At 38.4% G+C, this 259786-nt stretch overlaps 8 protein-coding genes across 13 annotated transcripts in view; 4 read left to right on the plus strand and 4 right to left on the minus strand.

Annotated features, from left to right (window-relative positions):
• Positions 1–10037, minus strand: part of LOC111563983 (girdin) — a 99258-nt gene extending 89221 nt beyond the window's left edge. Inside the window, exons 1-2 of the mRNA XM_055018510.1 lie at positions 9895–10037; positions 6110–6213 (exon numbers count right to left, since the gene is read on the minus strand). The gene's annotated coding sequence lies outside the window, so the exon portion shown is untranslated. The remainder of the gene's footprint in view (positions 1–6109; positions 6214–9894) is intronic.
• A 29-nt stretch (positions 10038–10066) lies between these two features.
• LOC111563984 (polyribonucleotide nucleotidyltransferase 1, mitochondrial) lies at positions 10067–20371 on the plus strand. The gene is made up of 29 exons (XM_023263291.3): positions 10067–10100; positions 10151–10397; positions 10642–10702; positions 12122–12196; positions 12404–12509; positions 12618–12667; positions 12764–12827; positions 12916–12963; positions 13091–13204; positions 13824–14010; positions 14199–14250; positions 14448–14505; positions 14622–14718; positions 14820–14922; positions 15177–15247; positions 15599–15635; positions 15777–15843; positions 15932–16021; positions 16138–16191; positions 16585–16694; positions 16851–16922; positions 17354–17417; positions 17513–17596; positions 17686–17769; positions 17915–18021; positions 18942–18997; positions 19120–19198; positions 19314–19361; positions 19453–20371. The coding sequence occupies exons 1-29, from the start codon at positions 10067–10069 to the stop codon at positions 19606–19608; spliced, it is 2475 nt and encodes an 824-aa protein (XP_023119059.2). The 3' UTR covers positions 19609–20371.
• Positions 20372–23083: 2712 nt separating this feature from the next.
• On the plus strand, positions 23084–34889 carry LOC111563985 (protein phosphatase 4, regulatory subunit 3B). Its single transcript, XM_023263292.3, has 16 exons — positions 23084–23535; positions 24112–24167; positions 24842–24940; positions 25083–25706; positions 26510–26587; positions 27300–27416; positions 27594–27710; positions 28960–29091; positions 29767–29869; positions 29956–29997; positions 30443–30601; positions 30810–30979; positions 31078–31217; positions 31335–31480; positions 31564–31703; positions 32704–34889. Exons 1-16 carry the CDS (start codon positions 23394–23396, stop codon positions 32806–32808), a joined length of 2370 nt encoding a protein of 789 aa, XP_023119060.1. The 5' UTR covers positions 23084–23393; the 3' UTR covers positions 32809–34889.
• A 296-nt stretch (positions 34890–35185) lies between these two features.
• cfap36 (cilia and flagella associated protein 36) lies at positions 35186–47000 on the minus strand. Of its 3 annotated transcripts, XM_035944958.2 has the most exons (12): positions 46637–47000; positions 46131–46195; positions 45874–45975; positions 43472–43586; positions 43151–43238; positions 41223–41382; positions 40863–40952; positions 39565–39670; positions 39077–39252; positions 37332–37496; positions 36946–37053; positions 35186–36469 (listed from the first exon to the last, which is right to left on the minus strand). In XM_035944958.2, the coding sequence occupies exons 1-12, from the start codon at positions 46740–46742 to the stop codon at positions 36386–36388; spliced, it is 1365 nt and encodes a 454-aa protein (XP_035800851.1). In that variant the 5' UTR covers positions 46743–47000; the 3' UTR covers positions 35186–36385. The 3 variants fall into 3 exon arrangements, with proteins under 3 accessions (XP_035800851.1, XP_035800852.1, XP_023119061.1); XM_035944959.2 differs by lacking the exon at positions 40863–40952; XM_023263293.3 differs by lacking the exon at positions 36946–37053 and having other exon boundaries at positions 46637–46999.
• Positions 47001–49985: 2985 nt separating this feature from the next.
• On the minus strand, positions 49986–134071 carry LOC111563987 (inactive phospholipase D5-like). Of its 4 annotated transcripts, none has more exons than XM_035944960.2 (10): positions 133381–134071; positions 74970–75106; positions 62560–62746; positions 61157–61265; positions 60744–60871; positions 60115–60312; positions 55937–56073; positions 55631–55796; positions 55444–55534; positions 49986–54511 (listed from the first exon to the last, which is right to left on the minus strand). In XM_035944960.2, exons 1-10 carry the CDS (start codon positions 133549–133551, stop codon positions 53961–53963), a joined length of 1875 nt encoding a protein of 624 aa, XP_035800853.2. In that variant the 5' UTR covers positions 133552–134071; the 3' UTR covers positions 49986–53960. The 4 variants fall into 4 exon arrangements, with proteins under 4 accessions (XP_035800853.2, XP_054874741.1, XP_035800854.2 ...); XM_055018766.1 differs by having other exon boundaries at positions 62560–62741; positions 133381–133515; XM_035944961.2 differs by lacking the exon at positions 133381–134071 and adding an exon at positions 119725–120412 and having other exon boundaries at positions 62560–62741.
• Positions 134072–141506: 7435 nt separating this feature from the next.
• On the plus strand, positions 141507–146288 carry LOC111567319 (SLC35A4 upstream open reading frame protein-like). Its single transcript, XM_023268335.3, has 3 exons — positions 141507–141567; positions 143112–143210; positions 143366–146288. The coding sequence occupies exons 1-3, from the start codon at positions 141553–141555 to the stop codon at positions 143561–143563; spliced, it is 312 nt and encodes a 103-aa protein (XP_023124103.1). The 5' UTR covers positions 141507–141552; the 3' UTR covers positions 143564–146288.
• cd74b (CD74 molecule, major histocompatibility complex, class II invariant chain b) lies at positions 146228–151784 on the minus strand. Its single transcript, XM_035947278.2, has 8 exons — positions 151651–151784; positions 151458–151548; positions 149701–149867; positions 148641–148711; positions 148253–148283; positions 147847–148050; positions 147020–147061; positions 146228–146793 (listed from the first exon to the last, which is right to left on the minus strand). Exons 2-7 carry the CDS (start codon positions 151538–151540, stop codon positions 147039–147041), a joined length of 579 nt encoding a protein of 192 aa, XP_035803171.1. The 5' UTR covers positions 151541–151548; positions 151651–151784; the 3' UTR covers positions 146228–146793; positions 147020–147038.
• A 2170-nt stretch (positions 151785–153954) lies between these two features.
• srbd1 (S1 RNA binding domain 1) lies at positions 153955–214120 on the plus strand. The gene is made up of 21 exons (XM_023268336.3): positions 153955–154039; positions 154456–154520; positions 155892–156228; positions 156947–157186; positions 157962–158128; positions 158483–158600; positions 158749–158887; positions 159059–159155; positions 159271–159454; positions 165883–165986; positions 166941–167048; positions 167339–167496; positions 170136–170226; positions 170451–170558; positions 185696–185787; positions 189801–189883; positions 202828–202934; positions 205373–205540; positions 206035–206187; positions 211022–211206; positions 213138–214120. The coding sequence occupies exons 2-21, from the start codon at positions 154456–154458 to the stop codon at positions 213428–213430; spliced, it is 2997 nt and encodes a 998-aa protein (XP_023124104.2). The 5' UTR covers positions 153955–154039; the 3' UTR covers positions 213431–214120.
• The last annotated feature ends 45666 nt before the right edge of the window (positions 214121–259786 follow it).

Consider the following 259786-nt stretch of genomic DNA (forward strand, 5'->3'; position numbering starts at 1 on the left):
TTCACTAATTATCTGTCACCTACACAGAAAACTGTCTGGCCTCTGCTTTCACTAGATGGGTACAAAAAGATGCTTTTTAGATGCAGCATCAAGAAAATGCTGGGGAAAAGTTACAAATATTTAAACCTCCTGTTGTCTTCATAAAAATATTGTTTCCTTCTCTGAAAAAAATCCAAAAATTCAGCAAAAATATTCCCCAAATTTCTGTAAGTTTGCAAAACCTTTAGGAAGAAAATTCCAATAATTCCTTAAAAGTTTCCCTTAAAACTTTTATTTTTAAAAAAGTCCTCCAAATTTGGCAAGAAAATTCTTGTAAATATTTTCAAAAAATGAGTAAATATCTTCCAAAAAAATCCTAAAAAAAAAATCTAAAGTGATTACATATATATCAGTAAAACTTCTAAGAAATATATTAACATTTCTTTTTTCCACCAAAAAATGTTGAAAATGTGGACATCAGAAGTTTCACTGTGATTTTTTTCCCCCACATTTTCAAACTTTAAAATGGGTCAATTTTGACCCGTAGGACGAATGAGGGTTAAAAGTATTGTGTGTGATTGTTATTTTGGACTGAAAATTTACATTTTTTTCAAAGCAAATGTGCTATAAGTTTACCATAATACTTGTTTTTTGTAGAAATCTCCCTGCATATCTTGTATACTGAGGTGCATCTAATGCATTAACATACCTTGGTATTAGAAGTCTTTAAGTGGTGTTTTTTGAACATCAGTTGCTATAAATTACAGTTTTGGAAGCAGAAGAAGAACTTTGCAGTAGGAAGAAAGTGTAAAAAATCATGCATTTCTTCATAACATTAAGTACAACTTCCCCTTCTGCAATAATTAACATAAAAGTCTGGGAAAACATACTATGGTTTAACCTTAAGAAAATGAATGTGTTTAATTGGGACTCTCTCTCTCTCTCTCCCTCTGTGTGTGTGTGTGCGTGTGTGCGTGTGTGCGTGTGTGCGCGTGTGTGCGTGTGCGTGTGCGTGTGCGTGTGCGTGTGTGTGTGTGTGTGTGGTTTTGATTAACAGTTGTCTGGCAGGCAAACAGCTCTGCGTTCAAATGCAGCTAAATCTGGATCAGCTGACTTTAAACCAATGAGAAGAGCTTTTATTTGAAAAAATATAGGAAATCACTTGTGTAAAACACCAAAACTGGAAACACTTGGCAGAACAAGCTGCGTTCACGTGGATCACATTCAGAGTTGGAACTGAGACAGAGAAAACAGGCTCAGTTTCCACTATCTTGTCTTAATTGTGCGGAGTAAAAAGGGGGAAATCAAATCTTTTCAAATCAAATCTAGTCATTTTCTGAGGCAACCCACATGCATCTCCGCTAACACCTCAGCAGACGATTAAACACTGACGCAGATAATGAGAACCTTTCATGGCTTGTGCATTGCCTGCTTACCCACACAGCAATTATCTTCTGCTCACTTACTGTGGAGGATATTCTGTATAGCTCAGTGTGTTTGTGCAGTTATTTGCATAAGTGTGGGGATTCATTAACCTTGAATTGATCGGGATGCTCTTTGAGGTTCATCAAAGTCCATTATTCATGACGTTTTTAAGAAGTTTGGTCACATCCACCTCCACCTGATGACTCAGCCAGTTTCAGAACCACAGCAGCATTCTTTAAACACACTCAGCTACAACTGCAGGACAAACCCCCCCAGTGGAAACCCAGCAACCAACCCTGCAGCACCAGTGGACATGGAAAGTTTCCCTCTAGTTGGTTTTGATCCAGCCAAAGGGTTGAAAGCACCAAAGCTCTGCTCTCTCTCGCTCTCTCTCTATCGACTGCAGCTTCCTGTTAGCTATTTCACAGGAATTTACAAGTCGCCACAAACATTTTGATTCAGAGCGGGCTGGTCTCATGTGGCCTTGAATGCAGGGTGGGCTGACTAATGCTGGATGGAATTCCTCTCTCTTCAAGTAACGTATAACCTGTAATGACCTCCCCTAATAAGGTTAAAAGATTCATACTGGAAGAGCAAACACGGTGACGGATGAGGGATAAGTTCTTGGACAATAGGCCAAACACACATCACCTTAAATCAGGTTCATTTACATGTAACATTTAAAACAACCTGAATTGACCAAAGTGCATGTTAGCAGCCAGGCAGAAATAGGAAAAAGGTGCAAAAAGCAATTTCTAAAAGAGGATATTAACCTTCCTGTTGTCTTCATTTATGGGCACCAAAAAATATTGTTTCCTTGTCTGAAAAAATACAAAAATTCAGCAAAAAAAACTCTCAAATTTCTGAAAATTTGCAAAACCTTCAGAAAATTCCAATAATTTCTTAAAAGTTTCCCTTTAAAGGTTTTTTATATTTTTTATTTTTTTTAAACCCAAATTTGGCAAGAAAATTCTTGTAAATATTTTCAAAAAATGAGAAAAATCTTCCATAAAATCCTAAAAATATCTGAACTGAGTACATATATCTCAGTAAAATGTATAATGTTTTCTTTAAGAACATTCACCAAAAAAAAAACATTTTTTGTGAATGTTCTTAAAGACACTTTTTTAAAACATTTTTTCCACTAAAAAATGTTGAAAAATTTCACAAAAATGTTGAAAATGTGGACATCAGAAGTTTCACTGTGAAAATATATATTTTTTCCACATTTTCAAACCTTAAAACGGGTCAGTTTGACCTGCAGGACGACACGAGGGTTAAAGCAAAGCAAAACAGGATAACGAACTAAAAGATGAAAGTCATGAAATAAATACATCATACTAACCATTAAGAGCTGCCAAAAGCCATCGCAAACCAGTATGTCTTCAGAGCTTTCTTTAAAAAGTGAATGGAAGAGGAATTTTTTATTTTGCCATTCTAAAGCTTTGGAGCAGTGAATGCAAAAGGTCAGCCTTGTTTAGTCACCAGCATCGATTGTAGAACAGCAGCAGAGGCTTTAAACAAATGAAAGAAGCTTAAAATCAATTCTGTATTTAGTAGGCAACCAAAGCAGGGATGCAAATACAGAATTAATGCTGTCCTTTATTTTTGGTACTTGTTTGGAGTCTCACAGCAGCTGCAGACAAAACAATGAGGAACAGCAGCTACAGTGAGTTACAGTAGACGAGCCTTCAGCAAAAGGATGTGGTGATTACAGTCGTCATGTGGAATTTAATTTAGGGTCATTCCATCGCTAATTTTTGAGCAAATTCTGCTCCCCGCAGTCTAATTTGTACAGAAACATAAAAGATGGATACTTCTAAAGATGCTTGCAAAATTTTAGCTTGAAATATCAAATACTTTCCATGATAATTTTTTTTTTTTTTTAATTTCCTGTTGACCCATTTTAAGCATGTTTTTTGCACACTGAAATTTGAGGTTATGAGTGAAGTTACTCCTTAAGAATTTACCTGAAAGCACCTCTTAGAATAAGAATATGAATTCAGTAAGTGTAATCAGTACAAGAACTGTTCACTCTGTTTCTACAGCTGATGCTATGGGGTCTGAAAATGACAAATAAGCACCATATTGAAAAATGTATCTTTTTAGTTAGATTTAATGCACTATTTGGAAACTCCAGGAACTCTGCTCTGTTTTGTGGTAGAACTTGTCATACCTGCTCAATAATTTTTCACTTTTGTGACTGTGTATTTTAAAAAATTCTATATGTTTTGTCATGTATTTTTGTGACATGTCGCTACGTACGATTCCGAAAATTTCACGAGCTGACTTGAGCTTTATCAATTTCTTTCTTAATGTATGTTCAAAGATGTGACTTTTCATGATGCCTTCATTGGTTTCCATATTTCAACTCAACAATAATCAGAAACTATTTAATCTACTTGTCCAATATTGCAGATTTTGAATCAGTGACATGATGAGAATTAACAGTGAAAATTTCAGGCTTTTATCTTTAATAGTGTCACTCAAACATAGCCTTAAATTTCAACATGCGAACAAACATGCGGGAGACCAAATGCAATCCCCTCCACCCTATTTTCACTGAGTTGATGGCAGTTTCCATCTGCTGAACAGTTTACCTCCAGTAGGCAGGTTAAAATAGATGTCACTGATTTGGAAACATCTGGAATTAGTGTCAGATATAGTAGAGTGTCATCAGCATAACAGTGGAATGACACTTTATCTGAGTGTTTAACAAGCCCAGTATATCTCCTTGGTGAGCTGAGGCCACATCACCAAGTTGGTTTTATAAAACTTTGTAGCATAGAATGAGCTATTCCAGTACTAATTCTGGTATAAGTATCTTCAAAATGAGGATTCTGCACAAATATGTACATAAATGCACCATCAGAAACATGACAATAGCATATCATCATGGAAACAGCAGCACAAAAAGCCCATATTCACATAACGTTACTGCTTCCTTTCTAGAGTGACAGTACATAAAGGTCAGACCAATCTTCACAGCAGAGATCACTGTGTCCATCCACTCTGTCTCTGTTTGTCTCCATCCCGTCACGCTGATACAGAAATCGATGCCAAATGCTCATATCTGCAGTTCAAATTACCAAGACCCCTGTGGCATCATCAAAGCCTAATTACACAACATTACAGGGTAATAAATATGAGTGTGTCAAGCGTTTGCCTCCTGCAGATTTGTAATGAAATGCTGATGTATCGCTGAACCCAGAGAGATTAAATGTGTGTTTTACTTCATGGAGACAGAGAGATATATCACCATTATATCATTATGATAGCAATGTCATTTCCCAAACTCAATCACCAAACTAGGGGATTTTATTTAGGTCTGATATATTGTGTTATTTTCCAGATCCATATTCTCCAGATGAACTTTGATGACTGAACATTACGGCCTTGAGACCAAGATATTGTGCTTTTTGCGCTCTTACAATCTGTTTTACAGCTAGTTATTTTACTGTGGCAAACCTAAGACATACTAAACAGATTAAACTACACAGCTGTGTAAAAAGATGTGAAAGTTAATATCTGAATATATTGTCAGGAATGAGATTTTGAATTTTTGACAAAATAAAGCATTGCAAAAGTGTTAGTGTGGGCTCTGGGTAATGGCATCTCTAGTATTGAGTGTATTTTAACCGTCGTGTTGACCTGCGGGTCAAAATTGACCTGTTTTAAAGTTGGAAAATGTGGGAAAAAAAATAGATTTTCACAGTGTAACTTCTGATGTCCACATTTTCAACATTTTTGGGAAATCTTTGAACATTTTTTGGTGGAAAAAAAAGAAATGTTAAAAATGTTTCTTAAGAACATTCACAATAAAATCAACCAAAATCCAGCAAATTTCCCTGAATTTTGGTAGATTTTTTTGTGAATGTTCTTAAAGAAAATATAAGTTTTACTGATATATATGTAATCACTTTAGATATTTTTAGGAATTTTTTTGGAAGGTTTTTACTCATTTTTTTGAAAATGTTCACAAGAATTTTCTTGTCCAATTTGGGGGATTTTTTTTTTTTTTAAATAAAACTTTTAAGGAAAACTTTTAAGGAATTACTGGAATTTTCTTCCTTAAGGTTTTGCAAATTTTCAGAAATTTGGGGGATTTTTTTGCTGAATTTTTGGAATTTTTTCAGAGAAGGAAACAATATTTTTTGGTGCCCATAAATGAAGACAACAGGAGGATTAAAGCAATCAATCCAATGAATCAATCCAATGAATAATTGAGAAAGCAATCAGCAGATTAACCTGTAGTTAATAATAATGAGTTCCTGCTCTTCATGGAATGAGTGAAAATATCTCAAATTCATCTTTCTGTAACAGTAAAATGCTGCTTACACATTAATGCATGGACAATGACAACATAATGCTATAACTTATAATAGAATTACTCTCAAAAAGGTTATTTTTTAGTATTACGAACACTTATTTTTACATTTTCCTGATAATACTTGCATATGTTTACTTAAGAAATGCTTTTAATTCTGGATTTTATTTGTAATGGAGTATTTTACAGTGCTGTGTGAATGGATGTGAATATGCCACCACCATACTGTATTTTTGTCTCATATTTTCTAAGCAACAAGCTCTTCCAAGAGCTACAATTCTGCTCTGCTTTGTTCTGAGATGGTGGAACCTCACGTGGAACCTTGCCATGTGCCATAATGTAATTATCACGCTTGTGACAAAGAAAATCACGCCTTACCAGTTCAAGTTGCCAAGAGCTGTCTGTACTGTGGCTCCTTCAAGCGTATGCATGTCCATATCAGTCAGATCGATTACTGGCAGCAAGACAGATGCTTTTAACCACTGAAAAATAATGAATGCAAGGCAATTACTACATCACTGGTGATTACATTTTAGAAACCCAATGCTGCAGTCTTTTCTGTGTGATGAATCTAAAGGCATCACAGCTTTCCACATGAGAGAAAGCTGTTCAGTGAGGCTGCCACTGGATGGTTTGGATGAGAGATAATCTCCCTTTAAATCATAAAACACGTCCATGTCTGGTTGCCAAGGACCAAGAAAAGCCTCGGTTGAAATGCTGTGGATTCTCCATGTGTGTCTGTGTGTGCACTGATCAGCTCCTCCTTAAACACCACACCATTAAAATCAAGAAATCACTTGAGCCTCTTGAGTCCTGAAGTGACACACACAGACTTACACATTTACAAAAATACATACATTATCCATGAGGACCTATTGCTACAGATGTGACAACTCTCCTCCAAGCAAGAAAACGTCCATTCAGTCAAGCAGTGTTTAACCCTCGTGTTGCCCTGCGGGTCAAATTGACCTGTTTTAAGGTTTGAAAATGTGTGGAAAAAAAATATTTTCACAGTGATGTCTGATGTCCACATTTTCAACATTTTTAGGAAATTTCTGAACATTTTTTGGCGGAAAAAAAGAAATGTTAAAAATGTTTCTTAAGAACATTCACAGAAAATTCAACCAAAATCCAGCGAATTTCGCAGGATTTTGGTTGATTTTTTTCTGAATGATCTTAAAGAAAATATTAGAAATATTAGATAATATTTTTAATATAATAGATAATATTAGTTAATATTAGAAATATTTTACTGATATATATGTAATCACTTTAGATATTTTTAGGATTTTTTGGAAGATTTTTACTAATTTTTTGAAAATATTCACAAGAATTTTCTTGCCAAATTTGGGGGATTTTTTTAAAATAAAATTTTTAAGCTAAACTTTAAAAAAAAATATTGGAATTTTCTTCCTGAAGGTTTTGCAAATTTTCAGAAATTTGGGGATTTTTTTTTTTTTGCTGAATTTTGGGCTTTTTTCAGACAAGGAAACAATATTTTTTGGTGCCCGTAAATGAAGACAACAGGAGGTTAAATTTTGTGTTTGCTAAATGTCGTGTCCGCCTCATCAACTGCAGCCATTGATCAGTCAAACTGCATTGATGTTGTTTCTCCAATTCCTTTCAGGGGTCACAAAGGTCTCTGTAATGACGGACTGAATGATGGTTTAAGGATGGATTGATATATAGATTGACAGATGACAGATGACCAACACCTTTGTAAGTCAGTGGACGTTTACATTTGCAATGAAAAACAAAGCTTCTGCAAGAAAATCCAGCACAGCATCCTCCACCGAGCCGCTTCTGATGCTTGTAGTCCACCACAGAACACTGACTGGTCCATTAGTCCCTGATCTGCCACGGCTCTGCTTGGTGTTAATGAGATCTCAGTGTGTTCTGAAGCCATGGAAACAAGATAATGGTGGCAGAACCCTTGGTAATAATGTGAATGTGTGTTTTAGTGTGTGTGTGCTTGTGTGAAATCCTGATATTCTCCCCTTCAATTAGCTGCTGTGTGTGTGCAGGTATGTGTAATGCGTGAAAGTAATCCGGGGAGTGTTAGAAATGCTGTTAACGCTCATCTGTTGCCATAACAACTGCAGCTGCCCCACTGTCAGCCAGCTGGCTCAATAACTGACTGGAGAGTTGTCTGCCGGTAAACTAACTTCCAACCTGACTGTCTGATTTGCAAACAAGGTCACTGATTCACTGACTGATGCACTGAGAGAGACGGGCTGATTGAAGCAATTTTTCAGCAAATTTCACAGTTTAAGCGACAGCTATTGTCAATCATTAATAACATTTTCTCCTGCTGTGAAATACAATTGAAAGAGTCTGGATGTTTTAATGGAAGATATACAGAATCAACAATCATCTAAATGTGGTTGATTAAACGAGGCAACATATCAGTGCAAAATATTTTTAAAACCTCTTATGTCTACAGTAAAGTGCATGAATTATCAAAAGCCAGTGATGACAGGTTTTTTTATTGTGTTTAATGTATTATTAGAGAAAGGTAGTCTTTATAATAGTGACACCTAGTGGTAAAGATTTCAAATTGCATATTTCACTAATACTGCACTCCAGGCAAAGAATCCTTAATTTAAATGTAAAATAGACAGATACATCCACATACTGGTTTAAAACAACCATTATTTCACAACAGTCTGTGACAATGTATTATACAATAACTCCTAATCATCACAAAAAGTACAACAAGTATTTACCCCCATCCTGATGTCTTTTATTTTTGCATATTTCCCACACTGAAATGTTCCAGACCATCAACTTATATTTAAGTTTATTTAATATTAGACAGAGATAGCCCCCAAAATAAAAAATACAGTTTTTAAATGATGATTTATTAAAGATTTCGTGAAAACTTATATCAAACAAATTTATCAAATATATCAAACTAATATAACTTATCTTTATGAATGATTTTATCTGTTCTACTGTATTTGTTTTTCTTGTAAAGCAACCTTGGGTGTCAAGAAATGCACTTACAAATAAAATGTATTATTATTATTATTATTATTATTATTATTATTATTATTATTATTATTATTATTATTATTATTATTATTATTATTATCACCCCTGGGTGAGTTTTAAAAAGTGATTTAATAACTGGTTGAGCCATCCTTGGCAGCAACAACTGCAGTTAAATGTTTGCATTAGCTTGTGATCAGTCTTTTACATCACTTTGGAGGAATTCTGGCCCACTGTTCTCTGCAGAATAGTTTTAATTCGGCCACAGTTTTAACTCAGCCCTTCCAAAACCTTAATTTTGTTCTTCTTGAGCCACTCAAAGGTACACTTTCTTGTGTACTTTGGGTTATTTTCATGCTGCAGAACCCAATTGTGTTCATCTTTAGGTCCTGAACTGACGGTGGATATTCTCTAGGACAATTTTCTAACAAAGAGAAGAACTCAAGGCTCCATCGATTATGACAAGTCGTCCATTCATAGGTCACACTTCCACTACCATGTTTCACTGCTGGTATCATGTTCTCCTTGTGGACTGTAGTAGTAGCTTTACACCAGATGCAACGGATCCATGCCTTACAAAAAAAAGATCTGCCGTTGACTCATCAGTCCACAGGATGTTATCCCAAAAGTCCTCAGCTCATCCAGAAATTTATTTGCAAATGCCAGAGGAACCTTTATGTTCATTTTGGTTAGGAGTGGTTTGTGCCTTGCAGCGCTCCTATAGATGACATTTTTACCCGGTGTTGTCCTTGCTTGTTGATGTGTTCCCCACATCAACGAGACTTTTCAATATGTCTGCATCTGACAGATAACAAAAGGACTCTATCACTTTGCCTGCTGATTAAACCGCTTTACATATTGGACACTTTACATTCTAAACATCATTCATTGTATCTGTAGCATTATCTGCACCTTCTTATGTCATTTGCACATCCATCCAATGCCTTTGTATAGTCTGTTGAATTTTTTTTATATCATATTGGACATATTTTTTAAATCCTATTTTACTTCTTTTTTTTGTATTTTACCTTCACTTTATACCCTAATATTCTTTCCTTTCTTGTTGTTAACGCCTTTATTGAATATCCATGCTGCTGTAACAACTTAATTTCCTTCTGGGGATTAATAAAGTCATCTAAGTCTTATTGTGAAATCAAGTACACTGACCTTACCTGAAGCAGGTGAGGTTTGTAGATCTTATTGCTGCTCGTTTGAGTTCTTTTGTGACTCCTGGATGAGAAGTCGACGTCCTCTTGGAGAAATTTAATAAAAATATGAGTTTAGCTTTGAAGTTTCTGTAGCTAACAATGTGAAAACACATCTTGGGTAGTAATTTAGCACTACATGAGTGAGGAAACTGTTGCGGAACCCTTGGATGGTCGGACGTTTTTGATGTTACACGTTCACCTCGTTCGGTCCAATGAGAAGACGCGCGCTGCATACGTCATTACGCACAAAGTGACGAACTGTCATGGAAGCCCCCACGCGTAAATCGAAACAGCAGCTTCAGTGACTGGATTGTTTTTAATCGTTCTGTTCTGTTGTTGTCGTTAAATATGAAGTTTCTGCTCCGTCTGGGCCGCTCGTTCGGCCGCCTTCACGTCCGCTTGTGTCACCAGAGTGTTTACAGCAGCCACGCAAATCCACGCAGAGTGGGAGTGAACCTTGGAGAGAAGTGAGTTGACTTTGGCTGCTTTCATCACGACAGGATGTTCACCTAGAATGTTTCTGTGGCTGCTGGCAAAGTCAATGTGTTTCTGTGGTATTCTCACTTTAATTCGTGTATTTATTTATTTTTTTTTACTGAAGCTGCAACAGATCGCTGCTGCTAACACAACACACTATCACAAATATAAATTCACCCACAGTGTTCATGATCCGTCACGTTCTGATGCTTTGTGGTTGTATTTTTCTTCTAGGAAACTTGAAATCTCTTCAGGGAGGTTTGCCAGATTCGCTGATGGATCTGCTGTAGTTCAGGTACAGAATAAAGTTAAATGTTCCAGCAAAGAGATGCTCTCTGTCCTCTTCAAAACACATTTTCTTCTTCTTTTTTGAACTTTATTTGCAATATAGTATTGCTTTGCATCTATGTATTATATTTTTACTATTGCTCCTTCAGTTAACTTTTTTTATGGACAGGTATTCCTCAAGGTTTCTACCATTTTTACCCATTTAGTACTATGTTTATTCATTTTCATTTTTCATCCTTGTACATCCTTTTTGTCCTTGTACATATTGAACATATTATTATTATGTTTGTTTCTGCTGTAACAATGTGAATTTCCCCTAGCGTGGGGAGCAATATAGGGTTATCCTATCTCATCTTATCTTATCTTTTTCTCACCGTTATTAGTATTTTTAAGTTTTTATGACATAATAATGCAGGGTTTCTGTGGGGCATTAAAAAGCATTAATAGTCATTAAATTGATTTTGTGAAAATGAAGGCCTTAAATGGCATTAAAATCATTAAATTTGATTCTCAGTGGCATTAGAAATTCTTTCTGCAGTTTTCAAGAAAAAATATTTGATAATAATAATCTAATAATATATAATTATAGACTGCAATTCGTCAGATATGTGCATCTGTGTAAACATGCCGAAATATTGCGATAATTTTTCCGGCTGGTTGGGTACAGTTGCCAAAAACTACTTGTTTTTAAAGTGGCCGGGAGGCTGGACCAGGTGGAGGAGAGCTGGAAAATGTAAATTCCAGCAACAATGGCTGGAAAACGTGGAATTCAGAGAATGACTGCAGCCTGTTGGTGGTCAGAGGTGGTTTCCAGTTTCAGAAATAGTGAAATGTTGGGACAGTTTTCATATAAAAATCATCTTTTACAGAAAAACAAACCTGTGTAATTTGTTGAGTTCACGGTCATGGCATTAAAATTTTTACAGTCTAGCATTAAAAAGCATTAAATTTGACTGTCTGATTTCTGCAGAAACCCTGTAATGATATCATATATTAAAGGCTGCACAAGACTGGTAAAATCTTCTGAGGACTTTATTTTTCACATTCAACTTCAAATTTGCATTGTAGAGGTTTCTATCCTATCTTACTCTAAATGCTTTTAAAATTCTTGTTATTCATTGCTAATGATTTTTGTTATTTAAAAAAATCATGTCTATATATTTTTAAGTGTTTATAATGTTTATTTTTGATATAGAAACTGCTGCTGTTTCTGTGGGGGGGATCGATATCTATCTGTCCATCCATTTGTCTATATCAATACAGAACCTGTACTGAGGTTTATATTGTTTGAGTTGTTATGTAATAGAGCTTGTTGTTGTTTTTCCCACAAACAACATGCATGACAGCTTAATGAAATATATAATAGAAGACTTTATAATAAAAAGATAAAAGCTGTAACCTCTTCCATGTTTTTTTCCACCTGTAGCTGGGAGACACCTCTGTGATGGTGACAGCCGTGAGCAAAACCAAACCTTCTCCATCCCAGTTTATGCCACTTGTGGTATGTTTTCCAACATGGCAGTAAAAACCCCAAACTGTCTCTGTTTTTGTGACTGTGAATGTGTATCGTGTTCATGCAGAAGAATTCCTCTTTAGTTTTGTCAGATCGATATGCAGTTTAAGTGGTTTACTAGGAGATTTTGGGTCAGATGACGTCTGAAGATATTTCGGACTTGTCCAGTGAATGAATATCCACTTTAATTGACAGGTGGACTACAGACAGAAAGCAGCTGCTGCCGGTCGAATCCCCACCAACTATCTGAGACGAGAGCTGGGAACCACCGACAATGAGATCCTCACCAGCAGACTCATTGGTGAGCTGAAAGGAAGCATCTTGTTTTATGTGCACCTTTCATTTTGCACATCTGTAAATGCCTTTGATTGAGTGCTTTAACTAATTCTCTCATGTTTCTGTTGCTCAGATCGGTCGATTAGACCACTTTTCCCTTCTGGTTACTTTTACGACACTCAGGTAAGCTTGGTTTGAAATAATTTTCTCCACTGTGTGTTTTTTTTTTAGCCAAGTTTATATTAATTTAAGTAATGTCGATGATAATCTCTCCTAAAGATCCTTTGTAACCTGCTAGCAGTTGATGGTGTCAATGATCCAGATGTGCTGGCTATTAATGCAGGTGAGATTAAATCTCAACTGTCAAAGTTTTTTACATTTCATATTCTTTTTAGATCGTTAGTTAGAAACAGTATTTTCTTTCTGTAAAGCTTCTGCTGCTCTGGCCCTGTCTGACATCCCATGGCATGGACCCGTAGGTGAGGAACACACACTGGATTTAGCCTTACTCACATGTTTTCATTTATTGAACTCTAAATACTGGTTTGTTTAATTTAGTTTATGATATTCCTGCTTGAGACTCCTTCTGTTTTTGTGTGTTTCCAGGTGCTGTGCGGGTGGGAATGGTAAAAGGAGAGATGCTGGTCAACCCCACCAGAGCAGAAATGGCCTCCAGCACTCTTAACTTGATTGTGACTGGAGCTCCCAGCAGTCATGTGGGTGAGTCAGAAGCCACTGTAACACTCCCAGCGCAAAGTTTTCACAGCTGCTTAGAGTTAAGTTGCTGATTTCGAGTGTTAAACCCAAATAGGCTCAGTTTACTGGACAAACAGCAATAGCTAATGAGGGTGATGATGTAGTAGCTTGATAAACTATATGAATTGTTTCTCTTAAATTGGTTAAAAAGTATTGAAGCCTGCTGGAAATGACAACGTTAGAATACTAACGTACATCATTATTACTGAAATATGTGTGTTCAAGAATGGGAATACTGCCACATCTTAGTATGTAATAACATGATCAAATCTATCTGATAATGTTAGTTGTTATTATTATTACTGAACATTCCACTCTATGTTTTCACTATGTGATCAAACTGTGTCAGCTAGAGCAGTTCACCAGCAACCACATATAGAGGGAATATTACTTCAGTTAAAATACCATGTTGGATAATTAGCTAGTTAGGACAGAGATGTGACAGCCACATGTAGGGAATTACTCAGCTGCAGATGTCATTGTCACAAAATGTGCTCAGCATCACAGGTTATTATTCAGCCTCTTGTCTGCTTGTCTCATCTTAGCATCTAACATGTTTCTCATTTGGTTCTGTTTCTGCCAGTGATGATTGAGGCGTCAGCTGAGAACGTTCTGCAGCAGGACTTCTGCCATGCGGTGAAGGTGGGAGTCAAACACACTCAGCAGATCATTCTGGCCATCCAGCAGCTGGTGCGAGAGCAGAAGGTCACCAAGCGAACCCCGGTCAAGATGTTCTCAGCCCCAAATGATCTGGTGGAGCATGTTCGCACGTAAGCTGAGAGATTAAAGCGTTTCTGTAGTGTAAGAGTAATGAATGTGGAATGTGAGGGTAATAGGAGCAATACACGCTGTATTTAGAGACTATTACCAGAATAAAACAAAAGACGAGTTCACTTGTAGTGTCTGAGAACTTGATGAACTGAACTGTGACACAAATAGATTGTTTTTTTCATTGCAGATTTGCTTCTGACAGGATTTATGCTGTTTTCACTGATTACACTCATGACAAGGTAAAGTCTGACTGACTCAAAGTTTTCTGTGCTTCTCTGCTTTTTGTTTACAATTCATATGATCATTTTAAACCCATCTTATTTAAGTATTCAGTTTTCTTCTTAGAGAGTGTTTAATATAAATTCAAAGCAGCCACAGTCACCAGTGTGTCTTTTCTCCATGATAAGGGAATGTTTTTTTCATTGTAATGTCTTAGATTTCAAGAGATGAAGCCATCAACAAAATTCGACTAGAAACTGAAGAAAGTCTTAAAGGTAGGTCACTTTCACTGTTAAAGCTGCATGGAAAGAATTTGAAATCATCTGCTTCCCTTCATGTTAACATGTATTCTATCAGCTAAAAAGTGTCAGTTGATGTCTCCCATGTGTAGAAAAATTCCCTCAGGCTGAGCCCTTTGAAGTCATTGAATCCTTCAACACTGTGAGCAAAGAAATATTCCGCAATTTAGTGCTGAACGAGTACAGGAGGTAAGCGCCTGTCTCTGGTGAATGTATGTTTTTATGATGCACCGTGTGGGTTTGTGAATGTTTGAAACATTGTCTGTGTTGTTGTGTGTGTGTGTGTTTAGGTGTGATGGGAGGGAGTTGACGGCTTTAAGGAACATTTCCTGCGACACAAACCTCTTTAAGCCGCTCCATGGCTCGGCTCTGTTTCAGAGAGGACAAACACAGGTGTGGAAAGAGCAAAAAGATGGAAAAATTAAACTAACAGGACAAAAAGTTGTGTTAAAGATGAGTGCTGCTGTGGTCAAAATTAATTTATAGATGTTTGTTGCTGCTTTCTGCAGCAGTACAATGTTTTGTCTTGCATGTCTGATAATGCAGAAAGAGAAAAAGCACCAAAATTGGGATTGTTGTGTTAAAAAGGCTGTTATAATCTTTTTAATGCAGAAAGTTTGTCCTTCATTCTCCTCTGCTTCCTGTAGGTGCTGTGTAGCGTCACATTTGATTCCCTGGAGTCCAGCATCAAAGCAGATATTATCACTACAGCTCTGAGGTAGAATTAACCCTCATTTCCACACATGAGAGCACAGACTCATTTGTTATTTTTTCCAGGAGCAGCACACATTAATCATCATCACAGTAAATGTGTGATTGTCAGTAAGTGTTGTCTCTCGGCCAGATGTTCAGTTAGACATTCAGACAAGATAAAACAAACAAGAATTTACTTTTGAATAGGACCAATAGTGTTAACATTATCTGGAGAGTTCAGATAGTTGGTCCATACCTTTATAGAACACTAAACTACAGTTTTTTAATCCTTTCCTGTTATATTTTCTGTCGTGTTATCTATATATTATCCATAAAACACTTAAACCCAGGTCTTACACTCATTTTCTTTCACCAGCGGCATCAAAGACAAAAACTTCATGCTTCACTATGAAGTGAGTAAAACCTTGTTTTCCTCTTTAAAAATCATTAATATTATTAAATATACAGAGAAAATTAAATATATATTGTTGAACATATTCTGTATCCCTTAGTTTTCAAGGTGAACTTAAAGTCAACCTTGTTTTTTGTTTCAGTTCCCTCCATATGCAACCAATGAGATTGGAAAGATCGGAGGCCTCAACAGGAGAGAGCTGGGACACGGTTTGTTCACATTTTACATCTTCTAAACGTACTCGGTGTCTCCTAACCACACTTTCCCTTCAAGGATCTTTTGTTTGTTTATTTGCAGGCGCTCTGGCTGAGAAGTCTCTGAGACCAGTCATTCCTAAAGACTTTCCTTTCACCATCAGAGTCACTGCTGAGGTGCTGGAGTCAAACGGTGAGTTCAGTTCTTGAAGTTTAGAAACTGGAGATTTGTCCATTGACTCACAGAAACATATAATTGCAATGTCTGACTGCCTTTTGCTCTCCTTCTTTCCTACCTCTGCTCTCCAGGATCATCCTCTATGGCTTCAGCATGTGGAGGCAGTCTTGCTCTAATGGATGCAGGTACCAGAGAGTGAATGCTCAAAATTATACTCTGGAAAGAAGCAGCAGCTCCATTTAAAACCCTCAATTCTACTTAGGGTTAAAAACAAAACAGTATTTTCAAAATTACATTGCATTTAAAGTTAAAAACTCTCCTATACTGTATAATTTCATGTTGTACAGTTAAAATTATTACTGCTTTTAATAATTGCTGTGAATGAAGCTATGATTCATTTTATAAATACTGAACAAACCATAAAAGTAGACGGTACAGAGGATATTTATAAATCTAAGGAAAGAAACACAACTATTTAAAGGTGGCTTGATTTAATAGGATTGCTTGTGCTTCTCTGTTTCTACTCACATTTTGATATGTGATATGATAATATTTAGCTAATATATCTGTGTTTCTAGGCGTGCCCATCTCCTCTGCAGTGGCTGGTGTCGCCATCGGCCTCATCTCCAAGGCAAATCCAGAGAAACCTGCCGAGATAGAAGACTACAGATTACTAACAGACATTCTGGTACGAGCAATACAACTGTGGTTTTTATTGGTGACTAATTTATTACTAACAAGTGGAAGAAAGAGTGTCAGTGAATCATCAGACAGTTCCAACTGATGTACTTGCTTAGTAATACGGAAGATGTTGAACAGGAGCTAATAGCTGCTTTGTAAACAGGGAATAGAGGATTACCTCGGAGACATGGACTTCAAAATGGCGGGAACAAACAAGGGTATCACTGCTTTACAGGTACAGTCTTTGGTTTTTCCTTGCAAGTGTCTTAAAGCTCTCTTAATAGCTGAAAAGTAAAAGAGAACTAAACAAATATGCCTAAAAAGACGTGTTTTCATTGAAAGTATTAGTGCATCTTTGTTTTATTTGGTGTTGTGTAAAGCATTGAAGTAGAGACTGGAGCACACTTAGAGCTTTAATTTAAATGTTATTGGTTTTAAATACAGTAAATATTTGATCACGCTTGGAAAAAACATTGTTTAGCTTGAAAAACTGTATAACGGCCACCAGGGATGAGGAAAATGTTACAGAGATTTCTAAAATGTCAGTATCTTTGATGTTCTATCTGCTAAAGTTTAATTATGGTGGCAGTTACAGGTTAACAGTTAATATGATAATATCTCAATACTGATTCTAGTTTCTTTCTATTCCTTTGCTTTAACCTCCAGGCTGATGTGAAGATTCCAGGGTTGCCTCTCAAGGTGGTCATGGAGGCGATCCAACAGGCCACAGGTAAACCCAAATAAAACATTTTACACTAAATATTAAAGTCAGTACATTTTTTGTGTGTTTTTATTGCCTTTGTTTTGATATGTTTTTTGTTTCAGTGGCAAAGAGGGAAATCTTGGGCATCATGAACAAATGTATAGTAAAACCCAGAGAGAGCAGGAAAGAGAACGGGCCTGTTGTTGGTAGGTTCTGTGTTTTAATATGTGAATTTAGAGATGTGACTGGAACATTGTTGTTTTTCTAATGTGAGTGAATTTTATTCTATCTTCAGAAAATGTGCGGGTGCCTGTCTCCAGACGAGCTCGATTTGTTGGTCCAGGAGGTTATAACCTTCGCAGGCTTCAGGCTCAGACAGGTAACATTCACGTAATGAAGTCCAAATGTCTTTGTTGATGAGATGTGAAGGTAATTAAGAATCACAGTATTTTTTTTTCAAGTGTCACACAATGCAAATTTCTGTCAGGATGTTGAAATTTTAGCTTATTTTTTTTCTTTTTAAGGTGTAACAATAAGTCAGGTGGACGAGGAGACTTTTTCTGTCTTCGCTCCGACACCAGGAGCCATGCATGAAGCCCAAGACTTCATCAGCGAGATCTGCAAAGATGACGTGAGTCGACATCACTTGTAGAAGATACTGCATGTTTTTTAAAGAAACTCTTTAATGCTCTATGTCATTATAATATATCACAACAAGTACTTTTTTAAGTACTTTAGGGTTAGAGTCATTCTCAGGTAAAAACATTCTAAATTCTGTGATTTCAGCTTCTTAAATGTGAATATTTCCTATTACAAAAACAGTTCAATAAATAAATGAACCTTCTTGAAACAAAACTCCATTTGAAAAAATTCTAATTTAAAGCCAGAGAGAGAATGAATGAATGAATTCAGATTTTTAGCTCCGATTTGGTCACCTCCAGCAGATTATTTCTGACCAAAGTTGCAAAAATGAATCGATTAGCTTTCAAAGATTAAATAAATTGCCAACTCGGTTGAAAATCCATGATTGGTTTAAGTAAGTTTTAAGGAAAAACTGTGATGGCAGCTTTTGAAATATGAATATTTTCAGATTTCTTCCTCTGTGACAGTAAACTGAACATCTTTGTGGACACTTTTATATTATGACAAAACAACTAATTCTGACCAAACTTCATTCAAAAAAGCTACAATTTAAATCCAAACAGAGGATGTTTACAAATTAATCCACATATTTAGCCTAAATTTACAGCAGATTTTAGAATCAGAATGAATTTCTGTCTGCTTGTTTTGTGACATTTTTTTGAAGGTTTTGTTTGTTTTTTGATGCTTTATGATTTGAAATTAATAGCTGCATCTAAAGTTAGATAATTTATCATCTAATGTCATATCAAATTATGAGCATACAAAATAACTGGACAACATTAAGTCCACATGCAAGTTTACACACATTCTTAACATACATACGTGAACATTTGCTCATTTTTACGCTTTTTCATAAAGTAGGATCAATAAATTATTTCTTATTCCGATATCTTTTGTGTTGTTTTGCAGCAGGAGCAGCAGCTGGAGTTTGGTGCCATCTACACTGCCACCATCACAGAAATAAGGTAATTTAATGCAAACTGTGTTTCATGTTGACCATGTGGCCCCACTGTGAAGTTCATCCATGGATAAATAAGACTGCTTTGCATTCGTACAACTTCTAAGGGCTTTTTGTCCTCTGCTGTAGAGACATCGGTGTGATGGTGAAACTTTATCCCAACATGAGCGCCGTCCTGCTGCACAACTCACAGCTGGACCACAAAAGAGTGAGTAAATCTGCCTCTGTAAACTGTTTTTCAGGGAGTAATATTCAGACAATGTTTAATAATAGATCGCAGGATAGCTCTTTAAATGTTACTTCTTCATATTTTCCTCTTTTAGATCAAGCATCCAAGTGCTTTAGGGTTAGAGGTGGGACAGGAGATCCAGGTATGTGTCACTCACTACAGACTGTTTCAAAAAGTAGCCTCCTGTGTTTAGATTCTGGGCTGGTTGTCTCTAAATGGTGTTCTGTTCCCAGGTCAAGTACTTTGGTCGGGACCCAACAGATGGCAGAATGCGGCTTTCGCGGAAAGTTCTCCAATCTCCTGCTGCAACTGTCGTGAAGACGCTAAGTGAGAAACAAAGCATCTCCATGGGTTCAAGCAGCAACCACACAACAAGCACTGAGTCATGACACGACAGCACGACTTCTGGATTTTCTGAATGAAACTGAGTAGATTTTTCTACTAAAACGAGAGTGCTGTTGAGAAATGACCATACACAGAAAGAATCCGATCTTGTCAAGAACTGTAAAAGAGCTGCACATAAAGAAAGCTGCTCAGCTGCTGAGTCTGGACGTGACAGAGATGCAGATGGCTAAATGGCGGATACTAACGAAAAGGAGGCAAACATTTCTAAAAGTTATGGATTTGTTATACGTTGTTTTGTTTTATGATTACATCAAGCAGTTACAGGACATTTCCTTTTTTAGTTCCGTTCATCAAAAGCACAACCATGGTTCTGTTATTTACATGAGTGATAAAACTGCCTCTTATCGCGCTGCACTTCCATATTTGTTATTTACTGTAGCAGTGTGTCCCCTAAAGTCAAAGAGAGAGCTGTGAGAAGCATACAAGGGAAGTTTTATTTTCTTTTTCCCTTTAGGTTGTGTCACATTTATTGTAAATGTGAGTCATCAAATACTAATTGTTTTATTATGTAAAATTCACAAATGGTTCCAGAAAGAAAAACTGGCACGCATAAAGTACAAAATATTCTAATGTCACATCTTGTACAAAAAGGCCAACTGACATAGTCATAGGTGTAAATCACTACAAGTCATGTTTCAAGTCGGGGTTTATAAAAAACAGGTCAGAGAAGAGGATCAAGAAAAAAGGAAATACAAAAGTTGATAATGCACTTATTGTAAAACAATAAATTAAACTTGTATTAAAGTCTTTGTGGCTGTTTTTGTGCTGGGAAGTCCTTTAAGCAAGCCCAGAGCTTTACACTTCAGGTATAAAGACGTCTTCCACCCACCTGAAACTTGCCGAGTCCGTTCACTACTAATCATAAGTGAAACGCCCATCTTCCTAAAGCTGATTTAAGTCATCCCTGGCCCATTGGCTCATCAGTCACATTTCAAGAAGACAGCTGCTTGACATCAGCAGTGTTCAGCCAGTGGGCTTCTGAATAATCTGATATGTAAAGCCATGAATCTCAGTAGACTGGGAAATACTCAGAAGAGCTGCTGTGTCACTCTCCTTGGATCTGGAGCCTACTGGGTCAATATATAACTGAGGCTTTTGAAGTCCATGGAATATATCTTGCATACATTTTTAATGTAAAACTAAAAAAACTAAAGTTTTTATGTTCATTATGATCATTTCTTTATAAATTCCATAATTATTTACTATGGAAACAATCACTTATTAATAAAAAATGACTGTACGTATATCACTAAAATGTCAACAAAATAACCATCCCAATTTAATAACAGCCACCTTCTAATTAGCTAAACAATAATAAAATCTTGTCTATTTAAGTTCCCCATTACAAAAACACCTCTCCAGGAAGTGTGTTAATTCCAGATCACATGACCTGCTCCACATGATGTCATTTCCTCCTGAAGAAAAGACTGGCCAGACTCCAAGGCTTTCTGACTTATTTAATATAAAGTAGTGTGTGAGTCAAGTGTGGATTTATGGCATGTCAACAGGTTTACTACAATATCTTTAGAAATAACTTTCAATTTTACTCAATTGCATATATAAAATTTAGAAGAAACTTTCTGTAAAAATGCCATGTGGTGTTTGGTTATATGTTGATTTTAGGCCTGAAAACAGCAAAAATGTCAACTATCCCACAACTGTCCCACAATTATTTATTGACCCTAATATTAATTTATGAAATAATCTATGGATGTGCTGTTTATATTTGTAATACTGCATTTCCTTCTGGCACCCTCAGTCTTAACCGTCACTCTGTAAAACACCAAACATGTCTAAAGAATTAACCACTAAGTTGAATTCTGGTAATTCATACATTCTGTGAGTGTTTTCTGCATTATACAGGGAAGATTCTGTCTAATACTCCAGTTAGCTGATGGGAAAATTTTCACATTAGTTGCAGATTTTACTGCAGCATGGAATGTTTTTGTACCGTTTTTTTCAGGCATATCTGTCCTAGTAAACAGGCCTCGTGTTGAAGTAATTTGTGCATCTGTTTGGCTTGGGTCCAATGGGCAAATATTGTGAAATGCTTCATGTAAAACTATCTGCTCCTAATGTTTATCCAGTGGCGTTTTTAGGCCTGGGCATCTGAGGTTATAACCCCAAATAACTTGTGAATAATCCAGTCAAATCTTGTAGTTACTCAGTACAAAAAGGCAGTAGTAAAAAGTTTTTCTTTATATTATCCTCTGATACATAAGTTTAAATGAAAATCAGGATAATAAACATTAGGTATTTATTAACACTCAAGGGAAAAGCAACAGACAAATAGAATAAGAGTTGAAATCAACAATAAAAATAAACCCATTTTATCATAAAATGTAAATGAGCAGTAGCGACCTATAAGATATAACAATCTGACTCTAACTGGTAGCTAAATGTTGACAAGTCTGGTCTGGCTCAGTTGTTCCCACAGTTTTTGTCACAGGGCACACCTTTACTTAGGATTATGGCTGTAAATCATCATAAACAAGACTAATTCCAACACACACAGTTTGGGAATCACGAGTCTAGCCTGCACTCCCTTTGATCATTATGTGGAACATGGGATAAGCATACAAAGAAATGGAGATGACCTTATTTCACCTAGAGCACGGTGTGTGACATTTTGTGTTCATTTTAGTCTGAAATAACCTGAAAATGTTGATATATATATATAGATATATAGAGATATAAAATCTCAAATACATATAGCTTTATGTATTCAATCTATTTTACACATATATCAAGATACTAACAATAATTTTAAAAACTATATTTGAATTGTGATTGTTACTATTTAACGTGATTAACCAAACTAATCTGGAATGATAGATAGACTGGTAGTTTGTTTTCAGATAGATAGATAGATAGATAGATATATAGATAGATAGATAGATAGATAGATAGATAGATAGATAGATAGATAGATAGATAGATAGATAGATAGATAGATAGATAGATAGATAGATAACAAAATAAGGAAATCAATGTGCTAAAGAAGGCGCAATTAATGTGCAAAAGTCAAAATGAAGTGAAGGTATGACCCCTACAAAAACATGCATAAAGTTGTCCGATGGAAACTCAACACATACCCAATACAAACTGTATATATACACATATATGTTAAGATCCTAACAATGCTTCAGTGTTTAGGAATTAATTAATTTATACATTGATAAAAAAAAACAAAGAAATATAAAAAATGGTACAATGGTGTGATTAATTCAAGTAGTTATTGTAGCAGCTTCTGTGAATTAAAAAGCAGCTTTAACACATGGTATCTGTTTTGTCTACATTTGCACTTCATGTCTTCATCTGCGGGTTGCTGGTGCTGTTACTGTTGTCGCCTACAGGGGGCGCGCTGAGCTGCGGCGCTGCGGCTCTGCCATTGGGTGACTCCGCCGGAGGAGGAGACCCCGCGGCAGTTAGCGCTTGATTGACGTCGAAGAAGAAAAAGAACACAAGATCGGATTACAAGATGGCGGTTTGTGGACGTTAAGCACGGAGGCCGTCGGAGTTGTTGTGTTCTCTGTGAATTCTACTGTTTGATATCAGGCCTCCTGTTGAGTTGGTTCACGTCGTAAGCGTAATATGCGTGTGAAATAGGAACAATTACATTTTACCGATAGTGTGAACTTCACGTAGACGCGCATGTTTTGTAACATGCAGGTGAAAACAAAGTTAACAGGTCGAGGAAAACACTAGACGGGGTGAGCTGATAGCTTGTTAGCAGCCAGCTAGCCTGCTAGCTCCGACTCGGTTAACCATGTCGGACACTCGGCGGCGAGTGAAAGTGTATACGCTGAATGAAGACCGGCAGTGGGACGATCGGGGCACCGGGCACGTTTCGTCTACATTTGTTGAGCGACTGAAGGGAATATCATTATTAGTTAGGGCCGAATCGGACGGTAAGTTCTCTGTTAGCATAGCCGCGGTAGCGATTCGTTAGCTAACGTTAGCATGCTAACTCCTGGGTGTTCGGACACAACGCTACAATTGACCGCTGTGTATATTTGGTAAATTTTTTTGAGTCGTTTTTGCTGCAGTGTGTGGAGCCGATGGTTTTAGACTGTTGGAAGAATGAACTGTAAGCTCGTCCCTCTTTAAAACGCAATTTGATGAAAAGCAGGTGCTAGCATGCTCGTTATTTTAACAGACGACGTGATCTCCGTAGCATGGGGGCCCTGAAAGTCTGCTCCTAAACGTACAAACTTGTCAATCCCCGTTATAATAAACCGCTACGTGTTCATATATAGATGACAAATGAGTAGTATTGTAATAGCCTACCAGTAAATGTTAAGCCCTACTGTTGTGAATTTTAACTTTCTATCTTTACAGCAGTGTTTTAGTCTTTTTTTTTTACACTATTTACCTTAGCTGCTTACTTTTAGGCAGATAAGTTGATCATAGCCTTAAGAAATTGATTAGAATTTGTTCATTCTCACCAGTTCAAAAGTTCACTAACCCTTATATCTGTCCTTCAGGATCACTACTATTGGAGTCGAAGATAAGCCCGAATACTGCATATCAGAAACAACAGGTATGTGTTACATCATCTGAAACCAGTTAAGCTACTAAACACTTATCCATGCATAAGTGATTGATAAAATTATCAGCAAATCCAAAATTTGAGTGTTAAATGTCAAAGATGTTAACACTAATCAGAGACTTGTTGCTGGACAGTTTCTTCAGTGATGCAGAGCAGACAGAAATTCAGTGTCTGGTTTGATTGTAAACCTAAAAATAAGCAACGGGCATGTCACACCATCAGTAATTACAAGTACACTACATTAATCAGTTTCTTTTTATTTTTTGAGAAATTAGTTTGAAATTCTCTGTTTCCAGCTTCTTAATTTTAAATATTTTATTGTTTCTGTACTCCTTTGTGACAGTAAATTATTATTTTTGGACAGAACGAGACATTTTAGGACATCATCTTGGACACTGGGAAGCACTGACTTTTTTCAAAATTTTCTGACATTTTATAGATCAAACAACTGATCAGTAAATCAAGAAACAACCAGTAGAATAATTGACAACATAAGTAAAAGGGTAGTTGCAGCCCAATTTTAAAGGAGTTCTTTCCATTCAGAATTCACCATTTTGAAACATGTTTTGTGTATGTAAGTTTTGTAATGTAACTCCTTACTGCGTCCTATGAATAGGTAGGCATCTCTTTGAGTAATGTTTGATGTTTCTTTCTCTTTTATCCAGGACACACTGATTGTGTGGTCAGAAGCAGATAACTATGACCTTGCCCTAAGTTTCCAGGAAAAGGCTGGCTGTGATGAGATCTGGGAGAAGATTTGCCAGGTAATGTCAAAGCAACAAACTGCACCAATGCTGGTTTGTTGGTGTTGAAATTCTATTGTCCCTAGCACAAAAGGCAAGAGTTGGTACATCAATACTTCTGTTTTAATTCTTCATTTAGTAACTACCAACATTTATTGCTCAGGTTCAAGGCAAGGATCCTGCTCTGGACATCACCCAGGACCCCATCGATGAGTCAGAGGAGGAGCGCTTTGAGGAGATTCAAGAGACAAGCCACCTGGTGGAGCTCCCTCCTTGTGAACTAAGCCGACTGGAGGAAATTGCAGACCTGGTTACCTCTGTGCTGTCTTCGCCCATCCGTAGGGAAAAACTTGCCCTGGCCCTGATGAGCGAGGGCTACATCAAGAAACTCCTGGGTCTCTTCAGAGTATGCGAGGACCTGGACAACAGGGAAGGCCTGCATCATCTTTACGAGATTGTCCGAGGTGTCTTGTTCCTTAATAAAGCGGCCCTCTTTGAGGTGATGTTCTCTGACGACTGTATCATGGATGTGGTGGGTTGCCTTGAGTATGACCCGGCACTGGTTCAGCCTAAACGACACAGAGAATTCTTGACCAAGACAGCAAAGTTTAAGGAGGTGATCCCGATCACAGACTCTGAGCTGCGGCAGAAAATCCACCAGACCTACCGCGTTCAGTACATCCAGGACATCATCCTGCCCACACCGTCAGTCTTTGAGGAGAACTTCCTGTCCACACTCACCTCCTTCATCTTCTTCAACAAGGTGGAGATTGTCAGTATGTTGCAGGTAAGGATCCAAGGCACGACGATGAACAAACTGATGGTTTCTCCTGGACCAAATTTCACTGGTGGTTGAATGCAGCGCAACATTCTCTTAAATCTTCAGTATAGTGTTTAGTGCTGTATTCTTCACCATGTTGCCACTGATTGGAATTTGTTTAATGAATTGCCTTGTCAGTGGTTCATTACTATAGGATAACACACACCTGATGACAAATGATTGAATTTCCATCACTAAATGTACTGATTTTCAATGTGAGTATCAAATGTGGAAATCTCAAATGAAAATTTCAAACAGATTCTAATGTATAAGGATTGTGATGATCTGCGTGTATAAAGAATATATGTGGTTGCTCAGAATACTTCAGTTTGTTTTTTTCCCACAAGTAAAAGATAATTGTAAAGTTTTGTAATGTGATTGATAGATAAACCATTTTGGAAGTCAGTCAGCAAATGGGTTAAGGGCTGTTGTAATGCTTGATAGTTGATATTAATGTAACTGTGAGGCATGTGTTATGGACAAGAACTTGTACTACAAAATAATTTTCATGATATAAAAATTATTTGCGAGTCCATACATTTCACTACTAAGTGTTTGGTATTTATTGGTTGGATTTCTCTGTATGCGTGTCTGTAAAAGTCGTACACTTCTTTGTTTTGTGAGAATAGTTACTTTTTTGATTCTTGTTGCAGCAAAATTTCAATACAGACAGTCCAGGATTAGGTGTCCCATTCTTCTTTTATTTCTATTTAAATCTTTTTTTTTTTTTACCGAGTTGATTTCTTAACCTTGTTTTGACTGTGCCACAGGAGGATGAGAAGTTTCTTACGGAGGTCTTTGCACAGCTCACAGACGAAGCCACAGAGGACAGTAAAAGGAGAGAGCTCGTAAGTCAAACAGTCGTCAAATCTCCAAGCCACATTTTCTGTTAATGTCTTTGTGGTTAAATGTAGAAACCTAAAGCTTGAATAGATTTGTAAAGTTGACTTTGTTGTGAAAGTCAAAGGTGCTCAGTAATCATGATGTTATAGTGAATGATTCTGTTGTATGTGATTTCATCCCTTTTTACATAAGTTTAATGTTTCTATCGGGGTTTCTATGACGATTCTTATCTAAATCACCATTTGTTTGTTGGGTTGTCCTCAGGGCTGAACAACTAATCAATTTAAAAAATCAAAATTTCAGTTTGAAACTATAAAATTCATGAATTAGATGCATTTGAGGATATACCTCATGCTGTGAGTCTGACCCAGTGTTTTCATTGCTGTCCATGTTTTTACGAATTCATGCCATCTTTGTGTGACAGTCACGCTTTTGATGGTATCACATGGTGATGCTCTGTCACATGTTTTAAATCTCTCGCACAATAACTTTGAGAACATTATTCATCGAACAAAAGTAAAATAATGGGAAGTAATTCATTTTATGGGTCCATGCAATTGTAAATTTTTTTTTTATCTTAAGAACGGCTTACAACCTGTAGTAGGAAAAACTTCACAATATCAGATGATTGTCTTTTTTGTCTTAAATATTTTTTGCTTTATTGTGCCACATGCTGGACAACCAATACATCTGCTGTTTTTCCTCTCTGCTCCTCAGGTGAACTTTGTCAAGGAATTCTGTGCTTTTTCACAAACATTGCAACCACAAAACAGGGACGCTTTCTTCAAAACTCTGGCAAATCTAGGCATTTTACCTGCTCTTGAAATAGTCATGGTATGTTCCCTTCATTACCTGAATGTGAATATCTAAGTTGTTGTTAACAAAAAGCCTTGTGGGTGTCATGTACTTCTGTAGTTTCTTTCTAGCCTTTGAATGCTTAACTGGGGACACACAGGTTTGTAGAATTATCTCCATGTCCATGCCATTGACTCCTCTTCATCTTCTGTTCAGGGAATGGATGACCTGCAGGTGAGGGCAGCGGCTACCGACATCTTCTCTTACCTGGTGGAATTCAGCCCCTCCATGGTCAGAGAGTTTGTCATGCAGGAGCCACAGCAGACAGATGATGTAAGCATCTCAACATTTCTTTCAACTTGCACTTTTGAGATGCCAGACTGTAGCTTGTCAGCCCAGGATTTGTGAAATTTGTCATATTCAAAACAACCTTATTCTGTGTTTTGTTACAAAAATGTTTTACACTGAATATTTAAATTCTAAACTGTTCTCAAGTTGTAAAAATGGAGTGTTTTGTGTTTATATTCCTGCTGTTTGTACATCTTAGTGGTAAATCAGTGTTGAACACGGCTCTTGAGCACAACAGGCTTTTAGAGCAGTCTTTCTCTCTGAGCAAGTAATAATTGAGTTTAAATATTAAATGAGCTTGGTTATCCTGCAAGGTTGTGAGCAGTTTGCTTTATTCTAGTAGGAGAGATAAAGTGGTGGACAGTGTCAAATATGTTGTGGTTGGACTAGAGACCCACAACCGGCAGAGAAACAATAGCTGTGTTTCTATTGAACATTTTGGAATATAGCATCAGAAGGTTAATAGGAGTGGCAGGATTTTGAAATAAAGCATCTCAGATTTCCAAGTTTTTATTCTCACTTGAGGTAGTTTTTGACTTTTGAAGCCTAGGTTATCTCATGCCTTTGTTTTTTTGCATCATTTCAAAAGTCTACTTCAGATTTGCTTGACAGTTGTATGGAAACCCAGCTAGTATGTTGAAGAAATTCTGGATTTTAGTCCAGAAAGAGGCCCCTATACTAGACTAAGCTATATTAACTGACATTTAGGAGCAATCTTTATATCTAAAGCAGCATTTAAATTATGTGTTTTTAAAATTGTCATGATACGACACCATCGTCTTACAGTTAGGGCTCACTTGACTGTTCACCCAAGGGCTGGTTCAAGTTATTTTTAGGACCCAAACATGCTTAGCTTGTTGTTTGCTACGGACCCATTGTGATGGTGTTTCCTGCTCAGTAAATGCCATTAGCCGTTACAAAATAACTTGTCAATGTTTTTCCACCCACTGAAACATGGTGGATTCTAACATGTCCAAGTGTTGCAGGATATTATCATCACTGGCTACGCTTTCCATCATTGACAGACCGTTTGCTGACGTTTCCGTTTTTCTGCTTCATCTTTTATGCACAAGTTCAGGCAGTCAATTTCTGTGGCATAGATTTTATACCAACAGGTTTTGTGTTCTCTTACTGTGTTAAGCAAAGTTTTGTTATATTTCTTTTAATCTGAAAATGCCTTTGCACCCAAACTGCGTTGTGTTGACTCTCCTGTGTGTGTATTTGTGTGTTCCAGGACGTTCTGCTGATAAATGTGGTGATCAAGCAGATGATTTGTGACTCTGACCCAGAGTTAGGAGGAGCCGTCCAGCTGATGGGTCTGCTCAGGACACTCATAGACCCCGAGAACATGCTGGCTTCCACCAATGTGAGCAAAACTATCTACTTGTGTGCTTGTTGCCGAAAGACAGAAATACATTTTGTTTCCCAATCCGTGATTTGTTGATCAGCAAAAGCAACTGTACTTCTTGATTTAAAGCAGTGCAGTTTGACAAAATCATACATCTCCCTTGTCCTCATGTCTGCTGCTACTGCTCAAGTAAACACTGACTTTATATGTGGGGACTATTATGGCAGGACCGGCTTGTCTCTTTGGCTGATGCTTGAACTTCACTTGTAAATAGATATTCCCAGTTGGCTTTGTCTTTACACAAATAAAACAGACCTAGATTTCGTGGGTGTAACGCTCCAAAAAAGGAGTAAGCCATAAATCTCTTGTCAGGAAAATGAAGCTTTTGCTGCTCACTAACTGTTATGTTGTAATCTTTATTTTCTAAATTGAGCCAAATTCAACATTCAGTGACAACAGCTTTACTCTGGCATGTAAAATGAGTGATGAGAGGAAAGTTACATCTTCAACCCTTCCCAGTAAAATTGGCATGTTGCTTTGAACTTTGAGTGGTGTATATATATCTATTTTCTTGATTTATTTTCCTGCCTTCCCTGACAAATGTTGAGGAGCTGTTGAAGTGAACTCATGTTGGATTTGTCCGGTGTTTAAACATGAACAGCACTCAAAGTTTCTTTGCCCATTTTCTTTTAGAAAACTGAGAAAACAGAATTTCTGAGTTTCTTCTACAAGTACTGCATGCATGTTCTAACTGCTCCTCTGCTGGCCAACACAGCACATGACAAGAGCTCAAAAGGTAAGCTGGAAAAGTTGATCCAGAGGATGTCAAAATGTTGGATAAGTAGAGAATTTTACTCATTTCTCTATGTCGTGGCCTTTCAGATCTGCAGGAGGGATCCACAAAGATCAACCCAGTCTGTCCAGGTGAGTGCTGTTTAATTCATCAACCATTAATTATCAGACAATTGCTCATGTAAGAGTTTGCTAGGAGTTGTGCTTATAGCAGACAGTACAATTGTGTTTACATTTAGTTTTTGTTATATTTGTTTCCATAAATGATTAGGATCTCTTTAAATTGGCTTAAATGATGCAGTGGCTACAATTTTCTGTATCAGATAAAGAACATTTTGAGAGTTGCCAAGTATTTCTAACAGATTTGGTTAGGTGTAAAGAAATGACTGCAAGATGTAATTATGTATTCCAGGATTACATGATTGTGTTTGTTTGAATAACAATGAATGTGGATTGTATTTGAGGGGAAAAGACAGGACTATAAAATTTAGTCTGCACCTTAAATGTGAGTTTTGGACATGTTGCACTGCATGTTTCCACTGTCCTGACCTGTAATGTTTTGTTTTTTTTCGTGTAGACAACTTCCAGACTGCTCAACTGCTGGCACTGATCCTGGAGCTTCTAACCTTTTGTGTGGAGCACCACACCTATCACATCAAGACCTACATCATGAACAAAGACCTGCTCAGGAGAGTGCTGGTGCTCATGAACTCAAAGCACACCTTTCTTGCTCTTTGTAAGTTACCACATATGCAAAGGGTTCAGTCACACACCGCTGTGTTTTGTCTTTCCTTATCAAAATGTTCTGTCAGTAGTTTTACTGCTTTCTGATAGAACGTTAACTAAATATACAGGGATTTTTAACTACACCCAAGCTTTGGATTTGCTATGTATTTGTCATGCGGTGTCATTTTTACGTAGTCGCTGTCTTGTTTTTGTCCAAGGTGCCCTGCGTTTCATGCGCAGGATCATTGGTCTGAAAGATGAGTACTACAACCGCTACATCATCAAAGGGAACCTGTTTGAGCCCGTCATTAACGCCCTGCTGGACAACGGCACCCGATACAACCTCCTCAACTCAGCCATCATAGAGCTCTTTGAGTTCATAAAAGTGGTAAGTAAACATGCAGAACTCTCCCTTAATGAAAGGTTCCATTTGTGTTTGCACAAAGTGAATCGTTGTTGACTTCTCATCGCATCTTCTCTCTCCAGGAGGACATCAAATCCCTCATAGCTCACATTGTGGATAACTTTTATAAAGCACTTGAATCCATCGAGTATGTCCAGACTTTCAAGGGCCTGAAGGGTCGATATGAGCAGGAAAAAGACCGGCAGAGTCAGAGACTGAACAGGTCAGTGGCCTTATTGTACACATTGGTTGAATACGTCTAGAGGTCTTTACTATGCTTTGTTAAAATATTCCCAGCTCCCACTATATGGAAGGAAACAGTAATATTTCCCTCCTGTAGATATCGCAGAGATGCACGGTCGTTGGACGAGGATGAAGAGTTGTGGTTCAATGACGACGATGATGACGATGATGGAGAGGCAGTGGAGAAGAGGATGGAGGACGACTTCTCTGATACCTATGGAAAATACATGGAAGCCAAAAAAGGTGAGCTGCGGTGGTATCATAGCATCAATCTTCCTGGAGATTTTTCCAAGATTGCAACATGATCACGTTGTCTGTTCCTGTAGGAGCTGCCAATGGAGCTAATGGTGCCAACAACAACGGGAAAGCTGCTGCGATCCCACCTGCCTCACCGGCTGTCACTCCAAACAACAGTTCAACTTCGTCCGTCAAAACCGTTGCTCTTCCTGCCACACCAGTAGTGAAGGTAATGTTGTCAAAACGTGGAGATCTGAGTCCAGGATCACCAAGTTTAACATCATTGCTTCTGTCAGACTGTAAAGGCTGTGCAGTGTTGTTTATTTAAGGATTGAGAACCTTTTGTCAAATGGTGAAGTGTAAATTAAGTCTTCAAAAAATCACCAAGAGAAGTCAGCATTTGGAGGGCAGCGGGATTTATTTGTGGACAAAAAATCGAGGAGTAATTCTTAGCAATGACAACACTCCAAGAAGAACTGAAGATACTGAGCTGTGCACCGTCTTCTATGCTGTGAGCGTTGGTCATTTTTCCACGCCTATAGGGCGTATGATAGGAGCGACAGTTTAGACACCATTCTACTTTTCTCAATCTATTGGTCACATCATGACGTCAGGTTATCATTTCACCCTAGATCTCACATTACAGAAGACATGAAGTTATCATTTGGTCATCTTTTACAGAGAACAGGCTCAGACAAGTTCAAACATTTAGCTTCACATCTTACCCTTATTATTTTGTGATAGATTTCATGCATATTATTCCAATATATGTTAAATGTTATAATACCTTAAATTTACACCCTTATTGTTTTTATGTATTGTTTTGAGTACATATGTTTTACTTCTGGTCTTCAGTCTAATAGCATTTGCCATAATTATATCATCTCTTACTTTTAGCACGTTGTACCCAATAAATTACACTACAATGGCAAAAACAGATATTTTGTTTGTTCACAGCTTGTTTCTAGAGTTATCTCAACAACACTGCAGTCAACAACACAAATGCTCTGTTATTGGCAACTATGTTATTTATTATGTTAGTGATCAGTAAGAGCAAAATGTGAGTGAAGCTATCCCATTACACGTTTGAGTCTAAGCTGATGAACAAGAATAATGCCAAACATGCTGTCATCCTGCACCCCGACAGCTGATTACGATAGACAGATGCCACATATCAGCAGTTTGATTTTACTTGTGCATTTTTATGTCGTTTCTCTTGTTTCTCTCAGACTGCTCTGGTTGGTTTGGTGGACTACCCCGACGATGAGGACGAAGAGGAGGAAGACGAGGAGGAAGAGCAGTCTCCAAGGAAGCGGCCCCGTTTGAGCTCTTAAGACCTGATTGTCCTCTGTTTGGTCGTGGTGGACGGACACGAGTCCCTCCCATCCCCCCTCCTCTGGTCGTCTCATTGGTCCTTGGCCTGCCTGTGCCACCTGTCAGTCTCGCTGAAGAGACGGGCAAAGACGAGCTCCACCTCACTCAGTCCCTCCCGATCGCTGCTCCTCTCTTCTCCCTCAGTAGAAGGAGATGGAGAGCTTCTGTTTTTGGAAAGACAGGCAGATCAATCCCTTCCTTCAGCCTGTTGTTTTAATCTCTCCCTTCTACCTCTCTTCCTTCTGAGGAGAACCTCACCGATCTTTTGCAAACTCTTCACTGCTCTCCTCATTCTTCCTTCTGTCTGAACTACTTTCTCCTCCTCATCCTCCATCCTGCACACCAACCAGAGGCTGCGGTGGAAGTCCCAGTGCCAAGGCGGTTCTCAGCTCTGCCGCGTCGCAACGGTAGCAAGGAAGCCGCGGTACTTCAGCGGCCCAGAACCCCCCTCACCAGTTCTCATTCGAACTCTCCCTACCATCCATCTCTAACCCCGAACCAATGAGCTCCAGAGACAGGAAGCCAGAACATAACCAGCCAGTGTACGAACTGTTCAGCAGGCCAGTCAGGCTAGCAGGACTAGCCGTCATAGTTATAGAAAGCTTGACTGGCTGAAGCCGTGTGTGTGCGCACGCCGTCCTGCCACAGAACTAATTACTTTTGTCGGGGATAGAGGATCTAGGCAACATAGAAAAATTAAAAACAAAAATGTTTGAGAGACAAGGGAGCTGACAAATCAAAGCAGAATGAAAACTCAGCAGTAATGATGCTTAGATCCAGAGGAGCAGGACTCAAAACCTTCAAAAGCCATGGCGTCCGTTCGGTCAAGGCACACGCAACACAACATCTCACACACAGGACTGCGTTAGTCAGGAATCCTGTATTTCATGACTTTGTTAAAAAGTACTGTACAGATGTTTCTTTTTTCTTTTCTTTTTAATCATTTGCCCCCGATGTGATTTTGAAAGGGGAGAGAGACGCCTACCTGCCTGTGTATTGTTTTTGTTGTTGTTGCACAAAAAGGTGGGGTCTCTGTTCACCCTTTCAGTCCGGCTCATTTGATTCAATGTAAAATGCAGAGAAGTCGCAAATGCTGGTTTTAAAAATAACATTAAAACTGCAGTAAAGTCATTTTTTGCAGCCAACGTTTTGAGGATGTCTGGAGTTTTGTATTTTAGTTGATTTAAGATTTTAGTGACCTCATCATCTTCATCGTCATCTTCGCAGCCCTGTTATTTTCACTGGGTGGTAAACCTGAGCTGTTGGTGGGTTTAGAGTAGGATTAGGGCACAATGCGGGAGGTTTCTGGTCTCGACACCCTCCTGTCAGACAGATCTCAGGTTCAGAGGTTAATTTGCATCGGAAACACAAAGCCGCCCACCTTGTCTGTGCACGGTAGCACCATTAGTGGAGCGGTGATGGGTTTTAAGGAGCTGAGATGCCCAGTTTGGAGGTCCAAGATGTTCAGCAGCAGATCGACATGTTATGGCTTATTTCAAGTTCTCTTTGGTCTATCCTTAAGTTGAAGGAAAACTTTTTTTTTTTACAGTTTTTAATTGAATGAATGAATGGATGATCTGTTGTTATTAGTTACGATGAAGATGATTTAACCCCGCCGTTGATGCAGTGCAGGTTTTGAATCAAAACACGACGCCAGAAGGCAGCGGGACGTTACAGTGTCGGGTTGGAACATTTCTCATGTTGTATCTTCTCTCCTGGTCTCACCACAAGCACACTGAGAGGTAGATGAAGGGAATCAAAAACTTGCTTAAAAAATGCTAGATGAGACTTTTATCTATCAGGGTAGGAGCACAAGTTAAAAAAAAAAAAGATTGTTGCCAATGTGCTTTTCAGGAGTTGAGCCGTACCTGAGCAGTGAATTTGTCTTTCCTCCTGTCTGTTAGCATCACCCAACAATATGACTGTTTCTGCTCTCCCTTGATGAATTTGTACCAAGTGCATTTACTACCACTATCCATTCTTAACATTTGTATGAATTTATTTGATAAGTTTTGAAATTAAATGTGACCCTGACATTGAACTTGTGAATCTAGCTTTGTCTTAACAGTTGACTGATTGGCATTGGAGCTAGAAAACATCTGAAAACTATTCTTCTGAATGGCTGTATTTGATCCAATTTGGAAGTTGATTCTTCAGCAATCTCAGTTTATACATAAGGTTATTAAATTATTCATAAACATGAGGTAATTTATGATAAAATGCATCACAGTTGCTTCTTTAAATCCAAAGACTGAGACCTATAATCGCTGGCTGACCTCAGAGCAGCTGCCGACAGATTAAATTTACAGTTTTCATTCATTCAGTCTGGAGTCCAGGTTGTTTCCTATAAAATGTGATTTATTAAACAGCATACATGATAACAATATTACATAGAAACTGGTGCATCATGACTGCTTAAATTGAAGACTCCAGATAGGTTTGAAGACAAATACTGCACTCTTCATTCTCTTGGCCCCTTTATGAACACGTGATGCTCATCTTGACAACTTCCACAGCACTTTTAAAACTAGCATTAGCTGCTACGACGTAAACAATGTACCTGCTTCCCTTTGGAAATGCTAAGGAAAATAAGATTGTGTACTTGTCCAGCTAATATTACCTTAGTCATCATTACAGGTTAACTCACTGAGTCTGACTCCTCACAGCCTGCTTAGGGTAATTTTGACTGTTTTCTGCAGAGAAACGAACCTGTAACTGTGTCCAAAATCACTCCTCTCCTCCTCCCTTCGTAATAGTCACTGTAAATAGTAAAATGAGACATCAGACGTAGTGTTGCATAATTGTAATTTTCACATTTAATCATGGTGAAGCACCCTGATGCGACATAATTAGGGGAACAAACTATTACTACCGTTAACTATAAATCTGCAGACTTATCTATTGGCTATAAAATGTAAGAAAACTGAAAGGTGCTAGTTGTATGGCTTATTAGAATTCAACAACAGTGCAAGATTTAAATGCATATTGTGTGCCAATTAAGTGTTTGTTGAGGGCATTAAACTGCCCATAAATTTGGCAGGTAAAATTTTCTGGCCTCCAAAGTGTCAAAGTAAAGTTGTGCACTTAAAGAGTGATTTTGGCCACAGCCCAGGCACGTCTCAAAACATTAAGTAAAAGCTATTTGGGTCCTCCACTCAAGTCTATGACCATTGGCAGCATGTTTTCTAACTGGCCTGTGTGCTTTTCAGCTGTGCGTGACTTTTTCTGAACCTTCTCAGTCCCGTAAAATGCAACTATCCTAACAGATCTTCAAGTACTTGAGTTGGTCTGTTACGAGTAGAGACTGTCATATACTGGCATATTCAAAAAAAAAAAAAAAGATGCACCTTTTTGCTCTTTAGACAGCAATGAAAAGAAACTCTAAAGAAGGAAGATCTCGTACTTTTTCTTTGGAAAAACAAAACCCCTGATCTGTACAGTGAATTATGGGGCAGCATAAAGGAAGCCTCGTGTTTGTTTACCAGAATAAAAGAGATCCGGTGGATAGAAATGAGAATATTGCATTGGGAGGGGAAGTTACTTCTTGATCACTTCCTCTTTTAGCTTGTCAGCCAGGTGTTTTCTCTTCTGGAGTTTCTTCCGCTCCTCAGCTGATATCTCCTGTGTAAAGAGAGCAGAACGGGCGGTGGGGTTAGTAATCACCAACATGATGTGTTGAGGGAGTGAAAAAAAGCAGCAGGAAAACAGGACCAAGCACGCACAACAAAGCAGCTAGTATTAGGAAAATGGCTACACTACACCTGTATGCTCAAGGTTTTCAAACAGCTATAAAACTTTATACATCTAAATAGAATTCTAGGATGAGTTTTTATATTTTACTTTCAATGCTTTCAGGATTCAAATATGTTTTCAGTGGTTGCAGTTTCAATCCACAGAGAAGCTGAGACCTGATTCTCTGCAAGTTTATGGCTAAAATAATAAGCAATTGAGTGAAAAAGCTCAGACTGGAGATTTCCAGGTATTTTGTGTGACAGAGTACTACAGAGAGAGGAGGGAGAACTACAAAGCAAAACCAGATAAACACACAGGGGGTGACTACACGTGTTCACATCAGGCAGGAGCAGCCGATGGATCACCTTCTTGTTGGAGGAGTTAGTGGGGTGTTGTGCTGGAGGAGGAGCAGGAGGAGGAGCAGGAGGAGCTGGGGAACAGGCCCCGTTCCTCTGAGGCTGCCCCGCTACCTCCTGACAGGCCGAACCAGATCACATACAGGCAGCGACAAATGAAGAAAAAGAACCAAATGAATGAGTGAAGAGAAAGAAAAAAGAAAGAAAAATGAAGAGTAAAATGTGGGTTAAAGAAAATCAAGCAGAAATAGGAATTACATGAGAACTGAAAGATAAAAACGTGATCATAAAAAAATATGGATGTTGCATCAGACTGTTAGGAGCTGGATTACTGGGAGATGAAACTGATCTCCAGCTTGTGAGGGAGGTGTCAGGGAGGAGCAGGCTGTATTTACCGGGGTGGTGGAGGGTGCTGGTGTGGGGCTACTGGGTGCCTCCTCAGGTTTGGTCGGCTGCTTGGTTTTCTGCTGCTCTTTCCTCAGTGCGTGGAGTTTGTCTCGCTGCTGACGGAGGTACGCTGCCCTCTGCTGGAGCTGCTCCTGCTGGGACGCCGACAACTCCTGGAGGGAAGCAGAGGAGGAGATCAGGAGGAGGAAAATGTATGTAGAATTCAAACTACTAGATTCTGACCTAATTTAATATGTATATGTCCAAAAAAATGTTAAAGTTAAATCATAACAGTGCCATTTGACATGTTATAGCCATGTTTATCACAAACCCCTAAAATACAAATTACAAAAGAATAAATCTACACTAAGTTTTCCAAATTATCCAAATAACAGTCTCATTTATTTTTTCATTTCCTTAACACTGAAAATTCTGTCCATGTATGATAATTATCTAAGTACATCTTTACATCTTTAATAGATGTGAAACTGTAAAAAGTGAAGCAGAAAGGTGTTTTGTGAATTTGGCAGGAAAGTGTCTTTTGCTCCTATGATGCTTTTAGACCAATATAGGTGCTGAAAACACCTTCCGAAAATCAAAGCACAAACCAGAAGTACTGCCACTTGTGTGTGGTTATCACTTACTGCTTCACCTTTGGAATAGACTGGAGAAAATGTCCAGTCACAGAACCAATAATCATCACTGGGCTAATGATCTGAAATCTTTATTTCATTTGAACACTTCAACTCATCATCATTTTTCATAACAGGTTATTCTGTGATAATCAGGAGATGAGGAAGGATTCTTAGGTGTAGAGAAAAATGACCTGTTGATATTTGGTATAAACCAAAATTATGAACTTATTGTCTTATAAAGGATGGATACAGTGTGGACAGTTACACTCAGGGACATTACTGTTAGCTTTAGAGACTGGGAGGTTTAATGCTGAAGGACAGACTGTTTGCTGTGTAATTTAGGAGAAGTTGAGAATGAGGTTCATTTTATGTTTTACTGTCCTGTATAGGAAGATATCAGGGAGGTACTTTTCAGGAAGGTGTCCTCTGTTTATGATGATGTCTTTTGGTTGGATGACCATGAAAACTAGAGCTATGTTTTAGAAGAGGAACCTTTCTCATGGGAGAATTTCTTTGCCAGGCCTGGGATAAAAGGGAACATATTTAGTTTGAGAAGTGAGCAGCAGAATGATGTGCGTTTTGGATGTATTGCTGCAATGCTAGTATACTGGTGTCTTGTCAACCCATGAGGGTTAGATATTATATCATATACTGGGTCAGTGTGCAGTTTAGACTTGTGCTGACAGTGATACAGAAATGTTCCTAGATGTGACCTACTCTCAGATGTACGTCGCCTTGGATAAAAACGGCTGCTAAATGAAAGTGTAGAAACTGTAGTAAGATTTTTGGTGCACCTTTAACGGATATGTGACCAAAGAGCTCATTCAGACATGCAGTGCAGTTATCAACAGATTATTGGAGAGAAGCGCTAATATGAAAGGGGCTTAAAGGAAAAAGGAAATTCCAGAAAACATAAACAAATATGAGATAACCACATTAAAAAGTTACTTCACTTGAATTTTGTTATGAAGTAAATTCAATATCCTCGTGCAAAAAAAAGAAAAATCTTGTTTTTCACACAAGTTTATCCTTAAAAACAGTAATAAACCTGTAACTAGGGAACCTACTTGGCTGCCTCTAATCATAATGTCCTGTATGTAGCAGGCTCACAGACTCACAGTAAATGGCTTAGAGAAGCCGGCCTCCCTGTGTGCCTCCTCCAGACACGTCTCAGCTGAAGTCTGGCTGCTGCTGCTCTGCTCCTTGATGTGACTGTTGCTGATGAGCTCACTGGACTTCACTGGAGGTCTCACTGCTGGAAGGACTCGGGACTCCACACCGTTACTGCCACAGTCTGTACAAATACGATCAAATCACTGTGACAACTTGTAGCTTTCTCATGTTGGTTAAGTGTTTATAAAATGGTGTAATACCCTCTTATTAGTAACATTAGGACTGTTCATAGAGGTTACTTAAAGCACAGTAGGAACATTTAATCTACACTTAATAGAGCAGTGTAGATTTTATTCACATTGAAGATGTTGCCTGTGGCCCACATTTATCTTCAGCAGTTAGTAAGGTTTTGAAAACTATCATTCAGATTCTTCTTGAGGTTAAAATAAAGCCAATGAAACAGCAAAGTGCACTGGCAAGCTGGCAGTGTTACCTTGTGTGGGTTTAGAGGAGGAGCTGCTGTTAGCTGCACTTTTCACCTGTCCATCTCCTGCAGCAGCTGTCTTGCTCCCTTCTGGTCTGACAGGGCTGCTGTTCACCTGGATGGAGTATCCTCAGAATTAATACCTGCTCTATATATGACGCAAACACTGCACAAGTTCAGACCGATGCTGGGAATTCACCAGGCTGTCAGTAATTCTACATGTGCTTTTGAAGATAGTGTATCACGTTGACAACTACAAATCTACTATGTGACCTAACTGCTGTACAGGCTAGGAAACTAAAAAAGTTTACTAAGTGCCCTCTTCAGAATGCACTGATACCCAGGTTGTATTTATCAGGCCAATTCTAGTGAATCAAACAGTGCATGTTGGAGAAAACCCCTGATTCTTACCTGTTAGGAAGACCAGGACTACCATGACAAAAATCTAACAAAAGAATTGGTTTCAGAGTCACATTAACATCTACTCAGTCGTACATTTGCCAACCACTTAGATACTGTGCTATTTGGGTCAATATATAATTTCTGGACTTTTTGTAACATAGTTGACATTTTTGCTGTTTTCAGGCCTAAAATCAACATGGCCGCCTATAACCAAACACCACACAGCATTTTTACAGAAAGATTCTTCTGAATATTATATATACAATTGAGTAAAATTGAAAGTTATTTACAAAGATACTGTAGTACCACTGTCCACACTTGACTCACACACTACTTTATATTAAATAACTCAGAAAGCCTTGGAGTCTTTCCAGTCTTTTCTTCAGGAGGAAATGACATCATGTGGAGCAGGTCATGTGATCTGGAATTAACACACTTCCTTCAGAGGTGTGCAATTTGTTATTTTCCATACACAATTTGATATATTGCCAAAAAAGAAACATCCGTCATCATTATCTAAACTTAATAAAAAGAACACAATCAAAACTATTTCTGAATGACCTCATTATATTATTGTTTAGCTAATTAGAAGGTGGTTGGTATTAAATTCAGATGGTTATTTAGTTGACATTTCATTGATGTCCAGTCATTTTTATTAATAAGTGTTTGTTTACATAATAAATAAATATGTAATTTGTAAAGACATGATCATAATGAATAGAAAAACAGTTTTTTCTTTACTTTAAATAAACATGTATGCAACATATATTCCATGAACTTCAAAAGTCCCTCAATTATGTATTGACCCATCTGTTACAGCTGAAAGGGTATTAATGCATCCTTTGATTGGGCAGAAAACTGTGGCGCACTAATCATTACGTCACTGACTAAAATGGCTTAGTTACCATGGTAAATTCAGTGGTAGTGTTTCCGTTCATGAGTGGGGTGTGGTGACCGTTACTGCTGCTGTTGCCACTTTTCACCTCAGCTTTGACCTTAGCATGGAATAAACAGCACATTGGAGAAAGCGTCATGTTAGAAGGAAAAGATGGGGCTTGAAGAGGAAAGAGGTGTTTGCAGTAAGAGTTCGTGTCATGAAGCAGAACATGTAGAGGTAAAAAGAGATAAAAGACAACACTGAGGACTGAAGAAACATCATCATCATTTTTCAAATCAGATGTTTCTGGTTGGTGGTGGCTTGCACGACAAGTCTCCTGGGGTTTATATGGCATTCTGCAGGTCTTTTTTGGCTCCTGATGCCTCACCTTGGCAGCGTTGCTCTGTTGGCTGGGAGCAGAAGTGGTATTCTGGGCTACATCACTCTCTGCCACTGGCTTATCAGAGCAGCTGCTGGAGGTGGAGCCAACCTCTTCCTCTAATAGCATCCGCCTGGACATTTCCTCATCATACTCCTCTTTGGACTTTCTGAGGACAGCAGGAGAGTTAAACAACATTAGATGCTTGAATGTCATTCCTGAAAAGCCTGAACTGGTCTTACTGTGCAGCATTTAGCAGCCCACTTGGTAAGTTTAGTGGTTCACGCGTGATAAGAACCTCTGTAATCCAGAGGTAAGTTGGTACTAATGGCCGATCAGCTCTTGGCTGACAGCACAAATAAACCAGTAGAAATTAGAACAAGGCAGCTACGTCACGGAATTCCATGTGGTAACTACACTAAGGCCTGACTTGCTCACAGGCATCACCGGGAACCACGCACAGATCCTTGGATTTATTTCACACCTTACATTGCCTTAGTGGAGACACATGCAAAGCATTTATTAGATGATTTATTGAGTTGCAGAGGCAGACAGAGATGTTGTTATTGGGACTGTGTTTTGTCAGAGATTCTTTGAGGACTTTTATAGCAGGACTGACTGATATATTAAGAACATCGAAGCCCTTAACTGTAAATCAAGCCTGACATTATTACTGAACTGTTTGGCAGTGAGAGAAAAGCATTTCCACCAATTGTGCCATTTATGTAGCATCACCTATTTCACTAAGTCTTTATAATTTGAATATTTAATCTAACTAAGGATCTCTTACTTTGGTGTATTATGTTTTTTAACACAAACTCCCACATAAGCTACTGGATTTAAGTCATGTTAATGCACAATGAAAGTCAACTTGCAGAACTGAAACTTGCTTGAGATCAGCAGTATAAATCCATGACAGCAAACATTTAGTTGTCTTAATATTCTCAATATAAACTATCGTTGCATGGCAAAGCAGCTGCTTTAGTGAAAACAATTCCTTCATGGTGCATTCAGGTGCTTGTAGAGAAGCCAGCTGCAGAAAATTACATTAACAGATAATGCCACAGAATCCATCAAGGAAGAAAATCTGGTGGTTTAAACATGTTTGTGTCTGGGAGGCTCTGAAATTAGTTGATTTTCAGATCACATTTAAATTAACTGAAACCAGAAGTAGGATAATGCAGGGGTGATATACAGCCGAGGAAAGACAAAGGAGATAAAAACCCTATTTTTCTCAGTTGCTGGTTGAGTGTCAATCCCTACCGAAATTAGCCAGCCCCTAAGGAGCTTAGCCGCGGTCCCATTAGACTCAGTGTGTTCTACTTGGCCAGGCTGTCACTAGCAAAATCCCATTAGAGAGCAGGGATAGGAGCTGGGACACACCTGAGCACATACAGGCAACGGGTGCATTGAGAAAATGTGGAAATTTCAGAGCAGTATAATACAGAGGAAAAAAAATTACTGAATTAATGAATTGATTAAAAACATCACAAATAAATACACATATACTGACTGTAAGATGTTTTCAGGAATATTTTCCCATGTCATGCTGAGGTAATCGTGATATTTCAGCCAAAATACATGACACAAAACAAAAATCTATAATACTTTGGAAGAATAAAGCAGAAAAAGAGTCAAGTCACATAAGGATTAGATGTTATTTGACCCATAATTGTGACTCAGACCATCACAATTTGTGGATTATAATTTATTTTTCTACCTGTCTAGGTTACAGGACGTCTAAAACTAATGAAATCCTTGTTTCTACTTGTGGTTCTCATGCAGTGAAACCTCCAGCTATTGCAAACTATGTAAAGGCACCCTTTAAAAATCCTAAAATTGGTGACTTCTTATATTTTTGTGTACGCATAAGAGAGAGAAAGCTGGTGGGATAATTAAATAGAATGGAAGGAAGCAAGAGGGTAGAAGCAGCTCACTTGAGAACCTCCTGCAGGATCTTCATCTCTTGCTGCTGCAGCTCTGACATTACGTCCACACCATCAGTCAGACACTCAGGTAGAGCACCTACACACACACACACACACACACACACACACACACACACACACACACACACACACACACACACACACACACACACACACACACACACACACACACACACACACACACACACACACACACACACACACACACACACACACACACACACACACACAAAGGAATCTTACTCAGAGCGTCCACTCTGTGTGTTTAGATATTTGTACATATAGGTAGGTTAGGTTAATCCAGCCTACCGTTCCTTTCTTTAATGACCCTGAGAGCTTGAAGCTGCAGCTCCATGTTCTTCTGGATCATCAGTGAGCGAAACATCTGGAAGTCATCTGTAGCAAGGACTGGCTGGAACACCGTCTGAACAAAAAAACAAAAAAAACCCAAAACACAACCATATAATAATGGGATGACTGCATTACTTGAGTTTTTTTTTGAGAGACATTGTGAGTGTAGAGGAAGGGTGCAAACATGAAATAACCTAACTGTAAAGTGTCCTAAATTTATTGGACTATTTACAAAAAATAACTCGCTTTACTTATCTTGGATGCCAGTCATCATGGAGTACATTTACATACAGATTACATACGTGTATGATGTTGTACTGGACCCAGACCTTTTGTGGATGCATGTCTGTCTCATCAGTTCACAGTAAAACAATAGAGATGCTGACATATTTTAACATCCTCGTCTATAGTTTGGCAACAAGTTTGAAAGAATTCAGTTCTCCATTACAGAACTTTATCTGTAATGTTGTATTTTACTAACAGTGGTCTGAGCTTCCATGCTCATGTTGTGCCCCTTTGGATTAGGACAGGATGTTCCAACATGGCAGGCACTCAAGTCCCTACAAAAATGAAGCCATGTTTGCAAATACAGTGCTACTTAAGCCTAATCTTTGACCTTAACTTCCGCCCTCTAACCAAAGGTCCCATCCAGGCTAAAGCTTGGCAAGTGTTCCTGACCAACATTTACAGGTCAGTTAGCGTCTCAGTCCACACTCTTTTCCCTCCTCACAATTTCACTTCTCCCTTTGCTTGTGATAACCAAATCGAGATTAAACCCTGTTTCTTTGATTAAATTAATCACAGAGATGGTCCATTTACACTACAGCACGATCACTCATGTTTGTCCACGGTATCTCAGTTATCTACAGCTGTAAATCAAGTGATTCAATAATGTGGATGTGTTTTCTTTGTTGAAAAATTTTGACAAAAAAAGCATTTTGATATCATCATTATCAGCATATCTACTTTTTGCAGCAACTGGTCTTTTATCTGCCACCGAAAACCATGACAGAGAAGGCTGTCACTTATTACATAAACCAAATAAACGGTAATATTTCTGCATTACACATGCAGAATTTGCTGGTGCTGCATTGCAGTACAGCAAAAAAACATTTTAAACTTGATGTATGATGGGTAATGAGGGGTGTTTTAAAAATGAATATCTAGACTACTATGTGTATAACTCAACATTCATTAGCAGTACAGTTGATGACAGATGCAATCTTAAATATGCTTTCAACTAAAGAAATAAATGAAAGGAATTTATTCATTATTATTTTATTTTTTCATTATTTGTCTTGCATCTCTTTTCCATTAGCAAGAAAAATATTTTAAGGTAGTCACTTATTTTAATGCAGAGCTTGACAAAGTTTCTGGTATCTGGGAATCCAGTTGTCCATGGCAAAAATGCGACAGCAGCAGCTTCTTAAATAGTTTTTTTTTTTTTGTCCATCATTTCTGCATGGATAAATAGAAGTCCAAACCTCTCCGATAACAAACGAGCAACAAGCATACTGTTCATTTTTGTTTTAGGAGCCCTTGACCCTCTCTATTTATCTTAGAGGTAAATAATGAGATCCAAGTCTTCTGAGGATTGCATTGTAATCCAGATCTTTACCCCTGCCAATCTGGCACAGCCATGTTGATCAGTGCCAATTAAAATCTATAGGCAGACAATTAGCAACAAATCCTCTAACAGCTGAGATTTCTATAACTGACCAAATAGAAAGATTCTAGTGGTGAGCATGAACATATTACAGATTAATGTAACATTATCAAACTATGTAAAGTTATCAGGAGAGTGAATAAGAGGGAAGTCCTTTAGGATTTTTTAAGTAAAGTACTGAAGAACAAACGTCACCAAAACCATTGTAGATATTCTGCCACAATAATTACTGCTAAATAAACATACTGTGATGACAGACCATGATGGACTGCAACATTTGACTGAAATATTTTACACAGTTATGTGCAGGTATGAAAGCAGGAAGGAAAACTTCTGATGCGATAATTGCATTGCTGGGATTGAGGTGTGAACATTGCTTTGTGTAACATACAATCAGAAGAATGTTTTAGTAACACATCTAAAATAGGAGAGATCTAAGCTACAATTTTAGATCAGAATCAGAATAACTTAAACAATCCCCCCACAGTGAAATTGATTTGTAGCAGTTGTTCAAAGTGATTCATTTTCTTGCTTGTCAGCCAAACACTTTTGCCTTGAAGGAGGAACCTGAGAACAGACATGCTTGGCAACAGGTAAAAAGCAGTATAATGGGGCTTATGTAAGGGAATCCCATTCTCCAGGGATAGTTAACTGGCACGCTGGCCGTGTTGTGCAAACAGGGAGTTTAAAGTACCTGCAGAGTTTTGGACCTGGCAAAAGGAGAGGTGCACGCATCCAAAAACTGCTGCTCGTTGATGCCAACCTCCTGCATGTAATTCTCCAGGAGCTTCTCCACCTACAAGAGCAAAGCAGCTTACAGCAGTCCAGTCTGACAGGTCAGCAATATAAAACTGCAAATGAGTAATGTTGTCATGAGCCAATGCATGACAACCAGACACTCTGGATGAGTGTACAGCTTTGGGTTAGCATGTCTTATCCATGTGCACTCACCAGCTTCTTGTACTGCTGATGGATTTCTGTGTATGACAACTTATTTTCATCTTCATCATCGAAAACTGAAACAAATAACGACAAAAAATAGTAATCCTGGATTTTAATTATGTGTAGAGATGATGTTTGACAAACATATTCTAAGGCATCTTTATTTGTCGAGCTGTGTATGCTGTCTACGTGTTAAAATGCACACACAAAGTTAATAAACACCAACTGTTTGGCTGCTAAGTGTTGCTAGTTCTGTTGATGTTTCTTTAAATATGGGATGACTAGCTACTTCTGATTTCACCTGTGTTCTTTGTCTATGAAAAGGTAGCCAAGTTAAATTAATAGCTTGACTCTAAATCACACAATATGTGGAAACGATCAGATATAAATACAGCTAGCTTCGTCAACAACAACTACCACTTAGCGTTAGCTTAGCCACCGAGCTAACGGTGCACAGCTCCAGAGAGGCATTGTTTTCTCACATGCACAAGACTGAGAGCTTATTTTTTTTGTACCTGTGCATTTGTTTTCCATAAAGTCCGTGACAGGAATAACCCACTCAGGACTCCCCAGGTATCCCACGATGCTCTCCACCACCCACTCGCTGTCATCCTCAGCCATGTTGGCCGCAGCAGGGTAACGTTAGCAACGGTACGGCGGTGTTGTCGTTCAGGTCGGCGCGTCCTGCTCCGCTACAGCTCGAACACAGGCGGGCCGGACAGGTGGGAAAAGACATCTGGTTCACTGTCCTTCAAAGACGAGTCCCCATGAGTCCCTCCGGCGGCTTTGTCTGTCTCCTCTCCAGACGGGACGGGAGCGTCTCCGAGCAGAAATGCGCAGTCATGAATTTGAGAGTCGAAAGTGGTGACGCCTAATCGGTTGTCAGGGTAACCGTTACGTCAGCGCGCTGCCACGCAGGTAGCATCCAGCCTTCAGGAGGCTCCACTGCTGCCACTCAGATCACACGTTTGTTTCACTGTTTGATTCGTCCTAAAAAAAAAAAAAAAAAAAGACCTAAAAAAGACCTAAAACATTCTTTTTTTAATGTATTCAGTTTAAACCAAGATTAGATTCCAACAAAAAGCAATGCACTTATCACTTGCATGAGTTGTGTTGCCTTACAGGATGTTTATTATTATTATTATTATTATTATTATTATTATTATTATTATTATTATTATTATTATTATTATTATTTTAACCATTTTTTGCAGATAATACAAGTACACAAAATAAAGTTTAAATACAGTTATATATTCATTACAATCTAAATACTAGAAAAGCACTCAGAGAATTCAGTACTCCACCAAGGCTGTTCATTTCCCCATATAGAATTGTCAGAAATGCAGCATGTTTCGGCCAGGTAAAGTAATTTAATTGCTTAGTAATTTGATTATGTTGATTGGTTGTAGGTAGGTTGGGAGCTGACAGCATTACCACCCATTTAGGCATGTCTCACTGTGTTTGGGACCATGCGTTTGCAGCTGTGAGCTTAAGGAGTAAGTGTGGTGATATTGTGTTGTGTACAAAACCTATGGTTTATATTTTAAGGGGAGGGGTGTTACAGCCTGTGGTGGCCATGTGTGTTTGGAATTGGACTTTGCACAGCTTCTGTGTCTGGATGACTTGTGGGGAGGTGATTGACTACACCTGGCCGAAGTCTGAGCTCCAGATTACACCTGGAACTCATGAGGGGTGATTAACTTGGAGCTCCAGACCTGCTCCCAGTCCTGGTCCTCCCCGCCTCCTAACACATCGGATTGGTCCACCACGACTCCTCCTCTTAGAAGACCCCAGCAATCACCACACACTAGTACAGGGGTAGCCAGCACGGTGCCCGCGGGCGCCTGGTTACCCACAGAGACCATGTGAGTTGCCCGCAACACATGTTCTAAAAATAACACTAGTCACCATGAAATTCCTTATAAAAAATTAGTTGCTGTTCTTTTTAAATCAAAAATACTTACATTAATGCGGATTTCAAATTACAATATTTATGATAATTTTTTTAAAAAACAAAAACGTCTTCGGTGTAAATGAACTTTGACCTTGTCCGAGTCAAAGTTCACTGCGCATGTCAAACCACCACGTCACTCTTTGCTGCAGCGTCCGGACGCAAACACTGGGAAGCTAAATGTGGTTTTTACACCCCAAAACATGACAGAGAAGTGAAAGAGAAAACACTATTTTCACGATGACTGGGAGGAAGAGGTCTTTTTCACGACAGTGAAAGATAAATGTATGTGTCCTATTTGCTGGGCGACTATTGCACAATGTGGAGAGACGCTACTTTAGCCACCACAAAGCTTCCATGCTAACTAGCCACCTGCTAGCGCACATAGACTGGATGCGCACTACGGACAGAAAAGCCCGGGACTTAAAGGCATCTTTGGCATCTACTACGCAACGAAAAGTTTCTTCGTGGAGAAATGTAAATGTACCGTTAGAAAAGCTTGTTTTAGTTACGACGGACAGGGCTCCTCCATGACGGTCGCCATGCAGGCTCCATTGTACGATGCAGAGGTGATCCAGACTTCCCAACATTCCTACATTACCACTGCATCATTCACCAGCAGGACGTATGTATGTACAAAAGTGGCCGGATTTGATCATGTGATGACTCGTGTTGTGAAGATCATAAATGGCTCCAAAGCCAAACAACCAGGACATTGAAGGTGCTGCTGGAGGAGCTGCAGGCTGAACATGGTGACCTGTTACTACACAGAAACCCCATGGATCAGCAGGAGACCAGTTTTGCAGCGTTTTTTGTCACTGTTGGCCGAAATCAAAGAGTTGATGCAGTCCAAAGGGGAAGACACCTCGCTGCTTGAGGACACTGAATGGATTCTTGCCCTTGCATTTTTAACGGACATCACTGGGAAACTGAACCATCTGAACTGTGAGCTGCAAGGTAAAGGTAAGACACGATGAGCTCTGCAATGCCAGGCTTCCCACTAGCACACATTTACAGACAGAGAGAGAGGTAAAACATGTTGTCATTCAAAACACTGTGCCATTACACAAAAATGTGAAAAATAATTTGTTGAAAACGTTTAATGATTTGTTGTTATGATCTGTTAAAAATGTTGCAATGCTGGTGAAAAATGCTGGTGATCAGTACTAATGTGATAGGATTCATTTCAAAATGTGAAAGAGTTGATTTTTTTCTTACATAACTGATAATTTGTACAAACATGAGACAGAGTTCATGAATTGTTCAAAAATGTTACAAAGGTAGTAGTTTGTATAAATGAAGCATGATTTGATGACAGTTAATGATTTCCTAAAAATGTTAGAAGTGACAATTTGTACAGAAATGTAACTGGTGTGATTTTGAACAAAATGCTGCAAATATGCTGATTCATACAAAACTGCCAAGAAAGATATTTACAAAAGTTTCAGAGATGGGATACCCCTGACTTTTAAATATTGGAAGAGATTTCCATATGTGTGTGTGTGTGTGTGTGTGTGTGTGTGTGTGTGTGTGTGTGTGTGTGTGTGTGTGTGTGTGTGTGTGTGTTTCCTACCGTCATTGTTGTGGAAATCGTCGTGAATAATTATTGTAAGGAATAATTAACATAAATGTGATCAGACAGTCTTTTTACATATTATTTTCATTATTATTATTGTTTAAAGATGATGGCGCAAGTTTGCTATTGAGGAAGTTTGTATCAAACAAGATGCCCTTCATACTACTCAGTACCCTTGAAGTTGCTCTCAGGTTCAAAAAGGTTGGGGACCCCTGTACTAAGGATTACCTTCTGAGGTAAGCCACCCTGCTTCAATTAACAGCTTGTGTGGAAAAAAATGCCAAGTCGCTTGTATCTAAACAGACAAACGCATCCACACTGAGACACGAAAAGCTAAGATACTTATTTTTTATTAAGAGTAAAAACTTGAATGATTGGACAGTTCAGTAGAGTGCATTAACAAGGGTATTCAATAAATATACATTCCTTCTGTATCTTTAAAGGTATATAAGATTTCATTATTAGCATCATCTCTAGAAAGGCTTATAGCTACTGTGCACAGTTCGTAAAGGCAGGGCATGCAAACAGCAGTGATGCCAGAAAAAGTCAACAAAATAAAGGAAGGCAACATTAAAAAGCTTTTACGGTGAGTATTTAAAATGAACCCCTCAGTAATAGTGCTCCATTCTCCGAAATATTAGCTTATATTATCTTCCCGAAACCCATCTACCCTTCAGACCTCAAGAAAAATAGTATTTTTACACAGTTTTCACCAAGAAATTGCTCAGCTTTTTCTTTAAAATCCCTGGAGGGATGGACAGACATACAACGCAGAAGAAGTGATGCAGATAAATTTGTTTTTGCTTGGAATCTGTAATTAGCAAGTAGGAAACTGTAAACTGTTTGATTTCAAACCTTGGCATCTGTGTTCTCTGTGATCATAGCTAAAATAATCTGGAACCTTAACAATAATTGGAAAATAGTCACTGTTTTTCAAGATCAAAATAGTCTGAAAACAAATAATAGACCCTGGAAGGTGCATTAGCAGCATTCCTGCACTCCGTTTCACAATCATAGATAATAGCAGCGTAAACTAGTGAATCTGACTCCAGTCCAGCCGTCAGATTAGTGATACAATGAGGAGACATAGTGCTAAACATGTGGATGTTATTACTGAGATAATAACATACAATATATAATATTCATTCTGTATGCAGAAACTAATATATAGATGGAACTGGTAATTGTGTTAGTCCTATAGGATTATTATTATCAATGAATTAGTGGCTCATAAGGAGGGAGAAAGTGTTACGATACACACACAGCAGCAAAGGAAAGATTTTTTTTGTTTGTTTTGCATGTTAGTATTACATTATTCTTGCTTGAGAACATTGATGAAAATTCCAATTTTATATTAAATTTGAGCAAAATTACTAACATTCCTTTTTATATTTTAAATGAAGTGGCACACAGACATATGACAAATTAAAGGAAAAACCTTCATAAGGTGTTGGGCTACCACATACTGCCAGAGCAGATTCAGTGCATCATTATTTTGAGAAGTCTCTGGAAGGATGAACAACATTCTTTCAAAACTTATTCTCACACTGAATCCTTTCCATACTCATCAAACCATTCAGTGACCCCCCTTGTGACTTTTAGATTGTAGCATCCTGAAAGAGACCCCTCCCAACAGGATAAAATATTTCATCCTATAAAGGCGGTAACAACTTTGTATTGATTTCCAGGGAACATTCCCACTAAAGAAACAAGTGGACCAAAATTATACCAGCAAGAGTCACTAGATCTTCTCACTATAGGGGTCAAGGGCTTAGATTGTTTCCTTTAATTTGTCATCTGTGTGTATAATCAGTAAATAATGTGGATAAACTTGTACTTGATCAATGCTGACTATAAGAAATTAAATCATATTGCAACAGATCAGCCATCCAGGTCATAGTAATCCTGCAAGCTTCAGTAAAAAGCAAGTAGACTTCTCTTTAAGGTTCTTTTAAACATAAAAAAGAAGGTTTAGGGTACTGAAAGAACCAAAACTTTCTCTATTAGGTTGAATTCCATTTGCTTTTCATTGAAATTTGTAGAATTTTTCATGCCATCCTCTAGATGGCAGAAGTTATCCATAGTGATGAGCTTACAGCTGTGAAATGATGTGTCTCTGATTGACCATTTCTTTAATCTTTCACTACTATCAGTTATTTGGCTTCACACATTCTTGCTATATATAAGAAACATGTTTTGACAACATCTGTACAGTGGCTTAGATTCGACCTTCAGCACAAACAGGCCAGGCACAAATACTGTTTACATAAATGCTCTGAAAAGTGGTGAAACCCTGCATTATTTTAGGGCCACAGTTAATGAAGAGCTTTGTTAGATTAAGCTGTTGATTAATTGCTTAATTGTTTGTAATTTTTTCAAGCTCAAATTAGGTCCAAAAACTTACATATTGTTATCTTAGAAAGCCCCAAAAGACCAGCAAATATTAAAAACCGAGAAACTAGAAACAGGGAGTTTTTGGTGTTTTTGTTCTAAAAAATGACCAATCAGTAACCACCCATGTATTTTCTGTCAACCACAGTGACTGTCTGTAAATCTTTCTGCTTTTAGCTCCAGTTTCCTGACAGCATGACATTTTCAAATGTTCATCCTGTTGAATGAATTCAGACAAAACGTGCTGCTTTCACATTAAAGCACTAACCATAACAACCTGTATAACGTGGATAAAAACCTCACTATGTAGCTCTCTCTGGTAAAGTTCTCATGTTTGCTCCAAATATTGGCTCTGGAAGTTATAAAATACTTCTACATTATTATACACCCCACAAGCATCGTCGTTAAAAGTTGTAGCAAAACGTGTGTAAACTGACATGCAATCATTCAAAAGCAAGTGAAAGTTGCTACAATCATCTGAGTCCAGTGTAGATTAATTATTCTGCGCTCACAATCCTATAATTTTAGCTCGGCCTCTGCGTGGTAAAGGGAATATACGGTATAATCAGTCACAAGCATGACATTACAGGCCAAAATGTCCTTGAGGTTAAACTGCAACAACTGTCGAGCTCTGTTAAAAATTCATTGTATTGATTTGGCTGACAACAGAGACCCTCTGGCCCCTTCTTCTAACTGCTCCTTCAGTATTTGTTCGATAAGTCACAACATTGCATTTGGAAGGATATTATGGATAACCATTCTCTTCCTGCTCTTTTCCAAGATTTGTATGCGGAAGCAGCAATGATTATCTGTAAGGGTCCTTTCAGATCAATAGCCCCTTTTCCTCTAGGGGAAAAAACACCACACCTTTCTTTGATTTAAACAAGTGAAGGCTGTAGTTTTTTCAATAGCAGGGACTGATGGGGAATGCATGGCCACAGCACAACAGATGTATCATCTAATTCAATCACAGCCTCCGTAAAGAGACTCATTTTAATATGCACCATCCTGCGGTGGAGTGATGCATCCATTTGCAGCCGTTTCCTGGTACTTAAGGTAATGACAGTGAAACATGGTAGACACAATTTGATCAATGTCTTAGGGCCCCAGATCCCCTACTCTAAATGGGGTTGTTTCCAATACAAGAGTAGTAAAACCAGTGTTCAGGGTTTAACAGTTAATTGACAGGTCAGATAAGGTTGTCTGTTTCCATTAATGTCATTCAACTGGACTTTTCAAAAAGGACTTTCTGGTTGGTGTAGAGAGCTGAAGTTTAAGCGTTTTAATGTGCTGTAGCTCAGTCTGAATACAGCCAGAGATGCACATAACTATTTACATGAGGCCAAAGCTTTACCTACGGAGAGGCAATAAGAGATCTACCACAACTAAAGCTGTGTGGTAAATCTCAACTATTTGCAGAATATTTTTTATATTTGTTGTAGGAATTGTAGCAACACATGCTGCATCGCCTCTTCACAGGCATGCAGGTGTTATTCCCCCTTTTTAAGGGTGATAAATGACTGCCACAAATGGCTGAAGTGACATTTAATGCTCAGGCAATCAATATAGTTTCATGTGTTCCCTTTTCCATGAGAGACCTCAACAAGGACAGAAAAAAGATTAAATAAGTCGCAAGGTTGTAAGGTAATATTCGCATATAAATTAGTCATTCTTTATCCTTCATGAATCGCCAGAAGTGCCTGACTGCAAAGGAGCCTTTACTCTCCTCCGTAAGTTCTTCTGTGTCCTTGATCAAGTCCTGCAAACCTGATGACACTTAAATCCTCAAAGTTTTAGTTTTCTACAAAATGACAATAATAAAATGCTACAAAGATCCATTGATAGAAGTCCATTGCCCCTGGAGGACAGCAGTTCTCCAGATGCTGTTTGGTGAAAACAAACCCACAATGCTTTACAGTCACAGAGATCCGTTAAAGATCTCTCTGAAGCCGCTGCTCTCAGTGGACTGACTGGGTAGATCTGTTGGATTGTCGTGGTTGCTACCTTTGATTTGTACCTGTCCATCATCAAAGTGGCTCATTTTGACTTGACCCCTCTCTTGGTAACTGTCCACAATTGGCACAAGTCCATTGGCCAGGTCTTGGTGACTAACTTTACTTAGTCTGTCATCATGGTGTCTTGTTTTGTCTGATGTCTGTCTATCAACTTTGTGACGGTTCTTCATCGGTGCAGGTCTGTTATCATGCGGCCCTTTTCTGATAGGCACTGGTCCACTGTCTAGGTGGCTGGCTTTGAGTGGCACCCGCCTGTTCATCTGGTGCTTGTTGCAAGCAGGGATTTTATTAGCCTGCAGGGAGCAGGTGTAACTTGAAAACCAGTCCCGCTCGAATGCAGCCTGTAGCTGCTCCACCACTGTGGAGTTCCTCTCCTCGATGCCTTCTGGCTGACTGATCACAAGGCCGGCTCCTGCATTAAAGGTAAACTCGTTCCCCACCCAGTCAAGGTTACCTGTCAGGACAGACAAAAAGACACCAAACAGAGTCAACAAACAAGACAAAAACAACTTTGACTACTGAGTTTATCAGACCATCAGAGAACTCGGGGGATTATTCAAGGAATCTTATCAACCTTCAACAGCTCAATTCAGACAGGAAGTTGCTGAACAAACCTCTAATAACTCAACAGGGGTTTCTGCAGGAAACTTTTGTGTAGGCCAAAGTGACACTTTACACAAGTATTTACACTTCATTTATTATATTTTATTTAAAAACTTAGTTCATTTTGTGACAGAGAAATATTAGGGCTATTAGGTCCCAAACAGAGATCTACAGGTGCTGACTTTCAAAAATGGTGACATACACCCTTTTATAGCATCAAATAACTAATCAAAAACAAATATATCAGAAAAAAATGCAGCAACTGCAACTATTAAAAAAAAAAAAATCAAAAACTCTTTTCAATGCAATTATATGCAATGAGGGTTGCATAAAGTTGAAAAAAATCAAACACCATCACCTCTGATTAACATTCTATTTCTTGTTTGTGTCAATGATTCACAAAAATAGTGTAAAAAAAAAATACAATTTGTGGTAATAAATTGTCAGTGGATCTAAACTGTGGCTATAAATTGTGGAGTAGCTGCACCATATATGTTCTTATAACACCGAAATAGGAATTTTCAAATTACAGTTTGTGCATTGATTAAACAAATAAGATAGAAGTTAAGCTAGATGGTGAAAATGAACGCTTATTGGGTGTGTTGAGTGTATTTTTGACTTGCAGAGAGAGCCAGGTTCAGTGTTTCCTTCTGCCTAATTTCCCTTTTAGATATTGATCTTCTTAAAGAAGAACTGTTCCTTTAAATCCACTGAAAAGTAGATGTGCACGAAGTGAGCAGAGACATACGGTCCACAGTCATAAAGTCTAGTCAATGAGCTCACCTAAATAAATGGCTCTGTCTGTAACCATAAACCTGTTGTGGTTTATTCCCTGAACGGTGCCGTCCCTCTGCATTCTGGGGTTGAAGAACTTCTACACACATACACAAATACACACACAGTGATGCAGTAAGCATTGATAAAGTACATCTACAGAGTCGAAAATAGCTCACAGTGGCCTTCAACTCACAGCCTCCAGCGAGCAGTTGGCCTGCTCCATGCACAGACTCCTCAGGGACCAGATGAAGTTGAAAGTAAGTGGATGAGTCTTTTCCCAGAAACTTATCAGCAGACGGACCCGCACCTTCCTCAGGATCAGAGCCTCTCTTATGAGACCGTCGATACGAGACCAGTACCTTGGCACCAACAAAGACACAAACATGGGCACACAGCCAAAGGGATACGGAGTCTAATCGTCCAAATCAAAGCTGGGAATCTAAGCTTTTAATGATAACTGCCTGCTAAATCATTGTACAGCGGCCGAGCGGCCTCTAACCTGTGGGTCCTGCTGCCGAGGAGCGGCAGGTAGTCAGTAATGGAGATGTATATGAAATGTCGAGCCTCCTGGATGACCCTGGAAATGGCTTCCAGATCGGTGCTGCGATCTTTAGGGATGAAAACATCTGGCGAACTCTGTCAAAAGGAGGTAAGGCAGCAAAGATCGTTAGGAAGTGCTGTGGGTCAGAGGGTGCACAACAATGGATCCTTCTCTAAAGAAACAAACAAATAAGCTTGAGAGCAACAATTTTAATGACCAAAGTGACTCAAAGGAGTCTTTATATGCAGATTTACAGCAGTGATCATCAACACTGTTTACATTATCTCATCTCTCATCATCATCGTTCACCTAAATGACCATTAGAAAATGACTGTATTCCTTTTTCAACATATTCTCCTTTAACTTCAATGCACTTGGTCAACCGATGTTCAAGCTTCGGTATCTGTAGCAGAAGGTCACATCCTGAGACTCCAGAAACTCCTCAACAGCATGCATGACGTCTTCATCACTTTGAAAATGGCAACTAACCAAGTGGGATTTATGACATTTGAGTTTTTGTGGACAGTTACATAAGGCTTGATAGTATACAGTCAATGGGAGTGCCTTGTTTGTGGGTGAGGTCGGGCACTTTCTGAAATACGATCATACACCCCTTCATGGGTGATAGCAGTGACCTCTTTCAGCAGGGTAACGCTGCCTGTAAAAATTGTTCAGGGATGGTTTCTAGAACCATGACAAAGGTTTTCAAGGTGTTGATTTGACCTTCAAATTTTCCATAGCTCAGTCTGATGGAGCATCTGCACAGTAATAGGCAAGTGGTGTTAATGTTGTGGCTGATGGGTGTAAGTCTATATTTACAGTCTGCACATTTTAGGTTAGAGCTCCTTACTAAAAAACCTGAATATGCATGTCTGATTTCAGCTGTATTGTAGATAGTTTCTCACAACAGGCCTTTTTCACTCCAGAAATTTTGAGTTGTCATTCAGTAAAAGCACAGATGCAGCTGATGGTTCTGCTCCATTTAAAGGTCCTGCAGAGCCGAGGTGCATCCACACAGGTGTCTGCAGTTATTTTGCCTGATTAGACCTCCTCTGAGGACTATACAGATTGTGCTTCACTGACGTCACCCACACTCTCCTGCTGTACCTGTTAAAGTGGAAAAAATCACACCTTTGTCAGTCTAATCGATGACCTCACAGAAATCCCAACATAGAAGAACCCAGCTTCAACTGGAGCTGAGACTGCGCTCACTTCATATATATAGGATGGATGTTAGAGATGGGAAAGGTTTCTATGGTCTGTAAGTGACATCTGGCACTCAGACTGAAATATTTTACTGTGATAATAGCAACACCATGTGTTTTTAATTAGTGTTTAATCACTGGGAACAACAGTACTTGATTGGTGTGAGGCACTCAGATTTCTTTGTTTTTTTATCACAGTATTATGATGCATTCAATGTACCTCAGAACGAGGAAGTCAGATCTTGAAATTCCACCATTTCTCAAACTCCACACATTCATTGGACTCTGTTGTATTTCTATGAACAACATGTCCACAGACACGTAGTTCAGCTAACTAAAAAAACAGAAGCAGAAAATCTGGAAAAAGTACATTGTCTAATATTTTTTAACATTAAACTCCTTAGAAGTAGAGAAGCTGTATTAACTTTCATGTTACTGTGGAAACTACTATTTTGGAGGATGACATTAAATGCTGAGGTTGAGAAATCTTTCCTGAGTTGCTAAGTGGAGGAATTTTCTGTGATTCTTCCCAGTCAGGTATGGGAATTTCCAAATTTTGAGTTGCCATGAAATGCAGGTTTTGTTAACCTCCCAGTAGGATATCGATGCATTCAGATAGTTTCATTTTCCAGTCATAATTGCAAATTGAATGTTCATGTGAATGTTATTTACGAATCAGAAGCTCATAATTCCAATAATTCCAATATGCTGTGGCTGCATCATGAATCTGGTCAATCAGCAGAACTCCAAACACCTGTTTGTGACTCAGGCTGTGTCTAAAACAAAATGGAAGGAAAATTGGATTGTCTGTAGGGAGTGCACTACTTTCTAATCACATAATACAATTTGTGTCATTTTATTGAGGCAAACATTTACACACTTGTGAAACAGAAAAAAATAAATGTCAAATAAGAGTGTGCGCTCTTGTACAGTGAGTCATGAATGGGGTGATTTTAGCTCCAGTTCTGGTAAGTCATGATAGCGACTTATCAATAAAATATTGTGGAAGCTCAGCAGTGTGTGGGTTTTACCGTTTTCTTGCTGAATCATGAGAGTGAGTCAGTACACTGAGTCCTAGAGCTCTGAAACTAGTTCATTTCAACAGCCTGCGGTTGTTTATAATGTTATTAGTTACACATGTGCTTCTTGTGATGCCACATATTAAAATAATTTAGTGGCAGTAGTCCTTGAAGTGAAACATCTAAATGGAATGAGCCTTTCATTCACATGACTTATTACTTGTGTGCTTTTCATGATTGATTATGTCCAAATGGCAGAAATAATGACTGTTAGTTCCTCACATCTCAAACACAGAATGTCACATTTAAATTGTCTGTTCTTCACTGAAAAAGAAAATTCTTGGACCAACTTAATTTAATTGCTTCAGTTGTTTACAAGTTCATCCAAATAACACTAACAAGTAAGAGTAAATAGTTTACCTGAGATGTGTACCTAAATCACTTGAGTCCTTTCAAATGCTGCAATTTTGTTTTAGGGAAAGTCAGTGTTTCCAAGTTTTCCAACCTGAGTATTTGTTTTACTCAAATGTAAATTGTAAAACATGATTTTGTCATTAGACTTGCTGTTCTATACTCGGTGATACTAACAAAGATTGAATTACAGCAGAACATTTTGAAGAAACGTATATGTCAGATGCACAGTGCTAAAGAATAAATGAACCTAATTTTCACTCTTTGGCTGAAATTCAAATACAAAAGGGACAAAATGTAATTTCTAGTTGATAGAATCCATTAAACTGCCTCAACTAAATCAGAAAGATAAGAGAGATTTATGCAAAACTACTTCAACTGTAGTTGAAAAACACTTTTTGCAGTCTCACTTCAAATGAAATGAATTACACAAACAGTTAAACACTTAGTTTTATTGCATTTTAAATGCAATATACTTCAGAGTGGAAATAGAAGGAAAATGAAGGCTGATATCTAATGTATTTTGTGGTTGATTACTTGTGCCTATAAAGTATCGTTTTAGGTGACATATACAAACGAATGATTGCAGAATCAACAAGAAAAGCACTCAGACAGCGCAGTACTTCATCAAGGCTGCTCAGTCGTATCATTTCCGACAGCTGAAATCTTGAAAAATTTGTGGCAGAAATCACGGCAACATAGAATGTGGCCATTTAATATAGATGTACCCACAAACAAAATGACCTTGCGCTTAGCACATGTATGTTTTATGCATGTGTACATGATGTACGAATACCAAATTGTGTGAGCTAAAATATGTAGTGAGCAGCAGGAATTGATGGGACTCAGAAATTAACAATTTAATCAATTGTTCCTTGTATTAAGTGTTAATTATTAGTTATAGTTAAGTATTAATTAACTGATAAGTCCTGATAAGTCCGCAGCGGAGGATTTGTAGTAAGATCGCAATCATGTGATCATCAGCAGGCAGCTGACGTAGCATTCATTTGTTGTCATGGTTACAGCGACGCCGTGCCGCTATCTCACAATGATACAGACATCTTTAATAAATCCATGGATCCAGATTATAAGTCACATTACCACCAAAATCTAATCAGGTGGTCCTTGTGCCATTTCTGACTTTCCCTGATATTTTCATCCAAATCCGTTGGTCCGTTTTTGAGTAATGTTGTGCACAGGCAGACAGATTAACAGAAGGACAAATGTACGCCAATCGTCACATAACTACTTGGTGGAGTAATAATGAAGTCAAAAACTGGCAGCTGTCTACTGTTTTAAGTGATCTGTTTATGTCAAATATCTCTTTGAACATATTTTGGGGGCTTTTGCAATCCAAGCCTTTCCTTCTATAAGTGTCATGAACCTTGTCCTTCCACCATTATTTCAGACATTGTGCGGGCATTACTGTGAAAAAAAACAATCATTTTTTTCTCCTTTGCGTTAATGTAGAATACAAACTGAAGCTGTAATCGCCACTTACAGAGATGTAGGCCTGAGCTTTGGTGCTGTTAAACGTGAGCTCCAGTGGTTCGTCCCTGTTGTAGAGGGCAAACAGGCGCTTGGACCAGAAGGATGGGATGAAGTCTTTATACTGGAGCCCCCAGTAGAGGCTGAACACTCTGTGGAGGTCCAGAGCCAGACAGCTGCAGTCGTACACCACCACCCCCAGCTCCTTCCTCTGGAGAACAAACACAAACCTTTTAGAGAACCGGAAGCACAGAGATGGCAAACATTTACATCAGTATATTTGTAATTATCCTCGTGAGTGTTGTTTTTATTTCCACCATCATCAGCAAAAATCCTGCCCATCATCTCCATCTACGTTTCTCTCTGAGTCACATTAACCAGTTTTCTTATTTACACACTTACATTTTGTAAGTCTGAGCCAGTGGACCATTATTGAAATTGCTCTCTAATTAAATCTTATGTAAATCTGCAGAGTTGGACAGAAAATGACACCAGACTGTGTGAAAGATAACTAATAACTTCAACAGGAGGACTGAATTGAGATGATTTGTGAAGTTACAGATTGTATTGTTTTCTGCCGCAGCCTGTGCTAAAGTGTTTGTGTTTCACTGTGTGTCGTGGCGTGTTGTGGGTCTACGATACTGTGGCTAGAGATCTCCAGTCCATGCTGGCACTGCCGAAGTAGAAATGTTTCCTGTCGACCACCCAGAAGGACGAGTGGAGGTTGCCTTTGGTCAACGCTGTCATGTTCACATAGTGGACCTCAGCATCTAGAAATGAAAAGTGAGAGCGAAAGAGAGAACAAAAAAGAGATTAGATAAGAGACAGGAATAAATACAAAGCATGTGAGGCAAAGAGAAAGATAAAGATGGATGTGGCTGCAGGCGGAGACAGGATAAAGCAAGAAAATGAAACTCAAAACAGATGAAGGGAAAGAGACTGAAAGAAGTGACCAGAACAATGGGGCGCGAACAGATTAAACGAGCAGCACTAAGCCGCGGCATGTTTGGATGCAAACAGGCAGATTGTATGAAACAGTAAAAGTGAGAGCTGACAGTGTTTGGCGAGTATCTTGAGCTCAGTCGAGTCAATCATCCCACTGGAGATCTTCAGCTGGACTCCCTTGGCTTTCAGCCCCTGCAGCCTGGACAGCAGAGCTCTGCCCTGAGGGAGACACACCAACAGACCACGGCTGTCACATGAAATTCACTCTCTGTGGATTCAGATTAGACAGACTTCAGACTCAGTGCTTAGATTTCCTGTTTATTGTGGTACCATCACAAGTCATTTACGTGCTATTTTTGTGCTACATTTCCCACAGTGCACTTGTCCATAGACAGCTACTGTGATGTCTTGTCTCCTTTTTTTTGTAGAGTTTTGTTTTGATCAAGTATTTATACGGTGCCTATAAAAAGTACTCCAGGGTTGTGAGGTGCAGTCAGTGGTGAATCAGCACTTCTGGTTAAAACTAGACCATGAAGACGAAACAACACTCCGAACAACTCTGTGAAAAGGTTACTGAAAAGCATGAGTCAAGGGATGGAAACACAAAAATCCACGGAAAATCTCTTGGAGTACAGTTAAATCCATCATTAACCCTCCTGCTGTCCTCATTTACGGGCACCAAAAAATATTGTTTCCTTGTCTGAAAAAAATCCAAAAATTCAGCAAAAAAAATCCCCAAATTTCTGAAAATTTGCAAAACCTGCAGGAAGAAAATTCCAATAATTCTTTAAAAGTTTCCCTTGAAAATTTTACTTTAAAAAAATCCCCCAAATTTGTCAAGAAAATTCTTGTAAATATTTTCAAAAAATGAGTAAAAATCTTCCCCCAAAAAAATCTTTAAAATATCTAAAGTGATTCCATATATATCAGTGAAACTTCTAATATTTTCTTTAAGAACATTCACAAAAAATCAACCAAAATCCAGCGAAATTTGCTGGATTTTTATGTTATTTTTGTGGTGTTTTAGCATACTTTTGTGTCATTTTGTGCTGTTTTGTGTTATATCTTGTCATTTTAGCACCTCTCCATGTGATTTTATGTCTTTTTGTGCCATTTTTATCTCTTCGTCTATTTTTTTTTGCATTTTTTAGCTTCATTTTTGCATCTTCCTTGTCATTTTTCTGTTATTTACTAACCACATATAGTTAGACGAAGCTGACAGTAAAATGCTGCTTATAAGCTCTTAAAACCTAAAATCTAGTATAAAATATCACTCAGGGGTAACTTTTTTTTTGAGTGGAAGGAACGCTTTAGTTTGAGATTTTGATGTGGTTTTCATGGTATGTGTCTATACTTGGACTAAAGCAAGATTTTAAATGCAGGATCTTTATATATAATGAATACTGAATTAATGATTAAAGGATCTCAGTGCTTATTTCACCAATAATGATCATAATGGAGCAGACATAGAGAATAAGAAACTTCAGTCTCTGTGGGCTTGTTCTTGTTTTACCTGTCTGGCAGCAGGCTGGAAGCTGGACTCATAATCCGAGGAGTTGAGCAGCCACAGTGGGGAAACTATCTCTACCGCCCGGATGGCCTTGTCCAGTAAACTGTACAGTCCTGCTGACAGGGGGAGGTGGGAGGTGGCGTTGTCCAAGAAGGAGATGTCCTCTGGGATGTTCTCTACAAGCACTACTCTGTGGAAAACAGCAAGAACAAAAAACAGTAACTGCAAGGAGGAAAACATACATCGAAGCCGCCTTAAAGAAGACGGAAAAAGCCGCAAAAGCATCATTAGGCTCCACTATAGAGACCTGTTAATGGAAAAATGCAGGAGGAATTAATGCGGGGTTTATGGCCTCTCACAAAGCAATTATCTGTTTGCATTAGCGGTGGAATTATTATGAGATCTAGTGGCAGCGAAATTAGGTTGTATTTCTAGTTTCATACTGCCCCATGACAAATGATCCTTCTTCCTCTTTCTCTGAATCATTAACTTAATGAGAGAAATCAAGATTTCAGGGCCATACATGCCCTTGATTCCATCAAGTATCATTAAATCTCATATAGGTTGCCTGTAGCAAGGGCTGAGGATAATTGAAGACTGATGCGCAGAGTTGTCAGCAGGGCAGATTCTATTACTGTTAGTCAGGGGAAAATGACAGTTCTTTGCTGTATTCTTGCCAGTTTCTTATATACATGACTCTCTCTGCTATCACATGGTGCGATTTAATGTAATTCTCAGCAGTCTGGGGATTTAATGTGATCATCAGCAGTCTGGGGTAATATCATATACATACAATCATGCACAGAGGCAATAGAACTCTCCTGTATGTCAGATAATGTGGATTGCAAAGAGTATAATACAGCTCTGTTCTCCAAACACTCTACTTGAGAGTCTCTTACAACAAAACTGAAAGTTAAATCAGGGGAAAATGTTCTTACTGCTAGTTGTTTTGTATTTCAGTGTTTTCTGCATACCACTTTGGCAATCCTGAGACTCTCCGGTTTGTATTTGAGCAGAATGCTTTAAAAATGACAGGGGCATTAGCACTACAGTCGATAGTCTGAATTAACAGTGGCAGGTCTGGATCTGCAGGCTATTATCAAGCTCCAGCGCTCCCCACAATCTCCCTGCATCTGGCTAAGGCTATCGATTTCTGTCAGCTGGATCTAAAAACAAAACACAAACTGGAGAGAGGCTGTTCGGCGAGGGTGAACAGCTCAGATGTAGATTCTGCTGCACTTCAGTGGTTGGTTGAGTCTGTGGATGAAATGTGATGCAGGAAAGTAACAGAACCAGGAATTTATCCGTGTGATTCATGGACTACAATAAGATTACAGTAAAAATACAATCTTACTTGTCATTTTTGTGTCATTTACCCATTATTTTATGTCTTTTTGGGCCATTTTTGTGTTATATTCATGTCATTTTAACACCTCTCCATGTCACTTTTGTGTCTTTTTCGGTTACTTAAGCATCTTTTTTTTGTAATTTCTGTCTTTTTTTCTTTTTCTTGTGGTGTTTTTGCATCATTTTATGTCTTTTTGTGCCATTTTTGTGTCATTTTCATGTCATTTTAACAACTCTCCATGTCATTTTTGTGTCAAATTTGTGTTGTTTTAGCATCATTTTGTGTCTTTTTGTGTCATATTCATGTCATTGTAACACCTCTCCATGTCATTCTGTGTCTTTTTGTGCCCTTTTTGTGTCATTTTTATATCTGTCTATTTTTTTTCATCTTTTCAGCTTCATTTTTGCATCTTACTTGTTAGTTTTGGGTTATTTACACATCCTTTTACATCATTTTATGTCTTTTTCTGTCATTTGGTGTCATTTTTGTAGTGTTTTAGCATCCTGTTATGTCATTTTGTGCCGTTTTGTGTCATGTTCATGTAATTTTAACACCTCTCCATGTCATTTTGTGTCTTTTTGTGCCATTTTTGTTATTTACGCATCCTTTTGCATCATTATGTCTTTCTGTGCCATTTCTGTGTCATTTTCATGTCATTTTAACACCTGTCCATGTCATTTTTGTGTCTTTTTGTGTCATTTTGTGCTGTTTTGTGTCATATTCATGACATTTTAACTCCTCTCCGTGTCATTTTGTGTCTTTTTGTGCCATTTTTGTGTTATTTTTATTTTTTCTGTTTTGTGTCTTATTTATTAAACATCCTGTTCTGGAAAAGGATGATTTTTTTTTTAAGCATCCTTTCCCATAATTTTCTCATTTTATTGTGTCTTATTTAGTATTTCTAGTTATCTTTTATTGGGGTTTCATGTTATTTTATGTGATCTTTGCCCAAATAACGACATTATTACTCAGAAATTGATTGAATTAAGAATGAAATTTGCTGGTTGGTTGCCTGAAGATTTGGTTTATCCCTGAATAGTCATGTGTCATGATGCTACAGCCTAGTTAAAAATGAAAAACATAGTATTATGTCAGATTGTGTCATTTGTTCATTGCAAATTAGATTTCAAGCAGAGCGAGCTGTGATCTGAATCAGGGTTTGAGTAATTGACTGAGTCTCTCTGCTTGTGTTTCTGAATCACCTGCACAGCTGAAAATCATCCATCAAATCAGGACACTGCACCACTCTGCTCTCAGGCGGTTCAGATGGCTCATGTGGTAGTAATATTCAGTAGAGTTTGTTTTGTTTCTAGTCCTGCTCTCACTCTACACTCCCTTTTACCTGAGTAACTACCTGAAGGAAAAATAACAAAACAACAACTATTCCTCGTTGCATTTTCTACAGTCCAACAATAAATTCTTCAATCTATATTTTCCTCATCTGGAAGTGATGTCTGGTTTCCTACAGACAGTCTGAAGCAGAGTAACAGAATCTTTCGACCTTTCTGGTTCAGTATAACAAGCTTGTAATGAAATATTGACAGGCAGTGTTATCACTTCATAAAGCTGACAGCTGAACATCGACACTCCACCAGAACCCAATGAAACACTCTCTCATTTGTATTCTGCTCAGACAACAAATGAAATTCAAATATTCTCTCAGCTTTGGCTTTGGTCTTTCTTCATTCTGAGAGAAATATCTGGATCTGAAGCAGCTAAATGCTCAGTTAGTCTCTAGAATCGCCTGTATCCACTGTAAAACAAAACAAAACAAAACAAAACAAAACAAAAACAACAACCGGCAGAAAGACTGCAAAAAAAAACCTCAGCAAAAGATGGAATACCGTATACTCACTGTAAAGTATCTATATGATCCTTTTAGATCATTTAAATACAGTAAAACTGTATAATTTACAGTCAAACATTGTAAAAGAACAAATGATTACTTGTAAAAAGACAAAACGATACAGATTTTAGACATGGACAAAGTGAACAATTTTATTTTTGTTTATTTTTTTACGGTCAATGTGTAAATTAATAGTTTTCTTCTGTGATTTAAGTAGATGTTATATGTGATTTAATAAAAGGAAAATGTAAAAAAGACAGTGAAAAATCGTCATCATTTTTGAATCATTAATATAAATATCTGTAAAATAAAAAATACACATATATTTTTATAGTCATACATTTTAAAAGAACAATTTATTATTATTATCAGTTATTATTTTGTGAGCATTATGTACAGTTTTAGACAGTATACTTTTTTGTACGATCAACAGTTAATAATTTTTTTCCAGTGATTTTACCATATGTTATCTTCAATTTAATAAAACAAGGAAAATCTGTAAAATAAATTTTTACAAATGATCACACAAGATTTTTTTTCAAATAACATCAAATACCTGTAAAATAATGACAAATTTTCAGATTTAAATGTAGCAAAAATTTTGTAATTTTACAATCAAGTGATATAGTAGAATAAATACTGTTTGTTAAAATGCATATTTTGGATATGGATGTTATTTACAGTTTTGGCTTGTTACTTTTTTGTGGATAACATGTAGATTAATACTTTTTTTCTGTGATTTTACCAGACATTATCTGTAAATTAATGGAACAGGGAAAATCTGTAATGTATCAGTTAAAATTATCTGCCATTTTTAAAAATTATCACACATGATTTTAAAAATACAAGTGAAAAATTACATGTTTTGTTGTTCTGTTTTTTTTTTTTTTGTTGTTGTTTTTGTTTCTGTGATTTTACCAGACATTATCTGTAATTTAAAAAGACAAAAACAGTAAATTGTTCAGAAAATTGCAGTTTAACATCCAGTCTGGAATGATCAGAGTCCTTGTTTGTCTTTTACTTTCCATGAACCATTTGACTCAACAAGACTGATTAGTGCACATTTAAAATGAGCTCCTGCACTGCTGTAGCTGCCTTGTTGTGGTTGTGTTATTTGATTGTTGCTCTCAGCCAGATGATAAAATCTATTTTTGGTTCAAGCGTCGGCGCAGCAGTTTCACACACTGTTGCACTTTAAACCTAGTAGATGAAGCTGTGTTCATTTAATTCCCAAGTAAACTGTTTATTTGTTGATTCTGAGATAAGCTTATCATATTAAAGACTTATTTTGTTTGAAATTCATGGCTGCATTCAGAGTAATAAGAGCACAGGGCTGAGCCAAACACTGACAGCTCAGAGTCCATGGAGTGCTCGACTCAAGGGCACGCTGGTGGGATCGAGTGCTGCAGGTGATAATGTAGCGGCATCACATGGAGAGGCCGGCTGCCAGCTAACAGCTTGAAAAATGTGCTTTTGGTGCAAGCAAAGCAAAGTCAGGTTTTGGAAAGCTGCCACAGGTCAAACTGCAGAAACTGGCATCTTTGTGTGATCATAACGTGCTGATGTGTCGTGGAAACGGCGGTCAATGTGTTCGGTGAAGCAGAGTTTGGGATGATCACGAGGAAAGAGAGGGAGTTTTGTTTCTCCCGTCTGTCAGTCACAGAGCGAGCGAAATGAAAAGAAACCAAAACACTGAGCTGTGATGAAATTATAGAGAAGATTTACGCCACATGGTGCATTTGTTCTGTATAGATAAAACTAGGACAGCTGTAGCAAAAAATGGAAAAACAAAGATGAATGGAAAAGACTGAAGAGGAGGAGGAGGGGTAATGTTATTCTGAGAAGGATCCTCTCAGTCCACTGTAATGGCACTGAGCTGTGATGAATAGTGATTGTGACTCGTTCAAACAGCCGGACAGGGTTTGGTATTAAAGGTGGGGAAAGCGGGCAGGCGGTGGATGTTTCTTCCTACAGAGGATTCATTGATTTATGCAGACGATGTTTCTTCACTCACTCATGGGTGTGATTCAGCCTCAGCAGCTGAGCGGTGTAAACTTCACAGTGTGTGTGTACATACAAGAGGCAGGCGTCTGAATGTGGAATCTCTGGCACTGAATGGTAATGGATTTCTAACAGCACATCCAGGCAGGTGAGCACAGTTGGCTCACTCATTCCCAAAAAATAAGGATATATTTCACTCTGTTGCAGCGCTGCCAAGGCCGAGTCAATTTTAGCTGCTCTTCCTGGGGGATCCGGAGGCGTTCCCAGGCCAGATGAGATATATAATCCCTCCAGTAGGTTCTGGGTCTCCTCCCAGGTGGATGTGTTCAGAAAACCTCCAAAGGAAGTCTCCCTGGAGGATCCGAATCAGATGTCCAAACCACCTCAACTGGTTCCTTAAGAGGTGAAGCAGCAGCAGCTCTACTCTGATCTCCCTCCGGATGTCTGAGCTTCTCACCCTATCTCTAAGGCTGGGTTATGCTTTCTGCACAAACGTGCCACTTGGACATGAGACGCTTGGAAATCGTGTCATTTTACACTCCATGCGGCGTCTGCTCCCAAACTGCAGGGGGCAGTGTATCGTAAACACACTTCTACTCTAGTACTAAACTAGAGTAGAAGTTTTCCATTGTTTACATCACTTACAACATGGCATTTTACTGAATAGTTGCATTTCAGCAGTTAGTTTTAATTTCATGCCATGAACTATTCACAACCCGGTTGTCACGGTGATCTCTGTGTGATGAATCGTATAAATGACTGTATTGTAACTTCTGCTGCTCAGAGCTTCTGTTTTCTTGCCAGTTTTCTGCATGTCTCCGTCTACGCTGTTAGAAAAATTTGGAGGTGCTCAACATAGAAATTTTCCGCTTGAGAGGGGTCGTGTGAGGGGGCATGGTTGCCAAAATGACGTAATTCGTCCGCACCCAGCCACATGGACCTTGCAGATGCGTCAAGCATAAAACAAGCTTAAGGCCGAGCCCAGCCACCCTATGTAGGAAGCTCATTTCAGCTGCTTATATCTGCGATCTTGTTCTTTCAGTCGCTACCCAGAGCTCATGACCATAGGTGAGGGTTGGAATGTAGATGGATGGTAAATCGGACGTTCTCCTTGCGGCTCAGCTCCCTCTTCATCACAACGGTTCAGTACAACGCCCGCATTACTGCTGACACTGCACCAATCCGCCTGTCTATCTCTCACTCCATTTTCCCATCACTTGTGAACAAGATCCCGAGATACTTGAACTCCTTCACTTGGGAAGCAACTCCCCCTCAACCCGGAAAGAGCAACCCACCGGTTTCCAGCAGAGAACCGTTTCCAGTCTCGGACTTGGAGGTGCTGATCTGCATCCCTGCCGCTTCACACTCGGCTGCAAACCGCAGTTATAGTGCCAGTTACATATAGATGCCGATGAGTAAGTAGAATCAGAGTAAGAGCTCAGGTTCATGCTGGAAATCTCAGCGTCCCCGAGTCAGTTGGTGACATCTGATATAAATTATCCAGCCTTTCCTGAGCCGCCCTGAGCTCTGGGTGTACAGCAGCGAGGACATTAATATGACGATCACAGGAGCTGCTGTTCTGCTCGCTGCTCGCTGCTCGCTTCCATTTCATCCACCAAAAGACTGCTGTCAGAGTAAACACACTCAGGATGTAAATTTAGATTTCTTAATTAAATGCTATTTGTTTTAAAATGATCCACTGTGTTTAACGCTAATGAATGTGGACTACAAGTATTTATTTCGTTGCGTTGCTCCGTGCTGTTCTCCAATATTTTAACTGAATAATTTACCTTTTCCCATCAATACTACCTCACCTGCTGAGTCTGTATCGTATTCCATCTTGTTGCAGGTTACAGAGCCATGTAAAGCAGATATTTGATTACTTCAGCTGTCATTTCTTTGACTTGTCACACTGATTTTCTTTGCTCATTCTAGCAGTAGCTTTGCCAGCTTTGTGTTGCCACGTGCAAAGATGCATTTGAGGTTTTTGTAGTGTGACATTGCAGGAGCGGTGTGATCTCTGCTCTTTTTACACCTGATGTGTGTTTGTGATGCCTTTGTAGACTCTAATCCTTCCTCTGAATGCTGAGTTTCAGTAATTTTTCTTTGATGCTTCCCAGGTTTTTACATCCATATTTCTAGTTTCTGTAGCCAACTACTCTTCATTTCTACATTTTCTTTGCTGTTCAGCTTTGGAAAACCGATCATTGCTCATTGGTGTAACACTCGTTCCTACCAGTGCAGGATGTCAGCCCAGACTCCAGATTTAAACCTCCAGTATACTGTGACAAAAAGACAAATTTACCTGCTGCCATAGAGCTTGAATGTAACAGATGTTCATTTATTTGTCCTGAACTCCAGTTTAGTCGACTTGTAAAACAGATGTTTGTTAAATGGAGCTGACTTAAGTTGCACCACACACACTTACATGCAGATTAATACTAACTACAAAGTCGCACTAACTAAATACCAGAGTTGCACGTCAAACTGAACTTGCTACCTCAACTGATAAGACTAACGGTGGCCTTCTAGTAGAATAATATAAACTTTACACATTCATAAAGAGACTGAAGTAAAATCTCATTCGATGACTAAAATTCTACCTTTAAAACACTGAGCATAGCTCTTGTCATATGTTTAGATAGACTTAATTTACCTAATATTTTATAATATGTTTATTCAACATTTTTCTTTTGTGGGGGCTTTAAGAAACACCATAACATCTTAAGTCCAGAGTCTTTTCAGGCTAAATGTCACAGCAGGAGGGTGATGCGATGAATGAGTTATTTCAAAGCCATCAAGGTGTTTAGACAACAGACATTACATCTACAAAGTTGGAGACTTTTAGTTTAACAAATATGCAAACTACGGATGTCCGGTAATATCGGCCCAATGGTATCATCGGCCCAATATTGGCATAAAACACACACACACACACACACACACACACACACACACACACACACACACACACACACACACACACACACACACACACACACACACACACACACACACACACACACATATATAGTCAACATAGTTTTTTTTTTTTTTTGCCTATTATGAAAATTGATAAAATAATGCCTTGATATCGCTGGCATTTACCGGCACACAAATGATGACATCATCAAACTGCATTGTGAAGTGTGTAACCTAGTATACCACATATATCGGTATGGGTTGATATTGGAGTCAGAAATTGAGAGCTGGACAATATCGGCATGTCAGCTATTGGCAAAAAAGCCAATATTGGACATCCCTAATGGAAATCAAATAACAATAACACAATACCCTAATTATTTTCTGGTTCTGTTTACGCCTCACTAGGCAGATAGAGATTAGAATGGAATTACATCAGGCATATAAAACTCACTGTGTTAGACTCTGGAAAAGTTTAAATACTGTGAAATCTCCATGGATTATATATCATAGAAATAGCAAAAGCTGCTAATTAGGTGAGGAGCTACTAGTCTTAGTGGAGACTGTGGCTCCTGTTAGCAGTCCGCTAACTTTGGTGAGAAGCAATTTTGCAACTTGAGTCTTTGTGTATTGTGTGTTAAATGTGTGTGTTTAGAGGCATCGGTTTTGTTTAGTTAGTTTTGTGCATTAGTCACTTGTTTATTAGTTTCTGTTACTTGTGGTGAGTGTTAAGTTTGGCTAGGGAGTATAGTTTAGCTAGATTAAATACTCTGTTGGCCTTTGTTTGGGTTTTATTTTGTTCTTTGATTTGGCAACACCCACCAGTCTTGTTTTGTTTGATCACTGTTTTGTTTAATTTGCTGCTGAGCAATAGATTGCTTTACCCAAACCCATAACATCTGGATATTTTTGTTGCATCCAGCTGACCCTAGAGGTTGGACCATAACACAGGTTGATAGAACCCATAGAAGTAAGGCAACTTCCACAAAGCAGACCAATGGGATTTATTTGAAATAGTACTTCAACTAGAGCTCAAATACACTTTTTACAGTGTAGCTTAATCCTAAATAACTGCATTGCATCATGTAGCTTCATCTTGCTTTCTATATTTAAAAAAAAAATCATTTCTCTTTAATGTCTGTTCAGTAAAATAGGAGAAGCTGCCTGAATACCGACAGAAAGAAGCACATTTACACTGAACAGGGTTTTCAAACGTTGTATCCAGAAGCGACCGTCTGCTTCACAGATTTCGGGGATGAGTCAAGTCTGGTTCTCGGAGCATCATTTCTGCCCTTCAACAAAGTAGCTGTAGATCAATACTAACGGTCTTATCAGCCCTCTGACACCAGGCAATTACACATGTACACCAGGGATGCATCAGACTGCTGGCTCTTTGGATACGATCAGAGGAGAGGGTTTGAAATGCGACCAGTTTGCTCCAACAACCAAGAAATGCAGGCTGAAGAGGCTGAAATTAAGTGTATCTGTGTAGCCACACACAAAAAACTACTATAATCATCACTAAGGGAAATGTTTTCTGTTTTTCTATGCAGACACACAGTTTGAAACGACCTTTGTAAGGTCTCTTGTTCTTGAGTTCCTGATTAGCATCATTCATTATGCAAACAAAACCAAGATTAAAAGGAAATCTGCACAACAAAACAACCAGCTGACATGTTTAAATTACAAACAAAAAAAGTTGCTGAGTCATTATTTGGGAAGCTAAAAGGCTCAGAAAACTTTTTTTTTTAAAATGTTGGGGCAGTAATGGCTTTAAAGCAGAAAAGGCCGGTCTGATGTGTTTAGATTATTCAGGAGTCTTGATTTGCTGGATTATTTTTCAGACTGAAATGCCAACGTCTGAAAAGGTCTTTAAATGCTTTGGCTTTGATGAATTACAAGCACCTTTAGGAATTTCCACTGCACCGCCTCAGTATTGGATCACCTTCTCTATTTTGAACCTGCTTTGAGCAAAAATGCTTCATGAAATCATTAATTACACACCTCACAGTGCTGTCAGATGATGCATGTCACAATACAAACCGGTGGAAATCTGACACTCATTTCTGGAACTGATGAATCTATTCATCTCTCAACCCCAGATCCACCATGACACTCTGTTCTCCTGCCTCCATCTGGATCACCGTCCCTCAGTCATCATCCCTCCCGCCGCCTCATTTCTATCCCTCATTCTTCCCCCGAGCTTTAAGGGTCCTTCAGAGGAGAAGAGGAGTCCGATTCGGCTTTACAAGTCGGGATTGCACTTTTCATCCCTAAGTGGAAGAGAGGGATGAATGGTGGAGTTCTCTGAAAGCTTGCTCATGGCTGGTTTAAGGAAAAGAGGGAGAGAGTGGATGGACAAAGGAAGGGAGAGGAGGGGGAAGTAATTCAAGGCTGAATGTTAAATTGAATGATAAGAGTCTAATGGAGGGGAACCAGTAGGAAGTGGAGAAGAGAACAGGACTGCTGCATCAGCTGCTTTCTCTCTGGACTAGCAGGACACGCTGCTGTGGTTTTATGTCTGGGGATCCATATCCTTTAAACTTTCTAAAGTCTGGTTTAGAGGAACTTTCAGAACAACCTGGTAATCAGTTCAGGATCAGATTTGTTCTGTCCTGATTTACCAAAATGAATAATAGGGATGGTTGGACAGTTGACTGGAGCTGCTGTATAGTTTATAAACACTGGAAGCTGGTGGAATAAATGAACAACTAAAGGCTCAGTATTCCCCACAAATGAAAATAAAGGAGATAAAGGAAATACAAGTTTACTTCACAGAAGCTGCTCACAGCAAAAGTCCCAAATCATGTCCATTATTGTCTCAAAAACTTGTATATTACAGTTAATTTTGCTCCACTGCTCTGCTTTACACACTGAAACCCCAATAAGTAAAAAAAAGAATTCTAAATTATTTCTCCCATTTGGTTATATCTGCTGCAATGAAGACATTTTGAATCATTTTGAATCAGCAAAAAACAAACTGTAATTTAAAAGTTGTTTAAGGCTGCGGTTGATGTAACTTTTTATAGAGTATTTCTATCCTATTTACCTCTATTAATTCAAACCAGACCTCTTATGCATTTATGGCTCATTATTAAGACTTATTTCATCTTGATGGTGTAAATTAACAAGGTAAATTTATTAAACTATTGCACTTATGTACAATTCTAAGGGACTTGTACTTGGGTATATTAATTTTATGCAACTTTTTACTTAAAATTTGTCATAGGGTGGTTTTATTTTTATTAAATCAACTACAAATATTGTTATTTTACACATATTTTCCATTCTTTTTAAAATGTATTTAGTATTTTCACAGTTTTTGAATATAGCAGTATTCCACTTACATACTTTACATAGTTTTCGGCACACTTGCTGTCTTTTTTTTTTCACAGATTTTTTGTTTGTTTTTACAGTCAGCATTTTAGGTATTACAGTGAGCAAGATACTGCGATGTAGAATGAGATTTGGGGTAGCCATGGCCCCCTCTGGTCCCCCCTTGAAGGCGCTTCTGCATTTCAGAGGGGAATATTGTACTTTTCATTTCTGTACATTTATCTGACAGCTTATCTGACCAGACTTTAAAAATCTATCATGGTACTATAATTAATGATAGAACACATAATGAGTTGTTATACAGCAAAATAAGCCACCAGACATCATATAAAATATGTAAAATCAGCTCTAAATCAGTAAGATTTAATATGTAAATGCTGCTTCCATGTTAATGCGTCTGTAACAATAATCCAGTAATCCAACCTATAAAAACAGAACAATAACAGAGCCCATTTTGGTGAATATTTAATGCATTTACCTTTAACTTTTGGTACATTTTGTTGGTAATATGTAGTTCATTTTAAGTAAAGTTTGTAGTAGAAGACATTTGCTCTTAACAGAGTACTTTTAAACTGTGGTATTACTACTTGTACTCAAAGATTTGAGTGTTTCCTCTAAGACTGCAGGCAGTGAGCCACGTAGGATGAAATTTGTAAGTTAATGAGTAATTTTAACATTAATACAGTAGATATACAGTAGTTGTAAGTAGTAGCAGTAGTAGGAGATGTCCAGAATAAATAACAAAACATCTACGTTACACAAACTGACTTTTCTGTCATTTTTGCCTTTTTTCTTGTGAAATATTTGATGTTTTCACCATTTCAGCCCTCAAAAAATGCTTTACATTAAATATTCTAAAACAAAATCACACTTTGGAGGAACTGTTCTTAATTCTGTCCACAAAAAGGGCACAACTTTTTAGGAAATTGAACTTTATGTTCGTGGTTCTTCGGTTCTCACCTGCAGTTCCTGCTACAGTTGTCCTCCGTGATTCCATCCTCGTCTTCGCCCCAGATGTCCACGGCAGAGAAGATGAGCGCCACCAGCACAGCGAAGCAGCACACCAAGGCAAAGATCACGATGCACTTCTGCTGAGACTGCAAGAAGCAGAAAGGAAAACAGCATTGATTACCAAGGTTGTGTTTTCTGCTCTTCAACTCCGCCGTAGAAACGAGGCCAAAGTTCCCCAACCTTGGCTCCCATTAGCTGGCCGGCTGACAGAACTGATTTACTGCACAGATCAGCAGGTCAGAACATGATCGAGGAGAATTTAACGCAAACGAGACGAAGGTTTGACCTCAGAAGCTTTCAGAACATGAAGCAGGAATGAGAAGACAGAAGAGCAAGTAGAAAGCAACGGGAGAGGTAGGAACGAGAGGTAAAAGAGCAATTTTAGGTTTTGTTGTTATTTTTAGCCATTAAAATAGCATGTTTTGATAAAATCCAAGGGATCCCATATGGCTAAGAAGGAAGTCAGGGTCACCATGTTCTATAAGGGCAACACAGATGTGAAGGAGAATGAAACCAGCTGTTCCTGCTCACATCAGGAACAGCTGCTTTTAGAGGATAGTTGATGGGCTGTTAGATTTTATGAAGGTATAGCGGTCGAATAAGATGTACTGTATATTTAACACATGCTTTTATCAAATTATACAGCAGCTAATGTCATCATACTGTGGGTTTTATCTCAGTGTTAATGGCTAAAATGTTAGATTTTATGAAGGTATAGCTGTCTAATAAGATGTACTGTATATTTAACACATGTATTTATTAGATATTGTTTTGTGTCAATGTGAAAACAGAAAATTACTTGATTAAAATCTTAGAATTTGATCAACAGCGGTTAATGTCATGATACTGTGGGGTCTTTTTGCAGTAATTATTGTGAAATGTTAGATTTTTATGGAGGTACAGTTGTCAAATATGAGGTGCTGTATATTTAACACATGCATGTTCTATATTTATCATGTCTATGAAAGCACAGACTTGATTAATTAACAGTTCATGTTATTATAATGATGCTTTTTAATGAAATTTGCCAAATGTAAGGAAAGGGGTGTCAAACTCAGTTCAGGGGCCAAATTCAACCCAATTTGATCACAAGTAGACTGGACCATGAAATCACAGCATAATAATTGATAAATAACCACAGCTCCAAATGTTTCCTTTGTTTTAGTGCAAAAAAGTACATTCTGAAAATGTTCACATTAAAGGAATTATTGTTCTACAAAACATCATGAACAACCTGAAATTTCTTAAGATATAAAAGTTAAATTTCAACAATATTATGCCTCAGTTTATCATTTACACATTAAAACCTACAGATCACAGAGTGTCTACAAAGGAACACAACATTTAGTCACAGGTGTCTGGAACTGAAAAATATAGTATTTTACTTTAAAAAAGACAAAAAACAAAGACAAAATATTACAAAAATTAGACACAAACAACAAAACCGAGAAACAAAATGACAAAAAAATTAGACAAACGACACGAAACAAAACAAAAAAGAGACAAAAAATTTGATTAAAAAGTTGCAGTGACGAAAAAAATGTACAAACGAGACAAAAAATGACAAAATCATGAATCATAATGACAAACACGATGCACAAAACAATGAATAAAGCAAAACACAGTGACAAAAATGAGACAACAAACCCAAGGGAGACAAAAATGAAACACAAAACGACAAAAACGAGAAACAAAACGGCAAAAGTGTGACACAAATGACAAAAGTCAGACAAAAAAAAGAAAAAAACAAAAATATTTCAAAATATTAGAAAAATGAGACACAAAATGACAAAAGAACAATGAACAATCTAGTATTTTACTTTATGATCTAAACAACTTGTCATGGTCTAGAAATTATTTTAAATGTATAGTTTTACTAATTTACAAATTGCAGTTAATGTCTTCTCTGTAATTTTTACACTTTGCGGGCCGGATTGGACCCTCTGGAGGACCGTTTTTGGCCCACGGGCCGCATGTTTGACACTCCTGTTCTACGGCTTCATTAGAAAATATCACATTCCGTATTGGGAGTTCTCTGTATGCTAATCTGCTCTATGCAGAGATTGCTTTGCCAAAATGTTGTTTTGAAAAGAAAATGCAATATTCGAAACTCCTCATCCAAACAGCCCCTCTGGGTGTGAAACTACTCTGAAAAAGGGGAACACTATCCATTATTGTTGACAGGTGGAGGGGGGAGTGTTCCTGTTTCTTAGACTGCAAATATTTCCTCTGGGATTTGTGGACCTTTGGAGGACCTGGTGGCAAAGACAGAAAATAACTGTGCAAAGGTGTCTGTTGTGCTGCGTTATAAACATCCCTGCACCGCCCTAACAAAGATATAAATATAAAATACCTCAACTGGAGGCTGCAGCAGATAAATGAACCACTTTCTGCTTCTACTGCAGTTTTAAACTATCAAACTGTAGAAATACACAAACCTCAGACACTGCAGGATACAAATTGATTCAGGGATTCTGATGAACATTAGAAAATAAATGAGTTTATGCTGCACATCCTTTTTTTATTATTGTGATTAATTTGACTCATTTTATGGTGACATTTGTTCATGTCGCATCACCTTTTCGTGATTAATTCCACATGTGATTGTCCTTTGGAAGTTTGTGTTGAGGAGAGAGGGCTGTGGATGGCTTTCAAACTGGAAAATGGAATAAATGGAATTCAGTCGCTACTGTTTGTCACTTACAAACCTCTCAGACAGTTGTCTTTGCATCAAAAATGCACTTAAAAGATTACTTACACATTACTGAGAACTGGAAGCGTTACAGCATGTAGAGCTATTTGACATGAAGAGTCTTTTTCACTAAAATTACATTACAGAAAATAGAGAACCACTCCTTAAGTGCATGGATTTTTCTCCTTTATGTCACAGAAAGCATCAGAAATACTTCAGTGTGCTTCACCAGGCTTTATGTTTTTCATTGGCATAGAGCATAAAATAAAGTTAACCCTCCTGTTGTCCTCATTTATGGGCACCAGAAAATATTGTTTCCTTGTCTGAAAAAAATCCAAAAATTGCAAAAAAAAATTCCCCAAATTTCTGAAAATTTGCAAAACCTTCAGGAAGAAAATTTCAATAATTCATTACAAGTTTCCCTTAAAAGTTTTATTTTTTTTAAAAATGTGGCAAGAAAATTCTTGTAAATATTTTTTAAAAATTAGTAAAAATCTTCAAAAAAATTCCTAAAAATATCTAGCGAAATTTGCTGGATTTTCGTTGATTGTTTTTGTGAATGTTCTTAAGAAACATTTTTAACATTTCTTTTTTTCCACCAGAAATGTTCAAAAAGTTCCCAAAAATGTTTAAAATGTGGACATCAGAAGTTTCACTGTGGAAATATATTTTTTTTCACATTTTCAAACTTTAAAACGGGTCAATTTTGACCCGCAGGACGACACGAGGGTTAAGTGGTATGAAGTTGTTTTTTTCTAAAATCTCTTTAGGTGACTCCAAAAATGCCTCTATGCAGGAAACAAACCAGATTTATCTTGTTTTTTAATGCTATATTTAAGTGAACTCCAGGAGTGAGACCCTACAACAGAGGACAGCAGCTATTGTATCTCAGGACCTCCTCACTCTGATGTACAGTTCATGTGACCCACTTACTGGGAAACGCCCCGACAATTTGTAAAACAATAACAAACGTTTCCTGATCCTTTAAACCCACCAGAAGAGCCAAAACTAATTATCCTTGAACACAGCAGATCATTAGCACAGTCATTATCCTCTGAGACAAATCTCACATCATACACCATCGACCTCCATGAGCCACACAAACACGAAGCCTTGGTGCATTTTACAGTGTTTATTGAAGCTAAAGAGATTCATGCCCATAGGTCCTCACGTGGGAATTAAATTAATCTACTATCCAGTCAATGGAGCTGCTTCACTGAGCCAAACAGACACTATCTGATATTCAGCTTCACACTCTCACAACTATCAGCCTGAGCTGATGTCTGACAGGGGAGAAGTGTTTTCTATTTGCTCACAGTGAAGGTGGGTGGAAATTTATACTTGTTCCATATATGCAGCCACAACCCACTCTCAGTCCTCTGTGTCTCATGCTGCACTCTAAAAAAAAAAAAAAATCCATAAAAAAACTTGAAAATCTGGTAGCAATGGTCCCAAATAAATATGGTTAAAAATGGTGGAATACTGTAGTGTCCAAAAACAGCAAAAATGGTGAAAATAACAGCAAATATCTGTAAAATAAAACAATTTTATCTGGGTTAAATCCAGTGAAACAGAGTAAATGTACACATTGTACAACAATAAATTAGTATTCATAAAAAAATCTATATTTTGATGTGGACATTATGTACAGCTTTGGTATGATGTTTATAAAATTAAGTTTTTCTGTGATTTTAGTACATATTATCTGTAATTTTACAGAACAGGTAAAAAAAAATCTACACGATAACAATTAAAAATAATTCACCAGATTTAATCCTTAATATTGTCAAATAACAATGTCTGCTAAATAACTATTTTTTTTTTGCTATTAAATGAGATTTTAAAAATTGCTTAAATTTACAGTTAAAGTGTATTTAAAAAATAAAAAAGAACTTCTAAAAAACACAAAAATACTGGCTTTTGATGAAGACATTATTTACAATTTTGGCCTGATTTTTTTAAAAGTCAACATGTAAATAATTTTGATTGTAATAGATATCTCAAATGTAAAAAAAAAAGTAAAAAATAATTTTCCATTTGAGTCCTTAATATACATAAATGTTCTTTAAAAAAACAGCAAATATCTGTAAAACAACTATATTTGTTGATGATTAAATGAGATTAAAAATATTACTGTAATTCACGGCTAAACTGTGCTAAAGAAATAAAAAAATTATTAATAATACTTCCTTTCTTTGATTTTAATAGATCTTTAATGTAACAAAACAGTAAAATATATTTACCATTTTAATCTTTAATATACATAAATGTTCATTAAAATAACAAAAATTATCTGTAAAATGCTTACATTTTTTGCTGATTAAATGAGGTTTTAAAAATTATGCAATTTCACCAGTTAAACTGTATTTAAAAAATAAACAAGAACTATTAAAAGTGCAAAAACACTGACTTTTGATGCAAACATGAAATAATTCTTACTTTCTTTGATTTTGTCTAAGTCCTTAATGTACATAAACCTTCTTTCAAATTACAACAATTATCTGTAAAATACCAAAATATTTTTGCTGATTAATTGAGGTTAAAAATGATGTAATTTCAGAGTTAAACTGTGTTAAAAAAAAAAAAAAAAAACAACTTTAAAAAAACAAAATGTACTGACTTTTGATGTAATAAATTATTTACATTTTGGCCTGAAATAATACTTCCTTTGTTTGATTTTACTATATATATCTTTAATGCAACAAAACAGTAAAGATATCTAAAAATGATTTACCATTTTAATCCTTAATATACATAAATGTTCTTTCAAATAACAGCATATATCTGTAAAATAATTATATTTTTGCTGATTTGAATACATTAAAAACAATGCAATTTCATGGTCAAACATAAAAAATGAATAAATTGCTTTTCATAAAAATACAGGTTTTTACGGTTCACATGTTAATACTGTTTTCTGTGAGTTGTTTGTAATTTAACAGAACGGGGAAAATTGTTTTAAAACATCAGATTTTTACAGTGTGGCTGTAAAAGCTGTTTGTGATGGTGACAGTAGTAGGAAGGTTAAAGTGAACGACGTCCTGACCATAAGGTCTCACATCTGCAGACTTGATTGAAAAAACGAAGACCAGAGGGAGAAAAAATAATCGTTCCTCTCTACCTCTGCTCTTACTAAAAGCACACTCAGCACTCGCAGGGTAAATGGAGGTCAGAGCCAGACTGTCACTCATCTGCTGGACCTTTTACCAGATGTTCTGCTACAGCAGCAATTATAGATGAAGGTCCACCTTAAGCACTGCCAGCGTCTCGTATTTCAGGTGTTGGTCGACCAGCTGCTGCGTTCACATGCGGTCAGATGTGTGTGTGCATAATGACAGATATATGAAGAGGTCAAACTCAAAGTGTGCACCAGGGATGGTGTTATCTGACACCGGAGCATGGCTACGGATCAATACACCTCCAGTTACAGGAAGGAATCTGCACCAGAGCAGCTGTGTAGGAATAGTAAGATGAAAAGGTAAAGGTGGCAGTGATTTAGCTTCACCCTCCTGTTGTCCTCATTTACAGGCACCAAAAAATATTGTTTCCTTGTCTGAAAAAAAATCCAAAAAATCTGCAAAAAAATTCCCCAAATTTCTGAAAATTTGCAAAAACTTCAGGAAGAAAATTCCAATAATTCCTTAAAAGTCTCCCTTAAAAGTTTTAATTTAAAAAAATCCCCCAAATTTCGCAAGAAAATTCTTGTAAATATTTTCAAAAAATGAGTAAAAATCTTGCCAAAAAATCCTAAAAATATCAAAAGTGATTACATATACATCAGTAAAACTTCTAATATTTTTTTTCCCACCAAAAAATGTTCAAAGATTTATCAAAAATGTTGAAAATATGGACATCAGAAGTTTCACTGTGAAAATATATTTTTTCTCCACATTTTCAAACTTTAAAACTGGTCAATTTTGACCCGCAGGACGACACGAGGGTTAATAAGACAGAGTTGACTTGTGCCTCCAAATCTCCAAAAACATATTCATACCCTTACCTCTGATGGAATCTATCAATTCCACCTCAACATATTTGAGAGAAATCGTATTTTGCCTCTCAAAGCACAAAAAAAACCACGTAGGAAGCAGTATTGAATGAGACTATTTGGTGAAGTTCCACTGATAATGTTTCACTGCATGTGTGGTCTGCAGGTTATAGAGAGAAATCTGAAAATAAAGGAGATTGCTGTTGAATTTTGTGAGCAACACAAACAAGAATGCTTTTATCTCTATTGTAGGTGCAAGCAGAAAATGCCGGGAGCAGAGTAAAATAGAGAAAAGCACAGTAGTGTGGCGATTTGTTTAACAGACAGAAGTAGCACAGAAATACATCCATTATACACAAACACAGCTCCATTTCTCCATGAACTGTGGGGAAAAGAAAGAAAGACGTGATGACACTCGGGTTATAGCCTGTTTAAAAAATGAATAGCAGATGGGACAAAGGTATCTAGATAAAGGTATTTATAGGTGGGTTTCCACTGCTAATGTAACTCTGAGTGCACCAAAATGACTAAAAGAAAGTTCTATAAGCATGTAGGGAATCAACCCAGTCTCCACAAAATGACATTTTTACACAACTAAACTGCACTTTCTAAGAGGGTAGAGCAGAATGTGTTACGCTGGATATGTTTCATATCAATGTTTGCCATTGATTTTACTCTTTCACTGTCGCTTCTTTTCAGTCAAACAAATCATATTTAAGATGGGGCTGGATTTGTCACCATGGTAACCCAGAAAAATGGAGGAGAAGCTTCAGACAAGTAGTAAAAAGTTTTTTTTTTTAATCCTAAACTACACTGTAAAAAAAATAAAATGTTTACAGTAAAATTCCAGCAGCTGTGGTTGCCAGAACACTGCTGTAAAATTCTAGTAAAACATTTTCTTCATTTCCGGTAAAGAAATGTATTGATACTGTTGATTTTATGGTTTTTAAAAATGTGCTTTATTGCATATTTTACTGTTTAAAAAAAAAAAAAAAAGCTTCAACCTTTAAAAACTTGAAAATTTACATGAAAATATATAAAATAAGGTTTGTGTGACCTGTTATGAATATTAAATATAAATATAGTATAAAACAACCTAGTAACACTACTTAAACCACTGGGGAAACCAAATCTCCACCCTGATAGAAATATCTGGAACTCAACACAAAAAGGATGTCGAGGATCCAAAACATGTCCTGTACCTTTTGAAATTACCTTCACTTCAGTAATCCAGTAGTCTTTAGGCACAGATTGGAGTCTTTCTCCAGCATGTTCTTATTTTTATAGATGAAGAGCACCAAACCAGCAAATATCTTAACTAAAATGAACAAAAAATTGCATCAAAATGTAGCTTTATTTAAATCTGGGACAGCTACAACAGGTTCGATCTTAATCACACAGAAAATGAACCTCCTCTGAAAATCCCTTCTTACTACGAGTGCAGCTACTCACAACCACTGAAAGCGAGTAAAACAACTGCTGCAAGGAGTATGTATTTTTTCAGTATTTGGGTGAAATATCCCTTTAACAGCTGATAGTAAACACTGCTGTCTCACCTTCCCATATTGCTGTTTGACTGCAAACATAAAACTGAAACAGTCTGTCAGGATCATCTCTGAAGCAATCCCTCTAAACGTCTGAATCTGTTTCCGAGCTAAAACATACAAACTTTCCTGCATTTTTCTCCCCTTTCTGTCGCTACTTTCAAGAGGCTCGTTGGCTGTTTACAGTTACGGTTAGTTTTGGTGTCTTCTGCCTGAAACTCAGATAGCCTTGAGTGACTTGCAAGAAAAAAGAAGAGTCATAAATAACGTGATTTAAGTGAAGCTGCTTGCAGGCTGTTTTAAAAAGCTCCCTGGAGTCCATCTAAAAAAGGCTGCGCAAGGTGGACGGCACAGAGCCAGACTCTGTCACACCCACACACAAAAACAAACGCACAATACGACCGCTTCCGTCTTTCTCTTTGCACACACACAGACGGAGGTGAAGGCCAGACCAGAGAGGGCGGATGTTAATATGCTCGGATCAGAGGAGGAACTTCTAAACAGTGGCCTTCTCTCTGGAAAACCTCTGAGGCGTTTCAAGTCTGCCCTTTGCTAAATGTTGATTGGCTCATCTACAAGTCAGATTGTGTTTTACTGAAGAAGACTCTATTCCTTATGTTCCGGTTTGTTTTGAGCTGCTGTGTCACCATATAACATGATGAAGTAAAGCAGAAGGACAGTAGACGTGGAGCAGTGAGCTGCAGGAGGCATTATGGCCCCTGCAGCTTTGGAAGCACATTTAAGGAAATCTCAAAGAGAAGCAGAATGAGTTCCTCCACAGAGGAGCCCGAGAACAGAGGCAGGGCTCCAATTATCCTCTTATGAGTGTTTCCTCTTCGTCAAGGGATGATGACAGCAAGGAGCCATGTTGCTCAGAGGGAAGAAGTTGACACCAACAACACAACAGAAACGAGCAACATGCATGCTGGATTAATTTGTCTAATGAGCGCTCAGAGTGCTGCAGATGTTCTGTGGATGGAAGAACTCCTCCTGCTGACAGGAAGAGTTGTGCTGCTGTTTCAAAAGATGTGCAGCCAAGTTTACATCCATGAGCACTGATGTTTGTGAAGATAAGCAGTCCTGTCTCCCAAAATTTACATCCCTATACAACTAATGTGCATTCCTGTAAGTTTAGAAGGAAAGAGATTTTCTCCCCGAGAGGTAAAATGAGTTTGAAGATGTCTGCATGAGGAGGTAAAAGTCAGTAACAGTCCCGTGTCAGAGCATTACGCTTTATAAATAAATGTTGAACTTAATATGCTCCAACAACAGCAATTAAATAAATATCAAAGATACGTATATTTCAGACCTATTTCTGATACATCCTAAACAAATAAAAACACTTCTTCCTTGAAATGTAATAGAGAATGTAGTTTAGCTGTGAATAAACATAGTCTTTCAAGGCTGAGATAAAAGAATAAAGAGGAAAATAAGATGAAGGAGAGGAGGCAGCTGATGCTTTTGTCATTATTCTGGATGGAGTGTAGCATGACACTGATTAGCTAAAGACTGACTGATAATCAAACACTGAGTTATAGCGCTCAATGCAGGAGATGGAATGACCAGGCATCTGCAAACCTCCACTGAGCTGTAAGTCTTCATCATGTTCCTCAGCTCACTGCCAGTTTCCTGACTGATGTGTGTTTCATTGTTGGAATCAGATTCATTTACACATTACTGAAGCTTAAATACAGGAATTGCTTGTAGAGTAGTAATTTTACAGTCTCTGCCAGTTAAAAACTTATTTCAACATTTGTACAGATATACAGTCAGCTAAAAGCATTCAGAGGATAAAAATTATACGTAATTCTTCCAGAAAATATCTGAGCCTGAAATGCGTTAGGCATCACTGTGTCAGTGATGCCTAACCTATTATTTTTTTTTTTATATATATATATATATATATATATATATATATATATATATATATATATATATATATATATATATATATATATATATATATATATATATATATATATATATATATATATATATATATATATATATATATATATATATATATATATATATATATATAGTCAGATGCACCCACCAAAACCTTTTTGATGAGCTCCAATAATGTTTTAAACCACTTTAAATATTTTTACAATTCATTTTCACACAATTGAACAGTCAGTATTTAAGTCAGTTTGGTATATTTTGCATTAATACTACCATTTAGAGGCAGAATTTGAATATTTCAGCTGTGTATCCATTACATTTAGCTAAATATTCAACTCCATTATCCATCCATTATCTTTGAATTATCCATCATCTTAACTAACCATTTAATGTTTGTTTGTTTTTTTTTTAAATCTATTATTGGTCACTTTTACATTAATTTCCCATTACTTTCAGCATTACAATTAATATATCCATCGACATCGACCATTTCTCCAATAATTAGCTACACATGTCATTCATTTAATGCATTTCCTGCTTAATGCATTCTACTACATGCATCAAATCATTAGCCTGTTTCACTAAACCGTGTATGGAGAAAAACTTGTATAATAATAAACAAGATCACGATGGGAATTTGTTGTTTATGGCCACAAACAAGTAACTGTTTCATTGCCTGTGTAATCTAATGAATGTTAGAAAGCACCTTTTTTATTTTAGTGACACACTGTAAAGTCAGTGTAGCTTAAAGTAAGATTCTGCACTGACTGGGGATGTGAGAAATCTGAAGCTGGGATTTGGTGTGTGACAGTAAATGCTGACAAGTACAGAGTTTTTAATGAAGAATAAAAAGGTTTAAAAGGAAAGCCAGTGGTGCAAGTCATTATTAAATGTTCCAAGACAAATAAGTCCAATAAAATGTGTAGCAAATTCGAGGAATTTGAGGTAATAAAAGTAATAGGAATGATCCCAATGTGCAGGGATGTGATTATATTGAATGCGGATCATTAGTTTATGTATTCTCTGGACACTTAGGCTTTTTTATTACCATTCAACCCTTTACTCTACCACTATTTTCTGTGCTTAATCTATTTCCTCTAACCACGATTTAATCACATTTGTGATAAAAAAAAAAAAAGCTCACACTGTTCTGCTTTTGGCTCATCCTACAGGCACAAAACAGTCGGTTCACACAACTTCTGGGAATTAAACTACAACTTATCACCTAAATACTAAACACTGTACATCAGGGGTGTCAAACATACGGCCTGTGGGTCAAAACTGGGCCGCCAGGGGTCCAATCTGGCCTGTGGGACATTTTGCAAAGTCTAAAAATTACAGATGACTTCCAGTTTTTCAGTAAAAGTAACTGCTATTTTAAATTAGTCGACTGTACTGCCACAACTTTTAAGTGTTTTTAAGTATAATTTCTGTACATTTACAAGACAGGAGGATAACTGAACCTTCATTCTTTATAGTTCCCACTTTAGTTTGTGTGGTGTGGTGGTCAGGATTACTACACAGATGTGTAAATGAATGTAAATTTAAAAAATGTCTAGATCTTGACAAGTTCTAAAATACTATATTGCTCAGTTCCAGATACCTGTGACTAAATGTTTTGTACCTTTTGTAGATAAACTGTGATCTGTAAGTTGTAATGTGTAAATGATAAACTGAGGCATAATATTAATAATAAAATTTCACTTATTTTTCTTAAGAAACTCCAGGTCGTTCATAATGTTTTGTTAAAAGATAGTTCCTTAAATGTGAATATTTTCAGAATTTCCTTTTTTTCACTAAAACGAAGAAAAAAAGGGGGGAGTTGTCGTTATTTACTGATTGTTATGTTGTGATTTTACTGGTCCGGCCCACTTGAATGCGGCCCTTGAACTAAGATGAGTTCGACACCCCCACTGTACATGTATAAATACATCAGCTGCAATCACACATGGATTAAAGAACTCTTTTACATTTACATACAAGGGTGTAAAGTTGGTAACTGTGTCGGACACAGACGTTTGAACAGTAGTTTAGTAAATTTGTGCTTCACTGTATACATGTTAAATATTAGTGTACCAAAAAAGAAAAGAAAAACAGCCAGAACAGCCCCTTTTCCCTCCTGGCAGGAAGTGTTAGAGAGGAAGTGAGGTGTTAAAGCACCTGTGAGCAGCACACAAAGGAAACATAGAGAACAACAGAGAGAAGTGGAGACGAGGAGGAGATTTCACAAAGATTATTTCAGCTTCTGGTTATCTTTGCTTCAAACTGGACGTATTAAAGTAAATGGAGCGGCTTTGAAACCCAGAACCAGCTGGATGTGTGGTATGTGGTCTCTCAGAAACTGTAACTCTGAGCTGATCACAGGAGCAGGACTGAAAGCTTCTCATTCCACCTCCTGGATCTCTGAGCCTTTGTTGGATCCTGGCTGAGGTAAGTCTCCTTTATTTCTCACTAAATCTTCAGGCTTCTCCCCTTTTCTCTTAGCTCAGGCTGCATTAGCTCTTTTACTAGCCTCATTTACACTCTTTCCCATCTCCAAAACTGAACTGAAATACACTAAAGTGTGCTTGAAATGAATTGAAATGATTCTTGCTTGAACTGATATTAGTTGGACATTTTTGTTATTTATTAAGGACCCTTTGTTTTTCTTTATCACAATACTGGTATAATCTAGAATAATCTTGTCCGTTTCAGATTTTTAGTTGGGATTCTGTTGGTTGAATGGACTTTTGTCTGAGACATTTACATGTTTGATTTGACTGAAGTGGTGTTTAACCTGATTTTTGAAAAATGAAGATGAAATTAATGTTTCTCTTCTATCTTGTTTGGTTTTGTACTCATATTTGTAGTGAGGTAGTGAAGTTAAAGTAGGCTACTCCTTTAGTTAGTTTTTTTAAAATAACCTTTTGAAGTGACTGTTGAAGAATAACCTTTAATTTCCCTGTTCAATTTAAATATCACTCATTGTGTACAATATCACAATGCAGACAGATGTTAAGAGCACAAATTAAATCATAAATCAAGACTCCTGATTCAAATAATATATTTATATTACTTTATTTACCTTTATTTAACCAGGAAGTCCCATTATAAAGCCCTTCTATGCCAAAAGATTGTAGTATGACAAGTATTTCTGTCATTGCACTTGTGATACCACTCAAAACATCAAACAAAAAGGGAATGCTACCTTCAAATTCGACTAATTTGAATACAAGGGATACCCCTTCACTACACCAGCTACTGATTATTGCCAACTCATTTGCAAAGGACATTATCAAACACACACCAGAAATTTAGAAATGGATAACCAGCATTCCTATAACCTTAATTCAATTTGATTGTGGCTAAAGACTTGACTTATTTCTCTGTACATGTTTGGTAACCAAAGGTCTTGTAACCTCACTAGTACATATTTCAATAATCTTCTTTATTATTTACCAAAAGACAAAATTTTGTGTCATATTTACCTGAGTCTGAACAGAATGGATGATAAAAAAGAATAAAGAAATCCAGGTTAGGGGTTAAACCATTGCCTTCAGAGGGCTTTAAATCCAAAATTTTACTAAAATGGGTGACCTGTGAGAGGAGATGCCATAATCAAGAATGTGGTTCACCCAAGGGGAGGCCCAGCCATCATACATTGGTTATCTGACCTCTAAATCCCATTAATGTGGGAATCTTGACTGCATAATTTCATATTTCTGATAATGGGAGACAGTGTTGGTGCTTGCAGCTGTTTTAGCAGGTGGATGTAGTAGTGGCACAGTGGCTACAGCTTTGGGCTACTGATCCCCAGCAATGCTGGGATGCCAATGTTGTGGCCTCTGAATCCCATCGGCTCCAGGGGGCTTTAGTGTGGCTGACCATGAGCTCTGACCCCAGCTTCCTAGGAAGCTGGGATAGGCAAGTATTTTGCCTTGCAGTATGAATAAAGTACGAAAAATTAAATAAACATCACTGAGTCCTTCTTTAATTTGTGTAATTTTGTCTTAATAATTAGTCTGACTCACCGGGTGTAGGATGGAGGTAAAAACCTGCCATTGGCTACTCCTTTAAGGCGGCTTTGACCTTTCCTTCCACTATCTATGTGTTGCCATTTTCTTCACTACAGCCTCCAGGCAGCAACCTGCCACACTGAACATTTCAAGCTTTGCAGAGGATTTGTACTGTGCATTAAGGCAGCCCTGCTATGTTTCTTTTTTTTTTTTGGTGGATTATCCATTTTAATGAGAATGCTTGTCCCCTTGCATCCAAATGTTCCAGCAAAACAATTCAACCGGTCACTACTTTGAGGGAATAGTAAAGCCACATCCTTTGGTTTTGCCCGCCCTAGATGGTTGTGACTGGTGAAAAGAAGTAAAAATGAGACCATAAATTAATTCAAACATGTGCTTCATACTGAGGTGTGATCTTCATTTGATTGCAACGAGCTCGCAGTCCAGTTCACCTGTGTTTAACTCTGACAGTATGGCAGGAATTAAAATGAATAAATACCAATAATAGAAGTAATGAGAGTGAAGTGGGACTCTGACATGCAGTTTGCAACATCACACCTTTTTGCTGAATTGTTTGTAGAGTTGTACGTGTATTCTAAACTCTGACTTGAGTGTTGTTTTCACTACTTATTATCTGGACTCTGGGCTGTTTACTGTTGTGTACACTTAGGGATTAAGTCTGTGGAGTCTGTGTACTTTTAGGTAATAAATAATATTCACCCTGCTGCTGATGGAAACCAGTTACACACCGTCTCCTACGCAAACACACACACATTCTGAACTTCTCTGATTATTGATGAGTTCTAGAATATTCCATCTTGTCTACTAAACCAGAAAATCAGTGTGTGTTATTTTGAGTTCTTGTTATCTCAGTATCCAATTCATTTCGAGCTTGTTGTGTGGAATAAATGCCTCATAAGATAAGATAAAATAAAATAAGTCTTTATTAATGCAGCAGTGGGGACATTTGCATTGTTCCAGCAGAAAAGATAGTGCAAACATACTGGAAATGTAGTACAAAAATAAAAAAAATTACCAAAATAAGATATACATAAGTACTGATTATAGAAATAACATTATTGCACATGACAGTGGTGTTGCACAGATTCTTTTATAAATGGAAATACTGATGTAAGTATTGATACAGCACAAATTATTATCTATATTGCACAGATTTTATTTAAGTAGAAAAATACCTGTGGAGCATATGTCCTGTTAGTATATGTATACAAAATAATATTGCACAGGGTATTATAAAAGTCCAGAATATTCATCGTATTTCATAGAATGAAACACCAGAAGTAATCACAGCATAAAACACTCCAAACTAAATCCAACATTATGAAAAGTAAAAAGTCAGATTATCTGTGAAGCCTGTCAAAAATTCCTCTTCAAAATATTTAAAACTTGATTATTTAAGATGAAATAATAATAATAATTCCAAAGATGTCTCTTATCAGCTGCATCACCTGAAAATAATTCAAATTCAGATCATTTTAGGAATCCTCAATAACCTGAAAACCCTGACATGAGACATGAAGCCTTCAGATCTAATACACAAACATATGCAGAAATATGATCTGAAGCTAACAGAGAGGGAAGCTATTGAGGAGGAAGAAACACAAGGAGAGAGGCATCGAGGACACAACACCATTTAGCAAAATGAGATATCATCGCCTCTGAGCTGTTGTTTGAAAACGACTTTAAATAAATATCACGTATCTGTCCATTGTGGTGGTGTTGTTATATGATCTGTCCCATGTAGAATAGCGTTTAGGACCACTTAAATTCAAATCTTAATATGGTTTAATGCTACAAGAATGTATGGAGGTCACACATGTTTTGGACTTTTAAGACACACACATCTGTCATAAAGTTAAAACAAAGACAGAACACAAAAAGTGCACAACAGTAATACAGAGTGACACATATTATGATTTGTCACTTCTGCTGACACCACATTTTGTGCTTTCCAGCTCTGTGTCACATCACTTATATACATCATGGGGCCTGAAAAGACTTTCTCCTCCTCAGACGAGCCTCTTCTGTCCTAGAGATGCATTTTAGGGTTTGACTCATTTTTCAGGATTTATTTCTGGGTCAGAGACAGGAGGACAGAGGAGACGAGGAGGCTCAGAATAGAGAAATGTGATGAGCTTTGTGTGGTGTTTCCTTGTTGGGGGCAGTTGATTTAGATTTCATTTCTCTTTGCTTGTTTATTTGTGCTTCTGTGGCTGATTCTATCTGTGTAATAAATAACACTTTGATCATAGAAACTGAGCATTTTGATTGAGCATCCGGCACTACATGTGTCATCAAAAGCAGCTTTTCTCTGGCTTTATATATAACATAATAATCACTAATTCAGCAAAAGCAAGCTGCATAACATCCGAGAGTGTGCTTAGATGTCTGAGTTCAAAATCACAGCTACCACACCCATATTTACCACCACTGATTAGCTAAAATCTATGAATAATATGGTAAAAATCTGATGTGAAATCTTCATTAAACATCTCATATTTCTCTGTCTCCCAGGATGTTCAACATTTAATTCACACAAATGATCATCAGTAGTGGAATTGGTGTGTGATTTCCATTTAAACACAGCAAGTCAGTACTTTTGTGTCTGTGTATTTCTGTACAGTGTTTTTTGAATGCCAGAGGTGCAGAGTGACTGACAGTAAGACAGTAGCATCAGACAGCCTGCTGTCATACTCTCCAAGTAAGTGCTGAGGAGGCAGGTTTCTTTGTGTTGGTGTGTGTAAGTGTGTGTGTCAGTGTGTGTATGTGTGTGTATGTGTGTGTGTCTTGATGCTTTGAGCAAAATGCTGGGAATGCAGCTCATTTCCAATAAACTGTCTGGTTTTTCTCTCCCTTTCACTTGCCGTCTCTCTTTAGCTCCGTGTGCTGAGACAAGCCAGATTTCATAAAGTTATGCTTGTCATTATACTATGTTTACTGTCTGACTCGGTGTCTGTGTCTTGTCTCTTCTTTTTCTGTCTCTGCTTCTCCAGTACACATTCACTACCGTTATCATTCCAACTGTGAGATGGTACACTGTCAGTGATGACTGGAAAACTTCATCAGAGATTTATGCATCTCCTGCTTAAACAGGATGAGAAGATCAATATCACTCTCATATCTTTATGGTAAATATTAACCGACATCCAGCAGCCACTTAGCTTAGATTAGCATGAAGCCTGGAAACAACGGGGAAGAGATGGCCTGGCTCTGACAAAAGGAAACAAAAGCTCATTATGTTTCTTCACAAAAACATGTAAAATTTTTAATTTTTAACAATTTTTAACCTCATTTCCAGTCTAAGCACAACTGCTGATGTTTGAGGTGAAAGTTCTCATTTATTTAGACCCTGCAGAAGAAGCTCTGTAAAGCTGCCAGCTGTATGTAAGAACATAGGCCCCATTTACTCTATTAAAGTGCAAAGTAGATGCACTAGCTCCACCTGTTTGCCCTTGTTGCCAAAATGTGAATTCTCTGGCCACAGCAAGTATGGTCTTAGACAACTATGAACAATGTGGAGGCTCCAGGTAGCTCAAAGTGTGCACCAGTACTGAATCTTGATCACTGGATGATCTGATATTCGAGTCAAAGGTGTCGGCTCAGCTTCCTGAGGTGTTGTAGGTGTCATAAGTCTTTCTTTACAGTCTGTGATCAAGGTGACAGTGATGTTTCACTTCAGGCTGTGGGGTGATGACGGTCCCCTGGAAATTCATTAAAACTGAAAGGAGGGACGTTGAAGTGATCAACAGAGACACTAACTTTGACTGGTGAAGTTTCAGTGCAGGAACAATGAACACGCTGACGTCTTTAGGGGACGTAAATGTTCAGAATGAAAGACTGAGCGACAGACAGAAGAACTGTTTCTGAATTTCTATGTACAAACTCTGTTTTTATACACAGTTTACAGGTACAGATGGAGAAGGTCGTTTCCTTGTTAGCATATGGCCAAAATGCATCTGCCTTGTTCACCTAAATCCCCCCTCTCCATTCTCTAGCAGCAGGGAGACTGCAGGAGCAGAGGGTCTGTTTAATTAAATATGAAATCTATGGCTGTGAAACATTAGATGTTCCACTGGGCTGTGTATTGATAAATCCATGGAGCTGTCCGTGGTCCTGAAGTGGCACACAGATTTGTATTGGCACCTTTTTCTCTCAGTCTTGCACTGCTGTCAGCTTCATCTTGGATCTACAGTATTGTATAAAACATACACTATAAATACTTAATACTATACTTAGTTGTAGCTTATTTGCTCTATAGAGCGCTGCTACCTTCATGATCTGATCAAAGTGATAAGTAGCAAGAAGATCACAGAAACACATTTTTATAATCTTTCATATTTTTGGCTCAGACCTCTTAAACTAAATATTAGAGGCTGACACAGCCAGAATGCAAATACTGAGCTGTCTCTAAAAAACACATTAACCAGTGAGGATGTATCCCTAAAAAATCTGCCCACATGGGAGATTTGCGCCGGGAAATGCAAACAAAAAGCCAGACAGCGTGAAGGAGAGAGCTGGCAGCTTAACCACAATACTGACAGTGAGGGCAAAAGTCTGATAAGTGAGGAAGAAGCAGAGGAACTGTGAAGAAATGGACGTATGACCAATTTACACAGTTGTGTTACTTTTGAGATAACATTTTGTTTTGCTTCAGGAAATTATATTGTCTCTCAAATTCCATTTTTTGTTGATATTCACAAAGTTTTGCTTGATTTTATTGACACAAATCTAATTCAACATCTCCTGCTGTCCACATAGCTCATGTAAGACCAAAGATAGTTTATGTTTGTTTGATTTGTCGCTTGCAGAATTGATTTTTTAAAATATATTTTGCAGGTTGTAGGTTCTGATACGAGGAGAAAGGCAAACAGGCAAACAATTCATGTGGTTCTCTGTATGTAAAAAGTGTGCTGGTCCATTCGTGCTGTCACAGTTTGTCACCTCTGAGCCACTGCCTGCTCCTGCTGCATGAAAGTGCTGCTCTCCAGAGACACAATGTGCTCTTAGTTCATCTCAGACTGTCTGTTCGGGTCTCCAGAGAGAACCCAGGGCTCTGAATGCTCTGCTGGATGAGCAGTCAACTCTGCCTTTTACCGAACCACAGAAGCTTTATGAGAATGTGGCTCCTCAATAAAAGGGTTTATGAAGATTCCTCGCTGCCCAGGTTATGGGATTCCCAGTATAATAAATGCAGCTGACTGTGCTGCGCATGTGGATGAAGAACAACTGATGGTAAAGCCTCGCGGACAAGTCGGAGATACCTTCAAGACCACAAAGTAAATCTAGTTAACTTTTGAAATACGGCGAGCAGTAGCTGCTTGGCCCAGGGCCCTTTTTCCATCTCTGCTTAATTTGAAAAAGTCACCTCAGCTTGACACCAATGGTCAAATCAAAGAAAGGAATGGATGACCAGATTCTTGGCACTCGGTTTGCGATGGCTGGGAGCCCAGAGCTACACGTCTTTGAAGATTTTCCACTATCAGTCTGTTTGACAGCTCTGTCAAGTCCTGTGCATTTATGGACCTGTGCACTTTTGTGTTGATGACTGTGGAGCAGGAACTGGTACTTGAACCCTTGTAGCCTTAATTCATTTAACCAGCGAGATGTGAGCCTTACATGTATCGTCCTGTGGGTACTTGAGAAGTTTTTTTTCCATCATGCAGCAAAGTATTATTCTGCAGCATGACAACGGTCCCATATGTAAATCCAGAGTCATAAAAAGCTTTATTTAGTGCCAGGAAGAGTAAAGAGTCCTGCAACAGATAGTTTAACAGTCAGTCTGGGATTACATGAATAGGCAGAGAACACTGAGCTGAAGAAACCACTTACCACCAAGTAGCCTACCATGAGCATAACTGTGCAAATGTAGCTTGGCTGTCCTTACTAAATATTCATTTTATTGACTTCTTTTTTTCTATTTTACAGATTTTGTATGATGCTCTCTGTACAAACTGCACATGCTGGGTAATAGGTTTGCATATGCATGGTAAAGACATGTCTCTACCAGTATTTGAATGAAATGTTGCACATTTTCTTTCGGGTAAGGATCAACATTCCCATTAACTATCAAGATGTGGCATCAGATTGAATAACGATATTACAGATCTAGTCCCTTTATGCTATCCAGATAAAAGAAAAAAATATTTAAAGAACAAAAAATCATGTAATAAAACAAGAACTTTTTCGCGGTGAAGCGTGGAGGATGAATTGAGTAGTCTGGTGATACAGCAGCACATTCTTCAGTATTTCCTGCCAGACAGCAGCAGGGTGTCCTGGCTGATGCTGGGGTGGATGTTGTCTTTGAGGATGTCACGGCAGCTGCAGTGATGTTTGTTTTGTGTTGTGCTTTTGTGTTCCTGTTCCCTTCGCCTCTCTCTGTCCCTGCTGGCTGCTGGTCCCTCACCTGTACTGAATCCTGCAGCAACAAACTTCACCTGATCCTGGTTTTCTAATCAGTGTAAGTTCTCCAGCCACTCTGCACCAGATTGTCGGCTATCTCTTCCAGCCTCAGTGTGTACTTCTAGGTATCGGGAGTGTACTTCAGGCTCTACACAGTTTCCTCACTGATGTTCAGATGATGGGTACTGATCATGTTTTGGTCATTTATAATCACCCATTGCAGAAAGGCTTCAGGCTGCACACATCCCAGTATATTTCCAGTTGGGATGCTCCTCTGTAACTACTAACAGCATGGTGTGTGTATGTATTTCATAGACCTTTTTATGTTGTTTTACATTAGACATGTAAATTCACAATCTGTTTTTGCAATTTATATTGTTATTTTCATGTTTATTTCAAAAAGCAGGCAAAATTTATTATAGAAAAACAAAAAAATCCATAAGATGTCAGATTTTTCCTTATTGAGTGCAAGTTTAATGTGAGTGTAGGTTGTTGTGTTCCTTCCAGTGTTGACAACAAACCTACACCCTTCATGGAATCACACATTTTGAGCAGCATTCCTCACTTTCCGTCCAGTGCCTACATCTTTAGTGTAACGTTCTTGTATATACTGCACTGTAATCCGATTAATCCTGTTAAAGGTTATCTCATGTTGAAAAGAAAAAAACCCAGCTGCTGTCCTTCAACACTCACTTTGAGGTGCTTTTGGAGGAAAAACACATTTAATTTTACATCAGAAATCCTATGTGTGTCCTCCTACTGAGCGGTGGGCTTGATCGTGAGGCTGCATTGCTGTTTTGTTCATTCATGCAGCTTAAATTGAGATGCACTGATCCCTCTGATGTCATTTTAAATAGTTTGACATTTTGGGAAATATGGTGATTTGCTTTTCTGCTGACAGTTACATGAGAAGATCGATAGCACTTTTGCGTCTGTGCAAAAAGCCAGAAGGAGAAAACCATTAGCTAGCCTGACTCAGTCAAATTCATGATGCCAACAGTATCTGGGGTGTGGTGACTGAAGGCCGTAACATGTGACTCACTTTCAGACACATCAAACGGTCAGTACGATAGCCACCTTTTCATCCCTCTGTGAAATGTCACACGTCCCTTCATTATGCCTCTATTATTGCTCTGCTTAGCTTTATGTTAATTACAAACCGTGTCGTGGTATTCTGATGCTTTTTGATCTTGCAAGCTCAGTTGTGATTAAAGACATTGTGATGCACCCAAGGGTCCAGATGGCCTCCTGCTTATGCGCCATGAAAATGGATGATGAGCTCTTCTTTGGGAGCTTTTCTACACATGTTTTCACGGCCGCAGGCTCACGAGGTTTTTATATTTACTCCTCAGTACAACACAAGAAGAAACGTAAGCTTTCTCCGCCTGCCTGCTTCTACATAGCCACAAGGATTCAAGGTCTTTTTGCTAACAGAAGGCGTCTCTGGCTCAAAGCCAACTTCTGTCTTTTTTGCTTTCAGTCTGAATCCACACGACTTCATTGGAGCCGATCAATAAGGCAGGAACATCATCTATCTTTAAGACAGGTACGAACACAGGACGAGGGTATGATGTGGAATACTGAAGGGGAAGAGGGAACATACAGACATTTTAATATTTCAGCTAAACCAAAAAGGTCATGAATATTCCTCTTCAGGAAATCTCAACTCAAGTGTAGGTTGAAATGGCAGATACAGTGTTGAAAGGTGGAGAAACTGAGTAATCAAAAATCACTTCTTCTCCCATTTCAGCTAAAAATAACCATGTCACGTCTTTCTTCCTTTCCATCTCTAAATGTTCTTGTTGCAAAGGTGGCATGCAGGGACCCATGAAACCACAGTAGTAAATCTGTGTGAAAGCAATCACATCTCAGTAATGTAGTTCCTCTTTGGTTTCATTACTCTCCTCTACAGCGTTGTACATTCAGCTGCTGCTCTCAGCGAGCATTAATCACTGAGATGAACCCTGAACATTTGTACGCTATATATTCTCTATCTGAGGGAAACTGCAGTGATTTCAAGTAGTCACCCAAAGTTGAAGGTCTTTGGAGATACGAGGAAAAACTACTTCTTTCAGTTCAAGCTACCAACAAATAACATCTATAAATTTAGTTTATGGCCACTTAGGAGGCAACGCAACAAGATGTAAACACAATGATGGCATACAGTATCATTGCCTTATTGAATTGACTGAATTACAACCAAGCAGTGCTGAACAGACATGAGAACACATTAGCATCCATTTTAAGTTCATATCATGAAAATATAACATCAGCATTCATCTTCAGTATTCCAATGGACATGTGCAGTATTTTTTTGCACCATGAACAGCATTCTCTGCTTTTAGCACTGCGTCATGCAATTATCATTTTTGCACTATTGTGTTTATACATTTCTTTCTAGCTGTAAATTTCTGTATATATTGTGTTTAATTGTGATTTAATTTTATTACTACCATTTTTTCCTCCCTGTTCCTCTTTCTATAGTTTCTTTATTTTTTATTATTATCTCCCATATTCCTAGGGTGACACCAACAGCTGAAAACAAATTCCTTGTATGGTGTGTACCTACTTGGCCATTAAAGCTGATTCTGAATCTTATTCTTTTACTGTTTTTGCTGCATGAACTCACTGAAAGAGCCGCCTGCTGGAAAATGTAGCATCACATGCTAATTCTCTCCAGGATGGCCATTATCAGCAGCGTCTCTCAAAGTCTTTGCGGTTGCATCCATTGTTAATATAAAAATATTGAGTCGAGGTAACAAACCTTTCATTTTTACAGAAGCAAATTATATGATCAAAGTCAGTGGTATAAATCTGATCCTTTAAAATACTGTTGCTCCAATCTCTGTTTCTCAAATTTCTAAAATACAGCCTTCTTGGTTTTAGTGTCAGCTCACATCCAGGTCTCAGCCACTCCTAAGAGAAAAAAAAAACACTTCTAGGCCAGAATCCTTGAAAACAACAGCTCATGAAGTTGTTTGATGGTCCTAAAATCCTAAAAACCTAAATTTGGACCTTCATCACAAGCACAGTGTGAATAGACACAGACAAAGGTGAATACTCCAATCATGTTCTGCTTGATAAGATCACTGCCTTGATACCACTGATCAGGTCATTTTACTTGTATGCATTTCTGGTACAGTCTTAAACTGGTTTCATTCTATCTTGACTAAGTGATATTTACTTGATTATGAAGCTGATACTGTTTTAATGTGAGTCTGTGTGTGTCACGATGACAAACTGTGTTCCTGGACACACCTGCTGTAGCTGGAACCACCAAAAAAGTGTCAAATTTGTGCAAGATGCAGTCATGAATCTTCACAGTTGTGCCATTAGGATCAAAATGAAGAGTCTGAAGATGAATGTTTTCTGACTCATGAGGACTGAGTACTCATGTAATCATAGAATGAGGCCTTCATGATGACTGAACATTCATAGTTTGGAACATGTTGACAAGCGTTGCATCTGTTGTGATCCTGTTACAAGATGGATCTGCAGTTTGATATTTGTATCTCGGCCAATAACCCGGATCAGCTGTCCTCCTTCATGACGGCTTAGCTTTCACCAAACATTGGATATAATTTCCTCCGCTTAAATCCTGATAAACGTGGAACTCTTTTGATTAGACCTGATAACTTTGCCACTGCAGCTGATTGTTCCTTTTCACACAAATATCAATCTACAGGTAAGAGTCTTAGGGCTGGATTATATGCTGGTGTGTGAATACAGTTACATTTAGCAGATGCTTTTATCCAAAGTCATGTACACCTGAGAGTAGAAACATGAGGTAGGTAGACGGGGCAGCATTAAGGGCCTTGCCTAAGGGTCTTTACTGATAAATGCACCCTGACTGGGATTTGAACCACCAATCTCCCGTGCCAAAGGTGCTAGTCACTAAGCTATCCAGCTCAGACAGACAGTTGTGTTGTTTTTGTTATTATACTAGCATTCTAATTCACAGGAGTCCTCTTAGTGGTTCCATTCATGCACAGTAGTTTCTATGTATATGTTCCATGTGAGTCATTCCACCTCAATTCACCAAATATCAAAATAACATTTTTCTGTTCACATGTATGTTTTTAAGTAAATATGTGGCAAATCTGGGGTCATGGGTAACATAATTTTGAGAGAAAAATTCTTAGAGTGTGGTGGTTTATGTAATTTTGGGAGGTCCTTGGTTTACGTCGTTTCACTGTTACGTGAGAACTGATTCAGTGGAACTAGTTGGTAAGCGGAGTGGACGAATACGTCATCATGCAGCACTATAAGATGGCTTTGTTTACTTTTACTGCCACATTGGATTATGCTACATTCGCTAACTCCATTATGGCTCCCAAGCATAAGTCAGACTTACAGTTTACATTGTCGCTGGTATTTTCCTACCGTGTTGTGTTTCAGTGTTAGCTAATGATTGTCGTTACTGTAGTTGTACAAATATTGTAAACTGATTGATCTTGAGATGCACGTTAACGGCTTTGTTTACATTTTCACTGGAGTGCTGACTTACAGTGAAAATCGACTTATGTGTCACCGTAGGAACGGAACCCTCTGTATTTTTTAATTTTTATTTCAGGACTCTAGCTATATGTAGCTACATTATTTCTCAAGTTATGTCACTTTGCTTCACAGATTGGCACGGAAAACAAAAAAATTAATGTCATCTATGATCCTAGATTTCACACGCAGTCAAAAAATCTGTCAAATTGAAGATGGCCGGGTGTGGGACATTCAGTGATTTGAGACTAAATGACCCCTTTGCATGTTACTGCAGAGAATACACACTATGGCCCTTGCAGTGTAGCTGACTCATGGATACAAATTTCAGTCTGCACAAACAGAGGGGTCTGATTCTCATAAAACTGGGGAGATAATGAAATTTACATCACATAGACCTTAGCTGATCCATGTGTACTTGCAGACACAGACTTATTTGAACCCTGTTTTCTTCTCAGTTGTTTTCCTCATTCATGGACTTTCCCTGACTTTATTCCTGGACTTTTCTGACACTTTCCATGACACCTCAGCCTCCCTGCCGCTTCGTGTTATCCACCCCACCAGTAAGTTTTATTAAAGTGGCCCCTTTTTTCATTCAGCCTGTCTGCCTGCTGTGTGTTCAGAGTTGGGGTCTTCTTTTCTAAATTACATATAACACTTGGATCAGTTGGTTCACAAGACACAGAACACAGCTGCCAGGCTGTTAAATAGCCATCAGTTCCACATCACTCCTGTTCTTGCATCTCTCCACTGACTTCCTGTAAAGTTTCAAAATAAACAACAGGATCCCTTCATTACATGTAAGGCAGGGCATGACTTTTGCACCTTTCATTCCACTTTAGACTTCTCTGATCCTCAAATCTCAGCCTTTTATTTCTCCACTCATCTCACTGCAACTGCAAAACAAAAGCTGATCACACTTTATGCTGTTTTAGCCCGAAACCTCTGGAATCATCTTCTCCAATCTATCTGACTTCTAAAGACCCCTTTGTATTTTCAAGCCTTATATGCCTTCTATCTCTGTATTATGTTTGGGTTCATTTCAGTTTGATCTAACTCCTTTACTTGCTAATTTCTAATCAGCACTCTGCTCTTTTAGAACAATCTACTTTGATTTGCAAATTCTGATGTACAGTTTCTGGTGCTCTTACACTCCAGTTCACACTCTGCAGATGTACACAACAAAGAAATATGATCGCAGCTACACGGACACACACTCCATTTCTCCAGGTTGACACGGCTATTCGTTACATTTACTTTGTGTTCCTTGACTTAATTTACGTGACAAATGACTTTATAAACACACCGACTTTTGTTCTAAACCCATTTTTTCATCATGTTCTTGTAGCTATGAGGCGTACAAATAAAGCTGTTCTAAATCGAATTGCTTCAGTGTCAATTAAAGGCACAGTAGCCGGGCCATCCATCACTGCTCAAAGCAGCCTGGGAACAAGGCAGGTGAAGCACTTTGCAGCTTCAATCTCCACCAGATTTACTCTGACAGTCCTGCACCTTCATACCTGTGCTCTGTAAAAAAACTCATCAGTTCCTGCTCAGCTGGGAGCTGCACTGCTTTCTCCTCAGTCTGCTCACCTCATCTCTCTATCTGCACCCTTCATCCCTGGATCTATCCCCCAATTCCCACTTGAGGCTGAAGGTTAGCACATCGGATTGTTCCCAGAGCTGCTGGAATTATCCATCATCCAGTTTAATCCAGTATGTCACATCTCCACAAGAGGGGCTGAGATATGGAAGCTGGCCAGCTTACAGATGTGTTGTTTGTGCAGGAAAACTTTACACTGCAATGGAAACAAGAATTTATGATTTCAATCACGAGCATGCGGGTTGCAGAGTGTATCCTGGCTGACAGTCGTGTTGGACCTGAGAGTAATTGATGTCTGAGGAGCTGGGAGGGATGATAACAGGGACGGTGACTGATGTGCCTTTCTGACCAGACAAGACTAGAACTGATTGGATTGTGTGATCTGGTGAGAGTGCAGGTGCTGCCTCTATAGCTGGATGTGGATACCAGAGAGTTTCAGCCAAGTTTGGATTGATTAACGGCAGCATATGGGTGTCGTGAGGGATTATTAAAGTCACATTTAGCCCTCCTGTTGTCCTCATTTATGGGCACCAAAAAATATTGTTTCCTTGTCTGGAAAAAGTACAAAAATCAGCAAAAAAATTCCCCAAATTTCTCAAAATCTGCAAAACTTTCAGGAAGAAAATTCCAATAATTCCTTAAAAGTTTCCCTTAAAAGTATTATTTAAAAAAAAAAAAAATCCCCAAATTTGGCAAGAAAATTCTTGTAAATATTTTCAAAAAATGAGTAAAAATCTTCCAAAAAATCCCCAAAATATCTGAAATGATTCCATATATATCAGTAAAACTTCTAATATTTTCTTTAAGAAAGTTCACAAAAAAAATCAACCAAAATCCAACGAATTTCTCTGGATTTTGGTCGATTTTTTTTTTGTGAATGTTGTTAAGAAACATTTCTAACATTTCTTTTTTTCCACCAAAAAATGTTCAAAGATTTCCCAAAAATGTTGAAAATGTGGACATCAGAAGTTTCACTGTGAAAATATATATTTTTTTCCACATTTTCAAACTTTAAAACAGGTCAATTTTGACCCGCAGGACGACACGAGGGTTAATGGCTGGATGGGGATTCAATTTTTCTTGGTCAAATTGAAAGTTTCAGATATTAACATCGTCGTTCTTCCAGGACAAATGACGTCACTTCTATCATTCATGCCTATGAGGTTTGTCATTACCATTACCATTTATCCGCATGAGTGTGAAATTCTTACAGAGATGAGTTTGTATTTTGCTGTTTTTGAGACTTTCAAATAAAATGTCCTGCACTACAGATAAAGGACAAAACTTAATGCATTTTAAAACCACAACCTTGGTTCTCCCATTTTTTAATTTCTTGAACTGGCAGTTTTAGATAGTTTTGCAGATGAATCCCTTCTTTTTCTGCTGTTATGTATAATAGCATTGGGTGCTTCTTCTCTAGTCTATGTTTGTTTTCTTGTAATAAAGTCAAAAATTCAAAAGCCACAACTTGGCACATCATCCTTTGAAGGCCAGTCAGGTGACACAATGCAGTTCCTCCTTCACCAAAGATTTTGGTCGACCTTTTCCTTGATCTTTTCAATAGGAGTCTTGACAGAAAGAGGTCATTGTCCAGATCTAAAGACAAATGCCAGCACTGGCCTTGAAAATGACCTACAAAGGATGACATATGCTCCTAAAACGCTGACAATGTTACTGAGCCACCAAGACCAACAAAGGTCAGGGAGAAAGAGGAGGAGAAATCAGGGTATTGATTCATGAAGAAAGATCAAAGCATGGCAAGATGACAAATTTAAGGTTATATCATATAGAAAAAGACAGAACACGTAGAGCGCTGCTGTTCCTGTCAAAACCTACTGATTCTTAATTCCAGTGAGAAGAATGAATTACAATCACAATCAGTCAATGAGAATTTATTCATTACCTCCTTTGGGGCAATTAAAGACCCGGTGGGGGCTAATCTGCGCTTATATGTGTGATTTTGTGCCAAATTGTTAAGTCTTTAAGAAGCCTGAACTGAAAGGGGCAAAGCTGTGAATCTAGGATGAAATAAATCTACAATATTGTTTCGTGGACACAACAAAGAGCCCTGAGACTGTCTCTTGAGACTTCAACCTTCAAGTGTGATTAAGTGGACAGTGAAAACAAAGACGAAATGCAATAAAATACATAGATTGCACTTCTAGAGTCAGGCTTTATGCTGGCTATTTATCAGCAGTAGCAGCCTGTCAGGAGAAGCCTTTAAAACATTTTTACCTGTGAATTTTCTCCATACCTGTTTTTACAGATGTTAGCAGCCAGCCTATATAAATGGAAGTAAAGAGTCTGTTGGAGCTCAACTTTGATTCAGTCTGAAATATTTCTACATTTATCAGCTTACAGGCTCTTAGTCCTGTTTCATCGATTATTGTGGAAAAAAAACATCAGGCCAAATTTAAACAAATAGCTGTAAAACTATAAATAGTGACTCATAGGACATAAAGACAATGACTAAAACTAAAATAAAGAGAAGTAAAAGATACGACACAGATAAAGATGAAGTCAGGAAGTCATTGCACTGGAAATATAAAACTGGAAGGATTGAGACCCCTATCATCTATGACACTAGGACCAGTAGATAACTAACTTATCTTAGCATAAAGACTGAATAGAAATGCCAATAACTTGCTAATTTTATTGTATTTCCTTTTATTTACCTGTTTAAGACATTTAGATGTAATGTTATTAGATGTATTCCAAAAAAAATTACCAAAACTGTCATTTTTTTAATATATATGCTGTTATTTTGACCAGTTTTACACTTGCAGTATTCCACTGTTATTTTTTCTGGCACCTTTGCTGCCAGAGTTTCACCATCTTTTTTTAAAGTGTATGATATGATGTAATAATTTCTATCCTCATATAAATGTTGTTGTTTTTGTTTTGGCATCACAGGTTGTTTACCACTTTCATGTCAATAAAGCATATTAAATCAAACTGGGAGCAGGGAAAATCAGAGGGACAGATTTCTCACAATGATCTAACAGAAACTCTAAGCTCATGAATTACTAATAACATATTGTACCTTGTGCTTAATTTATTCACGAGTACAAAGTGAGAGTTTTGTACTTGATAATGTCTTGGCATCTTTACTGGTTGCCTGGCAACCGGCAAATGAGTTTATGGAGTGTCTTGCAGCTTCCAGCCTCATTCAAAAATCCACCGACAATTGTAAATGTGCCAAAAACTAAAAGACTCAGCTCTGAAATGGAGCCTTTCTCTTGTGTAAAACAATCTAATATTTTTGTTTATTCAGTGTTTGTGTTTTCGAGGCCTGCAACAAACACCATCTCCCAGGCTTAACGCCTCGACAGAAGAGGTTAGTTCATGTCAGAGAGCAGCAAATACTGTTTTGAACAACAAACAGCTTCAAAGGAGGGAGCTGGTGGGTTTATGGGCCAAGTTACAGTGATTTATAATAAGTACCTGCACTGAAACAGCTTATTGTGTTCATGCAGTCTATAATTTTCTGTGTTCTCAAAAGTAATCACTGAAATCACAAAATGTCTGTGTATTATAGCAAATGGTAAAGTCGATTTGTCTTGGAGGGAAAAAAACAGACAGGAACACACTTAAATTTTCCACAAACACAGATGAAATACATGCTAAATTAAAGATTGCATTGAATAAACTGGTGGAACAGGGGCTTGATCCAACAGTTTTGCTTTTGTCGACTATTTCTAGTTCTAAAAAGTGTTTATCCAGCATATCAGGGATATTTTAGCTTCCCATTCATCTCCACTGAACTGGGATAGACACAGTTGTCTAAATTATGTTCAAATAAAACCAAAAATGATGTAAATGTCTCAACATCAGGGGGAGCAAATGAGAAAATGTGCAGCTCTTTTAAAACTGGAATGATTTTTGCAGAACAGACCTACAGAGTGTGAGTGAGCTTTACTTTGTCATGATTGCATGAAGGCTGTTTCTTCTCTCACAAGAAACCCTCGTACTTTCTTACAAAGCCTCATCTCAGCGCTGTGTACCAAGGACTCGAAGAAGTCTGGGTGAAAAGAACACTATCCTCTTCTCCAATTTAGCAATTACAGAAGACCCAATTTCAGCACCAGATACTCTGAAGCTCAGCATGAGTACACATTATGAAGACTGCAGTAATATCTTGAGATACTATATTGTGCGTTGGTTACAAAACGCAGTCCTGTTTTCAGCTCTACTCTCCAGCACTCCGTCTACTTTCTCCCACTCTTCCTCTCCATGTCTCCCATCCTTACAGAGCAGCGGTGCAGATTGATCCCAGCTACGCTCTCAGAATCAATAAGTCAATTATAGTCCCATTAAAATGACATGAGACCTCTGCTGACCATGATGAGTCCTGAGTCCTCTGTTATCCCACACTATCAGCCCTCGTTCCCTGAATCCAGTCAGCTGAGCCCAGACTTCCTCTTTATCCAGTCCGCTGCGAGAACATTTTGTTGTCTGGCACAGACACAGTATGCATCAGCTGAGGCAAACAACACCTTTGTCAGCTCTGATATTGTAAATATGTAGATATATGCACAGCTCTGAGTCACCTAAAATAGTGGGAAGGCTGTTATTTGTCCATTTTTTCTGGTTTAGCTATGAGAATATATGCTAGAAGTTTAATGTCTGTGTTTTGTTCTGTCCTGTTGAGTTAACAGTTTAAGTCTGTCAAAGAACTGTGAGTAATTGAGGAAATGTTGCCCTAAATTTGGTGAAGAAATCAACATTATTTGCATGTAGGCTACATGGGGTGGGGGGGATCATTCTGGAATGTAACCCCCACGATAGATGAGGGACCACTGTAATGATAATTAGTGAGGAAGAATAATGATACAGGAAACTCCAGCCTGCAAGTTGACAGGACTAGTTCCTTAGGTTTGTCATGTCTGAAACCCTGGACGTCTAAATCTGTGTTTTTTCATCTGTCATTAGTAGACAGAAATACATCAGACATGGTGTTAACTGCTTATTTCAATCACAATGAGTCTTCTGGGACATAAAAAAAACCACACCTTATGGATGGGTAAACATGGTAAAAAAAAAAAAACATTCAATTTGGACTTGCATGGATATGTAGTGTAGTCTATAAAACTTGAGATGGTTGTTTAATTTAAAGCATGTATTTGATCAATTACTGAAGGTGTAATCACTTCAATTGTTGAGTATGAAGATGTTTATGTCTGTGACTGAATATTTTCTTCTATATAGAATCTATTTTGCTGGCAGTTTGCAGCTTTACTTCTACGTTCTACATGATTTGTGCATTAGATTTAGTTCTATTTGATTCTAAATTTTGAGCTAAGTCTCTACTCAGCTTCTACATTTCAGCAGATTGTTTAGTGATATATTACATTACACAGTTGTTCTGCAGAGAAAACACTCCACCGTCTCCTCAGTGTTGCTATTTTTATGTCTATCTACTTTTAACACCATTTTATTGTCCTTGTCCTTTATGATTCCACTTAAACTAGAAGACGAAATAAATACATTTTAATATTATTACTCCACTCCACTATTCTGAGAAGACGACACCACCAGTCATTCCCTCCAAAACACAGAAAAATGCATCAACTCTTTAACATAGACGAACAATCAGATTATTGAACTGATACCACTAATATAACACTAATGATATCTCTCCTACAATGAGCTCCTGCTGCTATAGCGATACCTGAGATGTCTGTTTTTGTTGACCACTGTACTATTGCCCTCTCATCTTTCTAAAAAAGTAGATGTTTTTGCAGACGGCTGCGTTTTGTCCTCCACACTTCCGACCATCCGATGGCGTTTCCTGCCACCGCTGTCCTCTGCGTATCTATAACAGCCAGCGGCTCCTATGGCCACCAGTCACGTCACTACACTGTGTGTGTCAGACTCCATGTGCTTGTGGTGGAATCAGCAGGATGTTCAATTACACTGGCTCAGCTGGTGTATATACAGAGAGGACGGTTTACTGAGTGTCCACACACACTCTTAGGCACACACAAGCTTCGTGAGCCAAAAGTGTTTCATTAAAGCTCTGCCAGTAGAGCTGCTCAGGCTTGATCCATGACAAGCCACAGGCCTCGGCTAAATTACCACCAAGGCAGGGAACAAAGAGAGGGAGACCAGCATGAATTGATTCACAATAAGGGCTCAGCTCTCAGTCTCCTCTTGTTTTATTCATCTGGACTTGTGAGGGCTGAGTGAGGACATGACCAACGGCTTTTAAAACAGGACATCATGCAGCCAATAACCAAAGCTTAATGTCTTGTGTTTTAATCAGGAGCTGCTCAGATTGTGAAAGTTGAGACACCAAAGACCCTCCAAACAGGTTCATTCAAAGAAAAATGAAAATAAGCACAGTCAGCACAACTCTTAAACTAAGTTCAGGACTTTTTCATTCCACAAAGTTTTTTTTTTTTGTTTTTTTATAGCTCCAATAAAATGATCACCTCGGGGACAGAGAATGAAATATTGTCCAGAAGGTCCTTTGGCACAATATCTGCAGTGCAGCTAAAATAAAGCTGCACAGCAACTCTTCCCCTGACCTTTTCCACAAACTTATAGCAGCCACAGCTTTTCACAGTGCAGAACTTTGTAGCATACGGCACTTTATTGCATGTGAGTGCTTAATTACAATGAATTATTTAGCAGCAGCTCTTTGATGATGTGTCAGCTAACAGGAACAACATGTGTGAGTGTTTATTGGTGTGAGTGGCTTATACACTGAGTGTCTGTGTATTGTTGTCAGCCTGTCAGCTGTTGTGTGTGTGTGTGTGTGTGTGTGTGCGTGTGTGCGCGTGTGTGTGTGTGTGTGTGCTTGTATTACTCATGTTGTAGCGACAGAAATCTGTTTGCACACTCACATTGTGGTAACTTCTGTTTGGGAACCAGTCTCCATAACATAAATCATAAAGTTTTAGTGTGAAAACTTGGTTTAAGTTCAGGGTAAGGGTGAATATACAACTCTGTGTATTTGTATGGGCGTATATGTAAGGACGAAGTTTAACATTTTTTAGAAGTCGATTTAAAGATGGACAGATATTTTTACATCATGTATTACACCGTTAAAAAAAGAAAAAAACTGGCAAAAAATGACGACAAGGGTTAGAAAATACTTCAAAAACAGTGAAATATTCAAAAATGTTTTGAAAAATCTATAAAATGATCACATTTCTAACAGATTTTAATCCAGTAAACGGTGTCATTTGACATGGACGATATGTTATTTACATTTTGTTTATTCATGGTTAACATGTAAATGAATACTCTTTTCTGGGACTTTACTAGTTATATTCTGTAATTTAACAAAACAGTGAAAATCTGTTCAATAACTGTAAATTGTTCAAAAATATTACAGTTAGAAATGATTAAAAAAACATCCAATTTTTACAGTGTAAGTTTGTCTAATGATGATTTGAGGTTGAGACTTGTGTCCACATTAGCAGGAATGCTGTAGTAGCAGCAATACCTGTATGAGTTTTGGCCTAGACTGAGATATTTAGATACAGATGGTTGTGTCCTGAAGATAAATCCTGGTGATTGTTCCTCTAGGGCCATAATGAGGTTTACATTTGCAGTTTTAAGTAAAGTACTTGAACTCTGATGATCCATTAGCTTTTCATTTTATCTAATCATCAGATAATTTTGTTGCTTCTTTGCCACCCGCATGCTGATAAGTACTGTACGACACCTCAAAAGAATGTGTGTTTTGTTGAACTGGAGCCCAGGCACTTGAATCTTGCATGAGTGAATTTATTCTGTTTTGTTTTCCTATCTGGGTCAATATATAATTGCAGGATTTTTGTAGCATAGTTGACATTTTTGCTGTTTACAGGCCTAAAATCAATCAATTTTTACAGAAAGATTCTTCTAAATATTATATCTACAATTGAGTAAAATTGAAAGTTATTTATAAAGATATTGCAATAAACCTGCTGACATGCCATAAATCCACACTTGACTCACACACTACTTTATATGAAATAAGTCAGAAAGCCTTGGAGTCTGGCCAGTCTTTTCTTCAGGAGGAAATGACATCATGTGGAGCAGGTCATGTGATCTGGAATTAACACACTTCCTTGAGAGGTGTTTTTGTAATGGGGAACTTAGTGGAAAGTGATTTCTCACACACAGATACAATTTGTTATTTTCCATATAAAATTTAATAGATTGCCAAAAAAGAAACATCTGTCATGATTATCTCAACTGAATAAAAAGAACACAATCAAAACAATTTCTGAATCAGCTCATTTTATTATTGTTTAGCTAATTAGAAGGTGGTTGTTATTAAATTCTGACGGTTATTTAGTTGACATTTTAGTGATAGCTAGTCATTTTTTTATTAATAAGTGATTGTTTCCAGGATAAATAATTCTGGAATTTACAAAGACATGATCATAATGAAGATAAAAAACATTATTTTTTAACTTTTAATAAAAATATATGCAAGATATATCCCATGGACTTCAAAAGTCCCTCAATTATATATTGATCCATCTTTAATATATTGAACATTTGCTTCATTTGAAGCCATGTCTCGGTCCATTTTTCCACAGACATATCTGTTTTTACATTTGTTAAAGGTGTTATTATTCGGCCCTCCAGATCACACCCTCATTAGCATTTAGCTCACAACACTTCTGTGCTTTATTACAGCATCACACAGCAGCTTTAATGGCTGTTAACTCATTAATCTGTCGCTGTGACACAAACAACAGAAGAGACATTTGTTGCTTGTCAATCATCCGTTGTAGAACAGTCTGTACTGTTCGATATTCATGCAGTTGCATGACGTTACGTTTTACCTTCAAGCAGAGTGTAAGACAGGAATTTTATTGTGTGTTTGGCCCTGACAGCCTGTCAGCCTTTTGTGTCTCTGGCCTTCATTCCCTCGTGAAGGCTCTGGGGATGCTGATGCTCACATAATGAGCTCGCACATCAAGAAGTTTAGTGGCAGAGTTAGCACCAGGACAGAGAGTTAACTTTAAAATCACTGAGTCTGGACTTTTTTTGCACAGATAATAACACTGTCAGAAAAAAATTCACCTCCTGCACATCATCTGCAGTCCTGCTGCGACCCATCCAGACATGGCCATTAAAAAGTATTAGTTCATTTTTTAAGGGTATGTAATATTAAATTGCTCTGCCCCTGGCAAAGGCAGATAAGGTCACTCATTCTGTTTTCAGAAGCACCTTAATAGTACAAGGGAGAACCTGAAAACGATATGATTGGCAGTGGTGGAGGAAACAAAAGCCTTTTACAGACATGCACTACTTTCTGTGAATCTTACATCTTAACCAGTCAGTTTCATGTCTGAAACAGTTTCCATTTCCATAACAACCATAACGGCAATCATGACATTTAATTTTAAAAACGGTGTAAGTCTGAACTGTGTGCAGTTGCATTCATGGAGAGGCATGTACAAGTGACAAACCTTAAGTTGTGCGAAGTGATTTGAGGATTTTTCCACATTTCAACACCAAAATTGGGTCCAAAAACATCCCAGCACGTCAAAATCACAAAACACCTTTCTCATTCTGTTGCCCTACAATTTCACACCCGTTACATGCTGAAATATATATATGAATGCTGAAATATATATATATATATATATATATATATATATATATATATATATATATATATATATATATATATATATATATATTATAGATTACAGGTGATCTATTAAATACAGCTTTAAAGTAACTTTACTGCGATGAAGACATCAGATCAGATTACTAAGATGATTCTAATCTGGGTTTTGACAAAATGTTGACAGGAGCTGAAGTTTAGTTTGTTGCTTCCAAATGTTTGTAGGAGTTTTTCCTCTGAATTTATGAAATACCTGTATCATCAAACATAATATCATCTCCAGTGTGAGAGAGTTGCTCACCTGGTACAAGAGCAGTCATTTCAAACATTACTGATAATCCCCAACATGGAGACAGGATCAGTGAGGATCTAACAGGAAGTCAAACTGTGCTTTTCTTCATGCTTAAGTTAAATCATTTGTTACTTAGCGGCCGTCTTCAGTTTGAGTCCTGAACCTCATTACAGCTGTTGGGATGTTTTTATTTTACTGTTGTACTAGTTGTAGAAGTTTCAATGTTTAGGAAATCTTAAACAAACTATTAGTTATTTAGACAGCTTAAAAAGCTGCTATTAGTTCAGATTTAGTCTTTTGTTTACTTCCTCCTTTTATTTGTTTTTCCTCCTTTTTTGATTGCTGATTATTTTTACTTGTGTCTTGTCTCCCCAATCAGTTCTCTGTTTATATCTAGTCCTGCTTCTTCTCCTCTCTCTCACCAGTGTGTCCTGTTTGCATCCTTGTTTAGCCTCCAGAAAAATCTGCCTGTTTACCGCCTGTTTGTTGAACTCCTCTTCACCAGCCTGGATCTCCCCTGTGCTCCTCTGCTTTGTGTTTTTGTTCCTTTTCCTGGATTCCACTTCTTTTGGGATTAGTTCTTCAGATTCAGTTCTTCAGTTTGCTTCCTGGATCACCAACTGCTTTCTGTTTACTCCCCTACCTGACTTTTGGCACAAGGTTTTTGCAAGCTTCATGAAAGTTAGTTTTAGCTCATTCTCCTGCCAGTCTGCTGTGTTTGCATCTGAATCATATTCCAATAGCCTTTGCAGTTTACGGCATTATTATGTATTATATGTCGTTTGATAAATTGCCCAGTCTCAAGTGTATGAGTACCATTAATAAATGAAACAGTGAGGAACATTAACATAAAAGGAACCCATGTTTGAATGACAGAACGCTGTAGCTGTAACGGACTGATGAAGCCAGCAATATTATGTATCCCCTGTCTGACAAGAGCTGAAGTATTTTTTTTTATTTTTATTTAAATTTACAACGTTTCCCTTCAGAATTTTGTATGAAAAGGCTTTCAGAACATCTCTGATATTACTTTGACATTTAACATGTACTGATAATTATACTTATTATGAGAAAGTCCCATCCACTGGTTGAACCCTCTCCTCTTGACATTACCTAGTCTGTTAACAGTCGCTCACATCAATAATCAGCCTCAGTCAGCATCTGTAAAGAGCTTTTCTCTCTTTTTTTGCCTTGAGCACCAGCTCTGTTTTGTTTTTCTCAAGCTGTGATAGCTTCCATCCATCATCTATACACCGCTTAATCCTCACTAGGGTCATGGGGGGGCTGGAGTCTATCCCAGCTGACTCAGGTGAAGGCAGGGGACACCCTAGACAGGTCACCAGTCTGTCACAGGGCTACATACAAAGACAAACAAGCACTCTCACATTCACACCTACGGGCAATTTAGAATGATCAATTAACCTCAGCATATTTTTGGACTGTGGGAGGAAGCCGGAGTACCCGGAGAAAACCCACGCATGCACAGGGAGAACATGCAAACTCCATGCAGAAAGATCCCGGGAAAGCCGGGACGCGAACCAGGGATCTTCTAGCTGCAAGGTGAAAGTGCTAACCACTACACCACTGTGCAGCCCCGCTGTGATAGCTTATCCCTTAAATTTAAATGTGCTTTTTTTATGCTCCTATGGGGCATTTTTAATCACTGTCCTTTACCAATTTTGCCGAGCACTTTAATTTGTCTGTGTTTATGAAATGCGCAATTGAACATGTTGTGCAAAGGCATATTAATGTTTAATATAATGCGGAACAAAAGCACAACAATAGGCCATAGATGGACTATAGATGTATAAAGCACAGAGTCTGTTCCCATCAATCATCATCTTCAGAACAACAGCACATCTTTTTTGACAAATGGATCATCGTGCTGCATGTTGTGTCTCCCTTTAGTTAACTGAAGTGAAATTAATGTAGCTCTTAAATCAACAGTGACAGAAGCTTAATGAGAATTGACGCAGATGGGAAGTGGATGAGCCTTCACACTTTAGATGTACAAAACACTGAACTGACACAGACGTGGATCAAGGACAAACATCCCAGACTTCAAGTACATGTGGGATTTATCGCTGTGAAAATCTACTTAACTACTAGTTTCACAGCAATGCCATCTGCCACACAGGCATCAGCTCCAAAACTATAAAATTATACTGATCTATACAGCAAAAGGTAATCTGGCTCTTCATTTTATCCAAGCTAGCTCATTAATGCATACCAGTGCATGTTTCATGAAACGTGTAGGGAGTGAAGTTGTAAATACATCACACCCAACAATAATGGACACTAATACTAACATCCTCTCCTCTGCTTTGTATCAGGCCCATCCATAATTAATGCTTTGATAAATTAGACTCTGCGTTCTCTGTTTAGATCTTGTAATGCTCTGAGAGGTGGCATTTGTTTTCCCTGGTTAAGCTCTTGTTAGCACAGGATGATGAACAAGGTGTCAATCCACAGTACAGTATCACTGACTCCAGGAAGAGAGAAAGAGTAAAAAAAAAAAAAAGAGACATTGTGTTTTTGTGTCCAATCAGTAGTGAATAAAGCAGAGCTGCTGATTCCAAAAATACTATGGTACATGGCAGCAAACCACCAGGTATTTTCATTTTTCCTTGCACAGACATGCAGTATGAGATCTGCCATGCACACAGGGTGCAATTTCACTCATAATGTACAAGAAATATGTACTACAGTGGCTCAATTTCTAGGAGGAAAGTGGACAAATGATCACCTCGCTTTGTAGTTTCATACCTCAAAAACATCTGTGTAAGATTTAGAATGACACCAGACTGAATTCTGACTCTTTTATCATCTCTGAGGACATTGAAGGGACACTTTCACCCCCTTTTCCCCTATTTTCAAATTCTCCAGCACTATGGGGTTGACATCTGCATTTATCTCTCACCAAACCAGAGTGATCCAGTAGACTTGCTATGACCATGCTGTGAGGAAGTAAACAGCAAATATTATTTCAACTAAATAAAGAAAAGACTAAAATAATCCTTTTTGGCAATAATAAATAACAGAAGACTGGCGCTTGGTGCTTCCCTTGAGTCTAGGGCACTAAACACCCACATCAAGAATCTTGGTGTTATCATTGATGAGGACCTACATTTCTTTGGCTGTGACTAAGTGTTCATTTTGGCAACCCTAAAAGCACAGCTAAAATGAGAAATTTTATGTCCAAGCAAGACTTAGAAAAGTTTGCAACCCTTATTAGCCCATTAGAGAGCAAAAATCTGTTGCTAGAATACTGACAAACACCAAGAAGGGAAAACACATCACTCCTCTTAGATCCGTGCTCTGGTTTCTAGATAAATATAGATTTGAATTTAAACACATGCATGTTGTCTATTAGTCAGAGCCCAAAATATATCAGATGTTTACTGAGTACAGGCCTGGTATATCTCTCAGATCTGCAGGGACTGGTCAGCTAACACACACAGTTCATGGTGAAATGGCTTTTAGCCTCTGGAATCAACTCCATTTGGATATTAGATTTGATCTAGTTACTAATATAACCATTTTTTAAAAAATATGCTCAAGACTGTTCTTTTTTCCACTGCCTTTAATTATTGTCCAACATTTACACATTCTATAGATTTTTGTTCAAACTTGTCTGTACTTTTATAAAGTTGTCTTTACTTCTATTTATTTGATACCTAATCTTTATTTTTTTTCTGCTCTTTTAATTTGAAAATGTATAATGGACTACATAAAAAACTAAAAACTCTTTCTATCCACAGGCCATCAGGCTACTAAATCACTGACTCACTTGCAATATCTTATAAACAGCAATATTTTAGACACATCCCTTGCTTGTTTACATATGATAGTATTGCAATATTGCCAACGTTTGCACATAGTATTTGTAACTATTTTTTTAATCTTGTTTTATTTCATTTTTAATTTATTTTATTATTATTATTATTATTATTATTATTATTATTATTATTATTATTATTATTATTATTATTATTATTATTATTATTATTATTATTATTTCATTCTTATCTTATCTCATTTTATTTGTTACATCAGCTGTTGAGGGAACTCAAATGGCAAAATAAGAATTTCATCACTCAGGATAACCACTGTGTTTCTGCTGTGTGGATGACAAGAAAGCGTTCTTGCTTCTTCTTGAATCTTGAATCTAAAGCACTTAGAATTGCCTTTGTGTATGATATGTGCTATACAAATAAACTTGCCTCGCTCTGCTGTTAAACTAAACATCAATTAATATACCCTGTTGTAAGCAGAGGCTCTAGTGGATTTACTATTATTAACATTACCCATGAGCCTCCTCAGCCTCTGTAGTGTATTAGATATCACGCTCGACTGCATCTTCTTGTCAGTGGTCCAGTTGTTCAAGTGGTTGTGATAGTGAGGCAGTCTGCTCTCTGAGAACTGAAACTTGTGAATGACAGAAGTGGGATATTTATACAGCACAGCAGAGAGTAATGATGCGGTTGAGCAGGTGGACGTTCGTGTGATGGCTATAATCTGTAATACTAATGATAATCCAGGGTCTTACAGAAACTGAATGTGATTATGTATCTGTTTGAATTAAAAAAGAAAAAGCTCTCCAGGTTATATCCCATGAAAGTGTAGTTCAGAATCTGATTCGGTCCAGGGCTTTTACATTTTTCTTTGTCAATAACTGTCTCCAGCCGCAGTAGAAATAAATCATGCAGTTGTGCATCACGCTGCTGGAATGTTTATTCAACAGAACCTCAAACTTCGGACAGCTGTCAGAGAGATAGTGCAGATAGCACAAACTGCAGATCTATACGCATCTACTGCATAATGCATTTCTTTCTCTTTTTTTGAGTTTTTTTTAATTCATTTTCTTCCAGCAGAGATTATATAATTACATGAGGCAGCTAGTTTGTGACACACTCAGCATACAGTTAGCAAACGGAGGGCTGTCATCAGGTGACAAAATCAGAAATATATTGTATTAGAAGCCCTTTTTTCTTGTGTGTAATACCCATAACAGTCACAGACAGAGCAAGCACCTGCAGTCTACTCCACATATATGCCACTGTAGTGCAGCGATGAACGTGCTCATCATTCCAAACAGAAACAGTGAGAGAGGACAAACTGTGCAATGCTCCAGATGTGAACATTGTGATAGCAGAAAATGTTTAAAGCAGGTCAGTTTGCATGTGAATCTGATTTTCCATGTGTAAAAGAAGCAATCATGATTTTTGGAGTCAATCTTGTGCTGGAATATTAAAGGTTTTGTGCTGTAATCACTGTGGGAAACTGAATGTTTAATGTCACAACTTGCACCAGAAACACATCACTTCCTTATGCACAGTTTAAACATTTGGAAGTCCTCCATTATTAGCTTATTATGTGGGTCTACCACTTCTTGCTTCTCCCTGAGAACGGCAACAGATATCGCTGGAGAGGGGAAGCAGGAGGAGGCGTCAGCCGGCAGCCTCTGCAGACGACATGCTGCGAGTCAGACGGCTTTAACCCTGACGCTCGGCTAGTTGAAACTCTAACCTTCAATGTGGACTTTCTTCTTCAAGATCTGGCCAGGGTGACCCATCTCTGAAGAATTATCACACACACACACACACACACAAAGAATGATCTGTCCCACTACTATTGACTAGCACGCAGGGAGCCAGGAGTTTGGTTGCCATGGATACCGTTTCAGGTGTTTTGGGTCTGCTTAGTGTCTGCTGGTGTTTTGGTCTGATGGCTTTTGGGGTGTGTGTCCTTGCATGCTTGTGTGTGTGCGTGCAGGAGTGTGTGTTTGTGCACAGATGTGTGTCCGTGTACCCAGCAAATTGTTGTGTTGTCTGTGAGCAGAATTACAAGTCTCTCTTTTGTCCCCCTGTCATGCCACCGTTCTCTCTGTAATCTGTTCTGTTTCCACTCAGATTTGAGCCACCCTGCCCCTTTCGTTCTTTCTTTCTTTCTTTTCTCTGCCTTTTCTGATATCTCAGGCATACAGAAAGTAGACTCTGAGAGTGTAGTAGGTCAGACTTGGCCAGTTCATGTTGGCCCAGCAGCCCACTTGTCAGGCTCTGCTCTGTGCACCGAGGCTGAAAGACTGATGGCACCAGGAGGCAGCGAGGAACAGAGATGGAGAGGAAGAATCAGGGACAAAGACAGAAGGACAACGAGGAGTAATGGTTCAGGGAAATCTTCCTCTACGGATCTAGAGAGGATTCATACTTGTCAAAGGTTATTTGATCATACAGGGTGGGTGATATTACGGTGAAACACAGTCGTGCCTGATATCTGCATGGGTCTGAGTCATGTCCTGATCAGTGATTCATTCTTAAACAGGCAGTGAGAGGCAGCCGGTTCACAGCGAGGTGAGCGAGCTTCGTCTTCTTGTCCTCCTCCAGGATTCTTTGATTTGATTTGTTTTGATGAAGTGTGCTCCGTAATTAGAACTGCTGTAGTCAATAGCCAGAATGTTTCGCTCTGTAATCATGCATCATTCTTGCAAAGTGACACAAATTCATGGATACTTTTTCTGTTTCTGGATGCTTGTTGTAAGTCATGCTGACTTGTAAGACAATCATTGTTTACTTTTATATCTTGACTGCAACCGAAATTTTGAGTCCAGTATTGATTTTTCCTCCGCTGTACAATGAATTCCAATCCTAAATGTGTTACCTGAGACCAACATATGTCCTGGGGGAAACAAAATTAACTTGTTGTCAGTGCTTTAATGGAAAAACAATCATTCTAAATGACATCAGGGACGTTTTGGCAGTTCCTTACTGTAGTTTCTTGTTAATAATCAACTAACATCTATCAGAAATTAAACTTTTATACCACAGTCTCTCTGCAACAAGCCAATATATGCTGATTACTGACTTCATTTGTCTAGCCCTAATTACTTTCCATCAACTAATTACTTATGTATGCAATCAAATTAAAGAATAATAGAGAAATACATCAACATCTATGGTCAGGGTTGCACTTTGAATTCATCAACCTTGCATTACCAGTCTTTTCTAATAAATAAATCAGGAAAATTAAAAGTAATGCATACAAAATCAGAGCAAAACGCTGTTTTCACTGTTGTGGCTGTTAAACTATGCTGTAAGTTATGTAAGTAAGTTTGCATGGAAACAAAATATGCCCTGGAAAGTGTGTGTGTTTGTTTTTTAGCTTGACTCCGTATAAAGAGAAAGAAGGAGGAGGAGGAGCTGACAGTGGACTAATATTCTCATCTAACATACAATACAAAAAAAGCATTCATCACTTCATCTGACTTTTCTTTGATACATTTTTTTAGCACTTTTGCTTCAATTTTCAAACTTACTAGCAGTGTGGCTGCCAGAGAATGATTCAGTATCACCACATACATACACCTACTATCTTATCCCTACCATACCATCTGAAAGTATTAGAAAAATGTATCAGAGAACAGACAAAGATTGCAACGTATTGAATCAACAGACAAAGAAATGAAAGTCAGCACTGAATCCATTCATCTCCCATCACCAAGCAGAGCAGTTTTCTTTGCTTGCTGTCTTTGTAAAGCATCAGAAATCCACTTCAGAGGTTCTCAAAGTTCTGAAGCAGCTGCTTCAAAACAGCACCAAGACTACGTGAATGAAATTTTATCTTGTGGACGTGTTTATCCAGTAAACAACAGTCACAGCAACAACAAAAAAATCTCACCCACCAATTAAATATTCACAAGACCAACACCAGCTTCTTGTAGATGCTTTTAAATCTGAATGAGTTTTCTTAAGACGTGCAAGAGCTCACATACAGGGAGATGCATTAAGATGTTTCTCAGCTACTTCTCTTGACAACAAGTACACATTCTTGCAAAACATTGTGTTTTCTAGGAACAAAAGCGCAACATCTTGGTGCACCAACAACAGAACTGCCCTCAAACGTGACGCTATAGGCAAGATTTTGAGTTTAAAAAGCCACTTGAGTGTGAAACAGTCAGAACACCTGAGACTTCCACAGAGAAATGAGATAGATAGATAGATAGATAGATAGATAGATAGATAGATAGATAGATAGATTACACAGATTTTTAGACACATTTTTTTATGAAAACTTCTATAATAACACAATATAGCTCATATTTAACAGACAACATCAAATCAATGTAAAATTACAAATCCAATACAGCACACACACATGAAAACTAAACAAATGTACATCACAGAGAGCTCACCTTCATGATGCATCCCTCCGTTGCTAGTCCACTCTGACACACATGTGCTTTCCAGGGTGTGTGTGTGTGATGACAGGAACAGAAAAGAGTGTGTGTTTGAGCTGCAAAATGTGCAGCTTCCCCTCTCTTTGCTCAGAGGAGTGGAGTCAGACCGTCTCCGCAGAGAAAGTGTGTGTGCTGGTGATTGTAAATGTGCACGTGTGTGTGTGTGTGTGTGTGTGTGTGTGTGTGTGTGTGTGTGTGTGTGGGAGATGAGTGTGTGGCGGAGAGGGAAAGTGCTGCTCCTCCTAGCTGCTTCTACTGTATGAATGAAAACTGTCACACCAAAGGACACACCTAAATCCTGATCGATCGATCTATCTATCTATCTATCTATCTATCTATCTGTCTGTCTGTCTGTCTGTCTGTCTGTCTGTCTGTCTGTCTGTCTGTCTGTCTATCTATCTATCTATCTATCTATCTATCTATCTATCTATCTATCTATCTATCTATCTATCTATCTATCTATCTATCTATCTATCTATCTATCTATCTATCTATCTATCTATCTATCTATCTATCTATCTATCTATCTATCTATCTATACACTTTTTCTCTCATCTCGCTCTCCCGTCTTCTTCTCTCTGTTCTCTGTTTCCTGTCCTCTCTTCTCTCTCTCTCTGTCTCACTTTCCTCCTCTCCTCTCATCTCACCGTATCGCATGTTATCCGTCCACCTCCTCCCAACTCTCCCTCCCTTCTCCCATCTCGCCGCCCTCTCTCCCTCTAATAGAAAGCTCACATTTCTCCCATGTAGACTCAGAAAGAGGGAGGGAATGGAGAATAAATAGACGCTCAGACTCTCCTCTCTTTACACTGTACTGCTTGTTTCCTCTCACCTTTGCTGTCCGCGATAGTCAGCTCCTCTGCCTCTTACTCGAGCTTAATTAAGTCTATTTTGTTCTAGCAGTAATGCAATAAATGATGCTGCTGCAGAGGTACGGCATGGGGCAAATTACAGGTGCAAATCCTGGTGAAACACTTGCAACCACAGCAACTGTGTTACACAACTGAGACAGGCAGACTTAAAGAGGGAAAGAAAAAGCGAGATGCTGCATGGTCTTTTCCAAGAGTGAATCTCTGAGTTCAGTGACATCAATCAAACATCTCATGGGGTAAATTCATGCAGGTGAACCCCTCGCACCTCTCAGCATGCCACGGCAATATTGGCAGCACATTGAAATGCAGAGCAGCTCCCGTTCAGAATGCAGAGTACGGATAGTAAATCTTTTAAAGTCTGTCTGCCCTGCAGCTTTGTGCTGACACAGAAAAACCAACAGAGGGTGCTGGTACACTTATAATACAGGAAGTAGGAGGAAAAGAGGGGAAATCAGGGGTGGTGGTTGGCAATAAAATAGACACTTCAGTATAACTTTAAGGCCTTACATCCACAAGTTATCATTTGTAGCAATGGCAGCATAGCAGAGTAGATGAGTCCAACATTCAGAAGTGTTATAAAGCCATCAGTGAAGTAATGAGAATAAACGAGCCAAGAATAGAGCAGAGAGCAATAAAATACACAGTGTTGTTTTTCATGATTAAAGCCCTTACAAATACATCGTCTTTATGTCTTTTTTTTATGGCCCACCTGCAGCTCACCACCCTGTAGAACAACTTTACTACATCGGCAATAAAAGCCCATAAACAAACACAGTTACAGCACGCAGGAAACTTTCACAAATCACTTGCAAGACTACAAGGGTTACCTTTAGCTCAAGTTTAATTGTTATACCTGCCTCTGAGCTGAACCCTGTATAATGAGATGTACTTTATTTAAACACTAAGTGACAGGAACATACAGTACATCCCATGGAAATCATTGGCGTTTTTTGGTAAATTTGGACGAGCAACATTTGATCCTCTTTGAAACACTGCCTGCAGATCAAGGTGACAGTTATATTCCCCCACAGAGTCCAGAAGCAATGAAATACAATGAAAGTATTCAGAGGTAAGCAGAAGACAGGGATGTGGAACTATAGGTGAAGCAGAAGATTTAATAACAGCTTAACCCTCCTGTTGTCCTCATTTACGGGCACCACAAACACATTGTTTCATTGTCTAAAAAAAAATCTAAAAATTCAGCAAAAAAAATTCACCAAATTTCTGAAAATTTGCAAAACCTTCAGGAAGAAAATTCCAATAATTCCTTAAAAGTTTCCCTTAAAAGTTTTATTTATTTATTTATTTATTTTAAAAATGCCTTGTAAACCCTTGTGAATATTTTCAAAAAAATTGTAAAAATCTTCCAAAAAATCCTAAAAATATCCAAAGTGACTACATATATATCAGTAAAACTTCTAATATTTTCTTTAAGAACATTCACAAAAAAATCAACCAAAATTCAGCGAAATTCATTGGATTTCAGTTGATTTTTTTGTGAATATTCTTAAGAAACATTTTTAACATTTCCTTTTTTCCACCAAAAAGAATGTTCAAACATTTCCCCAAAATGTTGAAAATGTGGACATCAGAAGTTTCACCGTGGAAATGTATTTTTTTTCTTCCACATTTTCAGACTTTAAAACAGATGAATTTGACCCGCAGGACAACACAAGGGTCAAAGTAAAGACACAACAGGAGAAGACAACAGAGAGAACCTGGCAAACAAACAACCTCTAAAATAAAAAATCTCACAATCACACGCCACCGTTCTATATCTCTAATTTTGTGTCTTCTCTCTCCTGTTGTTTGTGTTTTGTCCTCTCTGCAGGTTTCTCAGGATCTGGAGCTACACGTCTGTAATCTGCAGTTAGACCTCCAAGGTATTCTTTGTTTTTTCACAAATTGTCTGTTCTCCATCTGCTATCCTGTTCTTTCTCTTCTCTACCCTTGCCCCAACTGGTAGAGGCAGATGTCTGCCATCACTGAGCCTGGTTCTGTTGGAGCTTTTTCTACCCACTGTTGCCATGTGCTTGTTTGAACTGAATCCAGAGGAAACTTTGGATTTGTTGGGTTTCTCTGTGTCATTTTTTTGTTTTCATCTTATGATGTAAAGTGCCTTGACATGACATGCTGTATGTTTTGAATTGGCACTATATGAATAAAACCAAATTGACTCGTATAACCAGTCCAGTTACATAACAATATCCACTCAAATTCACCTAACATTGGCTAAAGTGTTGCGGACTTCCAGGTTTTCTTGCTTACAGCTGTGTGGAAGAAGATGATGTCTGAAGTAGCTCCAAAGCTAAACCCATGCAGCTACTTTCAGTTAATGACATTTATTTTCTAAATGAATGACAGCAGAGGCAGCAGAGCAAAAAAACACCTTTTTCTCTGGATTATTCTACCTGCACAGAACCATACAAGCATATTTATGTGAAAGTTCACTGTCACTTTCTGTCCTGCGACACCATCAGTCTCTGAAATCTCCTAAAAATGCCAAGCATAAATCTAAAAGGCTGTCTGCTCTAAAGCATTTATCTCATCTGTGCTCATCTACTGAATCATATTTATCTGCATGTGTCACTGAGAACCTCTGAGGGATCTATAACCTGTAATCCAACACAATAGTTGCTCAGTTTTCTGACGCTGATTAACTGGTTGGTGTCAGAGTGTTTGATGGTGCAGCAACATTTCTACCTGCCTCTGTGTGTGTCTTTGTGCTGCACATCAGTGAAGCTATCGTCCCTGTGGGGGTCATTACAGGAGCTAAGCACACATCAAGCAATATTCTACAGACACACAGGAGTGGTGATTGCTGTTCCATGAAAGACACACTGACTTTTTCTGTCTCTTCACACGCCAACTAATGTATTTGTCATGGGCAGCGCTGATGCAGACTCTGCTGTCCATCTGCAGAGTGTTTTTGTTTTTGCACTGCGGAGCTGCGAGCTGCTGACTTGGCACTGCTCGCGACAACAAAAACAAGGCAGGCATTGCTTGAACCCTGTCTTATATTCACAGCTTGGTGTGTGGTTCGGGTCATTTCGCAAGCAATTCTCAGGCGACAGCTCCAAGTAGCCTTTCCTGTATCCTCGGGCAGATAGTGGGCAGCCATCAGGTGCTACACTTCATGAATTATCAAGCTGCCTCTCTGGTCAGTGTCAGCTAGCGATATTACAACACTAACAGTGTCCTGACGGTGTGTTTTTGAACCTTTTTTACCTACCTTAGTTTGTGCAAAATTCCTCAAGATCACTCCAAAATATTTTATAGTATCTGGAAACATGTTTGTGACTATCTAGTCTATAGGGAATGCCAAGATCCAAGATTTTTGAGCAGAATATTGCATTATAGCAACATTACCACTTCACCTGTCAGTAATTTTAATGTGGCCAATCAGTATATGTCAGTCTTTACTGACATCTATCACAATATCATGTATTTAATGACTGATGTGGTCATAAACTTCTCACTGTGGCACAGTTTTTATGAGATTGACTGTCAGAAAGTGACAGACTGCACTGAGAAACAACGGCAGCTTTTTGACTTGACTTCACCACTCTGCTGTTTCAAGCCAGATGGTGATTTGTTGCAGAACTACACTAGCGGTTTTGTAATGATTTTGCTGAAGGCTCTCAGGGGTTTGAAATGAGTTACAGTCTCTGGAGCTGGAATGACGGGACAGATGCACATGTTGCAAAGTTCTCAAAGAATTTGTCATGTGTTTGCTCCCTCGTTCTTTCACACACAATGCGGTAGTTCTGCATGAAATGAGATTTAAAGAGCCATCAGCTGCCCGTGGGTTGGAAGAAACTAATGGACACAATACATGCATTACAGCTGATAAGTGTATTTGTTAAAATGTCAAACTATTCCTCTGAATATATCCAAGGTTGCCTATTTTTACACATTTTTAGGATTTAAAAATAAATAAATAAAAAATATTTTTAAAAAATCCTAAAAAATAAATCTGGCTGGATAATGATGGAATTCTGTTGTGATGTTCAAAAACTAAAGAAAAATAGTTAAATAACTACATTTTTAGTGGCTTTAAATACAATAAATTAGTGTAATTTTACAATCTAGTGTGTAAAAGAACTAATTGCTATTTGTGAAAATATTGAATATTATTTAGAGTTGTTTCTGTTTTTAAAAGGGTAACATGTAAATGATTACTTTTTCTTTTTATATTTTAGAAGTTATTGTCTGTGATTTAACAACATGTAAAATCTGCAAAATAACAAAAAATTTGCTGATTTAAATAAAAAACTGAATGTAAGTTTATGGTCAAATGTTATAAAAGAATGAATTACAACTTTTAAAATACTATTTTTTTCTTGCAGTTTACAAAATAAGAACAATCTGGACAATAGCAGTAAAATTATTTCTTTTAAATAACATAAAATATCTGTAAAATCATATTTTTTCTGCTGCACTTAAAAACTGGTAAAAGTATACATTTATAATAGCAGAGCTTCTCAGTAATTCATTTACATTTATTTATTTTTGGGTTGTACAAAAATCAGCATGCTGTACAGTTGTCAAGATTGGAGAATTTAGCTGTAGAAACTAAAACATCAGTTTCCTTTTTGGCACCAGGCTGTAGACGAGTTTATTTCTGCTATAAAGTTGAGCATTTTAACATGAGAGTCTATGGAGAGTGACTCGCTTCAGGAGCCAGCCTCTAGTGGCCATTTGTGGAACAGCAGTTTTTACTTTAGCTGCTTGATTTGTCTGCAGTTACAGGCAGATGAAAGGGTAGATTTGATCAAAGAAATTAGCATGTCATCACATGAATGATAAATTGCCAGCACTTATATCTCACCTTTGAACCTTAGCCAGATTCTACAGACCTCTTTACAACGTATTCCTCATTCACAGACGTTCACACACCGCTGGCGCCATGCAGGACGCTCGCCTTCGATCTCGAACATACTTCAGTCTGTGGAGGGGTCAGGGGTTGCCACTTTACGGTTAATAAACAACGCCCTCTACCATCTGAGTCACAGGAGTCAGACCTAAAGGTTTGATGTCCAAGCATTGAGAGGCTTTCTGTCTTCCATTTAATCAAAACATTACTGCATCCCTGTCTATATATTTATTATAATTTGCCACGCAGAGATGAAGTAATCTTGGATGTAAAGGACTCCCTGACCCGACCACCATACAGCCCAGCACACATTTTGACACCAAATACACACGACCACAAAGCAGGAACTTTGTAGTAAAGACGTCAATTGATGAAGCGTGAAATAATCCCTGCTAGCATATACACAGATATTGCACTTTAGTGGTTACATAAACTGCAGCCTCCCTCATCTCTGCTCGCCTATATTGAAACCCTCTGAAGCCTGAGAGTCTGCTGAGTTTCCATTATTACAGCTATATGAGCTATGAATTGTTCACTTGTGAAGCATTTCTACAAGTTATTAGAAAGGGGATAAAGGGAATACTGAATTAGATTATGAGATGCCAGCATAAAAGTTCCCCATTTAATCTCCGTTCTGAGCTCAGTGCTGCAACAGCCCCAGAGCGACTTCATACGGATAAGATAACACGCTGGTTTCATGCCAGGATTAAATCCCTCTGACCTTTTCAGAACTTATGGATTCCACACATCAGTGAGCACCTGGCGACTGTGCTTACATAACACTTTTTCAGCTAAAACAATTTGTCTTTATGTGCACAGAAACAGACTCTAATGAGTTTGAGCTAATTGCCTAATTAGTTCACCTCAGGAAAAAGAGTGTGGCTTCCAGTGGATTTTACCCCATTAATCCATCTCAGCATGTGGTCGTGTGAGCCTAAAGAGGAAGAGAAGCATGTTTAAGTGTGAGATGCAACACAGGAAAGAAGCAGATCAGAAAGGAAAGAAGAAAAAATGGCCAATTGGAGTAAATGAGATGAAGGAGATTTAAAGCTCACATACAGGAAACTGTCAGCCAGCATGCTTCAAACCCTCACATCCTAGAGAGAAGTTCAATTAGCCGCTGTTAAAACTGATGCTGCTCATTATCTGGGTACTGTACATACAACACACACCTCCACTCCTGGTTTTACTCATTAGACAATAGCTCCCTCTGCTGTCCATACAGTCTCAGTGGTGTCGATCAAATCACTGCATGAGTAATAACACTAAAGGACAGGTGTGTTCAGCTGTTGTATTTTCAATACACTGGAGACTTCATATCCATATACACACACTGATGCTTCATAAATCATCTGTGCAAAACTTGATTTATGCAAACATATTGTAATCGGAACCAATCTAATTTTGCACCTCGGATATTACAACTGAGAATGGAGGATGTCCAATGAAAATAAATAAAAAACAGAAGAAAAAAAGTGAAAATCTGGCTGCATTGATGCCACAAAAATAAATTAAAGCAATGGATGAATATTATCTGTAAAATATTGTTATATTTGGTGGCTTCAAGTGCAGTAAAATAGTGTAATTTTACAGTCATAAATTGTAAAATAACTAATTACTATTTGTAATGAAACTGATTTTTATACTTATTATGGGACATTATGTAAAATTTTGGTCTGTTCTTTTTTTTAATATGTAAATTAGTATTCATTTTCTATGATTTTACTAGTTATTATCTGTAATTTCACAAAACATGAAAATCTGTAAAACAACAGTAAAAAAACTGTTTACATTTTATCTTCAGCCCTTAATAATCATATTTTATATTTCAAATAACAGCAAATATCTGTAAAACAATAATATCTTTTGCTGATTTAAATCCAGTAAAATGACATAATTTTGTGGTCAAACATTGTCAAAAAACAAAGAATCTTTTTTTTTTTTTTAAATTTAGTTTTTTTTTATGTGGACATTGTTCAGAATTTTGGCATTTTTTATGGTTGAAATGCATTTTTAAAAAATTACTTATTGTTGGTGATTTTCCAAAATTTGTAAAATTGTTGTTTGTAAATTGTTTACCATTTTTTCAGTCTCTAATATATATAATTATTCTTTCAAACACTGAACAGTTGACATTATTCACAGTTTCAGGATTGTACACTCTTTTTCTGTGACTTTACCTGTTATTAATATATTTTTTAAATTTTATAGTTAAATGTTTTAAAATGTTCTTTCATTTTGTATTCTATATTTCTACTCAACTGCACTTCAGAGAAAATATTGTACGATCTACTCTACTACATTTATTTGACAGTTTTAGTAACTTTTCAAATGAAGATTTCACACAATAGATGACATAACCAGCTTTTAAAACACAACACATTGTTAAAGATGAAAGTTGTGGTTTCCAACCTTTGTTTGCTTCTGATGTTGACAAAAAGTAGTGCGTAGTGGGGGTTGAGTTTCAGATGTCTGAGATGTTACCAGCCACACTTCAATTAATATTCAGATGATCTAATATCTTACCAAAAATCAATCCTTAAAGAAAAAGCCCAGAAACTGAAAACAGATGTCTATCAGAACTAGTCCCTGTATATAAAACTGTATATAAAGTATTTCAAACTAGCTCCACATGCAGCAGCTACAACAGTAACAAACTGATGCTTCAATATTCATAATCTAATGTTTCCATATATAAAATATCAGTCAGAGGGAGCAAACCTGCACTTTTGCTTTAATACTTTAATTAACGCAGTATTTTTCCATTCCACCACTGACTGCAGGCGATCCTACCTTCACTATCATATCAGTCAACACATAAACTGCTTCTCCTAAATTCATTAACACGCTCACACATGTTCAGTTTTATGTGTTTTATATTCAGTGAAGAGGAGTAACTGCACTTCTGCTTTATAAATGCCACTCTTTAGTACCCGTCTGTAATCCAGTAACATTTTGAATGGCCCTGTGCAGATGGACAGCGAGTAAATGATCAATTAAACACGTCTTGAGCAGCTGCAGCGTCTCATTTTTAACAGCAAACAGATGCGATGAAAACTTTAATTAAATCACGAAGTGAGGACATAAAGTTAACTTGCAGCTGAAGTGAAGTGAAGCTGAACTTGTGTCAAGCTGTCGAACACGGAGCTAAACACCCCAAGCGTCAGTTTAATTGGTACCGGGTATCGAACACAAGGATGAGAGCAGGTGATGGATGATGGGAACCTCCAGGCCAAAGGGATCTACATACCCATCATTCTATATAGATTTCTGTCTGACTATAGAGTCTGATTGCATTTACACCAGCAACCTTCACAGACTAAAGACGCCTTACTTCATGTACCACTTTCCGCCAGAGGATCCCTGGGTAGGAACACAACCTCATCTAACTTTAATCAGCCTTTGCAGGCACTGTTGTGTGCTGTCTTTCATTTTTCTGGCTTCCCTTCGCTGGCGATCTCCCACACAAACAGAATATCCAGTCTAATGTGTGACAAAACACCTTTAATTAACCACTCACACTCATTACAGAAGCTCTGTAACACACACTGTGCTTGACGGGGGAAAGTGAGACGGCAATGTATTATCTTTTACATGTCTAAGAACAAGCAGCGACACTGGAACATGTCATTGAGACATCAAAGCCATCTAACTGCATCATGAGGAGGATGATTCATGTCTGAACTGAAGCGCTGAGAGACAATTAAAGCACAAAGCTCAAGGTGAGTGTTTTCTCCTGCTGCGTAACTGTCAGATAGAAGTCACCAATTAAAAATAAAAAGGAACGCTAAAGTCTGAAAACAGCTTTAACTGAAGAAGTCGAGTCTGCGCTGCTTTAAAAGCAGAGACAAAGCCCAAGGTCTTCACCCGGTAATGGGGATGAACTGCGGAGCTTTGTTCGGCTTCTAGGAAATGCCCACAGAAGACAACAACATTAATGAGGCGCTGCTTCCTCACAGTAAACTCCCTTTATCTGAGGGATTTGTAAAGATTAAACGTGTTGATAGGAAATCAGTTACAGAAGTGTAACAGAATTCAGCGCATCCTAAAAACTCATTACTGTGTTTCTTTAAACCTATCCTTTTACTGTTTGTTGGTCATTTAGAACTACACCACTGTTTCTCAAAAGAGTTGTTGTGGTGAAGATGTTGTAAAAGACCTCCAGAGTTTCTAACTAATTAATTGAATTCATTTAGGTTTAGTTCCACAGGGTAGGGAACTACTGGTGTATTTGTTGTGCCTATCTCATTAGAAATGGCTATGTCGAAACCCGAGCAAGCTAAAACAAAAACTTCTGCACAGTTCTACCATATGAACTGTAAACATGTGCTCACTCTTCAGCCAAGTCACTGGAAAACCATTCATCAGTTTTAGGAGAGAAAGCTCACCCCAAAAGTATATATGCTAATAATTCATACAGTGTCTGATTTGAAGCAAGAAATTGAGAATCTGTTTTGTTTCAGACTCAGCTGAACTCACAATTATTAGCCTCAGTTCCTGCAGCACAGATAATGAATGCTAGAAACTGAGAAAATGAATGAAACAAAGCATCCAGGAGAGAAGTTTTTAAGCCCTATAGTTTGACCAGTATTACCACAGACTTATGTCTAGACATCAGCACAGCCACCATGAAACTGAAAATGCAATCAGCATGTGAAGCGGTCCTACTCTGAGCTGCCAATCCTTAAGATTCCTCCAGGAGATATCATTGTCTTTGATGCAGAGTTAGCCTCCTATCATGGCTGTCAGCTTCTGATTCATCTTCTTTAGGGCCATCTGAAGAACGCACTGAATGTTTCAAGCAACAGAGCTACACCAGCTGACTAATGTAGTTTGGGTTCTTTCATGTCAGACTGAAATACGTCATATTCTGATCACAGCAGAATCTCACACAGTACAATGTTAGATCACCACTTTCATTTTTATCACATTTCTGTCAATTTTCAGTTTCATTTGAGGGCAGGCGACAATGACACTGTTAAGGGGTTCTAATAAGGCTTAGGATTGAACTGAACTATGTTTCGTATTCCCAGTTGTCTAAAAGCCATGTTTAATTATAACTACCTATTGCTTTGTTCTTCTGGGATCCAAAAATCATTCTTTTTGTTGTTGCTCTTTTTTTTTTTTTTAACAAGATAGTATCCAGCCTTGATTCATAAGTTTGAGAGTAAGTTTGGTTTAAGAATAAGTTTGGTAACTATGTTTTACATGTTTGACTGAGTAAAAAAATGACTTTGTTACTTTAAGCAACTTTACCGTGGAAATAATAAGCTGTGATGACTAAAACTTGACAGATTTCACTTATTGAGATTATTGTTTGTTAATGAACTATCACACAATATTTAATACCTTGAGAATCTTTCATAGATGCATGTTGTAATTTGATTGTTTAGTCTCCATAACATAATGTCCTGGTTAATAAAAACAGTATCTAAAATACCCATATTCAAAGCTAAAAGAGATTCAACAGGGGAAAATGCATGAAACTGGACTCTTTTCTGAGACTTGAGACTTTACTTGGACTGGAAGAAGTGACTCAGGGTTTCACAAGTGGATGCTGAACTTGTGACTTGAATCGCAGCTCTGTGACGCTGGCACTCAATATGCCTGAAACACTCCGTATCCAACTTCTTATCTCGCTCTCCACCGACTTACTGCCCATTTATCATTACTGTCAGCAGGGTTTGCCTTTTGGTTAAATGTACTGTATGTCCAGGCTGCATCCATTGAAGAAAATCCAATTTTATAATGATGACTTTTTTCATGACTAGAATGAAAAATCTAATTTGTGATTGCATTGGATGTGACTAGACTCTGACTTAATGGCAACAATTCTAAAAAGCATTTTTGAGAGACACTGTGAAGCTTGTGTTTGCCAGTTATAATTTGTGTTAATAATTACATAGCGTGTGTGTGTGTGTGTGTGCGTGCGTGCGTGCGTGCGTGCGTGCGTGCGTGCGTGCGTGTGTGCTGAAGTGCCTCTGTAAGCTGCTATGTGTGAGTGTAGGTCTGCAGAACGGGGACAGGCTGCTTCATCATCCTAGTTGGTTATGCAGACAGACTTAGAAGCTGTTCTCTGGATGTGGCACTGTTTCCCTTCAGCATCAAATATTCAACACACACCTTTCCCAGTCTCTTCCCCGACGTTAAATCTCTACACCTCGAGGCCCTCGGTAGAATTCTGATACTGTTTACCTGCAAGCTGCGAGGCTCCTGAGGACCTTACAACTCCTCACTAATGGAAAACAAAAGCGACTGTCGAATATGACAAAGACAGAACAGACAGGTGTAGCGTTGCTGTGTGTTTCCTCCACATACACTAAGACATCTCTTACCACATGCAAAATTTATAACCTTATACTGTAACTCAAAGTTTCTCAACACAGTTTGAATGGAACATGACTAATAACTTCACAGTCTACCATTTTTTTCCATGAGCAAACAATATGTCTGCAACCAAAAACTATTTTCTTTATCAGTGTTAATTAACCCTCCTGTTGTCTTCATTTACGGGCACCAAAAAATATTGTTTCCTTGTCTGAAAAAAATCCCAAAATTCAGCAAAAAAATCCCCAAATGTCTGAAAATTTGCAAAACCTTCAGGAAGAAAATTCCAATAACTCTTTAAAAGTTTACCTTAAAGGTTTTATTTTTAAAAAATCCCCCAAATTTGGCAAGAAAATTCTTGTAAATATTTTCGAAAAAAGAGAAAGATCTTCCAAAAAAATCCTAAAAATATCTAAAGTGATTACATATATATCAGTAAAACTTCTAATATTTTCTTTAAGAACATTCACATTAAAATCAAATTTGCAAATTCGAAATTCGCTGGATTTTGGTCGATTTTTTTTGTGTGAATGTTCTTAAAAAAACATTTTTAGCATTCAAAGATTTCCCAAAAATGTTGAAAATGTGGACATCAGAAGTTTTCACTGTGAAAATATATTTTTTTCCCACATTTTCAAACTTTAAAATTAGTCAATTTTGACCCACAGGACGACACGAGGGTTAAGTGAGCAGTTTGCTTTATCCGTAAAATGTCTATGAATGTATTAGAAAAGTGCAATAATCAAAGCTTCAGGTGATACATTCAAATGTCTTATTTTCCTGAAGAAACAACACACAACGAAATATATTCAGCTCACAGTGACATTAAATAGAGATAATCAGCCAATCCTGACAACTGCAATATTAGAACCAGCAAATATTAGATTTTTTTAGCCTGAAAAATGACTGAAAGCACTGATCAAAATAGCTGATTCAATTTCTGTCAGTGAATGAACTGATTACTGTGTTCTACAGGGGTTTTTACAGCATTCTGCATGAGTTTCAGTATACTTCCAGTGTCTCCAATCAGTCCCTATTTTTCGTATTTTTGTACAACTCCAACCTAAGCCAATTATCCAAACTGTGCCATCATCAAAACCCATTTCCAAAACCAGTATTTCAGTGCCAGCACCCTGGTGATATCAGAGCTCAGTGTTATAAAGCTAAACCATTCTTGTACCAACATACTTCTCTCCTATTTAACTGAGCATGTAAACTTTAATATTCTGAAAATCCTACTAAAACAGAAATGAACATGTCCCTGCAGATATGCACAAATGAGCAGTTCAGAACAGATAAATGCTTCACACACAGCATATTTAACTTGTACAGAATGTTTGTGGACCAGTGTTGACTTTTTGTTTCACTATTGCACTACCCCGTATTTCATGGATTAAAACAAATCTGCATCTCTTGAATATTCATACTTAAATATAATGATTCAAGCCACAGAATTTGAGCTCCGTGTCTCTTGTCTCTGCATTTCAGCCTCCTTCCATCTGTTTCTTAAGCTCAGCTCCAATATTGTGAACTTACATGTTCCAGTTTATCTCTCCTGCGAAGCCAGACGCTGGCAGAGTAGTCCTGCTGCTGCACGGCTGTTATTACAGAACTGGCTGGAATCCCGGTGGCTTGGAAGCCAAATCCTAATCCCTGACCCTTCAGGTCGGGGCCACCCACTGTCCCACGGATCCCTCGTAGCTCCATGGCTGGATAGTTTGGTCTGCAATGGTCTCTCAGTCTTGGTAAAATAGTTAATTAGTATGCTGATCTCCAGCTGAAGAAAGCTCGAGTTTTTGGATGCATCAAGCACATTTTGTTTGATTTTAATTAAAAATAACTGACTTATTGAAATGTTAGTATCAAAGGCAGTTTGCTGCAAGCTTTTAGCCCCACTAGGTTTCCTTCTGCCAGGATGTAAAGAAAAAAACACCACAAAGCTTCTTCTACCTCCAATCACTTTCTTAAAAATGCATGACTGGAGTTTGAAGCTTCCTCAAGCTCACCAACAAACAGCTGTCATTGCCATCATAGCCCTGTTCATAAAGTGGGAGGATCCCCTGGCAAATGTCCACAGGCTGTAGGAAATCCTCTTCCAGTGTTTCTCTGGGAAACAGGGCTTCACCTTCTCATGATAATGTAGAGATCTTCAATATGAGCCGTACTGGACTGGGTTTAGCAAAGCACCGACCTGTTAGACTCACCTCTCTCAGCTCAGCAGGGACTTCAGCAACACTGATCAGGATTTCCACCGATTCAGGCTTCCCCAGTGTGGATGTGTGAGGAAAAGGAGGAGAGAGGAGAGGGGAGGGGAGGGGTGGAGAAAGAGGTAGAAAGAGAGAGGGGACAGACAGAGTTGGGGGTGATGCTTATGCAGCGTCATAGAGGAAGGAAAGACCCCCGAATGAAACATAAAAACAGAGTGAGTGGACAAACTCATACCTATATCTCCCCCAAACTCTTTATTTTTCATCCTCACTCTTTTTCTTATTTCCATTCCTCTTTGCAACCACTCAGACCTTTTCCTTTCCACTTCTTGTGGCACTTCCCTCTCACTGTATCACGCTTTTCATCCCATAATATGTCAGATTTCTTCCTTATTCAGTTTTTTGCATGTGTAGTCACACTCCAGCTATTGTGTCGGCTCCTTCCCATCACACCCAGCGACGCTTTTCTGCAAATTCAGTTGTTTCTCTTTCCTGTAAATCATCACACATATGTACCTGTGACTACACACAGATACACACATAGACCCCCCCCCCCCCCACGAACACACACACACACGCTCACACACAGACACACACACCTTGGCACATCACAGCAGAGTGGTGCAGTGAGGCTGCAGTACCTCTCCTCTCTTACCTTGCCTCATCGTGCCAGAGAAGCAACAGAGCTTGAAACCTTTAATTGGCTTAAACTGGCATCTGGGCAAACTCATACATGCTGTACAGACGCACATGCACACACACATTCACATCCTTGAGATTCACCCTCAACATAACTTCATCTATTCTGAAGTCTTTGTCCTAAAATCCAATCATTGGCATTATTCAAACTTACTTTTTGTCCCCATAAGAGAGGCGATTTCTCTCAATATGACTTTGCAAGCAGCTTAATGTCCTCACAACATGAGTAAAACCACTTACACACACACACATGCAGGCACACAAACACATACACACACACACATAGCATCTAAACATTGAAATCATTTGTGGCGAGCAGCCAGTGCACCTTTAAATTACTGAAATGGAAACAATCCACTTTAATTGCATGCCATGACTTCCAGCTACTTCTGTTAAAACGCTCGCAGTCTGCCAGAGAATGACAACACACATACATTCTCTGCTTATTATACGGACAGAATAATTGGGGAGCCAATTTAAAAATATACATATGAAAGAAAAGAAATGCATAATCCTGTGTGGGGATTTCGATTTTGTCTTTGACATATGGAAGAAACTTAAAAGAAATCAGGCTGCTGTCAAAAGCGTATCTGTATTGATCTGAATGGACTTCAGCCTCCAGTCAGAACTAACATTATTATCTGCTGGTGTGGTGGAAAAGTGCAGTTGTACTTTTTCATAAGAAATAGGAAATGAACAATTATTTAGTATTAGATGCACGTGACATTGCACTGAGTAATGCTCGTGACTCTGTGCAGGCGTGACTGTATTAAATATATCAGCGGTCGACTTATTTGGAATGAGAATATGCAGGAGCTGCTCTTCAACTTACTTTGTCGGTGTGCTGCAAAGTCATCTTAATATAAAACTGAATTTGCATTTGCAGTGCATTTTAGTTGTGTTTGTCACTAAATAGAAATTTATAGCTGAGATTACAATACAAAGGATCACAGGATCTTAGTAGATGATGCATCACTCTGTAAAAAAATAGATATGTTCCTATTTATTTAACATATTTTGTGCTGTAGTTTTGAAATGTGAAAATATCAATTAGATTGAGAGACTGACCATTAATTTATGTCTAGTGTAACTAAAAATTCCTGTTTTTTTACAGATTTTATTTTTCAAAAAAAGACTGTCAAACTGTCTTTGCAAAGATCTTTGGATTTTGCAAATATTTCCCTTTTATGTAATACATGAAACTGTTGAATTAATTTCTAAATTGAGACACAAGTGGTGACAATTAACAGAATAAAGTATTGGTTCTTCAATTTCACATCAATTTGTTAAATAAGATATTTTGTATAATTACAGAAGTTATCTCTACAAAAATGATGAATGAATGTGTTGTTTTCACTAGTAAGCATTGGCAATCTGTCAAAATTCAAATAATTTTTAGAATTATCTATCTATCTATCTATCTATCTATCTATCTATCTATCTATCTATCTATCTATCTATCTATCTATCTATCTATCTATCTATCTATCTATCTATCTATCTATCTATCTATCTATGTATCTATCTATCTATCTATCTATCTATCTATCAGCTATCTATCTATCTATCTATCTATCTATCTATCTATCAGCTATCTATCTATCTATCTATCTATCTATCTATCTATCTATCTATCTATCTATCTATCTATCTATCTATCTATCTATCTATCTATGTATCTATCTATCTATCTATCTATCTATCAGCTATCTATCTATCTATCTATCTATCTATCTATCTATCTATCTATCTATCAGCTATCTATCTATCTATCTATCTATCTATCTATCTATCTGTCTATCTGTCTATCTGTCTATCTGTCTATCTGTCTATCTATCTATCTATCTATCTATCTATCTATCTATCTATCTATCTATCTATCTATCTGTCTGTCTGTCTATCTGTCTATCTGTCTATCTGTCTATCTGTCTATCTATCTATCTATCTATCTATCTATCTATCTATCTATCTATCTATCTATCTATCTATCTATCTGTCTATCTGTCTATCTGTCTGTCTGTCTGTCTGTCTATCTGTCTATCTGTCTATCTATCTATCTATCTATCTATCTATCTATCTATCTATCTATCTATCTATCTATCTATCTATCTATCTATCTATCTATATTTTGAATTATTTCATAATTTCAATAGTTTTTGTCATTGTTTTCATTGAAAAGCCAAGAAAAAAAATCATAACTAGGGCTAGAACATATGTTTTCACTAACTGTACAGTAACTTTTGGGTGTCTAGTTTCTTAAATATTACTGATTTTATATTTTTGTACATTTTTTTCCCCCAATAGCACAGGGAGCATGAAGTGCCCATAAAAATGATCATGGTTGACAGACAGTCTAAACAATATTGGAGTGTATTTAATCACTAGCCTTGCAGTCAGTAGAATTTGACCTTCTCTTTTCTTATCTTAAAGGTCTAAACAAACCTTTCTGACCACATGTGGAAAGTGAATATTCCCTAGCCTTCCTCGTTTGTCTGTTCAATGAGACAAATAATCCATATTCCAATTAACGTAGAGTTCGGTCTCGCTAATTTTTGGTGGCACCGTATTCCATCAACAGTGCTGAGTCATGCATCTCAAACAAACCGGCCCTTTTACAGTCCGGCTCCCTCTTTTTCACTTGTGCTGCTTTCCAGTCACATCTCCTTGTGGCGGCAGAGCGTACTGTATCAGTGACCATCAGAGGAGACGCCGGCTGAATACTGAATGCTGAGGTTAATGAGGTAACTTAACTGAACACGGGCCAGCTCTGCCTACAGAAAACACTGCACCTCGCTAAAAGGCTTTCAGATTTACAACACAGAGAAACGCATCATCTGCTACAAAGGTATCTCATAGATGAAACACTCTGATTTCATTAAGGTGGATCAAAGGTGGACTCCAGGTGCAACCACAAAGAAGAAACACAATAAATCACACCAAAGCACTCTTTCTTGTTATGTCCATCCTTAGTATAGTGCAGTGCAGAACAATGCAAAGTACTACAATGTACATAGAGGGGTATTCTTATCTATATTAACACAACATTCAACACAGTGCAGTGAAACACAGCAGAGCAGAACACAACACAGAGTTTCAGCCACGGCACTTCTAAAGCAGGGAGCCGGTTATGAAGCTATAACTCAGTGTTTTTGACACAAGGGGCAGTAGAGGGTAATTTATTTATGCACCCTGCGATAAAACAACCAGGATATAAATTGTTTCTCTTTATTTCTTACAGCTTGCTTCCTTTGTTCCAAGAAATAAGTACGTTTATTGCCAAATTCGAGCTGGATAACAGTTTTATCATGGCTGACAAATGGAACTGTTGCAAATGTAGTGGAAAGAGTGCAGAAGTGAACTAGATATCAGATATTCTGATGATTAACGAATGTGCAGCTCCATCAGCATGCCAGTTGAATATTTGTAGTAGTTGCAGTGTGTCTGACTATGAACGTTTGTGCGCTATTAGACATTTCAATTTAGCTAAATTTAGAAGTTAAAGTTCAAAAGCTGCCTTGAAAATGTGAGTGAACTCAGCCTAAAAATAACCTTTAATTTGATTGAAGAAGTAAGGCTATGAAAATAATCTTCATTTAACTCAAAAAGTTATGGAAGCTGTTTAACTCATTTGTTGTTTATCTGCTGAATTAAAGCAACTCACTATGTTCTATCCTCCATCCAAGATAACTAACTTTATCATATTAAACACTATTTCAACTCAAAATGATCTACTTAGATTTATTTATTACTTTGGTTCCTTGCTTATCACTGAAACTCAAAAATTTCTTATTAAAACTACCTCCTTCTTCCATTTTCAGCAAATTATCAGTCAAATGTGTTTTTCTGCTTTACTGCTACTGAAGGAAATGATAATTAAAGGCTAGGAGATGTGCAGGGCACTGACTCTAAATTCAATTTTGAATTATTTCTTAACTGCAAAACAGACAACTGCCTTTATGTCCTGGAGCTCAAGTGCAGAGTGTTCTTTCCCCACACTTTGAATTATAATTGCTATATCTGCAAAAGGAAAAAAACCTTTGCAATGTCTGTTGGGAGTAATAACAAAACCTGCTTTCAATATGTAAGAGAAATAATTCAGCTAGGCTTGTTGAATAATAGATGAAGTTTTAGTCACAAAGCTATTTATTGTTGTGTTTTTCTCTGAACATAAACCAGTTCATGATTATTTCACAGCGTATTTCAAACATCCTGCAACTCAAACTGACGAGCCGAAAGCAGATCAATCGTCTGCTCCTGATGTTTACGGCACATGAATGCACATTTCTGTAAAGCGCATCACTGTAATGATTGCACCGTGGGCTTCCGGGACCTTTCCTTTACAGAGGCATCCAAAGATTAGTCAGCCAAATATGCCTCAGCCAAAATCAATACCCCCCCGAACCATCAACAGCATGAAAGTTCAGAGACCCCTTACCTCCATCGCTGCTTCCAGCTCTCACACCTGCAGTCCAGAGGAGTGTGTGACCAGCATTTCATCTCCTGCAAAAAGTACGCACACGGTTTTATTCCAGGCTTGAACGTACCATTAAATACTGTATCAGGTTGGTTCTGAGATAACCCTGAATAAGGAAAGGTTAATGGAGTCTCTGTCCTGCCAAGAGTGAGGATTAAGTACTTCCAAGGGCCTTTACAGAAACAGAAGAAACCACAAAGTAGAGTCCAAAAAGTAATCCTTAATGTTGTGTTGCAGGATTAATCCTTTTAAATCAATCCAAATCAGACACTTTAACATATTGTTTGCTCTTGCAGTTCAAGTCTTTCTGTCTCCTTGTATCTCTCTATCAGGTGGGAATAAGTCATGTTCTCTGTTAAGTCTTTAGTACTTTCTCCCTCCATCTTTCTCAATCTCGCTCTTGCCTCCCGTGTGAGTCTCACTTTCACAGTCTCTGCAAATCACAGTTGTGACCAATCATCCAGTCTCTCAGTACTAGTGAGCAGAAAAGCAACTCGCACTGTGTTTAGAAATAAAATGCAGTCCATGTGAACTTAGATTGTGTTATTTGTTAGACAAATAAGACAAGACAAACATTACTGATCCTCAGGGAAGTATGCATCTTACAGCAGCTAGATACAAATGAGGCATGGGGTAATTGCTTTCTTAGGATATACAAGTATTATCTCTTGCTAAACGAATAATCTTTACACCTGTGCAGTCCCTTATGAGGCAATAATAGTGATAATAAACCTCTACTTTAGTACAGAAACAGTTATAACATGCATGATGTATTAAAAACCAGTGCTGTCCACTGATTAAACACAGTCTTTATGCCCTCTGAAGAGGTTAAAACACAGGCATTCACAAAGTGTGTGATACATGACAGGTTGTTTCTTCATGTAAAACAGATTTTGGGTTGAAAATTCAATTAAGCTGCTTTATTTTACAGGCTCAGTGGAGGTGGGTAATTTTTGACCCTGAGGATCTAAAGATAACACAAGGGTTAAAGATTTTTTAACTGAAAAACTAATGTTATCAGTGACCCTAGAATTTAAACATGCTTTACTGAATAACCTATGTATGCACAGAAAAAAAAAAAAAATGAGATGGTCAGGCGTAAATAGTGCTTTCTATTTTGTGAATTGAGGTGGTATGACCCGTGGGAGATGCAAGACAAGAAATACAAAAGTACAATAATATAAGAATTTTATAAGATAATAAAGACTATATACACCTTTTACATGTACAGATGTGGCATGGTGATGCATAATACACTCAGCTTGTGTAGAATTCTACATTTATGCAGATTATTAGTGCTACATTCTGTTATTGCAGTCAAAAGACCAGTGTTAAAAACTTGTTATTGCATATGAAGAGCTGTAAGAGAACAGTGCTATATTTTGTTGTTTATCTGAAGAGCGATAAAGAGAAAAAAAACAGTGTTAAATTGTGTTGGTGAAGCAAAACCTGTTCTGCAATGTTTTTACACCTGAAGAGCTATAGGGAGAAAATGCAGTGTTATGTGAATTTTGTTGCACTTGAAGGCTTGCAAACAGAAAACTGTGTTAAAGAGATGCTGGAAAAACTATAAGGTGTAAAGAAACAGTGTCAAGAGATGTTAATTGACTCCTACTCTTTATTCATTCCAGTCTTTATTCCTCCTTTAAGCTGTGATTTTTTTGATTTATGAGCATCTCGCTGCTTCTGTCGCTCTAATTATTTACTCCAGTTCTCACTACCTCTTTTTGTTTTGCTCTCTTTGTCTCATCCTGTGTGCTGAGCTGCACAGAGTGAGTTAATTAAACTCCTGTCAGCTTCCTTGCAGTTATCTAGGAGTGAGAGTATGGAGATTTGCAAACGACACTGTGATTTAAAGTTTAAAAGGAAATGCCACTAAAGGATAATATTTTCATGCAGCATATGGCTCATGATCATGCAGCCCAGCGTGTCTGAAAATATATTATATTTTATAATTTAAACTGTGCTGCAGATCTACTTGGCAGAAACTAAATTGGAACTTGGAACTATGGAGGCTTCAACATGACAGGAAATGTAAGAAAAAGAGACTGTTAGAGTAATGGGGCCATTGTGAGAATGTGAGCTGTCTGCTGGTTAAATGTGCAATTACCACAATCCTGAAACAGTACTCATAAATACAGTGTAAGATTTCGTACTGTGAGCAAAAAAAAGTCATATGATTTTGCGGTATCTTCATTTTTTTCTCACCTTATTGTGAAGAAAATCCACCAAAAACAGGGTCTGTGAGTGAACAGTGGAGGGCAGTAAGCTTCATTTCCTGCCAAAACACCAGAGGAAGAAGAAGACAGACATCAACAGAGTGAAACTATGGCGAATGACAAGGTCGGTGTTAAACTTTCTGTAACTTTACTTTGTTGATGAACGTTGGTTTAAACTGAAAAAAATCACTCAACAGTCTCTTAACGTTAGCGTTAGCTCGTAACGTTAGCTCATGACGTAAAACAACAGGCACGCGCTCCCAAAGTTGCATTCTAGGGCTAGTTAGCTTCACTGTTAGCTATTAGGCTAATTAGCTTAACCACATCAATGCAATTAACAGCAGATTTATTTGTGGTGTTTAAGAGAAATTCAGTGTGCTGCAGATATAAAAAGCTGTTAAAATAACCGAAAGAAGAAACTGATTGTTGGTGCCAGCGAACGCTAACAGTATCAAGCTAACCTCGTAAGAACTTTGTAGAGTTTGTCTGCTAATCTCACCCATAATTGCTTACTTCAAAGCTAAAATAACCAGTTTACAGGAGATAAAAATATAACCTATAGGGTTTAATTAAATTGGTCCATCTCAAGTTGTAAAATGACACTGTAGTCTTCTTAAAATCACGTGTGAAGGTACAGAGTTAGCCTCTTTAGCTGTTAAAGAAAAGACATTGCAGTCAACTAACATATCATGTCAGAAAAACTGCATTAATGCTGAGGTGAGGGTAGATTTTTAGTGAACAGCCAGTCTATGTTAAAGCATTAAAATGTCGTGCATCATGCTTAATTGTTTTATAGTTTGTTAATCATCTACATCTAGAATATTAATCATGAAATGGACAGTTTTATTAAATCTTACTGGCTGCTCTTAAATGGAGCATGTTGTTGTTTTGCTGGATAGCTAGCACTGGTGGAAAAAATACTCAGATGTCCTATTTAAGTTAAAGTAACAATACTACATAATCCAGAATTACTGTCACATTTCATAGTCCTGCATGCATTCCTTTACTTTAACAAAAGTACCAAATAGTTGGCATTGATTCAAAATAAGCTTAGAGTTTCAAAAGTAAAAGTACTCATGCTGAATGGTCCATGTCAGAATACTGTTTATTGCTGGACTTTATTGACTCTGTTTACTGCTGATTTGTTTTATCATGGTGACATAATAAAGTGTCACTGCAGGACTTTTCAACAGTAATACATCATAGTTTATTTGTTGATTATGTTTTCTGTTATTAACCCAGGTATGCAAAGTAATGAAATTAATGGAAAAAAAAAATCTAGTGGAATGATGACAATATTGTTTTTAAGTACAGTACTTAAGTTAATGTACTCAGTTACATCACACTACAGGAATCTAGAGTGGATTTAAGCCTACAAGCATCTTGCTAAATAAAGGAAAATTGTTAGCAACCATTCTTATTGTAGGACTTAGTTGTAAAAAGGTCTGTAAATATTTAAAAATATATATCTTCATCAAGTTAACAGTGTTGTAACTCAAAATAACTACAAGTGCACAGTTTTCATGTATATTTTATGGATTTGTTCATCATTATTGCCACAATACAACAAGTTACAGTGTCTTACGATTTCTAGTTGCACTGTATGTTTTAAGAAACTTTGATCATCTTCACTAACCTGTTTGTCTCTGTGTTTGTGTTTGTCTGTAGAACCCTCTTGGCCAACTCAAGGACCTGGTTGAGTTGAAAGACCAGCTGGAGGACATTCAGAGACGGGTTGAAGATGAGATTCAGGCTGGAGTACCTCCAGTAAGGCTCATGCATGCATTCATTTCTACATACTCGCTATATTTTCATTACAGGCCAATCAGTTGTAAAAACATGTGAAAGTATGTTAGTATGCAGATGCATATACACTGGACTGACTATGAAGTACAAACTCTGGTCTCTCCTCTCCTTTCTAGGGAGGCAGTCTGCTGGCTTCTCCTTTCTTGAAGGGTTTTCTAGCCGGGTACGTCGTGGCGAGGCTACGCTCTTCGGCTCTGATGGGTGTTGTCGTAGGAACGTGTACGGGAATATATGCGGCACAAAACTATGCTGTCCCCAACATTGAAAACACCGTCAAAGACTACATACGCAACCTGAAAGGAGGAAGCAAGTAAGAGAAAAAAAGGAGGAAAATTCAGAAGTTAAGAGAGGAGCAAGGCGGAAGACGTACATCTACAAAACAAGGGTGCAAGTACAGCTGCATACAGGAACAGATATGTATTTCAAAAGCTAAGAAATTTTCAGAGGTTTATAATTTCATCAAAGTAGGGAAACTCTTAAATAGCAAGCTAAGGTATACTTACAGTGATTTACCTCTTTTCATCTCCAGGTTTTGATCAAACCCCTTAAAACTCATATTTGCATATCAGAGTACATATTTAGAAGTTTTGTTTAAATGAAAATAATCCCTTCATGCCTTAGAAAAGCATAAATGTGCAGATCTATGAAGTCCCTTCCTCCTGTCTGTCCCTACAATCCCTACCATTTGCTGCAACTTGAGCACTCCAGCTCACCTACAGCTCTAATCAAATACTGTAAAACTATTCTATGCTGCACAATAGCAAATTCCATTGGAGTAATTCAACCTTACATGTTAGAACTGGACACCAAACAAAGAAAAATGATACAAAAAGCCCAACCCAGTTAATGGGATTGGCTTTTTAGGTTTGTTATTAAGGCTGTCATCACTACACTGCAGTCACAGGGTGGAAATTCTCAGCTGCAGTGTGGACAGGTTATTTTGCTCAAAATATGTCTCAATGCATACAAAAGAACACCATATGTTAATGTTAACAGGGTGAAAAAAGGGTGATTTTCAGTGAAGGGGGTCTTTAATTCAGTTCGGCTGTGTATGTATGCAGAAAGGTCCACTAAAATGCACTTTCTAACATGTATGTGGAAAGATTTGCAATTTAGTCAACCACAGAAAAAAAACACTTTCTTTTTTATGTGGTTAATGATTAAAATTTACTACCAAGATTATAAATAATAGCTGCTGTAACTGATTTCTGCACCCAACCTTGTCCAGCCTGAAATTACAATATATGCTTTCCAAAACTGTATTTATGAGACCAGTCAATATATGTGTGACAGCTGTGGTGGCATTTTTACTTCCTCACTAAAGAGAAACACATCACGTCATTTTTGTGACATTCAGAAAGACAAACTTGTTCAGTTACAACAATAATGTAAGTCTCAGAAATGTGTTTTGTCGTCCTCTTTCTATCTTCTGCCCTCTAGTGTTCAAAAATCAATTATAGCAGTCTTGACTAATTTGCCCTTTTTTGCTCAGGGGGTAAAAATTACCTCACCTCACATCTCACGGTGCGTCTTTGTGTAAAACTTGTCAAAACCCGTCCTGGTTCTTGTTAGTTTTCACATTGTTTGCAGGTGTTACAACAAAGTCTGTGGTGTGAAGTGATGTGTTTCTGCAGGTGTAGAAACCCTCCTCTTCCCTTCAGACTACACCCCTGATCTCTGTAGACTTTTCAGATACTTCCCGTCATTTTTATAGTTGTGTATGCGTATAAATGACTCCAAGAATTACACACTCCATGCAAAAATACAGTATACCCATAATTGTATTTTTTTAAAAAAATATATATTCCACCTTATACTGATGAACAGAGTAATTAAGGCTCCAGTCTGTAAGAGCTTGGGAACATCAAAAGCAAATAACACGTATGCCAAAGCAAAAATCTGTTTAAAGATGTAGTTTTGGGAGTTTTAACAAAACAGGGAAATGTGTGTTAAAGGTGTTTAATGTAAAATGTATATTAAGAGTGCCTACTCTGGTGTGGACTTGATATTATCATCTCATGCCATGTGTGCAATAGCCTTTTTCTGATGAGATCTGGCTGCCTATTTCATATGCTGGAAACTAGCTGATCTTTTGCACTTGTGTGATTTTTAAGGAGTTGAAGCTGTTACTTTCAATCTCATTTGACATGACTTATCCAAACTTGTCAAAGAAAGCGAGAAATGTTTGATTTATTGTATCATGTGATGAGCTGTACGTACTTTGGGTATTTTTTTTGACATAAATTGGATGATTAATATGTCCATAAACAATGCTGCTGCTGCAGGACTCATCAGAAACGTAATGCAAAGAAAAATACAAAAATAATAGTAGCATACCTGATAATCAATCAAACATGATTTAGAGATAGTATTTTCATTTTGCAGGGTAGATATTTCATTACATGCACATATTTTGACCACTTGTGATTAACGAAAGCTCTACTTTTCACAAGTCTTTTGTTTAAATCTGCAATTTTTCAGAAATACATTTGTAAACACTACAATATAGAGTGACTTGAGAATAAAAACTTGTTTCTTATCAAAGAAAAAAATAGTAAAATTGCACTAAAATGTTTTCTTTGCTCTGCTGTCACTGTGTTGTTGCCATTGAACTTCAGACCCAGTTGGGCCTTTAAGAGATATTAAGACATATAAGCCATAAAGGAGGAACATACTGATTTTTTTTGAGATTGTGCTCATATTTTCAAAGTTTTTGTGTTGACTGGAAGGTGTGTCAGAAACATAAGTATGTTTCGTGACTGGAACCCAGAAACAACTTGTGCCTATTGACAACCATTGATGCATGCTCTCAATCGATTGATTTCCTGTCGATTATCATGTTTTGTTTTAAGTAATAACCTTTCTGGAATATAGATTAAGACGAGTCGGCTGACGGTGCTTTATATCAGTGGCTGGTTTCATTTACATGAGATATGAAATTCCACTGTGATACTATCAGAAAAGAAATCCACCAAAACTGTCTTTATGTGGTTTATTTGAGTTGTTGGAATAAATTGCACAATGCTGATCATAAATGTAGCAGTTATCCATGTCTACAAATGTGTGTCCGTGCTTTTAATAACAGTTTCATCCTTTTACGTTTAGCCAAACATCATCTAAAAGAAATTTACTTAATGCCAAGGAGAAGCGGACAGAGTTGTTTTTTAATCCACTCCTTAAACTACATCAATGAATAATGTGAAAGTGTATTCTTCTCAGTCAAATTGACATGGGGCAAAATTTGACTAAAACTATACTTAAATCTGCGAGAAACAGAAAAATACAACCCTTAACCTTTAATATCTATTTAATAATCAGTTGAAAGGCTTTGCTGTCTATATAATATTAACTATAGAGGAGCTCCAACAAACTAGTTCAAGTGATAGCAAGCAAATAAATGATTGGAATTTGGTAAATCTTTAGCAACATAATAAACCCTATTAACTTATTAAGTACTGGAGATAGGATGATTATATGATGGCAAAGTTGTAACAGGAGAGGAGTTGAACTGAGGTTGGTTTCCAGAACAATCGGCTTCAGTTCCCTAAAAGACAGAAAACACGATTAAAGAATCCACTTGATTCATGGTTTTACCAGCACAATATACACAAGATCCCTTTCCAAAAGTATTTAAAATTCACTGTTTGAAATGCACTTCCAATTGGATGCTATTATTAAATAAATGTGCTCTTGAAGAAATGAAAACTGAAGCAGGCATTAAACATGTATGGCTTCATAGTGATGCAGAGGAACACTATAAATTTACTCACCACACTTTTAGTCAGTGGCTTATTTGCTCTCGCCCTCAAGTTCTGCAAAGATCAACATTTCATCATCAGTGACACCAAAGCTCAAATCAGGTTTAAAAAATAATATCTTAATAATAGCTATGTTGTAAATCTGCACGTGAATCCAGATCTGTATCCACCAACATAAAGTGACAAACAAATCATCCAAAATCTTTTAAAATATCTGCAACAAAAGTAAATTCTTCTTCAATGCCTTTAAAAAAAACAACATTTTTTTTAAGCATTTGACATTGTACAGTGCATTTTTAAATTTAGTATTTTTTTATTCATAGTATATTTTACACCTTATTGTGCATTTTGTAACTTAGTATATTTTTACATTATTTCATTTTATATTTTTCTTTTATTTTTTGTGGTTGTTCCTGTAGCAAACAGAAGGAGTAAAGGGATCACCACCATAATTTAGTACACTTTTTTAATTCATATTATAGTTTACACTTCATTGTGTATTTTGTGTCTTTGTATATTTTTTTACTATTAGATTTCTGTTAAATTTTACATTTTTCTATTGTGGTGATGGTCCCTTTACTCTTTCTGCTTGCTACTGTAACATCAGGATTTCCCCCTGGGAATCAATAATGTATTTCTATTTCTGTAAATTTCTATACGTAACTGACTTCATGAATTCATGCAGTATGAAAAGCAAAAGTGTTCTAGAAAGAGAATATTTACACTCGGTCTCATGAAACCTGCCTCAAATGCAAGCTTTGGTTAGAAAATGCTGGTTCCAAACAACACACAGAGCTAACATGAGCCCTCTCAATCCCTGACCAGTTATCTTGTCTCACCAATGAAGTCGGAGGCAACTTTCGCGGCCTTCTGGGCACATGTGACCTGTTGCCCGCTGACTGGGTCCACACACCAGCACTGGCCCATGAAGCACTGCTGGGTCTTGTAGAGGCCTCCCATGTCACAAGCAGGGCGGAAACCTGGAACCTGCACAGGCTTCAAACCACGAGCCTCCAGCTGGCAATCGGTGGCATGAGACGGGTCTGAAAGAGGTAAAAATAATAATACATTTATTTATAAAGTGGTTTCAGTCACAGTGCTGTACATAGAGATAAAAACAATAAAAAAGACATCAATAAAACAAACAATTTAAGATTCATATGTAACAGTAAACAAGTGGGTCTTCAGCTTAGTTATAAATACAACAATGGAAGATGCCGGACAGTAAATATGTACAGAACATACCAACTTTTGCTGGGCCGTCAGTGCCAGACTCCTGCAATACAAACAGAACAGAAAACATGGAAGCCAGTTAATTTCACCAAAACATGATATAATAAAATCCAAATGAGATACCAGCACCTCTGCTGTAACTATAAATTGACTAATGAAACAGCTGTAATAATGATATTTTATTAGAATCTGTATATTTCCTGGATGACAATTAATAAAAATCGCAGTAGAGATCCATCAGCGAGCAACAAATAGTCTCTTTTCAAGGTCCTGCGTTGTTCAATGAATTGAGGTCATTCATGAGGCTTGTTTTTTATGTGTCAATAAAAAAATAACCTCTTTATTTTGAATTTGAAACTGATAAAGTCAGTATCAAGTCCAATGCTGGACTTTTTTTTACCTCCTCTGCAGTGTCGTCCATCAGCTCAGTCAGGGTGTTCATGGGCATGTGCATCCGCAGGGGCACAGAAACTTCAGACAGAAAGAGAAATATTGCATTTTTGAGAGTTAAAACAAAAATTATAGGTATACATCAACAGGAATCCAGCGTAGATAAAAGGAAAGTTGGGTGCAGTTTTAAGCCAAAGAAGACTGCTAGAACACTGTCTACATTAACCCTCGTGTCGTCTTGCGGGTCAAAACTGACCCGGTTTAAAGTTTGAAAATGTGGGGAAAAAAATAAAAAATTCACAGTGAAACTTCTGATGTCCACATTTTCAACATTTTTAGGAAATCTTTCAACATTTTTTGGTGGAAAAAAGAAATGTTAAAAATGTTTGTTAAGAACTTTCGCAAAAAAATCAACCAAAATCCAGCAAATTCCGCTGGATTTCGGTTGATTTTTATGTGAATGTTCTTAAAAAAAATATTAGAAGTTTTACTGATATATATGTAATCACTTTAGATATTTTTAGGATTTTTTTTGGAATATATTACTCATTTTTTGAAAATATTTACAAGAATTTTCTTGCCTAATTTGGGGGATTTAAAAAAAAAAAACTTCTTAGGGAAACTTTTAAGGAATTATTGGAATTTTCTTCCTGAAGGTTTTGCAAATTTTCTGAAATTTGGGGAATTTTTTTGCTGAATTTTTGGACTTTTTTCAGACAAGGAAACAATATTTTTGGTGCCTGTAAATGAGGACAACAGGAAGGTTAAGGAGATGCATGAACTTAAATTAATAATAAAGAACAATTAAAAAAAAAAAAAAAATCCCGGGCTTCAGAAAACATGAGGAAGAAATGTCATCATTTGGTTTGATCATTTGGCATGTTATCAGTTTATCAAAAATCTGAGTAACGTCACAAGTTTCAGGGACTTTCCTGACATTTTCTCTTCTTTATTTTCTTATTTAGCTGCTCAGTATGAAGTCATTGTTCATGTGCAGTGTAAACGTTCTGCTAAATGCCACCGGTGTCAGTTACATCCCTCCTACAGTGACCTGAGTTTGGCCTCCTCACCAGATCTTCCCTTGGTCATCTCCGACTTCAGCTGGGTGCCTTGCTCCTCCAGGGATTTGATGTCGTTCCTCTGGCTGAGGAGGAAGTAGGCGGTCATAGCCTGGCCCACAATCAGCACACAGGCCAGCAGGGTTATTCCTGCCACCTTATAGGCCCGGCTGGAGCGGCTAAAAACAAAAGGAGGAAATTTCCTCATTAGTGACTGTCAGATTGAAACATTGATCTCTAATAAATGTGTGTGTATGTGTATGTATGCAGGTGTGTATATGTATCTCTATATATTTATGTGTGTATACACCACCGTTTGGGGTCACTTAGAAATGTCTTTATATTTGAAAGAAAAGCAGTTCTTTTTTCAACCAAGATAACATTAAATTAATCATAAATCCAGTGTAGTCATTGTTAATGTGGTAAATGACTATTGTAGCTGGAAACAGCTGATTTTTAATGGAATATCTCCATAGAGGTACAGAGGAACATTTCCAGCAACCATCACTCCTGTGTTCTAATGCTACATTGTGTTAGCTAATGGTGTTGAAAGGCTCATTGATGATTAGAAAACCCTTGTGCAATTAAGGCCGGTGACCCCAGATTTTTCAGGGGAATTCTATGAAACAGGAACTATAGTATGTGTTGTATGTATCACTAAGACGCAATGACATCAGCTGTTGCCAAGCAGACACCTGAGGGAAAGTTTGGGAATTTTTTGTGTTTCCCTTTTCTTAATGCCTGGCTTTGGGCATTCCCATGGATTTATATAATGTGTCCTCTCTGAGACTCACTTTTTAACTTACATACCTGAAATATCCATTACAGAAACCACTGATAATAAACCTATTGAATAGTATCATATCTACTCATAAAATACAGTAAAATCCACTGACATCCATAGACTTTCAGTTGAATTAAAGCCCTTTTAAAGGACCATTATGTGTTTTTACAAATTGTATCTCCTCAACTGCAACTCTATGTGTACTTTTCATAATTCTGCAAGTCTGTAGTTGGTTTTCCATAAAGTTATTGGTTTCCATTCTTTATTGTAATGTACCGGTATGAAAAATGATCAGCAGGCTGAAAATCCATCACATTTGGAATGATAACATTATTGTTGTGTGCTAAATACTGACTGATTTGACATTTCTATACTACTTGTTGATAAGATTATATGGAAATAAACTGAAGTTGGAAAATACCCATTCAAAAAAATCTGAGAAGATTTACTAAATATCAACCTTTTTAATTACATAATTTATGGAAAATGGGTTATAATGTTAAAAAAAATGTCTGTTGTGACTTGGGCTACTCGTTCAAACTTTAGTTAATTTAATATCAAGGCAATATTAAGATATACATCTGTGAAATAAGAATATAAACTCACTTTCCTGTTCTCTGACACAAAGACGTGTTTTTTTTTTATTTACATTGATCTAATTCCCTAATTCCTGTACTGACCCAAACTTTTAAAAAAAGTTTTAAAACAGTCACATTTAACACAATGTTACTCTACGCAGATATAAGTCGCCATAACAAGGATCATACCAATAAAAAAAAACTAAAGAAAAACACACCAGAACTGTATTTTCTATACTTCTGCTGTCATTTTTAACAGTAAACACCACACACATCAGGGAAGTCCCTAAAACTCATATGACTAGAAATAGTTTGAACATTTTACATGACTGCTTTTTCATCTTCACCAAACATCTGGTGTTTTTATGCAACAAAAACACAAAAGTAAGTACATTTATCATCCTCACCCCTGTTCTGGTGCTCCTACACTGACAGCTGTTTGGCTGGAGGCCCCAATAAGAGGCTGAGTTTGGGTCTCTGGGTCTGACATCTTTACACCTGAAAACACACATAAAACAATCACAAACTTTTTTCAGCAGAGGGAATATTAACATGATGACAGAAAACACACACACCAACACAATAAAACAGACACAGTACCTTCTCTCAGGTCCACTTCCGCACAGTAGAACAATAATAGAGGCTGAATTCAGAAAGGTTTTACTTTTATGTCTGATGTGAAGAAGAAGGAACTGAAAGCAGGTTACAGGGAAAACCCCCACTCGCAATCTAGACAACTAGCTTCTGCTCTGGCAGTAATTTTGTCAAACTGGATTTCTGATTGGTTGCTCATCATGACTCATCATCCGTTACTAGGTAAAGCACATAGAAATGTTTAGTAATCACCAAACAGCTAGTGAGGAATGAAATAATTTTTAGCCAATAATGATATGATACTGACTATGATTTGCAAACAAATACTGAATAAATGTACAGCTGATAATGCATTTAATATATCACATTGCTATTAATATGGGCTGTGTGGAGAACATTGACTGGTTTAAACTATTTTATGTCTTGTTAATGTTGCACATTTGAGATCTTATGTTTGTTTGACTTTCTCTCATTATTTGTCTCATTAAACTTTTGTTTTTATTGATAAGTGCTTTGTAGCTTTGCTATGAAAAAGTACAAATGCAGCACAATACTTATTCATATTGGTGTTTTTCTTGTTATTGTTAGTGTAGCACGCAGTATTAATTGGATTTTTCAAGTACTGCATATAGTATCTATCTATCTATCTATCTATCTATCTATCTATCTATCTATCTATCTATCTATCTATCCATCCATCCATCCATCCATCCATCCATCCATCCATCCATCCATCCATCCATCCATCCATCCATCCATCCATCCATCCATCCATCCATCCATCCATCCATCCATCTATCTATCTATCTATCTATCTATCTATCTATCTATCTATCTATCTATCTATCTTATATTAATTTATAAATTCTCAATCTGTACTTTTTAGGGTTCACAATCCCCTGTGAAACTCCCAGCAATTAGACAGTTACCAAGCTTTTATGTCATTATCATGTATTTTCCATGAAGGAACTACAGACCATATGATACAGTGAATAGTAATGATAGACTTTTTCAAATAAATATCAAATCATACTGTTTAGAGATTTCCTGACATTTTTATTAATTTTCTCAGAAATCATGTTTACTTTCTTTTTGCACTGCTTCTCTCAAAATGGAGACAAAATATGATAAAATCACTGAGTTTGTTTGGTTTTGATTTGTTGTGACTTTGACGTTTGAGGAACAGTAATTTAAAAAAAAAAAATCTGCAAACAGAAATACAGTGAAGGTGTGTAAAGGAAGTGAGAGAGCAGTGGGCCAGCTTAACATTTCCAGTAAATCCCAGAAACAATGAAAAGAAAGGCCTGTGATCAATTTTGAATATAAAATCACAGTTCTGAATAGGGTTTGGGTAAAATATAACCAAGTTTGTCAGAGTGAAACCCAAAATGAGACTGAGATTTTTTATTTATTATTTTTTTAAATTTACATTTTGGTGTTCTACAGTCCAATCCAGATTTAGATTAAGCTTTTAAGTTACAAACATGATTTTAATGAGTTGGATTGACTTAATAATGTTTGTAATTGCATAATATTGTTGGTAATTTCAACTGAAATTTCTGGATTCATTGACTTAAAATGAAATCCAAGTAGAGGCAACTTCATGAAATTGGCTTGATGAGTCATTTTATCCCTTACGTCCTCTCCCCTGATTACTTAACTTTCCTAGAGAATACCAGACTGTGTAAGGGTGAGGTGATGTACGTTTGTGTACAGCAAATACTAAAGATTTAAAAATAAGAAACTTGAAGTTGACTTTCCTTAAAGTTAAATTAACTTAAACAATGGAAAATGTTCATTTGAAACAATCTAAATAATTAACGTAGAATTAACTTTAAGCACTAATTTTACTTGTTCACTTAATTTTGATAAACTTGAAGCAAGTTCTTGATACAAATTTAAATAATTCAGTCACTTTTGTCCCTAAATTAATAAAGAGACATAAGAGAAAACTTCTGGAGGCCTATTTGGCCCAGATAAAAGTAGCTGTAGATGTAAATAAACTGGCAACTTGAACAAGCAGAGTGCCAACTTTAAGTTTTGGAACAGGGTCACTTTTTGGCAATCAAAGGAGCCATCAAATGGGTTATCTTATGGGAACAAGATTAAGAAATTATCTATATCTTGTATTTATTAATTTTGTTAGATTCGTTTGCTTTAACCAGTATTCAGTTCACTTAATGCCACTATATACTTACCCCGACACAGCAGGTGGCGCTATTCACATTGCCATTTGCTGATAAACACGAAGCCAAAGAGGCTCTGGCCCTTTAAGACTGTTGGACGTTTTGATTGGTCGGGCCGATTCTGTTTCAGGAAGTGCATATTCAAAGTTAGCAACCACGATTCGAACGGAGAACCTGCAAATGTTTGAAGCATTTAAAACGGTTTAAAGGTAAAACTATCGAGTCACTCTTCATACCGTGTGGAAATATGGTGCTATTGATTAATTTGTCACATTGTCGCACCAGTTAACCTGCTAACTTTCCTAGCGTCATCGTGAAGCGGCAAATTTAAAACAGCTAATTAGCCTGAACTTGGTTGTGACAGCTAGCGAACTTTGGCGAGTTTGTCTGCTTCAGTAAATGTCATGTTTGTGCTGATATTAGTGCAAACAAAATGCTTTTGCTCTTTCTTCGGCCGTAATTTGCCGTTTAAAGACATATAATTAGATTAACCGTGCGTTAATAACGTTACACTAGCGCAGTTTAACGCTAACGTCTAGCCACGTTAATTCTTTAGCAGCTGTTGACTAAATGGGGTGTAGTTTAAACTTTCATGGAAAGCTTGCTAATTCACTTTCTCTAACAGATGATGCGAAAAGCCCGAGCAGCAACTACCAAGGCTGTAAAGTACAATGACATGGACTCTGATCTGTAAGTGATTTTCATTCATTCGTTCTTTAATGGCAGTCATTGCATTGCATTTCTGCAACAGTAATTTATTGGACTTCAGGATTACAGGGTACGGTTAGAATCTGTTTGTACTATTTTAGTGACAGATTGCCAGGATAGTCACACTGTTAAACTATTAAAATAATGGCTGAATGATTTGTGGAAATGACTAATTGTGGTTTTGTGAGAACGCGTGTTCGTTGTGTGAGATTGAAGACAAAGTACTTCTCACCAGTTAAGCTGTTTATTTGTTAATATCAATGTCTGAAAAGAATCTTGTACAAGGGCCTTTTCTGTTTGGAACAGCCCCCAGAAAAGGATAAAGTCTGATATGAACAGAACTTTTTATACAATATGGTGAAATGTGATTGGTTATAGAACACAAACATATAATTCAAATATTGAAATGTGTTTGGCTAAAGGTGAGGATAAACCGTGGTTTAGACTCAGTTCTGCCATTAGTTGGTGCACAGATATGTCCATATCTCTTGGCACACGATCCATCCAATATCCAAGAGCTGCACTCTGTAAAAAGAACCCTCCTAGAACCCTCTTCCTGCTCTCTACCTGTTAATCTATTCCTTTGTTAGTGATGATGTGATGCAGCAACTGGTGGTGTCTCATAGAGAGGATTATTATGGTTTCCACCCTTAAACAACCTTGAGTCAGTAGTTTCAGTGCAATTAGTTGTTACCTTATCAGGAAATAGGAATATACTGTGAAGCAAAGCCAAGTCTCCCTCTTTTTGGTGTGTGTGTGTAAAAACCTTCCAGCATGACCTGTCCCTGGTTGTGTCCCTCATGTATTCAGTCCTTCGGAGCCTCGGACTGATGCTCTCCCTCTATTCAGGTCAACATAACTCATACATTAATTACACAATAAATTATATTAGTATCAGTTTTATACCACTTATAGATAAAGTATCAATTTCAGTGTTTAGCTAGCGGTGCCTTTAAAAAAATTAATCCAAACGGTTTCATTTGCACTGCTGTTTTTAAAGGTGAATCTGTGGTTCAATATTCACTGTATAAAAGATTTGAAACGTCAATGAGCATTACCACACACGACACCATCGTAAGTGTGACTGCCACACAAAGAGGACACAGCAGTTTAAACCCTGACTGGGCTTATGTCACCACACATGCCAGAACCACACAGTGTGTATTGATCAACTGGGCTGAAACTACCCCTGAAAAATTAATTCAGATCAAATTAAATTGAATTCCCTTATGGCATTAGTGCCATTCCTTAGTAGCCACACCTTGTTCAGCCTTATTAGAAAAATGTGCAATATTTACCAGAGAGAGTATTATAATTTGCAGGTTCTCTGCTTTGTCTCTACTCCACCATCAGGTCTTTTTCCCAAACAGTGAGTAGCGGTAAAGATAGTGACGAATGGGGGCCACCAGAGCCAAAGCCCAAAGCCAAGACTGCCAAGAGAACTGTTGAGCCAAAAGCCCCCAAAGAACCCAAAGCGCCCAAAGAGCCGAAGCCAAGAGCAGCACGCAAACCTGCAGCAGAACGAAAAACACAAGCCCCAAAGGGACCGAAGGATTCTGGTTCATCTGGGTTGGCCGGAACAAGGAGGAAAAAAGTTGAAGATAAGGCTGGAGAAGACAAAGGAGAAACACAAACTTACTGTCCACAGAAAGCTGAAAAGAGTGGGCCAAGTAGCAGAATGAAGGAAGAGGTAAGGCTGATTGCTATTTTATTAAGAGTATATATCAAGGATCGACTAATTATACATCTTGCCAATTATTTGAATGGAATATTTTGCATTTTTCCAATTGTTGGTATTATTTCTTTTAAAATGGTTCCCAATGAAATACATGAATTTTAAAATGTGCTAATTTGGCTCTGATGCAGCAATGTCTACCTTTAATCACCACTCTCTGACTTTGAACAATGTTCAATGTTGTTATTAGTTACCAGTGAGGAATAAGTGTTGAAAAGTTCCCTTTTAAACATATATAAAGCAAACAAAACAAAGGGATTTCAACAAAACTTTGTCTTGAATTTGTGTTATTCTAAATTTTAACCCCAACACTTTTGTTTGTACTGCAAATGTTTATTTGTTTCAAGTATCGATTATCGGTCTCCTTGATTAGTAATATCACTGATGGCCCTGAAAGAAATATATCAGTCATTCCATAGCACTAGTATATATACATAAGCCCAAACCAGTATGTCTGAAGTAAAATGATGTAAATTTTGCAGTAAGTATAAGTGCAGGTTTGTTTATTAGGTCACGACTGAACTTGGTACAGCATGATTTAAAATACTCTGGGATGTATTCTCTACTGTAAAACTCTGTTTTGTAAATGACTGGCCACTCATCTTTATTATTTATTTGCTAGATTTTTATTTTTTCCTTATATCTCTCTTTCTTTTGTTTTTTTTCCTTGTAGAGAGTGTCATTTATTGTGTCAGAAGCCCATCAAGCAGACAGATGGGCAGATGAGGGGTCATCTCAAGCTGAGCTTCGGGTCAAGAAAGAGAAAGTTAAGGAGGAGGATTTCACTTTTGATGAACCTTGTCTAAAGAAACAGAAGACCAGTGGTGCCTGTCTGGGACAACCAACTGCACTGCCTTCATCAGAAGCTCAGTCTTTGAGGAATGAGCTCAATATGAACTGGAACATGATACAGGTAATGTAGGGTCTGTTTTATGGTTCAGAATGATTAAGATTTTTGTTATATGGCAAAAGTTGTATTGCCTGGTATTCACTTACTGACAGACACACAAATGCTGAAAAATATGGACAATTTGACGTCAGTGCAGAGCAGCTATGAAACTGCCACCGCCAAACAAAGCTGCTGGCTGAACAGAAATACCTAAAAGTTTGTACATTCACATTTTTACCCATGTTTGCAAAAGGTAGCAAATGACCTTAACAGGACTTTAGACAGTGAAAATAGTCATTCTGATATAGCTGCCGATGATTGTAATACGCTTTAACAAAATCATAACTACCTTGAAAAGTTGAGATCCATGTGTACAATGGGATTCAAAGAATGAGATTTACTAATTACTTTAAAACTTTACATTTCCATGTTGTTCTCCCTTCATACTGAGATGCTTCTCTCAACCAGTTATCCATCTGGGGTGTTGGACACCATAAAGAGTGTATATATGTACATTTTTAGTTACCTATAGCTGAACAAGCAAGCTACAAAATACTAAGATGACTCCACCAGCAGTGAATGAGACACATCATTTACCTTAATCCAACATTCTGCGATATAATTTTAATGCCAAAGACTGAAGACACACTAATGTCTAAAGGCTATCCAGAGATACTGTTTATACAACCAAAGATCCCGATTCAGAAGTTCATAATCTTTGCTGATGTGGCAGTGACTTACTGCCTTCTTACTTATTTTTGTGTATAGATGCATTGTGTGTTTCTCTGCTTCCCCTCAGCTGCTGTCCACCCTGACCTGTGTGGAGCAGTGGGTGTGTCTAAATGTCGTCGTGCTGCTTCGTGAGGAGAACACTGTGCCGTTCATGGTGCGCTACCGCAAAGAAATGATCAACCACATGGATGCTGATGCTGTCCGAGATGTCCAGATGGTGTATGAGGAGTTATGGTAGGCAAATGTAACACAACTTCAATTAAATTAAAATGATAAAAAGAAAAACAAAAACTAATGGCCTTTATCTCACACTCTGAGACATTCATATGCAGAAATGTGTTCATATAGCAGCAATCATGGAATATTTTCTCACATGAAGTGAGCAGGGCTTTTTTTTTTTTTTTTGCTAAACACATATTTTAGAGTGACCACTAGATGGTGCTATTGCATAAGCTTTGATCAGTCTAACACTATGAGTTATGTGTGATTCTTTTACATGTGTATTACTTGCGTTTGTCAGTGTTTGACAGCTTATTTGGGTTTCTTTTTTTTGTGCATATTTGTGTATATGTCACTATGTTTCTTCAGCTCTCTGGCTAAGAAGACCCAGTCTGTGATTCAGACCCTGAAAAAGGATGGAGTTTTGACAACTGAGCTCGAACAAAATCTGAGGAGCTGCCAGTCAGCCAATGAACTGGATCATGTGGTTAGAACTGCAATTTTGCACAAAGCTGGTTTCTGTTATTTAAATATGCTGGAGCTGCAATTTTATTTATGCACTTATTATTATTAAATGCCCCTTGTACCTCTCCTTACCTGTCATCTCAGTCCAGTGCTTGTGCTTCTACCTGCAGTATTCTCCCTACAAGAAAGGCAGCAAGCTGACGAAAGCTCGCAGGGCCAAAGCTCTCGGCCTCGAAGGAGCTGCAACTGCACTGATGGAGACACCACACTCTTTGGATTTAAGGGCATGCGTAAAACCTGATACTGAAGGTACGAGATAGGCACATTCATACAATGAGATAATGAATACCCTCAAATCAGATTCATGAAGAAAGCATTTTTACTTAACGGATACCTGAAATAATATGTGCCCTTACAAATGTATACAGCTCATTCAAGGTGTTTCTAAGTACAACATGGATGTGTATTTGTATGTTCCAGGTCTGTCATCGGTGGAAGAAGTGGCCACGGGCGTGGAGCATATCTTAGCTGATATGATAGCTAAAGACCCCGACACCCTCACCTACGTGAAGACGCTGTAAGAATAATCCACATTCAGATAACATGTCAGATATTTTTCTGATAGTTTTTTTTCTGTGATGATTTATATCCTCATAATGAATATATTTTTCAATGTGTTCTTCCTCTGTCAGATGTGAGAAGAGTATTGTGACCATCCAGTCCTCTGTATCTAAGTCGGCACTAAAGGACAAAGAACAAGGGAAGTCAGTCCCAGACCAGAAAAAAAAGGGGGAACCAAAAAAACCCCAGGACATTGACAAATTCCAACTCTACTTTGACTTCACCTCCAACATCCAGCGCATCCAACCGCATCAGGTGACAAGACAGACTAGATGATGTTAATGGCTTGTGCATAATTTTAGCGTCTAGCTTGAAGGTTAACTCTGGTGTTTCGCTACACTGCTACCTACATACTCACCAGAAAACTGAAATAAAAAATGTTAATGATGAATGCTATTATACTTCTCTAATATGGAAATTTTATTGAGTGTTCAGTATCGCTCTTCCCACAACTTAGAAGAAATACACCGCTGTCAAACGGCTGATTTACTTGTCCATCTGCCATCTGAAAATGAAAGATAAGGAATGAAAAACAGCGATAGTATGACAGCTGATAGTGTAATTCCACTAATAATCTGCGTTCACTCTCATAGTCCTGTTGTAGCATCAATGGCTAAAAACTGGAAGCTTTACTGAAAATACAGAGCACTGTTGTGCCATAAACATGAATACACTAATATAACTCCCATTGCCTTCCTTTTGTACCTGTATATTAGCACTATTGCCTTACAATCTAGCGGTACCATTTGCTCTAAATAACTCATTCTAAAATCTTGATTTATAAACCTAAAAAATGGTATTAATGTTATTACTTATACACAGCCAAGACTTATTAACTTGATTGCAGGCTCTTTTAGAGTTGTACATGTCGGCTTATTTAACTTGAGTGAAATATTTATTTACTCCTTCAGCTATGGTTATCATAAATCCTTGAAAAATTGTGCAAAATCCTGAAATGAAATGCAGCTCTAATCTACTTAATACTAGCATGCTTCAGTTTATTGACTGGACTGTACTGCAAAACACAATTTAAGTGCTTTGCATTTCTTCAGGCTAGTGAATTCAATTTAATCTAGGAATTTTAACTGCTTGTCATGTTAGACAGAACTGTGCCGTATTTGATTTAAATAGCAGTCGTTATTATTTGCTGTGTGCACATTTGTTTTTAAACTTCTGATAAAAGTGTAGCTCTATATTACACATGATATCAAACAAAATACAGCAGGCTTTGTGTCCAGAACTCTTTACAATGAGACAGGCTTAAGAAAATAACATATGAAACAAATACATTCAGAAAAACAACGAATCCGTGAAGCCTGCTGAACTGCAATAAAGGTGATTTACACCTGTATTGTGCATTCTGATACTCGTACACACACACACGACCAAATGCACACCATCTGTTTGTGTTTGTGTCGTGTGCATCTGCTTCATGCGTGCCGCTTCTGAATGCTAGCCACGTCAGTCGCAGTTAGCCTTGTCTGTGCCTTCATCTTTCCCCCTCCTGTGCCCTGCTCTGCCTCCTCGGCTCCCCCTCCGTCCCTCTAGTGACTGGTAGGTTACTCAGAGTTGGTCCCGGGCCTCATGTGTCACCACAGCTCCCGTCACCCGCTGTCTCTGCCACACCACACTCTCTGGCAACCGCTCTCTGCCCTACAGTCATTTAATCACATACACACACAAGCGCGCCCTGCTACTCCCCTCATTCTCTCCTCTTAACATATGTGACATGTCCCCTGCCGACATGCCATTGGATTAGGACGCTTTGATTGACAGGCGCTCTCCTGTAGTGACAGCTACTGCTGCTGGGCCCACAGGCGGACCGACGGATGGGGAGAGGCAGCGGGGGCAGTACAGGGAGGGAGAGCATGAACAGATGAGCGGTGTTGAGGTGCGTCCGTCACTTATCTCTCCACCTCCCTCCCTGTTTTTCTGACTAAACCTCAGCCCTCCAATCCACTCCTCACCTCCCCTTTTCTCCCCTCTCCTCTCCCGTGTATGCAAGGCCTTTAATTCGATGACTCGCCTTTGTCACGGAGCGTTAATCCACAGGCTGCTGTGACCCTGCTAGCTGTCAGACTCCAGCTAAAATGAACCTTTTCGAGCCGTCAAGTTGGCAGGAAGGGGGAGCAGGTGGGAGATGTGTTTTGACAAGAGGCATGTGTGTGAGCATACACTTGCCCGTTTGGTTTTGCACATTTTCTTAAAGCCCCAGCTCTGGTGGTTTGTTAAAGGAAAGGGCATTGTGTGAATGGACTGATGTAAGAGTTGCTCCAGTGAATGTGGAAGTTGACCTGTAGGTGAAAAGTAACTGCCAGTGGTAGACAGAAAAATTAAACAGCACAGAAAAAATATGTTTTTTATGAAAGGTAGACGTAAAATTTAATTAAAATTAATGTTGAATTTACAATAGGTATGGTAAGCTTTAATTGGAAGTACAAAGACAGATGATGTAAAGCCAGTTTCTCGGACTAAAGAAGGATGAAACATTAACATTCATTTAATGCTGTCTGGCTTATGCTAATTTTCATTATCAAATCAGAAAAAACTTCTCTCTTTTTGCTCATTAATGGTTTGGTGTATTAAATCTCAGTGTTTTGTTGTCAGACTTGTATTTCTAGATTGTTTGACTATATCTGAAATACATTAATTAAAAAAATGCTGCACATTCTCAGAAATTTGAAGATGAAACCTGAACATTAAACAGAATCAGAATTATCTGTAGTAGCCAAGCAGGAGCACATACAAGGAATTTGACTCGTGTTATTTGCTGTCAAAGTACTTGTAGCCAAAAAACATGCACATTTAGAAAGGGAAACGGGTTAAAGAAGGAAAATGACTCTTCAAGTACACTGTTTAGCTATAGATATGTTCCCAGTGTATGCCTTTATATAATTATGTAATGGTTATATTTAAATCTATCTACAGTTAGTGAATGGACAGCTCGTGTATGTCTTGAAGCATAATGCTTAGCTCAAATTTAATTCTGTCAGACTTGATGTGAGGCCTGCTTCGAACTGTTCACATTTACCTCATAGCTATTAGCAGCCGGTGCGCTCTTCAGTATGCCAGGGTGGATTTGTTGAATGTGCAGTGGGCTATTTTTAATGCGATTTGTGTTGTGATCAAATGGTGGTTTAGTGCTCTGGTCTGGGGCTTGCCTGCAGAGGAGTCTGGGTAAATGGAACTGTTTCATCAATTAAACACTTCTTTTTGATGGACAGGTGGAGGAAAAGCAAGTTTATTTGTAATGTCACTCACACAGGAAACATTTTGCACGTGTGTATAGTCGTACAACTGTTCTTGTGAGGACCACTTAGAGTTTCAGATCATCGGAGTGAGGATTTTTTGATTAAACTTTGGCTGATCCTCACTTTCTCCCACCCCTTCAAAGGTCTGTTTTAGAGTAAAGACTTCTGTGAAGGTCTGAAAGATGTGAGACACTTTGTTGTGATGGTTAGGATGAGGGTAAGGGGCTTGGGATTGTGCCATGTCAGTGTATATCCATCTTGAAGACAGCCATACATCTGTGTGCATGTGATTATGTATGTTTGAATACTTTAGAAGTCCTCAAAGGATATAAAACTGCTTGTGGTGTGCTGGTGCAATACATAATTAATTTGTCAACAATTTAAAGAATAGAAACTTACAACCGAATTTAGAATATAGTAGCCAAAAAATGTAGCTGTTTGTAGGAAGACTAAAGTCATCCTGATCCGTTCTTTCTGGTCTGTTTAAACACCTTCAGCCTTTTTAAGTACTGCTAACAATATAAAATATTTATATCAGAGATATTGAAATCATTTTGCAAGGTCAAATTTTAACTTTTGTGCAGGGTAAATGCTAATTAAAATGGTTTTCCTATCTTTTTGTCATTCTAACTAGGACCGAACATTTTGGGGAAAATATTCAATTGCATTTTTTCTGACAGATTACAATTGTGATTCAATTTTTAATATAACTTTTCAAAGTCAGTGTTCAGTTTAATGTCCACTGTAGATTTAGATTCAAATAGATTTAAATCACTTAAAGGAGCGTTACCACAAGAGATACCATCACAAATGTGACTGAATGGCATGAATTTGTAAAATAAATGACTCAAATGTTTTAACACGCTGCATGATGTAAGTCCTACAGTCTGGCCATTGAGATTTGCTCATTGCTTCAGTTGTTCAGTCCTACTTTTAATGGCCATCTGACCCCAAACCAAGTTTTGTTTGTTTTTTTATAAGAATAAATGGTAAAGAGACAGAAGAAGAACACAGTTTTACCTGAGCAGTTATTAGGTTTCAGTAAAAGGTCTGTGTACCATGCTGTTGATCCTCATTGATTTGTAATGAGTTGATATTAATATGGAATCATTTTGTCTAAAGTTTCCTTCCATCCATATAGAGGATTGCCAATTATAATTTCATAGTTTTTCTGTAACAGTTTTGCATTTTTAGCCCTCTTGGACTAGTAAAACAGAGCCTTAACTTTTATCATTAGAAGAAAAGTCTGCTGACACTTTAAGCAGCTGTTATACAACCACATCTAACACTCTAACACAATCTGTCCTGTGTGTGTCAGCCAGGTCAAAAAGTGTGCAAGTTTACTGTGGGTATACGCGTGTCATTGTGTGTGTGTGTGTGTCTGTTTGTTTATCCTTGATATGTCGGATGGGTAGATGTGTTGATGACAGTATTCCTCTAAAGAAAGGATGAGAGAGAGGAGGAGACAGACAGAGAGAGGATAGTTGTTGGCTGACTGCCCTCCCTTGGGGGCTGGTGGCAGGATTAAGGGGCATCTAGGAAAGACAGTCTGTCTGGTCTTGTCAGGGTTTGGCCAGTACTTGGCTACCTGTCACTCCTGGCCCATCTAACGCACAAACACACTTCTCACTCTGTCTCATATCACCCTCTCTTTCGGATCACCCCGTGTCTTCCACTAGTGACCCAACTCAGACAGAAACTGAGAGACGGAGGGTTATTTATCATCAGCGAGGAGGAAAAGTTAATTTTATTTGGGGCATAGTTGCATTTGGCACAGTTAGGTTTTGGCAAATGGGCAAAGAGAAGATTAACTTAAATTTTTTATTTTTTTGTGGTGAAATTACAGAATGCTTAGAAGCAACAGCTGGATTAGCGTCGGTGGATTCCAGCAGTGCTTATCTGGATTGTGTGCATGTAGGCAACAACCAGTGCTTGTTGATTTAAAGTGAGTGTCATCTGTGCATGTGCTTGCTGGCAATACTAAGGTATTATCAGTAATATTTTTTTTGTGGTGCCTTTTTCTATGGTTTTTAGGAAAAAAATGGCAATGATTTTGTTATTGTTTAGTGAACAATACACGTATTTAGTTTTTAGACACTTGTTCATCCCACATTCAACAGAGAGCCTGCTAGATGCAGGAGGAATAGGCCTGTAATACATGACAATTATGTAAAGACGATATGTCGTTCTTCATTATACAGACTGATTTAACAACACTGAGCCCTGTGAACACACTTTCAGTACGGCAATTTTGTATTAACCACTTCAGTTTCACTCGTGGGTTTTCCCAGATGTGCAGATAATTCAGTGAGAAGTGTTCCACTTGCTTTCTTTGACAACATGTTAAACTTCAGTGCTTTGATGAAGATTACTTGAGAAATCTCATCACAGCGAGGCAGCCTCCGGCGGAAACATGCCACCAGACGAGAAACCTAGCTTTCATCATTATTCAAGCAAGCCTGCTGCATTAATCCCTGCCTCTGCCATGCCATTAGCTGTGTTTTATATTTTTATTTCTGTGTGTGCGTCGCGTACGGGCGCACCAGATCCAACGGTGTCGCTGAGTGGTAATGGTTGTGGCACTGTGTGTGGGTGTGGGTGGGGGAGAAGGCCTTGCGGTCTCAGTGCTGATGGTGGCATAGTGGTGGCATTTGTCAGCTCGCTTCTTCCGCTTGGGCTCCAGATTGACGTCTTGTTTCTTGGCCCTATTCTGTGGCAGGCTAAAGGTTCCCCACTGAAAAGGTCAGACACTTACTACTGTTTGCTTAACAGCATGTTACAGTTCCTCTGAGGGGGGATCCAGCACACAACACAACAGGGCTGGCCACAGGATACACTCGTAGGCTCAGCACTTTTATGCATGTGTGTGGAGAGTTAAAAGATTTTGTTTTTGTGCTTGCAAGTACAGACTTGGAGAGACGTGTCTGTTCCATACACTGGGTGTGGGTGTAGTGACTTCAAATGATGATTTTTCTGAAAATATTTATCTTTAACTATTTCTTTTACTGGAGTTCTCAGGTGCTGCCAAATAAGAGCAACAAAATATTCTGAACAAGAAGAAAGTCACATGTACAGTTGACCAAGCTGCTTTATTTTAGCAATATAGCAGAAATACATCATAAAGAAATACCATCTATCTCTTTTTACAACTGCTGAAGCAAACTAACACAATACAAATTCAACTTTAACCATGAAAACATATTATCCAAACATAGAAATCACATAGTTGCCATCACCAGTACAGACTAATCTGTTGCTTCTGAGAATATTGATGCTTTTGCATGCGATTTGCAGTGGTGAGTTTTATGACTGCAGTGGTTCTTGTGTACCTGTCTGAGCTGTTTATCCAGTCTGTTGCTTTGCATGAACCAGTGGAAATGTTTCCATTCCATTAATGCATGTGTGTGTGTGTACTTGTGTTTGTGTGTACAGACGTTGGCTATTAACCGAGGGGAGAGTTTCAAGATTCTGACAGTGAAGGTGAACATTCCCGACAGTGTGAAGAGTGACTTCACCAGGTGGTGCATCAACAGCAGGTCTGAAACACAATAATACACAAGCACCTTTACGCACTATGACAACTGGGTCTGCTATATTCATATTACATTGCAGTGAAGCTGTCATTGACTGTGTTGTGTGTTCTTTAAGACTGTAGTACATATGAAGGAACTGAAGTAGGATACATGTAAATATGTGTACAGTCATCAATCATTTTTGTCTGTGGCTTTGACAAATGATGAGCTGGATGATTTGTTTGTCACAAAATAAGTGCTTTCTTTTTGGCTAAAAATATTCAACCAAGTAGGTTGATGATTTTATAATGAATTCGTTAGTGTAGAAATACTGAAAATTAAATAGCTTTTTAACAAGACAAGCGCGAAGCGTCCTCATTTTTATACAGTCCATTTATTGGTCAAGGTTTGCTCTTTAGATTTCTGTGGAGGAGATTTTGCCTTGAGAAATAAATAAATTGAGTGAAAGGGAAAACAGAAACTCAAAGAATGTAGAATGAATTTACACCTTTTCCCCCCACAAAGTCAATTTAAAGAAGCCCGCATTAAGATTTTTCATCATAGAAAAATATTTTTACTCTTTAATTTAGTTCTGATCACAGGTAAATAACGATTTGAATTTTCAGTTTAAGAATTTTTAAGCAGTGTATTATAAGCAGTGTGTTTGTTGGCAGATTATTAATTAGAATTTCAGTCACCTAATCTTGCATGAATGAAGTTTTACTTCGTGGTTTATCATGAGGCTGTTATTTGTTTTAAAGGAACCGTTTGTTAATGTAACATCAAATGTGCAACAGGAAACTCCAGCTGAATTAAATTAATTTCTAGTTCAGACTAGGTGGTGGGTGGGATGTGCAGCATAGTATCCCCTAAGAGGGAGATAATCATTTTGCAGAGTGGCAAAGTCAAATTTGTATTTATCAGTAGAAATGACCCACAGAAAAAAACAACACTCTTTCTCCCATCGTTTTAATGCAGATGGAGGCCGAAGACATTTGCAAGAGAAGAACTCAATGCAATCATCAGGAACGCTGTAGAAGATTCTTATAAAAGGCTTATTCTGCCTTTCCTCACTAGGGGTTACAGGTATTTTAAGTGTGTTTGATTTTAAGCATTTTTTTCCCTTTCATATTCATTTATTCATTTGCAGTGTGCCCCGTTTCCCATCTCTCCTCCCCCAATCTCCCACCTGTTCTCCATCTTTGTTTTTCTCTGTAAATTATTGTAATTTCTCTGTCTTTACTTTTACTTTCTCCACAAAACTAACTCTACATATTTCATCCACCATCTGCTTCCCTTTCCGGCTCTATTGTTGATATATTCATTCACTGCTTTCCCCGTCTGTTAAATCTCTCTCCTGCATTCCTTGTCTTCAGGACCAAGCTGACAAGTGCAGCAGAGAAGGAGTCGATTGCCATGTTCGTGCGAAACCTCCGCCAGCGCCTGTTGGTAGGTCCAGTCAGGGGCTGCGTCATTATGGGGGTGGACCCTGGCTTCACACATGGCTGTAAACTGGCCGTCCTCTCCCCCACTAGTAAGTAAACATGAAGTGTACTGGATTCACTGGATACAGTCGGTATCACTTACTATTGTATCCTGTATAGTTTGAGCTGTAATGCTCATAACACTATACTCTTCCACAAGGTTGCATGTTTTTAATTACTTGAAGACCCCATGTGGTGAAAATCTAATTTTTTACTTTGACATGTCCATATGGTGTTTTTTGTATGGTCTCAAAAACACAGATTTGGACTTCCAGTGTTTCATATGTAGGAAACCTCAGAAAACAATCCTGTCAAGTTGCAGGACTGGTCTTTCTGTACAGTTTCTCTTCTTTAGAATCAATGTGAATCAATTATTTCAATATTGCAACTTGCCATTGTTGGATAGAGCAGTTCTACAGTGTTTGAGCAGAGTTGTTTGCTGGCAAGTGAGCTTGAGCTGCCATGAATGCAAAGGGAGGCAGGAACTGTGTAGAGCCATGCGTTCTAGAGAAAGGAAAATTGTAGAATTACATCTGTTAGAGTATGTAATATTGTAGGTTCTTAACCAAAACATTTAAGTTAGTTAAACTGTTTTGTGCTTTTGTGTGTGTGTGTGTGTGTGTGTGTGTGTGTGTGTGTGTGTGTGTGTGTGTGTGTGTGTGTGTGTGTGTGTGTGTGTGTGTGTGTGTGTGTGTGTGTGTGTGTGTGTGTGTGTGTGTGTGTGTGTGTGTGTGTGTGTGTGTGTGTGTAAATTTTAGTCAGATAAATTTTGTTATGTAACATTTTGTTGGATTGTAACTGCAATATTGAAATTGCCCCGTTAAATTCACATAATAATACTGTAAGGACTTGCCTCAAATATATAACCTTCTTTGGTAAATTTGTCACATCAATCTTATATCTTATTTTTTTAAATTTTGTTTTCAATGACTGTGGTTTTATTTTTACTATATACATCACAATGACTTTACTCAGACATTTTAGGGAGGAAGGGATTTTTTTCATATAGAAAAAAATCTTAGATACACAGAGATGCATTTTTAGGGTTTATACCAACGGCCTGAGACTAACTTTAAGACTTAGGGATTTAAAAGTCTTTAGTATTACATGTCTGACACCGGTGTGATTCAGTGGAGAACAAAAATACAAACACAGACACTTGAGTAACACAAGCTGTGACGCAAATGAATTGCAGATGTGCTGATAGGCGGCAGACTGGGCAACAGAGATCATACAGGAGATCACAAAAGCACTGTCTAGAAAAAAGCAGAAAGGCAGTACAAATAGAAACAAATTTCACATAGAAATGATGGGATTCAATCCCAGTGAAAGACTTTCTCACAGCAAAACTAACAACTTTTACATTACATCTATGAAAATGGAATCAAACAAACATTAAATCTTAGGAATGTCACAGTTTTAAGCAGTGAAATCCCCCAAAATTCCTGTGAACATTTCTGGTGTCTCTGATGTCATCTATGTAGCAATCCATGCCGTTTGTCATTAGCAGTCATTGTGACTCTTGACTCAAAAGAACACCTTTGTCCACTAAGTGTGGTTTTACGACAGGGTAGTACAAAAGATCTGACAAGGGCCACTGCAAGATGCTTGATGTTAGATGCATGGATGCCCACTGAGGCTGACAGCAAATGCATGTTTATTCTCAGCCACTGTGCTGATCTACAAGGAGAATTTTGAAGCACAGTTTATAACCTGCATGTTGCCGCAGATGTTTTCCTAATTAGTATGAGCCTCTCTTAGTAAATGTAATTGATGATTGTGTTTTGAATAGCACATTGCTGTGTCTTAAATGGAGTCACTGCACTTCACCAAGTGCATTTCATCACAATATGTAAAGTGTCACCACAAATTTGTGACTAATGTTATATTTTCTGTATCCATTTCAGTGTAATATGTGTACAGTGTGCATACATATACTGTATATAATGTCATGCTTTTATGATGCAGTTGATGATTCAGATTTAGAAAGAAAATACTGAAGAGTCAGACTACATCTGTACATTATACTATATGCATCATTAATGAGACAGTGTATTCTGTGTAAGGATGCCATGTTACTAGGAACCATTTGATCTGTTATTACCACCAAGGTGTGTGTACATGGCAGAGACTAGATGCCACTTGGCGTGACCCTGGTGAGTGGATTATGTGTGTGCACGCATATGTATTTGTGCCGTTTTTTTGTGTCTACTTTACTATAAGTCTTGGCGTGTCTCCCAGTGGGTGTGGCTTCACACTGCGCAAGGGAATGTCCCACCCTCTGGGTGGCTTATTGTGTGGCCACAAGTCATGCTGACACACTTAAAGCAGATAGACACAGGCGTATATCAGGTGTCAGGCCCAGCATGGTGTGGTCACAGGTTTGGTGGCTGTTTGGCTCTCATCACTTCCTGACAGAACCGTCCAGTCAGATTTATGCTCCTCCTCTGAGGAAGCAGTGAAGTGGCAGGAGCTGGACTTCCTGTGGTGGCTTAGACAGTGCAGATGCTGAGTTCATAAATTATTTATTTTATTTAGGGCATTGCTGTCTCATTACACAGTGTACCGGTGGAGAGACATGAGCTGGTAGTATATACCTTAGTCTGTTGAACCTCCTCTTGTCATCATAATACTTTATCAACAGCATTGTGTTTTTTCTCGCTCCCTCTGCTTGTCTGTTTTCTCTCAGGTCAGATTCTCCATACTGATGTTGTGTATCTGAATAATCCAGGCCAGCAAAGAGAAGCAGATAAACTGCGCCACCTTATGATCAAATACAGGTACTGCTGATTGTGTTGAGTCACTATTAAAGTATATTGTTTCACTTGAATTTAAAGCAATGTCAGAAAATGCAGATTTATTTGCTGCCTCTGTGCTTTTATAATCCTCTAAAGTATATATTTTAGCATGGTAAGGACAGTGTAAACCTAACTTATAATTTAGAGATTCATTGTTGCTTTCTTAATCCTCACTGCTCCTCTCCTCTTCATCTTGTCCATACCAGCTGTACCAGAGTTGTCATTGGCAATGGGACAGCGTGTCGTGAAACGGAGTCCTTCTTCTCTGACCTCATCTCTAGACGTTATTTTCACCCCCTGGATGTGTCCTACTGGTAAGGTCATTTCCCAGTTCATCCCAGAATGGGCCCCAGTTAGTCATGACCCCGAACAGACATAAATGTATAGAGGATGGATGGGTGCCTGTCCAGAGGGCTCACATGTATGGCTTAGTTGGATATTAATTAGGTTCACATGATTCACTGGATCTCTCTTTGTGAACGGTAACGTCAAACTGTAAAATGTAGGGCGCACTATGGCATCTGGACGTGTTTTCCAACCAGAAAATGTAAATTTTCTTGGAAAATAGACATTGACACATGACTGATGATGCTCTGTAATTTGAAATCTCACTGTAATGTCTCAGCAATGTGTCCAAGCTTCATTCAAATAACAACAAATCGCTTTGCAATGTCTGATTTTTCTTGAAATTTCCAGTTGTTTGTGGCTCTTCTTCCACCTGTGTGACATACGCTTTGCACCAAAATACCACACAGCTGGGCGAAGCTAATTTTAAGACTATAAAATAAACTTGTTGCACAGCTACCAAAATTCAGCCATTATATATTATGTGCTGATATAATTAATGTTCATTTCTCCCTGATTGATAAACCCCTTTAGGACCCCCCTGCAGGACATGTTTCAGGACTTTTGGTTATTCAAAACCTTTCAAATGAAGTGTTCACTGAAATAGTCTGGAGTGTCATTCAATGCCAAGGTTTAGTCAGTCATTTGAAACGAGTTGCACAAAGGCCAGCGGGTGAAAGGAGTATAAGTGAGGTCAGTTACGATGATAATGATGAATGGGAAATTCTGATCTTGATATGGAAATAAAGAACATTGAACGGGTGGGAGAACAGGGATAAAGAATGTCTGAGAAAAACAACCAAGTCAAATATGTGTGGGAGTGAGAAAGCAGGACAGAGATGGAGAGAAAGACAAATTGGAATGTGTCCTCAAGTGAATATTGTCCATTAAAGCCATCTGGACTTCGTTTCACTTTGGTCCAATTAGAGAGACGCTTTGTGGTCCACGTCGTGTCTGTAACCGGGCCCAGTCCAAACTTCAGAACACAACAGCACAGAACCCCTGTCCAAGCAAAATAACCACTGGCCTCTCCTTGCTCCATCTCTTTCACTCTGTGCTGAGTTCCATGTGTGTTTGTTGACTTGAGGTTAGCAGTGGGACCGCAGCCTAAAATGATTCTGGGCTGTACGTGAATGTGTGCGTACAGGAGTTTTCTCCATGTCTTTGAGTTCAGACTCACATGCACACTTCAGAGGTCATGCATTTGGTGTAATAGCCCATATTTTTTTCTCTTAAGTTACATTTTCTGTCTATTTTCAAGAACAGAAACAGTCAAAGGGAGGCGTTTATTAAGTTAACGTCCACTTGATTATTTTCATGACAGGCACTTTTTCTTCTGAGCACCTCCAGAGCAGCTAAATTTCACATCTTGATATAATGTCTCCCTTGTTCATTCTTTTGCTGCAGCTATTGGCGTTCATGCTTCTCACAACACATGAGAATGTTGGACTCCTGTTTGATGTGGTGCTAACCGAATGTCCCATATCACCCAATATGATTAAGTACATTTTTGCAGCACATAACACATGTGTAAATAGTCTGCCTCTGCCTTGGTATGGTTTTGTGGAATAAAGGATATTGCTAGTGCATGAACTCTGGAAGAGCAGAAAGATGTTATTTTGACATTAGCCATTGAAATATGGTTGTTGTTATCCAGACTGTATTGCTCCGGAGTCATCTGGTCTTATGCCTCACTTTCTCTGAATCATGGCTAATATGGGCTCAGAAATAAAAGATAGAATAAAATAGAAATACTTTATTAATCCCAGAGGAGAAATTTGTTTGCTATAGTAGAAAGAGTACAGAGTAAAAGCACAATGTCTTATGTAAAGGATGTACAAATGTTACAGTGTTTTATGGTGCAAATAGTGTCCAAGAGGGCAAGAGTATAAAAAAATGTGCAATTTTAACTGGAAAAAGATGCTACAAGGCAGAGAGGACTGAGAGCTCTCTGTCAGCTAGATGTTAAAGCTGAATCCGTGCATTCTTGGTTAAAATGTACACACATGTAGCTCTTGTTGCACTTTTCTCTTTCCTCCTCCTATATTCATCTTCTGTCTAGTTCATTTTTTTCCTATTTTGACTCCCTCCACCTTTGACACTCTTTGTGTTTCCATCATCTCTCCTCTTCCTCCAGAATGACTTAATTGATTAAATTTGCTTTTGAAAAACCCTGCAAAGTTCAAGTGATAGATTTTTTTCGGTGACTATTCTTACTCTTCCCTTTAAGATTTAGTTTTCCCTGACACTTATCTAGACTGTGGTTTAGTCTAACTCATCAGTATTAGACATACTATGTGATATATATGACCCTTGAGTGATGTTAACCTCAAATTGCTGCATCCATTTTAAGGCCACAGAACTCATTTAAATGTTACACAAATGCATCCTATTCATAATGTTCTGTCAATTTACCCCTTTAAAAGCTCTTTAATAATGAGCTTAAACTTAATAAGCAAATTTTAAATGTAGATTTAGGCATTTGCAATATTAATTCACCAGGCAGTAACACATTTTTAAACCATAACTAAACTATATATTGGGTTTTCGGGTAGACAGCCAAACATATGAAACTCAGCATCACATTACAGGCAACAATTCCATGTTGCAGCAGTATTAGTTTATTTATAATATATTTATATCTTTTCACCATGTCGTTTCTGTTCAATGTTACAATAATGGATTAATCATTAACATCACTTCATCGCAGACATTGTCTTTGTCTCTCCACATGGTTATGAAATATACAACACCAGCTTTACTGGTGGAAATTATTTAGTTGTTTGCACAAGTTATTAGTGTGGCTCCTAAATGAGTAATGCATAAAATAAATAAATAAATACCACTACCTAAAGATAGTTTTATAGCTACCTGGGAAAATGTTGGTATAATGTGTCAGTTTCGACCAAAATACCCCTTGAAGGACGGTGATAATAGGAGGGCAGTGAAGAATGAATGACCTCTAGGTTACTGCTAACTACGAGGGTCTTTCTCCCCTGCTGACTGACCCACCACTGACCCCGACTTGCCATTAAGCACAACTCATTACCACGACAACGAGGATGATGGCAATGACGCAGGATAGCTATGTAGCATCAGAAACGGCAAGGGGTCTCAGTGCTCGCTGTGATGTCCCCAGTTTAATTAATTGACCCAGTTCTTGGCGTACTTTGGGACTTTGTGTGCTTTTTTTATATGTTTGAGCATTTTGAGGCTGACCTTATAGCCAACTAGGCCCCAACGGTTTCTGATCGACAGGTGCAGAAAGACGTTCAGGCAGCCCATGCTTTAGTAGCTGGCTCAGTTATTCAGGTGGAAAACCACTGGCACATGCAGCTGCCTTAAACAGAAAACCTGTTCCTGAGTGGAATACTGTCCTGTCTGTTTCAGTGTATTTACAGAGTGACTGACTCTTTCCGTCTCTCCCTCACCGTCCATGTTTCTTCTGCTCTGTCTTTGTCCTCTGCACCTTCTAGTAGCAGCTTTGCTCTCTGGAGGAAATGACCACAAAAATGAATGTGTGAGTTAGAGAATGAGAGTATGAGTGTTTTATTACATCTTCATAGTCCTATTTAACCAGACTGTAGAACAGCTTGATTTTTATGAGGATTTTAAACATCATGATCCTGTTAGGCACCATCAACCAGTGAAAAAATGGCATTTATAAGTGTTTAAATACTTTGCTGTTAGATGTATTACATGTTAGGGATAGACAATCGTCGGCCTGGTTGATTATTGTTGACTGTTACGTGGCATTTTTCCGATTATCGGTATCGTTATTTTTATTGGCTGATTATCGATAAATAAAATGTGCTACTTCAGGTCTCATGCAACCACCTCTCTCTGTCTGTCGTCACTCTGTGGTCTCAGAAATGTCTCTCAGACAGAGCAGAGACTGTTAAAACTGATCAAGAAACACAAGCCGTGACCACAAACCAGAAAATGAGTTACACTCAGCCACATATAACCCTGAAATATAGTGTCTGGACAACAATAATTGACAATGCTTTAACATCTGGACCTTAGTGGACAATAAAAATGATAGAACAGTGAATGATTAAGAAAACAGAGAAGAACAGCAGACATAACTGCAGGAGACAAATTTCAGTCGAGAGCATCCTAATTTAATCACTCCTATTTCTATTTCACATATTCAGAAGTCCAGTTATGAATGACAGGTTGTCTGCTATCATATGCTGTTAAGTCATTACATCTTTTTGATTACCAATATGCGTCATTGATATCGGCCATGGAAAACCCATATCCGTCGATCCCTGCTGCATGGCTGTGCTTAGTTTTACTCTGTGTATACGTAAAGACGTGTGCATGTATAGGCGATTAGGCCTCCCCCTCTCTCCCCTCTCTCCCCTCTCCTGTCAGCCTTGACTGTAGTAGTTCATTAAAGTCCTCAGCCTCATTTGCACCCTCTGCTTCCTGTCTCCCTGTGAGCCTTCATTGTGTCACTACCCCCACCCTTCTCTCCACCCTTCTCTCCACCCGCCTGTCTCTCTCCGTCCTTCTGCCTCAGTGCTCAGCTGGAATGACAGCCAGAAATGGCAGCCTGCAGGACACCCTTGCTTGTATTTTGTCTTTGTGTGTGCGTGTTTGTGTATGTGTGTGCAGTTTTCATTGCCTTAGTCCTGTTTGAGTAGACTCATTGTACTCGCAGCGTCACCTCTTCCTTGATTTTTTTTTTTAAACACTGTGTCCTTTTCTGAAGAAAGCCAAACAAGACCACAGGTTTGTGTGTCTTTGTGTGTGTGTGTCAAAGTTGTGCCAATTTGTAGGGGTAAGTGTGAATATGTAAAAAAAGTTAGTTTGTGTTGGTTGATAAAGAAAGATAAAGAAAGATTTATATAAATCTTACTCTGTGTCTGCATAAATATAAATACAGTAGGTTAGAGAAAGTGATGAGATTACTGGTTCCTGTTTATAGAACAATGACATCATGAATATAACTGCATTACACTGGACCTGACACATTTTACACTCATCACTTAACATGTTGTATTTTGTTCTGTCATTATTTCAATAATTGTTAACTTTTCAGAATGTAAAAATATTGAAATACCCCATAACAATCAGTTCCAAACCCAAAAATTTGAGACTGTAAATAGTTGCACTTGAACACTTACTCACTGAAGTTCTTTATAATTAAATTTTTGTTGATTGACTAATTGATTGTTTCAACAATAATCTAATTTTTCACAAACATGATGGCTCACTTTAGAGTGTTTGAGTGACCTCAGAAACATTTTTACAGGCTGACATCATCATTGTGGATATACAAGGCCTTTTTAATTAATAAGGTTAAATGTTACGCTGCACAAATTGTGTGGGATCTGGGTACTTTCCTTTGGTTTGAAAAATACAGATCATTACAGCTCAGGCTAAGGTTCACTCATTTTGTACTAGAATTTAGTTTTGTTCATTTTGTGTAATGGCAAAGATATTTAGTGAACTTTGCTGTCCAGTTAATTAAATCTGCACTGTTGTCTTAATAAATATTATTGTCAAATTACATAAAATCCTTTTGTTCGGAGATAAACAAATGAAAACTAGTAGGTCATTTAAAGTCAGTCAAAAAATACTAGTAATGTAATCAAAGCAGTAACCACTTTAACCACAGCATAAAGTGTAGTGGCAGCTGTGGTCCCTTTTCTCCTGTCTCTGCTGTCTCTGCTGTCTTCTTTAAGTGACAAATAAATCACCTGATTTGACTCTTCACCCCCGTTATTAGATTTACAACAAAGTAACCGTACGTGATTAAGCTTGAACAATGCCTCTGTGAATGAGCAGCATCCTGCAGGACGTTATACCGCATGAGGTATTATTAAGCTGACAAGGTTTGCCTGTGCCTGTGATGACCGTCGCTGAATGCACATTAGGTTATTTGCCATACAGCTGTGCCCCAGTAATTTAAAGGCCTCCTGCTGGACTTCAATTTGTAATCAGACTAGGAGAAAGCTCCACATTTCAGACTTAAGTAAATATGTTTTAGGAGGTTTCAACCTAAATGTACATATGTGAACTTGTGTGTTAAGCGTGTGCGACTATGCATCTGTTGTGACTGCCTATATATTGTCAATAATACCTGCGCATTACTAGCACACTGCCCACTGTTGTATGTATTGTACTTTCAAGCTCCTTGATGGGCCGGTGCTGCCTGACCTTGGCTGTCATTGTGCTTTAACACTGACGGAGCGTGCAGGCTTTGTCAGAGCTTATAAGAGATCTCAGCATTGGTCAGACAGCTCTTGTGTGGGAATGTGTGTGTGTTGGTGGTTTGCAGTGCATTGTTTTGCTGGTGACACGCAGTGGTCTGTGTCATCCTCGTCAGGTGGTGTTTCTGTATGTTTGTGAGGGGAGCTAATTGGTAGGGAAGGCACACAAACACACCAATACCACAGAGAGTCCTCATCTAGGGACACAAGATGAATTCTTGGTGTCATTTCTTTACCGCCATCTTCACAAATAATCTTCCACATATTGTGCAAGTGAGTTGGGTTATTGATCTGTGTGCAAACCATTTTCCAGCCTTTACAAACGATATCAGGGTTTTATGTGACTCAGAATGGGCCTTTGGGGGAGACTGCACATGGCAGTAAGTATGATCAGTCTGCATACAGTAAAGGATAAGAGTCTATCACAATATCAATCTTTTAAAGCAGTCATAATGTTCACAACTTTTTAAATTAGCAATTTTTTAAAAAAAAGTTTCATTTTGAATTTGACTATCTTTCTTTGAATGTAACCATTTTAGCCTGTTTATAAAGGTGCATAGATTAGACTGGGCGATATATCTGAAAAGTGGGATAACATTTTTCATTGCAGTCAGTATTGATAATATTTTAATAACAGATTTTAATTAACTACCAAGAGGAAACACACGCTGAATTTAACCGCTACATTCAGAATTTAAAAAGTTACTTAAACACACAAAATTGCCTTTGTAGACATTGAATGTTAACACAGGAGTGAAAGCCCCACACAAATTAATAAATATACACAAATAAATGAAAATGAGCAGAAAAGCTAATATGTACCTCAGCCAGATGATAACTGCTACTTTGCTTTGGACTGCCTAGTCTGTGTTACACTGTTTAACAAAAATCTATGCATTTTCTTTTAATTTCTGACCAGATAATAAACAAAAATGGCTATCATGCATGAGTCAATGAAATCCCAATTACCAAAGGTGGTTTAAAAATGTAATTGCTTTTTTTCCCTCGATTTTTATTATCATTTTGACCCTGGTGAGTTTCTTTTGGTGCTGGGTAACGCCTTATTGGAGGGCGCCAAAAATTGCTCTGTGCAGGAAAAACCCCGTATATTGTTATCTTTAACCTGAAGACTGCAACATGAGTCGCAAATAGAGATTAACAATATCGTAGCTGCTGAAAAAAATACTTAGAAAAGTGTCAGGAAAAGCTTTGATGGTTGATGTTTGTGGGTCTGTGGCAGGGATGGATCATTGACTTTACTGTGTTTTGGTTGAGGCATTGACCAACAAAACTTCAACACTATTGGTTTTTCCGGTGCTGGGATTTAACCGTGATATATTTTGATACTTCATTCATTTGTTTCAGGCTGTGTGCATGAAGGATGACAAGTTGACAGCATTTGGCTGCAACAAACTGATGCTAACGATATCAGAGGGCAAGAATATGTGGGCTAAGGTTAGGGAGATCTTTGGGCAATGGTGATGATATACACACACACACACACACACACACACACACACACAATGTTATCGCGGCTGGAGGCAAACAGAAACGACATCCAATTTCTTGACCACTTGCTCGGTCGCTCCTGAAGGCAGTGAGATGACCGACCCTCTTACTCTTTCTCATAAACACACAATCAGATCCTTGAGGGGCCTCCAAGTCAAAAGTTCAACCACCAGTTCTGTTTACTTTGAGTGAATTACAATGTTTTGATATTATCCTAATCAATTTGAAACAAACTGGATGAAATGCATTCTGCTTTTTAAAAATGTGTTATGATGTGTAATTATGCTTTACTAAAGTTTAGCCTCAACTTATTTAGGCTCTTTTCCTGCATGTATCTAAGTCTTTGCTTGGTGTTGTCCTATATAGTTGCTGAGAGTAGCAGGTCATGTCTCTTGCTAGTTGTAGTTTTTTTCCTTGATTGGTTCATATTTGAGAGGTGTCTGAGAGCAGTCGCAGTAGAAAACACACTCAGATAGCTACGAGTGTCTGCCTTCACTGAGACACGGGCATGCTTACAATAAGTCCTTGACTGTCTTGCCCTCTAGCTGCCTCCTGTTGGGATGAGATCATTATTACTGGCCAGCTGATGGACCTGGAGGACAGTGGTGGAGACTGTATTTATGACTGTGTGTATCCCCTGTCATGTCCTGTGTCCAGGCATGCTCCCAGGGCCAGGCTGGGTGAGTGATGAACATAGAGTGGCAGCACCAGCGATGACTGAGTGAGATCCAGGGACTCGGGCCTCACTGTGGGTTTGAAGGGTGGATAGAAGTAGGTGCAGAGGGACAGATGGACTTGGAGGCATGGAAAGACCTCACACTGGCTGTGGGGTGCATCTTTTTTTCAGAAGAGGAGAGTGAAGCCATGGGTAAATGAGAAGGTTATGTCATTGACTTAATGCAGTCAGAGTCAGAAAAGTGGCAGCAATGCTGAATTAATATAAACATTTAAGAAACCAGAATTTGTAATGACAAATTAAAGTAAAAAAGTGTTTTTGAGCAAGACTCGAAGAATCCACAGCTGCTAGCTATAGATGAGCAGAAAGTGTGTGAATGGATGGATAGTACTTTACCATGCTTATTTGAGGAAAAGGCATGCAGCTGAAGATGTTCATAATTCAGTGTTTAGCTACAAAAATATAGATAGCTATCCAATTGTTAAAGTAGAAAGGGAGGAGCTATGGACGCAGATTCAATGACAGAAACATGTTTAGACTTGGTTTATTGTTTGACCTTTATAATCACAAAATGAGATGTTTATGTCTGAAATAAGAATTGTTCAAACAAAGGTGGAAGATAGATAAATAACTTTATTGTCTGTTTCAGGTAAAAACAGAAATTCATCTTGCATACTAGAGACACACTATGAACTCTCCTTTAATCAAATCTTTAGTGTTTTCATCGCAGGAAAACTACATTACTTTACTAGATGAAAGTAAAAATGAAGAAGAACAATGCACAGTGGATTGGACATCCTGCAAGATGAATTTGCCCAAAATTCTAATTGAATTAAAAGTGATTCGGATTATTGGCTACCTCGTTAGCTAAAGATTGGAGACAGATGTAGGAAGAGAAAGGGTGGTATGATGCATTCCTACATCTAGGAAACTTTAAAATCTTGTCCTCGATCCATCTCTAGTGTTTGCTTCTACTTCTTCAAGTGCTGTGACATCTCTACCCTCTTCCTGTGCTGCCTTTGTAGCTTTTTCTTTTTTTTTAATCTTGTTCGATCTTGGATGCACAGCTTCCTTCTTTTCATTCCCCAGGAGCTCTAATGAGATGTATTGCTTGGTTTAGGACTGACGAGATCAGACAAATGGTTAAAATGGAAAGTTAAAGGATAGATGTACAGTTTTTTTTTTTTTAAATGGCAGATGGTGCAAGAGCTCATGCCCTGAATTCTGAAAAATGCATGTTTGTACTTGTGTGTGAGGCTTGGCACAGATAAAATGGGCTGTTGGGCTGAGGACTTAGCATTTGGAGGTGGTGCCCAGTGAATATCTGCCAGTCTCATCCCTCTCACCCTCCCCTCCCACCATGCCTCACTGCTGGTCAGCCTCGGTCCTCCTCCTTTCACCCGCTATCCTCCCTCAGGGTTACAGTGTCCCTCTGGGATGGTCTTGCATGTGACAAACATGTGTGATGAGTTTGTGTGACATGCCATGTGTGTATTTGTCATTTTGTGTGTGTGTGTGTGTGTGTGTGTGTGTGTGTGTGTGTGTGTGTGTGTGTGTGTGTGTGTGTGTGTGTGTGTGTGTGTGTGTGTGTGTGTGTGTGTGTGTGTGTGTGTGTGTGTGTGTGTGTGTGTGTGTGTGTGTGTGTGTGTGTGTTTGCGTGCTGCTGCGCGTGCTTTTGTGTGTGACACGAGTGCAGGCCTTTCCTGCAACCAGATTGACATGAGTGTCTGTGAGGTTTTGCTCTTTTCAGACGTGCTTCACACTGGCAGTTGGAGTTTGTGTGTGTGTGTGTGTGTGTGTGTGTGTGTGTGTGTGTGTGTGTGTGTGTGTGTGTGTGTGTGTGTGTGTGTGTGTTTGCCTTCCTGCCTTCTAGCGCCTCAAAAGAGACTGACGGCCCCTGACACCTGCCATTTGGACGCTTTTCTCTGTGAAAAATGTCATCGTCTTTAGACTCGACGTGTGTGTCTGTGTGTGTGTGTCTTTGTGTGTGTGTGTGTGTGTGTGAGGGAGAGAGAGAGAGTGAATGAGGGAGAGAGAGATGGTGCGTCCCTCAATTTGTCTCCCTGAGGTCAAGCTTTGCAGCTGACTGAACAATGGACCCAAGCTGTTTGAGCAGCCGGGACAGAGAAACTTAGTGTGTGTTTGTGTGTCTTGTGTGTGTGTGTATTTATGTGTGTGTGTGTGTGTGTGTGTGTGTGTGTGTGTGTGTGTTTTTTATATATTTTGGGGTGGTTGTATTTGACGTTGCAGACCCTTCTGAAACAGTAAAACGGGGCCAATCCAATATCCTAAAAACTATGTTGTATTATCTATAATACAAGTATTGTGACAATTACAAAGTTTTGTTCCTGAAACTCTTTTCTTCAGCACATGAATACTAAAGTTTCAACTATAATTTGAGTAGGTTTGCATCTACATACAGATTATTCTGAAGCAGAATAAGCTCTTGATGTTTTGTGGCTAATTCTCTTGTGGTCAGTGACGGCCTGGAGTCACGCAGACATCAGCAGACGTTTTGTATTGTCCCTGCTGAGGCTTTCTCGGGCCTTACCTCCAGCTCTTGCTTGTTTCATGGTCTCTGCTTTTACTGTGATCTTCAGGCAATGAAACGCAACTCAATCAGACTTATATCAAGTGATTTACTCTGTCAGTCAAAGATATTCTTACCTTGTCATTCTTAAAATACCTTTTGAAGCTTTGGCTGTATGTTTAGAATAGATACAAAATATCATCAAATGACTTTTGATGTACTCGGCTAAATCTGAGCACACACAATGCTTCTGTATCACTCTGCATTCATCTTGTCGCTTCATGTGTGCCAGTTCATGCCCAACAGAAGCAGAACCATGTTTGACAGAACATAAAGTAGTAAACTTTTGGGCATCGTCTACCAGATTGCAATTTTCTGTCTTTGAGTATTCAACAAACGATACTAAAATCAACCAAAATCAACCAGTATAATTTTTTTAAACATCTACTAAGTTGATTACTGTTAATAGTTATGTTTCAGTTGATATGACAAGCATAAAGTGTTAAAGAATCATTTTGGCTGATGTTGTCCATGGGCCTAGAATATGTATAATTCCACCAATTTCATCAAACTAAATCTTTCATTCTTTTGGGACATGCAGTGCTGTTGCGATTTGGGATTTCTAACTACCTACAGATATCAAAACAGATAAATCAGTCCTAAGTTTGATAAAAGTCACATGAAGTCATACATCTATGTCACTTGTCCTGTAGTATCACTGGTTTGCTCTGCACTGCCATTGAAATATTAATATATGCACATTGTGTTTCTTAGCATATAGCTTTACAATCTTCTTTTTCTCAAACTCTGTCTGTGCTCACGGTTTCCCCCTTAACCCTCCCTCCAACGTTTCTGTCCTTTGTATCAGATTAGTCGATGATATTATGACCCGTACTTTTTCCTGACTGATCTGATGAGCTGGTTTTAATTGAGATCGGGGCATTGCGAGCCATGAGGCTATAATGAGGTATCAAAGTGTGTATCCATCTCTTCCAATGTTTGGTTTCTTGAGGGGAATCAGGGGGCCAGTCATGATGTGCCTGTCAAGCCCAAGGCTGTGTCTTAAACACAACCAGTAGGGGAATGGATAGGGGCAGCTTGTTTTTGACTTTGCCCCAGGAAGGGGCAGGACGAAAGGCAGGCCAGTATTTGTATGTGTGTGTATTCAATTAAGAGAGCAAACCAACGTGTGAATAAATGATAACCCTAAAGGGCCACAAGTCATCGCTTTACAGCAAGAGGCGACCACTGACTTAGTGTCTTCACGTGTGTGTGTGTTTGCGTATCTGTCCACGCGTCGACCGTCCAACCACAGACGACCTTCTGCTGGCTGCCAGGGCGATGCCCTCGCTATGGCGACAGTCACGGACGCTATGGCGATGAGGCCTCAGAGCTGTATCCATGACAGTGCTGTTACCCAGATGCCCCAGCAGCAGCCTTAATTAAGTTAGACGTGATAGGGGCTGGTGGCCACGCTTTCTCTTCGCTCCCTATTCTCCTGCGTCGTATCTCCTGCCTGTTCTCAATTATGTGTTTTCAGTTTTTACTTTTGTGCTCCTCATTTCTCCTTTCCTCTTCTTTTTGTCCTTCTGTCTTTTATTTGACCTCCATTGTTCCACTGTCTCTGAATGGGTGCAGAAAAGGAGGTCAGGCGCTGTGTTTTTTCTTCATGTGTCCTAATAGAAAGTCTTGTTTGTGTGTTTATGCTGTTGAATCAGAGGGAGTTGTGCAACCTGAATAGAGTGGATAATTTTTAGTGTAATATAGGAAACTGATATATGTGTATGTCTTTGCATTGATTATGGTGTGTGTTTCTTTGGGTGCTAGCGTGACACAGTGTGTGCGTGTCAGGTTAATGACCAGCTTTGCTTCGACCTCCCTGAAGGTCATGTGCCAGTGCTCGTTAGCAGCGTCACCATGGCGATATGTCAGCTGTCAGGGCGATGGATAAGGAGCTGACAAAAAGAACAGTGGGGCGGAGGAAGGGGTGAATAGAGAAGATGGGAGAGAGAAATCAGAGGAGGGAGGGAGGACAAGTTCATTTAAATGTGATTCCCATCAGAAGGCCTCTGCCACTCCTCATTAACAAGACTATTATAATTAGCAAGGTTGTTGTGTCAAAGTCCAGGCCTCTGGGATGCTGTGTTTGTGTGTGTGCGTGTCACAGGAGGCCACACTATTGGACATAGGGGAGGTGCTGACCCCCTTGTCATATCGGTTCGCCCCGAGGAACTCCCCCTTCTTTCTTCCTCCGACCGTCTCTCCACCCACCCGAGAGAACAGAAGGACTAAACAACATGACAGGTTCAGTTGTGTGTCAGCGGCTTTTACATAGGTATCAGTGGCTTTGTTGTACCACCATCCCTCTGTGTGGTGATGGATGATAAGCAGCCTCTTTTAGACCGAATACATTAACATGAGAAATGTTATCATTTGTTGTCAGGTAAAATCAATTACATCTTCATGTCAAGACTTGTATGTGGAAAATAGAAGAAGTCATTTTCAGCTGCCATTAATGCAGTTTTTGCAAGTTTATTTATTGGATAGTAAAACTTTAATGTCTCTTACCTTGACTGAGACTACTGTGAAATAGAAGAATTGTAGTAGTTAATTGTGTAATCAATTAGTTGTCATCTATTTAGATAATTGATCATTTTGAATATTTTTTTTTTTTTTTTTTAAGGAAAAGGTCTAAATCCTGTATTTCCAGCTGCTTAAATTAGATTAAAATATGGGTACTGGGTTTTATCAAACACTAATTGACATTTATCAGTATTTTCTTCTTAGTATGATTTATTTTTTCTAATATAATATCTAAAAAAGAAGATGTATGGTTTGAATCTTGTATGTGAAACAAGGCAATGCAAAAATGTAGTTATCTGACTTTAAAACTGACTGAGCTATATTTGCAGGAGTCATTTTCAACTGAATAAAGTTTTGGCAAGTTTATTTATTGGATTGTAAAACTTCAAAAAGGTATAAATCCTGTAACTCCAGCTGCTTAAATCAGATTATTTTCTGGGTTCTTCACGAATGTAAATTGAATATTTTTGGCTTATGGACAAAACAAGACATTTGAAGATGTCATCTTGGGTTTTCTGAAACACTGATTGACATTTATCACAGTTTTCTGACATTTTATATACCAAATCACTAATTTAGAAGATGATAGTTGGATTAAATGACAATAAAATGCGGGTCTATTCTACTTTCCAGTTTGTCATCTTTTAATGAGAATATTCTCAGTGTGAGTTTTTTAATATAATATCTCAGCAAACTAAATATGTGGCTTGAATTGTCATCTCACTTAGAAATAGTTTAAAACTGACTGATCTGTATTTGATAGTGTATTTACAGGGACATCACTGTCACACGGTCACATTTCAGTCCCATTTGGTTAAAATGCTTTTTACTGCAAGTCTTGAGAGATAGAAGTGGACTCCATAAACCTCTAGATGGCAGTAGTGTTACATGAATCACTAAACAGGTCTTTGGACTGGGTGTGCTCTATTTTATTAATCACACAAACACAACTGACTGGCTTTTATTAGAGTGTCAGTCATTTCATTGTGAAAAGGTGGTCATGCTCTAAACAATAAATGCAGAAAAAAGAGGATTCTGAATCTGTACTTAACCAAAGTGTGTATCATACTGTGGGCAAATGATCTCAATCAGTGTTAAGTATGCGTAGTTCCATAAGCCAGTAGCTCACACATGCATTTGGCTTTTTTTTTAACACCTGCTGTTAAGCGTCAGATAGCGTGGGGGCATTTGAAAGACTGTAATTGTACTGTTAATATTTAGGCAGGACTACTAGTTATGATGCAATTTTGACCATAATGTCAGTGACGACTACAAAGGGCCAACTAGAGTCAAATGAGGAACTGACTTAAGAAGCTGTGAGGTATATGATTTACAATACAAGGCAGTGGCGATTTTCTTTAATAGCACTACCATTAAGTCTTTCAAGCAGTAATAGCAGCTTTGCCATGTTTTTTTCTTTTCTCACCACACTCTCTAATTTGCTGCCTGTGCACCCTTCTGTTCGTCACCCTCTCCTTCAGTGGTCAGCCTGCCTGTTAGTCCCTGTTCTATGTATCTCTCTGCCATCATCTCCTCTTTATCTTTGTCTCAGTCTAATTTTGTTGTTTTCCGTTCTTTCCCCAGTATAACCAGTGAGGCAGGAGCATCCATCTACAGTGTGAGTCCTGAAGCAGTCAAAGAGATGCCAGATTTGGACCCTAACCTTAGAAGTGCAGGTACGCCAAGCAGCCAAACAGGCAAGATCGATTGTTTTTGTCTGAAGTTACTGGACTCTCTGCCAGACAACTTTGTGATATTCTTGGTAGTGTTTCAATGGGCCCTTTTCTATGGCAAGTTACTGGTCTTGTGCATGACACTGTATATCTGACTGCAGCTTAATCAACAGTTTTATCAATTAAATGGTTGCTAAATTTTCTTAACTTTTAGTTCTGTCAGTAAAATGGGCATCACAGTCATCCATAAGCCAGTGATGACATGTTTAAATTATTTACTACGTCCAACCAAAGTGGCAAATTATCGATCTCGGTTGAATTTTTTTCTAGAAAAATTACAACTGATAATCAAAATAGTTCCCAGATTATTTGAATGACTAATTTATTATTGGGTTCATTATTTCAACTCTAATTTTTAATTTCTTCCTTACCAAAGATGACAGAACCAGTTGTTTTTAATGATTTTAAATGCTAAAGATTGTGGCTCTGAATATTTAAACTGAAGACAAAGAGTTTACATTAGATGCTCCACTCCACTGCTGGGTGTTTTGTTTCAAATGATTGATTATTGCGTGTAGAAGCATAACCCTTTTCAGACATGGGATACGTAACATTGGCTTCATCAATCCATTAAAGTGTCATTTAGACATGGGTCACTTTTCCATTAATGTTCCTCATGGCTTCATTCAGACAAACCCACCACAGGGCCAGAAAGAGCCTCGACATTTGACCGTCACATGAGTTTAGACAACCCTTAATGATGCAATAACAAACAAAAGACAATCTAAACTAATGCCAGCTTATAAAATAGTTTAATTACCAATAGTTTAGTTTATTCATGATTTCCTAAACACTGAAAATTCTGTTCATGTGTGATAATAATCCAACTACTGCTTTCAGTACGGTTAAAGAACTTCCTGTTAGATCTCCATTGAGCCTTATCAAGATGAATTATCACTAATCAATGTAGTTCTCTGTAGTTCTCCTGCTGCAATCAGATGCTGTAGATATTTAATAAATTTAGATTAACAACTCGTAAAAACTGCTGGAAGTAGCAAACCTCTACCTCTAGATTCTGTGTGATAGCTCAGCAGTCTGATGTGAAGAAAAGTAGACAGTGTGACTTGCTGTTGAATACTGACCTGGACTGATCCTGTTTCCATGTCGGAAATAATTTATAATTGCAAGTATTTAATGAAGTTGCTGCCACTGTTGTTCCACCTGCACAAGATAAGAAGCTGTATTGTCATTGCAAGGGTACAAATGCACACAGCTGTCTTCCTTTGGAGATGCTCATGTGGATCCTGCTGCTGTTGATGCTGCAGATATTTAATAAACGCAGGTGAAATTATTATTAGTAGCTGAAAGCAATGAAGTCCTGTTAACCCTAGATTTTTTTTCTACTTTTTCTATTAGCCACTGCATTTTCTCATGTTATGTAGCTTTGTTTTCTGTGCAGTATTTGACACCAGGATTTTCTTCAAGATTAATAAAGTTTTATCTCGTCTTATCAATTGTAGTTTTTATTGCAGTGAAGTTTTGTTACTTTTGGCATTTCAGTTTGTAGCCTAAGAGGTTTGAAACTGAGGAACTGTGTCTTTTTCTCCCTGTGATGTTTTTGGACGAATATTGGTACAAAAATGTGGAGAAATTTTTCCCCAAATCACTTTACAGATATCGGTGTACCGCTGCTTGTGCATACCTATCTGGTAATGCTGGGTTTCGACTTGTGCCATGTTGAAAGTACGGAAATGTTTCTCAGTCAGACCTAATGAAATTGCCATTCCGACATTTATGGAAAAGTGACCAGGGTGCACAGTCAAACGTGAAGCTGAAATGTTCAGTTGGCGTCAGAATAACGAGAAATGTGCCTAAAAGGGGCATATTTGAGAAATGTAGGAACAATGCAATCAAACCAGTGCAACATTTCATTTGTTTCACATGTAATTTTCTTTTTTCACACACCTACAAATCATAATTTAGTATACAGTGTGAGCAGTCAGAAGTTATGCTCATGGTTTCAAGCATTAATTTCTTTTGCATCCTCTTTTTTTTTTTTTTTTTTTTTTTTAGCAACATACAGTGTTGTCACATTATCAGTGATTTTTCTGGCATTGCTCTTAGGTTCTCCTATGTCTCTGCTGCTTTCCTTTACCTCTCCCCCTTCCTTGCTGCCATTTCTGCCTAACTCACTCCACATAGTACATCATTGAAAACACAGCAGAATAAAAAAAAGAATCAGTTTTGGAGAACAAATGTTTCCAGCAGACTTCCTCTATAAAAGCTATAAATCAAGCAAGGCTGGATTATTCCTCACTACTTTCCTGTGGTCAGCAGCACTGAGAGCTGCAGAGAGCCATATTTATACCCCTATCTGAAGCCATGAGAAATGTGTTGAGCCACAGCGCGGCGATAACAGCCTATCTGTCTGTTTTGCCTGGAGGTATGCATGTTCCTGCCTCTGTCTATAGGAGGGGCCATGGAACATATGGAGTTACAGGCACCTTACGTTGATTGTTGGAGATCAGGGACACCTACTGGTGATAGGCAATATTTCAACCATTCTTTATGGGTGCAGTTTTTGTTCTGTTTATTTCTGTGCATCTTCCCTCTCCTCTGTGATCTAAGGACTGTGCCACTTCTCCTCAAAAGTTCACCAAAGTTTTATCTTTCGCTGGAATTCTTCATTCCCGTTCTCCTGAGCGATGTGTCCGTCTCTGGACTCGGCCTTCCCCTCTTGCTGTTTTCTTCATCGCTTCCCATTCTTGTAGAACTGTATTCGGCTCATAAACTTTCAGTAAGTCGGGGAGAGTCTTGCTGGACTCGATTTACAAATCAGAGAGAGAGAGAGAAGGGGGGAAGATTCAGAGACAGGATAGATGGAAAGAGTATTGGAGAGTTTTGGTGGTGTACTGAGCAAGGCTAGGGTTGAAACTCCATCCCTGTCTAAATATTATCTCAGGCAGCAACCTCCTGCAGCAGCCAGAGGAGAGAGAGGAGAGCCATTGATTCCAGGCATACTCCCTCTATTACATCCCATCCTTCTCTTTCTCTTTGTCTGTCTGTTCCGCTTCAGAGATCTGAATCTGATGCATCTCATGCAGCATAACTACATCCACACTGAGCTCTTAAATTTAAACATGCAGATAACGTACACATGCAATAGCAGTGGATAGCAGCAGCACAGGAAGGACAAAAGAAGGAACAAAACTGTGTCCTGTAATTTTATTTGTGTTTTCAAAGCCTAAATTTGTGGTGTGTAGCATTTTATTCAATCTCTGTCCCTTAATTGAACTACTAGATGCATAGATAACTGAGTTTTTGAAGTCCATTCGAGCTTCAGGACAGTAGTTTTTCGAGTTTTATAAAAAGGTAAATAACTAATAAATGACAACAGAAGATGTCAACACAGAGCTGGCAGAGCGTGTCTTTTGTCGGGCTGTGAAAGTGATCAGTTGTTTGGTTGTGTTATTCTCCCCACTCTCTGTGTGTGCTGGATGGTGATGTCATGTGTATGTGAATGAGGTTGTTTGTAATTTTTCTGCCCTGTCACTGGGCCTTGCCAGCATAATCACGGAAAAGACATTTGACATCATCTGCAATAGCAGGCTAAAGCCTTGCAGACTCTCCCGTTTAAAGGTTGATACCTCAAGTGTGTTTATTTGTGTGCTGCATTTGCCAGTGGACACGGGACTGGATAAATGTGTGGTTTGAAAGGTTCATGGCTCCAGCATCTATCAGGAAGCTAAATGACAGGTGCACAGACTGCAAGTGAATGCCAGCTTTAATTATTATTACTGGGGGTGACAGGATGACAATTAGGTTTGGCCTGCCCTCAGGCCAGCACTGTAATATGCAGACAATTTGCATATTCAGTAATTATAAATAATATTGATTTGCATATTCAATAACTGCGTTAGATAGCGAGTTCATGAAAAAAAAAGAGATTCTCATGAGACATAGGATCTCATTTATGCTAATTCTGTGTGTGTTTGTGTGTTGGTGTGTGTTGACAGTGTCCATTGGAAGACGTGTCCAAGATCCGCTGGCTGAGCTTGTGAAGATAGATCCTAAACACATAGGCATTGGAACATACCAGGTAAGTTTTTTTGTGCTGTCTGTTGTTGTTATACATTTGCCATAACACATGCAAGCATGTAATTATGGAAACGTACATTTTTTTTGCGTTTCACTTTTCGAGAATCTTGACTTGTCAACAAAAAACCAAAACTATGCATCAAAACTTTGTCTTTTAAACTTGTATCTGTTCATCCTAATTGGTGTGCATGTTCTATTCTGTTGTTAACTCGTTTTTTTTACTTCTTGTAGAGTTTAGTTGTGACTTTTGTATTGAAAGCAGATACGGGACAGGATGCATGTAGGGAATAGGAGCAGAGGATAGAAGATGTGATTGGACAAATGAAGGGAAAAAGTCAACCATGTTGAGAAAAGAGGGACAAGCAGGGAAGTGGATAAACTTGGCTGAAGGCTGTGTCAACAGATGATGCTAAGGATGAGTAATTCAATTAATGGACATCAGGCATGACGTATGTTTGGACATTTGTTTTTGCTTATGCGATTGCTGCTCTTTATCCATATGTGCAGATGAAGCAACCGCTGGCTCAGTGATGATTTTGTGGATTTCAAGTGTGTATGTAATTGTGTGAGGAAGGCAAGATAAGCATTAGGTCAGTGCAACCTGCTATTGGCATCGACTATGAATGCCGTATTGTTCTCCATGTTTGGTACGTCCTAGAAGAAAACAGTATGAGGGGATGGAAATAGAAGAAAAGCAAAAAGCACTGAGGTTGACAAAGACAGCGAGGTCAAGTAATTAGACTGCCAGCTATTCACAATCAAACCAATATTACGTCATCAATGAGAGTCATATAATACAGATTATGTAGTTTAGGTTATCTTATTTAATAAATGGATTTAAAAACATCTGATGTAAGTAAAGGGGGTATAGAAGATGGTGTAAAGTACAGAACTTGTATTCTTTCTTCATATGTAGCAATTTTTCAGGTATAATGCTAAATTTCTGCTCCTAATGCAGATGTTAATTCCATTTAATCACTGGGTAATAACGAAATACAGATATACTCTAAGTCTGACTTTATTTTAATCAATCTATTCACCATTGTTTAAAAGCAACACATTTTCTCATTTCCAAAGCCAAAAACAGAATGATTGGGTTTTTTGCTTGATAAATTATGACTAACTGTGAACACAATTGTTGTTTGCACTTTTTCACAGGCCAGTTAACAGATTAATTGAAAGTGTATTCAGATGTAGTGAGAAGTTCAGTGAGTCCTCATAGGGATTAATGGAAAGTTCCATATCAGAACTACTGAGAGGAGAGGCTCCTGCACACTAAGCCAGTGTTGTACAGTTTATACTGTAGCTAAGAGAAACGCTGGTTTGTATTTATTTATCTTTCATCAAGGTCAAAATGTTTTTTAACATTTAGTAGCTGACACTCGGGGAGAGTAAAAGGCCTTTTTATATGTTGGTGTTGGCCACTATTTCAGTGTTAACAAGAAAAAGAATCCGACAGTGTAAAGAAATGGCCTCAGCGGATTCTGAATGTGAGAGAGAAGAGAAGGAATGGAGGGTTACAAAAGGACAGCAGAGGGTGACAAAAGTCAAAGGAAAAGGGCATAATGGGGAGATTTCTAAGTGACGAGGGAAATGGACATCTGAGAGTGAAAGGAGCAGGTCTTATTGTGCAAGTGAGTGTGTGTGAGTGTGTGTGTCGGGTCACAGGACCGTGTCTCTCATCACGTCCTGGTTTGGGCTCTCTGGGGTGTCCTGCGTTCTGCACCTCCCGCTCTCAGATCATGTGACTAGGTCAACAAATGATAATATAACCAAGTAAATAAACTGTGGGTGCTGACAGATATGAGATGGGACGTCGTTCTGACCTGTGTGTGAGCTCACACACACACACACACACACACACACACACACACACACACACACACACACGCACTCATACACACTCCCCTCCCATCCCTTTTCACGGTCGATAGGTGAGTGTGTGTGTGTGTATACATTTAGTGTATGCATGAGCGTGCACGTGTGAGAAAAGTGCACTCATGCATATGTGTGTTTTCCAGCGAGCTCGTTTGTGTGATTCGTGGCATTTTGAGCTTTCTGAAAGTTTATTGCCATTAGACCCAAAAAGCATAAGGGCAGATGTAACTCTAGACAGCTGGCACAGCATGTGCTCTCTTTCTCTCCCCCTCGGCTGACCCAGTGAGTGACAGCTCGGAGAGAAAGGCGGAAATGAGCTGAGGGCGAAAAAAGTGAGGCCCATTAAAATCAGATTGGATGTAAGTATTGGTATGGGAACATTGTTTTCACTGCAACACCACTGGCTGACGGCTTTTCTGGATTTTGCCAGATACTTGTCTGAATGGAGAGCCAATGTTATTATTGTTTTTTTTTTTTTTTTTTTAATAATCACTGTTAGATCACAACACCTTTTAAAAGGCTACTTCTCTATTTTGTTCCCAACACTTGCACAGACAAACATTGCAGGAGCTTTGTGTCCTTTAATAATTAGACACTTAATAGGTGTGGCCTTTGAACACGTCCTTCATCCGTCAGTCAGCTCTTTATGTTGCTCTGGTCTGTTGACAGCTGGGTAATCCCCAGGGCCGTGAAACTAACTGCTACTGCAAAATACACACACAGACGCACACTGCTGTGTAAGAAAACATTGCCTGCCAGCCGGATATTAAAGAAACTGTCACTCTTCTCCTCACCTCTTTCAACCGTTCTCGTTCCCCTCGTTCCAAGTTTTTGCGAGAATTTTTCCTCTTCTGTTCCAATGGCTGTCCATCATCCTTTTCATATCATGTTTTTTCCTATCTTTCTGTTAGTGTTATGGAGTAGAGCATCAGATGTAGGTGAAAGAATCAGAAGTTTGTGTTTGCGACTTGCTGTCACATTGTCAGCTGTTTAAATCAGACTCTGGATCGGGCTGTAAACAGATCTGTTTAGACTGGCATGATTATAATTGTAATGCATCAGCTTCTAAAACAGGAGTCTGTCTTGGTGACACTTGATGGTAAAGTCTGTGATGAACAAACAGCACATCCTGGTGCTGTTTTTATTCAGAGCCTAGAGTCTACACGTGAATTTAGTAATCAGATCATTTCTGGAGACACTTTCCTGCCACCTAAGTGACACACCTCTGAAATCTTCACCCTTTACACTTTGTGAACTTTACCTTTACCCTGTTTTCAAGTCTGCTTGCAAGCGCATTTATATACTGCTCTCTTCCCAACTGTGACCATGTGTATTAGGGATTGACCGATTACTGGCCTGACCGATTATTGTGTCCAGTCTAGTTATTTTTATTGGCTAATTATGGATAAATTAAATGTATTACTTCAGGACTGATGCAGCCTCCTCTTTTTCTGTCGTCACTCTGAGGTCTCAGAAATGTCTCACAATCAGAGACAGCAAAAACTGAACAAGAAACACAGGCAGTTGCAACAAACCAGTAAATTAGCTTCTCTTGCAGTGGCTAAGGCTACACTAATGGCTAGCCGCTAAGTTAAAAGGCAGGCACAAATGACCCTGAAACAGTCTGTGAAATAATTAATAATGCTTTATGATATGGATCTTAGTGGGCAATAAAAGTGATAGCACAGAGAAAGATTAATAGAGAATAACAGAAGATGAACTGATGAGTCTCAACTGATCCCACATAAACAGAGGAGAGTCTTAATTTAATCACTCTTACTCCTATTTTACATTATCCGTTAGTCACCCTTATTAATGAAGAGGCCTAGTTATGAATGATCACATGCTGTTAAATCATTACACACAATGAATGTTGGCTCCAAATATCAGTTATCTGCCTTTTCTTGACTCATAATAATCAACATTGGTATTGACCCTGACAAACCCAAATCGGTCGATCCCTAATCTGTATAAAATGTTGTACTCTACTAATGTTGTGGGTCTTCTAAGCTTCACAGATTCTCTTTCTCTATCGCTAAGATGGGATGTGCCAGAATACCAATAAATCACACTTCAGATTAGATGTCATTAGAGGAACACTGCCTCTAGCCTCTATTTAAAAGATGTTCAATGTCAACATGTTATATTTGTATTTCTGAAAGGGACTTGGTGAGTTTTTCCACCGACGGTCATGAGTGTCTGTCAACCTAAACAGGTCAGTTGAAAAACTGAGTCTCCAGGCGCATTTGAAACAACTTAAAAGTGTAGTTGACTGGATTTTAGGATTTTGCCTGCAGCTGGGGCAAGTGATGTCACTTTCACACCAAGACCACTGATCCTTATATTGCTTTGTGTGTGTGTGTGTGTGTGTGTGTGTGTGTGTGTGTGTGTGTGTGTGTGTGTGTGTGTGTGTGTGTGTGTGTGTGTGTGTGTGTGTGTGTGTGTGTGTGTGTGTGTGTGTAGTGTGTGTGTGTAGTGTGTGTGTGTGTAGTGTGTGTGTGTAGTGTGTGTGTGTGTGTGTGTGTGTGTGTGTAGTGTGTGTGTGTAGTGTGTGTGTGTAGTGTGTGTGTGTAGTGTGTGTGTGTATGGCCGTGAAAGTGTGTTTGCTTGAGCATGCTACCTTTCACTCTTGAATGGTCATGCCTACAGGGGAGACAGGAGCAGACAGAGCAGAGGGATGGAAGAAGAGCCAGAAATGGAGGCTTGACACTGATTGATAGTTCCTGCTTCGGCTTTTTGAGTCGTGGGAAAAAAAACAAAACACAGGCTCTTAAAGTGTTCATCAGGGGAAGAAGCTGCCAAACATTATCTGATACTGTTTTAATTATTTCCTCTAGATGTGTCACAGCTTGTTTTTGAGTGTTCATGCATTTAGTGCGAGTGTGAGATGAGAGAATCTTGTGTTTTTGCTTGTGTAATGGATTTACACGGGCTGATGCCAATTGTCTACTTACTTGACAATTTATAATACATCTACTGACTGTTGTCATGTCAGGCTGCTTATTCTAGGGCTTTTCGCTTTTTTTTTTTTTTTTTAAACCATGTGCTTTTTATAGAAGGGAATTAAACCACTGGTTGAAGAACAAAACACACATCAGAAAAGTCAAACTGGATGAGATTATAAACAGGATGGGTTTAAGTAAAGGTTTGGATGTTGAAAATGATGACTTGAAATCAGCTGATTGAAGATTTATATGACAAGGAAACTTTTTCCTTCCTTCTTGACCACAAAAAATGCATAAATTGCTTCCAGCTTTTCCTATTTTATCTAGTGGAACATTTGGAAAAACATTTTCTCCAAATATTCCATTCTGATTTTATTTAAGTAAGGAATCCTGCTGAAGTCATTTCGACTTCCTGTGCTTGTCTTGAAGCTTATTCTGTTCTGATTTTCTCATGCTCTGTTATGCAGTCCCTCAGGTAATACGTGGGTGTTTGTGTGTTTGAATATGTGGGTAGTTAAATACCAGTCATAAATCAACAGGTGAAAGTGATAGGACAGCACGGAGATGGTTTTATGTTTTTCCAACAGCTTTCTTCGAACCCTAATGGCTATTTCTCAACTTTCTGCAAGACAATCAAACACAAATGTATACTAAGCCAAGCCTATGTGCCTAGAATAGTACACAACAAGCTAAGGAGGGAGTTTTCAGAGGCCTTAAAGAGGCTGTCAGTCAAGGAGAACCTGACCTTCAGATAACCTCAGGCACCTTGTTCATTTGTGCATCGTCCACTGATTTTCTAAGAGTGAATTACGTCAAGTAGCAATTTCACTCACACATGAAGCTCACGTTTAAACAGAGCCACTATCCAAATATGTATTTTACCTTTTAGCCGTCCCAAATATGTTCGAGCTTTTCAAATACAAGCCAACTCCTGTTTTTATGGCAGCTCAACACCTTATTGCAATTCTTTATTTCTTTATTTTGAAATTTGCTCTGCCCGACTGTGTGGTATTTTTGATGCCAAGTGCAATGTACAACATGCAGAGCTGGGGGGAGAAATGTAAACAGTTAGTCTGATTCAAATGACACCGAATTTAAAACCATGTCTGTTTTTAATGCAGCATGCTCTAGAGGCTTTCTGGTGTTTTGATCAACAAGAGCAAACTAAATACTTGAGGCGGTGACTAACTATTTGATTATTCTTTCTCCAGCCACTAGATGCATTTAAATGAGCATTATTTTGAATGTCATTCCATCAATCTGCCCTTATCTATACATAAATACCAGTTTATATTGATAATATTAGTAATGAAACCAAGAAAGTTTCATCTCAAATCAGACATTGCACAAACAAACTGTTGACCCTGTCATATACCTTTCTTTTCTCACTGCTGACTCTGTGGACTGCTGTCATCGACAATACTTGCTGTTGAGAGTGAAGAAATGCTGGTTGAAACATCACTGACCCCACAAACTCTACTTTCCCATCCACTGTTTATCACTTAAAACAGAGGCAACCATCTTCCTTCGCCTCTTCACTTCTGTTGCACCATATTTATGTTGCCTTTAAGCTATTCCTGTGGTCCTACGATTGCATAAGGACTTTCTCTTTTGAGGTTTTTTTGCTTTAGATGTTTCACCATGTTGTTGATGCTTCTGTCAACAATAGAATTAATACAATTTGGTGCCTACAAACTTTTCCTAATCTTTTTTGTTTGTATTGTTGGACTTTTTGCTGGATGTCTCAATTATTGTGTCATAACTCTTCCAGAAAGCAAAGGTTTTCATTAATCTAGAGAACTCAGTCCTGTTTAAGAGTATTAAGAGATACACAGCACCATTAGATGTTTATTGAAAGTCTGAGCTCAGCCATATTCAGAGTCTATCTTTGTGACTGGCTAAGTGTGTATTTATTAATCGCCCACTGATCTTTCTCCTAGCCTTTTTTTCTGCTTTTCACTGCTGCACATACATGAGAAAAAGCATGTGCGCTTGGAGTGTCCCTTCCTACTTGCACTTGTTATAATCACCGCTACCTTATCATATGGTTTCTGTTCAAACCCCTGTGTGGACTTTTTGATTTTTTTGCCTGGTCAAATTGTAGGCAGCATTTCAACATGGGAAACTCTTTGTTTAGTTAAATGACATTGGAATTGTTATGTGGAATATCTTCAATTCTTGGTGGTGGTAACCAATTTTCAAATTCAACATGCCTTTAAATGTAAGAATAAGTTGCTCTTGTAAATATAACAGATCGAACAATAATGTGTATGAACGGTCTTACATCAGCCTGGTTGCTTGTTAAATTGCGGGTAGCAACTCCATACATTCAAATCACACATACAAGAAAATAAGCCTAATTTCCAAGGCAGAAAAATAAGTTCCTCTAGTCCCAGTTTAAATGCAATAAAGAAAAGCCCAATGGACATTTGATCCTACAGTTTGTAATCTCCCCTCAGGCTCTTAATACATGCAGCCATTCAGGCTCCAGCACGGTTCCTCCTGCCAAGCTCTTTGTGGCATCATTCATATTCGGCATTTCAGTCTGTTGTCAGTCCAAAGATCTCTGCCATCATTATCAATCAACACCTCGACTTTTAGCAGTCGCTTCGCCTCCTCTTTTACTCTCTCGCTCTTGTAATTGGTGACTGTAGATTATGTGTCAGGGTCGGCAGCCTGACTTTGTGTGTGAATGTTTGTATCACAGAAAAGGACGACGACGTCTCTCTCAGTGAATACCTCTCAAAAAAGCTTATTTTGCTTTTCTCACCTTCTCTGCATTTTTCACCACTGTCTTTTTCCTCTCTCACCTGATTGACATGTGGTAACTCGGGAGCGCTTAAGCCTCGAGGTGCAGACAGAAGCACTTTGTTCATGCGTATTGGTTGGCTGGCTTCAGCTGGTTTCCGGCCAATCCAAATATGACCTTCACACATAGGGATCCAGTCCATTGGTTCTGGATGATGTTGAGGTTTTGGGTCTGTGAGGTGGAACCAAGGAATGAGGGAGTGGAGGTGAAACTGGATAGTAACATATCTATCTTTACTCGCTGATCTGTTTTAACATCTCTATCTTTGTTGCCCCACTTCACCTTGCAGTTCTAATCTTAATACTAACAATTAGTGAAAGCTAAGCTAAAGGCGGTGTCATCTTTCAAAATAAATGCTCAATGTTGTGATTTTTACAGCCTGTCAGCAAGTTCATCTTGACATGAAATTAATGAAAGCAGCACAAAGGGTAAAGCAGGGGGATGCTTGGATTGAGAGATAAGGAGAAGATACAGGACGTCATGCTCCACTGGTGCTTTTAGTGCCACTGTAAACTAAGCGAGAGAGCCATGCGGGCCTCTGCTGTCTAGATGTCAGACTCACACATGCTGGATTGTGTGTATGTATGCTTAATAGAGCAGAACTCGCTCGTGTTCTGTAACAGTTACTCTTTTCCACTCCGGCTCTGGCACATTAAATCACCGCTGCTGGTGCCAGAGACACACTTCTCTAAATCTATGTCTGTTGATTTCCCCGATTGCCTGGTTTTCTCCTTAACTAGAATATTATGTTCAAACTGTGACCTTTAGAAAAAATACTAATTTCCTCATTGTGTGTGTTTTAGCTGCCTGGGATAGTGTTTACGTTATGGGTGAATATATAATCGCGGGACTTTTTGTATCATAGTTGACATTTTTGCTGTTTTCAGGCCTAAAATTAACATAGCAGCCTATAACCAAACACCACAAGGCATTTTTACAGAAAGATTTTTCTAAATATAATAATTAGTAATATAATATAATATATATATATATATATTTTTTTTAAACTTTTGATAGAAATATATGCAAGATATATCCCATGGACTTCAAAAGTCCTTCAATTATATATTGACTCATATATTTGCATGCATGGAAACACATTTTTATTGTGTAGCAGTAAGCCTTTGACCCCAAGTTATGCCTTCTTTGCCAAGCAAGATGGCTATTATTAATTACTGATCAATAATATCTCAGTTTCTGTTAATTGGAGGGAAATAAAAGCTTGTGCCAGTTCTGAGTAGTGCAGCCAGTAGCATCTGTTGAGTGTCATGGGGGATTTTAAAAAATTTTTATTTATTTTTTGCTGGGATTCTCCTTTAAATGAAGCTTGAAAAGCCTCTTTTTGATATATATGCCCGTGTAATTTCAGACACAAACCTGAGGTTTGGTAACATTTAAAATATGCAATTGTTAGTGTTTGATTAGGTTTCAGTTAGGAGGATCGCTTTACTGTATGCTTTTGATTTTAATCGTGTTACTTTGTACCAGAAAGGGAAATCCCACATGCTATGTCTTTTAGCAAATCATTATACAGTCATTAACAAGCAAGAAAAACTTTATTTTCACAGTAGAATACATTTCATGGGAAATGGAGGAAACCAATAACTTGTATAAACGTATATACAGACATAAATACATACGCTGTTAACAAGTCATTAGTATGTCCTCAGTTGATGCAATTTTTAACCTGGAAATTTAGGAAATTCAACTGTTGATCAAATCAACATTAAATACAGCAGTAATTTAGAATAAAATACTAGTGGGCAGGATTTGCTTCCGAAACCCTTTTTCCAAATCAGTGAGGATTGTGCTGTGGTTTAACAGTGTCATGTAGCTGCTGTTTATTAATTTTGTGGCCATTTTTATATATTTTTCCCTCAATGCTTTCCTGTTTTCCTGGATTAATGGAATAAAGTTAAGGTGTTTCAGTTTGGTTTTTCCCATCCCTGATGCACATGCACCTCAGTGTTTCCAGCTACAATACCTCAGATCGTCTCGTGCTGATCCCACCTCTATAAGGTTTCAATAAGAATGTAAGAACACATTCATTGGGGTTTTTTACTGCAGGTTAAAACTCACACAGCCTCGCACACCTCCACCTTTCTCGTGTGAAAACATTCTTTTCTGGTGTGACATTACAGGTGATTTCCTCTTTGTCTTTGAGTGTCTTCTTGGTTAATATCCACTCACCAGAAATCATAAATCTTTCAGCCTTAGTTTTATGGGAACTTCTTCTTGTTTGGAAAGTTATTTTTATTGTTTCCAAAAGGCCTCTGGCTTTAACACCTCGGCTCACTAAGACTGCAGATCTCTAAATTAGGCAGCAGGGGTGCAGTACAGTCTCTGCTGATCTCCTCTTATCTCCTCACTGCTGAATCAAACAACATTTATCTCCCTGATTACTGCAGGCTTGGCTTGGAAAGCTGCTGTTTGTATTGCTGGCTTAAAGGATGTTGTTGCAAACATTAGAAGTAGAAATTAAATCAGAGTTAATAAAGATTGCATACAGTAAATAATTACTGAGACTTTAAAAGGAAACAACAAGCACTAATAAATGCACCAAACTGGTAATAGTGCTAGGAGTATGTATGACTAAACAGCCAGTTTCCCTGTTCTTGGGGACTACTATCTTTTTTATGTTGTCTATTGGTGATTGGTAGTAGCTCATCTAAGCTGTTTCTTTTTCTTTGCTGTGTTATGAACCATTTCTTAAATCATGTGACTATTCCTTTCTGATTTATTTACTAGATGTTTATAAATAGAAATAGTTTCTGACTTTTATATTACACAATACCAGGTCACAAAGAGGTACACAGCAGAATAACAAGGAAAATGTGTTCGTAAAGTAATCTGTCAAGAGCACAAATGTCAGCAGAGACTTTTTGTTGATTAGATGTTGACACAGTGTGTTTCCTCGTTCTCTCAGCTTCACATCTTGGCAGTGTGATTGTGGAAAATACCTAGAATATCTTTAATTCATGCACCCCATCCCATAATTTGGATTGGTGTGGACAGATATTTGATACAGCATTTTTAGTTTGCTTTGGCTCAAGGATTTTTCTTCTCCTCAGTTTCTCTTCTTGATTGTTGGAAGTTATATTCTTACAATTTGCAAATGTATTGTGGTGATGTAATATGATATTCTGAGTATTTATTTTTGGATTTAGTGCAATTAATCAGATGATGATTAGGTGTGATAGAAGGAAGAAGTAGGACTGAATCTCAGTTTCATTTGCAAAAGCCTAAGACATAGATATGTTTGTTGTCATATTTAAAGTAAGAACTAATCAGCTGAATGAAGGCAACAGAATTAGAGGCTGCAGTGTTGTGATTTTGAAGAAGGAGCTCAAAGAACTGGCCACATTTAGTATTAACCTTTGTGTCGTCCTACGGGTCAAAATTGACCCATTTTAAAGTTTGAACATGTGGGAAAAAAATCTATTTTCACAGTGAAACATCTGATGTCCACTTTTTCAACATTTTTGGGAAATCTTTGAACATTTTTTGGTGGAATAAAGAAATGTTAAAAATATTTCTTAAGAACATTCACAAAAAAAATCAACCAAAATCCAACGAATTTCACCGGATTTTGGTTGATTTTCTTGTCAGTGTTCTTAAAGGAAATATTAGAAGTTTTACTGATATATATGTAATCACTTTAGATATTTTTAGGATTTTTTTTGAAGATTTTTACTCATTATTTGAAAATATTTACAAGAATTTTCTTGCCAAAAATGGGGGATTTTTTATAAATAAAACTTTTAAGGGAACCTTTTAAGGAACTATTGGAATTTTCTTCCTGAAGGTTTTGCAAATTTTCTGAAATTTGGGGAATTTTTTTGCTGAATTTTTGGATGTTTTTCAGACAAGGAAACAATATTTTTTGGTGCCTGTAAATGAGGACAACAGGAGAGTTAAATAAAAGATAACATTCTATTATCATGTCCTACCAGCTGCTGGAGTTATACATGTATTTCATAATAAAGGATTGGGCATCAATACTACGCCTATTAGACTTAATTCAAACCAGTGAACGTCTCTTAAACCTTAGTTCAGTGTGTTCTGTCTGCCTCAGCCGCCCTCTCTGTCCTCATCTGTCCTTCCACTGCTGACAGAGGAGGGTGTGTTTGCTAGCTGGCGTTGTCGTTATCTGTTTACAAGGTAGTGTTTGTTCAGATCTGATCGTGTTACAGGACGACCCATGCTAGTCTCAGTCATGTTCATACACATGACACACACAAACACACCACAGTCCAACGGTAGTCTAGTTTAGAGTGTCAGCTAATCCTCAGGCACTTGCTGAGGCATCAGTCTCCAGCTGAACTCTTTGGTTTCTGGCCTCGTCCCACCACAGCCCCGGGCCTCTTTTTGTCCGCCAGACCTCGTAGCATTTCTTTGATCTTATTGTGTTTTGTTTTCATTAAGTTTATTCATGGCAATGTTTTATTGTTGCCCTCTTTCCTTCCCCTTTCCTTCCCTTTATTTCCTTTACTTTCCTTACTTTGTCTTTCCTTTCCTTTCCTTTCTTTACTTATCTTTCCTTTCCTTTCCTTTCCTTTTGGAAAATATCTTCTGTAAATGGTTGATTGGCTGGTGTTTGAGAAGTGTGAAGGGTTCATGTGGAGGATCTTTATTGACAGAGAGCTACACTAACAAGAACAGTGTATTAGCGGGAAAGATTGTTGACAAGCCAAACTAAACATTCTCGACTCCTTTTTCCCTCCTGCGCTCCCTCCGTCTGTCAATCAGCTCTCTAAGAGTTTTTTTCTCTAAGTCCTACTTGCTGTTCTACCTGTCAATCAAAGCTGCCTTGTCTCTGCGTATCAGTATTGTATTATAATATAACATATTTATCTCTTTGAGTGAAATTTCACTAATCCTCTTTGGGAAAATTGGCTACACAGGACCAAATACTAGCATAGAAGAAATGGAATATAACTGTGAATGAATATGCAGCCTGGGGATTATGTAAACAGGACATGATTATGTAAAGCCAATAAAAATAAAAATTAAAAAAAAAAACACCTGCAATAAAATATATTGGGTGGACAAGTTTTTAGGAATATGTGACTAAACATTATAGCACTGGGATGGCAAAATGCAGCAGTATTAGCTTTAGAATAATACCAGCACATTTTCTACTTTTTTTAGCGTCCCTAAAAGATTACTTGCGTATGTCTGTGTGTGTCTCAGAATGTAGGGTGAAAATGGCTATTTAATGTTGTTTTCTCTGGTAAAACTGTTTTCTGTCTGATAAATCTTATATGTTTGTTTGCAAAAATAAATATGGGTTTGTTAAATGTGTTTTCCCAGCATGATGTGTCGGCCGGAGCTCTGAAGGCAGCGCTGGGCGGAGTGGTCCAGGAGTGTGTGAGCTTTGTGGGGGTGGACATCAACATCTGCTCCGAGATACTGATGAGGTAAACGACACAGAAACACACATACAGCACCATGTTAAACAAAAATTTGAGCACTAATCACACTCCTGCCCTCTTTAGAATGTATTTATAGATTACTTTTATGCAAAGAGCAGACAAAAAGCAAATACATATTTGGTTAAACCAGTCTTTGCCTTTAGACAACGCTGGTTATCATGGGTACACAGTTCTTCTCGGTTCTTTTATGATTAGGATTATGAGAACAGGGGGACCTGTTGCAGGGCTCCTCCTTCAACTTGTTAGCCGAATATAGATCTAAATGCCCCTCTCCAGTCATTGTTTCAACCACTGTACCCTCATTCAGTTTTTTGTAACTTAGTTGACAGGTATCATAGTTGACATTTTTGCTGTTTTCAGGCCTTAAATCAACATGGCCGCCTATAACCAAACACCACATGGTATTTTAGAGAAAGATTCTTCTAAATATGATATATACAATTGAAATTGAAAGTTATTTATAAAGATATTGTAGTAAATCTGTCGACGTGATAAATCCACACTTGACTCACACACTACTTTATATTAAATAACTCAGAAAGCCTTGGAGTCTGGCCAGTCTTTTCTTCAGGAGGAAATGACATCATGTGGAGCAGGTCATGTGATCTGGAATTAACACACTTCCTTGAGAGGTGTTTTTGTAATGGGGAACTTAGTAGAAAGTGATTTATTTATTTTCCATATAAAATTTGATATATTGCCAAAAAAAATGTCTGTCATGATTATCTCAACTTAATATATAGACCACAATCAAAACAATTTTTCAATAAGCTCATTTTATCATTCTTTTGCTAATTAGAAGGTGGTTGTTGTTAATTTTGGATGATTATTTAATTGACATTTTAGTGATATCCAGTCATTTTTTATTAATAAGTGATTTTGCCCATAATAAATAATTCTGGAATTTGCAAAGATATGATCATAATGAGGATAAAAAACACAATTTTTTTTAACTTGTAATAAAAATGCATGCAAGATATATCCCATGGACTTCAAAAGTCCCTCAATTATATATTGACCCCCTTGCTGCAAGTCAGCATGTTCCTTTGGTTTGTTTAACTCCAGAAGTCTAAAAATTTTTGAGACTGTCATCAGTGCACTGTATATTTAAAGTGGAGATGATGCCTTATTTTGCTCATTGTATAACTTCCAGCAGTTAAAAACAACCCATTTGGATATGTTAACAAGATAAAAAAGCTTGATATTCATGGTAGGGATCTTTAATGACCCATGCTTTGTGTTTGGCATCAGAATCAATTTTGGACCAATCAGACACCTTTCTGATGTAACTGTATGATGGATGAACATCCAAACACCTGAAGGGCTTGAAATCTGTGCGCAGTTTTCTACACTGTGTCCTCACAAACAAGTACATGTGTGCGTTCAAGCACTCTGTCCCGCAGACACACACATGGAGATTCTGAGAAAGAGATGAAATAGTGCTCAGACGCTTGACATACTTTCCCTCGACAGTCACAACATGGCAAAGCTTCATTCACACTCGTGCACGGGCGCATGCTCGATGCATACACACACACAAACACACCGACAGCGTGCCAGCTTTCTGTTTAGACTATGCTTCACACCCTGGCCCCACTTACTGGGCTGACTGGAATCAACAGAGGGGATTAGGCATGGCAGACACAGTTACACGCAGAAACATACATGCAGGCAGGGAAGCATTTATACACATGTCATATCATTAGTTGAAAACACTGGACATGTGCATCTGTTTGCTGCAACTTGTACAATACATACACACTGTACACACACACACACATGCTATGGATGCACTTTTTTTGTGGCTGACACAAACAGTATAAAATGAGCTGGCATTAGCTGTAAAGCAGGCATCAGGTCATCTGTTTACCTGTCTGCTCTGCAAGTGAGCTTTTTCCACTCCTGCTAGGAGTTAAGCTACACACACTTGCACACGTTGAGCACACACAGACGTGTTGATGACTGAGGTATTATGTGGAGTGTTGACATAGCAGTGTGTTTTAGCATGAGTGAGTCACTGTGGGCATTAACAGAGCCGACCTAATTGAGTTTCAAATCGCCTCTCTTCTTTGCTCGGCCCAAACTGGACAAATATGCTCACTAAATATTGGCTCTTGTGTGTCTCTTGTGTTTTCAATGCTTGTTTAAATGCCAGGTCACGGTTGCTGAATCTGCTGTGTTTGTTTGACAGTGTGCAAAGCATATACTGCGGAGCTGCATGTTATTTGTGATACTATCTCATTTTTAAACTAAACTTGCATTTCCCACTGTTTAATTTTTGTCTGTACTATTTCTTTACATTAGAATTCCTAACAAAGACCGTAGAATCAAACAAAGACCTCAACAACTTCCAGTGGATCTTTTAGTAAATAGATGATTTGAGGTATTTGTTTTCATTTTTTGTTTGTTGTTTTATCTCTTAGGCATGTATCAGGACTGAATGCAGGCAGAGCGCGGAGCATTGCAGAGTGGAGAGAGAAGAAAGGTCCCTTCATCAACAGGGAGCAACTCAAACTGGTCAAAGGCATGGGGCCCAAGAGCTACCAGCAGTGTGCTGGCTTCATTAGAATCAACCCTCAAACCCTACAGAGGTACGTACATGTATGAATGCTTCATATACAGCTCAGCTCACTCAGATCCTGTTTGTACAATGCTTTTGTAACTATTCCGCATTCGATTGCAAGTTGCTGCAATTTGCAAAAACAGCCAATGATCTGACTGATGTTTAGGTATCTTGCTATTTTGGCCCTTTTGATTTACATGCTCTAGGTTTTGAAGATAGTTCAAAGCATTAAAAGTTTTATTTCAAAATTTAAATACCATGTCATACATATGCTAATGTGCAAAACCGCATATTTTGTAGAGCAGAGAGGCATCAGAGGAGTCATTTGTTTACGGTGGTTTTGAGGAAGATGAGCTCAAGCAAAGCATCCTCTCCAGAACCTTGTTAATTCACACAAATGCAGAGATAGTCTTGAGAAACATCGACGGTGTATTTGCATTATTTTAAAATGGATGTTTTTAATGTACATAAGGCTTGGTCTACCCGGTGAATTTAAAATGCATTTCTTTCTTTCCAAAACAGTATCAAATCGTCACTTCAGCCTGAAGCAGCAGCTGCACCTGAGAAATCAGCTGCTAAGAAGGGCAAAGGAAAGACTGGAGTCAGCGTACCTAACTCATTTAACCCTCTGGATCAGACCTGTATACATCCTGAGTCCTACCACGTGGCACAGAGGTAAAATGCACACGGATACACAAACACACACACAGACTTGTGCAGCAGCCTACCCCACTGGCCAACGCATGTTCAGGCTAAGATGGAGTTGATTTTGACACCATCTCATATGGGGTTGGTTATAGTGGTGGAGAGCTCTGATTTGATTTACGCAGACATGGGATACAAGAGAGGAGGCGCTGGCTTTGTGCACGTTGGTGTGTGTGTGTGTGTGTGTGTGTGTGTGTGTGTGTGTGTGTGAGAGAGAAATGATTGTTAACGCTGCTGATGCTGATATCAAAAGCACATTGAACATCTGCCCAAGGCCTCTATGTCCTCTGTGTGTGTGTGTGTGTGTGTGTGTGTGTGTGTGTGTGTGTGTGTGTGTGTGTGTGTGTGTGTGTGTGTGTGTGTGTGTGTGTGTGTGTGTGTGTGTGTGTGTGTGGGAGACAGTCAGATAGACAGAAAAAAAGAGAGCGAGGGTCCTCTGCTGCAGCTGTAGTCACTCAACTGTGTTTAGTCTACATAAGTTCTGACACTAGTGGGTTTAAGCATTGCTCCCCTCATGTTGATGTGCCTTTAATGGCCTCCATACGTGTGTGTTGGGGGAATGTGTCTCTATGCACACACATGCAGATAGATTGATGTTGCTTGTGCGAAACTGTGTTTTTTTTCTTGTCATTCCTACTTCAGCCAAGTGTCCGTGTATCTTTTGCGGATTTATGTGTCTGTGTGTTCAATACTGCATTGTAAAGTTGTCCATCAAAGAGGTTTTAGGGGCTAGAGGTTTAAAATAAGAGAGCACAAATCACCACCAGCTTCTTATTTTAATACATCCTCTATTCCTTTCGATTCTTCTCATGCGTATCATTCATTTCTTGCACAATGCGTGCACACACTTGCAAATTCACACAGCATGCATGTCTTAAAATGTACGTTTATGTTCCTGTTTGATTTTTTTTCCTTAGTAGACACATTTCTCTTTCTTTCTACTGTGTCTTTTATTCTCAGTGATGTTTATTTCCGTATGGCTGCTGAGGTAAAATCAAAATTACTTTTAACTACAAAAATTGACAGATTAAAGACCTTTAAAAAGCTTTAATGCAACACTTACGTTTGCGTAAACTTACTGTAGTAAACATGTGTGCAATTCTAGAAATGGAGGTATGGAATTGAATCTAAAAAAGCAGAAATTAATTATGTGTTTTGCACCACACAGCTGATTTCATCTGCTTTATTTGCACATTTAATATCCTACATTTTCGCCATGTATGTGGTAAAAAAAATCCCTGGTCTGCTGAGCATTTCCCTTACTTGCCCTCTGTTCGTTTTTCTCTCCCACTCAATCATTAATTTTTCCCCTCGTTTCTCAGCAATCCCCTTATTGTTGTCTGCTTTTCTATTTTTCCTGCTGTTAAGAATTCTTAATCCTGCGTTGGCAAATGTTGCATCCTTTGTTATGACTACTTTATAATCCAGGTCTGGGAATTTACTCAATTCAGTATGGATTCATTTCTCACTTGATATAAATACATTTACCGATGGTCTGAATTCTACATACTCTTGCAGAATTTGAGAAACATATTTTTTAAAGCCTCCCGAAGTTTGTCTTGTGGTTTCACAGCACATCACGCCTCTTTAAATGCTCCGAAAGATGGTCAATGAGGTCTAATGACAGTGCAGGAAAAGGCGTGCACGTTAGTACTTGCTCTTCCTTCAAAGTTAGACAGCCTGGCGTAGTTTTGAACTTTAAATCAGAGGGTGCACCACGCCTCTGCAAAATAGACAATCATACTTGATGAGCATGGAGCTGATTTGCCAATTTGACTGCCTCCTCATATAAACCCTCAACTGTGGTGGTTCGTCTTTGATTCATCTTGATACAACATGAAAAATTTTTGTCTTGGTGAATTTACTTCTGATTCATAGAAGGCGTTACAGGTTGTGTGGCTTCCTGCTTCTTGCTTTGAGTTGTTGAGTCATTCTAGAATCAGCGTTTTTAATTTCTAAAGTGACTCTTATTTGAAATACTTCAGAAAATACTCTCCTCTAGAGGCAATAATTTGTACACTGGTATACATTAAACTCTCAAGTTTAAAAAAGCTCAAATTGGGTGGATTGTTAGATATGAAGGCATCACTGAGATGCCTCGCTGATCTTCTCACATCCTCACCTCTAACTGATGACAACAGAAGGTTTCGAGGGAAGGATTGTGAAGGAATGCTGTGTGTGTGTGTTGACGTGTGTGTCTTTATGGTGTATAAGGAATATCATGTTCATCACATTAGTGGAACTGGATCCTCCATTACTGCTCACAGCCCACACATCAACCCCTTTTTGTAACCATATACATACACACTCACTCACACAAACCCAGGAACACAAAGGCTTAGACGTTTGTCCACCTTTTGTTTCAGTAACAGTGGAATGTGTTTGTTAGAAGTGTAACTTTCCTGTGAAGAATGTTAATATTTAGCTGTAGAAGACTTAACAATAAACACATTTAACAACAAAACATCAATGAAGCATATACTTGTGAGTCCCACCCATGACATATTAGTATTAATTTAGTGTTAAGAGGAAGGCCTCCACTCTATGATGAATGCTTCTCTGATAAGCAACAGTCAGGCCAATGTTTCTATAACACAAGACAGAGTGGGTTCTTGCTGTGGACCTGGATAAAATCTATATTATAGCCCACCCAGCCCCACGTTCACACACACACACAGCGTTGCTACTAATTATAGGAGTATGAACCCAACAGCGGTGGAGGCCTCAGGACTCCTGGTCCCCCTTAAATACTAACATACACCACTGAAAAATGAGATGAGAAACACACACACACACACACACACACACACACCTACCTGAAAGTAGAACCCACCACATCCTTCAGAAGATCTCCTCTCAAATCTTAAATATTTGTTGTCACTCAAGTTTAATTGTAAACTGATAGTGGGCTCTGTTTTGAGCCTGCATGCTCATAAGTTTGGCATCTGAATGTTTATGTTTGCGAGTCAAGAAAAACTTCTGCCTCAGTGTACATGAACAGAAGATCAGTTTTCCAAAATTCACAGTGAGATAAAAGCATTTTTTTTGTTACCAGAATATGCCTTTTGGGGCCGACTACACAAAACAGTAAGCATTGTCAGTCTGTGTGTAGTCAAGAAAATGAATTTGAGTTACCTTATTTGAAAGATATCTATGAATTTTCCTCTTCCTTCTGATTATTCAATAAACAAGTCTGTTATGCTTCAGTAAATGAAACCTCATGTAACAAAACTGAAAAATCTCTATACATTTTTTTTCTCAATTCTTATCATTTAGTCACTGGTTGTTTTCCTTTGGAGGGACACCTAAAATTCTTTTGTGCAGAAAAACTGCTGATAACTGTCTGTAAAGGGTTAAAATATGAGCATTGAGACTTATGATACAACACTTGGAAAACAATTATTCCCTCCTGGGCTGCATTTCATACTCTAGCGCTTCAGATAAACAAACTAAGATGTCTAAAATGGATCCTGCTATCTTTAAAAATATTTGTCAACCTCCTGTACCTGGCTGGACTCCCACCAGGCGGGCTATGTGGTATGTGACTTAGACTGCTAAGCCATCAAGACACAACTGTTTCTTTTCCTGTGAAGAGATATATGGCTGGAAAGCTAAGACGCTTTGGGAGACACAGGGGAGAAGACCTCAGCGTTAGACAGACATCCATTTTGGTCCAAAGGTGTTGTTTCCTCACCGCTAAGCCATTCCTGGCACATGCTCAGCTACTATTTTGTACCAATCTAGCTTGCCGGTGTTGAGGGATTGATTCCGCTTGTCTCCCCCTTTTTGGACGGTAGACGGTGACTTTGATGACGGAGGCCTTTCACCTCACAGCTGTCTCATACATAGTTTGTACACAAGCCGTTTCGGGTTACATCGGCACTGTCCCCGCTACTGCCAAATGAGCATTTCTGAGCAACATTGTGTATGAATCAACTTTGTGTGCGTCTGTGTGTGTTTGTGCGTCCACCTGTTGCGTCCATCACGGGGTGGACAGCTGCGGAGTCTGTTTGGCGTCAGGCTGCCAGCGAGCGACATCAATCACGGACGTTGCCCAGCTGGTCCACACATGAACACATGCGTAGACGCAAATGCATTCACATCTATCACCAGCTGTGCCAAGTGCCTACTGTAAATAATATATACAGCACACACACAGACACACACGTCACATTTTTCCATAACCCCATATTTGCTCCTTTGGCTCCAGTTTGTTACTAAGTCTGTTTAGAGCACAGACTAGCTAATTAGTTTGGATTTATATCTCGGACTCAGTGAATTTGAAATGGTGTGGCCTGACTGTCTAGACATTACTGTATATGGTGGCACATTGTGCTTGAATAAAGTGATACAAGTGTGGTTGACAGACAGGCAGTGGAGGCAGTTTCATGAGACAAGGTGTCGGGGTGTTTACGGCCCGCTGTGGGTTTACCTGATTTACCAGGGGGTAAATTAAATGTGTATATCTGTACATGTGTGTGTTTTCCAGAACAGAAAGCTCCACCTCGACAGCTCATGACTTTGTGTGCTCAATTCTCACACCTCAGATCCCACTCATTTTACCTGCACCAGCTTATAACGTTTCCTTCCCTCTCTTTTTCCTACATCTTTACATTTCTCTTTTTTTTGACAGGTCTATTTTTCTTCTCCTCGTCATTCTTCCCAGTATGTCATCACTTTTCCTCCCCTCCTCTTTCTTTCTCTTGTACTCCATCCCTCAAAGCTGTCAGCATTTTGTAGTTTTCAAAGCTTAATTTTCACACTCTGCACTGCATTTTACATGCTTTTTTTTTTCCATCTACAGATTTCTGTCCCTCGTGGGTGGGCACGTGGACCAAATTGGGAGTGCAGCTCTGCGAAACTGTGTGGAGAGCAAGGTTAGGACAAGCTGTGTGGAGGACCTGGCCCGAACGCTGGACACCACACCTGAGACCCTCCAACTCATCATAGACGGCCTCACGCAGCCTCCTGGGTTTGACATAAGACACAGTAAGACTCTAACCACTCACTTTCACGCTGAGACGTTGATAGCAGCTCGTTTTTTAAGCAAATAAAATCAAGATTACATTTTAATTTTGAAAAATACAAAAAGCAGGAATTCAAAGAACGCCGGCAGAAATTGCAAAGGTGAAAAAATACCGCATATATTCACATGAACTCAACATTTATGCAGATTTTTTTTAAAAGGCACCTTCAAGCTCTTGAGAGAAATTAATGTGTGCTTGTATTTTGGTTCAGCGAATACTGTTCTAAACATTAAGGAATCTAAAGTAAGCAAAAAACAAACAAACGTGGAGCTCGTTTTTTCTCAGTATTCCTCTCAGGTCATACATCTGTTATTTGCACATGTATTTTTCTACAAAAATCCTTCTATTGACCAACAGAACTTTCACTATTTTAAATCATAGAGAATTCCACAGACTGCAACCTATCAGTCACAGTAACTTCTGAGTCTCTCATCTTTCCTTCATAATGTCCTTTATAGGTCCCCACTGACTGATAGAACATCGAACGTGTATTTATCCAGCTCTTTGACTGGTTTGCTAGTTACAGCACACACCGACTCTCCTTGCCTTTACTATAATAGGCATGTCTTGGCAGTGTAACTTGATAGGATCTGACAGTGCTGTGGCTTCCTCCCTGTAGCCCAACAATACAAGCAGTATGTTTCTGACAGGGTGTGATGGGTCCAGCAGACTGTGTTGCTGGACAGTGTCTTTACAGACACACACATTCAATAATGCACAAAGAGCTCTGTTTTTCTCCTTAATCTCAAGTTCTTGAGTTCAGGCACATATAAACATACCAATAAAACCATGCACAGTCACAAACTTTTAGATTTGTTGTGGCTCAAATGTGTATTCTCGAGAGATTATGACAAATTTCTGGCGATTCTGTCTTTTACTTTTCTTTTTCTTATTTAAAATCCAGGTGTATGAATGCAAGAGCAGTTAGTTCAAAGTCACGTAATGTAGATAAATATAAAGTATGTTAGATTCGGTGCCAAAGAGGAGATATAAATTCCTCAAATCCTGATTAATATAATCTAAACCATACAATGCTGCTTTATGTGCTGTGTTAGTTTGGCAATATTAGATTAATAATAAATCTCTGAGAGTTTGGATTCAGAGTATACTACTAGCTAACTGGGGGGAAAAAAGGAAATATTTTTGACCAAATATGCAATTTCTGTTATTGTGTGGGCAGCTCAATACTCATACATGCATATAATATTAAGTCTGATCATTTTTTAGAGAATGAAATAGCCAGTTAGCCTTGTTTTGGCAAAACAAAGATGAAAGTGAAAAGAAATCTTTTCAGACTGATCAACACAGAATCATTCCTGTGCTTTTTTTTTTTTTTTTAATCAGACTCTCCTGTTTCACACAGTTTCACGTGGAGAGTTAAAAAGTTCAGGCCTGCGTACGGCGTTGGTGCTGGCTAACTCTCCCTAAAATTAAGGAACGCAGCTCCAAGGTTCATTCTCAGGTTGGCCCTATTCGGTTGCAGTACACTACGCTTGGCCTCCTAGCCAGTGCTCAGCTGAGTAAACAGATGGGCCGAGGCTACCGCATGAAATCAGTGCTGTGGGGAGGATAATTGGACCGGACTATTTCCTGGAGCGAACGCCTTCCTTGTTTGTGTTAATGTTACAGAAAGGAAAAAGATCTTATGAACAGGCAAAGTGGAAAATGGGGTTGAATAGAGCGCTGAGAAACGTGGAAATATGTACACACAAGTATTGAGTTACTGTTTGAAATGTAATATCTGTTTGTCATTTCTGCCCCACCCTTTCATTTGTCTACATTCCCCCTTCCCCGTCCATCTTCTCAAAGATATTTTACTAGCTGCCACCCCTCCCTCCTTCCCTTCCATCCAGCCACTTCACCTTTTTGATATTCTCTCTTTGCCATCCTCAGATTTTGGGCAGGCGGACTTTAAGCGGGGGATTGTCTCAATGAGTGATCTGAAGGTGGGCACGGTGCTGACGGGCCGGGTGGAAAACACAGCTCTGTTTGGGGCTTTTGTAGATATTGGTGTTGGCCGCTCGGGCCTCATCCACAAGAGCAACATCACTCTGGACAAGTTGCCTGTCAGCCAGCGCCGACGCAGCCTGGCTCTGGGACCTGGGGAACGGGTGGAGGTCCGGGTCCTGAATGTGGACTCTCAGAGGGGACGGATTGGGTTGGACCTCATCAGGGTCCTGCAGTAGACTCTCTTAATTCACACATTTCGCTTCCCATAATTGGACTTGATTTGAGACTTGAAACTTCGCACAAAACTGCTGAGAGACAAATGACTCCCTGACGGTTCCAGTGATTGTGGATGAGAACTGATATGGTTCCTGCTTAGCAGAGCTGACGCATTCGTTTTAACAGGAACCCTGTTAAAGTGTATAGGAATGGCGACTTTTTTTGCAGTTATAATGACACAAATTTCACTCATGTCTGCATTTTTTCAAGGTCCCGCAGTTTTCAAGCTGCATGCAAAAATGGTTACATCAAAAGACTTAAGAAAAGTTTTTTAAAAATCCAACTTTACAAACGGCTGTTACAAGTCCAGAAACAAAATGAAAAATCTAAACAAACGTCTATACAGTTAATGGATGAGAAACTTTATTTCCCCTGTAGTGATTTCCTCCAGTAGTATTCTCAGTCTGTGTGTCATTTGAAACTGGATTTTGCTTCTGACTGAACACTAAACCTGATCAACTCAGTTCACTTTAAGTAAAAATGCCTGTTGTCTATCTGCACACACTGCAGACGGGACAGTTTAATGTGCTGGAACTCATAGTTATTCGCACTTTAGTTTTAGCTTCATGCTTGAACTGCTATAGTTTATTTTTATATATGCAGTAACACCTCAGTTTAATAATCATAATAAATGCATTTCAGCACTTCAAGGTTTGTTTTGTGCTGTTTATCGAGATGCTTCTTTCTGTTTTCTGTACTATTTGTTGTTTACTGTATGTGTGAAACTTTAACAAACCAAGTGAAGGACTCAACATGTTTTCTTAGACTGTACCCAGAGTGTTTTCATCTGCAGATAAAAATACTTTGTATATGCCTAACACTCTTGATGTACATTTTCTCAAAAAACAAATATGTCCTCAGATTTTACACTCAGGACTCACATTGGAGCGTTGGAGGAACATGGGCGAGGATGGAAAAGATGGAAGGTAGCATGAGGCAGGGGGAAAAGGAAGGTGGGAGCAGATGTGTGATGTGATGGAAAAAAGGAAAGAACACACCAGTTAAAAAACAATTTTTTCTTCCAGACAACAGGAAAATGTGAAGAAAACATAATGAGAGGATGAGTGGGCTGGGGGGGAGGGTGGAGACGGGGATAGTAGGAAGAGGAGGAGGTGGGAGTGTTTCTATCTCCCAGACTGCAGTAAAGCCTGGAGGCTTTTCAGGCATCGTCCCAGACACAATCATCCCACCACACACACACACACACACACTAATCAGCTGCTTCAAAATTAATCCCAGACTCCCCACACACATTATCTAATTTGTTTGTTTTTATGAAACTGGAATAAATAAAAAAAATACATAAAATGTGGTTGTGAGGAAGCCTGAGGTCCCCTGTGTTAAACCTTATGCTGGATGCAGAATACCTAATCACTCTTAGTGCTGCTGCCACTTCACTATCTCCCCTTAGGCACACGAATGGAATATATTCTAGACACACAAACACAAAGAGATGTTCAGTCAGGATTAATGATTTGTGGCAGTTTGCTTAGTGATGATCTGAGAAAAACTGCACACACATACAGGCCAGAGCCACGTCTTGTCTTTCTATATGCACTCATTTTTCGGAGAAATTCCTGTTTAATCAAGGTGCTTTGTTTCATTTGACGCTAACTCCTCTTGTCGTTTTGTTATCTTGTGTTTGTTTTGATCTCATATCCTGTAGCTTGGCACAGTCTCTTGTTTTTTAATGTTTCCAGTGTTTTTGTCTCGGGGGACACATGCATTCGTAGAAGCAGACACAGCTTCCCTCAGCACCATTCCTGCTTTTCCCGCCTTTAATTTTCCTCCCTCTACTAAACGTGAGCACACAGACGGGACAGGCAATCTGGCAGCCAGCTACTGCTACCCCATGGAGTTTTTGTCAAACACTGACCAGTAATGAGCCGGCGATAAGAAGCAGAGTAACTGCGGGAGTAGTTGTGTACTTCTCTGTTGTCCTCTGCTGCACTGCTTCTCGGCTGTTGTGTTACGGAGTGAGCTCAGGTGTGCCTTGAGGTTTTGGTGAAATGTGAAGAAAATTGATGGTAAGCAAGCTGTTAAATGAATATCACACATTCGCTCATGAAAACATGTTTGCTGTTTGTTCTTTTAAAAGTCGCAGCCTATTTAAAGTCAGGTTAACAGAGAAAAACATCCCAAGTGGTCATGCAGGGTTCCCTTTTTGTCATCTTTTGTTCGAGATCCAGCCACGGAGACACAGGTGGATACGAAATCATCTTAACTTTTCTTTCACACAGGAGCAGAGAGAATAGTTCTCACAGCTAGTAAGTGTGTCCCACTAAGCAAACATCGAGTGGAGAATATAGCTTTCTCTGTTGATCTTGGATTTCTCAGACCACCTGTCAAAAAAAGTATTAGAAGTCTGAAACACTGTGAACAGTCTGCAGTGCTGTCTGGTGTAAATAAAATAAAAAAGTTTGGTGTAATAGCAAAAGCCACAGGGGACATAAAATTAAGAAGATTTAGTCCTGTAGCTATATGAATAAGCTCAGCACATTTTAAGGCAAGTAAACTCTCTGATTATGATATATCTTGTGGGAATCAGTCCGAAGTGTTTGCTGAGATATTTGCGGAAACGTCTGAAACTTTAAGAGTCCATCAGATCAGTGTTTCCCATACATTTATTTATTTGTGGCATAATATGCAACATATAGATTTTATATATTTATTTTTACTATTTAAAATCCCTTTCCGTTGTAGAGCTGTGCCGTGTTCCGTCTTACTCTCATTCTCACAAATACATTGACAAGACTCTGAATCAAAACATGAGCAGAAGGAGCAATTGTTGGCATTTCTTGGAGAATAGATTCTGTGGACTCAGCCAATTGCTGATATATATCCGAATATTCGGTCCCGACGGTGGTATCCAGATATTAATTTTGAAATCCGAATAGTCATCAGCATTATGTCTTCTACAGTCTCTAATGCTCAGATGCCTGTGTTGTGAAAGATTTCTACTACTATACTACTATTCTTTGTTCCACAGTTATAAATGCCACAGTGTGATTACAGTGATTAGTGCTGATTTCTCCTTCAAACAGAAACTTACTCCAGGTTAGCAGTGGCTCAACTCACTTCAATTCTCCCTTTTGCCATGGATGTAAGTTTTGTGAGAAAACCAGTGTGTTTACTTACATTCTGTGGTCATACTTACACATTTGTGATGAACTTGGCAATCCACTATGTTCAAACCCACCGGTTAGCAAACGTTCATGGATTAGGGCCCCATGAAACAATAAGCTGCAACCAAATGTTTTACCATAACTTCAGATATTTGTATTTCTTAACACACTTCCAAAGTTTGGCAATGCAGATTACTCAAATGGTGTGTTTATCTCTTTTTTTTTAAGTCTTTTGTTTTATCAAGTTTTAATAATTTTAAGTTTGACAGGGGGCAGCATCAATGTTGAAATTGAATCCGTTGTTTAGCATTTGAGTGAAGTTTGTACTTTTTATGATGCACATTGCACAAAGTCATTCATTTTTCTGTGTCTGTGTGAGTATGTTGGTTTTTTGGATATAATTTACAGCCTGTAGGTCATTACTTTAAATTGTTTTAGAGTTGCAACAATCTGTCAACTAATTCATTAATCAGTCAACAGAAAAATAGCTAAAACGTTAACTGATTACATGTTTAAGTCAGTTTTTAAGACAAATATGCCAGAAATTAACAGATTCTACATTATTTATGTGGATTTTCTGCTTTTCTGTGTTTAAATGTTTGCAAGCGGGACATCTTGGAATTATTATTTGACTGCTGATCCAATAGCGACAGTTCACCTTGAGTTTCTGGAGCATTTTACTGAGTTTTCTGATATTTTATCCACTTTTTATACTGGCTGTTGTACTTTAAAGAGAGACAGTCCAACCGTGTAACAAGACAGAAATTCAAACCCATTACACTACTCTACATGTGCGGGCACATCAGTGGTAGAAACCAGAGCACAAGTGTGAGAAGTTTTAATGTGCGAACCAAAGATGACATTTTCTCGACTCATTTGTCAAAGCTGAACCTCAGTCGAATTTAAAAAACAAAACTTTCTCTCATATTCTTTTTTCCGTTGTTAGGTGACACATAGTGAAAAATTCCAGATAGCCAGAGGGGCGAAAGAAACTTTGACTTTTGGCATCGGCAGTGAAAAACAGGAGTGTGGCAAAGACAGGAGTGCAGAAGAGAGATGGATGAATGGAGGTAGGAGAGAGAGGGATGGAATGAGACAGGAAATGAAAGGCTTTCTCCGGTTTCACTCCCCGTGACCTCATCAGTGTGATCATGGGTTTTATGAGCTTTCCCTCTCGACGCCCACACACCACCTCACACGTGCCAGGACACACACACACACACACACACACACACACACACAGTCGCACACAGTCGCACACGCTTCAGGCCCTATATTTCATCCACTGGCCGAGAGACAAACGTACAGTACATGTGTTTTTGTCTCTCTGTCTGTTCCTTTTCTCACACTCTCTCCGTCAACCTTTCACATACTTCATGGAAGTTCAACAAAGCTGGCATTCGCTTAGAGCCGCTGAAACACAAACATTGACAGCGAGAAGAAAATTAGTCTTGATTATTGATTGAGTTAGCTAATATAGGGAAAGTACAAGGCTCTTTGTAACCCATGGCTAAAACTTTGGAGCACATGGATGCATTGAAACACTGCAGGTATCACTGAGGGAAGTTGATGTGGCTTTATGCAGGACATCTTACCAACTCTGCTTCCTCAATGAGCTGAAAGATACATGGCTGTGAATGAGCAAATATCTGATTAGTAGCTGGCAGTTAGCGAAGTTTCCTTGGGCAGAAACAAATCTCCAGTGCACACATGTATTACTTTCTTTCCTCTGAGTCTTCTCTTATGCTGTTTTTCATCTCCCAACTTTTTGCCAGCCTTTTTTTTAAAACTACACTTACATCACTTTCAATTCTTAGTCTCCAGCACCTTCCCCACTTATCTACACCAAGTGGGCACTTCCTTCAGACTGAGTGTTTATTTTAATCACTATTAAATGTTCGTGGAGTAGAATAGCAGAGGAAGGCAACCAAATGATGGGGTATGTCGAGAAAATACTCCCGTTAGCAGTGACTCCAACCTGGGTAAATATTTTTTCATAGGTCCCAGGTGTTCACTAGCCATCTTCCACAGCCTCACATACAGAATGGAGTATTAATTATATTTTGATGAACTTTTTCTTTGTTTTTGCATCAAGACAGTATTTGAAAACTGTCCTACATAGAATAACAAAGAGGTTAGCAAACATTAGTCTAACTTCTCAACTGCCAGATAGTCCAGTGTCAACATGATGGAAGAGAAAAGTGCCTTTTAGACATAAACTTCTTTCTGTTAATCTGAACATGTTGCCTTCATGTCTGAATGTGCAATCTGGCTGAATTTGTGTAAGTCATGAAAATAATCTTGCTAGGTTTGACCCAGCAAAGTTTCACTTTCATTACGAGTTTGACCCTCATGCTGTTGCGTTAAGTTGATGTATTTTTAGATGTATGAAGTGATGTAGTGAAGGCATTTTTTCCACATTTTCGCACTAGTATTGATCCAAAAACATCACAGAGCACAGAAGAAATCAAAAAACTCTTTTCTCATTTACTTTGCTCTACAATTTCACATCCATTACAAACTAAAATGCCAGGTCAGTATAATGAAACTTTCTTTTAATGAATGTAATCCAACAAGACGTTAAGAGGAGCTGAAATTTACTTTGTTGCCTCCGTCTGTTTGCAGGAGTCTTTCCTTTGAGTTTATTGAACACCCACAGCATCAAAATACAGAAAAAACTGAAGTAACTGTTATTTACTTATAGTTATAGGTTGTTATATAGTTTACAAGCTGTGGTTAAATCTTGTACTTCATAGTAAATTTAGATGTCGTGTTTTGTTGGTTAATCCATTATTATGCATTTTATCACTTGATGTTCTATCCATTTTCTATATCACGTTTGGGCATGCAGTGTGGCTCTGTGTCGTTGTCATGGGTATGTCTGAATGAAAACAAAATGAAAAAAAACTATCTGAATGGTAGAATGCTGCCATGTTAGTAGATTGAACCTGCAATGTTACATAGGTCTTATGTGATAAACAATTGGGGAAGGACAATTTGTATATCAGAGCACAGCTTTAAACTTTACGATTGTGGGAATGAAATTAAGAACTACATAATATTTAGTTTGGAGTCATCTGTATATGAGCCAAGAAAGTGCTGTTATTCTTCCATAGCTGAAGCTTTTTCACTAAAGTACCAGCCTGACATTATCTTAAATTCTCGTTTGCAGTATTGCAACTTTTTAATTCCTCATCTCCAAGTTTGTGCCAAAACTGACTCACAATACAAAACGAGCGCTTTCTTTTTTCACATATTTAAAACCTCAGATTGTGGGAATCAGTGCCATATTATATAAGGTAATATTAAACCAAGTTTCCCGATGGCATTAAAAACATAAGTTGGCAGCATGGGTGACTGAATGGAACTGATTGCTGAAACACTGAAGTTTATGATGCTGAAAAAGTAAGGTGGATCCGTTACATGGCAGATATCCAATCTGGTTAATTTGATCAGTATTTGAGCCGACACCATCCAGACGTGTCCTTGTTTAACTGTTGATAAGAAGTACTGGGAATATGAACTGCTATGTAATTTAGTGTTGTATAAAAGTTCAGAGCGTGATGATTCTGATGCTGTTTAGGCACTCCAACACTCCACTTATAATATTATGTGATGCCGGATAGTATTGGGCCCATTCTACACAAAGAAGCGCATTATGTCACAGCTCATATATTTGGAAGACCAGCCGTGCATCAAATCAGGCCAATATGCTTATTTTGATTGAAGGTTGTCACAGAAATCAGATGCAAGTACTGCAGCACTTCTGCTTAACGCCCTCTGCAAACAAACATACACTATGCTGAATAGTTAGTCAAACACAGATACATCTCTGTATACATGGCTTCCTCCAGAGTAACACAGTAAGATCCGTTCAGCGACAACAAGGCCTCTTCCTGTTCCCGGGTCACGACCGCGGCTGGTGGCTCGTAGTGATTGACAGCCGAATGTTTGGGTTAGGCTGCCATCTCTGGGGATTTTACCATAGGCAGAGTCTTTATACGCTTCCAGTACAGAACACTGACGAGATCGCTCACATACAGAGACTTACAGTGTCAAAGCAAGCACATACAGGCTGAGTGTCCAGTCAGACTCCCTCCATGCTCACTGCTGACACACATATACAGAGTGTATGAGGATATCTCATCCACATATCTCATGTTCATCCCACAGGGAGCACAATCTGAGACCATGGCAACTTTATGTTAGGGGGAGGAAGGAAGTGGGAGCTTAGGAGGAATTCAGATACACTTAAGGTATGCAAATTTTCAGACAACTAATGTTTCTGTAGGTTAGGATTGGATTATGGATAAATGTGTCTCCCATTTTATAGGAAGCTGTGTGGGGAATTTTAGAAATGACCTTGTGCTTTTTCTCAATGCCACACCTTCAATATGAACTGCTAGGAGGCCATGAAAACTGCTGATGATCTAGACTCTGGTGATTTGATATTATGACATTTGAAGGTGCAGTTTCTCAAAAAACCTAAGAATCCTCATTAACCAAGTCAACTGTTGGTGTAAGAACCAATGTTCTAGTAAATAGTGAACTTTAATATTCCTTTAGAAATCTAATGGAGGTTCTCTTCTGTACAATGGGCTGCTCTGATTGAAAAAATAGGATGGAGAAAAACTAAAGCTGCTATTCCGCGAATAGGTTATCTGAAGTAGTTCAATTACATTTCACTCAGTTGTTATGTATGGTAATTTAACATATTAAAGTTTACGAGCCCTCATGAAACTGTAGAGACATTTTTGTACTTTTCCTTTTTGATTTTTTTAAAACACAATTTGGCTGTGTTAATGCATATGGCACACATTTTGGCAAAATTGTGCATTTTTAGGGGAGTGTGAGTATGGTGAGGGTGTGTTCACCTTCAACTTTGGAGATGTGTGTGGTGATGTTGATTAAAAATGTACTCAGTGAAAGTGGAAAATAATATCAGTGTCATTTAAGGCAGTTTTGACAGGGACATTTTTGTCTGTAGGGTCCTAAGTGTTGTTTTTGCCATTAAAAACAATATTGTTGGTAATCATTGACATATTCCAGCCTGCGGTTATCAAACAAGCTTATCTTAGCATTTAGTATATGGAAGGGATTTTAGTTTTAGTTCTACATAAAACACAACAGTCACATCATGTAAACAGGATTATAACAGGATTATATTTCGGAAATTAGTGAATGTTTTGGTAGTCATGATCAAGAGTGACGGTGGTTAAAAAACAGTGTTTGAAAATCAGATTCTGTTAATATATAATGTCATGGTAGTTTTTTGACATTGAAAAAAAACATTCAGGACCTTGAAGACTGAAATATCAGTCTGATTCTACATAAAAATAATAATGCATCAGCAGAAACATTTTACTAATTGACACATCCCAGACTGTGATAACCAACCTTTTGGCATTTAGTATACAGAAGAAAAAAATACCATTTTTATGTGTGTTTTTGTTTGTTTGTTTCACCAAAACAAAAAACATGGCATTATGTAATAAAATCCTAAAAATGAATGAATATTTGGTAGTTGTGATCAGGACAGATGATGGTTAAAAATGCACTCAGTAAAAGTAGCAAATTATACAGATGTAGAATATATTTATGGCGGTGTTGATGCTGGCAGTTCTTTAAGTACCTCTGTGCAACTTTCTAAAATGGATGCGTAAGGGTTAACTGGTCTCTAATTCTAAAATGAAACCTTCAGACCGTGTCTCTCCAAGGCAACGATGCACTGCTCTTATATTTTGGTGATCCTGGTGCTGTGGTTGTGTCATAATCATTAACACTTCAAACCACTCAAGCTGCTACTGTATAAAGGGCCAAGTAACATCTCTAGCCTGTGTAGACCCCTCAGGGCAAACACAGGGTTAGCGAGATTTGGCAGTTGTTTGTTTAGCTGTGTGTTTCAGCAAGCCATTAATACGGAGACCTAATCGTGCTGTCAGTAGCAGCATTAACACACATGGGAGCAATTTCCTTGACACAGATTACACATGGATTTAGGCTACCAAAGTAGTGCTTCCTGGACACGGATTTAAGCTGGAGTTAAAATCTTAAGGGCGTGGTGCACCTTTTAGGGATCGCAGATAATAAACCCCCTCAAAAGTGATTTTGCAAATTCCCAGTAGTCATGTTTTAAATGCACCTGTGTGAACCAAGCAATTTAGAAATGCTGTGAAGAATACCTGATGGCAAATCAAGGGGATTTTCTCACCTTCTTTAGTTTATTTTAAACCCTGCAGTTATGTCAAATGACACTTTCCAAGCTAACAAACACTTTATATCATTGGTTAACACAAGATTCCAAAATATCTTAACATGTTGCCGTAATAGACAGTATGAACAGCTACTATACATCAAAATTTCATTTGATTCACAGTAAATATTCACAATAATCATACTTCCTTTATATAATGCCGTACAGCTGATATGAACATCTGCCAAACTTGTGACGTATTAGTTTAAATTGCCCCCTGGGGATTAAGATCATAATGCTTCCATATGGTCTAGCACTCCAAAGCAACTGTTTTAAGGTGAAGACATAAGGAATCACCAGATTTTCTTTTTCACAGATACAACACAGCCTGATCACCTTGCTGGGTAGAGAGGTTTCAGGTGATCTCACAAATACTTGTTTAAAACAAATCATTGTATATTTTGGCACAGGGGTGGATTAGAGTCAGTTTTTGAGTCAAACTGCTGCAGTGCTGAGTAACAATGGGACAGATTTTCTTATGTGACTATTTTCCTAATTTGCAATCGATTTCTCTGCTTTTACCTGCCGAGGCGCCATGAAACGAGCCCTTTTCATCTAGTTTACAGTTTAACACCTGTGAAATCATCCCCTCCATGTTGTTGCACGACACAAAGCGCTCCCTTATTTGCGAGGCTGTAAGTGCACCAACAGCGCAGATGTGTCGTGCCCGTAGCAGCTGGATTTCATAGCGCATTTTGTAAACCCCCGCAGATCTCTGAAGCAAAGCAGAATTCAGCACAGTGGGCGGCTCCCTCAAAACAAGCTGCATGGGGGGACTGGATTTTAACTCCCAGAAAGCACATTTTTCACACATGTGCTATGAGGTAAATAATGGACTGTCATGAGATTAGATGCATTTGTTCTGAACCCCTATCAAGGTGTGTAGAAGTAGTTTTAGCCAAAGAAGATGTTAAGCATTTGCTTTGACAGTTTCACAGCGTGTCATATTTTAACATCGAAGGCTTTCTTCTGAAGTTAAGCATTTTACATAGTAGCCTGTGACAGGGTTTTCTAAAAGGAGCAATTCAGTTATCTGTTTTCAGAGAGTGAATGGCCCAGCCTCCTACCAGACAGAAAACTCACCCAAAAAGAATATTCCACAAAGAGTTTACTTCGCTGTTTGTCCCTGGAGCTATTTTCAGTTGTTTTTGTTTATTTTCTCCCTCCCATTTTGGTCCCCGTGTAATGGTGGAGAAATATTGAACAATTTATTTTCCCTCTGAGGAAAAAATGGCAATTGTTGGGAGAGTCCAGAGAGAGGAGCGACGCAGATGGATTTTCTTTAAACTTGTCTCTTTCTTCCTCACGTAAATAATGAAATGTATACTTTATAGTCTGCCAAAGAAAAATGAGATGAGACTATTTTCAGGAGCCCAGCTCAGATTGCTCTGGGTATATAAAATCACTCGCCTGCCATCGTTTTGAGCAAATCTTCTGCCTCCCACGGTGTTTAACAACCAGATGTGTCCTCGAATATGATACAGTTGTACACAAGGCAAACATTGTTAATCCAGTGACTGTGTGTGATGTTCTCACAAATGACTAAATGTTCACAACAGGCAGAGCTAAACTGTTTTTTAATGTTAAAGTAGAAACAGGGCTTTCCTCTCTCTAAAATGCTCTTGATATTAGTTATGAGAGTTGATTTGCTTTTTTTCCAATCGTACCTGAGCCTCAACAGTTCTGACCTGTACTCCATATTTTCCAAATTCTAATTCCACAAGTCTTTCTTTTGAGTTGTCATGTGTCATCATGTCATCAGTTCTTTTTCCAGTGATTTTCCAGTCTTCATATAGGAAGAACACAGTTTGGAGCTAGGGATAGACTGATTATCAGCCTGTCTACTTATTGGGGCAGATATGTGGCATTTTTCAGATCATCAGGTATTTTTATCAACTAGTTATCGATAAATTAAACATGGTACTTTGGGCCGTCTCTCTCTGTCTGTGTTGTCAGAAATGTCTCAAGCAGAAACAGTCCTCAAAAACTGGACAAGGAACACCAGCCGCTGCCACAAATCAAGACTTTAACTACTTTCACAGTGGCTTAAGCTATGCTGACGGCCAGCAGATAAGTTAGGAGGCAGCCACAGATGACCCCAAAACAGTGTCTGGGAAAACAATAACTAATGATGCTTTGATTTGAGCCTTAGTGGGCAAAAAAATGATGAGAACAGAGAGAAAGCAGACAGAATTACAGTAGACAAACTGATCAATCAATCAGCCTCACAGTAAACAGAGAACATCCCAGCATCCTGTGATGTTTGGCTTCCCACACTCCTATTGCTAGCATACATATTCAGCTATATTAATTCTTATTAAAGGAGTAATGACAGGATTAGCGCTGTTACATGCTGTTCATTTCACCCAAGATCCATTATGGGTCATTGTTTGGTTACGTGTGAGATTTTTGTTTTTCTCCTTTACAAATTTCATGTCCCATTTTCAACAATCCCAGCCGATGTTTTCGACAGTCAGCCAAGCAGACTGATTTTTCTCTTTAGCTACTGGTATAAATCTTACCATGGGCAAGTATGTCAATTCTGCTTTTTGTCTTTTGGTAATTTATTGCACTTCTTCTGTTTAAAAAACAAAAATGGTTTTAGAATCAGGAAAGGAAAAGAACGCCCCCCACACTCACTCACATGTGGATTCATTCCAGTGAAATCTGAGAAGGTAATTAAACATAATGAAGATCTATGCAGAACCAAATCGCCTGTGAGGGCTGTGGAGAGAGACAGGAAGAACCCGGAGAACCCAGAGAGAGCCAAAGAGGTGTAGCTTCAGGAATTGCCTTGTTAGACTGTGTGTGTGTCCACCTCACCTGCCTGTGGAAAAAAACCCAATGGTTTGGTGTGGTTTCCTGGGAATACACTTCCTCTCTGTTCCATCTGTTCCACCACACATCACCCAATCAATCGCTAACCTGATACTCACACCGTGGATCCAGCCATCCAATTGTAGAAGCCATCAGTGGTCATGTGATACTCCAGAGACAGTTGGCAGCCCATTTGTAATGTACAGTTAACTGTATAATGGTATTTCTGCCTCACTGGAAACCACTAGAGTTACTGTGTGTGTTTCTGTGTGCGTGCGTGTGCTTGTCTGTAACGATCAGTGCACTCATGCTTTCTTCAGGATAATCTTTGACAGTTCATAGTATTCGTGTTGTGCATGTATATGTGTGTATGTGTTTGCAGACAAACTATATCACGTTGCATTTCTGTCTACATACTGAAATTGCATTGTAAGTCAGAGTTGCCTATCTTACTTGCGGTGTAACTGTAGTCGTGTCCTGCAGTTATAACACAACAGATATGTAATGTGAGTCTGTATTTGCATGTGATACTTAGGATCAGTCAGGTTTTGCACACAGTTTTAGTCATTAATCAATGGATTGCATTGAAAAGACCTTTTCCATTAGTCTCTTACATCTGGAGTCATTCGTTGGCACTTAGAACACTGTTGATAGGCTTGTTTGCTGGTACATACACTGAAACTGCAACTAGCTTGTTCGCTTTGCTTTTTTTTCTTTACTTTTTTTCCCTATTACACATGTGCACCTTGTTCGTTCCAGATTTATTTGCATAAACAGTCCCTGAGTCTCACTTCTGAGTCTTTCTAATCAGGACCTGGGCCATGTTGCTCTGTTGTAACTGACCGTTGTTTCACCCACCATTTCCAAAGCAAACAGGCTGTGATTACAGTGCGGGAGCGTGATCCGTCGTTAATGGTTTTCTAACACTCTCAGTGACAGTTTTCAGGCTGCCACTGTAGACAGCTGGGATGTTCTTTAAAGAGCAGGACAATCGTAGTGATGCAGAGAAACGAATGCAGGTGAGCGAGAGAGAGACGGTGTGGACAGTGCAAGGATATTTTTCATTTCTGACACTAAAACATTGCATCACTTTGTTCTGCAAAAGTGCTTTGCAGTCAATTTGATTTCAGTTGACCTCAGTGAAACAAAACAACGCTGCTACTCAAGATGTTTCCTCATTCGTGTTTTGTTTTTTTCCCCCAGTAATATTACAGTTCTCCCTTGAGAGCTTTCCAGCTCAGCTCCACTTGTATTTTCTGTTAACAATTCTACTGTCTTGAACTGTGTCCAAAATCAATTTAGGTTGCTATACTCACTGTCTTCCATTCATGGGTTGGATATGGTGGTTTCATAGAGAAAAAAATCCTTCCAGCTTCTTAAATGTGAATATTTTCTGATTTCCTAAGTTCTTTACGACATGAAATTAAATATGTTTGAATTGTGGACAAAACAAGATATTTGAAGATGTCATCTTGGGTTTTCGGAAACGCTGACTTATGTTTCTCACCATTTTCTGACATTTAACAGACTGAACAACTAATAATTGCCTGAAAATAATCGAGATGAATCAACAATGGAAGTAAGCATTAGTTGCAGATGATTCTTAAAGGTCGACACCTTCAATTTATAATATTGAGCGTCTGTGTAGGAAGAAGCCTGTAATCAAAATGTATGCCCCAGCACCAAAATTCATTATAACATAGATCAATTACAGCATATTTACACTGCTTGTAAACACTGCACTTGTAGACCTCTATCTCCTTCTGTCATTATGACCTACAAAGTCCTTTTTCTCATCCTAGTTTTTTTTTTAATCATATTAATTCATTATTATGTAAATTACATGGTAGGTAATGAGGGGTAGAGCCTATAATTCTGGTCATACTCTGGTCAGAAAGCACAATTTTACACTTGTCTCAGCTAGTTGTGGTTACAGAAGCCTTAAAAAATCTGTTGCTGGTAAAATCATATTGTCACTGTGCCTCAAACCGTCCAGCGTCTGCCAGAAAAATACGTCTTTGTGCACATTGTCAGTTCTGGCACTTGAGCTCAGAAGCCACTGGCATGCATGGGGCATATTGAGTTCATTTCAGCGTAGCATCAGCCATTCTTCTTCAGACATGAAAATGATTGTTTAGACAGGTATTGAAATGACTATTTTCATGTGCATACGTGAGGACATGGGGGAAATAGATTTTCTCACCCGTGGTATTTATGATGGGGCAGTGAAGAGGCGAGAGAGAGAGGAGGCTGAAAAGAGAGTGATGAATGAGAAGCAGTTTTAGTCATCATGCTCTATCTCCTGAGCCTCTTTGTGTGTTGTGGTCGGCTCATCAAGAGCCAAGTGGGGATGAGGAGGTTGTGTGTGTGCGCATTGGTCTTTGCAAGTGCTTCTGGTAATGTGCTTCTTTCTGTGTGTGTCTGCATGCGCTTGTGTGGTATTGCTGACGGAGAACAGCTTAGAGGGGGCAAGCCAGACGTGCACATGCTGCCAGAATCCTCCATACAGACTCCAACAGGAGCCATCATTATTAATACTTTAGCGAGAGGCCATCCTGATGTGGGGCCAATTTAGACCCACCACTACACATAAATCTATCCCAGAAGTCTCTGCTTCTGTCCGGCCAGCTGGCAGGTAGCGTTGGAGGCATTGGATCGAGGAGACAAATCCATCTAATTACCTCTCCTTGTCTCCCATTTTTTTAATTTGCTGGCCTGCAGAGAGAGACAGAGAGTTCCCAATTTTCTGTTTGGTCTCATTTTTAAGCTTTGGTCATTGTTTCTGTCAGTTACAATAATATTGTACAAAGAATTCAGAGCTCTTTTGACACGGCATTACTGCTCCATTGGAGCCAGATGGAGCAAGAAACATGACTGATCAGATTGTCAGGCCAGGCTGTAAACAACCCTCTAGTTTTATCGGATGATTTAAACTGCTTTATCTGGCTGTACAACTTGTGAAAGCATTCAAGTTTGGGTAAAAAAAAAAAAAAAAAACCTCAGTGCACATAGAAAACTGTGTGCACAACTCTGCCAAGTATGGCTACATTTCAACCAAGGAGTCAATCTGTACAACCCGATCTCCCCAAAATTATATTCCTGATACAATTAAACTGTATTCTCATTTACTTTTTCAACAAAATGTAATATCACTGTGAGTTGAAAGATCTGTGATGTAGCAGGAAAGGATTCAAGTTTGAAAGAGTCGCAAAGTTCACATGAAGAAGCAAAAGGTGAGGAAGAAGACAAAAGTCAGCAACAGGACGAGAGCCCAGGCTTCACGTCCCATGTTCTTCCAGTATTCTTAGGACTTAATTTTTGTTTGTACATATAGTTTCTCTATATTTTCACTCGCTCCACGGTTAGGTCTAGGCACCAAAACCTAGCTTTTGAAAAATATCATGACTTGGGTTAAAATACATCACTTTCAATATACGTTTGAAGTTTCTCCTCCGTTTTCTGGGTACCAGGTTGACACCTCGTGATATGATTGAAAGAGATTGACAGTAAAGCAATGAAATGAATGGTGAAATTCATTTGGATTGCAACATAATCTGGCAATGAATATGTTTTCTTCAAAACAGACTTGAGAATGCAGTTTAGTTGTATAGAGATATATTTTTTTTGAAGACAGAACTGATCTATAAATGCTGACATATGTCGACAATACATTTTGGTAATGATTGTCATCTCCAGTGGGAGTTATTCTGTATGATTATCTCCTTGACGGTATTTTTTCCATATTCTCATCATCTCAAAAATAATTTCTCACAAATTAAAATTATACTTTAATGGTATGAAATTGGAAAACCCAACTTTCACTGATGAAAAATAGGTTTGTTTTGATTGACTGTAACACATAAGTTGTTTTACAGAGAGAAAGCAGAACAGAGACAGCGAAAAAATGTTGATGATAATGAAAGAAAACATGGAAAGAAGCTGATATAGTGCATGGGAAATAATTATCTTTTCATAGAGACAGTTATCTCCATATGAGAGATACCAGTTATGCATAGGACATACCAAATATGTAATTATATTTTTCAGTCATTTTTTATTTTCTTGTTACAAAACTGTCACCACATTTTGTTACCCAAGTGTTTATTCCCACGGGTGCATCAGGAGAAGGTGTGAACATGTTTCATGAGTTAATCAGCTTTCTGAAGCCAAGCTTGCGAAGTTGGTGGGAAAATAATTGCATCAATCAATCTGAAAACGTCACTCAACACCTCTTCTGTTTAAGTGTATGCATCTGTATGTGCATTTATGTGTATTTGTGTTTGTGCAGGCCTGGCTCACTTCCATTCTGTTGTAGTTTTAGGAACTCAGGATTCTGGTATGAGGCAATACGTTTCTGTGCCTTAGAAGTTGGCAGTGACACACACACACACACACACACACACACACACACACACACACACACACACACACACACACACACACAATTGTCCAGACTATAATTCTCCGACTAATTATGTTGGTAGTGGAGTAAAAGTGAGCTCAAACTTGGCCTGTGTGAGCTGTGATGGATAGTGTGCTCAGTATTCTGGAGTACAGTTCATAATATTTACCCGGATACCACAGGAAATGAATGGCTTCAAGTTGGCCGTTTCAATTTACACAATTTTCAGACCTCATTTTTTGGCACTTTCATTTTAATGGCTGAGAACATTATCCCTGTCTCCCTTTGTTTTATTTTCTCATAGTTCATTCTGTGCGGCTCTCCGGCCTTCGCTCTCTGTGCCTTTTACCAGAGCACAGGCTAACTGATTGATTTCAACAAAGTGACACACACCGTCACCCCCTCCAATCAGCATACTCTACAAAAACAGTCCTTCCTACTCTACGTTCTTACATTCATTGGACTACATCCAACCAATCTCATTCTTCTCTTTCTCCCACCTATGCAAATAGTAAAGTGAATACAAAGCACAGCACCTTTAGAGGAATGCACGGCTGATCTAAATGCCCACATTAAGGCACACGTTTGATTAAAGCTTCCACATGGTAGCATCACCAAGCAAACTTAATTCTGTTAAACTCACTTTTTGCTTTGAGTTTAAACCTTGTGAAACAAATGGGGAGTGTGTGTGTGGAAGTCGATGCATTTTTATTCACATTTTCCATAAAATGACTAGAAAATTTTTAATTCATACACACTCACAACGTGGTGAGTTTGTCCATAAAGATGTGGAAGGTGGCAGTGTCCACAATAATATGATCAATGTACAATGGCCAGAGATCCAGAAAAGATTAGAAGATGCTAGAAAAAGATACAGTTCCTTTTAATACTTTGCAAAGACAATATTTCCACCAATGTTTTCATAATTTATTGCTAAAGAAGCATTTGCTAATGTGTGGTAGTTAACATACATGTTTTTTCATCATTATGTGTTGCATTTAAAGTAGGGATCAACCAAGTATCGGCCCAACTGATTGTTGATGCTGATATTTGGCATTTTTAGATCATTGATATCATTATTATTGACAGATTGTTGAAAAATAAATTGAACATGCTCCTTTGGCTCTCTCTCTACAGTCACTCTGTGCTCTCTAGCAATGTCCCGCCCACAGCTCTGTGTGATCATGACTAATAGCCAATCACTGAAAGCCGCTGTTTACACAGAGACAGATGAATTAATTAATTAAATTATAGTAATCTATAATAATGAAGTAGTCTAATTAATAATGACAGGTTCCTTGCTATCATATGTTGTTAATTTATACCACTTAATGCGTACACTGTATATGTATCAATTCAGTAATAGTAATCATTAATGAACAAACCTAGTTATGAAAGACAGGTTCCTTGCTATCATTTGCTGTTAATAAATAACTTTTTATGCATATATCAGTTCCAGATATCTCCACTACCAATAATCAATATTGACTTCGACCCTAAAAATAAACCATATTGGTCACTCTCTAATTTGGAAACAAGATGATATTGTTTTTTAGATTCAAAGTCACTGCTTTACTTCTGGGTCTTTCTCTTACTTGAGCTATGCTGGGTTGCATCAGATAACTTGGTTAAGGTGTTTACATGACAGTAGCGTTAATTGCAGCACTACTTTAATGTGATTTTCATTAAGTTATCAGTGAGTTGATTTATTGACGGTTGTGGGTGTTGCTAGTGGAGGCGTGACGCTGTACAACAAGCACTGCAGCCACCCGAGGCTGTGAGATTTAACACTGCCTCACTCTGCTTGGCTTTTTCACCTGGGAAAGGAAGCTTTGCTGTAACAGAAACCGCACTACCTTAGGCTCTGTACACACGCACTCACACACACACACACACACACACACACACACCCACACATTCAGACAAGCTCCGGCCCTCTCAACTTTGTGCCTTGCTGGGGGGTGGGCCATTTCTGCTTTAATTTTCTGTTGTTTTTCTGTCTTGATGTGTGCATAGTTTGTGTTATAGCATGTGTGTACACAGGATTGTGTGTTTATTATGTTGATTCCACTAAATCTGGGCTTTTTGTGTGAATGTGTTTGGTCCTCTGTGTATTTGTCAGTCTATATTTGTGCAAGTTTGGGTCTTATCTATTTACGTAATCTTGTGTCTTTGCGAAACTTTTGCCAAACTTCGTGCATGTGTGTGTATGTGCAAGTGTTGTCAGGTGGCGGAGAGAGTGTTGAGGCGCATTACAAGAAAATGAGAGAAAGAAGGTGCAGGAGGAGATGAATGAGGGGGTTGAGAGGGAAACCTGAGATGGTCAGACCTCACCTGGAGGCGGAGTTGGTTTCCTCGGGGCCATGAGCTGTCACTCACAGCAGGGCTAAGCATGTTGTTCCCAGGCCCTTTAGCTCAGGTGAGACTGAGGAGACAAGCGCAAGAGGGAAATACTAAGAGAAACACAGTCATGTTTTTATAGACATACCTCATTGATATCTAATATCACATCCGCTGTCATGTATAGATTTGAGTGACATTTTTGCATTCCTGTCTGCATGTGCGTATGCTTGTATTTTGTGTGGAATTTACGGGTTCCAGGACATGATTTGTTCTTAATCACGTCATACAAACTAATTTGACGTTCAGAAAATTCATAAATCTTCTCGCAGTTCTTGTTTTTAAAGTTCAAACTCTTTAGATGCCATTGTTTAAAATGTGCACAAAATAGAGGAAGAATATGAAGCTGTTCACACTTTACACAGATTTTAGAAAGTCGCCCAACTTTGTGGAAGTTCTACTACACTAAGGCACATAGTATTTGTGTATTTGCATGTCTGTCAGTGTATTGTTATGCGAGGGGCTTCCCAGAACTGTGTTGAAAGTGTCATTTTCCGCTTATGGAGGTTGTCCCAAGGTTGGTTCTGATCAAATTACTCAGACATGTACCAATTCTGTGTACATTTGCATGTAACGTTTGTTCATTATAGTCTGACACATTTCCAGTTCATGATACTTTATACTTCCACTTCACAACATTTTTTTTTTTTTTTATACATTTTCCCCCATTACCTTTATCTGATAACTTGAATCACCTTTCTGGGATTGCAGAATAATATTACAAAATATTATCACCAAATGTATGTTGAAATGTAGATGTATTGTTCTAGTTTTATTAAACTTTATTGAGGCCCAGGGGAAATTTACAAACCCCAACTTTTACCAGCTGCAACATAAACTTAATGTACATTTAATGCATCATAATTTCAAAGTAATGAAATAATATTGTGTGCGCTTTAAATTTTGCTCTTTTGCTGCTAATACATGTATAGTTTTACTCAGGTAAAATTTAAAAAGCCGGACTTTGACTACAGTATTTCTACACCTTGGTAATGCTACTTTAACTTCGGATTTTTCAACCCTCATTCTAGTGTTGGTATCCCTGAAAATGACTCAGAAATAATCTCTGACAAATGTTTGAACTGAGTCATGTCTGTGTGTATTTCCCCCGCCATCGTTTTACAGTGTTTTATTCGGGGTTTAGATTATAATGGCCGTTTGCTTCGCGATCGCTGTCGTCACGGCAGCGAAACTCGAGCCCCACGCACTGGGTGTTTATTTCACATGTTTATTTTCACAGGAGAGACATATCCGACCCTCCATCCTTCCACCTTCTTCCGTCTTTTATTGTCTGCAGTAAAGAGCTGCAGAGATGTTTAGGGCGGGCTGGGAATCAAAACCTAAAAAATACATGCGTGTGCCTATGTGCATGTGTGTGAGCATACATATGGGGTGTGTTTACGCATAGTTGTAGCACAAATAAGTGCAGTGTGTGTATCTACAGTATGTTTAGATGCTATGCTTTGTGTACTGTATATGTAGACGAATGCTATGTAAATGTAATTCTGTTATAGTCTCGAGAATTAGTCGAGTTAGATTTTAGTGAATTTGATGAATTTCAGTATAATTTTGTAAGATACTTTCTCAGGATCCGGCTGACTTTTCATACTGGCACACAAGAGAATGTTTATGTTTTAAAGATGGCGTTTCAGAGAAGAAGCCCAAAAACTGGGTCGTCCTGGACTGATTTTCTGTTGTGTATCTGCAATGAATTGCTTTTACCAACATGCACACACACACACACACACACACACACACACACCTAGCGTCTACCTACCACAACAGCAACACAATGCATTTCACTGTCTGCTTCTACTGACTGGAGAGTAGCTCCATTGTAAGAAGTGCCTCGCTTAAGGGCAGCATTTCCCAAGTTGGGATACGGAAACACCGAAGGGTCAAAAGATCAATCTTGAGAGTTGGTTGATGTTATAAAGAAGAGGAAACACAGATCTGTTTGTCTGTTTGACAAAAAAAATTGTCTTTTTTTTTCCAGACTTTGCCAATTTTTGCATTCCTCAGGCTTTGATTAAATATTTAAATTAAACAATCGACCACTTTAGAGAAGAAACCCATTCTTTGGTGCAGAGTTGCAAGTAGATGCTGCTTCCATAACAGGATTTACAATCCAAAATGCTTAAAAATTTAGTTTCAGTTCCATCTTAGTAATTCACCTTCTCCCCAGTTGTTTATATCATGTTGTGGTTAAATGTTTAGATATTGATGTTTAGCATTTATCAGACTTGTTTTTACTTCACCTTCCACATATAAACTGTATTTTCCATCATAAAGGGTATGTTCTGGTTGGCGAAATGAGACGCTATGCTTTGTGTGAATGCAGTTGTAGCTTGGTTAGGCCCAGTGGGAATTAAGCCTACAACCCAGACTGTCCGTATCAGTGGCCTGCCTTCCATATTAAAGTGTGAAGGAGCGCATTAATGTGTGTGTCTGTTATGCGTGGCTCTGATCATGCAGGCCTGACTATGCGTGTCTGTGTGCATGCATGTGGGTATGAGTACACAGATGACAGCTGACTGCTCAGTATAATGAATGAAGTGCTGAATGCATTTCCCTCAAGGGTCTCCCTAATGGAGGCATTGTGGGGAAATATAGTCCACACACACACACACAGTCATCTCCTCCGACAAATAATACACACTCGTGCACATATATCCCTGTTATATCGGCCCCGTCTCCCCTCCTCTCCTTCTCAAGACATTCCTGTTCTCCCCAGCGAGGGAACCATTAGTCGGGCAGCTCTGTCTACTTGCTCCCCAGGCTCTCGCTTAGAGCCTCCCCACTCCGAGCCCTTCTCTCCGAGCCACCACAGGGCTCGGCTGTGGGAGGCCCAGAAATCGGACTCTTTTGCCCCCAAACAGAAGGCCTTTGATGGGGATGAGCCAGGGGAATGAAGCCCTGAACAGAGTAAGAGACCCAGTTGTTCTCAGCTTTCACGAAGGGGACTTCCAGAAAACTCTGAGGGCACGAGGAAGATGCGGGAAATAAGTTCACATGTCCAAATACCTATTACCCCCTCTGTTTCGATTAATACTTGAGCTGGTTTAGAAACATTTTGTTCCTCACAGATCAAGGAAATATTGGCAGAGCAGGGTAGGAATAGAGCGAGGAACAAAAAATGGGGCTTCTAGACATATTTAAACACACTGAAATCAAAGTTTCCTTCCTGATCCCAACTCCACTTTTTGAAGATTCAAAATTTCTCACTTTTGACGTGTAGGGTAGAATACAGAGGGCATTGTTTCCTTTGAATATGTGTGAGTAGGTGTGTGTGTTTGTCAGCTTTCCTGTAAAGCTGTCAGGACACGACAGTCCTGGCACATCCTCCTGTTCTTGTTGGATGAACTCTCTGTGACTCCCTGCTGAGTATAGTACTACGCAAGTACACACACACACACACACACACACACACACACACACACACACACACACACACACACACGAGTTCCACTTGGCTTGAAAACAGGTAACAACCAGGAAGTAGATCACTGAGATGACAGAAAAACCACATAAGGAAAGAAATGAGACAGTGTGTCGATGTGTGGGAAATGTGTTTATTACAGACCGTGGTTGGTATGTATGTGCACATGTGTTTTTTTTTTCCACACATTTAGACAACTTTGTCTGAGTGTGAAAATGAGGCAAGCATTGTAGTCCGCTGAAGGTGACAGATGTAGCAATACCAGTTTGTCTATCTAATTATCTAACATGAATTGCACAATTGTTGTATACAGTGTGTCGGGTGAAGTGACAAAGAAAGGTTGGGCGTGTTAATGACAGTGTGATAAGTTCACTAAGATGCCTACAAGCACTGACAGATTGCACATACAGTTGTCAGTCTTCCATTAACCGTATACAGTAGGTTCCCAAATCTGAGAATACAGTTTGTCTTTTGGCCGTTTTCCACTGCAGGAACCTGTGGGCCATTTCAGGGCAGAATGAACATTTGTGAAGGTTTTGACCACAAGAAAAGCCCCTTTAGAACTCCTTTATGGACTGTTTACAGGAGAAAACAAAAAGTACTGCTCCCGAGTTGGTGCTTCTCATTGGCCCTATAACACTGCCGTGTTGGTCGCTGATTGGTTAAAGTCAGAGAAGACAAATACTGGTTGGTTAAATTAGGAGAGAACAGTAAGCCCTCCTTGTTGAGTAGCAGTTGTCTCCTCTCTAACATCACTGTCGACAACAACATAACAAACCCTCTATTTCCTGTGTGGTCAGAACTGGAGTCATGTCTCGTAACTGGTTTTGTTTTGGTGAACTCAATGTTGTTGAATCCTATGTTGCAATGGAAACAGAGAGGTTTAAAAGGGTTGCTCCTTTAAATGTTCCTGTAAATAATTAAGGTAGGCTTGTTTACGATGCCCCTGTACTGTCAAAACATATACAGTAGTGAAGAAACATGGTGAAGAATAGGGTTATCAAGGACAACTGGTGGTCTTAATTGGGAAACATGAGACGCATCCAGCTGAGCACCTCAGTGAGTATAGATAGAAGACATTCTGTGTCAAATTCAAACTGGTTCTATTTACAAAAATGACAATTGGAACACAACATGGGGTTTTGCAGAATAGTTGGTGAGCAACATATTTTTGCCAAGTTGGCATTTCATATTAGTGTGTTCTGTGGCTGTGACTGGATTTGTGCTGCATTCAAGTGCCAGCGCTATGGCCAAAGTTCACCAATTTTTCTTTTAGCTACTCTTCAAAGATGCTGACATCTACACTGCATCAGTCTTTTACATTTACACTGCAGTGCAGTGATTTACTAAAAATTTACTGCACCTTTGACTTCTGAGTCTTAATATTGACGTCATGTAGTCTGATTCACATTTGTGCCACAACTGTGTCAGACCCATCCTGCACAACGTGACATGCAATTAGTTTGTAAAATTGTTTCTGTGTCCATCAGTGCATGATTGTGCATGTGGGCCTACATATGCAAAGTGTATTTAACGCCTTTCTCATTATGTGACTCTGTGCTCAGCTGTTCTCACATCTAATCTCTGCCGGCGTAAACCACTTCATCATGCTAAGTCCACCACTTTAACACACACACACACACACACACACACACACACACACACACACACACACACACACACACACACACACACACACACACACAGTTGGTTGTGACTAGTTCACTTACCTCAGAAAGTTGACCAACATCAACATACGCATCTGCCGAAACAGAGTGCATGAAATGCCCTGCAGTGTTAGAAAGCAGCTTATTATGAGCATTTTCTACATTCCTAACATGTCACCTAAAACCTGCTCTTTACCATTACTGCTGTGGGATCTGTCCATCCAGCCACTCAGTGTGTGAGTGTGTGTGGGTGTGTGTGTGTTAACTGTCGATAGGCCCATCTAATCTCACTCTTAAGGCTTCGAGTGAACATGTCAAGACCTTCCTCAGTTGTGTGTGTGTGCGTGCGTGTGCGTGTGTGTGTGTTTGGGTGTGAGGAGGTTGAGGCACACAGTGACAGGTTGTCATGTTATCCAGGTGCTTCTGCTAAGCTCAGTGTTGACATTATCAGTGTTAGATGCAGCACTTCTTGGCTTTACGTGACATTTAAAATGGGAATAATTAAAGAAAATCTGCTCAGTTGTAAATTTTTAAAAGTTTGCATCTGCTGATTGATAATTAGCTTTATATTTTCAGTTCATCTGACACATTTTATAATCAGTGCTTTATGAGTGAGGTGGAATTTTTACCTTAAATTTTTTTTTCTTCATGAAGTTGGCTCAGTATATAATTGCAGGACTTTTTGTCACATAGTTGGCAGGTATCATAGTCGATATTTTTGCTGTTTTCAGGCCTAAAATCAACATGGACGCCTATAACTAAACACCACATGGCATTTAAAAATTCCTCTAAAATATTATATATAAAATTGAAACTGAAAGTTATTTATGAAGATATTGTAGTAAACCTGTTGACTACTTTATATGAAATAACTCAGAAAGTCTTGGAGTCTGGCCAGACTTTTCTTCAGGAGGAAATGACATCATGTGCAGCAGGTCATGTGATCTGGAATTAACACACTTCCTTGAGAGGTGTTTTTGTAATGGGGAACTTAGTTGAAAGTGATTTCTGGGACACAGATACAATTTGTTATTTTCCATATAAAATTTGGTATATTTCCTAAAAAGAAGTATCTGTCATGATTATCTCAACTTAATAAAAAGAACACAATAAAAACAATTTTTGAATAAGCTCATTTTATTATTGTTTAGATAATTAGAAGGTGGTTGTTATTAAATTGGGACAGTTATTTAGTTGACATTTTAGTGATATCCAGTAATTTTTTATTAATAAGTGATTGTTTCCATAATAAATAATTCTGGAATTTGGAAAGACATGATCATAATGAACATAAAAAACTGTTTTTTTTTTAACTTTTAATAAAGATGTATGCAAGATATACACCATGGACTTCAAAATTCCCTCAATTATATATTGACCCAGTTGTTTTTACACATTTCTGTCCTTCTCAGTTCTAATTTACCAACTTTGTTCAGGATATTTCACACTGAGGGAATCCTCTAGAGACACACTGGCCTGACTGGTTGTGGGAAATTCAGATGATGCCGTAATCTAGGACGCTCCATGGAAGTGTAAAGGGAAGTGAAACATGAAAATACATTTTGTCTGCGTTTTTCCACTGCTTTGTGGTTCAACACTATCTCAGGGGTGACCTAATTAATGAGCATATTAAGAGTTTTGTTTATTTTGCTAATTTTTGCAAGATCTATAAAAATATGTTTTCTGGTAAGCTCTTTAAAAAGGATTGATGTCTGCAGACCTTTGTTTATCTAAATCTCAATTTACAATTTGTGCATAGGTAAAGTAGCCTTGCAGTGCAGCGTAACAATAGATTCATTCATGTTTGTAAACTGACTTGCTTGGTATAAGACAAGAGAAGAGACACTGAGGCAGTGGGGATGGAGGTGACAGTCTACCGGATGCAGATGAGCAGAATGTCTGCTGCAGAAGTAAGGAAATCTAAAGTTTCAGAGTCAAATTCGCATGTTCCATGACACTGCATTTCAGTTCACGACCTTTAAACCTGGCCTTGAGGAAGTGAGCAGCACCTGTTTCAGTGGAGGCAAGGACTGAGTCTCCTTCCATTTCTGACCCAAAGTGCACCCACCTGCAGTCTCCTTGCTGTCACTTGTAGTTTCTTCCTCCTATTTGCCTCTGTGTGTTAATATATGTCTGCCTACTGCCTATTCTTCTTATTTCCTAGACATCAACACACCACAGTACAACAGCATTACACAAACACAGAAAGACATGTAACGAGAGACATCTGGCCACAATTTAGCATCGTGTTGCAAAGTCACTATTCCTGTTGCACCTTTATGCGTTTGCTGTAAATCAGTCATATGCTTATTGTTTTGATTTATTGGAGTCAGAAGGGCAAATGCGTCCTTGAGGAACGTGTGTGGGAAAAGAAAACTTCTCAGTCTTCTATTTATGATTTGTTCCCTGACCTCCCATTGAGTCTAGCTTCTCTAAAACTGCACTAATTAAGTCATGGCTAATAACACCTTGACAGAGTAAATAATGTGGGCTTTAGGTCAAGAACCAGTGATTAAATTGTGTTTTTTTTAATGTAATATTTTACAGTTTTTATATTTTTTTATATTTGTAAATGGTGTTTGAACACTTTGCAGATTTGTACCAGTGACATATAATGTGGTGCTTGTTTTCTGTAAGCCAGAGCTTTGGCAGCATCTTGATTTTGACGTGCATCAACAAATCAGAATCCACTGTTCAGCTTAGCAGTGCGTTAAAAAGCCACATTACTTCTTAAACTCACACATTCCAGCTACTGCGTCCTATTTACAGTCCCTATTCTCTCCCATGCAGCCGTTTTGAGCCACATTTAATACCGCCTTTTTCTCTAACTATTTGTCATTTAATTAAGCAGAATTTCCTGATACCTGATACTGTGCATGAGCAGTTTTTATGAGCAATCAATTCTCGCCCCCGTATGTGTGCACGCCTGCCTTTTCAGTTATATGTGAACAGGTGTGAAAAGGTCACAGTGTGAGCTAGGAGGTGATGGAGAGGTGAAGCGCCGCAAAAAGGGTGAGAAACTGAGGCCCACAGTGGAAGTTGACGTTCCTGTGCCCCAGGGCCACTGTGTGCGTGTGTGTGTGTGTGTGTGTGTGTGTGTGTGTGTGTGTGTGTGTGTGTGTGTGTGTGTGCGTGCGCGTGTGTGTGTGTGTGTGTGTGTGTGTGTGTGCATGCGCATGTAGGCATGCACGCCCAGGGCAGAGTATTAGTAACAGGATATGGCTGCAGTAGAAAGCTGGAAACTTGTACCTCCTTATCTAGAGGGCAAGTGAGTCTGTGTGTGTCGTTTTTCTCATACATACCTGATCACGATGATAACATCCACCCTGTTCGTCTGAGTGTGTGTGAGAGGAAAGTGTCAGCTTTCTGTAAAGTCCCCCCGATGCAGCTCATGGCTCACAGGCAGGGCGAGACGAGGAGTGAACTCTGGTTCTGGCATTTCCTACCCCAAACCATCAGACAGCAGACGAAAAGAACTCTCGACCTTAGAGAGGCTGATTTAAATGTTGTAAATACTTCACTGTTAGAGCTGTGATGATTATTCCAAGATCAAGATTCAATATTTCTATATTTGTCATTGACATCATCTTGGGCTTTGAGCAGTTTCTGACATTTAATAATTGGGAAAATGATAAACAGATTAGTAGGCAATTCAAATAATTATTAGGAGCAGCCCTATTCACTAGGAGTGCAACGTCATTTTATCCTGAAATGGTGAATGTCGAAGAGCAAAAGTACAAAGGGACACTACAAATCCTAAAAGCTGCAACATGTTCTATCTATACTATTAATATTTGGCCTACTGAAGGTGTAAAATGTTGTTCACATGGAAAAAACAACATTCACCAGCTTTTCTAAAACAATGAAACCTGTAATACTTGTAACTACTGTAACAGAAGATACTTAAGTTTAAATCTTTTCAGTCTCAAGTGCTGAGCAGGACACTACTCACAAGTGAACAGAACAAGTACAGTAATGTTATTTTGCAGTTTTAATGTCATTTTTGAAAATATAACTGCAGATTGAGGGTGTTTCTCACTAATGTACTGGACTGGCTTCAAAGGTAACACGTTGACGTTTCCTGACACTCAGCTAATTTAAAAATGTTCAGTATTTGCAGTGTACAAACAGGTAAGAGGTGTTCCAGCGTGAGTGACAGAGCGAATATAATCTGAGAAGTCATTATGAGAGTCTAGTATCAGCAATACTTAATGTCATGAATCATGCCGCTGTCTCGGAGCGACAGAATGAGGCTGGTACTGAGGCATCATGCCAAACTGTGCGCTTGCGTGCATTTGTATTCAGGACATGTAATTACTTTTATTGCTTTAATAATGAGGATATAAGATGTTTTTGTTCGACTGCTACTTGCTCCAGCTCTGCGTGTCATTCTACCGATGAAAAAAACAAGTCTTTGTGTTTTTTCGCTACCTAGTGTGGCTGCAGTGGTTTCTTTGTCAGAAAACTGCGATCGAAATCAAAGACACCGCTGCTTCTTTTCTCCTTTAATCTCCCCTTATCAAAATCCCCCCACCTACCCTTCTCCCCTTCCCCCTCCTCGTGCCACCACCATCACTTCCCCCTTTACTCCCCTGTGTTTTTTAGGGAGTTTTAGGTTCTGCTGGGTCTTTTTTTCTGTCTTCCTGAAAAGGTAAGACGATCCATCCTCTGTTTTTCTCAGAACAATGCTAGGGGACGTTGGGTTGGCATTAGAGACCAGAGAAGGACAGAGTGAGGCAGGGAAGAGAGATGGGAATATAGAGGAAAAGTTGAAGCTAATCATGTGGTCTGTAATGAACGCCAAGACATCTTGACTGCAGATATAAAAGCTCCAGTCTGAGATGCACGAGTCCTCATTAATGTGTCGCAATTTGTTTTCGGCTGCTTTGCTTCATTTGTGTTGTCTGTCATTATGTACTTGTGTGCTCGCTCTCTTCTTGATTTTAATCCTCTCTAATTCTTCCTCAGTTTACTCAATCTCTCCATCAGCTCAACTTTCTGTTCGCTTTTGTTCTTTTTAATCCGCAATTTCTCTGCATTACTTTGTTTACTTATACTTTCCTTTCTGTCTTCTTTCTCTCTGCAGAAGAGGAAGAGGGCAATTAATTGAATATTTTCCTGCCAATAGACCACAGCTGGGCTATGTATTCACAGAATGTATCAATGTGTAAGGGATATGTAAGCAAGATTTGTTGCACACATAGCCTTGGCAGCTTCATTTAACCTTAATGGAAGCACAGCTGTAACTAGTCATCGAACATATCTAGTTTTAGATTTCTTAGTCCTGCAAAAACTGATTTTTTTTTTCGCTTGTGGTCAACAGAAAGAACATTTCCATAGTATTACTTTCTAAGTTGATCAGGTGGATTTTATTCCACAAACAGGTTCTGTTTTTCATCTATCACAGAAACAGATTAGTTATTATTTGGGGTCACATTTCTTATCATATGATGAACATAGACCATATATTCACTCTTTTTAGGTCTGTGTTGGGTCTTGAGAGCGCTAATTGATCTTTAGCTTCTAAATGCTTGATTATGTTCACAAGCTAGTGTTGTCTTTGCTAAAGAGAAAGTGTACTGCAAGTTTTCAGACCTTACTGCTGAGAGCAGCTGAGTTCTATGGTCAAAAACAATGTCCCTCCATTATTTTAAAGATTTTTTTTTTGTGCATTTTCAAGTCTTTTTGGAACTCACTGCTCATGGCCAAACCTCTCGGCTAGCAGGTTCTCCATAATTGTCACTTTCTTTCACATTGTCATTTTATACATTCATAATATTAAACTACTAATTAGCTGCTTTAGTAGACTGAGGCAGTGTGCATGGGCCTGTACAAGTATTTAGACTCCAATTATAGTTGTAGTTTGTAGCCAGGTGTCATTTTATTTCAGCCTTTCCAGAAATAAAAATACAAGAGCCACATTTAAAATACTGTTTGTGTGTAAAAATATGAGCTGCAAGTGTTAGTTCGTCAGGCTGACCAGTTTACTACCTACAAAGTAACTGACTGTCACTCAGAAATCTAGGGAACATCCACAGAATCTCAGGCACCCGACTACCGAAACAACTGTATTTCTCAAAGCTCTTGCACAGCACCAGAACAGCTGATGCTCCAAAGAAACAACACAAGGACACATTAAAGCATTGGGTGCAGAAGTGCAGAATCAACCAGCCAACTAGCAGCAGATCAGCAGATGTAGAGGAGCAGACTTTGGTTGGAAGTTGTAGTACTGTGAACGGAGGAAAACTATAGCTGAACAGTGCTTAGAATATCTGCAGCAGAGGGGTGGATGAATCCATGTTCCTTTTTTCGTCTCAGCCACCATAATTATGTATGAATGGCCGTAACTATGATGATTGTTAACTAAAGAAATAAATGTGTGATATTTCATGTTACATATATCCATGTTGAGAACATCCAGATCATGGTAGCTAGTCTTAGATGCTACTTCATAGTGATTGTAGACCTGTCCTGCTGTTGTTACTCTGCCAAGGAACACGGTTGAGTTACGTGACGATCGGCTTTAGTTTGTCCGTCTGTTTGTTTGTCTGTCTGTTCACAACATTACTCAAAACCAAATGAACGGATTTGGATGAAATTTTCAGCACAGATCAGAAATGACACATGGATCAAGTGATTAGATTTGGTCAGTGATGCGGCTTATAGTCTGGATCCACAGATTTTTTAAAAGATTTCAGTATCATTGCAAGATAGCGGCACATCATCACTGTAACTATGACAAGTGAACACTATTGATGATCACATTATTGCAATCCTACTTCAAATCCACCGCTGCGGAACACGAATTGCTTAAAGATTTCATCCGTTGGAAATCATAGAACAACTGAGCAGCCTTGCCGGAATACTGTGCTCTCTGAGTGCTTTTCTGGTTGGATTTGTGGAAATTTACATTCCATGTATTCTAGCAAAACTACTTGAGACAGCACCATATTTCCCTAAACCGTTCCAAACAGAACATATAAAATGTCATTTTATTTTGTTTATAATATTGTTCTATAACACTGGGACTAATTGACTACCCTGCTGCTCCTCGAACATGTTAGCTTTAGCCTCAGTCTTTTAGCATTATGCCATATGGAGCCATCAAGAGCACATTTAAGATCTATTTAAAGGTTTCTCATTTCAGTCCTCAAACAGTAGAAACTCAGTTGGAGATTCAGCTTTTAAACAACTCGCAGAGATAATGTAAAGGAATCATGCTAGTTGACTGCAGCTAATAAAATCTGTGTGTGAAAAACTTTTTAGCTGACAAATTGACAGCTAGACATGACAATCCTGCTTTTGTCTGGCTCTGTGAGGAACTGAAGAGTCATTGTTTCAGTAATGATTTTAAGTGGTAAAATTACTGCTGGTATTGTAAACTGCAAAATGTATAAAATATGCTAGAACAGAAGGCTTGACAGGCCTCTTTTAGCAGATTTGTATAAAATAAATAGACATTTAAAGACTCTAAGGCACTTCTTCACAAGTACGTCAAACTTTATCCTTGCGTTGTCCATCACGGTAAACATGAGCAATAAATGCACGGATAGCAAAATGTCCATCCATAAAAACACAGTGTAATCTCACATCGCAGCCATTATCCAACTTAAGCGCACAAATCCAGATGCTGTTCAGCAGCTGTGATTTCACCTCAGTCACTCTTTGCGGTGTCAGAAGAGCTCTTTTCAAGCTCTCAGTCACCATCAGACATACAGCATTTTATAGAGGGCTCAACTCAAATCCTTTTCATGAGTTGGAAATGCCTTGTAGTCTCCTTTCATGTGGCGAGGCTGGGGATTTAGAAGGAAGAGAAGGGCCTTAAGGTAGACAGGGAGATGTGACTCAACTCGCACAGAGACAGAGACAGTGTCCCTCTGTGGAAATCATTTGCTCTGCGCTTCAAGTCTTCTTTCTGCGAGCCAGTTTGACTACCTTTGGTTGTGTAAATAATGCTTTGTTTGCAGCTTGCCTGATTGTCTGTGTCTCTGTCCTCTTCCTGATAGTTCAATGTAATGAGAAGTTTGGACGTGTCTATGTGTTCTTTAAGTCAGATAAGCAGAACATCTGATTTGCACCATCCATCGTTAGGAAACACTGACATAGATCTCCTTTCTGCCTCTCATTTCCCCTCTTTCTGTTTCTTTTTTCTGCTTTTCTGCCTTTCTTTCTCCCATTCAAACAACTTTTTCCTCCTCCCCTCAGGTTAAAATGTCATCCCACCTTGATGGTCTATCGATCATCACAATTCCTCCTCTTATTCCCTCCCTCCCTCCCCCCTCTCTCCCCCCTCTCTCCCCCCTTGCTATGGGTGCTACCTGATATGGGTGTCAGGTCATCGACGGTTGTGTCAGACAGAGTCATGAGTCATGCTTCTATTCTGAAGGCTTGCCTTATAAACCGACTGCCATATTGGGTTACTGAACAAACAAACTTTGGGCCAGCAGAAAATCCATTAGCTATATCGATAAACACAGACACACGCATGCACGCGCACATGCACGCACACACACACACTGACACACACAATGAAATGCAGATGGAGACAGGCATCTCTTTAAATACAAGCATGTGCAAATAACAAGCATAAAAAGGACACACTTTAAACAGTAACACTAGCAAACGTGCACACACTTTTTCATGATTCCTTTAGCTTTCTTATGCCAAGAAACTACCGCAATGACTGAATGTCGTGCATCTCTGTGTGCATAAGTATAACAACAGGATATGCTTAAATACACAGCAGTGAATGAAGTAACGTGTTGGCGCTTGACAGCTATGAATGAGAAATGAAAGCGGTATTAAAACAGAGACAACATTAGGACAAAGGGCGTGGCTATGATGAAAGTTTGCATTCGCCACACCATGAAAAACTGACCAATTTCTGTTTTTCTTGTTCCCCTCCACTCCATTTTCCCCCCCGTATTTCCCTCCAGAGCTCAGAAATTCCTACCTGGAAACAGTGAGCTCGAACATCAAAAGGAAATGACTGCTGAATATGAGAACTTTTACATAAATTCCACCCCTAATACAGAGGTCGGCGTGCACGCCGGCTGGCCGTGGACGCACACACAGAGATGCAAATGCACACAGACATACAGTACACACACACGTTTCCATGCGGTTAACGCAGCAGTGGCAGTTTGCTATGAAGGTTTTTTCTCAATTACCAGCTCTGTAAGGAGCCTTTCAGAGTGTGTTAACCCATCAGTGATGTTAGTGAGAATGGATGCATTTCCAGCACATACCAGCCAGTGAACTGCGAAGTTTTGGAGAAATTAATGGCTACAAAGAACAGATTCATGATATTAGACACCAAGTATATAATTTTTTCTCGGACTATCCTCATTTATTTAATCTATTGCAGACATGCAGAGTTCCAGAGTTTGTTTTCTGACCTGTGTGTATAGGATCAGTATGTGTGCGACAAATAAACTCGTATGTGCAAGAAGAAATGTTGAACAGGCGATACCTCCATTCTTCTGTGTTGGTTTTGGTCCTTTTTAAACTATGGTGAACTCTTCTAGACTCTGAAAGGTGAAAGTTTCAGTCTACTCCTTCCAACTTTTATTGGACTGAAGAGGTCTTTACTTGTTGTGTTTCTGAGTCGTGAAGTGCTGCTTGTGTGACTGAAAAGTCCTGATTCATGGGGCCATGTTTCACATAAAGAAAAGGAAAGCAGTAAGCCTAATAATTTCACTAAGGCACATTCTGTAGCAAAAAAGAGTAATACATTTGTTTAACCAATTAAATATAAATATGCAGGTCTACTTGAGTTATTGCCATTGGAGTAATTTTTTCATGAAGTAGTGTTTCTCAAAACTGATATGGTTTTTGCGATATTTTTAGATATGCAATGTCATTAATAAGAATCTACCTTTGATATCAAATGATATCTATGTCCTGTTGCATAACTGTGTTAGCCATTCAGGATAAATCCTGCGTATCATGAACATAAAATTCTTCATGAGTCATAAAACCAGCCTATAGGAAAATTGGCATTAACAACTACTAGGCCATGTGAACTTTTCACCTGCAGATTCAGTGAAATAAATGCTGTAATTTTTCAGACATAGGACACACCTGTCTGCTGCCTGGTGACGCAAGAACATACATTAAAGTTCTTAAGGCTGCAAGTTTGTGACCCTGCTAGATTTCCATCCGGCAAAGAGGAGAAAGGAAATGGTAGTTCATTTGCATAAACAGATGTTGAAATATCCCATGTGGTATAAATCCAGTTATTGTATTTTGTGGATGTTTCTCACTTGATGGTGTTAATTTAAAGCTCAATGTCAGACAGTCACACAAAGAGAAAGCTAGAATTGATAGAAAGTCCTCGTCTCACGCACTTATTCAGCTGTTATGCAGCTGTTTAGATCTGTGCTGCCAATCAGAGATGCAGAGAGAGTTTTCTTCCTGAAGGGGGTGTGAACAGCAGTAGATGAGCTGCATTTAAAGCTATAGACACTGAAACAGGCCATTTAGATTAGGGTTCTTTTCAGTATTTTGAGTTTAAAATTTGAAAGACAACTCTTTGCACAAGTGAAACTTTCCTTCATTTGTGAAAAAGGGAAACAATATGGAACCGCTAATATAAACAGACCAACCCCATTATTTATTCTGGATAACTGGATTTAGAAAAGGTAAAAACAAATGGGTTATCTTGTTAAAACTAGCCAGTACCAGTTTGACTGATACTGCTTGGAGTGCGTAATTTTAAAAAACGCAATTTAGAAATATAAAACATAGGTTTTTTTTGCAAATACATTTTTAATATATAAGCAAAAAATTTATAATTGTCAACATCATGCTCAACCAATTAAGTAAAGCAATTTAGGACCTGAATTTAGGAAACACAGACTCTTGGAGTAGGATTTTGACTTTTAAACATGAGTGTTGCTTTAGAGACGAATTAGCAGTGAGTCAATATATAACTGAGGGACAGAACGTTTCTGGCTAATAGCAGCGACTCTGCCTTTGGAGATGGTGGTGTTTTGACTTTTAACACTTGCATAAAGCAGACGTGAAGGACGTTAGACGGGTCAATAAATAATTGAGGGACTTTTGAAGTCTGGAGTATATCTTGCATACATTGTTATTAAACGTAAATAAAATGTTTTTCATGTTCATTATGATCACGTGTTTATAAATTTAAGAATTGTTTATTATGGAAACAATCACTTATTAATAAAATAATAAAATGACTGGATATCGCTAAAACTTCAACTAAATAACCGTCTGAATTTAATAACAACCACCTTCTATTCAGCTAAACAATAATAAAATGAACTTATTCAGAAAGTGTTTTGATTGTGTTCTTTTTATTAAGTTGAGATAATCATGACAGATATTTCTTTTTTTGGCAATATATCATATTTTATATGGAAAATTTACAAATTGTATGTGTCCCAGAAACACTTTCAACTAAGTTCCCCATTACAAAAACACCTCTCAAGGAAGTGTGTTAATTCCAGATCACATGACCTGCTCCACATGATGTCATTTCCTCCTGAAGAAAAGACTGGCCAGACTCCAAGGCTTTCTGACTTATTTAATATAAAGTAATGTGTGAATCAAGGGTGGATTTATCACGTCAACAGGTTTACTTCAATATCATTAGAAATAGCTTTCAATTTTACTCAACTGTATATATAATATTTAGAAAAATCTTTCTGTAAAATGCCATGTGGTGTTTGGTTATAGGTGACCATGTGGATTTTAGGCCTGAAAACAGCAAAAATGTCAACTATGATACCTGCCAACTATGTTACAAAACGTCCCACAATTACATATTGACCCCCCTAGTGTTTAAATTTATAAATCCAAAGATTCAATAGATTCATACAGTATGTGTAGGGGCTCATAAAGTACATCGCCTGACCCTGTTTTTCCTCAACCAGGAATGTACCAGGTAACTGAAGCTGTGCCATGTGACAGAGGAGACTTGGGGCGCTTGCATCATTCTCATTTGACAAATGTCCTGTCAACATGATGCATGATGGGACGTCTCCATAGCCACCCAAATAAAACTGCGCCGTTCTCTCTCTCTCTCTCTCTGCCACCAGCAGTTGCAATCACTGCGAGTTAGCACCTCGTCACAAGCATTCTTTAGGACATATTAGCACAGGCTACTTTGACCTATCCGGTTTCACGCCACACACACGTACACACACATGCACACGCACACATGCGTACACTGCAACCCAATATGATCCCTCTCCCACCCTAACACAATTTTTACAGAAGGCCTCTCAACAACAAGTGCTGGGTACAAAAATATCCTTTGTATCATTAGGGACGCGGCGTCTGATTGGTCGGAAGCGAGGCCATGTGACAGGTGTCAGCCAATTGAGCGAATGGAGGACAATGAGGATTAAGTTACCTGCGCCGTTGCTGCTGCTGTGTGTGTGGTATTTATATCAGCAGCGAAAGTGTCAGTGCAAGAAGGTCAGGACATTGGGTAAACACTTGTGCCTGCAGGATCAACGGAACGCCTTGTTAAACGTGCGGTCAGTAGTGCATGAGTGTGAATCGAGACGTGCACACACACACACACACACACACAAACGCAGCCCCAATTCAAATGCTTCATTTCAACAGAATTCTATAGTTAACTGAGCCCACTCCCCTCTCTCTGCCTCCCCCCTTCCTCTCCTATCCAGCTGCCTGTCCGCCTGGAGCAGAAATCAAGAATACCATTTTGCACAATTTATGTCAATCCAAATGGAGCAGAAAGGAAAATCAAAGACTTGAGTAGGCGATAAAGTGCATATTTGCCCGGTGCTGTAATACGGTCTGTTACGCTGTGAAATGCTTGCTGAGTGATGTGAAGTCATGCAGGTTGTCCAGTGGGAGTCGACTCTTTCAGCTTCATTCACTGGTGGGACGAAAAGAGAATGGCCGCGTCATTTATTGGCAGCATCAGGTGTTTAATATCCTCCATTGATTGTCATTCTTTGTCCTTTCTCTTTTTCATAAACTCTTGAAGACAATAGACAAATTTGTAAACATATTTCTCATGTTTTTTTAGTGTAAAGACATTCAGGAGTCATTGTTACTCATCATTTACCATCAGAGTTGGATCATATTTATGGAGTTTTACCTGATTAATTAATGCTGGTACAAAATGAGACACTTTCACCTATGCACAATTGGAACACTGTAGGAAAACATAGTGTAAGTTGTTTGGTTTTTTGTGATTTTTTTGTTCACAGATCACACATTCAGGTCAAATCTCAGCTGACTGAAGAGCCACATGTTGGTTTGAGGTTATGTTTAGATTGGAATTGAGAAATGGTCAAAAATGTGCTTTGATGTGTTGTCAAAATCTTCCAGACTCAGATATTTAAAACTCATGCAGCCACTGAAATAGGTGATTCTGACACTTTAGATTGTAAAATGAACTAAGGAGAATATACAGGTGGTCCTCGGTTTACGGCGCCATCAACCTACGATGTTTTGTCTTTACATCAGAACTGGTTACATGGAACTAGCTGGAGAGTGGAGTGGACAAATATGTTGCCATGCGGCGCTATAGAATGGCTTTGTTTACATTTGCCAGTTGTACGCCACCTTAGATTGTGCTACATTTGTTAACTTTTTGCCCTTCATTGTGGCTCCCAGGTGTAAATCAGACTCTTCTGATGACAGTTGTACAGTACAAACATGTAAACTGATCGATAACGTGATGCACCTAATGGCTTTGTTGACATTTTCGCTGGAGTTCCGACTTCTGGTGAAAATCGACTTACATCACACCATTGGAACGAAACCAAAAGACCTGCTGTATTCAGTAATCTACAACACATTTAATTTGCACACTCCTCTCCCAAAACATATCAACAGTGGATTGTCACTGTACTGAACATAGTTTTGGTTCTGTATCATTTTTGAATAGCCACTCTTACTTTTGTCTCATTACCATGTTTTGATCTCAAATTCAGGTCTGTACAGCATTTAAGATGTCACTTTCTCTCTACTGGTAGCGTACTTTTGGAGAACTGTACAAATACAGTTACAATGTGTTTAATCAGATTTTCTTGTTGCTGCTTTTTTGACTCTTTCGTGTGAGTCAAAGCAAAATGAATGAGGGGAACAAAGTATGCAGGAAAATGAAGATTATTCTCTCAGGGTCTCCTCTAAGCTTCTTTTCTTTTGATTCAAATCATAAGTACCTTTTTTACTGTGACATTATGTTGGGTCACTCACTAATAATAGTTCAAAATATTAAAAAAGTGGTAAAATTTGGTTTCACACCACAGCTGAAAATGAGGCCAGTGGTGGAGACAGTGAAAGGATGAGAAAGAAAGTATGAGCAGACAGACTGGTGGGAGGATTTAACATGAGGGAGACATAGAAACAGACGGAGACAAAGAGTGGGTGGACGATAGGGTCCCTTTGGAGACTCTCCATCCTGAACTCAGACGCAGCTCCTTAACTCAGCATGACCGTATACAAACTCTCACACGATCCCTGAAGACACACACAAGCGCTGACCTCGCGGCTACAAGTTCAGAGGTTCGTCTTATGGTTTCCCCTTTGCGTCCTTAAAAAACTACAGATGACAATTATGGCAAATTTGATTAACAGAGCGAGCGGCATAGCTATCAGGGGCTTTTTTTTGTAATGGTGGGCCAGTGTATCATGTTTCACTAGCTGTCATTTATACTGCCATGGGAAGGATGGGGGAGTCCCTTTACTGGCCTAAAGCAGACTTCAAACAAAGCCCAGAAAGAGAGAGAGAGAGACAAGAGCTGAAGAAAGAGGGAATAAAGGAAGAGAAGGAAAAAGATAGAAAAAAACAACTGTACAAATGAATGAGCAGACAGAGACAATTTAACAAGAGATGTGGGAACATTCTCCCAGTCATCCAGAGTTGGGTTTCATTCTGGCAGCTCAGAGCAAATAGCCATTACTTTTCCAAGGCCGTCACGTTGTACCATTGCTACTATGTCAGGAAGATAAAACCCCGATCCGCCCGCGCCTGCGTATGGATACTGTCATGAAATCACTGCGACCGTGAAACAGCCAGATGAACGGTCTGGAAATCCAGTTCTTTAACAGGGGATGGGAAAAAGTCTAGCTGAGGCACTGAACAGAGAAACACTCAGTGAATTCCTCAGTCTCATGTATTTTTAGTGTTACAGTTATAATTTAGAGTTTATTACTGTGTAGCTGATTACAGTAGTCTGCAGTAGAAGGACATTCACTATTTAATATTACACTGTATTTACGTTATGTTGTTTCATGGTTCTTTGGGACAGTTTTGCCTCCTTTTTGTTGTATTGTGTCTTGTATTTGTAGTTTTCTGTCTCGTTTTTGTCATTTTGTGTCATGTTTTTGTCCTCTGTGTCATTTTATGTCTTGTTTGTGTTGTTTTGTGTCTTGTTTTCGTTGTTTTGTCTGTTGTTTTTTTTGTCTTGTTCATGCGGTTTTGTGTCTTGTTTGTGCCATTTTGTGTGTCATTCATGTTATTTCACATCTTTTTGGTATAGTTATGTCTTGTTTTTTTTATTTTGTGTCTTTTTTGCAATTTTAGCTTTGTTTTTTGTCCACATGGAACAGCCAGACAAGTTGAGGTTTTTAACAGGGGATAGAAACAGTGTAGCTGATTTACTCCCAATAAATTTCACACACATATGCATCCTCACATAGAACAAACAGTCAGTAGGACACTTTGGGGACAAGATCTGCCCCGTTAGCTCTCTTTCTCCTCGTCGTTTTGATTGGGCCCACTTGATTTTACAAGGGCTCCGAGCAAATCCAGCTCCTTTATTGAGACCAGATCCCCACTTCTCTTCTTTTCTTCCTTAGAGCTCCCACGTAGCATAAACAGGCCTCTTCATTAGATATCTTGTTCTCCTAATAGAACTCAAATAAAGTATGACTTTCTGCTGCAGCCAGCTGGTTAACATTCAGACAAGGGCCCTTCTGTGGCACCGAAAGAAAAGAAAGCAAGGAAGACAGAATGGAGGCCTAGTTATTTTTCCAGTCACATCGACGCTCGAGTGGCTGCCGCACCGTGAGTGTTATCAGCCTAAACAAATCACCAAAACCACCGCCCTAATGCAGTCGGAGGGAACGTTGGATTTATTTTTCTTTCAGGGATACAAATGGTTTTGTAATAAAATTTCGGCACAGGCTTTTGGGGCTTAATGGCTACCTCTTGACAAGTGTAAATGAATGGCCTGTAAGGAGCATGAAAAGAGGGGAGGGACGAGGAAGGAGAGAACGAGTAGTAGTGGTAGCAGTGAGAAACAAGGTTTGAGATGAAACATGCTGTTCTTGCTGCTGACGCGCACACACATCTGCACGCAATTTCACAGTGCAAGGTATTCCGTTCCTTGTTCACTGAGACATTTTCATTAATCCACACAGCTAATGCACTCAACTCTGTGTGCGTGTGTGTGTGTGTGTGTGTGTGTGTGTGTGTGTGTGTGTGTGTGTGTGTGTGTGTGTGTGTGTGTGTTGAAGAGAGCTGTTGTTGCAGTGTGTTGTGGTCTGGCAGAGGTGCTTGATGGAAATGTGCTGAGTCGAAGCCATGAGGAAGTGCAGCTGCTGAGCAAAACGGTCTCACCAGCGACTTTACATTCATGTTCTTTCTTGCTTTTTTTTTCTTTGCAGCTTTAGTCTTTCCAGCTATGTGGTAATAAACAATCACTATACATTACTGCTTAGCTTTTACAGGTGCTTCTGTGTTTGTATGGCTGTGTTAAAGAGTGTAGGCGGTTGTGTGTGTGTGTGTGTGTGTGTGTGTGTGCGTGCGTGTGTGTGTAGGTAAAGTTAAGTGTATCTGTCCCTGGTGAGTTTGATTGAAATCAAATCCATTCTATCAGGCTGTGTTTACGTGACCTTAGTTCAGATGAACTACTCCAGGTCCATCCAATTCATTCTCTGTGATGGATTTATCCTGACCTGGAAACTATATATATATATAAACTATATATATATTGACATGTCTGCGTCTTATAGTGTCGAAAGATAGGTTATATTTAGAGGAACCCTTTCAAATCCATGTGGAATAACTGTGTGAGTGTGTGTGAACTGCAACAAGTTCCACAAAACAAGAGCAAAAAATATCTCACTGACAAAGCTACTACCATGTACTTCTGGAGTTTTTGCATGCACATACATGTAAACCCAGCAGGTTTAACCCCCTCAACCCCAAAACCCGCCGGCAAGTTTAAAAGGCATGTCAATTCTTTAAAAAATGCCAACATGATGCAATTTTCAAGAACCAGAAACTGCAACAATAACAAGGTTTTTTTGAAACTTTTCCACAGTCCTTGAATTCATCATGTGTAATGGACTATTCTATGAGGAAAATTACATTTAAAAGTGTGATATTTCATCAAACCTACTTTATTCTGTATGTCTCATTTAAAAAAAAATTTCCATAAATAAATAATTTTTATTAACCAGATTCAGTGAAAAGGGAAAAAATCTCAGTGTAACAAATTTTCCTGTAAAATTCCCCCAAAAATACTGTGACTGCCATTTACAGTATACATTTTGCTATAATTAATATTTATGGTCATTTGGCATCTCGTTTGTGTCTTTTTGTCTCATTTGTGTCATTTTTTCTCGTTTTTGACTTTTTTGTCTTGTTTGTGTGGTTTTGTGCCTTTGTGTTGTTTTGTGTCTGTTTTTTGTTGTTGTGTGTCTCATTTGTACCATTTTGTTTCTTGTTTTTGTCATTTTTTGTCTTGTTTTTGTCGTTTTATATCTAATTTATGTTCTTTCATGTCTCTTTTGGCCAGTTTTGTCTCCTTTTTGTTGCATTGTGTCTTGTCTTTGTTGTTTTCGTCTCATTTGTGTCTTATTGTGTCATTATTTGTTGTTTTAAGTCTCATTCTTTGTCTCTCAGTTATATTGTTTCACGTCTCTTTGGGCCAGTTTTGTCTCCTTTTTGTAGTTTTGTGTCTTGTCTTTGTTGCTTTATGTCTACTTTTTTTCAAGTTGTGTCTCGTTTGTGTCAGTTTTCTTGTTCATTCCACACCTTGCGTTTGTACAGTAGCCTTCTGTGAACAGTTGTTCTTGTTTTTGACTCGAAGAAAGCAGCAGATTTTAGTTTTTAACTGTATTTTTGAATGTCAGTACACGACTGATAGAATCTGACTGTATTTTTATGGTAGTTTATTCTAGTACATGTGACAAAAATTAATTTACTGTTCGGCTGAACTGCAGGCAGTGTTTCCACAGAGCAGATAGGAGGCACATATGGAAGCTTATTATAAATTTATGTCATGAAATATGTGATGGGGGGCTATCAGACAAGATCCTGTTTTGTCCCTGCTCCTTCCTCCTCACCTCACCTCCCCCCTGCCCTCCCCTATCCTTGCCACTTCCCTTCCTCCCTCTCCTCTCTGGAACTAATTTCTCCCCCACTAACTAGCCTGTTTCAGTGACTTCTGAGATGTTCACAAGCTAAACTCGCCTTATAAACACCCGCAGGTCACAACCATATTAAAATCAACCTTGTAAACACAACTCTGAAGAGTGGAAAGATTCGGGCGGAGGCTAACTTCTCACTCGCTCTGAAATTTCATTCCATTTGTCGAGCAATAGCCGCTTTTAAAATATGGACATGTTGCCTAGAAAAATAAATTGACTGTGGCTAATTTAATTCAGCGCTGCACCTCAATAATTCCTCATTAGGGAGATTTGTAAATATGGCAGCAGACGCACACAAACAAATACATGTCAGCTGCAGCAAAGTGCACATGGCCCGTGATTCTGGACAAACACAAATACACACACCTCTAAATGGCTAATGTCAGCATCAAGTGTAAAGAAAGATCTGTCAGTAATATTCACACACACAGACACACACCAACGCATACATAGGAAAAATAGACTCCTTGCTGTCATGTCTTTTAATGTCCAGCCAAGAGACACATAGCAAAAAGCTGAGGCTGACATTTCCAGTATGTTATGAAGAAAAAGAGCAAAATAAACATAATAAACAGTTGGATTGACATCGTGTGTCTGCTGTGGAGCATTAATATGAAAAAGAAACGCCTGGGGACTCATTCAGGCAGAGGTGAGAGAAACGCAATGTGGGAAAAGGTTTATTTTAGATTTTTAACCACAAGATGTAGCTGACAGTCTCCCACTAACATTCATTAATCTTTCATTTATTATCTTTTGTGCTTGTATCACAGAAGTGCAATGAGCTTTTAGTTTTGTTGCTGTAAATCATCAGGTGCCACAAGAGGCACTCAAGAGGCATTTATGTGACACAGAACATGCATCAAATGAGGGGTTTAGACACTACATGGCTAGTTTTGTTATTAGAAATTTGAATAAAGAGGGACAGACAGAGAGGTGAAACTGAAACCCTTATCTGATAATTATTTCATGTAATTCAGGTTTATCAGTGAGGTCTGCAGAATTACTGAAGTTTCACAACTGAGTCTGAGTCAATATATAATTGCAGGACTTTTTGTAACAGTTTATTTTTTCAGTTTATCTGACACATTTTATAATCAATGCTGTTTGAATGAGGAGGAATTTTTACCTTAAATTTATTCTTGTTGATGTAGTTGGTCAATATATAATTGTGGGACTTTTTGTAACATACTTGACAGGTATCATAGTTGACATTTTTGCTGTCTTCAGGCCTAAAATCAACATATAACCAAACACCACATGACATTTTTACAGAAAGATTCTTCTAAATATTATATATACAATTGAGTAAAATTGAAATTGTTAGTCATTTCTAAAGATATTGTAGTAAACCTGTTTACATGCCATAAATCCACACTTGACTCACACACTACTTTATATTAAATAAGTCAGAAAGCCTTGGAGTCTGGCCAGTCTTTTCTTCAGGAGGAAATGACATCATGTGGAGCAGGTCATGTGATCTGGAATTAACACACCTCCTTGAGAGGTGTTTTTGTAATGGGGAACTTAGTGGAAAGTGATTTCTGGGACACAGACACAATTTGTTTTTTTCCATATAAAATTTGATATATTGCCAAAAAAGAAATAACTGTCATGATTATCTCAACTTACTAAAAAGAACACAGTCAAAACAGTTTTAAAATAAGCTCATTTTATTGTTGTTTCGCTAATTAGAAGATGGTTCGGATGGTTATTTAGTTGACATTTTAGTGATATCCAGTCATTTTTTATTAATAAGTGATTGTTCCATAATAAATAATTATGGAATTTGTAAAGACATGATCATAATGAACATAAAAAACATGATTTTTTTTTTTGCTTTTAATAAAAATGTATGCAAGATATATCCCATGGACTTCAAAAGCCCCTCAATTATATCTTGACTAACGTCCTTCATTGTCTAACGTCCTTCACGCATCTGCTTTCTGCAAGTGTTATAAGTCAAAACACCACCATCTCCAAAGGCAGAGTCGCTAATATTAGAACCAGAAACATTCTGCTGCCTTTCCTGCAAACTTTTAACTTTGAATTTAATGGTTACTGTGCTTTTGTGTGAGGATCTGATACTATTTTCTCTGCCTCCTAAATCTTAATTGATCCACCATTAGATCTTTATGGACACTCTGCTTTCTGTCTTCACTCTTTTTATGGACAGCCTTTAAAAATCAAAGTGTGTGTGTAGAGAGAAGCGTCACAGGCACCGCTATCACTTTGCATCTTGGTGTGTTTGTGCGTGCGATAGACAAAACAAGAGAAACAAAAGCAGAGAATAGAGAATAAAGGGGGGTAAAAACCAGGAAAAGCGTTGAAAGATTCATAACAGCCAACCCAAAGCTCCGAATGTTTATTTTGCCTAATTATGCATATGAGTTGTAACGTGATACTCTGTGCTGTGGGAATGCCACAAAACTAATTATGGTGTAACTGCAATCCTAATTAGCCCATAAACACACATAGACACACACTTTCATGCACATGCGTACACACAGGCAGTAAAAACTCTCTATTACAAATTGCTAAAAAGCTATTAGTATCCATCTTACTGTGACTCATATACGCTGAGCTGCCTCATTTACAGTTTACAGTGAAAACGCCAGCCGTGGTATTTGCTGTGGTCGTTAATGTCAGACTGTAAAGCTCACGGCTGCTGTTTAGGTACGTTAAAAAAGACTGGGAGCTCCTATAAGTCACATTATGTGGACATCTGATACACAAGTGTCTAGACGATCTTGTAGTGTTGTTTTTTTCCTTGAGAATCCTGAACTAGCAGCCCAAAACACCTGGAAGAACAGAAGAAGGCATTAAATTATATTTTATTTTAAGCTGATGCGTTTATCTTGAGCTATTTAGCCTTGTTATTTTTTATTTTAGTCATATATCAGTGGTTTAGTTAGCCTGTAGCTCATGTTTCCCCATGTCATGATTTTTTTATCATCTCCAACTCAGGCTAGAAAAAGCTAACAGCTTCATAGCCAAAGTTCATGAATTTCCCTTTTAAAATTTCACAGTGGAAATTGACCAAATATCAGATCTCCGTCGAAATCATTCGGCATTTTTTTGTAATTTTCCCTCAGTACAGTGTGAGACGTGCTCCACTTGAGAGTTTCAGTCCTCGGTATGTCACAGTATCCTGGCTGCTCCTGTTCCAGACATGGGTCCAGTGTAAACCAGGCATGACAGACACTCTATACTCCGGTGTTGGGTTGCTGAGTTGGCCTGAGCTACACTCTAATGTTCAAATCACTGGTGAACCATAAGCAGACTGGTCTATGAATTGATTTCCAGAACCATCAACAGTATTTCTACGCTCAGTAGTAGAAACTGAACGTGTGGATGCTGTAAATTTTCTGTTAGTACGCAAAGTTTTCTGTTTATCGCTATATTATCCTGAAGTAATTTGATTTAAATGCATGAAACATCTGAGAACTCTAAAAGCTGGTCCTGAAAGACTGATTGGCTGTTCAATTGTACTATTTTGTATCTGCAAAGCAGCGTAATGTGATGTAATTGCCTTGTTGCAGATACTTATTTCAGCAAATTTCCTGTGTTATGAGTGCGCACATTTGTTTGCGCTTTAAAATCAAGATAGACTCGAGTTCCAGGGCATTATCCGCTGTAAACTTTAATTAAATGTTTACAAGATGTGGTGGATTCACTTCAGCTAAAAGCATTTTTTTAACAAATCTAATTCATTTGAGTGGATTATCTTCATCAGTTGTTATCCTATCTTAAGACCCAACGCATGTAAAGAAATATAGCACCATAAGGTTTGCAGAAAGCCAGATTGGGTTAGATTAGAGGC

The sequence above is a fragment of the Amphiprion ocellaris genome, chromosome 16, assembly GCF_022539595.1.
Source record: "Amphiprion ocellaris isolate individual 3 ecotype Okinawa chromosome 16, ASM2253959v1, whole genome shotgun sequence".
NCBI classification, from domain to species: domain Eukaryota; kingdom Metazoa; phylum Chordata; class Actinopteri; family Pomacentridae; genus Amphiprion; species Amphiprion ocellaris.

Excerpts from the sequence above, each read along its gene's own strand:
- LOC111563984 (XM_023263291.3), top strand. The coding sequence starts at position 10,067 with ATGAGTGAGGAAACTGTTGCGGAACCCTTGGATG. Across the intron at positions 12,510-12,617 it reads CCTCACCAGCAGACTCATTG|ATCGGTCGATTAGACCACTT; the intron begins GTGAGCTGAAAG and ends TCTGTTGCTCAG. Across the intron at positions 16,923-17,353 it reads AGGGTATCACTGCTTTACAG|GCTGATGTGAAGATTCCAGG; the intron begins GTACAGTCTTTG and ends TTTAACCTCCAG.
- LOC111563985 (XM_023263292.3), top strand. The coding sequence starts at position 23,394 with ATGTCGGACACTCGGCGGCGAGTGAAAGTGTATACGCTGAATGAAGAC. Across the intron at positions 25,707-26,509 it reads AGATTGTCAGTATGTTGCAG|GAGGATGAGAAGTTTCTTAC; the intron begins GTAAGGATCCAA and ends ACTGTGCCACAG. Across the intron at positions 29,998-30,442 it reads GATCAACCCAGTCTGTCCAG|ACAACTTCCAGACTGCTCAA; the intron begins GTGAGTGCTGTT and ends TTTTTCGTGTAG.
- cfap36 (XM_035944958.2), bottom strand. The coding sequence starts at position 46,742 with ATGGCTGAGGATGACAGCGAGTGGGTGGTGGAGAGCATCGTGGGATAC. Across the intron at positions 39,253-39,564 it reads CTCCTCTAAACCCACACAAG|ACTGTGGCAGTAACGGTGTG; the intron begins GTAACACTGCCA and ends GTATTTGTACAG. Across the intron at positions 37,054-37,331 it reads CAGCACCCTCCACCACCCCG|GAGGTAGCGGGGCAGCCTCA; the intron begins GTAAATACAGCC and ends TCGGCCTGTCAG.
- LOC111563987 (XM_035944960.2), bottom strand. The coding sequence starts at position 133,551 with ATGGAGCTACGAGGGATCCGTGGGACAGTGGGTGGCCCCGACCTGAAG. Across the intron at positions 62,747-74,969 it reads AACTGTAGCAGGAACTGCAG|AGTAGTGCTTGTAGAGAACA; the intron begins GTGAGAACCGAA and ends TGTTTTCCACAG. Across the intron at positions 61,266-62,559 it reads TCCAGCCTGCTGCCAGACAG|GGCAGAGCTCTGCTGTCCAG; the intron begins GTAAAACAAGAA and ends TGTCTCCCTCAG.
- LOC111567319 (XM_023268335.3), top strand. Across the intron at positions 143,211-143,365 it reads TTCAGGCTGGAGTACCTCCA|GGAGGCAGTCTGCTGGCTTC; the intron begins GTAAGGCTCATG and ends TCTCCTTTCTAG.
- cd74b (XM_035947278.2), bottom strand. The coding sequence starts at position 151,540 with ATGTCAGACCCAGAGACCCAAACTCAGCCTCTTATTGGGGCCTCCAGC. Across the intron at positions 149,868-151,457 it reads GTAGGAGCACCAGAACAGGG|CCGCTCCAGCCGGGCCTATA; the intron begins GTGAGGATGATA and ends TTTTGTTTTTAG. Across the intron at positions 148,284-148,640 it reads TGGACGACACTGCAGAGGAG|GAGTCTGGCACTGACGGCCC; the intron begins GTAAAAAAAAGT and ends TTTGTATTGCAG.
- srbd1 (XM_023268336.3), top strand. The coding sequence starts at position 154,456 with ATGATGCGAAAAGCCCGAGCAGCAACTACCAAGGCTGTAAAGTACAAT. Across the intron at positions 158,129-158,482 it reads ATGGTGTATGAGGAGTTATG|CTCTCTGGCTAAGAAGACCC; the intron begins GTAGGCAAATGT and ends ATGTTTCTTCAG. Across the intron at positions 167,049-167,338 it reads TTCCTCACTAGGGGTTACAG|GACCAAGCTGACAAGTGCAG; the intron begins GTATTTTAAGTG and ends CCTTGTCTTCAG.